The 213,595-nt window shown below is 38.0% G+C and overlaps 1 protein-coding gene and 1 pseudogene across 6 annotated transcripts; both read left to right on the plus strand.

Annotated features, from left to right (window-relative positions):
- The first annotated feature begins 72,296 nt into the window (after window positions 1-72,296).
- On the plus strand, window positions 72,297-211,367 carry NEDD4 (NEDD4 E3 ubiquitin protein ligase). Of its 6 annotated transcripts, XM_019832379.3 has the most exons (30): window positions 72,471-72,525; window positions 88,156-88,229; window positions 90,031-90,125; window positions 98,988-99,066; window positions 99,169-99,207; window positions 123,535-123,588; window positions 167,713-167,763; window positions 169,261-169,322; window positions 171,707-171,809; window positions 177,588-177,754; window positions 179,657-179,774; window positions 179,866-180,033; window positions 183,720-183,785; window positions 187,702-187,821; window positions 189,279-189,479; window positions 192,107-192,187; window positions 192,409-192,463; window positions 192,557-192,615; window positions 193,660-193,725; window positions 197,542-197,771; window positions 198,720-198,841; window positions 198,936-199,006; window positions 200,469-200,564; window positions 200,898-200,971; window positions 201,279-201,339; window positions 204,348-204,407; window positions 204,490-204,597; window positions 205,215-205,311; window positions 208,660-208,732; window positions 209,242-211,367. In XM_019832379.3, the coding sequence occupies exons 3-30, from the start codon at window positions 90,079-90,081 to the stop codon at window positions 209,342-209,344; spliced, it is 2,631 nt and encodes an 876-aa protein (XP_019687938.1). In that variant the 5' UTR covers window positions 72,471-72,525; window positions 88,156-88,229; window positions 90,031-90,078; the 3' UTR covers window positions 209,345-211,367. The 6 variants fall into 6 exon arrangements, with proteins under 6 accessions (XP_004001689.1, XP_019687938.1, XP_044915215.1 ...); XM_004001640.6 differs by lacking the exon at window positions 90,031-90,125 and having other exon boundaries at window positions 72,297-72,525; XM_045059278.1 differs by lacking the exons at window positions 72,471-72,525; window positions 90,031-90,125 and adding an exon at window positions 72,572-72,900.
- On the plus strand, window positions 90,132-93,937 carry LOC102901692 (annotated as a pseudogene).
- Window positions 211,368-213,595: the final 2,228 nt, after the last annotated feature.

Raw genomic sequence — 213,595 nt, forward strand, 5'->3', positions numbered from 1 at the left:
TCAGCTTTGCTTTTCCGTGTCTATTGGGTCATGGTCACAAGGTAGCTGCCATACCTCCAAGTTTTATATCTGCATACATCCCAAACAAGGTGGTAAGAGCAACTCCCAGCCTTGTACCAAAAAAAAAAAAAAAAAAAAAAAAAATCCTTACCGGAATCTCCTATTAGACACTCCCTCCTCACCCTCCAACCCCTCATTTAGTCTTGTTGGGTGAAACAAGATCAAAGGTCTACCTGAAAGCCAGTTAGCTTAGATTTTGTTTTTAATGTTTATTTATTTTTGAGAGTGAGAATGCAAGAAGGGGAGGGGCAGAGAGATGGGGAGACAGAATGAAGCAGGCTCCGAGCTGTTGGCACAGAGCCCGACATGGGGCCTGAACTCACGAACCGTGAGATCATAACTTGAGCCAAAGCCAGACTGAGCCAGCCAGGCACCGCTAAAGTGGGTTCTATAACCTGGGAAAGACACTAGGGACTCAAGATCTTGTGCCCACATTAGAGGGGCTCACAGTCTTGAACTAATTACATGTTTTTCGAGATGTACCAATTTTAGATAGATGTGTGTGTGTATCCCAATACAATATGCTATATAGAAGAAAAGGTGAGAATTCACACTCTTGAGGAGCCAAGAACAGGGCAAAAGTATGATAAAAAGGACTACATTTAGAAATAGCTGTTTACTGGTGTAAACTGGTCTCCTGCCTTCCCTCTCTGAGTTAAACAATCGGGTATTAGTATCATAAATGCAAATTGCCTAAGCACCTATTATGATAATAGAGCCAAAATTTTTATTTTGCTAAATATATGAAGTAGAGATTGATTTTGATGTTCATTGCTATAAATGATATAAATGAATTTTTTTAATAGAATGGGATCACTTATCAGTATCTGAATTTTTTTTTAATATGTATATGACCAGCCCTGAAGCTATAATCAATCTGCTTCCGAGGCTGGAAGGGTAAAAACAAAAAGGCTAGTCTTTTTAATATAAATTTTATTTCTAAGAAGTACTTAATTTTAGAGAGAAGGGAGAAAAAATAAAATGTATCATGAGAATGGTATTAGTATACATAGAATATTTCCTTGCATGAGACCTTCTATTAAGTATTTTGCACATACTCTCATTTCCTCATTGGAATAATTCTGAAAGAATATCATTTTTCAAGTGACAGAATTTTAGCTTGGGGATTAACTGGTAGTGGTAGCAGCTAATAACAGGAAAAGCCAGGATTATAACTTGGTTCCAAAGCCTAGTTCCTAACCATTATGCTGTACTTAAAATATTTGTTCAAACTACCTACTGTAGTAGTTTGATTTGGTGGCTTTTGTGACATTTTTATTCCGGCTTAAAATTTAGAATTAGGTTTGATTTTGTGGGGATTTTATTTCTCTTAAACCTCCAATGCTTACATCTCTTACACTTCTTTTCACTTTTGTTGCTTTGGGATTTCACCTGTGTTTTGTAACTTTAAGTTCCTTTTCCTCACTTCTCCCCATAGAAATACATGCCCTAATGTATTGGAAGTCAAGGGAGAAATAAGATTTAAATGCAAAATTGGATTTTACACACAACTTTTCAAGTACATTTCTTAGAGGTATACCTAATCATTGATTTTTAAACCACTTTTAAAATTTCAGCAGGAAATAAAAACTAGGCTGTTTGTTGAACAAATGACAGAGCATCTAAACTATGTCTGTCTCTGTGCCTGTTGCTGGAGAAGACACCTGCCATTTTGAAATTTTACACAGTATAATGTGAAGACTCAAACAGGATTTCGGGATGCAATGAGGTCACTGTAGCAGAGACTGCTGTTTGCCACTAGGCATCCGCAAGAGACCACATTCACCAGTTTCCTTTGTAGTTAAGTGGAGCCACTTACCAAGTACTCAACCAAAAGGATGTCATCAAAAGGTTTGTGTGCAAATTGCTTTGAAGTGTACTTGCCCTCCTTCCTCGCTGCTGGCTGGAATGCATATGTGATTAGTAGAACTCTAGAAGCTCCCTTGGTCTTTGAGGTAATGCCACACACTAGGGATGATGGAGTAACAACATGGAAGGAGCCCAAGCGTCTGATGACACTGAGGGAAGCTGTGCTGACTGCTTGCCCCTGAATGTGTTTTACATGACAGAGCAATTTCTTCCTGGTTTAAGTCACAATTATTTTGACCATGCTGTCACTCAACACAAATCCCAATTATAACCCAGTGTAGCCACAGAAGGTTTTCAGCAATAGTGGGAAATGTTCGATTAGCATGAGGATCACTAAACCATCATGGATTCCCCTGAAGAATGGCAAATTGCATCTCTTTTTCATTGGAATTGGTAAATTATGAGAGGATCTTAAGAAAGAATACCCTGATTTTTAGCACAGTATTTGAATACGGTTTCATTGCGGTCCAAAAAAAAAGATAAAATTAGGTGGATTATAGATTGCTTAAACGACTGAAGGGAATTAATGAATCAAAGTGAAAAGCATTACAACATTCTGGTCTTTGATTTCAGACCTGGTTTTAAGACTCAGCTCTGCCAATTATAACCAGGACTCTGGGCAAGTTGTTTGAATATGTGTTATGGTATCCATCAAGAGCATTTTCTAGTGGTGGGCCACATGATTTGGGCCTGTTTAGTATTTGTCCCAATATCTTGAACGAAGACAAAAAGTTTTCTATGGCAGATACTGTGGACTGGCTTGCTCAATTTCTGTTCCAGCCTCTTCCTGGTATGCAAATCCTGGGGATCCAAAAACTACATTTTTTTTTTACTTCATCATAGCTTAGGTTCTGGATATGAATTACATTCTACTAAATTCATTCCTGAAAACCCCGGCAGATGAAAATGAAGCAGAAGCTATCCTACTTGTTTTCAGTGACTTCCTTGCAAACAAGCTCACTGTGACAGTTTTCAGCAGCTATGTGTTCGAGTTCATTCTTGAGATTCTTAACTCTCAAGGGACCACATTACACTGCCAAGTCTCCGGTTCTGTGAATGTCAAGAAGCAGTCAAGAGGTGGCAGTGATGGCAGCAGCAGCAGTATCCGCACCTTCCTGGTCTGGCTTCCCCATCGCTGGAGCGACTCCAAGTATGAGCTTATTTCTTTGATGGTCAAATACCATGTTGTTCTAGGAGTCGTTTTTGGAGGCACAGCCTAACATTTATGTATAAGCACCAAAATCCCTGTATTAAATTCTGCTTAAAATACCTAGAATAAGCATTTCCTACTTAACTCTTAACATATGCCTGTAGGCTAGGAGTCCAGAACATCGAAAATCTAGACCTAGCTCTGTCATTCTTTTCCCCTTTCTGTACTTTATTAAGAATAAAGATCACTGCCCTGGTTACTTCCCAGAATCTTTTATGAAGTTCAGTAGCATATGACCATATTTTGTAAACCCTGTGTATAAGCTATTATTGTTATAAATGCCTACATAAAAGGATAGACATTTATCTAAGAGTGGGGGGAAATTCTTCTTCTTTTCAGCACTTAAGTGCTATGTTGTACTTGAAGCCACAAACTAACATCCATCAGGAATTAAAATAAGAATGTTTATTCAGACAAAGGGCTGAACTTTGTATTTAGGCAGATGGCCATAAACAAGAAATTACTTAATAAAATTAACGTAGGCCAACCTGTTGTCATCTGATCACATTTGTTTAGTATCTACATAGATAATTTAAATCATGAGATTTCTTTTATTTGAATTTCACATATTTGAAATGCACAGTTTAAATATCCTACACAAATCCATCCCTAGTTCAATATGATCTCTTAATTTTTCACAATCTAACCTCACCTTCAGAATGGTTCTGAAATGGCTGTCTCAAAAATTACTGGTGACTTTGTAATTGTGACACTATTCTTTTGTTTCTTTGACTTTGTATTCTGATTCACTCCCTTCCCCACCCCCCCAAGTCTTCATTCTTGGTTTCTTTCAGGTATCAGCTTCCACTGCCTCTTATTTAATATAGAAGTCCTTTGACATTTACTATTGGCTTTTCTCCTTTTATTCAATTATTCTCTCTCCTTGGTCATTTCAAACACTCCTACAGCTCTACCTGATGGCTTCCAAATCTAAATTCTCAGATTTGACCTCTCTCAGATATGACTCTCAGTCTCGAAATCTAAATGCCCCCAAATTGAAATGCACTCTCTCAGGGGCGCCTGGGTGGCTCAGTCGGTTAAGTGTCTGACTCAATTTCTGTTTAGGTCATGATCTCACCATTCATGGGTTCAAGCCCTGTGTCAGGCTCTACGCTGACAGCGTGGATCCTGCTTGGGTTCTCCCTCTCTCTCTCTCTCTCTCTCTCTCTCTCTCTCTGCCCCTCCCCAGCTCTCCCTCTCAAAAAATAAAAATAAAAAGGTTAAAAAAAAATTCATTCTTTCCCCAGCCTTCACCTCTTCCTATTACCTGCTAATTATCATCACTGCAGTCACCCAGCTGAAACTTCCGTGCCCTTCCCTTCATCCTCTCCTCAACATCAAATTAGTTTCCAAGTCTTGTATCTTTGAAGTACTTATCTCTTTGTTCCTTCATCTCCTGATCCTGCCTTGGTACACGATGCATTTCTCACCTGAGGATTACTGAATTCTCTAATAATTTCTATGGAGTGTCACCATAAAAATATTTAACTCAAAAGTCTTTGATATTCATTAGTCCATATTCTTCATATATATAAACAATAACCAGTTAGAAGATATAATGCAAGAGAAGACCCTTTTTATGGTAGCAACCAAAAAAGTTAAATATCCAGGCATAAACTTAATAAGAAATTATGCAAACTTTATATAAGGAGAGCTTTTTAAACACTTTTACTGAAAGACACAAGGTAGACCAGAAGAAATGAGATGAGAAACTATTCTTAGATGGGAAGCCTCAATATCATAAAGATATCAATACTTCCTAACTTAATTGTTAAATTTAACATGATCCCAACAAAAATGAAAATGGTTATTTTCTGGAGCTAGACAAGTTGAATATATATTTAAAATAAGAACATAAACAATTATAGTACCAAAAATAATCTGGAAGAAAAAAAAAACAAAGCTGTGTTTGAGGGGATAACCCTACAAGGTTTTAAATATGCCAAAACTCCTATCAGTAATGTCAAATTAAAAAATTGTGGGAAGATATCTTTGTGACCCATATCACATAAAAAGGGGTAATAACTCTAATATTAGCAAAGAGCTCTTAAAAGGAGGAAGAGAGAAACCAGAAACCCAATAGGAAGTGGACAAAAGATATGAAACAACTCACAGATAAAGAAATTCTTAAGCATGAAAAACAAATGTTCAACATGTTTCATAAAAAGAGAAATACAAATTAAAACTATATCAAGTTACCACTTCTCACCTATCAGGTTTGCAAAAAGATCTGTTTGACAGCATCCTCTGTTGGAAACATTGTGGGAGTATGGGCATTCAATATTGTTTCCTTGCACGGTTTCTGAAGAATCTACTAGAGAACAAACTTCAGACATCCAAATGACTAGAGACACATCGACATGAGGACTGGTGGTGAGCATTAAGTACCTATTTACTTGCAAAACAAAGACTACATGAAAGTTAAGGAAGAAATAATATACTATGTATTGAATATATATCTGAAAATGTTTACAAAATGCAACTTCAGAAAATGGAGAGGGCATATGCAAACAACTTTTTAACTTAATAAACGATATTGGTGGTGGTAGAATGGGTGATTTTGCTGAGACTGTTGTGTGTATAGTGCAAGACAATGCAAACAATAACTGATAGTTAATTCTGTTGTCTTCCCTGTTGTCCCTGGGAACCTGGATTCTCAAATGAAAGGGGATACCCATGTAAGACAGAAGATGTTAAGTAATAATAATAATAATAATAATAATTAAGAAGAAGAAGAAGAAGAAGAATTCTGAAAGTATAAGAATGAACTCATGGAACATCTTCCCATACAATAGTAAGGAAGCTACCAAAGACTACTGAGGCCATGTCAAAAGGACTTAGGAGCCAACTTGAAGAAGCTGCCACTGGCCAAAGATGGGATAATTGTTAAATAAGGATAATAATTTCAGTGGCTTTTATTTATTTTTAATTTTTTAAAACCCTTTTATTTTTGAGACAGAGAGAAACAAAGCATGAGCAGGGGAGGGGCAGAGAGAGAGGGAGACACAGAATCCAAAGCAGGCTCCAGGCTCTGAGCCGTCAGCAGAGAGCCTGAGGCGGGGCTCAAACCCATGGACCGTGAGATCATTACCTGAGCGGAAGTAGGACGCTTAACCGACTGAGCCACCCAGGCGCCCCTCAGTGGCTTCAAACATTTAAAATATGTTTAAATCTTTGAGTTTTAATGATCCTAAAAGATTAATTGCTCTCTTTTTGAAGATGGTAGGCAACCAATCACTATTTTTAACTTTGGGTAAAGGGAAGGAATCCAATACTTATTGTGCCTTTCCTATGTGAGCTGTACCAATGGGTAACTGAGTAATAGATGAGGGGGAGTTGCTCTATATAGAAATATTCTAGCTAAAAAAATAATGGAGTGATAAAATTGATAAATCATCATTTTGCAATCCCTAATGAATTGAAAGGGTCTAAACAATAGGCATCAATGGCTACTAATATCATGAAAAGAACAATAGAAGAACATAACCCACAATGAAGTAGTCTTGCCTCTAAAAATTAAACTGAAATCTAATCAAGTCTCTATATCCAAGTACCAATTGATGGGAGGTACGTAGATTATGAAACACTGTATGATGGGGATGCAATCAGTAAAATCCAGAGTCTAGGAAAACTAAAAATCAGTCAAGTTTCTTTAACAAATTCTACAAGGGGGAAAAAAAAGAGTAATGGAAGGAGAACTTGTAGACTTTTTAAAGAGCCATATGAAAGTTCGTATTAAATAAAATAGATGAAACTATAGTTTTTAGAGATGCACACTTAAGTGAGAAAATATAAAGAAAAGCAAGGAAATGATTACCATAAAAATCAGAATCAGTGGACAGAAAGAGAGCTTCTGGGGTGGCTGCCAAAGTTCTGTTTCCTCACGTAGGTGATGGTTACAAGGGTGTTTGCTTACAGTAATTTATTAAAGTACTAATTTATTTTTTGTGACTTTCTGTATCTGTGTTATATTTTTCAGTTTAAAAATTTTTTCAGGTACTATGTTAAAAGTTGACAGTTATAAGGAAATTCAGGATAACCCAATAACTCTACATGACTCAGAAACTTTTTCTTTAGTGAAAAATTCTAGGTAATAAGTGTGGAAAGAGTGATAAAATTAGAGAGTCACCATCTTACAACCCCTAGTGAAATAGAAGGTTCAGGCAAAGGTCATCGATGAATGAAACCAATAGGTAGTAGACAGGAAATTTTATAAGGGAAGAATCAGGCTGTTACCACCTGAATGCACTGATCAATCTTAGGATTATTATCAATAAATGTAGGGCGAGCAGACATCAGGTAATTTCCATTTGTAAGAAATTCAGGACATAGTAAAAGAAGTTAACACCACCGGGAAGCAACTGGACCAATCCAGAATTGGAAACATTCTACGGAACAACTGACATGGTTTCCTCAACAAGTCAATGGCATAAAGAGAAAAAAAAAAAACTGGGATGAGGAGGGCTGCTATGGATTAAAATAGATTTAGGAGCTATAAAAACCACATGCGATGTGTAGACCTTGGTTAGAACATGATTCAAACAAACCTGCTTATGAAGACATTTTTGAGATAATCAGAGAAATTTTAATGTGGGCTGGGTATTAATCGATCCCAAGGAATCATTAGGTGTGATAATCGAATTTTGTTTGTACGAATATGTCCATACTCTTTAAAGATGCATACTAAAATAAGTAGAAGTGAAAACACAGGATGTCCAGGATTTACTCTGAAATACTTCAGTAAAAGGAGGCTATAAGAAGAATGATAAAATCTTGACAATTTAGTCTGGATCTGAGTTTATACAGACTCATTGTTTTGTTTTGTTTTGTTTTTACTTCTGTATATGTTTGAACATTTTTAATTTAAAAGGGTTTTTACGATTCTCCATTCTATTAAATAAGAGATTTAAAATACATAACTTCAAGTGCGATCTCCCTTGGGTGGTATACACAACACTGTTCAATCAGTTCCTTCAAGTTGTGTGAGCTGAAAAGGGAGCAGGGATAGTTTCCCTAAAGGAAAATCAGGGTGCTCTTTCCTGAAGGAGGGAGTCAAAGGTAGGCAAGGGAGCAGGGATAGTTTCCCTAAAGGAAAATCAGGGTTCTCTTTCCTGAAGGAGGGAGTCAAAGGTAGGCAAGGGAGCAGGGATAGTTTCCCTAAAGGAAAATCAGGGTGCTCTTTCCTGAAGGAGGGAGTCAAAGGTAGGCAAGGGAGCAGGGATAGTTTCCCTAAAGGAAAATCAGGGTGCTCTTTCCTGAAGGAGGGAGTCAAAGGTAGGCAAGGGAGCAGGGATAGTTTCCCTAAAGGAAAATCAGGGTGCTCTTTCCTGAAGGAGGGAGTCAAAGGTAGGCAAAAAACATAATAGATGCTCACTATTGTTCCCATGAAACTTTTTGAGCTCCATCTTAAATAATGTATCCAGCCAAACAGAACCACTTGCTATTTCCTGAATAGAGCACACACTCCTATGCCTCTAAATGTTGCTCAGGCTATTCTATTTTTTTTAATAAGAGTCATTCATATTTGGGGCGCCTGGGTGGTTCACTCAGCTGAGCATCCAATTCTTGATTTCAGCTCAGGTCATGATCCCATGGTTATGGGATCAAGCCCCGTATCAGACTCCATGCTGAACATAGAGCCTGCTTGGGATTCTACCCCCACCCCCTCTGTCCCTCTCCCCAGCCCCCCCACACACACTCTCTTAAATTAAAAAAAAAAGAAAAAAGAAAAAAAAAAGAGTCCTACTTTCCTTCAAAATCTACCTAAACTGCCATCTGAGGGGAAGGTTTTGCCACCCATTCCTATAAGATAAGAAGATTCCTGTAGCCCTGGATTCAGGCCTCTATGGTAGTATTCAGCCTTGTATGGGCAAATGTGTGTGTTCATATTCCCCACTAGACTGGAGGCCCCTTAAAGGCCCCTTTCATCGTATGCCTCAAAGCACAGAGCCCAGTGACTTGTAGGGCACAATCTTTGTTTGCTGAATTGAATTGATACAGTGTTTCTCAAGAAGGCACAAAGTATCAACCTAAGAAATTGTCATCCTTCATAACAGCAAATAAATAGAACATTTATTATCTAATAACTCTTGCCTCTTTAAAGACATTGGATATCCTTTTCATTGAATAGTAAGTCTTAGATCTCAATTGTCTATAGTCATGATGCCTGCTTTGAGATCTGTAGGGGGAGAAGACTTAAGATGTGTTTGCATTTTGAAATATGTTCATTTCTTTGCCAGCCATAGCAGATGGCCACCCTTAGTGCTTGTAACAGAAATTTAACTGATTTGACAATAGCCTTATGGTCTTTCTGGTAGGATGCCAAGTATTTGCATTAAATGAATCTTTGATTAAGCTACTATTTTATCATGTGGGTCAATGAGTGGGAACATCCTCGAATCCAATTGAATCAAAATATATTTTTATTTTTAATTTGGTGACTGGAGTCTACTCTAGTCTTTATGAAATTATGTTATGTAAATATATTTTTTAAAAATTTTAATAAACCCCCCCTTCAAAAAATTTTTTTTAATGTTTATTTATTTTTGAGACAGAGAGAGACAGAGCATGAACGAGGGAGGGTCAGAGAGAGAGGGAGACACAGAATCTGAAGCAGGATCCAGGCTCTGAGCTGTCAGCACAGAGACCGACGCGGGGCTCGAACTCACAGACTGTGAGATCACGACCTGAGCCGAAGTCGGCCGCTTAACCGACTGAGCCACCCAGGCGTAGCCCCCCCTTTTAAAAAGAGTCTTGACATAGACTGGTGTTTGCATGTGCAAATCAGAAGTGTTTCTCTTTCTTGTCTGGTGAGGTGGTCCTACATTGGGAAGGTGGGCTTCCTTCACCTATAAGAAGGGAGCAGGAGACTAACATTCATTGAGCACTGTGGTAGGTACCTTCACTTAACTTATTCTAAAAAGCCAAGGTCTGTTTGGGGCTTTGAACACGATTGCAAAGTTAGGAACTATTTGCTCCTACTTCTTAAAGATCCACTACCTACCCAGAGAAAGTCCTGGTTCTCCAAAGGTCTTAACTACAAACTCCTCCTAAATTTTCCCCTCTCCAGTAGTCTACAAGTTTTTATCTTACCACTTTTTAATTGATTCTTGGACCTTTAGAACCTGATATCTCAGAGAAGTTGGACCACCTCTCTCGTTCTTCAGATGGGAAAGCAGTGTTTGGAAATTAATAAGTCAAGACTTAATACTCTGGCTGCCTGGACCCTGGATCAGTGCTTTTGCCACTACAAATATGGGGCATCCCTGCTAATGTGCAGCTGCCTGGGAAGGTGAGACTGGATGAAGCACCCACACTTAACTGCCCACTGTTGCTTACTGCCAAAAGCATCATGACCTGATATGTCCCTCTTAACCCAGGTTTCTTCCCTCCATTTCTGTGTCTTGGCCTTTCCTCCTTTGTAATCAGGCAGCATTATATGAAGGGTACATGTGAGCTGTGGGTGAGGACAAATCCAAGCAAAGAGACTTCCATAAAAAGAAATTCACGTTTGTTTCCTTATCTCTATTCCAGAGACAGAGATGCCCAACAGAATGTTCTTCCTGAATAGATTTGCCTGGTAATAAATCCAGGGGTCTTTAGGAGTAGCAGAACAACATCCTGCTCCATCAGGAAACAAGCCACCTGATCTTCTGTCCAAAAAACCGCATCTTCAATTCCATGGCTCATTTGTAAGTAGATTCTATATTTGGATGATTTTGGCCCCACTGTCCTTTTTCCTTAAGTGAATGCTCGGGAAATGGCAGCCCTCAACCTTATATACTGGTTTTCCTCTAGTTCTTGATGGAAAATAACAGATAATGTTTTAAGGATGGACTTATTCCCCGGGAGCCTAGGTGGCTCAGTTGGTTAAGCATCCAACTTCAGCTCAGGTCATGATCTCACGGCTTGGCTCATGAGTTTGAGCTCTGAGTTGGGCTCTGTGCTGACAGCTCAGAGCCTGGAGCCTGCTTAGATTCTGTCTCCCTCTCTCTCTCTCCCTCTTTCCTTCCCCACTCACATGCTGTCTCTCTCAAAAATAAACATTAAAAGGAGGGACTTATTCCTGAGCTCTTTAAGTCTTCAGACTCCTTGATACCAGAGATAAAGACACATTTCTTTTATATTTCCCCAAATTAAGACTTGTTTGGAAGACATACAGTAATTTAAAGTCCCTTATTTATTGAATTCTGCCAATAGATGAGCAACTCCCTGGACTGATATCAGAGCCAAGCAAAGTGACTGTCAGCTTAAGGATGGCATCTGTTGGAGCAAACTCCTGTTCTCCCTGGTTATTCTTGATCCGGGCACAGAACAGAAAAATTTGTTGCATCAGATACCTGCCTTGAGCTGCAGATCAAGGCAAAATGCCAGTGCTTATGTGAGCTTCTACACTTCCCATCTCCTGCCTTGAGCTCTAATTAGCAGACAGGGAAATCAGCAGGAGATAGCAGAGTATGCCTTCAAAACTGAATGGAAGTCAATGGGGAAATGATTTGCTGTACAGAAATCTGTTCTGCGTGCAAAGTTCCAGGAATATCTTAAAAGGGGGTCTATTACAGGTTAAATGCAACATCTAAATAAGCCTCAAATCATGTAGCCAATGACATTTCTAGGTGATCTTTAAAAATGTCTCCCTTCTATCATATGAGGATAGAAATCTCTTTTTAAAATTAGGAAAAGTAGGGGCGCCTGGGTGGCGCAGTCGGTTGAGCGTCCGACTTCAGCCAGGTCACGATCTCGCGGTCCGTGAGTTCGAGCCCCGCGTCGGGCTCTGGGCTGATGGCTCAGAGCCTGGAGCCATTTCCGATTCTGTGTCTCCCTCTCTCTCTGCCCCTCCCCCGTTCATGCTCTGTCTCTCTCTGTCCCAAAAATAAATAAACGTTGAAAAAAAAATTAAAAAAAAATTAAATTAGGAAAAGCAGGGATATTGATAAATTAGTTCACAGTTGCGAAAAGTTTTCTAAGACTTTTCTAAGTCTTCACTCCCTTAATAATCTACATGTAATTTTTTTTTAATTTTTAAAAATGTTTATTTTTGAGAGGGAGAGACAGAGTGCGAGCAGGGGAGGGGCAAAGAGAGAGGGAGACATAGTATCTGAAGCAGGCTCCAGGCTCTGAGCTGTCAGTACAGAGCCCAACTTGGGGCTAGAACTCACAAACCATGAGACCATGACCTGAGCCGAAATTGGACAACTTAACCACCCAGACACCTCATAATCTACATATAATTTTTAAATGTTTTATTATAGAAAGTTTGAACAAATATAGAAGTTAAGAGAACAGTGTTTTGAATGAATTTTTATGTACTCATAACCCAACTTAAGTAAATGTCAATTCACAATCAGTCTCATCTCATCTGTACCCCAGGCTATTTCCTCATGTTCTCCAGATTATTTTGAAGCAAATTCCAAATATATCACTTATTTTAAATACTTTGACAAGCTATCACAAATATTAAGTCCAGTTCTCAAAAAAGACTTTTTTGGATCACTCCTGGTTTTTAGTAATCAACAGGTGTTTAAAATTTTGATATACTTCCTGTAAAAATAAAAGTATTTACTTATAAATTCATTTTCACTAAGATTTAGTTACTTCATTCATCCATCCATTTGTGTATTCATCATATGTTCAGAAAAATTTAAGTACTTACTATGTGCTGGGCCTATTTGGAGTGGTGAGAATACAGCTGTGAACAAAGTAGACGAGGTCTGTGCCCCCAACATCAGATCCGATATTTTGATAGGAGGAGGAAAAAGTGAACAAGTTAAAAAACTTAAGATCATTTCAATGACAAGAATTGAACAAGGTAATATGCTAGCAACTAGGTCGGGGGAGGAGTGACGTTTCAACAGATACTAGAAGACTAATGGTGGTTCAGATGGAGAAAAATCAAAGCAAAGTATCTGAGGCAAGGCAGAGATTTGTGTGTCAAGGAACACAGTATAAGTTAAGCATAGCAAACAAGGGAGAAACAGGTAAGACACAAAGTTGGAGAATGTGGTGGACAGTGACCCCCAGTGATTCTTGCCTTTTAGTATTCATGCCCATGTTATCATGTCCCACATTGACTCTGGACTTTATTGTATGACTTGCTCTAGCCAACAGGGCACTAGCAAGTGTGATGGAAGGAAACTTGATATGCACTTGCACGTTGGGGTTTGTCTTCTTAGAAGGCTCTCTGGTAGCTAGCCACCATGCTGAAAAGTGATGGAGGCTCAACCACCAAATGATGGGAGGCCGCATGGAGACATACCCTGAAGGACAAGAGCGCACACTGGGTGGTCCAGCCCCAGAAAAATCCTAGATGAATACAGCCACAGAACTGCAGTCAAGCCACCGAACCATGAGAAATGATAAATCATTGGTATTAGCCATTGCATTTGGTAATGGCTTATTACACAGCAGTAGGTAACAAAAAGAGAGAGTAGTTACTGTTGGTGGGGTGCTGCTGTGACAGAAACCTACAATAGTGGTTTTGAGACTGGGCCACAGAATCTGGGCTGGAAGGGTGGCAAAGGCAGTGAGAAAATTATGATTGGAGGCTGGAAAGATTGATTTGTGGTTGTTGGTGGAACAATTAGTGGAGCATGACCACGGAAACATGGAGGAAAGGAAATGCACCTAATGAACTTGAGTATCTGGCCAAAGGATATTTCCAGGTAGAAAGCCAAACGGGCTAATTTGCTTCCTTAGCTGCCTCTAATAAAATATGGAAGGAAACATGAAGCAAAAGAAGGGGCAGTTCAGTTTTCAAGCAGAATTTAGAGAAAATATTTGCAAGCTTGTTGGGTTGGAATACAAAACTCTTTGTTCTGACCCCAAGGGTTTTCAGAGTAAGAAATAGCCTGAGGGTGCTACCAGCAAAATATGACCTGACTTAAGACAAAGGGTATGGTTGTAAGACCTGTTTTAACACCTCACAGCCCAAAATAGAGAGGGCCTGTCTCCAACTGGGGAGTGATTTTTGTCTAACAAAGTAGATTATAATTTAATGTATGGGATTGTACACACTTAGAATAAAGGAACAAAGATGATTCAAAATGAAGAGACTTCTCAGCCCCTAACTTTTCATCAGCAAGAAGCAGAATGAGAAATTACTCAGCTGTAAACATGCACCAGTCCTAATGGAAAAGGAAAAATATCTGAGGAAAGAGCCAACAGCCAAGAACAGTGGCTGGGAGCAGATGCAGGTCCTCATCAAGAAATAGTCCCTGCCTCTAAATCAGGGGAGCTCGCAACATGTATGTGGCTGGATTTTGGAACTGGTAAGGACCCGTGCTGCCATGTGCCTTCAGTTTCCTCCCCCGGGAATGAGGGCATCAATTGCTGATATCTTATTGCTCTCTCACTGTTGTGTGTGGGCTTCAGGCAGGAGGGCCAGATAACCTGGCCCTCACAAGTTTCCAAATTGGAAAAACCACACTCAAGCAACCTTAGTTACATCCACACCTAAAACAAATGATGAAATTCTGAACACTGAGCTGCTGCCATATTTGATGAGACTTTGGGAGATTTGCGGAGATTAACGTACTTTTCATGTAGGAGAAATGCAAGTAATTTATGGCCATAAGATAGACTGTGACTGATTAAAAATTAAAGATGGCTTTTCTCTTCCCCACATGGAGACATGGAGTCTATTTTCTTTCCTCTTGAGTCTGGGCTGGCTTTGTGACTTGTTTTGACAAATAAAATGCAGCGGAAGTGACACCGTGCCAGGTCTTACAAGACTGTGCAACTTTCAGTTTTGCCCTCTTGGAGCCCCGAGCCACACGGAAAGATGTTCAGTTACCCAGATGGAGAGCTGAAAGATGCCTGGCTAAAGAAAAACAGTTTCTCTGCTCATAGTACTTCTGACACCAAGTGTATAAGTTTTCCACACCAAGCAATCCTCCAATGCTCTGTGAGCATCAACTGGGTGACCCACAGTTTAATTCAACTCTGACAGTATTTACCCCGAGTTAGCACAGACCCACAGGCTAAAGGCGCAGTCCCACAAAGCTGCCCCTGCCTTCCGATGTCAAGCACAAGCAGTGGGTCACCACGTAATGCCCACCTCCTTCCAACTTGGCTGCAAATTGGAAGCTAGTACAGCCTCCTCCTCAGGTTTGATGAGTTTGTATAATGGCTCACAGAACCCACAGAAATGCTTTACGTACTCTTATTGGCTTATTATGAAGGATACAGAGGATCAGCCAAAGAAGTAATTAGGGTGAGGTTTGGAAGGGTCTTGAGCACAGGAACTTGTGTTTTACGAAGTTGGTGTGTGTACCCTCGTGGCACGTGGACATATTCACCAACCTAGATGTTCTCTGAATCCCATATTTAGTTATTGTATGAAGGCTCCATGTTTTTAGACATGAATGATGAAATCATTGGTCATTGGTAATTAACTCAGTGTTCAACACCTCTCTCCTCCCTTTATCAAAGCAAGTCAAATAGTCAACCTGGATTCAAGAGATGGGGAATTAGCAGAGAACTGAGTAATATCTCTTCTTACCTTATTGATGAGAAGAGCTGAAAAATGTTATTTAATCTACCACCATACCACAAAAATTATAGTCAAATTTTTAGTCAATTTTTACTTAGGAATTAAAAGTACTAAATAGAGCAGAACTAGAATGAATGTCTACATAATAAACTATATGGCATTTAAAACATCAGTCTTATAAAAACATTATGTAATCATTGTATTTTAGCCCTAATGTCAAAAAGACCTTACCTTTCTTTTTTTCTTTGTTTTTAGGAAACCCATTTTATTTTATTTTTTTAAGTTTATTTATTTTGAGAGAGAGACAGAAAGAGTGTGAGCGAGTGCTCAAATGGGGGAAGAACGGAGAGAGAGTGAGAGAGAGACTCCCAAACAGGCTCCATGCTATCAGCATGAAGGAGCTGGATGCAGGGCTTGAACTCATAAGCTGTGAAATCATGACCTGAGCTGAAATCAAGTCAGACACCTAACTGACTGAACCACCCAGGTGCCCCAGAAAGGCCATTTTAAAAGAAAGATACCAAATGCAAAAGGGGTGTTTCCAAACTATTTTATGAATTATCAAACTTTTTCTCAGGTCTCAAGATCATCCCATGGGGACACCATTGCTGACCAGAGCTGTTCTCTCCTGAAATCCTGTTAAACCTAGGGAAGAGAGAATAAGGAGAAGTGTAATATAAAAGCAGCAAGCAGCCCGAAACTGTCAGGTAAGACCTCTAGAACATTGGGTAGGTCCTGATTTACTAGAAAGCCTACTCTAAAAACTTCTGTAAAAACCTACGTTTCAGAGTGTTTACTTTAACTTTTCAGGACCTGTCCTTGAATGGTTAATAATTAGAATTGTACGAAGACCCAGAATTTGCAGAGAATACTTTAGTTCACAAATTCTACAAATACAAGCTATTAAACTGGAAGAGTCTGAGATTATCTGTATTTATTCCAATATATTTATGTCATGGGTCAGAAAGCAATGGTGACATACATACAGACTTAATAATGGAAGTTTACCCGTTTAAAGGGATCTATATGATTCTTTGTATCACCTTTTATCCTCTAGAGGAATTTGTTGCACAAAGTGTTTTGATCAAACATCGTATAACAGAGATTTATGTCTGAGAAGTAGCACAATGCAGTCCTCAATACAGATGAAAGCTAAAGTAACCTGTAGTATCAATGAGGCACTCTTTTGGCGGTTGGCGGGGAGGGGGGTATTATAATCATAATTGTGTTAAACGCAAAAGTTGCATGCAATTTTTCAGTTTTACCACTAGATGGAGAACTCACTTTCTCACCAATGCAAGAAAGAAAATTCCAGTGCCTACCCTGTACAAAGCTTCATGCTAAGTAGGTCCTGCTGATGATCAAAAATAAGATATCCCTGTTGTCCAGTGGGGATAAGACAAGAACTCAAGAATTTGTATTTCAAAGCAGAATGTAAATGTCAAAACACAGACAAGACATTCTATAGACACTCAAAAGAAAGAATAACTCAAAAAATTAGCAGAAGATATATGGATGAGGTAGTATTCGAGTTTTGAAGTTCAACTGGCATTTCAGTAGGCCAACATGGAAAGTGCAGCATAAATAAATACAGAGCCCGAAAAGCATGGTAATGTGTTCAAGGAACCCAAAAGTACAGTTTTCTTGGCAAAGATAAAATTTGAAATCTAGTGTATGGCTATATTGTTTTAAATGTGGAGAGAAAGAGTTTATAACTAATGCAATCTGTGATGGGATAGTGGTTTCTTTGAAGCTTCAATCAGTGAACCAGATTCTGTTAGTCCCCATTTCCTCCTTCAGGCAGGGTTGGGACACCTTCCTCCCCAAAGACGCAGCCCTCAGATCCACTAGAATGTCTGGAATGCAAATGTCCAGGTTTTCTTTGAGTACCTAGCACTGTGCTAGGTACATGTTAGCTGCTCCATAATAAGATGCATATAAGAAAGCCTGGGAGCCCAGAGAAATGGGAAGTTACCAGAATGGTTTACTAGAGTTCATTACTTGAACTGGGATGGTAGCGATGAGAATACCAGAGATATTTTTCACACTCAAATATATGGCAAATAAACATGTATGGAAGTAGTGAAAGTGACAGATAAACAATAAAACCGAATTCATTAGCACTGCTTTTTCCCTGTTTATAAAAGATATTCATGTTATTATTATTTTGACTATTTTCAAAACTTTGGCCTACTATTAAAAGAATGCATATTTCACATGAATGAGAATATTCAAAAGAATAAGCCATGTTATGGAGTTAACTCTAAAATATCCACAAATGTTTTGAGTTGAGACAGCTTTATTTGAACACACATAATATATATTGCTCCAAAGTATAATGTCCAGTTATATGACTTGGGGTCCTATCCAGTGCAAGACATGTGTTGTTGTTGTTGTTGTTGTTGTTTTAATGCTTACTTTTGAGAGAGAGAGAGCATGGGGGAAGTGCAGAGAGAGAGGGAGACAGAGGATCCAAAGCGGGCTCCATGCTGACGGCAGAGAACACCATGTGGGGCTCAAACTCACAAACCACGAGCTCAGATGAAGCTGTTGTTCGCCTCTCCTCTGTACTTCCCTCTTGTCTCCTTGAAAACAAAACAAAACTCTATGCCTTTTGTAGCTGTTACAGTGCAATTTGTCTTTGGATAATTCAGATAATGGTAATTCAGTGTATAGTGATTTCCAAATATGTAAACTTTAACCTCCACTTTGTATAAATTTTTAAGTGTCGGACTATCCATTTTACACTTGCTTTGTTTTTCATTACCTGTAGCTTCAGGCAGATTTGCAACACCAAATTAATGTGTAAAATTGGATTATTACCACAAAGCTGTTCAGTCGTAGCTATCTAATCAGATCTTCTTTTGGGAGGATTTGATGTGAATTACTGACAAGCCTCAACAAACCCAAAGATGCTAACAGTATTTTGAGAAGTTGCTGCAGATTCCTTTGGCCACTGTATTTGTTAATTTCTTGCAATTTGAAGGTACAATTTGGGGTTTAAGGAAAAATCAGTTTTGTTCTTAAAAATGCATTTAAATTGTAAACGTCTTTTTAAACCTTTGAAGTGCCTATGATTCTATGTTAACTCGTTGCAGTCTGGTGTTAATGGGTACATATAACAGGTTTTTTTTAAGTTAGTATTTTATAAGCACAGACAATCCTAATGGTAACTTTTGTAGTCTTATAAATATAAACATCTATTGTAATTTGGGAACATAAAAGCGACTTAATAAATCATGTGGCCTAATATTGGGGGAAAAAAAAGAGTTCATGACCTGAGCTGAAGTCAGACGCTAAACCAACTGAGCCACCCAGGCACCCCTAAGTTTGCACAATTTTAAATGTTTTGAGTTAGTTAATATTATTTTACAAATCACGAGATCTTCACATGCAATGTACATTTCCGGCTTCTCTTCAAATATTGTAAAATTTCATAACAAGAGGTTCCTATTCTTACATGGGAAAATCGGCTGAAGTTGGGGAGAGACCACTTCCCTGTTCAATAACACAATTGCTCTCTGGTTTCCATTGCTCCCTTCTGTAATACACAGGATCTACTTTCTCATTTATGTTTCCTGTCTGGCCCCACAGACATTTGACTCATGTGATCTCTGTATCTGTCCATTTGGATCTGCAGATTTTAGTATCTTTGTTGGACTGGTCATTACCAGTCATTACACACTGGAGTTCTAAAACTTTCCTGCGTCCACATTTTGATTTGTGCATAAATTAATTTTGTTACAACTGAGCATATGAGCCATTACCTCCTTAAGCTGAGTGAATTGTATGACTTGCTATTGACTGAGGTATAATCTCTTATAAGTGACGGGTAAGAGTCATAGTGTAGGACCAAGAAAGATCATGATTATTGGAACACCTGAGAACTTTGCCTCATGAGTATATGAGGGCAACAAAAATGTCTATTCAAATAGCGATACAATAAATCCAAGAACTATGGATGCTTTGGTAGCCAGATATTTTTAAAACTGTTGATGTGTTTTTTTTATTTTTGCATTTCTTTGACAGTGACTTTCCCCATAATTTAGCCTCCATTGCCTTAAGAAGGATTAGGATTTTTACAACAGGAATACAGAGCCATTGTTTAACTCTTGAAGCGCATTTCAAAAGCAAGAGTCTCAAAAGCTGGGCGTGCAGTCAGGTTTTAACCAGATAAACAGAAACCCCTCTAAGAATTTACAGCAGAGAAGAATTACCATAGATAATTGGAATCATATGGGGTGCCTAGGTTAAGCATCTGACTTTTGATTTCAGCTTGGGTCATGATCTTGTGGTTTGTGAGTTCGAGCTCCCTCCACATTGGGCTCTATGGTGACAGCACAGAGTCTGCGTGGGATTCTCTCTCTCTCTCTCTCTCTCTCTCTCTCTCTGTCCTTCCCCCGCTCGCTCTCTCTCTCAAAAAAAAATTAAATTTAAATTAAAATTAAATTAAAAGATCATTGGATTCACAGGAGATGGAGGAAGGGAGAAACAAAAGAGAAGTTAAGTCACCCAGCAATGAACATCAGCAAAACTAGAGACAGAGGAGAAGACTATGCCGACAGGGAGCTAGGTCCACAGTGGAGTAAGGCAGCGCCTGCCAGAGACATAGCTAGGGGAGAGAGAAATAGACTTCTCCCTGCCCACCCAGCCCCACGTACTGCTAGTGTCTCCCAGGGGCTAACGCCAGCTAGAACCAGCTGCCATGAGGGCCTATAGGCATCAGGCTCCCAGACCAGAGAGGCATAGGGGCAGGGCAGGGAAAGACTGGAGGGCAAACAGGCCCAGAATCTGCACACCAACTATAAAGGCTGGCCATCTGAAATAGAACACAGTTTTGTTCTGCTTTGTTTTGTTTTTAAATTCTAAAACATTCTCTTTAAATCTCTAGATTCAAAGCATGGAGGGCTAAGTTTAGAGTTTTTAATATAAACCATAGGGTTTAGGACATGAGGTCATGGCAATTTCCTGTCACACAAAAGGGCAATAAAAATTCTTCCTGGCTTGGGAAGGGGAGCTTGGGGAAAAGGCTGAGGAGGAAGTACAGTGAATGGGGATAGGTGGGGATAAAGAGCTTTAAGCTTGAGATTCCTAGAGCTGGGGGCTCACATGCTATGTTCTGTATGAAACACTGGAAGGATGCCACCCTAGAGAATTTTCCACATCACACAGGAATGACAATAGAGTACAAATGGTGGGGTGGGGTGTTTAGGCACAGAAACAATCTGTGATTGTGGCCTTCTGTGGGTTTTCTGGGGTTGGGTGTGTCCCGGACAAGAACCAGAGGCTATGGCCTCCATGTGGGGTGCAAGACTGCTGAGATGTTACTGGCAATGACTGGATTCCAGCGGAGGATAGAGTGCACCTTGATCAGGAAGGCCAAGGAAGTACCCCCAGGCTTCCAAGCAGGTGCTGGCAGGACCACACAGCAGGTGCAAGCAGGTGCTGGCCAGTGGTGCACACAACAGAGAATATGTCACCTTTGGCCAGCAAGGCACAGAGGCCAGTAGAGTTGCAGGTGGGCCAGATGCTCCTCCCTACAATATAACACTGACTGTTTGCCACCTGCCACCTGTGCTCAGGGCACAGCACTGGGAACAAAATGCAGGAAGATTTAGAAAAGCCTAAATGTAGAGTTTGACTTTGAATTAAAAGGAAAAATAAATTTACTTTTGCCTTTCTAAGTTCTTAGCTAGAACCCATACAAAAAAGACAAATTAATAAGAGAAAACAGATTCTTGACATGTGTACCACACATGTAATATATGGGAGACCCCCTCCCCAGCAACTAGAAGGTCTGATTAGAACTTGACTTTATATAGTATCTCAGCAAATGAACAAAACGTTTAGAAAAGTGACAAGACACAGGAAAAGGAACTTGAGTCTCTTGGGGTGGCAAACTGTAGAGGCAAATATGTGGGAAACTAATGGTAGATAAAGTCTAGGTTGTAAAGTTTGTTATACAGGTTCCTCTGGAGACATCTCCAGGCTGACAGGGTCTAAAGTCTCCAGATAATAACTTTTGTCCTTCCTTTAGAGAGAGGAGGAGGGACACCTTTGTGAACGGATATCCTGTTTTAGGCAAATAGGGGGAGGGAACAGAGCTCTTCTTATATCTGCTTCTTAATTGCCTTCAGTTCAAAATAATCCTTCTGCCAAAATGGCATATTTAGTGGTGGGATATTCTGCCACACTTCGGGTGTTTTTGCAAAAGAGATGAGCTTTTATTTTTTTTTAATGTTTATTTATTTGTTATGAGAGAGCAAGATAGAGAGTGAGCGGGGGAGGGGCAGAGAGAAAGAGAGGGAGACAGAATCACAAGTAGGCTCCCCACTGTCAGCACAGAGCCGGATGCAGGACTTGAACCCAAAAACTGTGAGATCATGACCTGAGCTGAAATCAAGAGTCAGACACTTAACTGAGCTACCAAGGCACCCCAGAGATGAGCTTTTAAACTGGAGATGACTGAATTCTTTTAAAAGGGCAAAATGAAGTGTTTCCCACCACTTGTAGAAATGAGGGACTTTTTCTATTTTCATTGACAAATAAAAACAAATTACATTTCTTTCCATCTGAGTCATTATGACCATAAACTTCAAACATATTTCACGTGCAGGGTTTCAGGCAATTGTGCCTACTCTGAGTTTAAACACACAGACTCCACACTCACACACACACACACAGAACACAGGCACACGTGCATGTACATGCACATACACATCTGCATGCACACACACATACACACACTCTCACACACACACACACACACACACACACACACTACTTTTCAGCCCTTCAAAGGCCTTCTTTGTTTTAGTTGAATGGGCCTTTCCCTGAAGCAATGAGTGCCATTTCAATGAGTGAAGAATCACTGGGCAACATGATCATTTTTGGAAAGAAAACAAATCTTCATGTATACTTTCCAAGTAGCATACAAAATTCCAAATTCATTTCTTCTCTTAGTGAATTATCCACGGTCCCCACAAAGAAATTTACTCTCTTCTGATGTGCCCAGTTCAAGAAGGCTTCCGTGTAGAGTCTGAAATCTTTCTTTGCAAGCCCTCTAGGTTTACCTCAGTGGTCTTGATCTTAAGTAAAATCCTTACATTCCTCATCAGTGGCTTTCCTTCATTCTCCCATTGACCTCCAGCTCCCAGGGAGCTTTAGCCATGATGTAGACAGATCTCCTTTGGGAGGCAAGATTCAGGTAGGCTTTAGACAGGGACCCCAAGCAGAAGAGTGCAGAATGTGCATTACACAGCCCTGGGCATCATGTTTGTCCTGGTCCAAATGCATGTCCCCCACCATTAGTAGGATTGTGTATTGTGGCCCTCATTTCACACCAACAAGGCAAGTTGCTGTCTTTCCTTAAGAACAACAGAGGGGTGCCTGGGTGGCTCAGTCGGTTAAGTGTCTGACTTCAGTTTAGGTCATGATCTCACGGTCCATGAGTTTGAGCCCTGCGTCGGGCTGTGTGCTGACACCTCAAAGCCTGAAGCCTGCTTTGGATTCTGTGTGTGTGTGTCTCTCTGTCTCTCTCTCTATGCCCCTCCCCCACTCATGCTCTGTCTCTGTCTCAAAAATAAATGGACATTAAAAAAAATTTTTTTTAAAAGAACAACAGAAAGTGTGGGCTGATTCTTTAACCCAAAGCCCTCTTCTCCCTGCTAGAAGCAGTATCCTCCTTGGCTTGTGGCTGAGAAAAGGTTATAGGCACCTCTTAGTTAAGGCTCTTCCCAGACCAGTGTGACCTCCCCTTGTTTCCTCTCTGCCTCCCCAACATGCTCAGGTCTTCTCAGCTTTCATGTCACTAGCAATGGGCTCTCTTTCAAGCCTACCTATAAAATGTTGTCTCTCTCTCCCCAACGTCCCCTAGGCCTCCACTCTTACGGCCTGCCTTGTTTTATGATTTTGCTTAGTGCTTCATCTTTATCTCACTGAAAATAGTTTCAGTTTTTTTTTTTAACTATTCAGAGTCCAAGAAAGAAACTTTCTCTCCTTTCATCCACCCATTATCCTGTGTGTACCTCCACTTAGCACACCTGGTCTGTGTGCCCTGGGTTCCAGTTGCACTTAGGAACATGGATCCTGTCCAGGTCATGGAGGACCAACAATTCAGGCTCTCTTCATCTACCAAATACATCATAGTACCGTTTCTACTCTACTGAGGCTATCTGTGGCAGTGTAGCCCTTCTGCGGGGCTGTCTTTTTAAGGTCTTGAGTGGGAAATGGGGCATAAGCTCCTTCTGTTCTGATTACTGACCCACACTCCATCAACTTGTTCTCCCACTGCAGGTCTGACTGCTCCCAGAAGATGCTGGAAACAGGTCCCTTCAGACATTTTAATTCTCTTGCTCTCCTCTCCCTCTTTCTCTGATTCCTCTCCCTAGCCCAGGAAGTTTCTTTGATTTTCCAGCCTGGGGGCTGAAGAACTGCCTCTGCGTCATAGAGTGTATTGTTCTCTACTCTCTGGTTAATTTTTATGAAGCCTCACTCTGATCCTCCAATCTGATTCAGACTTTGGAACCAAGCCCTCTTTGAATTCAAAACAAAGCCATTTCTATGTAAAGGCTTGGTTCATACAAATCCAAAATGCTGTGACTTCAGACTCTTTTGCCAGGTGTGAATTTAAAAATCCATTCAGCCCTTCAATTAAATTATTTGAATTATTTTTTTGTAGGTGGTATTTGCCCTCATCAAACAACGAATGCCATTATCCAGCTAGTGGAGAAGTGTAGAATGATTTTTGAAGACAAGTCCAAGGTTAAAATCTCCAAATATTATTTCAGTACACCTTTACAGACATTGTTATACTTTGAAACTATTGCTAATTGTATAGTTTTGTTTTGATCCTTTCTATTTCTTTTTTTTTTTTTTTTTAATTTTTTTTTTCAACGTTTATTTATTTTTGGGACAGAGCGAGACAGAGCATGAATGGGGGAGGGGCAGAGAGAGAGGGAGACACAGAATCGGAAACAGGCTCCAGTCTCCGAGCCATCAGCCCAGAGCCTGACGCGGGGCTCGAACTCACGGACCGCGAGATCGTGACCTGGCTGAAGTCGGACGCTCAACCAACTGCGCCACCCAGGCGCCCCAATCCTTTCTATTTCTTCAAGAAGGACAACATGACTTTTAAAATACTTGATGAACCACTTTTTTACTACCATGTCTTGCAAAGCCACTATAGAAAGATGGTGTTAAACAGAATCATGATTTAAAGGCTTTATCAAAATTTCTGGACTTAAGAGATTTCCTTATCACATTTGGTTATTCTGACTTATTTAAGATCTCTTTATACTCTGGTAGTAGAGAGAATCTCTACTTAAACTGGGGGATCATTTTCATAGGAAAGACACAGATTTATTGGATTAAAATTTGTTTTGGTAAATTTATGAGGAAACAGAATAAATTTAAGACTTATTTACCAGCCTGTCACTTTGGATCTCCACTTTGGTCATAATGTTTAGTTATTGCTTGAGAATAAGATTTGAAAAAGAATGACCTGTTTTTTCTTCAAAGGGGTATTTAAATAAGCCATGTAACCCTTTGTACTGAAAAACCAGATAATAAAGCTCTGACCTAAATCTCATAAATCTCCTGACCCTAGATTTTCTCCATTTAGTATTTGTGACTGGTCTTGATTTCTTCAAGGGGCATAACCTAATATTGATGAAGGGATACTGTGTTCTTAAAATACTTTTTAAAGAATCTTTTCACCCTATACAGTTAATGAGGAAATTATTTACCAAAGTCTTGCAAACATTTTTGTTTGCAGTATTCCACAGTTTATATCTGTCTCCTTAGACTATAGACTAACAACATTCTTAAATAATGAAGCATTTGAATTTCTAGGTATATATATTTAAAATTTTTACTTATTTATAGAATGCATGCACATACATGTGCATGCATGAGTGAGTGAGGGGCAGAGAGGGAGGAAGAGAGAGAGAATCCCAAGCAGGATCCACATGGTCACCCAGAGGCTGATGTGAAGCTCGATTCCACAAACTATGAGATCATGACCTGAGCCAAATCAAGAGTTGGACACTTAACCAACTGAGCCACCACAGTGCCCCAAATTTCTAGCTATATAAATAGCCACTTAGTGCAAAGATATCTAGGCAATTTGAAAAGAGTAGATACATCAACTGAAAGATAGCCTTCTACTTCCCTTCTTTGGGTTCTAATGTCTTCACAGAATTCCCTTACCAGCAAATCTCTTTATCTTTCATTAAAGAGTTAGCTCCTGTATGAGAAATATTCTTAAAAAAGGCAATCTATTACCTTCTGAAAGGAAACAGGGTTATTTTACCTATAGTGTATTTAGTTAAAGTTCCACTCTCAAAATTATCCACCGAAAAGAAATGGTCTACTTTATTACTAACTGCGTAGTATATCTCTTTCCTCAAAGTAATATTAGTCCATAGTTTTAAAAATATTGTATAATTATTAAAGGCATATAAGAAAAACAAAAATCCTCTGCCCTCTTTCATCTTGTTCTGTTCCTTGGATGTAACTCTTAATTCTTTTATTCTTCTAACATTTACTTTCATATTTCCAAATAACATGCAAACTTTGCTATTTATTCATCAATTATAGAGATTATCTAAATTATCCATTATTATGGTAGAAAAAGAATTACACTCCCTTACTCTCTCCCAATCTATCCTTCCAATACAGTGTTTTCAGAAACTCTGGTTAAATCCATTGTTAGTATTTTACATTATTGACTGCAATACTGTGATACACACATGCACACACACATATGATGTATATATATTTACATATATTTTTTTCATATGTATTTCAAGCAATATGAATGAGTAGTGCTTGTTGGTTGGTAGTCTTCACTCTAGGACAATCAAATGGCCAGCTGCCTTTTTCTTTGACACAGACATTTTTTTCCTGAGGCTGTCCATCCTTCCATCTCCTGCCAGTGTTTATAAAACTGGTTATTGTTATTCTGAAACTCAGCAGGGGGAAGAGAAAGAGGTTTTATCTTTAAGTGTGTAGAAAATCACTTTTCCTTGTTTCAAATACCATCTCATACTTGCTTTGCTATATTCCTGATGTCCTCAAGTCCAGAAGCTGTGATCCCATTTCTCCAAAGCGTCCCTTCTGTTGTAAATGTTGGGGTGGGGAGGGCCTGACTACTTGAAGTGTGAATGGCAACCTGGCATTCTGTTACTTACACATACTTTCAACAATCCGTCTGCTTTTGTTCCTCACACACACACACACACACACACACACACACACATACAAACACACACACACACACAAATACACACATACACACCTTACCCTCTGCCTTCTGAGGTACGTGGTACTTTTAATTTCTGAGCATTTCCCAGGGTTTTGTGGAGATGGAAAGGGAATCAGTTCACTTTCCATCAGTAGCGTCCTCTATAGGTACTACTTCATCTTAAAATTCTAAGCCTGCTGATTACATTAAGCATGTCACCAGGTGGGGAGAGATAGGAATTTGTCTTCAAATAAGCAATAAGTGAAGCATCAGTTGTGTTGGTTTCTTTGCATAAATGTGATTAGAAATCACACTTTGCATTTAACCAGAATTTATATTCTAATATAAGAGTTCTAATAGAGGAGTTCTGTCTAGGTATGACATGTAATTTTTTAGACAAGTAAGTCTTGATAGATAAGAAAGGAACTTTGAAGAAGCACTTGCCAAAAGCCCTAACAGGACAATGAGCTTGCACTATGGGTGAGGTCAAGGAACCTTGACTTTAACCTTTGAAACATTATAGTAACCCCAGGAACATGTGAGAGCAACGGCTGAACTCTGTGTTAGGAGAAAATTGAGGTAGTAAAAAAGAGTTTCAGGCCAGGATTAACTCTGATGATCTAATTCTATCCTTAGCTAGGAAGTTTTAGAGATGCCTGTCCTGGACACCAGGGATCCAGGTAGGAAGTATGACCAATCAATCTATACTTACTCTGTGCTCTTTTCCTTCCTAGTGAATTGCCAGTAGGCACAGTTAGTTTAGATTGATGTAGCTACCAGGTGGAACTTTTACACCAAAATACCCAAAGTCAAATGGAATCTATCATTAATATGGCCTCCAGGATTGTTACATGTTTATTCCCATTCCTACATGAAGATAAGTTTCTTCCATTCTTATATGAAGACAAGTTCAGGACATATGGATTTTTAATTTTTCAGAGCCTGAAGTTAATCATCAAACCAAAATATTCCTTGTGTGTTTTTCTCTGACCTCTCATTTATATAAATATTAAATGCAGAATAAAATAATGAGCTATAAAAGATTACTAAGACTTATCATTTCCTTTTATTTGAAGATAATCTTCAAACCCCAAATAATAAGTAAATCCTACTCTTTAAATCCTAAAAACGCTGGGGGATATCTTAGATGGTGAGTGGGCCTTTTCTGATAAAACGCTAAAGATAGTCTTAGAGTGGTAAAGGCAATCTGACACAATCATTTATTGGAAGAATAAAATTCTAATATAGTTAAAATAAAGCTCCGATTTCAAGGTGAAAAATGGATAACCACAGCAGTGAGTTTACTGAGGTGACAATATAACGTTTATCACAGCTCATAGTGGGCATGGTTTTTCCAAGAATGGGGCTTCCTAGAAGATTTACACACAACTCAAGCACGGAAGGCAAAAATGCTCAAACAAAGATCTTGAAGAGTCCTACATTGTCTTTTGTGTGACCTAAAGCAATTACACAGGATTTTTGTTTTGTTTTTTTTAATATGAAATTTATTGTCAAATTGGTTTCCATACAACACCCAGTGCTCATCCCAACAGGTGCCCTCCTCAATGCCCATCACCCACTTCCCCCCCCATCAACCCTCAGTTTATTCTCAGTATTTAAGAGTCTTTTATGGTTTGCCTCCTTCCCTCTCTGTAACTTCCCCCCCTTTCCCCTCCCCCCTGGTGTTCTGTTAAGTTTCTCAGGATCCATATATGAGTGAAAATATATGTTATCTGTCTTTCTCTGCCTGACTTATTTCACTTAGCATGATACTCTCCAGTTCCATCCACATTGCTACAAATGGCCAGATTTCATTCTTTCTCATTTCCAAGTAGTATTCCATTGTATATATAAACCACATCTTCTTTATCCATTTGTCAGTTGATGGAGATTTAGGCTCTTTCCATAATTTGGCTATTGTTGAAAGTGCTGTTATATATATTGGGGTACAAGTGCCCCTATGCATCAGCACTCCTGTATCCCTTGGGTAAATTCCTAGCAGTGCTATTGCTGGGTCATAGGGTAGATCTATTTTTAATTGTTTGAGGAACCTCCACACTGTTTTTCAAAGTGGCTGCACCAGTTTGCATTCCCACCAACAGTGCAAGAGGGTTCCCTTTTCTCCATATCCTCTCCAGCATCTATAGTCTCCTGATTTGTTCATTTTAGCCGCTCTGACTGGCGTGAGGTGGTATCTCAGTGTGGTTTTGATGTGTATTTCCCTGATGAGGAGTGACGTAGAGCATCTCTTCATGTGCCTGTTGGCCATCTGGATGTCTTCTTTAGAAAAGTGTCTATTCATGTCTTCTGCCCATTTCTTCACTGGATTATTTGTTTTTTGGGTGTGGAGTTTGGTGAGTTCTTTATAGATTTTGGATATTAGCCCTTTGTCTGACAAGTCATTTGCAAATATCTTTTCCCATTCTGTTAGTTACCTTTTAGTTTTGTTGATTGTTTCCTTTGCAGTGCAGAAGCTTTTTATCTTCATGAGGTCCCAATAGCTCATTTTTGCTTTTAATTCCCTTGCCTTTGGAGATGTAACAAGTAAGAAATTGCTGCGGCTGAAGTCAGAGAGGTTTTTTCCTACTTTCTCCTCTAGGGTTTGGTTGGTTTCACGTCTCACATTCAGGTCCTTCATGCATTTTGAGTTTATTTTTGTGAATGGTGTAAGAAAGTGGTCTAGTTTCATTCTTCTGCATGTTGCTGTCCAGTTCTCCCAGCACCATATGTTAAACAGACTGCCTTTTTTTCCACTGGATATTCTTTCCTGCTTTGTCAAAGATTAGTTGGCCATACTTTTGTGGGTCCAATTCTGGAGTCTCTATTCTATTCCATTGGTCTATGTGTCTGTTTTTGTGCCAGTACCATGCTGTCTTGATGATTACAGCTTTGAGGTAGAGGCTAAAGTCTGGGATTGTGATGCCTCCTGCTTTGGTCTTCTTCTTCAATATTACTTTGGCTATTCAGGGTCTTTTGTGGTTCCATACAAATTTTCAGATTGTTTGTTCTAGCTTCGAGAAGAATGCTGGTGCAATTTTGATTAGGATTGCATTGAATGTGTAGATAGCTTTGGGTAGTATTGACATTTTAACAATATTTATTCTTCCAATCCATGAGCATGGAATGGTTTTTCCATTTCTTTGTATCTTCTTCAATTTCCTTCATAAGCTTTCTATAGTTTTCAGCATACAGATCTCTTATATCTTTGGTTAGATTTATTCCTAGGTATTTTATGCTTCTTGGTGCAATTGTGAATGGGATCAGTTTCTTTATTTGTCTTTCTGTTGCTTCATTATTAGTGTATAAGAATGCAACTGATTTCTGTACATTAATTTTGTATCCTGCGACTTTGCAGAATTCATGTATCAGTTCTAGCAGACTTTTGGTAAAGTCTATTGGGTTTTCCATGTATAGTATCAGTCATCTGCAAAAAGTCAAAGCTTGACTTCATCTTTGCCAATTTTGATGCCTTTGATTTCCTTTTGTTGTCTGATTGCCGATGCTAGAATTTCCAACACTATGTTAAACAACAGCAGTGAGAGTGGACATCCCTGTTGTGTTCTTGATCTCAGGAGGAAAACTCTCAGTTTTTCCCCATTGAGGATGAGAGTAGCTGTGGGCTTTTCATAAATGGCTTTTATGAGGTTTAAGTATGTTTCTTCTATCCCCACTTTCTCGAAGGTTTTTATCAAGAAAGGATGCTGAATTCTGTCAAATGCTTTTTCTGCATCGATTGACAGGATCATATGGTTCTTATCTTTTCTTTTATTAATGTGATGTATCACATTGATTGATTTGCGAATGTTGAACCAGCCCTGCATCCCAGGGATGAATCCCACTTGATCATGGTGAATAATTCTTTTTATATGCTGTTGAATTCAATTTGCTAGTATCTTGTTGAGAATTTTTGCATCCATATTCATCAGGGATATTGGCCTGTAGTTCTCTTTTTTTGCTGGGTCTCTGTCTGGCTTGGGAATCAAAGTAATGGTGGCTTCATAGAATGAGTCTGGAAGTTTTCTTTCCCTTTCTATTTTTTGGAACAGCTTGAGAAGGATAGGTATTATCTCTGCTTTAAATGTCTGGTAGAGTTCCCCAGGGGAAGCCATCTGGTCCTGGACTCTTATTTGTTGGGAGATTTTTGATAACTAATTCAATTTCTTCACTGGTTATGGGTCTGTTTAGGAAGAACATTTTCTATTTCTTCCTGTTTGAGTTTTGGAAGTATGTGCAAGGCTAGGAATTTGTCCATTTCTTCCAGGTTGTCCAGTTTGTTGGCATATAATTTTTCATAGTATTCCCTGATAATTGCTTATATTTCTGAGGGATTGGTTGTAATAATCCCATTTCCATTCATGGTTTTATCTGTTTGGGTCCTCTCCCTTTTCTTTTTGAGAAGCCTGGCTAGACGTTTATCAATTTTGTTTATTTTTTCAAAAAACCAACTCTTGGTTTCATTGATCTGCTCTATTGTTTTTTTAGATTCTATATTGTTTATTTCTGCTCTGATCTTTATTATTTCTCTTCTTCTGATGGTTTTGTGGTGTCTTTGCTGTTCTGCTTCTATTTCCTTTAGGTGTGCTGTTAGATTTTGTATTTAGGATTTTTTCTTGTTTCTTGAGATAGGCCTGGGTTGCAACGTATCTTCCCCCTCAGGACTGCCTTTGCTTCATCCCAAAGCATTTGGATTGTTGTATTTTCATTTTCATTTGTTTCCATATATTTTTAAATTTCTTCTCTAATTGCCTGGTTGACCCATTCATTTTTAGTAGGATGTTCTTTAACCTCCATGCTTTTGGAGTTTTTCCAGACTTTTTCCTGTGGTTGATTTCAAGTTTCATAGCATTGTGGTCTGAAGTTATGCATGGTATGACCTCAATTCTTTTATACTTATGAAGGGCTGTTTTGTGACCCAGTATGTGATCTATCTTGGAGAATGTTCCATGTGCACTCGAGAAGAAGGTATATTCTGTTGCTTTGGGATGCAGAGTTCTAAATATATCTGTCAAGTCCATCTGATCCAATGTATCATTCAGGGCCCTTGTTTCTTTATTGATCCTGTGTCTAGATGATCTATCCATTACTGTAAGTGGAGTATTAAAGTCTCCTGCAATTACCACATTCTTATCAATAATGTTGCTTATGTTTGTGATTAATTGTTTTATATATTTGGGTGTCTCTGAATTCGGGGCATAGACATTTATAATTGTTAGCTCTTCCTGATGGATAGACCCTGTAATTATTATATAATGCCCTTCTTCATCTCTTGTTACAACCTTTAATTTAAAGTCAAGTTTGTCTGATATAAGTATGGCTACTCCAGCTTTCTTTTGACTTCCAGTAGCATGATAGATAGTTCTCCATCCCCTCACTTTCAATCTGAAGGTGTCTTCAGGTCTAAAAGGAGTCTCTTATAGACAGCAAATAGATGGGTCTTTTTTTTTTTATCCATTTTGATACCCTATGTCTTTTGGTTGGAGCATTTAGTCCATTTACCTTCAGTGTTATTATTGAAAGATGTGGGTTTAGAGTCATTGTGATATCTGTAGGTTTCATGCTTGTAGTGATGTCTCTGGTACTTTGTGGCCCCTGCAACACTTCACTCACAGAATCCCCCTTAGGATCTCTTGTAGGGCTGGTTTAGTGTTGATGAATTCCTTCAGTTTTTGTTTGTTTGGGAAGACTTTTATCTCTCAAAGAAGATCATCAAAGATCTCACCAAAAGAAGAGGGTGGAGGTGGTGCTGATGGAAAAGCACATGTAAAAAGATAAATGACAGGAGCTGGTGGGGGGGTGGGGGGTGGCGGGAATAAACATTGATTAGGCAGAGAGACTAAAAGGAAAATAAAGAGACAGGAAAATAAAGAAGGAGGCAGGGAAAACGAAACATAGTTAAAATTATCCAGAGAGAGAAACCAGATGGTTTGATTATTCCAGAGAGAGAGAAAGGAGTGTAAAGAAGTGTGGAACATGCAATAAGACAATGGATTAAATATGCCTGTTTAGACAGACCAGAGTAACCAGCCTAGGGGAGGGAAGAGATAAGGAGGAGAAATGAGGGGGGGGGGGGGGAAGGGAGTGGGAGGAGAATATGTCTATATATCCAGAACTGACCTAGAGTTAATCCAGGCAATGCTGCTTGTCAGGAGGAGCTGTCACAGGGTCTGTGCCGCTTTGGTGGATATGCAGTTACCCAGTGCAAGGGGGGGCGTGGTTTGGCGTAATCTGAACCCACCTCCACTATGGACCTGGGAGTGATCTCTGAGGCCCCGCCTTGGTGGTGGTGGTGAGGGTGCGGAATGGTGATCCCCCAGTCTCTTCTCCAAGGAGCCAGACCCGGTGGACTCAGTTTGAGTCGTCCTCACTGTGCCCCGGGCGCAGATGGGGCGGTCCTTCTCTCTCTGCAAACTCCCCTGACCCTGCGCTTGGCTAGGATTCAAAGTCCCACTCTGTGCGCTCTGGCACTGGGGAAACACCTCTCAGTGCCGAGATATGTGGTCCCGGCTGGCTTTGTCTGTGCCACCGCACTTCATGGAGGACCGCCTCCTCCTACTGTGGACTGAGCCACTCTGCTGCTCTCGCGAGCCCCCGGGGTGGTGGACGGTGGACGCAGGCAGGCTTTGTCTTTTTCCACAGCACTCCAGGGAAACGGCGGCCTTATCTTCCTGCAGACTGAGCCCTCGGCCCAGCCACTGCGCGGAGGGGGAGGCGGGCGGTGGACGCAGCCAGGTTCTGTACTATCGTGCAGCCCTCCAGGGAGGGAACCAATTTCTCCAGCTGCAGACTGAGCCCCTGACCTACCACCGCACCCAGGGCTAGCTTCCCTCCTCCCCAGTTGTGCGAACAGGGAGCTGGCCCCAGTCCGAAGAAAGCCCCGCAGTTAGAGATCGGATCCCTGTCAGTCTCAGTCCGAGGTCTTTCTCCTGTCCAGATACGGTCCTGCACTTCCCTAGACACTCTTTCTCTTCCCTTTGTCTCTCCGCAAAAGGGGGTCCCTTCCCTCCGTGCCCATGCGGTCTTTTTTATCTTCCCCAGTTCGCAGTCACCCACCTATCTTTTTTCCAGCTTTCCCATTTTCTTCCGAGTAGATTCAGTCTCTTTTCGTCCCAGGCTCTGGTGTTCAAAGTCCTTTGGCTTCTACACTTCGTTGAGAGATGCGGGACATACGGATTCCCCCTACTTCTCAGCCATGTTGGCCGCCTCCTTCCCAAAATTACACAGGATTTTTTAATCTCAGTTGCCTAATCTGTAAAATGGGAAGCCTACCTCACAGTGGTGTTGTAAAGGTTAAAAGAGTAAAACGTTTAAATGAGTGTCTGACGTAGTGTAAATGTTAGCAATTATCACTTCACACATAAGGAAACAGACAAATGCTTAAAAAAGAAAAAAAAAAGTCAAAATTAGCTAAAAGCCAAACAGCCAGGGCCTCTCCCTCTGGTTCTAAATTGTATTTCAATTCAGGAAATTCCAGGATTGCATCAGCCCAAAGAGATAACTGCCTGTCATCTCATACTTTGCCAGCACGTGATGCTTTTTGTACATTAGTCCACTATTCTAATGTGAGTCACGCATGTGAGCTGCACTTACTTCTGCAAATGGAATAAAATGTTTCATCGAGCTACAGGAACTGCCTGTTCTCCCATTTTCTCACCTCTAACCTGAAAATCATGTGGGATTTACTCTCTAAATTCAACTCTACAGTTAACTCCAAATTATCCATGCTAGTAGAGGGAAAGAAAGACAGATGGTTATGAAGGATGATTGCCTCACAAATCCCTCATAATTTATGACTTTTGTGTTTAGGATTCATATTTGAGAATTGATGTCTGCATGTTTTGGAAACAAAACTTCAAGCAAAATAACTCTTGCTGGAAAACTGACCTCAAAGAAGCCAAAAAATGTATCCCATTCTCCATTCCAGAACCCAGTTTTCCTCTTCTGAGCTAAGAGGCACCATAGCATCTAAATGAGGGGAACCACTAGCATGGTCGTTCACTCCGTGGGGTGTTTGGCTCACCCCCTTCCTGGGGAGGAGGAAGATGTTTCATCATTCCTGACAGCTGAAGCTAATTGTGAATACAGCCTCAATCTTTTTATCATTCTAGAAGATTGTATGTGATAGAAAGAACTAACAAAGAAAATAATGAATCATCTGGGAGTTTAAATAGGTTTTTTTTTTTTAATGCACAAATAGTATAGTTTATGCAATACGTAGAAATCAGCTCTTTGGCAGACTAGCCCTGTGTAAATTAGCTGATAAATGAGTCAAAAAAAAAAAAAAAAAAAAAAAAGAAGAGGAAGGAAGGAAAGAAAGAATAAGACTTTATATCAATGGTATATAAAACACACACTCACACTCACACACACCCCACACATACATGTATGCAGATTCATTGAGTTGTAGTTTTTTTAAAACAAGCTGTATGCCCAACATGGGGCTCTAACTCACAATCCCAGAGATCAAGATTTGCATGCTCTATTGACTGAGCAGCCAGGTGCCCTTGAATTGTAATTTTTAAAAAGAACTCTACTGTGTGGTAAAACTTGAATTATAATTTTCAGTAAATTCCATGCCACCTTCATATTTAAGTTCTACACGTGAGCTATAGCAAAGTTTAACTCGGCAACCTCAAGTGTTCAAACATTTTTAATGTTGAATTTAGATTAGAAATGCTTGCCTGAACATGCAGTTTCTAAAATAGAAGATGATGTATCCTCTATGAATTTGTATGCCCCACTTCATTATCTCTTGCTCCAGAACATAAATTCATGGAGAATGGTTCCATAATGAGTTAGTCAGCCAACCCAGTCTCTTTGACTTGAGCTTAGATGACTATATTTCCTCTAAATACATACTTTGCTGTTGTCAGCCAGGAATGCTGGATTTGAGTGGGAGTTTCTCTTCACATTCGGGAGCCATCCCAGAGCCAGTTTTTCATTTTTTTTCCCTCTGTATTTTCAACCTGCACTGCCTTTTTTTATTTCAAAAATGGAGATATTTTGGTCAGTTAATAGTTGACAAGGGAGCCAAGAGGACTCAATGGCGAAAGGATAGTCTCCTCAGTAAATGGTTCCAGGAAAACTGGATAACCTCATGTGGAAGAATGATGTTGTATCCCTATCTTATAGGACTCACAAAAATAATCCAAAATGGATTTAAGATTTATGTAAGACCAGAAATTGTCAAATTCCTAGAAGGAAAACTAGGGGAAAAACTCCTTGACATTGCTTTTGGCAAAGGCTTTTTGGCTATGACATCAAAAGCACAGACAACAAAAGCAAAAACAAACAAGTGAAACTATCAAACTAAAAACCTACACAGAAAAATGAACAATCAGCAAAATAAAAGGGCAACCTACAGAGTGGTAGAAAATATTTTCAAACCATCTATCTGATAAGGTGTTAATATCCAAAATATATAATGAGCTTCTACAATCAATAGGAAAAAACCCTAATAATCCAATTTCTAAAAATGGCCAAGGGACTTAAGTAGAACATTTTCTGAAAGAAAATATATAAATGGTCAAAAAGTATGTGCAAAGACGCTCAGCATCACTATACCAAGTACATCAGGGAAATGCAAATCAGAACCACAATGAAGTATAACCTGACACCTGTTAGAATGTCTATTCTCAAAAAGACAAGACACAAGTGTTTGTGAAGCTGTGGAGAAAAGGGGGACCCTTGTGCACTCTTGGTGGGAATGCAGATTGGTACAGCCACTATGGGAAACAGTATGGGGTTTCCTCAAAAAAATAAAAAATACAGCTACCATATGATGCAACAATCCCATTCCTGGGTGTATATCCAAAGGAAATGAAAACACTGTCTTAAGAGATATGTGCATCCCTATGTTCATTGCAGCACTATTTACAATAGCCAGCCATGGAAACAACCTGTGTCCATCAATGGATGAATGGATAAAGAAAATGTGAGCATGATAGGTAGATAGATAGATACATAGATAGAGATTCAACCACAAAAAAGAAGGAAATCCTGCCTTTTGTTATGACATAGAAAAACCTTGAGGGTATCAGGCTAAGTGAAATAAGTTAGAGAAAGACAAGTACTGTATGTTCTCATTTATATGCAGAATCTGAAAATCCAAACTCATAGAAATAGAGAATAGAATGGTGGCTGACAGGGGGTGGGATGGTGGTGAGGGGTGGGCAAAATGTGATGTTGGTCAAAGGGTACAAACTATCAGCTATAAGATGAATAAGTTCTGGGGAACTAATGTACATGACAGTGAATATAATTAACAACATTCTATTATATATTTGGAAGACCTTAAGTGACATCTCCATACACATACAAAATGATAATTATGTGAAGGGATGGAGGTGTTAACTAACCTTATGGCAGTAATAATTTTGTAATATATACATGTATCAAATCATCACATGGTACATCTTAAATTTACATATGTTATATGGCAACAATATCTCAAAAAGCTGGAAAACAAACAAAAACAAAATGGGGATAGTTTTATTTTAAAAGAAATAGATACCTATGGTTGAAAAAAATGCTACAGATGTGTACTCTGCTCCTCAGTGATAACTCTGTGTGTAAATGTTTGAATTTCAATGAATATATAATTTGTTAATAAGTTTAATCATAATCTACACATAAGGAAACTAATTTTTTCCCCTGCAATGTATCATGGCCATCTTGCCTTTTAGGATTTATACAAAAGCCTTAAGTGGTTGTAAGGGTTAAGTGACTCTAAAACCTGACTTTGAAATTAGAATTACCTGGAACACTTTTTAAAAATATAAATAATGGTGGCACAAAAACAGACACATAGACCAATGGAATAGAATAGAAACCCCAGAACTAGACCCACAAACGTATGGCCAACTCATCTTTGACAAAGCAGGAAAGAACATCCAATGGAAAAAAGACAGCCTCTTTAACAAACGGTGCTGGGAGAACTGGACAGCAACATGCAGAAGGTTGAAACTAGACCACTTTCTCACACCATTCACAAAAATAAACTCAAAATGGATAAAGGACCTAAATGTGAGACAGGAAACCATCAAAACCTTAGAGGAGAAAGCAGGAAAAGACCTCTCTGACCTCAGCCGTAGCAATCTCTTACTCGACACATCCCCAAAGGCAAGGCAATTAAAAGCAAAAGTGAATTACTGGGACCTTATGAAGATAAAAAGCTTCTGCACAGCAAAGGAAACAACCAACAAAACTAAAAGGCAACCAACGGAATGGGAAAAGATACTCGCAAATGACATATCGGACAAAGGGCTAGTATCCAAAATCTATAAAGAACTCACCAAACTCCACACCCGAAAAACAAATAACCCAGTGAAGAAATGGGCAGAAAACATGAATAGACACTTCTCTAAAGAAGACATCCGGATGGCCAACAGGCACATGAAAAGATGTTCAGCGTCGCTCCTTATCAGGGAAATACAAATCAACACCACACTCAGGTATCACCTCACGCCAGTCAGAGTGGCCAAAATGAACAAATCAGGAGACTATAGATGCTGGAGAGGATGTGGAGAAACGGGAACCCTCTTGCACTGTTGGTGGGAATGCAAATTGGTGCAGCCGCTCTGGAAAGCAGTGTGGAGGTTCCTCAGAAAATTAAAAATAGACCTACCCTATGACCCAGCAATAGCACTGCTAGGGATTTATCCAAGGGATACAGGAGTACTGATGCATAGGGCCACTTGTACCCCAATGTTCATAGCAGCACTCTCAACAATAGCCAAATTATGGAAAGAGCCTAAATGTCCATCAACTGATGAATGGATAAAGAAATTGTGGTTTATATACACAATGGAATATTACGTGGCAATGAGAAAAAATGAAATATGGCCTTTTGTAGCAACGTGGATGGAACTGGAGAGTGTGATGCTAAGTGAAATAAGCCATACAGAGAAAGACAGATACCATATGGTTTCACTCTTATGTGGATCCTGAGAAACTTAACAGGAACCCATGGGGGAGGGGAGGGAAAAAAAAAAAAGAGGTTAGAGTGGGAGAGAGCCAAAGCATAAGAGACTGTTAAAAACTGAGAACAAACTGAGGGTTGATGGGGGGTGGGAGGGAGGAGAGGGTGGGTGATGGGTATTGAGGAGGGCACCTTTTGGGATGAGCACTGGGTGTTGTATGGAAACCAATTTGTCAATAAATTTCATAAAAAAAATTTAAAAAAATTAAAAATATATATATAAATAATGGGCCTCGCTTTAGACCAAATAATCAGAATCTCTGAAGGTGGGTCCTCAAATCATGATTTTTTAAAACGTACTTCTAGTGATTCAAATGTGCAGCCAGGGTTGACAATCCCTGGTCAATATTATTAAAAACAGAGACAGGGAAGGGTGCCTTACTAGCTCCGTCAGTTAAGTGACTTTGGCTCAGGGCATGATCTCACAGTTTATGAGTTTGAGCCACACATCAGGCTCTGCACTGACAGCATGGAGACAGCTTAGGATTCTCTCTCTCCCTCTCTCTCTGCCCTTGCCTCTCTCTTTCTTTCTCAAAATAAATAAATAAGCTTTTAAAAAAAACAGAAATAGGGGTGCCTGGGTGGCTCAGCTGGTTAAGCATCTGACTCTTGATTTTGGCTCAGGTCATGATCTCACAGCCATGAGATTGAGCCCCAAGTATCTATGCCCAGCATGGAGCCTGCTTAAGATTCTCTCTGTTTGTGTCCCTCTGCCCCTGCCCTGCTGTCTCCCTCCATCTCTCTCAAAAATAAAACAAAACAAAGACACATAAAAACAAATGAAGAGGAGAAATGGGCCCATAAATACAAAGAACAAACTTGCCAAAGGAGAGCAGGGGTCTGGGGATGGGCAAAATGGGTGAAGGGGAGCAGGAAATACAGGTTTTCAGTTATGAAATGAATAAATCACAAGGATAAAAGGTACAGCATAGAAACACTGTCAATGGTATTATAATTCTAATAGTGTTATATGGTGACAAATGGTAGCTACATTCATGGAGAATACAGCATAATATGTAGACTTGCACAAAATAATTCATAGATTCAAATTGCTGTGTTGGATACCTGAAATTAATGTTCCATTGTGTGTCAACTATACTTCAATAAAAACAAAATAAAAACAAATCTGCATAGTATTATACACATAATATATTAACCCTCCTCTATGGATGGACACATAGGACATTTTGAATTTTTTCTACTCAATGCAGTGCTGCAATTAAGATTATTTTATATACATCTTTGCCTTTTTGTCCTTTAGGATAAATTCCTAAATGTGGACTATGCACATTTAAAACATTAATACATATTACCAGATTCCTTTCCAGAAAGAAACCAGAAAGTACTAAAGTACTATCCCACTAATTTTGCCCATCTTGGGAAATACTGGTATTTTTAATCTTTGTCGCTATGATCAATTGAAAACAGCACTTTGTTGTTGCTTTAATTTGAAATTCTTTTACTATTAGTACAGTTGAGAAACTTGTTTCTGAGTCAGTATTCTGTCTTCTAAATTTACTTTAAACAGAGTCAGTAAAGTACCCACTAAAGTGAAAGTTCTAAGTGGATTATTTACTTAGGAGGTGGAAGTTGGGGAGAACAGTTCTCCAAAGAATTATGTGATTGTAGAGTTGAAGGGGACCTTAGAGATCCTCTAATTTAATATTGAGTAGTCCTATGATTTGATTACTTTCCTATCCAAAAAGCAGTGAAAACTGAATGCTGCTAACACTAGAGAACTAGACTAAATGATAGCGAGTTAAGAGAAGTGGTCAATGGGGAGAAAATCTAAACTGGGTAGGAATGAAAATGAAAATAAAGTTGAGGGAAGATTACAGAGGAACAGGTTGGTACTACCCTGTGGTAGTACTAGGTGAGTCCTACCAAAATGGAGGTTGGTAGGTACAATGGTTAGGGTTATGGGTACCAGGGGCCAAGATGGGAGACCAGCTTCTCTAGGTAGGGATAGACTAGACCCTGTTGCTGACCCTACTGCCAGCAACAAATGTTCTGGAAGCTGTTTCCAGACAAACCAATGTTGGTGTCCTAAGAAGAAATCAAGAAAGCACATCCCCTAACGGACACTAAGGACTCATGTTCTCAGATGGGGGAGGTACACAATTTAAAACAAATGGAATCCAACCAAACTGCTAGGCTAACAGTTTTTGGTACAATTATACTTGAGGTCAGAGAAAGGAGTTCACCTCCTAGCTCCTCAGATGGTTAGAGCTGATTCCCAAGGAGGCTTGGCATATAGCCTGACTTTGTTGTTGTTGTTGTTGTTTAACATTCTTTATCATAATCAATGTGGTGAAAGTTCCAGACTTTGGTGGGTGTTTGAAGCTGCTTGTTTCAGCTTCATGTGCTAGACAGGCCTCCTTGCTCCTGAACTTTAATAATATAGACGTTCCTGAAACAATGCTGGATTGATTACGTTCTGAGTAAAACATTCTTCTTGCTCTTTGGCCACTGACAGAGAATTGAGTGCTTCTGCCAAGGGAAAGATAGTTGTGCTAGGATTTGAAGATAGAGCTATAAACTAGTTCTTCAATGAGATGAATAACGGCCCAAGGGGCTTAGGTTTTTTAGATTTATTTGCCCCACTCAATCATAGTGAAACCAGCAACATTAAGACTGGGGCAACCAACCCCACAATAGCCAGGTGACCCTGGGTGAGAGGGATGGCAATGGGGCTTCTATGCTGACCTTTGACAGGTGGACAGGCATTGCAACTCACCTCTGAGCCCTGCTGTAGGGCTCAAATGAGGCCTGATGAGGCAGGAGCCATAGATAAGAGCACATGTAGGGAACACGATGCAGTTTAGGGCATCACAAAATGCCTGCCACTTTTGATCAGTTCTGGGAGTGGACTTGAAGACCACTGATGTTGAATTGGGGTTGCTGAGGTTAATGCTCTCCAGCCAAAAAGTAGCAGGAATGCCCCTGCAGCAGAACAATAGGGTTTATTACTCCTAGCAAGGGTGAAGGAGACACCATGCCATGCTGTGTGTCTCAGTAACCACAGGTGTTTCAAAAGACTTCCTATAGGATTTGAGCTCTTGTTAGGTAATTTTAGGGACAATGGAAGTTTACTCTGGATTGGAGGCTGTCAGGAAGCAGGACCTATCCTGTGATTAGGTACCTTAATGAATCTTATCTAGAAGGAGCAAGACTAAAGTAAAGCTAAAGGTGTAATTGTTAAAGAAGCAGCAGTCATCCCTCTTAGCAAGACATGTTTGGTTGGTCCCTTCTGTCATTTGGACAACATTCATGGTTTTGTGTGTGTACAGACATGATTACAGAATGGTCTTGTTTCTGTCTTGACCCATCCTGGTCACAGAGTGGTCTTGTCTGATATTGTTATTCTGTGAAATCATTTATGTTCAACACAGGAATGCCAAGGCCTAGCTGAGCATAAGGCCAGCTCCTAAATATCAGGGGTTTCACGTCTCTTCCTCACAGTCAATCTGCAGTGAGGAGTAGAGTTCTTAAAGACCACATGGGCAATATAAGAACAGGACTGTGCCTGGAAGGAATGCCAGAGTGCTGAGCAGTGGGGAGCAATGGCAGGAAGCCACAGACAGGCTGGAGCCTGCCCTGAAGAGTTGGACAAGCTTGTTGGGAACATAGGAAGCACATTTCCATAGCGAACTTGAGCCAGTGTAAGAGATCTCACACAATCCAAGAAGGCACAAGAAAGGAAGACTCTGAGAACCAGGAGGAAATACGGAAGGAATGAATCCCTCGGCATATATACTAAGGATTAGGCCTTTTAGTATAGGTAACCAGGAACAATCCATTCAGCTGGTTCCAAGACTTGGGTCTTCTGACCATATCTATTTATATGGTGGGAAGTGTGGACTTTAAGCCCCTGAATGCTTCAAAAATGCACTTTTTATTACTTGGCCAGTCTCAAAGTGTTCACCTCTACTACCCAGCACATTAATTGTGTACTAAATATATCACTCAGACTAGAAAATAAAACCAGTTGGTAGTGTGTCGGGTAGGGGGCAGGATCATAGAAAGATACTAGAAATATACACACACACGTAGTGTGTGTGTGTATCCAGTTAAAATTTTATTTCAGATAAATAACAAATGTGCAATACTTGGGAATAGTTACATTAAAATAAAGTATTTTTTGTTTATCTGAAACACAAATTTAACTGTCCTCTAATTTATCTGGCAACCCCAACCTAGGGAGGTTTGAACCACACAACAGTTTAGCTTAGAGGAGAGTTAGCATTAGCCCAAATGGGACAGGTTGTACGGTGCACTGACATACCTGATCGAGAGCAAGGATTGCCATGGTGCCAGTCACTCTACTGACAGAATAATGTTACCTCAGGAAATGGGAATTTTTAAGTCAGTAAAATTAGTATTTTAATTAGTGTTATTCGCATCATCACTCAGATGATTCTTATGTTTTAAAACTTTCTATTGGTATGTTATTCTGATTTTTTCATTAGTTTATTATCAGTCTTCTTTTTTGAGCAATCCAGTATATGTTAGCCATGCTAAGGTGCTAAGGCATTTATAAAATTAACTCAACAAATTTCCAACTAGATTTGAATAGAAGAAGCAATATGTTGCATGCTTGGTTGAAAATAATTAATATAGTGAGAAACACAATATCCTTCCAATTTAGGATATAAATTTAATGCAGTACATAGTCATAGATTTAATGCAGTACAATTAAAATATCTATGGAAACCTCCATAGAAATAGCAAACCATTTACAAAAAACTAAATAGTAAGAATTCTAGATGCTATTATATATATATGTAGAAAACTTAATATTATATATAAGAATGTCAATGTATAGTATGTGTATTTTTAAATATAAAATAATTACATATTTTAATAAATTTTATAAACAGAAATCAAGATTAATATAGAGATAATATACTAATGCTAGAAATGAGCAGTCAACAATTTAATGACATCCACGACTGCATAGTCTCTTTTGAGCCTTTCTTGAAGGTAGGTTCTGACATTAATATTGTTTGTACCAGTGGTGGAGAATTGCGCACATGAATTGTTTATGGTCTGCTTCTTAAAAGTATTAATAAAAGGAATAAACTGAAATCCTAGAGATAATGTAAAAAGTAGGATGAGGATGTTCTGACAAGGATATGGAGCAACAGAAACTTTTATTCACTGCTGGTGGGAATGCAAAGTAGGACAGCCCCTTTGGAAGATAGTTTGGCAATTTCTTACAAAACTAAACATATTCATCATTGGATCCAGCAGTTGTGCTCCTTGGTGCCTACCCAAAGAAGGAAAACTTCTGTCCCCCCCCCAAAAAAAGTGTACATGAATGTTTGTGGCAGCTTTATTCACAATTGCCAAAACTTAGAAGAAACCAATATGTCTTTCAGCAGGTGAATGGATAAATAAATTGTGGTCCATCCACACAATGGAATATTATCTGGTATTAAAAAGAAATGAGCCATCAAGCCATGAAAACATATGGAGGAAACTTAAATGTGTATTACTAAGTGAATGAAGCCAATCCGAAAAGGCTACACCCTGTGTGATTCCAACTATAGGACATTCTGGCAAAGACAAAACTGTGGAGAGAGTAAAAATATCACTAGTTGTTAGTGGTAAAGGAGAAGGGAGGGATGAATAGGCAAAGCACAGAGGATTTTTAGGAGCGTAATCTACTCTGTATGATACTATAATGGTGGCTATAGGTCACTATACATTTGTCCAAACTCATAGAATGTACACCAAGAATGGACCCTATGCAAACTATGGGCTTTGCCTGATAATGATGCATCAATGTAGGTTTGTCAATTGTAACAAATGTTCCACTCTAGTGGTGGAGGTTGATAATGGGGAAGGCTCTGCATGTGTGGGGCAAGGGGTATATAGGAAACTGCTGTACCTTCTGTTCAATTTTGCTTTGAACCTAAAACTACTCTAAAAATTAAAGTATACTAAATAGAGAAAGAAAGAATTTAGTATAAATCCATGGGCTAAATCCAGACTCTTTAGGTCCAGGGATAATCATAGTAATCAGCAAGAATAAAATATTTTAACAGTAATAATAAGGAGAACAAGTAACATTTATTCAGAACTTACTATATGCCAGGTTCTAGTCAAAGCATCCTTCATGTAGTAACTCATTTGTAAGGATATTAGCTAACAGCTCATTACAGAGAAAAATATAGAGGAAATCAAGAAAATATTCACATTTTTAGTAAGTAAGTAATGCAGATTAAAATAAATTGTATTTGTTTACACTTAATGATTTAACAGAAGTAAATAAAATACTAACACTATATTTTGAAGGAGAAATGGCAAAATAGGCATTGATAACTGTAACATACAGAGCTCCCCAAATCCCAAATAAAATATTGATAAACTGAATTCCAACAATGAGAAGAGATGGAGACAGATTTTCAGGCAAACAGTAAATAAAACAATAGTCCATTCATTTAATATTTACTGAATGACTGTTGTGTGCAGGCACTGTTATAAGCCCTGGGGATATTACAAGGAACAGAACAGGCAAACATCTCTGCTGTCATGAAGCTAATATTCTAATGGGGGAGAAACACAATAAACAAATAAACAGATACACAGTATGTCAGATGGTGATTAGTGCTATGGAGACGATGCAGGGAAGGAGGTAAAGGAATAAAGGAGCATGATTGCAGTTTTCCATAATATCAGAAATATCTCACATAGAAGGTATTATTTGGTATCATATGACTTCACTCAAATGAGGACTTTAAGATACAAAACAGATGAACATAAGGGAAGCAAAAATAATATAAAAACAGGGAGGGGGACAAAACATAAGAGACTCAAATATGGAGAACAAACAGAGGGTTACTGGAGGGGTTGTGGGAGGGGGGATGGGCTAAATGGATAAGGAGCATTAAGGAATCTACTCCTGAAATCATTGTTGCACTATATGCTAACTAACTTGGATGTGAATTAAAAACATAAATTAAATTTAAAAAAAGGTATTATTTAGGCAAAAATCTGAGAGCTGAGGGGATATATATGCACCTAGGCAGACCTATATGTAGGCATCTATGTGTAGACATGTATATATGTAGACAAGTACTAATATACACATATATAAGAATATCAATGTATAGTATATATGCATCTGTTAGTATATGTGTATATATTATATACATGTATATGTTTATATTAGTATATGTAGTATATATGTATATATTAGTATATGTAATGTAGACAGAGATATATGTAAACATCTGTGGGAGATGTGTAGTATATATGTATATATTAGTATATGTATGTAGACATAGAGATATATGTACACATCTGTGGGAGAGAATTTCCCAGGCAGAGGCAGAGGAATCAGTTAGTGCAAAGGCCCTGAGGTGGGAGTGTGCTTTGTGTGCTCAAGGAAGGAGGCCAGTGGGGCTAATTTGGAGGAAATAGGAGCAGGGGGGAGTAGCAGCAGATGTGGGCCATCAAAAGGATTAGAGTGTTCATGGCAAGGAAGATGGGAAGTCTTCTGAAGTGTTGGACAGAGGAGGGGCATAATCTGACTTGCACTTCAAAAGGATTATTGCAGTTGCAATTTGAAAATCAACTACAGAGAAGCAAATGTGGAGGCAAAGAGAACAATGATTCAATGATTCAGTGGTTCAGTGATTCGATCCAGGCAACAAATGATGATGACTTTAATTCAGATGGCAGAGATGATTACAAATGGTCAGATTAAGGATATATTTTGAAGAGTCATTTGGGTCTGCAAATGGACTTAATGTTTTGGATGTGGATTATGAAAGACAAAGTAGTTAAGGGTGACTACATTTACCCTAGAGCAAATAGAATTTGTCCTAGAAATGCAAGGAAAGCATATTAATGACATTCACCAAATTAATGGGTTAAAGGAGAAAAGCAAAATAATGTTCTTAAAGATGCAGGAGTAAAGGAGTTTTTCTACAAATTGATTATAAGTGAGATATGCTTACTATTGTAATCAGCCACCTGAACAGTCTGTGATCTGGTTGGTAGGAAGTAACCAAAGGGTGAGAAAAAAAATCTCAAGGCAATTTTAAAAATATATTCTTAAATTCAATTATTAAATTTAAAAATGGTAAGTTAGGCAAAGTAAAAAAAAAAACAAATCCTTGTTAGGCATTCAAATAGGAAACTTGCTTACCTTTATGAAACCTAGCCATAAAAAATGTAAAGCAAGCACCATATTTTACGGCAAAATGTTAGAAATAATATTTCAAAGGAAATAAAAAAATTGGTGCTCAGCATCATTGCTCCTTCTCAAAATTATCCTGGCAGACCCAGCCAATGTAGTAAGAAGACAACAAGAAAAAATACGTATAAAGATTGGAAGGGAAAAGCAAAAGGTAATTAATTATTCATACATGATATGATTATCTAAACTGAAAATTCAATACACTGTAGTAACTAATGAGAGTCTAGCAAGGTTGATTTAAACTCAATATACAAAACCATTGCATCCCCACAGCACAGCAACAAACAATTTGAAAATGTTATTAAAGAAAAGTGATGCCATTCAAAGAGGCAATCAAGTTAGATAGCTATAAACAAATCCAACAAAAGATATGCAAGATCTTTTTTTTAAAGTTTATTTATTTATTTCTTTTGAGAGAGAGAGAGGGTGCGGGTGAGTGAGTTGGGGAGAGGCAGAGAGAGAGGGAGAGAGAGAGCATCCCAAGCTCTCAGCGCAGAGCCCGATGTTGGGCTCAAACTCACGAACTGTGAGATCATGACCTGAGCTGAAACCAACAGTTGGATGTTTAACTGACTGAGCCACCCACGTACCCCAATGTGCAAGATCTTTATTGATACAATTTAAAGTCTTTATTGAAGTTTAAAGAAGTACTAAGTAAATACAAAGGTTCACCATGTTCCTAAGTGGGAATACTTAACCCTTTTAAGATGTCAATTCATCACAAATCAACCTATACATTCACTGTAATCCCAATCAAACTGAAACCCATAGCCAGGTTTGTGAGGTAATCTGAGAAGACAACTCTAAAATTCAGATGGGAGACTAAAGGTCTAAGAATAGTAGACGTATTTTGAGGAGGATTTGCACTACACCCAGAAGTCAAGATGCACTATGAGATTACAATAATTAAATAGTAGATTAACAAAAAGTGGTAGAATCATTCTAACTCTCTTAGCAGTGGAGTGAATAAACTCTCATTTACTCATATGATGGAATAACAAACAACACATAAAATGAATAAACCTGAGTTAACACGTGTCAACTTGTATACTTAAAAAATATATATAATACTAAGTTAAAAAGCGGTTAAAACTGCTTTTAACTAAGTAAAAAATTCTTGCAAATTTGTAAACTGTGGTATATTTATGTGTAATTAAGAAATGGAGTGATTGGCATATTCTTTATGGATACGTTCACAAAGTAAAAAATATTCATGGGTAGTGGTTGCCTCTGGAAGGGGAGATGGGAAAGGAATGGCCCCATGGCAGAGCAGTGTGCTTTGGCTGTATATTTTAAAGGAAGTGCTCTCAAGTAAAAGTGGTGAAATATCAAGATATACTTGATCCGGGTGCATGGTTGTCTCTGTATTCTTTTCTGATTTTTATGAACGAGATGACATAGCATGGTAGATGAAGCCCTGGCTAGGTTTGAATCCGGCCTCCACTGTCTACTAGCCATGTGGCCTTGGGAATGCTTCACATTAACTCTCTGTGCCTCAGTTTCCTGATACATGAAATGGAATGATAATAAGACCCATGTCACAGGTTATTAGTGTGAGTGCTTAGAACTGTGGCTGCCTCAGTTGAAACATGTACACTTGTTGAGTGGTGTGCCAAGTGAATAGATCTGCTATTTTTTTAATTATACTTTTTAAATATTATTTTTTAAAAAAGAATGTGCATTTTGGGGCGCCTAGGTGGCTCTGCTGGTTAAGCGTCCAACTTCAGCTCAGGTCATCATCTGGCGGTCCATGAGTTGGAGCCCTGCGTTGGGTTCTGTGCTGACAGCTCAGAGCCTGGAGCCTGCTTCAGATTCTGTGTCTCCCTCTCTCTCTGCCCCTCCCACTTGAGCTTTGTCTCTCTCTCTCTCTCTCTCTCTCTCTCTCTCTCTCTCTCTCTCTCTCAAAAATAAATAAACATTTTTTAAAAATTAAAAGAATGTTTATTTTTCATTGCAGGGAATTCTAAAAATGTCTCAACTATAATTAACCCCTGCTCATTTTACCCACCTGTGCCCATTTTCTTTCTTTTGATCACCGATCCCTCTTCCCAGTGAGGGGCCTTGTCCACGTGGGTCAGGGAAGGCTGACACACCCCCTCCTGCCAGAAAGGGGGAACAAAAGCAAAAAGGACCAAGTAAAATCATCCCTTAAATGAAATACATAGTGTGTGGAAGATTAAGGGTTTTTTTTTTTTCGTTTGTGTTTGTGGGTAAACTGAGAATCATGTACTTGGAACAACTAGCAGCTGTTGTGCTACCAGGCAGAGAGAGCTTTTTCAGCAATGAAGCCAGGAAAAGGCAGGAGATGGATGGAGAAAGAGAGACAGAGACCTAGAACTTTCAGATCTAGTCATCTCTGACATCACATTGACATTCTTGACCTTTCTAAGTTATCAAGCAATATACAGTTGATCCTCGTTAGTCAAAGATTGTTTACTTGCAAGGTTGCCTACTTGCTAAACATTATTTGTAACACCAAACTCAATAATTTGTATGCACATATGCAGAATGGTAAAAAAATTTGAGTTACCCGATATGGGTGTTCCCTGCTGAGGTCAAACAAGGGGCACATTCTGCCTTCTTATTTCGGCTTCAACCTGTAAACAAGTGTCCTTGTTAAGATCTATTTAGTCCCATAGATTATGTTTGTTTCATTTCGTTTTGTTTTGTTTTAAATCAAGTATTAACATACGGTGTTACATGAGTTTCAGGTATACAATATGATTCAACAATTCTGTACATTTCTCAGTGCTCATCAAGACAAGTACACTCTAAACCCCCTTTATCTATTTCACGCATCCCCTTACCCACCCCCACTCCTTCAACTACCAGTTTGTTCTCCATATTTAGAGTCTACTTTTTGTTTGTCTACTTTTTTCTTTGTTCATTCTTGATTCTTAAAGTCTACATCTGAGTAAAATCATATGCTATTTGTCTTTCTCTGACTGACTTATTTCACTTAGCTTTAGACTCTCTAGGTCCATCCACGTTGTTGTAAATGGTGAGATCTCATTCTTTTTATGGCTCAGTAGTATTCCATTGTGTATATACCACATCTTTTTTATCCATTCATCTACTGATAGACACTTGGGTCACTTCCATATCTTGGCTATTGTAAGTAATGCTGCAATAAATATAGGGGTGCATATATCTTTTTGTTTGTTTTTATATTTTTATTTATTTAATTTACATCCAAGTTAGTTAGCTTATAGTGCAACAATGATTTCAGGGGTAGATTCCTTAATGCCCCTTACCCATTTAGCCCATCCTCCCTCCCACAACCCCTCCAGTAACCCTCTGTTTTGTCCCCCTCCCTGTTTTTATATTATTTTTGCTTCCCTTCCCTTGTGTTCATCTGTCCTGTGTCTTCAAATCCTCATATGAGTGAAGCCATATGATATTTGTCTTTGTCTGACTAATTTCACTTGGCATAATACCCTCTAGTTCCATCCACGTAGTTGCAAATGGCAAGATTTCATTCTTTTTGATTGCCAAGTAATAGTCCATTGTATATATATACACCACATCTTCTTCATCCATTCATCCATCGATGGACATTTGGGCTCTTTCCATACTTTGGCTATTGTCAATAGTGCTGCTATAAACATTGGAGTGCAAGTGCCACTTCGAAACAGCACACCTGTATCCCTTGGATAAATACCTAGTAATGCAATTGCTGGCTGGTAGGGTAGTTCTATTTTTAGTTTTTTGAGAAACCTCCATACTGTTTTCCAGACTGGCTGCACGAGTTTGCATTCGCACCAGCAGTGCACAAGAGATCCTCTTTCTCTGCATCCTCGCCAACATCTGTTGTTGCCTGAGTTGTTAATGTTAGCCATTCTGACAGGTGTGAGGTGGTATCTCATTGTGGTTTTGATTTGTATTTCCCTGATGATGAGTGATGTGGAGCATTTTTTCATGTGTAGGTTGGCCATCTGGATGTCTTCTTTGGAAAAGTGCTTATTCATGTCTTTTGCCCATTTCTTCACTGGTGCATATATCTTTTTGAATTAGTGTTTTTGTTTAATTCAGATAAGTACTCAGTAGTGGAATTACTGGATCATATGGTATTTCTATTTTTAACTTTTTGTGAAAGCTCCATACTGTTTTCCACATTGGCTACACCTGCTTACATTCCCACCAACAGTGCAGTAGGGTTTCTTTTTCTTCACACCCTCATTAACATTTGTTATTTCTTGTGGGTTTTTTTCTATTTTAGCCATTCTGACAGGTGTAAGGTGATATCACATTGTGATTTTTCTTAATGTTTATTTCTTTTGAGAGAGAGAGAAAGTGTGAGAGGGGGAGGGGCATAGAGAGGGAGACACAGAATCTGAAGCAGGCTCTAGGCTCTGAGCTGTCAGCATAGAGCCCGACAAGGGGCTCAAACTGAAACAAAGACACCCAAACAACTGAGCCACCCAGGTGCCCCTTATCATTGTAATTTTGATTTACATTTCCCTGATGGTGAGTGATGTTGAGCATCTTTTTATGTGTTTGTTGACCATCTATATATCATCCTTGGAAAAATATCTATTCAGGTCCTCTGCCTGGTTTTTAATTGGATTATTTGTTTGTTTGTTTGTTTGTTGGTGTTGTGTAAGTTCTTTATGATATCCCTTATCAGAGATATCATTTGCAAATATCTTCTCTCATTCAGAAAGTTGCCTTTTTGTTTGGTTGATGGTTTCCTTCACTGTACAGTTTTTTGTATTTTGGTGTAGCCCCAATAGTTTAATTTTGCTTCGGCTTCCATGCCTCAGAAGACATATCTAGAAAAATGTTTCTATAGCTGATGTCAATGAAATTACTGCCTATGTTTTCTCCTGGGAATTTAATGGTTTCAGGTCTCACAGTTAGGTCTTTAATCCTTTTGAGTTTATTTTTGTGTATGTTGTAAGAAAGTGGTGCAGTTTCATTCTTTTGCATGCCACTGTCCAGTTTTCCCAACACCATTTGTTGAAGAGACTATCTTTTTCCTACTGGATATTCTCACCTCCTTTGCCATGGATTGAGTATAAAAGTGTGGGTTTATTTCTGGACTCTCTATTCTGTTCCATCAATCTATATGCCTATTTTTGTGCCAGTGGTACCATGTTTTTCTCATTTTTGTGCTTTTTGTGGGTGATTTCACTCTTTAAAATGGCTCACAAGGGGAGTGCTGAAGTTTGGTGTTGTTTCCCTGAGCGCAAGAAGGCTGTGGCGTGCCTTATGGAGAAAATACATATTTTTGCAGTTTTCAGGCATCAGTTATAGTGCCCCTGCCTGTGAATTCTACATCAGTGATTCAACAATAAACATTAAGTAAAGTGTCTTTAAACAGAAACACACATAAAACAAGGCTATTTATTGGTTGGCCAATGAAAATGTTGTGATCAGAACTCCCTGGAACCGAAAGGTTTATTCCTGAGAGCAATGGTTCAGTAACCACTAATTCAGTGTTTGTGGCAGCCTTATAGAACATCACTACCACAAATAATGAGAACTGACTGTATTCTCTTTTTGCTTAAATTAGAGTTGGAAGAAGTAAGTAGCACATGAGCTGGTATGAGGCCAAGGGAAAGCTTTACCAAAGGAGTGGAATGCAGACAGATGAATTTTATTTCACCAAGAAAGGAGTGGGAGAAGACACTTGTAGGCTAAGAGAATAGCCTAAGCTATTCTTTTAGAGTTTATTAGAGTGAGATGGAGCAAAGCATGTTGAAGATCTGAAAGGTGAGAGATTGGATTACAAAAAGTAAGGGGAAGAGTAGTGTAGGAATTTAAGGAAAGTAAGAAAACATATACAGTGGATATTCTTGATGCATGATCCACTTGCCAAGCTTCCTTTCTCATTGATCTCCAATTTTGTCCTGGTACTAGTCCTTATCCTACACAGCCTTCATGACTTGGAGAAAGCTGACTCCATCTTTGGCTCACAAAGTAGGGACTGGTTAAGGAAAGCTAATCATGGTAACCCTGTGCCTGGCCAACAGATGGTTTAGGAATGGGAATGTGCCAATGGTGGCAAATGAAATTTGAATTATTGAAGTTTTTAATGAAGTTCTTCCTTTTATTTGAGTGATACTGATGGAAAGTCAATCTTACTTATCTATATTGAATATAGGCAAAGAAGACCATTGCCTTATTTCCTGCTGGCAGCCATTTTGTGATTTAAGAGAAGTCAGTCTGAGCACAGAACCTAAAAATTGGAGGAGGATGGGGCTGAGAGAACTGTAAGAAAATAGGGTAAGAGCCTTGATTATGTTATACCTGAAGCCTGAATATGTCTAGATTTCTGGTGATGTGAGCCAACTTCACTGTTCAAGCCTTGGAGTTGGTTTTCTGTTATTTGGAGTAGAAAGCCTCTTACCTGAAACAGTAGTTATCTAGGTATAGTCCTGAACAATATGTCTAAGATGAAGTCAACTGGACAGAGGAGACTGGGAATTCTGGTGAATAAATCATAATCATAAAGTACATTTTAGTGTTACATGATGTGTTTATTTCCCTTTTGTTATTTCCTAGCTTTAGTAAAGTCTTATGTAAGCCATGTGTTAGTATTGGAGTTTCCTTGCCCATGAGATTATGCTGAGAGTGTCTTGAACCCGTTATTCCAGGATCTGTAGAAATACAAAGCACTTGTCTAGATTTCTTTCTAGAAAATTCTAGATGTACTCAGGTTCATATTTCCACCACTGGCAATGGTTTAGTTTATGAATCATCTTATTCTCTAGTGTATGCTGAGCTGTATGGTGTCTGTTAAACGTCATACCAACTTTTTTTTTTTTTAAATTTATTGTCAAGTTAGCTAACATACAGTGTATACAGTGTGCTCTTGGTTTTGGGGGTAGATTCCCATGAGTCATCACTTACATACAACACCCAGTGCATATCTCAACAAGTGCCCTCCTCAATGCCCATCACCCATTTTCCCCCTGCCTCCCCCATCGACTCTCAGTTTGTTCTCCACATTCAAGAGTCTCTTATGGTTTGCCTCCCTCTTTTTTTGAAACTATTTTTTCCGCTTCCCTTCCCCCATGGTCGTCCATTAAGTTTCTCAAGTTCCACATATGAGTGAAAACATGATATCTGTCTTTCTCTGCCTGACTTATTTCACTTAGCATAATACCCTCCAGTTCCATACACATTGTTGCAAATGGCAGGATTTCATTCTTTCTCATTGCCATGTAGTATTCCACTGTGTATATAAACCACATCTTCTTCATCCATTCGTCTGTTGAGTGGCATTTAGGCTCTTTCCATAATTTGGCTATTGTTGAAAGCGCTACTATAAACATTGGGGTACATGTGCCCCTATGAATCAGCATTCCTGTATCCTTTGGATAAATTCTTAGTAGCACTATTGCTGGGTCATAGGGTAGTTCTATTTTTAATTTTTTGAGGAACCTCCACACTGTTTTCCAGAGTGGCGGCACCAGTTTGCATTCCCACCAACAGTGCAAGAGAGTTCCCATTTCTCCACACCCTCACCAACATCTGTTGTTTCCTGAGTGGTTAATTTTAGCCACTCTGACTGGTATGAGGTGGTATCTCAATGTGGTTTTGATTTATATTTACCTGATGATGAGTGATGTTGAGCATCTTTTCATGTGTCTGTTGGCCATCTGGATGTCATCTTTGGAAAAGTGTTTATTCATGTCTTCTGCCCATTTCTTCACCGGATTATTTGTTTTTAGGGTGTTGAGTTTGTTGAGTTGTCTTTATAGATTTTGGATACTAACTCTTTATAAGATATATCATTTGCAAATATCTTCTCCCATTCTGTCAGTTGCCTTTTAGTTTTGTTATTTGTTTCCTTTCAGTACAGGAGCTTTTTATCTTGATGAGGTCCCAATAGTTCATTTTTGGTTTTGTTTCCCTTGCCTTCAGAGACATGTCAAGCAAGAAATTGCTGCAGCTGAGGTCAAAGAGGTTGTTGCCTATATTCTCCTCCAGGGTTGTGATGGTTTCCTGTTTCACATTTAGGTCTTTCATCCATTTTGAGTTTACTTTTGTGTATGGTATAAGAAAGTGATCCAGTTTCATTCTTCTGCATGTTGCTGTCCAGTTTATCTGAAACACAACTCCTTCATTTGAAACACACACACACACACACACACACACACACACACACAACATCATTAGTAAACTTGCTTGAAGATTTTGGGGCTTATATTGTAAAATTGCAAACAATTTAGAGGAATGTTAAATACTCTTATTCTTTTTTCAAAACATGTTTCCTTATGTTTTGAGAGAGAGAGAGAGAGAGAGAGAGAGCATGCACATGCAGTGGTGAGGGGCAGAGATAGAGGGAAAGAGAGAGAGAGAAAGAGTGGGTGAGCAGTGGGGAGGGGCAGAGAGAAAAGAAGAGAATCCCAAGCAAGGTCCGCGTTCAGCACAGAGCCCTGCATAGGGCTTGATTTCACTACCGTGAGGTCGTGACCTGAAGTGCAATCAGGAGTGTGATGTGGGGCACCTAGATGGCTCAATCAGTTGGGCATCCGACTTTGTCTCAAGTCATGATCTCACAGTTTGTGAGTTCGAGCCCCTCATCGGACTCTGCTGACAGCTCAGAGCCTGGAGCTTGCTTCAGATTCTGTGTCTCCCTCTCTCTCTTTAAACCTCCCCTGCTTGCTCTCTTTCTCTCTCTCTCTTGCAATAATAAATAATAAGCATAAAAATTTTTTTTAAAGTCTGATGCTTAACTGAGTCACACAGTTACCCCTAAAGACTCTTATTCTTAAAGGGGTGTGCAAACCAGGGGATTTTTTTCCCTGCCCATTGCTCCCTAGCTCATGTCATCCTTTTCCTTTCTTTCCTCACCCTCCTGTAGTCAACGAGTATACCAGGATTTCTGATTTCTTCTGCCTCTACGTGCAGAACAATTCAATTTTTCAAACCCAAATTTTGCTCTAGGCTCATTTTGCATATCCAAATCTATCAAGGTATTCAGCAGGACAAAAGGGACTTTCTTTTTTCTTTTTTTAATTTTTTTTTAATGTTTATGTATTTTTGAGGGAGAGAGAAACAGAGCATGAGTGAGAGAGGGGGAGAGAGAGACACACACAGAAATCCGAAACAGGCTCCACGCTCTGAGCTGTCAGCACAGAGCCTGATGTGGGGCTTAAACCCACGAGCTGCGAGGTCATGACCTGAGCCGAAGTCAGACACTTAACTGACTGAGCCACCCAGGGGCCCCAACAAAAGGGACTGTCTTATAACAGAATCCACCCTCTTTTGAAGAAAACTGCCCTATGTCATTTAGCAATTTTAAACATTCCTGTTTAAATATTCAGACCTTCTTGTTTGCACTAAGAAATATTAAGGATCACTTAGGCATGTTTAGGTCAGTGTGCTCACGAGTGATAATTGGCAACAGCCCCCCAGCTCTAGCTGCTCTTGCCCATGTGGACATTATTCTTTTAATTCTGATGTTAGATCTGGATTTTATTGCGATTAAGTTAGATGGCATTCCCATACAGTACAAATACCACTTATATAAAATTCTTGCTTGTAGCCAAACATTCCAGAGCACTCACTTATCATTTATAAGAAAGATGTTTTTGGCCACTTTACCTATAAGGAATTTGCCTCTTTCTCTCTCTCTCTCTCTTCTCTCTCTCTCTCTGCCTGTCTCTCTATTTCAACATTGCTATTTACCTCAAGAATAATACCAACATTTTTCCTGGCAACTCAAATTGGGGCTCAGTAAGAAACCAACTCTTAGTGTGTTAGGGAAAAGAGGGAAAAGAATTCATTATTAGGATCCAGAGAATTAAAAAAAATAATAACTTAACAACCTATTCTTGGGAAAGAGAGAAACTAGAGTAGCTTTGGAGTTCTGGAGACCTTGAGGTGGGAACTCACTGGCAGTATTTTATAGGTCAGCCTTGGGACAACCAGGCTCTAACTGCCTTCCATCTGTGTGTGTCTCTGTTAGAGGTATTATTTTATAAACCTTTTCAACTGAAGTATAACATATAAAAAGACACAGATCCTAAGTGTAGACCTCAGTGAATCTTCACCAAGTGAATATGTAACTAGCACACAGTTCAAGATATAGGACATTCATTATTTATCAGTGCTCTAGAAATCTCCCTCATGCCCCCTCCCCCAGTCATTACCCCTCAAAGGTATCCACTCTTCTGATTTTATTACACACATTCATTGGGCCTATTTTTGAGCTGTATGTAAATGGAATCATTTACTGTCTTGTTTCTTTTGCTCAAGATTATGCCTATGAGCATAATGTATCATTCCTATTACATATGACAGTAAATAGCTTGTTCTGATTGTTATATAGTACTCCAGTGAATGCTATACTCCTAATGGATATTTGGGTTGTTTCCAATTCAGAGATACCATAAACAAAGCTACAAATGAATGTTTTTGCACATGTCTTTGAGTTCACACATGTTTTCATTTTCTAAGAGTGGAATTACTGGGTGATAAAGTAAGCATATATTCAGATTGAGTAAATATTGCCAAATAGCTTTCCAAAGAGACTATGCCAATTTACATTCCCACCAGTAGAGGATTAGAATTGCAGTTCTTCCATATCTTGCCAACACTTGGTTGTGCATTTTATAATTATTGTCTTTTCTGGTGAGTGAATAGTGTTATCTCATTCTGTGTATTTCCTTGATGACTAATGATGTAGAGCACCTTATGTTCATATGCTCATTGAATACTTTCTTAGATATCCTTCATTGTGAAATGCCTGTTTAAGTATTTTAAACACTTTGTGAAAAATTTAAGTATTTTATTGGGTTGTCTATTTTTATTTTTTGAATCCTTTGTTAGATTCTATACCTAAAATTTAAATTCCCAGTAGTGAGTTTGGTTGGCCCAGGCTGGACCACATTCTCATCTTTGTATGGAGTGTGGGGACTTGTGATTAGCAGTCTTTAAGAATTATATAAAGTGGGAGCAATGGAAGTTTTCCAAAGGAAGATCCATTGGACAGTAAAAACCAAATAATATATACTTTACAGTAGTTTTCATTTAAATACTCCTCCTTTTTAAGTGACAGTGTCCTGGAGCCATCATGAACCAGCATTTTCATTCATCATTTCAATAGAAATTTTAAGCTATTCTAAAAAGCCCTTTCATTCTTAGTAATTCTAAAATTCTTGCAATATGATCATCAAATAAGAATCAGGAGTAATTTTGGTTAAATGCTTTATCTTTTCCTCCTTACACCAAATCTTATCTAATACTTTTATATTTCTTATTAGAACCTTATATTAACATTAACATATATAACATAGCATTAACTGTATAGTTAATATTTTTCAGTCACTGTCTCAATTAACATGTTTTAACTACTTCTTTATAATATAAAAAGTAGATTAAATTTCTTATTTAAAGAAGTTAGTACATTATAGATAAGACTAAAGTCCCTTTGACCAAATCCCCAAATCCCAGTACCCTACCCTCCAAATATAGCATAACATGTTTGATATGAACAGAGCTACTTGGAGAGTGAACAGTATACATTGTTCCACAACTTGTTTTCTTTTCCCCTTCAACTCTTTTTCTTATAATTCATAGTGTTGCATACATTTATATTTATGGAAATACAGAGTATCAATACACCATAATTTATTTAAGCAGTCCCTTTAGCAATGCTGTTTAAATTTCACATTATTTCTTATGAACTTTTCACATAAGAGGGAAAATATTTCTATACATAAGAGTGACCAAAAAGCTCTATGTGGAATACAGAGAAAAAAAGATCATTACTTTTATAGTCAGTATTTAAAAACAATTTTTTAGGGGCGCCTGGGTGGCGCAGTCGGTTAAGCGTCCGACTTCAGCCAGGTCACGATCTCGCGGTCCGGGAGTTCGAGCCCCACGTCGGGCTCTGGGCTGATGGCTCAGAGCCTGGAGCCTGTTTCCGATTCTGTGTCTCCCTCTCTCTCTGCCCCTGCCCCGTTCATGCTCTGTCTCTCTCTGTCCCAAAAATAAATAAACGTTGAAAAAAAAATTAAAAAACAAAACAAAACAATTTTTTAAATGTTTATTTATTTTTGAGAGAGAGAGAGAGAGAGAGAGAGACAGAGTTTGAGTGGGGGAGGGGCAGAAAGAGAGGGAGACACAGAATCTGAAGCAGGCTCCAGGCTCTGAGCTGTCAGCACAGAGTCCCCCGTGGGGCTTGAACTCATGAACTGTGAGATCATGACCTGAGCCAAAGTTGGACACTTAACCAACTGAGCCACCTAATAGTTAGTATTTCTGTATTTATTCTGCAATAAACCCTTTTTGTCCTTCAAGACAGTGTCCGTCATTTGGAATGCCCTCCTATTCCAAAAATTCTATTATTTTATAGGTATTTCCAATTAGAGATGCCAAGTTTGTTTTTGTACTTTGTTCACTAGACAGCTATAGTGTTTTAAACTGAAAAATATCTTCTTTGAAGAAGGAACTTTATCTTTGGCCTCAACAAGAGGCAAGAGAAGGAGGAAGATTTGAAATGCAGCAAATTTATTTAGCAAATTGCTTGCAAATTATTTACCTGCACTTGAGTCTCTCCAACCAAAAGTTAAACAAGTCTGTAGGTGGATAAGACCTTTAGTTCAAGTATAAGTGGTTTCCTGCAAAACCCTGAAGCCATTTTATCACTCACCATGTCTTAATAACAAAACTGGGGGTTAATCTATATTTGGTAAGAAAATTTGAAGACAGTTTATTCAATGGTTTAGACATTTGAGGCCATGTGTGACTTACAAGTGACTTCGTTACCTCAGAAATGTGGCATGCAAAGAAAGAAGACAAAATTACACACACATACATGCACACACACACAAACACACACACCAAATTGCTGATAGGATAATGTTCACTTTTTAAATAAAATTGAGTTTCTAAATGCTTGACAACTTGTCTCCTTGGTATTATAAGGAGGTAATGTTATTTGTTTATTTATTTTTTTAATGTTTATTTTATTTTTGAGAGAGAAAGAGAGCGCCAACAGGGGAAGGGCAGAGAGAGAGTGAAACACACACAGAATCTGAAGCAGGTTCTGGGCTCTGTTGGGCTTGAACTCATGGACTGTGAGACCATGACCTGAACTGAAGTCAGATGCTTAACTGACTGAGCCTCCTAAGCATCCCAAGGTAATGTTATTTTTATTCACACATTTGAATAATTCCAGATAGTGCAGAAATTCTCATTTGTATTATGTTTACTCTACATATTGTAAATAAAATAAGTTTCTTAAATGTTTAACTCAAATTGACTTTCATAGATAAATTCTCTAATTCAGATTTAAAAAGTTAGAGTAATAGAACCAATGAATACAATGCCTTTTATTTTTCCAGGGAATAATATAAAACATTTTACAATTAGAACTGTTACCTTTCTATCTGTTTAATAATTCAGGTAAATATCATTTAAAATCCTAAATGCTACTCATTTCAAGTAAAAGTTCAAGTCATTGTAGAAAGATCATATAGTTGTAGCAGTTATTGATATTTTTTCTAAACGCCTTTTTCATTTAATCAAACATAATTTATAACTAAAAGTGAATGTTACTTTTAAGTTTATTTTATATGTGGGAGTGAAAACAAACAACAGCATTTGGTCAAAGTGCACAGCATTCATGGTATAGATATGGCTTCTCTATTGTAGAACTGGATCATGGCAATCAGAAACAACATAAAACCCATAAATATAAACATTGTGTAAGGTAAAAATTTGAGTGTTACATACGCATTTGCCCCATTGCTGGCAAACAACTTTCATTCCTGTTAATTGGCTACTATGTATCCAAAGGTAAGATACACACAGTTCCTGTATTCAAGGAACTCCCACACCAATTCAGGGAGCTCTAGAAGACAATTTGTAAGACAATGTGTTTGGTACTGCAAAAGAGGTATGAATAATTTTTTAAAAGAACGAAAGCTGATTAAAGCTTGAAAATTAAGGTAAGAATAAAGGGTTGTGAAAACAGAGTAACTAAAACTGTATGGGGGAATTGTGAGGGACTTCAGAAGTGATGACATTTGAGCTGGAGCTTAAAAAATGAGTAACTGCCTTGCCAAGAAAGGTGAGGCAGAAGGGCACTGCAGGCAAAAAGCCAGCATGAGCAAATTTAGAGAGTAGTGATTCAGAAAGCTTCCATGGCAGCATGTAAAGAGACCTGTATCTCCTGCAGCTCTCAGGCAGATCCTGCTAAAAACAAGACCCAAGCTTTAATGGTAAAGTCAGCAAAACTACACAGGAGACTGAATACATGACCCCCACATGTTGGTCACACCAAAGTCAGAGTTCTGATGGGGAAAATACCAAACGCTGAAACCTCAGATGAGGACATTTGGTTGGAAGAGCCTGAGAATCTTGAAACCCCATGGTAGTGAGTTGAATAATGGCCACCCAAACATATTAAGTCCTAATCCTTGGAACTTGTAAATGTTATCATATCTGGAAAAAGGGTCTTTGCAGATGTGATTAAGACTCTTGAGAGAAGGAGATTACTCTGGATTATCCAGGTGGGCCCTAAATGTCCTCACAAGCGTTCTTACAAGATAGAGGCCGAGGGAAATAACAGACACACAGAGGATAAGGCAATAGGAAGACAGAGCAGAGAGAGGTGTTACCACCAGCCAAGGAATGCCGACAGCTGCCAGCAGCTGGAAGAGATAAGGAATAGATTCTCTGGAGCCTCCAGAGGAAGTTCAGCCCAGCCAACACCTGGATTTTGGCCTCTGGCCTCCAGATTTGTAAGAAAATAAGTCCATGTCAGTTAAGCCACCCTGTTTGTTGTGGCAGCCCCAAGACATGAGTCCACCCAGATCCCCAGCACTCTCTGGACTGGCAGAAGGAGTTCTTTCATCCTTGCTGGCGTTGAGCAGTGTCCCTTACCTAGAAACCCTGCAAAATGTTACATGAGGCAGCGTCTCTCAAGATGAAGCTTGTCTTCTTCAAGATCCTGTCCCATCAATTCTTCCACATAAATAATGGATGCATTTTGGGGTCAGGTAGCAGCACAGGGTAAACAATGAAATATAGTCCCTATTCTGGGAGGAAATACGATACACACCTAAGAACTGGCATGCCCAACAGAAACCAAGAGAGCATAAGCAAGAGTAGAGCTTGAAGAGTTAACTGCAAAGGGCAGACCACAAAGCCTGGATAAGAAGAATTGATTAACATGGGGGCATTCTCCCCTGACTCAGGGTTTAAAGTCCTGACAAGGATACCTGGACCCAGTCTTTTTTTTTTTAATAGATTTGTTTTAATGTTTATTTACTTTTGAGAGAGAGAGCATGTGAGCAGGGGCAGGGGGCAGAGAGGGAGACAGAGGGTCTGAAGCAGGTCTGCGCAATCAGGATCTGACACAGGGCTCCAACTCACAAACCATGAGATCATGACCTGAGCCAAAGTCAGATGCTTAACTGACTGAGCCACCCAGAAACCCCATGAAACTACATTTATAAGAATGTTAGAGTTCTGGAAAAGCAGAGGGATGTGGACATTATTACAATGGGTGGTAAGATGGCTGACCTATGGCGTTATGTTTCTAATAGCTAGATATCAAGATCTGTAACCCAGAATGGAAGTAGGCTAGACTCTTCTTACAAGATCAGAAGTCCTAGTTCCTGAGGTGGGGTAGGGGAATGCTTCTCCTAGGAGACACAGTAAGGGTTCCACTATAACTGAAATTATGATTATTACTTAGTCATTTTGAGCTTCTCATGCTAGTGGACCCATAATCAAATAAAAGAGTTACTATATTAATAGGAGGCAGAGGGATTAACTCTGATTATTGTGAGGAACTAGTTTTGGGCTATAAACAAAGACAAGAAAAAGTATGTGTGGAACTCAGGGGGTTCACTTGGGCATGTCTTGGTATAGTTGCATGTCCAATGATAGCTGTAAATGGGCTATTATAGCAACCACATCCCAATGAGGTTAATACAAGTGACGGTTCATATCCCTTGGGGATAAAAATCTGAGTCACCACCAGGCAACAACCCAGACTTATTGAAGTGCTGGCCAAGGGTGGGGGAAATCCAGACTAGGTGGTTTAGGAGAGAGATGATAAATATTAATTAATGCCCTGAGACCAGTTCCTACAGTGAGAGGAGCAGCTTATCCCACTAACCCTTGTGTCAGATTCCTGTTGCACTCTGCCTCATATCCTCTTGCCTAACTTTCATTTCAGTCCTTGCTGCAGCAACCAGCTGTGTAGAGATGTAATCAGACAGCAATCCACTTCCATTGTTTAGCGTATCACGTACTTTCTGCACCTGGGTTTCACTGTCACTGGCATCGCTTGAGATGTCTGAAAGTACTCACCCATTCTGCATACAAGCAAATCTGGAAATAAGAGGCTTAACGGTCCATGAGGCAACCCCTGCCTGCTAGGGGATGGCAACTAGTGCAACATACTCCTTTGCTGGGAGGATAATTCTGGGGTGCATTCTCCAAGGCTCTTCTGGGGTCCTTAGTGAGAGGGAGCCCCAAATCAACTCAGCAGTATTGATTCAACTCAGAAACTCAAAGCCATCGCATTGGTTTTACCCTTTTCCTTGTTTTATCTTCTCAGGCCCTCATTCATGTTCCCTATGATCAGTAGTATGTTGGTAATGTTTAATAACTGGCTCTCCAGGGGAAAATAATTACCCTCGTGTGTAGTGTTTGCTAGTTTCTGGGGTGTAAGCACTCATCCTGTGGTTAATTTTAAGCCACCAATATGATATCATGAATCTACAGCGGTATACAGATGTGCACAATTGGTTCTGGGGAGCTAGCAGAAGCTGAGTCCAGGACACCACCGCTTGACAGCATGTTAAAAAATAAATGACCTGCACACAAACCTTTGCCTTAGAAGACAGAGGGCGGCTCAAGAAAGACAAAGAGTTACCTACTTGTCTGGGCCAAGAATCAGAATGGTGGGTACACTGTGCTGACATTAGACATAGATACAAATAAGATGGAAAAACAAAAACAAAAACAAAAGAAAGCCCTCTGAGGTTGGGGGGAGAATTTCTACTGTTTAACACATTGATGGGGTATGGGGTGGGGAGCTGTGAGGGATAAGAATTTGGGGATACTCAGAAGTTTCTAGCCTTTGGCCTGGATAGATAGTAATGCCATTTCCAGAGACAGAGAATATAGGACAATGATGAGTTCAGTTTGGGATCTATTAAGTTTGAGGTTTCTTCATGACATTCAGGCAGACTTAGCTAGTGAGAAATACATGTGTGAAACTTACAAAAGAGCTAAGGGTGTGCCACAGGCACAGTATTATTGTGAAATTCTATTGTTGATAACTACGTATTATCCCTGGAATATCCTGGCTCCCTTCCTCTCCCCACACCCAGGCAGCAGTGAGTGCCTTCTGTATTTATTACCCTCAGGGAGGGCTGTTACTACAGAAATGAAAAGAGAGATGAGTCAATGCTCAGTTTCTAAGTTTCAAAATAGAGCTGTGAATCTCGCAGTAGAGAAAGTTGAGAAAAAGTTTTTTGAGCCTCAAAAGCCTACATTTTGACTACCAAGAGCTAAAGTTGATGTCATTAGGACTGATTTAGGTAGAAGGAAAGATGATGTGAAGCAGCCAGTTTTCCTACCCTGAAGAGAGAGTTAGAGGTGACAAGAATGTATAGATGTGTGTCTCTGAGAAAGAACTCCCTGCCTACATCCTTGCTGCTGAGCTATCAGGGGAAGGCAATTGTCGAATACCTAATAACGGAGGAGCTCTAACAGAAAACGTGGTGTGCCTCACTACTGTCAGGAGGCCTGTGAGTTGGGAAACTCCAGATAGGCCTCCTGCAGACATAGCCTAGAGGCAGTAGCTGCAGTAGAAATGACAGTATAGTGTGATTTGACAGTGGAGTGGAGTCCAGATGCCAAGATTTCTGTCTCCACAGCAGTAGGGGTGCAGCATGTGGAAGTTTCCACAATGCTAAAAGGTGGGAAACAGAGGACCACTGAACAAGAAGAGCCCTTAGAGATGGGACAACAATCAGAGAATGGCAGGTAAACTGACAACTGCTATGTATTTCCAATACAGAAGGAGAACAGGAGAAAACCAGACCCCCTCCTCCAATGCCATGACCATACAGAAGCTCCTGGTACTCAGACTCTACTCATAAGACAACGGGGAGAAAAGAAATATCATCATTTGATTAAGTAGAAATCTGAAAAGACTACATTATTATACCTCAAATTTACCATAACTTACCAAAATCTACCACTCTAAAAAATTTAAAGAAAAAAAGATCATCTCAAGAGGTACAGAAGACATTGTTAAATAAAATCCAATGTCCATTTATGACCAATAATCTTACTATTGAACTAGAAATAGAAGTGGACTTCTTCACCAAAGAAAGAATAGCAAACAAAACAAAACAAAAAAAGAAAACAAAAACCCCCAAAACCTTACAGCAAGTAGCATTCCCTTGAAAACCAGAAATATGTCAATTATACCCGTTATCACCATGTCTATCCAAGTATTAGACAGGACACTAAGAAAAAGAAATACAAGAGGATTAGAATGGAAGAAACAATTCAAAGATGTTAATGAATGTCTACAAGAAAGAGAAGTATTTTAAATGAAATGAACTTCAGGAAGTTTGTTGAATCCCAAAATAAGTATAGAAAATTCAGTTGGATTTCTGTACATCAGCAATAAACTGTTAGGATATGTAGTATTTTTAAAAGATACCATCTGTACAATAAAAAGACAAAATATAAACTATGTTGGAATAAATATAGTAAAATATGTGCAAGACCATAGTGGTGAAAATTGTAAAACTTTTTGAGACTTTAAGATCTACTTATTTATTTATTCATTTCTTTATTTTTAAATAAACTTCATTTTTTTAGAACAGTTTAGGTTTATAACAAAATTTGTGAAGATGGTATAGAGAGTGCCTATATACCCTACATTTACTTCCACCTGTTATCAACATCTTACGTATGGTACATTTGTTACAATTAATAAATATTAATCCATTGTTATTAACTAAACTTTGCACTTTGTTCTCCTTACTAGTGCCCTTTTTTTTTTTCTGTTCCAGGATCTCACTCAGGATATCACATTATATCACATTTTGTTATCCCGTCTCTTGAGACTCCTTGTGGCTGTGACTTTCGTTGTTTTCGATGGACCTTGACAATTTTGAGGAATACTGATCAGGTGTTTGCAGACCGTCTCTATAGTCAGACTATCTTATGTTTTTCTCCTGATTAGACTGGGGTTATAGATCTTTGGTCTCACAGAGGAAAAGTGCCATGTTCATCACATCATATCAAGGGTACATAGTATCAACATGACTTATCACTATTGAAGTTGACCTTGATCACCTGACTGAGGCTGTGTTTGTCAGGTTTCTCCACCCCACCCCCACCCCATTTTCCCTATTGTCCTATTTGGGAGAAAGTCGCTAAGTTTAAGCATAGCGCACAATGTAGCAGTAGGGAGTTATGTTCCCTCTCCTTGAGTATCTACATAAATTATTTGGAATTCTACATAAAACTTGTGTCTTCTCCCCTACTTATTTGATCATTTATTTATATTAGTATAGACTTGTGTATATTTATTTTATGTTTTGGGTATAATTCAATACTACTTTATTTTGTTGCTCAAATTGTTCCAGCTTTGGCCATTGGGAGATCTTTGACATACCCCCATCATTGTGGGCTTCATTTTTTTTTTCAGTATTTCTTTACTTTCTAGCACTAAAATATGCTTCAGGCTCATCTTGTACCTTTCTTGCCCCAGTACTAGAATCAGCTATTTCTCCAAGGGGCGCTAACTAGTTCCTTTTATTAAAGACCTTTCTTTATTTTTAACCAGCGTAATTTCATTTTTAAAAATCTGAAACAATCTCAAACTTACAGAAAAGTTGAAAGTATAAAGAAAATTTTTTCTTGATCCTTTGAAGAAGATTTTATTGACTTGCTGCCCATGAACTTTCTAATACATTAGTGTGTACATCTTATAAACAAGGTCGTTTTCATCTACATAAACACAATACAGTCATCAGAATCCGGCAGTTAACATGCGTTACAATCACCTCATCCTCAGAAACATTCATGTTTCAGCAAATGCCTCAATAATGTCTTTTATAGCAATAGGGTTCAGTATTATGGGGTGCCATGTCTCTGTGATGGCTGCTTTTATGTATCAACTTGGAGGGTGTTTTTGGAAGAGATTTACATTTAAATTGGTGAACTTTGGGTAAAGCAGATTGCCCTTAATAGTGGGATGGGCCTCATTCAGTCAGTTAAAGGCCTGAATAGAATAAAAAGACTGTTCTCCCCTAAGCAAGCAGGGATTCTCCAGAAGACAACCTTTGAACTTTATCTGCATTATCAGCTCTCCTGCTGCTGGGCCACACTGCACATTTTGGACGTGCCAACCTCCATAACTGCGTGAGCAATTCCCTCTGGTAAATTTCTTTCATATATGTATATCCCATCAATATGCACGCAATACACCCATTGGTTCTTTCTCTGGAGAACCCTAACACAGTCTCATTAATCTCTGTCTGCAATAGTTCCTCAGATTTCTTTGACTTCTATGTCCTTGCACTTTTGAAAATTACAGACTGGTTGTTTTACAGTAAATGTCCCTTAATTTGGGTATGTCTAATGCCTTTATCATGATTATATTCTAGTTAGTCAGGAATAGCACTGAGGTATGCTCTGTTCTCTGCAATGCATTTTAGCAGATTCAAGATTTTGATCTGCCCCATTACTGATCTTCAGTTTGAATACTTATTGTGGTGCTGTTGTTCAGCCCTTCCCCCTATGTAATTAATAAGTATTTTGTGAAAAGATAAATCAAACTCTGTAAAAATCCCACTTGTCAAATTCTGACTTTACTCATTTAGTATAATTTACATCAGTATGGATTTACGGTATCAGATTTATTGTTGGATTATAATCTGATGCTATCATAATTTATTTTGGTGCTCAAGTTAGTCTGTTTTTTGGCAGTGGGAGCCTCTTTTTGCTGGCTTCTGTGTCCTTTTGACATGTCTCCATCATTACTTCATTATTTTCTGGCATAATAAGATGTTTCATAAACAAGACTCTATAGCAGCATCATGTGTAATAGCAAAACAAAATGAAACAACAGCAAACAAATGTCAAAAAAAGGGAAGCATTGCCTTTAATTGCTGAAGAGGAAAGTTCAAACTCCCTTTTTTTTTTTAAGTTTAAAAAAAGAGAGAGAGAGAGAGAGTTGGGGGAGGGATGAGAGAGGGGGAGAGAGAATTCCAAGCAGACTCTGCACTGTCAGCATGGAGCCCCATGCCCCAGGTGGGGCTTGAACTCATGAACCGTGAGATCATGACCTGAGCTGAAATGAAGCGTAGGATGCTTAACCAACTGAGCCCCCAGGCACCCCTAAAGTTGAAACTTCTTAAAATGGCATGAAAGAGAAAATTAAAACTTTCTGGGTTTCAATGAGAGAAAACTTTTAGAATTTACTTCATTAAAAAAAAAAGTATAAACATAAAAGATAATTCTGTCCTTGAATATAACAAACCCTTGGGAAAAGCTTAGTAATCTGATGTTTCATTTATCTCAACTGACACAAAAATTTTTAAGTAATCTCTAGCCCAATGAGGGGCTTGAACTCATGGCCCCAAGATCAAGAATCGCAAGCTCTACCACCTGAGACAGCCAGGTGCTCCTCAACTGATACAAATTTTGAACTATCATTGAGTGTCAGAGACACCATTGTCATTTATCTAATCAATGCACTGCAGGGGTGCCTGGGTGGCTCAGTCAGTTGAGCATCCGACTTCAGCTCAGGTCATGATACTATGGTTTGTGAGTTCTAACCCCGCATCAGGCTGTCTGCTGTCAGCACAGAGCCTGCTTCGGATCCTCTTTTCCCCCTCTCTTTGCCCTTTGCTGCTCATTTTCTCTCTCTCTCAAAAAATAAATAAATACACTTAAAAATTTTTAAATTATAAAAAATAAACAATGTGCTGCAAACATTTGAAACAGCTAAATCATGTAATAAGAGGTGTTTACAAATTGAAAACAAAACACAAAAAAACACGTTACCCCAATGTCGAACAACAGAAGAATGATTAATTGTGGTAGACTCATTCAATGGCATATCACACAGCAGTGAAAACAAGTTAAATACTACAACCATTTGGCATGAATTTATCTCACAAATAGAATGGTAAGAAAAATGCAAGTCTTCTTATGATTCCATTTATATAAAGATCAAAGAGACGAAAATGAACAATATGTTACTTAGGAGTACATACCCATCTGGTAAAACAATTTAAAAAACACAAGAAAACAGGGCATCTGGGTGGCTCAGTTGGCTAAGCTTCCGACTCTTGATTTCTGCTCCGGTCATGATCTCACCATTTGTGGCTTCGAGCCCTGCATTGGGCTCTGTGCGAACAGTGTGGAACCTGCTTGGAATTTTCTCCCCCACACCCACCCCCCTGTATCTCCCCTGTTCACAGGCTCTCTCTCTCTCTCTTTCTCAAAATAAATAAATACACTTTATAAAATAAAATAAAAAAAAAATTAAAAAAACTTTAGGAAAAAAATAAGAAAATTAAAAAAACCCCAAGAAAACAGTAAACAGAATTCAGAATAGTAGTTATCTCTTGGTAGGGGGAGGAAAGGGGATGGAATAGGAAGGCACAGATGATGCAAAAAAATTGTTGGTAATATTCTTTTCCTCACAGTGGGTGATGAGTGCATTAGTGTTCATTTTTATTCTTCGTACCTTATACATTTTTATAACTTTTTGTATGTACTCAAAATGTAATTTAGAAATTTTTCTACAATTTGAGACACATTGAACATGTTTCCTATGTTGTCTAATATGGCAGTCACCAACCACAAGTAAACATTTTAAATTTAATTGTAAAATTATTCCTTATTTGTCTTAGCCACATTTTAAGTGCTCGACAACCAAGTGAACTGGTGGCTACCATGTTGGTAGTGCAGATACAGATTTCCTTCATAACACAAAGTTTCATTAGACAATACTGGACACAGTGCCTATCTCCAAGAAGAACACCCTTCTAGCACTTCGGTTTTTCTCTCAGGATTGGAGAATGACAAATCCCCAGACTTGGAGAATCCAAGAGCAGAGATGACCTATATCCTAAGTATAGTCTTACATCAAAAGCTTTAAAGAAGTGTCCCTCATCCCCACTGCATGCCAGAGTGTAATGTCAGCAATACTACAGAAGTGATCCAAAGCTTGAATACCCAAAGCAGGCTGGAGACAGGTATCAAGTCTCAGAAGCCACAAAATGATGCAGACAGCCAGCAGCAAACGAGAGAGGTCAGATGCCCTGAAGGGGTTTTCTTCTTTGAGCCTAAAATTCCCTGGCCTGAAGACCAGAAATGGATTGGGAGTGCTGACTTCTCCGTGAATGCCAGAGGGCAAAAATGGTAGCAGAGTGCTAGTTTCCCTGCCTCACCCCCCCCCCCCCATCACTGGTCTCCCTTTCCTCCCTAGTGATAGAACCCAAGGTTCCCCAGAACAGTCTGTATTTGCCAGCCTACCCTGTATTTAGATACAGCTATGTGACTCAGTTCTGTTCTATGAGTTTAAGTAAAAGACTCCATAAGCCTTTCTTAAAAAGACAAGCATGAGACCTGAACTCCCATCTTTATCCCTTCATCTGTCTTGTTGCCTGGAACAGGATGTAAGGGTTGGAGCCTGAGGCACTCTCTGGACTAGAGCATAAGGGCGACACCTATAAATGGCAAAGCAGCCAGCTTTACAGTGCCTGAATTTCTGATGCCTGTGTGGAGCAATGTAGCCTTATTTACCCTGGCCTACCTACCTCTGGACTTAAATGGGAGAACAATATAACATCTACCCTTAAATTCTGTTAGTTTGGGTTACTATTACTAACAGCCAAGTTTCGCTCTAATGGATACAGATGTCTATGATTAGAGACCAGTGGGAAGAAAAATGTTTCCATTAATGCCAGCAGGGAGTGATGAGGGCTCTGCTATGCCCTCCATCCCTGAGATGATGTAGCACCACAGCTGCCGGCTAGAATGTAGAATTAATCTTAACAAAAAGAGGGTTGAGGAAGACCAGTGAACTGATCAGGACTAAGTTTTCTACCACTGGGCAGACAGGAAGCTTAACTATAGGAACTAAGTTCAGTTACAGAAAATTATATAGCACCATTTCTTGCGCTACTGAGCTCTGAGTCTGAGATCTCTACGAGGATTGTACCTCACCATGCCAATGTTAATGTATGAGGTTCAGGGAGGGAGTTTAGAATGGAAGGAGAAAAACAGTGAACCTTAAAGATCTCAAAAATCCAGCGTTAGAGAGAGGAGAGGCAGCCAGCAGATATTAAGAGTAAGAATTAAAGAACTTTCAAACAAGGCTTTTGTATGCTTTAGAGAATAACCAACATTAAAGTATCTTTCATAAGGTTTCCCTTGTTAGATCTGTTATTCAACACCAAAGTCTTCCTGTGATGAGGGAACTATAAAATCCGTCAGACATGACTATAATAAGCATGATTATTCCATAGCACAGGAGGTCCTAGTTCATTGTATTTTTCTCCCTTTTTTCGCTACCTTCCATTGCTGCTACAGGTCAAGGCTTAGTTAAGCAGGTCTAGAGGGTTAAGCCTGGAGGCTGGACGTCATTGGTAGGCTTAAAAGACAGACCATACGACAGGAAATCGCTTATGAATTGGCACAGTGTTTAAAAAATCACAAGGAGAGAATTTCAGATCCTGAGTCCAGGAATGATGAGATCCCTTCAGGCCTCCCCATATGCTGCCACGCTCACGCTGGGCTTTCCCCCACGAGGTCCCAAGGTCCAGCTTCTATTGGAATTGGCAGCCTTTACTAAGAACGCGCTCTGATTTTTGGCTTGTGGTGAAGCTAGGATTAAGCGCTCCTGATCCCAGGCGTCTAGAAAGAGGCAGAGCTATGGAGCGGATCTGAGTGAGACTTGTTGCTGGGGAAAACCGCAGCTTTGTTTCCCAGGGGAAGGGCTGACGTCCCCCGGCCTTCACGGCTTGCTCCACGCGACGCCTGGCGCTGCACCGCTCTCACAGGCGGGCGCGTTGGCCAACCTCCCGGGGCGGGAGCGGCCGGCGCGCCCCCGCCACGCGTGCCCCAGCCACGCGCACTCCCCACGCCCTGAGCCCCGCCACGCGCGTGCCTCCTACCCGAGCCCCTGACGCACGCTGTCCTCACGGCGCGTGCCCCCACCCCCACGCCCCAACAGGCCCGCCGCCGCCGAAGCGCTGCGGGCTCTTTCCCGCCGCGCTTCCTAGTGCCACTAGCGCCCACTGGCCGGGGGAGGCGCTGCCGCCGCCGGGGGAGCACCGCCTCCTCTTCCTCCACCTCCTCCCGCCTCCTCCCAGTTCTCCTCCTCCACCTCCTTCTCACTACAGTTCCCACTCCAGGGCGGGGGCAAGCGCGTCCAGTTTGCTGGAGCCGTTCGGAAATGGCAACTTGCGCGGTGGAGGTGTTCGGGCTCCCGGAGGATGAGGTGCGGGGGCCGAGGGGCTGCGGGGCGGGCTTCCCTTCGCGCTGCTCACCAGCCGGACCGGAGGCGGCGGCGGCGGCCAGAGGGTCGTCTGTCAGCCCCCGCCTCCCCATGCGCGAGCCCCGGGAGCGCGCTGGGCGCCGTGGGGACCTGGGGCGGCCCGGCGCGCGCACGGGGGCGGTGGGGAGTGCTTGCTCTAGCTAGCAGCGTTTTCTTCGCCAGCCTGGAGACTCCACACCCCTCTCCGCCCGGAGCCGCCGCCTTCCTTGTCAGTTTCCTTCAGGAAGCGTAGAGGAGGGGTGCTAGGCAGCGAGCCGCATGAGTGCGCGGGGGACGCGCATCGCCCCGCCGGCCCCTTCCTGCCACCCCCCGCCGAGGGTGCGTGAGCTCCGGGGGGCGGGGGTGGGGTGGGGTGGGGCGGATTTCCCTGGAGTTCAGCATCCCGGCTGTTGTTTAGCCTTCGCTGGCAGAGGCCCGCTGGACTTAACTTCATGGACTTTGACATGAAGACTTCCAAGGGAATTGTCATTAGCTATTTTGGCTTTTATTTTATTATTATTATTTATTATTATTATTTTAATCTGAAATCGTTTTTAATCTTCTAACTGGAGACGGCAGTGGGAAAGTAGGCAGATAGATTGTTCTCTTCATGTTTAGCAACAAGTGCCAAGTGTGGAAAGTTCATGCTATATTTCACCAGTCTTCAGTAATATATAAAAAATAAAGCTGTAATGTATACTTTAAAGAACTTCCCACAGCTATCCAGTTTGAAAATTAAGTTCCATGATTTGAGAAGGTAAAGCTGTCCCTTGCGAAATAACTTAATGCTGGTTATACCTTAACACTTACTAAAAATAAGGGCATTTGAAAAGAGTTGTTCCGTTTTAAATGAGATGTGGCTTCCCTGAATTCTTGATTCAAAATGGGAATGGGTGGGAAATGAAAGGCTATATAGTCTAACAGTGACTAGTTCAGTTTGGGGGGAAAATCAGATTTAAGCATTTTTGTTGACTGGCTAAGCTGTCACATGTACCTGTTATCAAGATTGGACCCAGTTATCTAAGTACATCACCTTAATTTTTATCTTTTGAGAGTGTTGGAATAGTGCCTTCTCTTAGTCACTTGGTATCTTCAAAAGTCTTTTACAAAATGTCTTTTACATTTATCTTGACAGCTCTTTGTACATAAACAGTGGGCAACTTGTTTATGCTGGCAGGTTATCTCAGAGTGTTTTGAGAATGATCATGTGATAGATTAGAATTTAATTTCTCAGTTATTGCCACCAGAAGAGAATCAAAGCAGTGGTGGAAAAATGGTGGCAGCTTGGTAGACCCTCAGAAACAGTAGTCAATGTGTTATGGCTAAAGATGATATTCCGGGTGAGGTCCTTTACCGTTCTGCAGAAGAGATCAGAGGAAAATAATGGAGTGTTGAACCTGTGATAGCTTTCTTCTTATCAGTCATGTCTTCCTGCTTTGCTACAATAAGCTGTTTAATGCAGATAACGTGAAGCTGATATCCAACCCATTCAGGCTGACCTTGGACTTTCTTTCCTTGTTAATATTCAGAGGTAGGTCCTGATTCCAGATTTCTCATCTCTTTCCCTTCCAGGGAATATTGCCAAAGGTATTGTTCACTGTTTTCTCTTTGGTGCAGATTCTGTGTTTTCAGTTACCTGCTTTTCACATCACCCTTCTACCCAGCTGAAATAAGATGAATTATGGCTGTTAGTGGGTGGTCAGTAAGCAATTGGGACTGAAGGCCAGAAACTCCACCCATTGAAATGAGGTTTTCCTGAACTTGCTTCCTGAAGGATTTGTACTTCTGGGAAGTTTCATGGCCTGAGGCCCACTCTGTTTGCCTGATGGGAGTCCATTTGTGAGTCCCAGGACTCAGAGTTCCTTGCAGCTCCCTCTGTCCACTTTGTCCACATTGAGGAAGAGAGTGAGATGGGCAGATAAGAGACATGATGGAGTGCTGTCTTCTGCTTCTCCAGTGTAATTTAGATTATTCATCCAACAGACATTTATTAACTGTCTGTTCTGTATCACGCAGTATGCTGGCCACCAGGGACACAGAGAGAAAAAAAACGGCCCCTGCCTGTTTGTGAGGAGCTCACAGTCTGGTGGGAAAGATAAAAATCACTTGTTTTCTGTTTTCTGGTAGAGGTTGCCATCTCATCACTATTATTTGTCATTTGTTTTCTGGTTCATCACGAAGTAAAAAGAGGGCTTAGAAGAGCTTCCCCCTCACTGTTTGGTTGTTGTTGGTTTTTTTTGTTTTGTTTTGTTTTTGTTTTTTAGAGGAAAAACTTTGCAGATGTGTTATTTTCTAGAACTCACAGACAGTCTGGTAATAGGCAGCCCTCTGCTGTTGATTAAAAGTAAGGTAGCTTTTCTGTTACCGCAAAAAGTGATGATTATTTTAAATTTGAAACTGAAACAAGAAGAAAAACGAACAGGCGTGGGATACAAGATGCTTGGAGAATTAGAATTTAACTGATATTTTTAACTGCTGAGTCACACCATAAGAGCCTATTAATGTTGAAGTAGGCCAAAGTTTAGATCATAATTCCTCTCTATCACTTTTCAGTGAATTTTAGCTATTATTCCACATGTAAATGTCTTTTAGTGAGAGGTGGCCCTGGCTTCACGTGCAGATTTTGTCATAAAGCATGACAAACTAAGGAAGTAGTGTAATATAAGTTATACCAGATTTGCTCTGACAGTCTCTTGGGATTAACAGTAGAGGCCAATTCCCACTTTGGTGAGGAGGAGTGTGGTAGCTATGGACACTGGAATTCAACAACCCTTCTACCCTCTTTTCATGGACTTCCCTGTTATGCAGAGATTAGAAAGCTGGACTCTATGTTTCCCATACTCTCTTGCACTTAGCATTTCTAGAAATGGGTTTTGAAATAGGTTTCCCAGTTTGGTGTACTTACTTGAGGTGTGGAAAGTAGAAATGAAGTGGAGTATAAGTTCGTGTTTCTTTGGCTCTTTCTGCTGCCAAGCATAGTCATGTAGACATTGACTTTTTCTGCCAAAGCATTTTCAGTATCTGGTATCTTGGGGCTTTGGTAGGAAGTTGCAGAACCAGTGGTCGTGGCAACTTCCTGATGACTAGATACAGTATGTTTGTAAAGCCAGCAGATCTGGTGGTGGCTCCTGATTACCTACCTTCCTGACTGGGGCAGAAGTTGGCAGTTTCTTGGGTGGGCCAGTTCTCAGATGTTTCAGGATCCTGTGGGGGCCTCGCCTACAGCCTGCCCCTCCAGCTCTTCAACGATTTTGTAGGCGCCTAATTCCCTGTATTAACTTCTTTCTTTTCAAAACACCTGGAGTGATTTCTGTTTCCTGCAACTGAAAGCTGACTGGAGCAAGGTGAAGAAGGAAGGAAAGGGAAAGAGTTGAGAGTGTCCAGGGCCAGTTTGGAAGTACAGGATGCACCTGTAGAGAAATGGATGCCCTGGGTGGGTGACAGCTACGGCAGCACATCAGCAGCAGGGTAGTTAAGAAGTGCATATTACTGACACTTCGAGACCCATCGATGCCAAGTGGAACCAGACCCCGTCTGCCCTGGCATCATACTGAACCGGGGAGCACAGTGCCCAAGCTTTTATTCACCGCACACAAAAGGAGAAGCACATTTGAAGCTGCACCTGTGTCAGGCCACAAACTTTCATGTATTGTTTTTGCCATTGCTCCTTTTTGGCAGCTCCTTAATTCCAGCCTCATTCTATTTTTCATGGTACCGGAGAAGTGGATACATACAATTCATTTTCTAGCAGTTTGCTTTTGAGTTATTCTAAACCAAGAGAAAAGTTGGAAGCACAGTGCAAATAACTTCAGATCCTCCTCACGTGGTTCTCCTGCTATTGACAAGTCACTACCATTGCCCCATCATCCTTTTTTGCCCTTTTTATTAGTCTTTTTCTAAACCATTGGAGGTCAAGCTGCAGACACAATGCCCTCTCACCTCTAAATGCGCTAGTGTGTATTTTCCTAAAACAAGAACACTTCTACATAACAGCCATCCAACCTCTAAGCCAGAAAATAAGCATGGATATGACACTACCATCCAATCTTCAGATCCCGTCAATCCTTGACAGGTGTTTTAATATTTCCCTTTTTCCTTTCTGGTCCAGGAGCCCATGTGGGAGCATATGCTGCATGTACTTGTCTTTGCAGTCTATTCTAATCTCTATCAGTTCCTTGGTCTTTTTTTGACAGATTACAAGCTGTACAACCTGTAGGATGTTCCTTAGCTGGGGTTTGGTTACTGGTTCTTCAGGACCATGTCAAAGTCATGCTTTTTTGGGCAGGAATCACAGAGATGATGCTGTGTTCTTATCAGTGCATCACATCAGGGGGTAAATGGGATACATGATATTGACTTGTCCCATCACTGTCAATGGTAACCTTGCTCACTTGATCATTTGGGTGTCGTCTGTCAGGTTTCTGTTTTGTCATGTCACCATTTTCCCCTTCCTAATGATTTGTATTTTTTTGTGGGGACATCTTCAGAGATTATGCCAGTAGCCTGTCCTTCCTCACCAGATCTCCATCCACCACTTTCACCATTCATTGATGACTTCCACCTGAATCAAACACCACTATTTTTTTTTTACTTCTATCTTTATTAATAGGCATTCTATGTAAGAAGAGCTTTCCCTTTCTCCTCCATTTATTTATTCATTTATTTACATCAGCATGGATGTGTAGAATTCCACCTTATTCAGTGGGTTGTAATTAATTACTATCATTAAATATTTTGTTGCTCAAATTGTCGGAGTTTGGTCATAGGAAGACTTTTTAAGGGGGTTCCTAGGTCATTGTGACAAGTCTCCATCATTCTTTGAACACTTCATTACATTCTAGCTGAAGATGTTCCAGACTCCTCTTGTATTTTGCCTAGCCCACCATTGTCTAGAACCAACCATTTCTTCTAGGAACATTGGTTTCATTTAGTAGAAAATGGTTTTCATTTTTTATGTTTTTTAATGTTTATTTTATTTATTTTTTGAGAGAGAGCAAGAGAGAGGGAGAGCAAGCGAGCAGGGGAGGGGCAGAAAGAAGGGGAGAGAGAGGATTCCAAGCAGGCTCCACACTGTCAGTGCAGAGCCTAATGTGGGGTTCAAACTCACAAACCGTGAGATCACGACATGAGCCGAAATCAAGAGTTGGATGCTTAACCCACTGAGCCACTCAGGTGCCCTAGTAGAAAATGCTTTTTAGAAGCCAGGCACTAAGATCTAGGTGCTCAGTGTGCTCACACCTGCTGGATGTCATTGCTTTTCAGCAATCTCAGCAAACAGTTAAGTGTGTGTGTGTGTGTGTGTGTGTGTGTGTGTGTACCATGTGTTTATATATGTACATACATAAATGTATACCTATTTCTATATCAATCTGTATTTAAAAATTATTAATTCAGGGGCACCTGGGTGGCTCAGTAGGTGAAGCGCCAGAGTCTTGATTTTGGCTCAGGTCATGACCTCACCATTCCTGAGATCAACCCCCACATCAGGCTCTGTGCTGACAATGTGGTGCCTGCTTAGAATTCTTTCTCTCTCTCATGCTCTCTGCCCCTCCCTGCTCACGCACATGCTTTCTCTTTCTCAAAATAAATAAACATTAAAAAGTAAATAAATAAAAAGCATTAATGCATAGCACTTTCTCAATTTAAAATATCATGCCTCAGGGTTCTTTCCAGTCATAAGTACCTTCTCTACCAATGAAAATTCTTACTTTTCTTAGTCTCACTATATTTACATATTTTCCCAATTCATTTACTTATGTTTTTTGTGTACCTAATTTCCCAATCATGCAAGCATCTTCTCTGTCTGCCACTTGTGCACCCCCACTTTCAGCTTTTATAGTACTGCTGTTGCAACTTTGTGCAACCTCCTCTGTGTCCCAAGCCATTGGGTACCCACTGATGCATCTCTGTATGGCACCTCCCTTTTCCTCTAGTCCCCCATGCTGCTGAGCATGTTGACCATGCACTTCCATGAAACTCCCTCCTCCCCTGACCCCTGCCTAAGGTGGGCCTGACGGTGACTCCTCTGCACCAAAAAGAGAAGGTTAGAAGGGATTAAATGTATGTGTGTATATATATATATATTTTACAGGTAACTATTAGCAATTCATATATCATATAGGAATAGAATCTTGGAGCTGGAAGGCACCTGTAAATAAGTCATTTACGGTGCATAGGGGTATAGAAAATTGAATTTCTATTGACTAGGCTGGAATTCTGGCTCTGTCATTCTCTGTGATCTGGCATAGGTATTTGACATCTGTCAGAGCAGGATATTTACATCAGCTGATGGGGTGACCATCCCCTAGCTGTGTCTGGCATTCATATTTTACAGTACCTAGAGAATGTGAGATTGCTGATTTGAGTTGCTAAACCCACTGTTCTACTGAATTCTGTGGCCATCAGTGTTACTGGCCTCTCCCTTCTCTGTGTGGCTCCCTTGCTAATCCTATCAAAGTTTTAAGAGGATAAACAAATGCAGAAGGTAGGAGAAGTCGGTAGATAAATGCAGGGAGAAAGACACAGCAAAATGAAAAAAGGTTTTGATAAGACTTTCCTGAAGTCTTGAGGAATAAATATGTCTGTGGTGCAACATCATAACTGCATGACCTGACCCAAATGTTTGGCTTCCCCCATCTGAGATATGCTGTGGCAACGAATGCAAACAATCATGCCAGTGCATAAAGATGTTTTAATGAAAATATTCTCCCTCAAAGTAAAAGAGTCAACCTAAATATAATCAGAGCTGCCTTTAATCGAGTGTCTGCTGTATTTCAAGTACCAGGTCACATGTTCTCATACATCAGTTATTTAAAAAAAAATTTTAAGGGGCGCCTGGGTGGCGCAGTCGGTTAAGCGTCCGACTTCAGCCAGGTCACGATCTCACGGTCCATGGGTTCGAGCCCCGCGTCGGGCTCTGGGCTGATGGCTCAGAGCCTGGAGCCTGTTTCCGATTCTGTGTCTCCCTCTCTCTCTGCCCCTGCCCCGTTCATGCTCTGTCTCTCTCTATCCCAAAAATAAATAAAAAACGTTGAAAAAAAAATTTTAAGTATATTTATTTTGAGATAGAGACAGAGAAAGTGAGTAGGGGAGGGGCAGAGCGCGGGAGAGAGAATCCCAAGCAGGCTCTGCACTGTCAGCATGGAGCCTGATGAGTGTCTTGAACTCACAAACTGTGAAATCATGACCTGAGCTGAAACCAAGAGTCGGACGCTTAGCTAACTGAGCCACCCAGGCACCCCTCACACTTCAGTTATAACCATTGAATCAGTTTTGCAAATGTAGATAGTGTTATCCCCATTTTACAGATGAGGAGTCTGAGATTGTGATTTGCTCAAGGACTCAGTCCTATTAGGTAGCAGATCTGGACTTGAATCTCAGATTTCATTAATACTAAAGACTTGGTCTTTCCAGTGTCCTGCTGCAAATAGTTGCCTAAATAAAAGAATTTAACAGAAAGAGTCTCTTTCTTAGGAAGGTTATAAATGTAACATGCAAAATTAACTTGTAACTGTTTTTATGTTCTTCCATATCTTCTGTCTTTTTGTTGTTGTTGTTAATAGGTTTTAGGTAGACCTTGAATTCTGTATTTGCTTAAAATATATTTGTCCAGCAGTGACTATGTGTAAGGCATTTGGATCAGGCCATGAGGTGATAATGATGAAAGGCAGACTTCACTGAATTCACAGCCTACAGGAAGAGAAGGACAGTAATTATGTAATCACACAAACATTTTATAAATGTTATGAAGGAGAAAGAATGTGAGATAAAAACATATAACAGGAAAGATGAATTAATCTTGCATGGTATGAAGGAGGGGAGAAAGTCTAAGGAAAGACTGAGGAAGTCATCTTTAAACTGAACCTAAGGATGAATAGGAGTTAGCCAGGTGAAGAGTGAGGCAAAAAGCCTTGCAGGTAAACAGAACCGCATGTGCAGAAGATGAGATGGAGAGGAACATAAAGAAGACTAGAATGGTGGAGGAGAAAGGACAGTGTCAGGACATAAATCTGGAGAGGAGAGAAGAGCAGAGCCCAGGCAGGCAGCGCCTGAAAGTCACATTAAGGATTTTGAATTGGATCCCCAGTGGAATGGAAACTCACTAAACATGTGTGCGTACATGCACACATGCGCACACACACACGCACACACACCATCATCATCATTGACATTTTAATGTTAATATTTGTTCCTCACATACTTAACTTTTTCCCTACTTATTATTTCTTCATTTCTTGTCACATCTCCTGGCTTTCCATGTAGGATCACTTTTTTCTGCCTGAGGTGTATCCTGTAGAAGTTTTTTTAGTGAGTGTTTGCTGATAATACATTTCCTTGGTTTTGTTTTTGTCTGAAAACATCTTTATTTTGATTTTTTTTTCTTTTTGGGGGGAGCGGGGAGAGGAGTAAAATTTACAAACAGTGAAATGCATGATTTTAAAGTACACTTAGATGTACAGTGCTTTTTTTTTTTAAGTTTATTTATTTTAAGAGAGAGAAAGCATGAGCAGAGGAGGGACAGAGAGGAGAGAGAGAATCCTATGAAGGCCCCACACTGTCAGCACGGAACCCGACGTGGGGCTCAATCCCATGAACTGTGAGATCATGACTTGAGCCAAGATCAAGAGTCAGACGCTTAGCCAACTGAGCCACCCAGATGCCCCAAAGTACAGTGCTTTTCAACATGTCTAACCCACAACTCAGTTAAGATCTAGAATATTTCTATTACTCCAGAATGTCCCTTTGGGCTCTCTTCCAGTCAACTCCCCACTTCACTCTCCAGAGACAACCTTTTATCACCATGGGTTAGTTTTGCCTGTCCTGGAATTTCATATAAATGGAATCATACAGTGTGTACACTTTTGTGTGTGGCTCCTTTTGTCTAATGTAATGCTTTTCAGTTGCCCATGTGGTTGTTTGTATAAGCAACTCATTCTTTTTATTGCTGAGTAGTATTCCATTGTATGAATAAACCAGATGTTTATCCATTTTCCCTCTGACAGATACTTCCATTGTTTCCAGCTTTTGGCTCTTATGAATAAACCTACTGTGAACATTCATCTACACATCTTATGAAAGTATCTTTTCCACAAGTATAGGTTATTAGCTTGATGTGTATCTTTCCAGAGGCATTTTGTGTATAAACGTATATGGTGCCATCACATATAAGAGTAGTGTTAAAATGTGAAGTGATGATGAGCTGTTATTTTTTTGGAAACTATACAGTACTGATTGAATAAGTTAAGTGGTAGTTTTTGAGAAGGGAAATAGTCCCGCAACTGCATTAACTACAGCACTTCCCTTTTTTACCTTCTTGCTCTTTACCTGTGCATATCAACTTTTGTTAAAACACAGGCTACTGGCTCCACCACTGCCTGATTGAGTAGGTATGGGGCCTGAACTTTTGTGTTTCTAATAAATTGCCATGTGGTGCTCATATTACTGGTGCAGGGAATACACTTTGAGAACCACAGCTCTCTCTTAAATCTAAGGATTTTGAGTATTCTAGTTTATTATGATTATTAATGCCAGACGCTTCTTAGGATCTTTGACCATGCATAGCAAATATATAGGAGTCATGTACTCCACCCTTACTGGGATAATCCTCACTTTATGTATTTTCCAGTAAGAGTGATCTAGCATTTACAATTTTGTAACAGGTTTCAAGTAAATTTACACACCAGAGGAAGAAAACTTCTGGCAGTCATAGGTTCAGATTTTTAGTTTTGAAAATATGGTCACCATAAATTATATAACATGTTGCCAAAAAAAAAAAAAAAGAAAAGAAAAAAGAAAGTACATCCCTCCTTCCAACTCTAGTCATTTTTTGTTAAATAAATATGCAATATTATTACATTATGTGAATATAGTATTATTCATGTTGGAACCATTGTGCCATGTTTATAATTATGGCACATTTTTTGTTTGCTTTAGTTTTTTTTTTAAGTTCATTTATTTATTTTGAGAGAGAGAGAGAACAAGTGAGCACAAGTGGGGGAGGGGCAGAGAGAAAGAGAGACAGAATCCCAAGCAGGCTCCTTGCCATCAGAGCAGAGCCCAATGCAAGGCTTGAACTCACGAACTGTGAGATCATGACCTGAGCCAAGATCAAGAGTCAGAGGCTGAACCCACTGAACCACCCAGGTGCCCCTTGCTTTAGTTTTCTGTATACTTGTCACAAATTTGCAAACTGTCTGACAGAGTTTTGAAACTACTCAATGTAAATGTCATATATATATGACATTGAGTGTATGTATGTGTATATAGAGCTATCCATTCCTTTTTCTTCATTCTTGTCAGAGACAACCTCTTGCCACATCGCATTCTATCTGAACTGCTTGCACTCTACACCTGATGTGTAGCCATCACCTGCAGGCTTCCGTTTGCCCTTATTGTGAGAATCCCCTTTATCTTTTTTTCTGTGTTGGAGCTCCTGTTTCTGTAATCTCTTGTCTTCCTCCTCCCTAATTTATTCTATCATTTGCTAATATACATCCTCTGTACAGTAGGCAGGTACTTTTGACTGGAGTATAGCATGATAGGGTTATCTGAACTTGTCATTTCACTGTGAGGTTCTCACATATAAGTACTTACAACATTTGGTTCCTCCCCTCCCTGGCATCATTCAGTTTCCTCAAAGAGAAGTCTTCCAGTCATCTGTTTTGTGGGTATAGATCTGGCAGCCAGTGTTCTGGGCTCACTGTACAAACTTTTCCTTTCTTGATAAAATGCCTTAATCCTTCTTTCAGCTACTTCAGAAAGCTTTGTGGTTAATCAAGAATTTGTTAGCCTCTGCTATGTGCCAAGTATTCTACTGAGTTTCACAGAGGATACAAAGATAATGAAAAGATAAGTTTCCTGAGCTTCAAAATACCACAATTTTATTTTTTTTTTCTTTTTTTTTTTAAGACCTTAGCTTTTGAGCCTAAAAATACCACAATTTTAATAGTGCAGAAAGACACATCGTTTATCTCCGCAGATACAAGACCATATGTGATAAGTGCTGTAAAAGTGGGCTTTAACATCGAGAGGGGAAAATTCATTTCAACTATGAAATCTTTTTGAAAAGATGGCATTTTGACTTTGAGGAAAAGGCAGGCCTTTCTTAAAGAAAAAACTTCAATGTAAATTTATCAAAAAGTTATAACTTAAAAAAGTTATAAATTATGACTTAAAAATTTATAATTTATAAAAGTTATAAAATTTACAAAAAGTTTAAGTTAAAGAAAAACCTTCATCATCTCATTATTTTAATAGTTATTATCGCTGTTAAATATTTCCTTCTAATCTTCATCCATCTGCATATCTTTTTTCAGTTATCACAGAATAAATATCACTCTGCATCCTGATTTTTCCAATTAACATTATAATTATTTTCTGTCATTAAATGATTCTCTCTCTCTCTCTCTCTCTCTATATATATATATATGTATTTTTTTTTAATGTCCATCCACTTTTGAGAGACAGAGATAGAGTATGTGCGCACAGGAGCAAGGAGGGGCAGAAGAGGGAGAGAGAGAATCCCAAGGAGGTTCCTTGCTGTCAGCACAGAGTGCCCACACGGGTGGGGCTTGACCTGATCCAAGATCAAGAGTCGGATGCTTAACCCACTGAGGCACCCAGGTGCCCCTGTCATTAAAAAATAATAATACATTTTATTTTTTTTTTTTAATTTTTTTTTTCAACGTTTATTTATTTTTGGGACAGAGAGAGACAGAGCATGAACGGGGGAGGGGCAGAGAGAGAGGGAGACACAGAATCAGAAACAGGCTCCAGGCTCTGAGCCATCAGCCCAGAGCCTGACGTGGGGCTCGAACTCACGGACCGCGAGATCGTGACCTGGCTGAAGTCGGACGCTTAACCGACTGCGCCACCCAGGCGCCCCTTTTTCTTTTTTTTTTTTTTTTAATTTTTTTTTTCAACGTTTATTTATTTTTGGGACAGAGAGAGACAGAGCATGAACGGGGGAGGGGCAGAGAGAGAGGGAGACACAGAATCAGAAACAGGTTCCAGGCTCTGAGCCATCAGCCCAGAGCCTGACGAAAAAATAATAATACATTTTAAATGACTGCTCAGGTGATACAGGACAGCTCTACATTTCCTATTCCTGGAAATGGGGGCATTGACAAAAGATTAAGGAGCAGTTGGTAGCTATTTTCATGAATTGTGGAGAAAATCTCAGGTCTGGAAAGCTGCTTTTAATTACTGTAGCCTCCTGCATAGATAACACATTACCATTTTATTGGGTACTGTCATTGAGAAAAGCCGCATACCTTTGCCTGCCATTTGTGACTTTTACATTTCACTTTCAAAAATCAGGAAAGCTCTCTTAGGAGTGGAGGGGAAACTCAAACTTTAGCAAACAGCTGTGGTCTGTTTCCGTTTTGAATAAGGAAGAGTTGTTTAATTTTTGTTTCTTTTTTCCTCATTTGAGCACTGTCCAAGTTTCTATTAACAGTACTTTGAATATCATGTTTCCAAAATTATTGAAGAGTTTAGTTTCTAGTTGCATTTATGCTCTTCATTTTCAAAGATGATGTGAGGTATGATCTGCTTATGGATGTGATTGCAAAGCCCCATTTTGACAATTTTCTAACATTAATTTGTAAAATGCACAGATGTGAATGGAAATGTGAAAATAAAGGGCATTTCTTATTTAATTTTATGACAAAAATCTCAAGTCAGTATAGCTTCACGAATCCATTAACACCAGCAGCATCGAAAATAACTAGTTCTGATTTTTGTGGAAGGAAATGCAAGAAGGTTTAAAAGTCAAATGTATTTGTCACTGTGAATAATTTATCATCCCCTGGAATTTTTAAAATGAATGCTTGTTACGTTTTTCTCCAGGAGACTTCTGGGGGGTTTTTTCAGTAGAGGCTTCACCAATATGGATTAACTATTTCAGATTGTTTCCTCGATTAAATTTATATCTAAATTATAAACACTTGTCTGTGTTTACAAAAGTTGGGATTTTCAAATAACATTATTTGCTGATGGCACTTTTCATTACACTTGACCACTTGAAAATGTTTGTATTTATTTATTAAGTCATCTCAGAAAAGTGTTCTGATTTTCAGAATTCAGTGTGGGAGATCAGTACCTAATAAAGTGCAGCCATTTCCCAGTCAAGTGGTATAGTAAAAATGTGGCTATTGGGGCCAGTAGAATCCTTTAATGGGCCTATTTAGTCAGTGGGACTTTCCAGGAAGAGTGACTGCAGATCTTTTCAGTTTTTTGGGAATCAGTCCCTGCAGAAAACTGAAATTTCAGTTCACATATTTTTCTCTCTGGTTTTTAATTCCATCTTTCTTCTGATACCTGAGGATTTCCCTTCTTTCTTGCACCATCAGCTCTGTATTTAGTTCTATTTAGGGATAGAGGAAACATATTTTATCTAGCATCTTTTGTAAAGATTTTTGTATTATCTGAATTTATCATCTGTTTTAGAGCTAATAGAATATTCCCATTATCATATTTGTTCAGTGAACTTCCAGGAATGAGGGTGGTTGTAAGCATTTAGAAATAGAAGAAGATTGAAATAAACATTCTGTGATATGTGTATTACCTCCTTTCCAGACCTCTGCTCAGAAGGGAATATGACTGACTACTTGATGATGGAATGATTGTATAATAGAATCCATGAGGTTGCTCTCTGCTGGGCAACACTTATTTCATATTTCTTGATCTTAGAAATACTCCTGTGAATGCTGTTGTGCTTATGTCCTTGAGTACGTGAGTGAAAGTTTATCTAGGGACTAGACCTAAAAGTAGAATTTCTGAGTTATTAATTTAGAACATTAGTAGGTTTTCCAAATTTCTCTTCAAAATGAATCTTCAATGTATACTTCCTAACAACAGTGTATTAGATTTCTCCCTGATTACTGGTGAGATTGAATATCTTTTCATGTATTAACTGTACATTCTCTATGATTTCTTGTCTTAGACTGTTTATATTTCACCCCCAGGTTTTTCGGAGTTCTTTATGGATTCTAGATAATCGTAATTTGTCAGTGGCACACATTTTAGATACTAACACCTTGTCTGTCCCCTTGACTTCTCATTTTGTTCATGGCATCTCTTGCAAAAGGTATATAATTTTAATATCAAATCTAACCACTTTTCCCATTAGAGTTTGTATTTTTTAAAATCTTTCCTACCCCACTGTCATAGAAATATTCTAAAATTTCTTATGAAAATTTTAAAGTATTCTTTTTTTGCTTTTAGACTTTAACGTAGTTGCAGTTTGTTTCTGTATATAAGATAAGATAGTGGTTGAATGTTATTGTTTACTTCTTTACTCATTTTTACTCTTACCTATTAATTTTACAATTGTTAAAACCTATGAAAAAATTTGGGGGTGAGGGAGTTAGAATTGTATTGAATTTATAGGTTACTTTGGAGAAAACAGACAATAATTGGAATAATTCCATCCATGAACACAGTAAATTTCTTCATTTACTTAAGTCTTTTTTGTGTTCTTCAATAAGTTTTTATAATTTTATCCATAAAAGTGTTTTACATTTCTTATTAATTTTATTTCTCTGTGTCTAATAGTTTTGCTTACTTGGGAATTTTTTAAAAATAAGCATTCTGTTTTGTAATATTTTCTTACTCACCTTTTAATTTCAAACAACCTAAAATCTACAGGACAGTTAAAATAGTGCAGTGAACACCTGTATAACCCTCAGCTAGATCCACAAATTGGTAACATTTTACTTATTCCTTTATTTACACACACACACACACATTCACATTCAACATTTTATTTGCTTAGCCATTTAAATGTAAATTGTACTCTATCACATTTTATCCCTAAGTATTTCAATATGTATCTCAAAAGACATTCTTATATTAAACCTCATAACAGTATATAATACCTAGGATATTTAGTACTTGATATATTACAGTATCAATATACTATAGTTTTATTTACTGTACAATCTATTGAGTGAGATTTTTGAAACAATGAGCCTAGGGAAAAAAAGAGAGACACGACCAAGAAACAGACGCTTAACTATAAATAACCATCTGGGGAGGTGGGGGTAGGGATGGGGTAAATAGGATGGGATTGAGGAGCGCACTGGTGGTGATGAGCACCGGGTGTTTTTTTTTTGTTTTTTGTTTTTTTTTTATTTAAGTGTTGAATCACTGAATTGTACACCTGAAAGTAATATTACACTGAATGTTAACTAACTAGAATTTAAATAAAAACTTTAAAAAAATTACCTTTTGAATAGTTATTACAAATGATTATAAGCTCTTGATTTTTATTGTGTACATAGCAACAATGATAAATATTGCTACTAGGAATTTGTATGTAAATTTTCTTGGAAGCAAAGGTAAGGTCTTAATGTAATAGTTTAACACTAGTTTATTTGTGTTTTCTTTGTATATATCAAGTTATCCACAAATAACAATATAGTTTTTTATTTTCTCTCATATCTTTTTAATCAGATTAATTCTTAAAAAAGATTCCTCCAAGTAATTTTAATATCCTGAATACTTTATTTGAGATATATATATATTTAAAGGTATGTGTCTTAGATAGGTTATAAAGTACATGAAAATAGTATATAAATTTTTGTATTTTAGGAAAATTCCCGAATTGTGAGGGTCAAAGTGATAGCTGGAATAGGCCTTGCCAAAAAGGATATCTTGGGAGCTAGGTAAGTATATCAAGTCGGTTTGTAATTTTAAAACTGCACTGGTTATTTAATTTTTTCTAAACTTTGGTTTCCTGCATAATTAAATAATATTATTAATAGGTAAATTATTGTGTAAGGCAGAATGATTATATTTCCAATTGGTGTTTTACTAAATTCGTTGCTATCTGAACTATCACATAGCAAGGTTGGGGATTCTGGAAGGGAAAGACACAGAGAGTAGATTCCCAAACTGTGCCGATGGACATCTGCTGACCCTGAATCACACATGTGATAGCAGATTCAAAGCATCTCAACTAAAGTAAAAAAATCTGGGGCCCCTGGGTGGCTCAATTGGTTAAGCGTTCAACTTCACCTTAGGTCATGATTTCACAGCTCGTGAATTCGAGCCCCGCTTCAGGCTCTGTGCTGACAGCCCAGAGCCTGGAGCCTGCTTTGGATTCTGCCTCCCTCTTTGTCTGCTCCTCCCCAACTTATGCTCTCTCTCTCTCTCTCTCTCTCTCTCTCAAAAATAATAAATAAAACATTCTTTAAACAATTTTTTAAAAATAAAGAAAAAGATCTGAATAGAGATAAGAGTTGTTGCCCAAGAAACATGGTTTGTAGTTCTTGTCCAAATAAGATAATTAATTATATGATAAAAGAAAACAAATAATGATCAGAGAAAAATTGCAGAATCCAGAGTCTCCACAACTTAATATTTATAATGTTTAGGATATAATTGAAAATTATATGATCTATAAAGAACCAGGAAAATGGAACACGTCTCAATAGCATGCTTATACTTGATATTATACCAGTAAAGATTGAAAATTTCAGGAATGAGATAGAAACCATAAAAAATAATTCTAGAACTGAAAAATACAATATTTGAAATTAAAAGTCTTGGTGGAATTGACAGCAGAATGCCGATGAAGAGGAAGACTTAATTGCCTTAAAATTAGATCAGTAGAGATTATTTTCCAATTAGAAAATGACAGAGACAAAGATTGAAAAAAACTTTTTAAATGAACAGTGACTCAGGGATTTGTTACAGAATATCAGACAGTCTAACATACATGTAGTTAGAGTCCTAGAAATAGAAGAGGCAAAATTTTTTTTTAAGTTTATTTATTTATTTTGACAGAGAGAGTGAGAGAATGTGAGTGGGGGTGAGGTAGACACAGGGAGAGAGAGAATCCCGAGCAGGCTCTGTACTATCTGTGTAGAGTCCAACACATGGGGCTCAAACTCATGAATCATGATTTCATGACCTGAGCCAAAATCAAGAGTTGGACACTTAACCGACTGAGCCAAAATCAAGAGTTGGACAGTTAACCGACTGAGCCACCTGAGGCAAAACATTTTTTAAGAAATGATGGCTGAGCTTGGGATTCTCTTCCTCTCACCCTCTGCCCTTCTCCCCTGCTCACACTCTCTCTAAAATTAAAAAAAAAAAAAAAAAGAATGGCCAATTTTTAAAAATCTGATGAAAGATACAAATAGATAGTATCCAGAAATCCCAAGCAGGATAACACTAAGAGGAACAAGTGAGGCACATCATAGCCAAACTGTTGAAAGACGAGTATAAGGAAAAATCCTGACAGAAGAAAGAGAAGAAAATGACGTATTACGTGCATGGGAACTACCAATTTGGTTAAGGGCTGACTTCTCCCAAGAAACTATGGAGGCCAGAAGAAAATGCAACAATAGAATAACAGTTGTCAATCCAGAATTCTGTATTCGGTGAAAATGTCCTTTAGGATGATGACAAAATAACAGCACTTTCAGATAAAAGAAAACTATAAGGTTTTATCATTGGCAGACCTGCAGTATAAGAAGAGCCAAAGGAAGTTCTTCCAGCTAAAAAAGAATGATAATAGATGGAAACACAGATCCTCAGAAAGGAATAAGGAAATGGTAAATATCTGGGAATATGAAAAATACCTTATGTTGTTTTTATCATAACTTAAAAAAAATAAAACGTATGCCTGCTTAAATCACAAATTACAACATTTCTTACAGGATTTATGTTATATGTAGATGGAATATATATAACAACTATAGCTTAAAGGACAGGAATGGGTGTGGGTTATTGTGATGAAAGAAAAACAACTGAATTTAGTTGCCTCCTGGGCATTTTACATTATGACAACCCTGCTCACACCCAGGGTCTGGACATTTAGATAAGGACCTGAGCTCAGGATTTCTATCACAAGTTCCCCCTGTGTGTTCTCCAGGGCACCTTTTTAAAATAACCACTTAGAGTTAAGACCACAAAAAGTTAGTGACGTCCACCCCAATCACCGTATAAGTAATAGGTGGTTGCTACCTTGTTCTTTATCACTTACTCACTCATGACTTGGTAATGGAAGACTGCCCTTCTGGCTCATTGCTTTCCCTTCCACCACCCCTCCCCCCCATTTCCTCCTGTTTCTGGGATCTCTAAGTAACAAATCTTGTGACTTACTTCCTTTGTGTGGGTATATTAAAACTGCCTTCAATCAAAATGACCCTGAGGTTTTCACTTCCCCAAAGCAGGAGCTCACATGCTGAGGAGCTACCTGTCAACTCCATGCGGGTGGTTTATTCCTCCTCACTCAGCACATCATAATTTGCACATTCTTAATATAATACACCAGTTCCTGCTCCTCAACACAGTTATGGACCTGTTTAGTAGAGTGGTACAATATTAAATGTAAGTGGAATAAAAAATTAAGGGTGTGTTTTATAAGACTTAGATAAGCCACTGAATATAATGTAAAGGATTATAGATAGAAAAACCAAAAGATATTTTTAAATGAAATTCCTGAGAAAATAAATAATTAAAAGGCCAAGAAATGAGTAAATGATCAAGAAAAGAAAAAAAAGAGGGAAAGAAAAGAATAAAAACGAATAATAAATTGGTAGACCTAAATTCAATCTTATCAATAATAACATTAAACATTAATGGACTAAGGCAAATATGAGGCAGAGTCAGAGGTTGTTAGAATAGATTGAAAAACAAGACCCGATTACATGTTGTTTATAAAAGATGCATCTAAAAAATAAAGGCACAGCTAAGGTGAAATAAAATGCATCCAAAGAAATATGCCATACAAACAGTAAGTGTAAAAAGACTGATGTAGATTTATTAATATCTGATAAAATAGATTTCAACACCAGAAAGTATTTGTAGACGTGTCATAACAATAAAAGAGTCTGTAACCAGGAGGTTACAAGAGGCTGTAACCATCATAAATCATAAATAAATTATAAAACAATCATAAATATGTGCCTGATAACAGAACTTGAAAATAATATGCATAATGTTATGCATGATAATATGCAACATAATATTTTGCAGCCAAGCTGGACAGAATTAAAAGGACAAATAAAAAATTCCATAATCATAGTTGGAGACATTAACACCTCTCTCACCAGTTGATGAAACAACTAGATTAGAAAATCAACAAAAACATAAATTTGAACAATATTGTGAACAACTTCAACATAAGGAACACTATTTCCAACAATTGCATGTATACATTCTTTTCAGGTGGACATAGTACATAAACTAGCATAGCCCATAAATATATTATCTATTTCTGCATGACTCTGATTACCATAAACTTAGCAGCTTAAAAGAATGCACACATATTATCTCATAGTTTCTGTGGGTCAGAATCCTTTCATGCTTTAGCTGTGTTGTCTACATTAGGTTCTCATAGAGCTGCAATCAAGGTATTGGCCAGGGGTATGACCTCATCTGAGACTTACTTGGGGAAGGGTCCACTTTCAAACTCATGTGATTATTAATAGCATATAGTTCCTTGTAGGCTGCCAGACTGACGGTTTCAGTTTTGCTGGCTGTCAGACAGAGGAGACCCTAAGTTCCTTGCCTTATGACCTTCTTCATATGGCAGCTCACAAGCTAACATCTTGCTTTTTCAAAGCTAGCAAAGGCGGGGGTCTCCAAGCATACATAGTCTTTTGTAATGCAATCATATACATTTTGTCAGTTTTTCCATAATGTATTTTAGGATTGGTTAGGATGCATAGGTTCTTCCCACATTTAAGAGGAGGATACCAAAAAGGGCATGAAAAGTAGGAGGTGGAGATAATAGGAGCTACCCTACAGCCTGTCAGTCATAATATTTTGGGCCATAAAACAATAAACAACTGCAAAATTCACATTCTTTTGAAGTGTGCATGGTACATTCACCAACATAGACCATGTTAGGACAAGTCTCAGGAATTCTGAAAACATTGAAATTATATATAGGAAGTTCTCTGATAACAATGAAATAAAGTTGTTAATGAGTAACATGATGTTTTGAAAAACCCAAATATTTGGAAATAAAGCAATACTCTTCTAAATAATATGAGTCAGAGAAGGGATCACAAGAGAAGTTAGGAAAAAATTTGAACAGAATGAAAATGAAAATACACAATATTAAAATTTGTGAGATGCAGCTAAAGTAATATTTAGAGGAAAATGTATAGTTTGGAAATGCCTAACTTAGAAAAGAAGCAAAATCTAAATGAATGATTTGAGTTCTGATCTTAAGAAATTAGAAAAAGAAGAGCAAATTAATTCCAAAGTAAGCAGAAGGAAGAAAATAATAAAGGTAACGACAGAAATTAATGAAGTAGAACATGCGTAATGATAGAAAAAATCATTGAGGTTGGGGCATCTGGGTGGCTCAGTCAGTAAAGCAGCCGACTTTGGCTCAGGTCGTAATCTCATAGTTCATGAGTTCAAGCCCCACATCGGGCTCTAGGCTGGCAGCTCAGAGCCTGGAGCCTACTTCTGATTCTGTGTCTCCCTCTCTCTCTGCTCCTCCCCCACCTGCACTCTGTCTCTATCTCTCAAAACTGAATGAACATTAAAAAAAAATTTTTTTTAAGTCATTGAGGTCAAAAGCTTATTTTTTGAAGGGACCAATAAAAATTTTAAACTTATAGCTATATTGATCAAGAACAAAAGAGAAGGCACAAATTCACAAATTACCATAATGGGAATGAAAGCAGAGGGATTGCTGTAGAGCCTATGGAATTGAAAAAGACAAAAAGGGAATACTGTGTACAACTTCATGCTAATAAAGAATTGGACACAACTTAGATGAAATAGACAAAATTCTTGAAAGACACAAATTACCAAAATCAATCACAGAAGAAATAGAAAGCCTGAGTAGCCCTATATTGAATGATATATAACAATATATGACCAGGTAGGCATTTTCCTAGAAATGTAAGGTTTGTTCAACATTAAAAAAAAAAAAAAAATCTATCAATGTAGGATATAGTGGAAGTGCCTTCACTTTCAGTCTTTTTGGCCTTGGCCACAGAAGCAAGATGACAAAAGGGATGTCGTCATTTGGAAAGCATCACAGTAAAATGCACATAGTTTGCCGCCATTGTGTTTCTAAGGCCTACCGCCTTCAGAAGTTGACCTGTGGCAGATGTGGCTGTCCTGCCAAGTGGAAGAGAAAGTATAACTGGAGCGCCAAGGCTAAAAGATGAAATACCACTGGGACTGGTTGGATGAGACACCTAAAAATTGTATCCCAGTAGATGAAAGCATGGATTTCATGAAGGAACAACACCTAAACCCAAGAAGCAGCTGTTGCAGCATCCAGTTCATCTTAAGGATTTCAACGATTAGTTACACAATAATAAATGATCTGATTTTTAAAAAAAAATCTATCAAGGGTGCCTGCATGGCTCAGTCAGTTAAGCATCCAACTTCAGCTCAGGCCATGATCTCACAGTTGTGAGTTTGAGTCCCGCATCAGACTCTCTGCTGTCAGGACAGAGTCTGCTCTGGATTCTCTCTCTCTCTCTCTCTCTCTCTCTCTCTCTCTCTCTCTCTGCCTTTCTCTCAAATAAGTAAACATTAAGAAAAAAAATCTATCAATATAATTCATCATATTTATATGGTACAGAAATAAAAACACATTTTCACTTCAGTAGGTATGGAAAGTACATTTGACAAATCCAATACCTGTTCACGGTAAAAAAAAAAAAAAAAAAATCACAGCAAGCTAAGAATAAAATGTAGGATTCATTTAACATCCAAAAATTAATCAAGGGGTGTCTGGGTGGCTCAGTCGGTTAATTGTCCAACTTTGGCTCAGGTCATGATCTCATGGTTCATGAGTTTGAGCTCCATGTTGGGCTCTGTGCTGACAGAGCCTGGAGCCTGCTTCAAATTCTATGTCTCCCTCTTTCTCTGCCCCTCCCCTCCTCACACTCTGTCTGTCTGTCTCTCTCTCTCAAAAATAAATTAACATTAAAAAAATCAAGGTAGTTCATTATATTAACAGACAAAAAGAAAAATACATGATCATTTCAATGAAAGGAAAAAATCATTAGCACCTCTTCGTGGTAGAAACTCTTAATAATCTAGGGACAGATGGGAGTGTTCTAAACCTGCTTAAGGTTATTGTGGAAAAAAACAAAACAAAAAAACAAACAATAGCTAACTTCATACTCAGTGGTGACAGTCTGAATGCTTTCTACTTAAATTCAGGAATAAGGCAAGGTTTTGTCCTTTTACAGTCAGTTCAACACTGTACTGGATGTCCTAGCTGTGTAATATGGCAAAGAGAAGAAATAAAAGTAATGTAGACTAAAAAGGAAGAAAATTGTCTGTTTGCAGACAACATGATCATGTACATAGAAAGCCATAAAGAATCTAAAAAAAAAAAAAAGCTGCCAGACCTAATAAGGTACAAGGCCACAAGATACAAACTCATTGAACCAAAATTGATTATATATTTATACCCTATCAATGAACAATTGGAAAATAAATTTTAAAAATATCAATTTACAATAGCATAAAAAATAAAAACTTAGAAATAATTTTAACAAAAGATCTGTACAAACTTTACACCGAAAAGTATAAAACATTGGGATGCCTGGGTGGCTCAGTCAGTTAAGCGTATGACTCAGCTCAGATCATGATCTCACAGTTCACAAGTTCAAGCCCCCGTCAGGCTCTGTGCTGACAGCTCAGAGCCTGGAGTGTGTTTGGATACTGTCTCCCTCTCTCTCTCTGCCCCTCCCCCGCTTGCTCCTGTGCTCTCTCTGTCTCTTTCAAAAATAAATAAACCTTAAAAAAATTTTTTTTTAAAAACCAGTAAAACATTGTTGAGAGAAATCAAAGATCTAAATCAATGGATAAATGTGCTGTGTTCATGGATTGGAAGATTCGCTAGTGTTAGAGTTTTAGCTCTCTTCAAATAGAGTAGATTTGGCATAATCCCAGTCAAAATCCCAGCACGATCTTTTCTTTTTCTTTCTTTTTTTAAACATAGCCAGATTTTTTCTTTAAGTTTATTTATTTATTTTGAGAGAGATGGAGAAAGGGAGAGATGGAGTTGGGGAGGGGTAGAGAGAGGGGGAGAGAGAGAATCCCACGCAGGCTCTGCACTAACAGTGTGGAGCCTGATGTGAGGCTTGAACTCATGACCCCGTGAGATCATGACCTGAGCTGAAATCAAGAGTCAGATGCTTAACCAACTAAGCCACCCAGGTTCCCCCACAGAAAGATCTTTTAAAGAAATTGGTAAATTGATTTTATTATTTTTCTGGAAAGTCAAAGGACATAGAGTAAACCAAAACAATTTCATAAAAGAGCAAAATTGGAGAAGTTATGCTACCTAATTTCAAGCCTGACTAGCTACAGTAATCAGAACAGAGTGGCATTGGCATAAGAATAAATTGTTCAACGGAATAGAAGAAAGAATATAGAAATGCACACACACATATGCGCGTTCACACACACACACACACACACACACACACACACGGCTGATTGCTTTTCGACAAAAAGTATTAAGGTAATTCAAAAGGAGGTTAGGGGGCGCCTGGGTGGAGCAGTCGGTTAAGCGTCCGACTTCAGCCAGGTCACAATCTCGCGGTCTGTGAGTTCGAGCCCCGCGTCAGGCTCTGGGCTAATGGCTCGGAGCCTGAAGCCTGTTTCCGATTCTGTGTCTCCCTCTCTCTCTGCCCCTCCCCCGTTCATGCTCTGTCTCTCTCTGTCCCAAAAATAAATAAAAAACGTTGAAAAAAAATTAAAAAAAAAAACGAAAACAAAAAACAAAAGGAGGTTAGTTTTTTCAGTACATGGTACTGGAACAGTGGGTTATCTGTATGGCACAAAATGAACCTTGTTCTTTATCACACATCATATAGAAAATAAGAGCTAAAATTATAAAACTTCTGCGAGGACACACACGAGAAACTCTGTGCTCTACTGGGGTACACAAAGATTTCTTGAACGGGACTCAAAAAGTATGAAACACGAAGGAAAGTGTTGAAATGGACTTGATCAGAATTAAAATCTCTTGTTGTTTGAAAGACACAATTAAGAAAAGGAAAAGGCAAACCACAGATGGGGAGGAAATATTTTCAAAACCTGTATCTGATAGAACCCTTTAATTCACAATATATATAAAGATCTTTTACAATTTAAAAATAATATGATAGAACAGCCAATTGAAAATTGGGCAGAGCTCTTAGACTTTTTAGTTATGAGTAGGAGTAATAAGAAATTGTTCTTATGATGTTAGGAATAATAGTTCTGGTGTATTGGCATAACTTATTTGAGTGACTTTAATCTTGATACTAATATCAGCGTAAATATATTTTTGCTACCAGATGGCAGCTCTTTTCATGTGTTCAAGTTCCCTCTGCATTGTGGTAATCTACTACTCAGTGTTAGTCTTTATTTTTCCATGTTGGAAATATATATATCACATAAGTATCTGTAAATCATGACAGAAACTGCAAATCATTTCCTAAGACTTTTGTTTTCGGTTATTACGCAGTAATAAGAAGTTGCTAATTTATTTTGTTCATGATGATTTTATCTTACTCCATTACCCTCAGAGAATACTATTTTTTAAAAAGATATCTGTAAATCTTCTATCTAGCTGTGTATAAGATTATTTTCTGTTTAAGTCCCACCCTTCCACCCATACCCCATTCTCTCCAAAAAACTCCTAATTGGTTTATTCCCTTCATGTCGCTATGTGACTGTGAATAAATAACGTGGAAAAAGGCAAAAAAAAGGGGGGGTGGGGTGGGGGGGAGGGAAGATCAACTCTGAAACAGCCAGGTGGCACGGTCTAGCTGGGTAGTGAGATTGAGGATATATACTTATATTTACATTTACGTTTAACATTTATATTTGAGAATACACAGTTAGTTGTTAAAACCATGGATGAGATTGTGAAGGGAAAAGGTAGAGAGAATAAAGGACCAAGGGCAATACTTAAGGGAATTTCAGTATTTAACTGGCAGGTAGTAGGAGCGGAGCCTAAGAAAGCAACCGAGAGAGAACAATTAGGATAGTATAAGGACAACCAGAAGGGAGTTGTGTCATGAAAGCAAATGAGATTAGTTTCAAAGAGAAACTAATCAGTAGTATTAAATAAAGAGAGGACCAGCAAAATCATTGCCTGGAGAGTGTTGATTGTTTTAGCAAAATTGGTGATTTTAGCATTTTCAGAGGGATGGGTTAGAAAGAAAGAGGTGGCAACCAGATTCTAAGACTTTGAAGAGCAGTGGGGGTTGAGGAAATGAAGAAAGGGAGGTGGTGGGCTAGAGTAGCTAAGAACATGGCCTCTGAAGCCAGGTGCTTGAGTGTCAGTTCTCACTCTTGCACTTAGTAGCTGTATGATCTGCTATGATTTGAACTCTCTGTACAAAATAAAAACAATAATCATACCTACCTCACAGGCAGTTATAAGGATTCTAAGAGTTAATATATGTAAACTGCTTAGAATGGTACCTGGCATAGAGTAATTGCTATATAAATATTAGTCATTATTATTATTACAGATTATTTTCCTAGAAAGTTTGAGGTGGGAGGAAAGACAATCTAGATCACTTTGCTGGAGGAATGAGGAAGAGTTAAGGGGGGGGAGGTGATTTAAAAACATAATTATGTGACTAGAAAAACATAGGTGAAAAGAAAAGCTGAAGATACAAAAGGGAAAAATGAAAATAGATGATAGAAGTTTCCAGAGCAGGTGGTTAGAACATGTACAAAGAGGAATTGGCCTCAAATAGGGGCACAACACCTGAATCACTGAGGTTAGGGGTAAGGATGAGTTCTGATAAATACCGGGGTCTTGGGAGTGGTCTGATGGCTTTGATTTTTGTCAAAGTAAGAGGTAAGGTTGTATGAGGAAATCGGAGGGGGAGTTGGTGGTGGAGAATCATGAGTACTTGGAATCCCCAAAGCAAATGGGAGGAATTTGACCAGGGACAGGTAAAGTGTACAGTCTTTTGTTTTGCAAACTTACGTATCACAAGATTTTTCTTTTCCATGTCACTTTGTAGAAGGGGTTACATGACACGTAATTATTTTGAACTGAAAGCACTTTGTCTTATTTTGTAAAAACAGTTTACACCCTTGAGATAACTTGGAACAACCTGAGGTCTTGCAAAGCTAGTCTTAAGAATCAAATTAACCATCTTAACCCCAAAGAAGAAAGAACGTAATAAAAATTGAACAAAATTTGAAAAATCGAAATAGGTTGGAAATCACTAAATTGGATTAAAAGGTTTCTTTCCAATTCTTTGTCTATTTCACTAACACAGTACTTTAGCTTTTCAACAAGATGCAGAAATTACTATAATTACCTACTCCTGCCAAGGAACCCTCCCTTTAACAGTAGGAAATAATTGTAGAAATTGCTAACAAGGAAAAATCTGTGATTTTTATAGGTTGAGCAATCTGAGTTTGGGAATAAGCAACAATTATATATATGTTTTTTATTTTAACAGTGATCCATATGTGAGAGTGACATTATATGACCCAATGAATGGAATTTTTACAAGTGTGCAAACGAAAACCATTAAAAAGGTTAGACGTAGCAATATTCAAAAACATTTTAATATACTTTGCTTTATTTTTATATGACAAAAATATTTAAAAAATAGTTATACTCTGTTTATTGTCTTTTAGACTTTGAATCCAAAATGGAATGAAGAAATACTATTCAGAGTAAGTATGAATTTTATTTCAGTAAAACAGCAAAAAATTGTTTTCAATAGATTAGAATGATATTATTATTTATCATATTCTGAAATGTATCTTATAATAATTTGTCTAGATTTTTAAAAATTTAAAAAGTGTTAAAGCTCGGTATCCCCATGATGACATGGTCCTAGAACCATTTATCTTATAAAAAAACATGTATGTAAGGTAACAAAGAGGTAAAAGATGATTATAAACCTGGAATTATCTTATTCTACTTTTTTAAAAGTTTGTTTGTTTATTTTGAGAGCATGAGAGAGAGCACGCATGAGTGGGAGAGGGGCAGAGAGAGAGGAAGAAAATCCCAAGCAGGCTCCGTGCTGTCAGCATGGAGCCCAACATGGGGTTCAATCTTACAGACCATGAATGAGATCATGACCTGAGCTGAAATCAAGAGTTGGACATTTAACTGATAGAGCAACCCAGGTGTCCCTATCTTATTCCACTTTAATTCTGGGTTAAAGTCTATATGGTAGTCTTATTCAAATGTAAAAGATTTTGGTGTTTTCCCCTAAAGATCATTCAACATTTGTGTCTCCACAGTCACTTATTAAATAGACTGATCTGGACTAGAGATGGTGAGGGCCTATCAATAAATAGATGCATTTCTTTTCATATACCCTTCATTCACATTCCTGTCGTCCCCCTCACCCTTCCTCCCTATACCACAAGAGCAAACTCCAAATCAGCAGTTATTTCAGACTCCTCAGGAGGGTCCTCAAATTGACAATGCTTCTTTGTACCTATTTGTCAGATTGCTGATTCCAGAATCAATACCCTCCGAGTAATGGTAGAGATGCATATCAGTAATCTCCCCTTCTCTGCTGGATCATTCCCATTTGTACATTCCATCCTTAAAATGTCCTGTCTTGCCTCATATTCCCCTTTAGTTGTGGACTTAAATTTCTTTGTTCACTTAAATAACCAATGTTCTTTTAAGAGTTGCATTTTAAGAGCTGTCCCCATCATGTCTACTTCTCTAATGCATTCTTTAACCTACTCTAACCTAACTCACACCTGCATCGTTGGAATAAAACTGCTCTTACTAAGGTCACCACTGACCCCCATGTTGCCACATTCATCTAGTCTCATCCTACTTAATGCTATCAACAATGGTCGACTGTAGCTGACCATTCCTCAAACACTAGCCTGTCTGCAGGCTGTTATGGTGCCACACCAGACTTTGGTCAGGAAAACAGAAGTCACTCTTCTGTATTCCACATTTGAAGATTTTTTATTTGTTTAGCCTTGTTTTAATAAAGTGAATTGGAAGGAAAGAAATTGCTGAAGCAAATGTCTGAGAAGCTGTTACTGAAAATCCAGCCAACAGCACCAACTAGAGTGCTTCTGGTTTTTCTTGTTTAGAGAAGGAGATCTCCCTTACCCTATTTAGTATGGCATGAAAATAGCATTTTAAATCAGTTTGGAAATTTTAGATTCTTGAGGAAATTGTATTGAGTCAGCTGGATAGTCATATGGGGAAAAATGAAGCTAAATTTCTGGCTTACCTTTACCAGAATAAATTCCAGATTTGGTAGCCTCTGGTTTTGATTGCTTGTCTGGCACAAATATTGCTTAGGAGAGAATTTTAACATTCTCAAGTGGTTGAGTGTTTTATTTATTTACACTTTTACTATTATTTTACTTATTTTTTTTGTGTGTTTTTCTTAGAAATGTATGTGTTTTCAATGTATTGAAGATTTTTGGACCTCTTACTCTTTTTTCCTTCTAATATGATTGGCCTGTACTTGTCATAATGTTTGGCCCTAATAGGGGCGAATGTTTATTTGTCTTGTTTCCAATTTTAATGAGAGTTTATCTAGATTTTCTCCATTAAAAATAGCTTTTTATTATTTATCACATTAGAGATATATTCATCTCATTATTTTTTTCAAGAATTAAAAAAAAATTGACACATCTAATTTTAGCCATGATGCGGTAATAGGGCATTGATGCTATAAACAACTGTAAAGCTATTAAGGATCTTAGCAGAATCCAGAGTGTCACAACATAATATTAAAAATGCACCTGGGGAGAGGCCAAGATGGGGAACAGCATGGAAGTTTTTTTGCGTCTGTCATCCCTGAAATGCAGCCAGATCAACACTAAACCATCTTGCACACCTAGGAAACTGATTTGAGGATTAACACAACAATATTCACAACCTGAACCACAGATCTTGGCAGGTATGTGGCACAGAGAGGTAAACTGGGGTAGAGGGGAGCTGCAGAGGTCAGGGAGCTATTTTTGTTTGCAAAGAGAGGACAGAGACAGGAAGAGAGTACAGGAAAGCATCCCCCCACCAAAGCAGTGGGAAAGAAAAGAAAGAATATGCAAGGGACTGAATAAAAAAGGGAGAAAGGAGAAGGAGAGGGTTTAAATTTCATTGAAACTCTATAAACGGAGCACAGAGTCTGAAACTCCACATAGCTCAATACCTAGTGGTGCTCTGGTGGGAAGGGCAAATCCCCAGGAGCAGAGAGTGAGGTCCGAGGGGTCCTTGGGTCACAAGGGGAGAGGTGGTTCCCCTGCTGGGAGGACATTTGGTAAAGTCTGTGTGGCCACCCCACAGGCAAAGGTCCCAGTGGACCCTGGAGAACAGCCACATTCACTGGTGTTGGAACAAGGATGTTAAGAGTGAAGCCTGGCCCTAGATGTGTGTTGTGATTTACCATAATCCCTGAAACACTGCTGCTACACGATCACGTGAACTTTTTCTGGGGCAGGCTAGCACCCAGCCACAGTCTCTGGGCATCGGCAGCAGCACAGTCTCGCGAACATTCCTGGGAGTAGGGGGGCACCCGGCCATTGCTCAGGGAGACCCTACCCCAGAGGGTCAGAACGGGTCAAGGCTGCAGTCCCTCAGAAGTGAGGGGTTGGGAAACACAGTCACATCTGGGATAAAACTCCAGAGGGAGGTGCCACCTGGCAGCCTGACTGTTTGGTCATGGACATTGTAAAAGCGGGGAGTGGACAGAAGCCAGAGACAGAGGAGGTGTGCTCAATTGCCAGTTGGGAGAGCACAGAGCTCTGACACTAGAGACTGGGTAGCTTAGTGACAGCATTTTCCCATCCCCTGCATGCACATACACCCCTACATGCAACACAACAATCCACGCCTGTGAGCTAAGCAGCGCCATCTAGTGGAGAATGGAACCGCTACACTAAGCCCTGCCCAACTGGGCCAACCTCATGCTTCAGGAACACCACAAGTCTCTCTGCTTGCTTAGTTTATGGACTATAAATTGCCTCATAGTTTGTCTTCTAGGAGAAATCGATGTAATTTCAATTGTATTTCAGTCTGTTCGCTGGTCCATCTATTCAATTTTTTTTTCTTTTTATTTTCTTATTCTTGAATACATAAAGAGTAAAAAATTTATTTTTATTTTCCATTTTTATTAAAAATATTTTTAAATTTTTTCCTGTATTTTTAACTTTTTTGTAAATTTTTCAAATTCTATTTTACTTCCATCATTTCATTTTATTCTATTTCATTGTATTCATTTTTTCAAATTTTCAAACGTTTTCCTTTTTTTCTTTTTTCCTATTTTCCTTTTTTTTTCTTTTCTTATCTTTTCCTTTCTTCTCTAATCTCTCAAGCTCCTTTCAATAACCAGACCAAAACACACCTAGAATCTAGCATCCTTTATTTGATTTTTTTGTGTTGTTTTTAATTTTGTAATTTTAATTTTTTTGCCTTATTAATTCCCTTTCTTCCTTCAAAATGACAAAATGAAGGAATTCACCCCAAAATAAAGAACAGTAATAAATGACAGCCAGGGGTTCATTGAACACAGATGCAAGCAAGATATCTGAACCAGAATTTAGAATCATGATAATAAGAATACTAGCTGGAGTTGAAAATAGATTAGAATCCCTTTCTGCAAAGATAAAAGAAGTAAAAGCTAGTCAGGATGAAATAAAAAATGATATAACTGAGCTGCAATCTCGAATGAATGCCCCGGTGGCAAGGATGGATGAAACAGAGCAGCCAATCAGTGATATAGAGGACAAACTTATGGAGAACAATGAAGCAGAAAAGAAAGAGGGAAACTAAAGCAAAAGAGCATGATTTAAGAATTAGAGGACTCAGTGACTCATTAAAAAGGAACAGCATAAGAATCATAGGGGTCCCAGAAGAGGAAGAGAGGAAGGGGTAGAAGGGTTATGTGAGCAAATCATAGCGGAAAACTATCCTAACCTGGGGAAAGGCACAGACATCAAAATCTAGGAAGCATAGAGGACTCCTACTAGATTGAACAAAAGCTGACCGTCAACAAGGCATATCATAGTTAAATTCACAAAATACTCACACAAGGAAAGAATCATGAAAGCAGCAAGGGAAAAGAGTCCTTAACCTACAAGGGAAGACAGATCAGGTTCACAGCAGACTTACCCACAGAAACTTGGCAGGCCAGAAGGGAGTGGCAGGATATAGTCAATGTGCTGAATTGGAAAAACATGCAGCCAAGAATTCTTTATCTAGCAAGGCTGTCATTCAAAATAGAAGGAGAGATAAAAAGTTTCCCAGACAAACAAAAATTAAAGGAGTTTGTGACCACTAAACCAGCCTTGCAAGAAATTTTAAGGGGGACTCTCTGAGGGGAGAAAAGTCAAAAACAAACAAGCAAACAAACAACAACAAAAACAAAACCAAAAGGACCAAAAGCAACAAAGACTAGAAAGGACCAGAGGGCACCACCAGAAATTCCAACTCTACAGGCAACATAATGGCAATGAATTCCTATTTTTCAGTACTCATTCTAAACGTCAATGGACTCAATGCTCCAATCAAAAGACATAGGGTAACAGAATGGATAAGAAAACAAGATCCATCTATATGCTGTTTAAAAGAGACCCACTTTAGACCTAAAGATACCTTCAGATTGAAATTAAGGAGATGGAGAGCCATCTGTTATGTTAATGGTCACGAAAAGAAAGCCGGAGTAGCCACACTTATCTCAGACAATCTAGACTTTAAAATAAAGACTGTAATAAGAGAAGAAGAGGGCATTATATCATAATTAAGGGGTCTATCCACCAAGAAGATCTAACAATTGTAAACATTTATGCTCCAAATGTAGAAGCACCCAAATATATAAATCAATTAATCACAAACACATACTCATTGATAATAATACCATACTAGTAGGGGACTTCAACACCCCACTTACAGCAATGGAGAGATTATCTAAACAGAAAATCAACAAGGAAACAATGGCTTTGAATGACACAGTGGATCAGATGGACGTAACAGATATATTCAGAACATTTCATCTTAAAGCAGCGGAATATATATTCTTCTCCAGTGCATATGGAACGTTCTCCAGAATAGATCACATACTGGGACACAAATCAGTCCTCAACAAGTACAAAAAGATCAAGATCATACTGTGCATATTTTCAGATCATGATACTATGAAACTTGAAATCAACCACAGGAAAAAATGTGCAAAGATAATAAATACTTGGAGACTAAATACCATTGTACTGAAGAATGAATGGGCTAACCAAGAAGTTAAAGAGGAAATTAAAAAGTCCATGGAAGCCAATGAAAATGATAACACCACAGCCCCAAACTTCTGGGATGCATCAAAGGTGGTCATAAGAGGAAAGTATATAGCAATCCAAGCCTTCCTGAAGAAGGAAGAAAGATCTCAGATACACAGCCTAATCTTACACCTTAAAGAGCTAGAAAAACAACAGTCAATAAAACCCAAAAACAGAAGAAGACAGGAAATAATAAACATTAGAGCAGAAATCAATGTTGTTTAAACCAAAAAATAGTAGAACAGATCAATGAAACCAGCAGCTGGTTTTTTGAAAGAATTAACAAAATTGATAAACCTCTAGCCAGTTTGGTCAAAAAGAAAAAGGAAAAGACCCAAATAAATAAAATCAAGAATGAAAGAGGAGAAATCACAGCCAACACTGCAGAAATATAAACAGTAATAAGAGAATATTATGAGCAATTATATGCCAATAAAATGGGCAATTTGGAAGCAATAGACAAATTCCTAGAAACATATAAACTATAAAAACTGAAATGGAAGAAATAGAAAATTTGAGCAGATCCATAACCAGTAAAGAAATCGAATTAGTAATCAAAAATCTGCCAAGAAACAAGAGGCCAGGGCCCGATGGCTTTCCAGGGGAATTCTACCAAACATTTAAATAAGAGTTAACACCTATTCTCTTGAAGCTGTAACAAAAAAATAGAAATGGAAAGAAAACTTCCACACTCTTTCTATGAAGCCAGCTTTATCTTGATTCCAAAACCAGACAAAGACCCCACTAAAAGGAGAACTACAGACCAATTTCCCTGATGAACATGGATGCAAAATTCCTCAACAAGATAACTAGCAAACATGATCAACAATACATTAAAAACATTATTCACCATGACCAATTGGATTTATACGTGACATACAGGGCTGGTTCAATATCTGCAAAACAATCACTGTGGTATGTCACATCAATGTGATACATCACATGATCCTCTCAATAGATGAACAGAAAGCGTTTGGCAAAATACAGCATCCTTTCTTGATAAAAACCCTCAAGAAAGTAGGGATAGAAGGATCATACCTCGAGATCATAAAAGCCATATATGAAAGACCCACCACTAATATAATCCTCAATGGGGAAAAACTGAGAGCTTACCCCTAAAGTCAGGAACAAGACTGACACATGAAAACATGCTCAACATCACTCATCATCATGGAAATACAAATCAAAACCACAATGAGATACCACCTCACACCTCTCAGAATGGCTAACATGGACAACTCAGGCAACAACAGATGTTGGCAAGGACATGGAGAAAGAGGATCTCTTTTTCACTGCTGATGGGAATGCAAACTGATGCAGCCACTCTGGAAAACAGTATGGAGGTTCCTCAAAAAGTTAAAAATAGAACTGCCCTACAATACAGCAATTGCACTACTAGGTATTTATCCAAGGGATACAGGTGTGCTGTTTTGAAGGGGCACATGCACCCCAATGTTTATAGCAGCACTATTGACAATAGCCAAAGTATGGAAAGAGCCCAAATATCCATCGATGGATGAATGGATAAAGAAGATGTAACACACACACACACACACACACACACACACAATGGAGTGTTACTCAGCAATAAAAAAGAATGAAATCTTGCCATTTGCAATTACATGGATGGAACTAGAGAGTATTATGCTAAGTGAAATTAGTCAGACAAATATATGTCTCACTCATAAGAGGAATTTAAGATACAAAACAGATGAACAGGGGAAGGGAAGCAAAAATAATATAAAAACAGGGAGGGGGACAAAACATAAGAGACTCTTAAATATAGAGAAAAGGGTTGCTGGAGGGGTTGTGGGAGGAGGGGATGGGCTAAATGGATAAGGAGCATTAAAGAATCCACTCTGGAAATCATTCTTGCGCTACATGCTAACTAACTTGGATGTAAATTAAAAAGTAAATATAGTATTAAAAAATATGAAGGTACCATTAAAAAAATGAGCCTATTTTGCACTACCAAATGGATATTTAAGTTTGAACACAAACAACATAATTCAAATCAATAAACATTGAATAAATGCTGAAAAAAAGCATCTAAAATTATTTTACGTACAACGAACCTCAACAATATGACCAGTTCTCAAAAGGAGAGACAATCAACAAGTGCCAATACCAAGAGGATGCAGATATTGGAATTACCAGTAAAACAGCTGTATTATATTAAAGCAGCTATTATAATCGTTATAATTATGCTCCATTATATGAAGGTAAACACTCTTGAAATGAATGGGAAAATAGATATTCTCACGTATTAAAAACTAAAAATGAATGAAATAGAAATATTAGAACTTAAGAATATAAAATCTGAAATTTAAAAAATCGTTGAATGAGTTCAGTAGCAGAATGAAGATAACAGTGAAAAGAATTAGTGAACTTGAAGATAAGCAGTAGAAATGATCTAATCTGAAGAACAGAAAATAAAGATTAAAAAATTTAATAGAGTCTTAGGGACCTATAAACAATATTAAAAGAGCCTAATATTTGGGTCATTGAAGTCTTCGAAGAAGAAGAAAAAGGCATTGGTAGAAAAAAATATTTGAAGAAGTAACTACCAAAATTTCCAAATTTAGTGAAAGAAATGCATTGATAGTCTAAAGAAGTTCAGCAAAACCCAAAGAGAGTTTTTGCAAAGAAAACCACGCTCTGACACATCATAATCAAGTTGCTGGAACCAAAGATAATGAAGAAAATTTGAAAACAGGGAAAATGGTACATTATGTATAGAGGTATAATGACTTAAAAAGCTAAATATTTTTCTTCAAAAACTATGATGAAACGGCATAATTAAGGTAGCAAGGAAGAAACAACAGTCAACTCAGAATTCTATATCTAACAAAAATATCCCTCAGGAATGATAGTGTAATAAAGGTATTCTAAGCTGAGGAAAAATAAGAGAATTTACTGCCAATAGACATACTCTAAAGAAAATGCTAAAGGAAATTACTTAGGTTGAAGGTAAATTATATCAGATGTAAATTTTACTTCAGAAATGAAGAAGCAATAGAATAAGTATAGGTTATCATACCATCTTTCCCTCTTGAGTTCTTTAAAATATTTATGACTATTGAAAGGAAAAATTAAAACACTAGTGGGATTTATAATTTAGGTAGATATAATACATATTACAACCAAAATATAAATGAGTGAAGATAAAGTAACCTTTTTGTTATAGGGTTTCCACATATTATGTCAAGAGGCTTAATACTAACTTTAAGTGGGCCATGAAAAGTTAAGTATGTATATTGTAATCCCTAGTGCAACCACTGGAAAGTAATAGATATAGCCCAAAAAACAATAACAAATAAAAAACAGTAAATTCATCAAGATGCCACAGAACCTACAGACATTAAATGGATAGTAAGGGATACTATGAATTCTGTGCCCATAAATTCAGCAACTTAGATTCATGGACCAATTCCTTTAAAGATACATAGTACCAAAAGTTTAAGAAGAAATCAATTATCTGAAAAATTCTGCAACTCTTAAAGAAATTGCTTTTGAAGTTAAAAACCTTCCAAGAAAGAAAACTTAAGGCCCAAGTGTTTTCACTGCTGAATTCTATCACATATTTAAGGAATGAATAATTCTAATTCTACACAATGTCTTATCAAAAATAGAGGAGAGAATATGTCCCAATTCATTTATGAGGTCAGAATTACCCTGATCCCAAAACCAAATGAATATTTTATAAGAAAATAAAACTGCTAACCATTAACCTTCATGACTATAGCCATTTTGTGGTAAGCTTACTAAATTGGGCCCCTTCCATTTTGAAAGGGCTAGTAATTTGTTGTCCAATTACTTCTGTGTGTGGGTTTGCCTTTCCAGTCTGCAGAACCTCAGCCAGCACAAGTGTCTGGGGCTTACAGAATGCATGTTTTATGGGGATAGAAATCTACATAACATTTCATCCTTCCAGGGGACTCAATTTCTAGAGAGAGATGTAGGAATGAACTCATGACCATGGGATCCATTGGTTACATCACCTGCGACGTCGTCCATAAGCAAGCAACCTTATAGCACACTAGAATGTCCTACTGATGGCACAGGCAATAGTCTGCAAAGATGGGGTGCCAGTTTATTCACTAAAGCAGAGACTTCAACATGAGGCTCTGTCTGCAATAGAAAGTATACATGGGTCCAGGAACAAAGGGGTAGAAGCAGGAGTGGCCCCACTTCTCATCATTTCCAAAGACCCACTAAAGGATTATGTGCTCTATAGAGTTCTAGAGAACTCTGGACTTTACTAAGTTAGAGGTCCAAGTTCCCAAAAGAAAGCACACTCAATCCAAGGGACATAGTGAGTCCCATCAAACCACAGTTTACTGTTGTAGCCAGGGCACTCTGGACTTCTTGTGCTCAGAAACCAGCGGGTGACTGGGGCTATTAACTTGGTTGAGTTTGCATCTACAGTCATTCTCCAAAGTTTGTCTGGATTCTGCAGGGACCAGACTGGAGAATTAAATGAACCTATTATAGGAACCACCCATGTATCATTTAGGTCCTTAGTAGTGATACTAATCTTTGATATTCACAGCAGGTTGCAAGATTTTTGTTTTATAAAAACAGCTTTTATTAAGATATAATTCGCATAACATACAATTCACCCCCTCAAAGTATACCATTCAGTGGTTTTTAGTATATTCAAAAAGTTGTGCAGCCATCAACAAAATCAATTTTTAGAACATTTTCATTAGCCCAAAAAGAAATCCCATGCCCACTAGCTGTCACTCCCATTTTTTTCCAACACCTGCCCTTCTTCCCAGGCAACCACCAACCTACTTTCTGTCTCTTAGATTTGCCTCGTTGAGCCATTTCATGTAAATGGTTTCATACAATACGTGGTTTCCAAGTTTTAACCATGTTATAGTGTGCATCAGTACTTCATTTTTGAAATTGCCAAATAATATTCCACTGTATGGATAACCACACTTTATTTATCCATGCATCAGTTGATGGACATCTAGGTTGTTTCTACTTTTTAACTGTTAAGAATAACGTGTGGACATATATTTTCATTTGAAAGTATATACCCAGGAGTAGGATTGCTGGATCACATGAGGAATTGCCAAACTGTTTTCCACGTGGCTGTACCTCTTTACATGCCCACCAACAGTGTATGAGTTTTGAGTATGAATTTTGATTTCTCCGCATCCTTGATAACACTTGTTATTATCTCTTTTTTTTTTTTTAGAGAAAAAGAGTGCATGTCTGTATGTTCATGGGGGAAGGACACAGGGAGAGAGAGAGAGAGGAGAAAGAGAGAGAGAGAGAGAGAGAGAGAGAGAATCTCAAGCAGGCTCTATGCCCAGCATAGAGCCTGATGCAGGGCTCTATCTCATGACTGTGAAATCTTGAACCGAAATCAAAAGTCAGACTCTTACCCGACTGATCCACTCAGGTGCCCAACAACACTTGTTATTATCTTTTTATGTTAGCCCCCCTAGTGGGTGTAAAATGGTATCTCATGGTTTTCATTTGCATTTCTGTGATGACCAATGATGTTTGAGCATCTTTTCATGAGCTTTTTGGCCATTATATATCTTCTTTGGAGAAATGTTTGTTTATATTCTTTGCCCATTTTATAATTGGATTATTTGTCTTTTTGTTATTGAGTTGTCAGGTTCTTTGTATTTTCAGATACAAGTCCCTTGTCAAATACACGATTTGCAAAATTTTTCTCCTGTGGGTTGTGTGTTTTGATTTTATTGATGGTATTATTTAAAGCACAAAAGCTTTTTATTTTGAGGATGTTCAGTTTATTTTTTCTTTTGCTGTTTGTGTTTTTGTTGTCGTATCTATTCAATGTTGTTTTAGATTTATTACTTTGACCAGAGGGAGGACAGTTTCAGAGGCTTCCACTTGGCCTTCTCACTTTGATAGCTCTTATCCCACAAGCCCATGGATTCACTGTGGTGGTAGTGGTGGTGAGGGGATCCAAGTTCCAGTATGTCAGTCCCAATTTTACATTTGAAAACAAGGAAAATGACTATTGGGTGGATCATAGAACCAGTGGACTCAGTTTAAGCTGAATTTTAGTCAGGGCCTTTCCCCAGCACACCACTGAAGAAGTCTTTAGGTATTGAGCCACTGCCTTATGCCAGTGACTTTATGTGTCCCACATTCTTCTCAGGATGGGGAGCTCCTTGCCATTAGGTAAGTGTGAGCTGGTCCTAAAACCCTACCACCCATACCATCTGTGTTGGTTTAGGTCCTCTAAGAAACAGACACTCAGATGAAAGTAGATACGCAAGAGGTTTTGGGGGGAAGCACATGTGAAGCTTAAAGAGGGAGGACACACATATGGGAAGAGCCTTCTGATCATGATGCAGCCCTAACACTTGTGCAAGGAGGGGGAAAAGGATTGGTAAGAAGAGCCCCACATTTCAGCACAGTTCTGAGAAAGTCTCATCCAAGCTGCCAGAGAGTTTCCCAGGAAAGATTGTTAGAGAAATCCTGTGTTAGGCATGAATGGCCAGGCTCTAAATCCCTGCTGTGCCCAGTCTTTGGGAGTAGGCAGGGAGAAAACAATGGGTAGATTCAAAGGTGCATGGTCACTTGGGAGCTGTCAATCAGCAATGCAGGTTCTCTTGAAAGAGATCCAAGTAGCTCATCTCTAGCCATTAGAGTTATGATGTTTAAGGATTCATATTGTCATCCTCAGAGCAGCCACTAAAAAATTAAAATGGAAACTTATAGGTAAAACTCCAATAAAGGAAAAAAATGAAATACCAAGAAATACTTGATTAATAATTTTTTAAAAAGAGAAAAGGGAAGAAAAGAGGAATGAAGGAAAAATAGAAATAGAAAGACGATGGTCGTAAAGCCAACCATATCAATAAGTGCCAAAAAAAAAAAAAAAGCAAGGTTCAACCATAGACTCTTAATAGGAATCACTTTTTGAGTATAAAGACACATTAAAAGTAAAAGTACAGAAAAAGACACACCATTCAAACACCAAGCCAAAAAAAAAAAAAATCCTCATATGGCTGTATTAATATTAGGTAAGTAGACTTCAGGATGAAAAGTATTCCTAGAGATAAACAGGGACATTGGACATTTCATAATCATAAAAGGGCTTATTCATCAAGAAAAGATGTCTGATAAAGGAGCTTCAAAATTATAAAGCAAAAATTGAAAGACATAGGGAAATAAATTCAGAATAGTTGAAGATTTCATCACTCTTCTCTCAATAGTGATAAACTAGACAAAAGTGTTAGTAAATACATAAACAATTTGAACAACCTATCAGTCAACCAATTTAGCATGTATGGAAGACTACATCTAATACCCGAAGAATATATATTCTTTTTATATGCCTATGGAACATTCACGAAGGTAGACTATATATTGGGCCATAAAACAAGTCTGAATACATTTAACAGACTTAAGATTCAACATGTCTCTGAAAATAGAATTCAGTGATACAAATATACCTGAGGAATCCGCAAATAATTTGGAAATTAAGCAAGATAATTTTAAATAAGCCATGGATCAACAAGGAAATCATAAGGAAAATTACAAAACATTTTAACTTGATTATTAAATCAAAACATTATCAAAATATGAGATGAGCACATTCAGTGCTTAGAGACAAATTTACACCTTTAAGTGCTTATATACAAAAGAAGAAAGACTTAAAACCAGTGATCTAAGTTTCTATCTTAGAAAACAAAATATAGGGAAGGAAATAAGAATGGGAATCAATGAACTAGAAAATGGATAAAAAGTCAAGAAAATAAATGAAACCAAACATGCTTCTTTGAAAAGATTAATAAAATTGATATACTACAGCTAGCTTAAATAAGAGAAGTTCAAATGACAATTATCAAGAATGAAAGGAGTATCCTACAGATAGTAATAGTAATAATAATAATAATAATAATAATGTAATATGAACAACTTTATGGCAATAATTTTAACTTAGCGCAAATGGAAAACTTCTTTAAAAGCCAAAAATCCAAAAATCAGAGCCAGCATTAGAAAGAATGCTTGAAAGTAGGTACTACTTTTGAATTAGAGATGTTAACACAAAAATAAAAAAGAAGACTCTTTGTAAATGATAAAGCAGGCTTAGGACCTTCCTGTCTTTTACTCATTGTTTCTTTTACTAGAATTTCACTATTACCAAATGTCCCAGCCAGCATTACTTTACTCTGGGACCATAGGCTGCACATTTATTTCCAACAGAACTTTGCAAATACATTGTAAGAACAACCAGAAAAATCTGTATAGATGAATGCTGATTCATCACAGCTAGAATAGAACTGACAACACATGGTGATTTAGTATTTTCTGTCGAAAGGACATTATTATGTGTGGTCCATTGTTTTTCTCTTTGTCATTTATATCATTATACATAGCACAAAATATTTTCAATTGAATGTATTCACATAAAATATTTATTGAGATAATATAAATACAGTCAAAACTTGGTTATTTGGCATTTAACCAATGGAAATGTTGGTCAGACGTTGAAGGGAACCTTTACATCTTTGAGAAAATATGAGGTTCAAAGAAAGTTTTTGTGGAGAATTGTTATTAGTAGATCAACAAACAGGAAAGACTCCAAATTGAAATTAGTGCTTAATAGCAAATTATAGTGAAACCTGCACTTACAGTTGCTCAGATGAGACTAGGGAGGCAGGTTACAGGAGGGAAAAACATCAGGCAAGTAAGGTAACAATGTACACATTGTATGAGCATAGTGGATGAGCGTCTGAAAAGACAGCTCACTCCATTCATCATATTCCCATGGTGCTTCGTTTGTATCCTTAGTAGTCATACTCATCATATTATACAGTTGACCCTTGAACAGCATGAGTTTGAACTGTGGGTCCACTTATGTGTGGATTTTTTTTTAAATGTGGCACAGTACTATAAATGTATTTCCCTTCCTTGCAATTTTCTTAATAACATTTTCTTTCCTACAGCTTGCTTTATTATAAGAATACAGTGTATAATACATACAAGGTACACAAAAAACAATAAGCACATTTATTATCTTGATTTATGTTTGTGTCACCCATAAGCCTTCTGGTCAACAATAAGCTCTTAGTAATTGAGTTTTGAGGGAGTCAAAAGTTATATGCAGATTTTCAAATGCACCCCTAACTCCCATGTTGTTCAAGGGCCAACTGTATTTACGTAATATGTATATGTTCATGCATGGGTTCTGTAGGAAAATATAGATCTCAAAATGTGGGAACACAGGTTCTTTCTGTTGTGCATACTCCGCCACCCCTGGGTGAACTCTGTGTTTGTTTGAGTCTGAGGAGCCCTTTTATGAGCATGTTACTTGTTTGTCAAAGTTGCCTTTCAAAGTAGTAAAATTTTCCTTTTATCTATCTGCCTAGTAGAGACTCTGGTTCTGGAAATTCTGACAAATGAAGCAATTACAAATATTTTCTGTATCATTATTTATATTTATATATAATATGTATTATATATATTTTAAAGTTTATATAATTTGAGAGACAGTGTGTGAGCGAATGCGCTAGGGCCAGGGAGAGAGGGAGAATCTGAAGCAGGCTCCACATTGTCAGTGCAAAGCCTGATGCGGGACTCAAACCCATGAACCCTGAGCTGAAGTCAGATGCTTAACCAACTGAGCCACCCAGGCGCCCCTGTATTATATATATAGATTGAGAGAAATAACAATCAGCTGTAATTTAATCACCATAAAACCACCACTATGCGATCTTCCTGTATTGTTTCCTATGTATTTTTATGCATATATTTATACTCCTCACCTCTACATACACACAAAAAATTGGTGTGATAGTTTTCTATATTTGTTTCCAGGCACTTTGCTGATGCTTGCTAATGAGATGACCACAGTCCCTACCCTCAACAAAGCTCACTGTCTACTGTGGACTCCTATGAACATCCTTCTCAAAATAATTGCCAGTGTACTGAGCATTATGAAAGGGAAAACACCAGAAGCTAGGGAGTGAATACCAGGGAGATATTAGGGAATTTAGGGAATAATGTCAGGGAGATATTAGGGAAGTCTCCTTCTCTCTGCAGAAGTGTACCATTTAGGATGCTTTGGGGGGTCAAGTAACATACTTGAAGTAACAACTAATGTTGGCTTAAACAATATGCACGTTTATTATCTCTAACAATAAGGATCATACATAGAGGAATGGGGGTGACTGCAGCTTCTGGACAGTCATGTGTGACCCAGCCTCTCTGAGATTCTCTTAGCTTTCTGTCCAAGCTACAAGATGCTTGCAGCAGCTCCAAACATCATAGCCTCACATGATCATGTCTGTAGATAGAAAATGGAGAGAGTTTTCCAACATGTGTCTCTTAAAAAAGTGAAGTACCCTTTTCAAAAAAGCTCCCTCCGGAACTTTGATTCTCATCTCATGGGCTACAATTGTCTCATATATGTATTTCTAACCCAGTCTTTGGTAAGGAGAATGGAATTGCCACGAGGCTTAGAAGAATAGGATGCAGGCCCTGGGGATGGGGAGTGACCATCTATCCCTGACACACATTGTCATCCACTATTTGAATAAAATCAGAATCCTGTTAGCTAGGAAGAAATAGAGGACACCCTAAAGTACTAAGTAAATTATGGTACAGCCACACAATAAAACCCTCATCAGATATTTAAAAAGAAACATGTATATGTATTAATAAGGCATTGTTTCAAAATATGCTAAATGAAGGAGCTAAGGCACAGAACACTGTGTGCACGATACACCTATCTGTGTTAAAACAGAAACAAAAAATTGCTTTCTCATATGCTGGTATTTGCATAAAATACTTCTGGAAAGACCTAAGAAAGTGCTGTGTTTTCTCTGAGAGTAGGACAAGGATAAGAGAGTGATTTATTGTTCACTATGTATCTTTTTTAGTGTTTAGATGCCCTCCCATAGCTATGTATCTATAGTTTATTTTTATAGTTGTTGATGAAAATTGCTATATAGAGAAAGTAGAGAGACATAAAACACATAAATAAAAATGCCAAGATACTTTCTATTTATATAATGCTGTATGCTTATAAAAAATATCTAATTCATTTAACAGTGTTCTTTTAAAACATTTTTTTAGTTTATTTATTTGTTTTGAGAGAGAGAGAGAGAGCCAGAGTCAGTGGGGGAGGGGCAGAGAGGGAATCCCAAGCAGGCTCCACACTGCCACCACAGAGCCTGATGTGGGGCTCAAACTCACAAACCTTGAGATCATGATCTGAGCTGAAATCAAGAGACGGATGCTTAACCGACTGAGCCAGCCAGGCACCCCTACAGAGTTTTATTTTAAGATGTACTAATATCATATGTCCACACAAAAACTTGCACATGAATGTTCATAGCATCATTAATCATTATAGTCAAGAAGTCGAAACAGCTCAAATGTCCATCAACAGATGAATGGATACACAAAATGGGGTATATGCATGCAATGGGATATTTTGCAGCTGTAAAAAGAAATGAGGTACTGATAACATGCTATGAAACAGGTGAACCTCAAAAAAGCAGCAAGAAACCAATTAAAAAAAGATCACATATTATATGATTCCATTTATATAAACTGTCTAGAATAGGCAAATTTATAGAGACAGAAAATTGGAGGTTGCCTGAGACTGGGGTAGTGGAGGGAAAGTTAGGGGTGACTGCTAAAGGGCATGAGGTTTACTTTTTGAGGTGATGAAAATGTTCTAAAATTGTGACAGTAGTTGTACACTATGAAAATACTAAAAACCATTAAATTGTACATTTTCAATGGGTCAATTGTATGGTATGTGAAATATATCTTAATAAAGCTACGTTTTAAAAATGTATGTGCATTGTTTTTTTTCCTGCATCTACTTGTAGAATTTCCAGGAACATTACTTCAGATTCTTTATGAACCCTGTAGAGTAAATTGACACTTATCAATACCTTTGTTGTTCTTTGAAAAAATTTGGCTACTCTTCTGCCAAATTTTTCTCTCTGCTGTTTTATGTATTTATAGACCTACGTGCTTATTTTTGATTTTCAAAAAACCTATCATCAGCATTTTAATTTTTGTCTCTCCTGCTTTTACCCTTCCCAAAATATGACCCTATAAACTATTTTTTGTGACCATAGCTTTACTCCTTTTTTTAATAAATTAAAAACACGATCTCATCAAAGAAGTCACACGTAGCTTTAAAATGAGATCGTATAAAGGGGCTATAATGGAAAGTGGTAGACTCTAGAGCCCCAACTTCCTTCACCCTATCCCTGCTTCCCAGGAGGAACCACTTTTTAACTGTTGTTTGTTATTCTGGCCATTATTCCCATATTGCTGAATTGCCTGCACATCCATGTCCCAATCTGACTTCAAGCTATGACAGATGAGTAAACAGCCAACTTAGGTTTGGCTGATAGTTTGGCCCCTCATGGGATTCTAGGTTGAAAATGATTTTTCCTTAGAAACTTGAGGGCATGGCTTCGTGATAACATCGTTGAGCAGCGTGTTGCTGTTGAAAAGTCTGATTCTAGTTCCTTTGGTGGTGGTTCTTTTTCTGTGAAACATTTGACAATTATCTTTATCCAGTGTTTTAAAACTTCACAGTGATATGCCTTGTATGTACAGCTTTAAAAATCCATTATTGTGCCGGGCCTTTGGTAAGCATTTCAATTGAAAGACTCCTGTTTCCCTTCAGCTCTGAAAATGTTTATGTAAATAATTTCTTTAATAGTTTTCTTCCCTCTGTATTATTATTTTGGGTATTCCAACTGGTTGGTTGTAGAGTCACCTGGACTAATTCTTTCTCAACCAGAATTCCTCATGTGAACCAAAGAACACAGGAAATGGTTTGAGTGTTTTCTCATACCTTTCAAGGATGGTCTTATCCAGTACCTTGCTAGTTATATAGGAGAGAAATTAATAGATAACATACAGTGAATGTCTTAGGAAGTAGGTCTGCAAACTTTTTTTTAAGAGACATATAGTAAATAAATATTTTAGGTTTATGGGCCTACAGGCAAAAATTGAGAGTATTATGAAGCTACTTATATATCCATTTAAAATATAACCATTTTAAATATTTTAAAAATTCTTATCTCATAGGCTATTTAAAAAACAAAAAGAAGCAGGTGGCTGGCTGGACTTGACCCACACATAGTTTTCTCAGTTTCTACTTTAGGGCATTAGAATGTAATTATTTCATTGAAAGAGGATTCAAATAATCCACTTTTTTATTTTCTCTCCTACTTTCCTTAGCTTTTTGTTCTACATTTTGAGAGATTTTTTCAAATGTACCTTAGGTTGCTTATATTTGAATTCAACAGTCATTTTTAGAGCATATTGTTTATTTATTTTGGCGGGGGGGGGGGGTAGAGCAGGAGAGGGACAGGGATAAGGGAGGGGAGAGAGAATCCTAAGCAGGCTCTGCACTGTCATTGGGGCTGGATCCCACAACTTGAGAGATCATGACCTGAGCCAAAATCAAGAATTGGACACCCAACCGACTGAACCACCCAGGTGCCCCTCAACAGTTATTTTTACTTCCAACACCTCTTTGTTCTCTAGTTGTTCCCTTTTTCTAGTATCCTATTTTTGCTTTATGGATGCAAAACTTTCCCAAACATTTCTACTTACATTTTTTTAAGTGTTTTCTTTTTGTTTCCTAAATCGTTTCTTTTTCCTTCAGGGACAGTTTTTCTGTGTACACATCTGTGATCTCTGATAACCTAATCATACTTAACAGTGATAGAATAGAAAAAATCACCTACTGCTTCTGTACATAAAAGGCATAAACACTCAACAATTACGTTACATTTGTAGTTCCCATGTAAGTTTTGTATATTAAAACTGGTGGTTGCATTTTTGCAAAACCTATAACTGAAATCAGGCATGAAGAGAAACTGTGTGATAAGTGTGTGTGTCTGTGTGTATACCATCCGGAGGGTAAAGTACTATTCAAACATGGTCTCACTGGGGCAATTGCCCTCTTGCTTCAACCTTCTGCACTGTTTTGAGTTTTCAGCTTCTTCTGCTCTGTTTACTGCTATATCTATATCTATCAGCAGGGGGACGGTTGTAGAAGTGGCTGGAGAGGCTCATTGGGCTCAGATCATGAGGGATCATTCCATGCTCAGTCATTTGGATTTCATTCTTTAGGCTATTGGGAACACCTTTTGAGTAGGGCAGTAAAAATAGCTTAAACAGTCTTTTAGGTAGGTCATTCCAGTTATATAGGAAAGAGAAATTAAAAAGATAAGATAGTGAGATTAGAGAATTCTGTTAGGTAGCAATTAATTAAATGCCAAACCAGGACAGCAGAGGTCTGATTGGATCAGACCTGATACCTATTTTTTTAGCAATATTCCTCAAACATCTACATTATCCACCTTTACTTTGATAGACACTGAGACTTTTGATTTTTCTTCCTCAAAATGTTTGTCATGGCCTTTCTCCCTTCCTACTCTCACTGGGACTGTCTCAGGCAAAGCTCTCATATACACTTCATGCTTGAGTCATAGGAGCAACAGTTCCCACAGGGTTTCTCTTCAGCCCAATTTATTTTGTGTATCACTGACAAAATAATATTTATGTATGACCTACATCATGTCATTTTTCTTTTAAAAGCTTCATTTTCTTTCCTACCAATTAAGTCCTAACTCCTTTTTTTGTATTTCGGTGCCCTCAGCCTGGCTCTAGCCTAAATAATCAAAATTTTTTGCCACTTTCTTTTAAGTTTATTTATTTTTTTAAGAGAGAGAGAGAGAGAACATGAACAGGGGAGGGGCAGAGAGAGAGGGAGAGAGAGAGAATCTCAAGCAGGCTCCGCACTGTCAACGCAGAGCCCAACATAGGGCTCAACCACATGAACCATGAGATCATGATCTGAGCTGAAACCAAGAGTTGTACGCTTAACAGGTGCCTGTCATGGCAGGCACCACTGCCATTTTATAATACAAAAATGTTCTTATCAGTTTGATTTCCTTAGAGCATGCTCATTCTGCCTCCATGTCTTTCTTAATGTGATCTCCTTGCTGTGAATGTTCTCTATATTTTCTTATACAAATTCTTCCCAACATTGAAATTTCAGCTCAAGTTTCATCTTCTCCCCAAATTCCTCTACATCTTCTTAGAAAAGATTATTGTCTTACACTACTTTCCTATTCCCATGGTGTCTCACCCTTGATTGGGGTTCCCATCCCCGTAGTTGCTCCATGGTCACAGTGTGATTACAAGAGAGTCAGCTGTCCTAACCAAGACAGGAAGAGAAATGCAAAGGGCAAAAGGGACATCTCTCCTAGCTGAGTCAGCCCTATTTAAAGAACTCTCCCAGAAGCCCCATCAAATGACTGCCAGTAGGTTGGCGTCTTTGTCCCTGGGTGTTTATAGAGAAAACAATACATAAAGTACAATGGAGCATTTGATATTTTGATCTAGGTGATGATGACACAGTATCTGTAGATCAAAAGTCATCAGGCTGTGGCCAACAGACACAGGAAAAGATGCTCAACATCACTAATCATCAGGAAAACACCAATCAAAACCACAATGTGATATCATCTCACACCTATCAGAATGACTAAAATCAACAACACAAGAAACAAGTGTTGATGAGGATGTGGAGAAAAAGGAACCCTCGTACACTGTTGATGGCAGTGCACACTGGTGCAGCCTCTGGAGAAAACAGTATGGAGTTTCCTCAAAGTAAAAATAGAATTACCATATGACCCAGTAATTTCACTACTGGGTATTTACCCAAAGAATATGAAAAACATTAGTTCTAAAAGATATATGAACGCTTGTGATTACTGCAGCATATATACAGTAGCCAAAATATGGAAGCAACCCAAGTGTCCATCAGTAGAGGAATGGATAAAGATGTGGTGTGTGTGTGTGTGTGTGTGTGTGTGTGTGTGTGTGTGTGTGTGTGTGTGTGTAATGGAATATTACTCAGCCATAAAAAAGAATGAAACCTTTGCAACAACATGGAGGGAGCCAGACAGTATAATGCAAAGTGAAATAAATGGGTCAGAGAAAGACAAATACCATATGATTTCACTCATAGGTGGAATTTAAGAAACAAAACAAATGAACCAAGAAAAAAAGAAAACAGAAAAACAGACTTTTAAGACTGTTAAAGATAGAGAACAAACTGAGGGTTGATAGAGGGAGGTGGGTGGTTGATGGGCTAGATGGGTGATTGGTCCTAGGAAGGCACTTGTGATGAGCACTGGGTATTGTATGTAAGTGATTAATCACTGAATTCTACTCCTGAAACTAATATTGCACTGCATGTTAACTAACTAAAATTTAAATTAAAATTTTAAAAAATTAAAAAATAAGATATTAGTTGAAAAAATAAAAACAGACTCTGAAATATAGAGAACTTATGGTTACCAGAGGGAGGGTGGGTGAGAGGATGGGTGAAAGAGGTGAAAGGGATTTAAAGTACCCTTATAGTGATGAGCAGTGAGTAATGTATAGAATTGTCAAATCACTATATTTTACATATGAAACTAATATAACACTGTATGTTAACTATACTGAAATTAAAATTAAAAAATTTTTTTCAATGGGCCAAATATCAAGAAAAGTACTAAGAAAAATAGAAACATAATTGAAAAAAAAATTGGTAAGAATGAAGAGAATCCAAGTAAATTAACTGAATAAATATGTATCAAACTTTGCTGTCTAATATCAAAAAATGCAACTTTTGTTAACTTGCCATTGGAGTACTTTACATATCTTGCTCTAAATGAGGCCACTATGAAAATTTCAAAAATAAAGACCACATTTACTTTTAATAATTCCTTCTTTTCACTAGTATGTATTTTGTATATTTTAATGGTATTTAAAAATTATTTATGTATTTATTTTGAGAGAGACAGAGACAGAGAATAGGGGAGGGGCAGAGAGAGAATCCCAGGCAGGCTCCATGCTCAGCTTAGAGCCTGACTCAGGGCTTGACCCCATGACCTGAGCCAAAATCAAGCTCAGCATGTCCTGAGCCAAAATCAAGAGTTGGACACTCAACTGACACAGCTACCCAGGCACCCCTTAATGGCACTTTTTATATATGTTTATTGCAGTTGTATCTTCATTGTAAACACTAAATGATATGGATTGAACCTGTAGTCCTACCTAATGCTTTCTCCTATGAAATATATATATTTTTAATGTTAATACAATTACTTGTTTTTACTTTTTGGATCATTTACCTCAAATTTTCTTTTTTTTTTTTTTTAACTTAGAGAGGCTGTATAACTTAGTAATTAAGAGCATATAGTTTGAAATTAGTCTTCCTAGATTAAAATAAGAATTCTACCTCTTGGGGCGCCTGGGTGGCTCAGTCGTTTAAGCGTCCGACTTCAGCTCAGGTCACAATCTCACGGTCCGGGAGTTCGAGCCCTGCGTCGGGCTCTGTGCTGATGGCTCAGAGCCTGGAGCCTGCTTCCAATTCTGTGTCTCCCTCTCTCTCTGCCCCTCCCCCGTTCATGCTGTCTCTCTCTGTCTCAAAAATAAATAAACGTTAAAAAAAAATTAAAAAAAAAAAAGAATTCTACCTCTTGATAATTCTTAGAAAAAGAAGTCATCAGACTGTGTATTTAAGGTTAGTAAATTTTAGACTTTACTGAATGTATCCTGTACTTCAGTTTTAAAAAATTAATGCCTCTCTCCCCCAAGAGTTATACAATGTGCTGCTGCAGGCAAAATTAAGATTATGTTCTCAGAAGGACATAAGGGAGACTGGACATTGGCTTAGGTATCTAAATATATTTTTCACACTTATTGGACCTTTTGCTGAAGACTGTCAATATTTTTAACATGTAAACCAAAGTTTTAAAATATCACAGTGTTTAATGTAATGTATTTATTCTCATAGGGAAAAAAATCAACTTAAATGTGAGAATTTTTTGTATGTCATCTTAATCTCTGGTATAAAAATTATTAAAGATTTTCTTCATATTTGATATTTAGTAGATATTAACTCGATGTCGAAATATCTCAGCAAACATGAAAGCATCAGCTTTGAAAAATAAAATACTGCACATTTATTTTTATTTATACTGTAAGTGAAAACTAAGTGTTTACTTTTTGACTGCTTGTGTCTATGTAGTAGAAGCAACAAATGGTTCTATAAAGTCATTACTAAAAAGGACTCAGAAAACTAGTTTCCATAAAGTCGTATCCACTTTGGGTAGTTCTACCTTGATAGTGAGAAGTCAGTAAATAAAATTTATAATAAGTTAAAACATAACCCATGTATAAATATATATATATGTATATATATTTAAGATTATTTATTCATTTTGAGAGAAAGAGAGAGAGTGTGCACACAGGGGAGGGGCAGAGAGAGAGGGAGAGAGAGAGAATCCCAAACAGGCTCTGCGCTGGCAGTGAGTTCAAGAGCAATGAGATCATGCCCTGAGCCTAAACCAAGAGTCGGTCACTCAACCAACTGAGCCACCCAGGCACCCCTATAACCTATTTTTTTAAGTACTTGCAAATATCTCAATTTTTTTGACATTTTATTTTCCTTTCTTTCATTCTATTTTAGAAAAAACGTAAAAATAAGCACCCAAATCCACTTCATTGTTACGGTAAAGCTGTTAGAAAATGGGTGACGTAGGATTGGTTTGCTTTTGTATTAAGTGTCTCGTATAATTTAAAATACACCTAAATAGAATTAGGAAATGGCAACATTTTCAAGAATTTATCTCAGAGTCCGTAAGTTGATTGATGTTCACTTGTTTTTAAAGAAAGGTTGTGTTTTTCTTAACTTAGGTCCATCCTCAGCAGCACCGGCTTCTATTTGAAGTATTTGATGAAAATCGATTGGTAAGTTATGTTGCACTAGTGTGATGCGAAGCCAGGGTATATCTCAGTAGAGCAGAGGAAATACGCTGGGAATCTGTGATGTGAGAGATGACTTGGGGTGGTTATGGAGGCTCTGGGCAAAAAGGAGAGGTGGATACATTTTTTTTTTCCTTCTTGGTGCTACTTTCTACCCTTCCATTCTCCTCCCAGGCACCTCTCTTGATTGCCAGTTCTCACCAGATTACAGTCTTACTCAAGACCTGTTGTGGCAGGTGATGGGATAGCAGGAAAGCTGGCCACATTGTCTTGCCTTCCCTCACCCTCATCCAGCGTGGCCTGATGGGTATGCACAGGCTCTGGGAAACTTCTCCCTGAGCAGCTGCACCTGTGCTTCCTCCTTGCAGTGGATTTCTTCTGTTACTTGTATGTACTTACATGTCTCATGCCTTCTCCTCTTCCCACTCTTCTGCAAAGGAAGACAGTCCTCTTTACACTGATAAAGCCTCTAAAGGACTGCGAGCTCTTACAGAGGCAAAGAAAAAAAGGGCAAAGTTAAACCTGATTTTATGTTTGTGAAATGATAGTTCTGATTCCTCATCTCCTAAAGACTATCTTGAAGTCCTATCCTTTTCCTAATTTTGTCTCTTAGGAATACTATTTTACATCTTCTCCTTAGCATCTTTTCAAAATTTTTTTAAATTAAAAATTTTTTTTAATGTACATTTTTTTTACGTTTTTTATTTTTTTTTATTTTTTTTATTTTTGGGACAGAGAGAGACAGAGCATGAATGGGGGAGGGGCAGAGAGAGAGGGAGACACAGAATCGGAAACAGGCTCCAGGCTCTGAGCCATCAGCCCAGAGCCTGACACGGGGCTCGAACTCCCGGACCGCGAGATCGTGACCTGGCTGAAGTCGGACGCTTAACCAACTGCGCCACCCAGGCGCCCCTAATGTACATTTATTTTTAAGAGAGAGAGAGCATGCAAGGGTGGGGCAGAGAGAGGGAGATAGAGGATCTGAAGCAGGCTCCACCCTGACAGCAGAGAACCCAGTGTGGGGCTTGAACTTACAAACTATGAGATCATGTCTTGAGCCAAAGTTGGACAGATGCTTAACTCACTGAGCCACCCAGGCATCCTCAAATCTTCTTCTTAGCATCTTACATATATATTTTAAACCTGTAAAATTTGAACATAAAATTTGAACATAAAAAAAGAACAGTGTTATGTAAGGCATATCAATTATTAAACAGAGGCACCAAAAAAATGTTCACTTCTTAGCTAAGAAACTGGATTTTTAAAATTTGTTTTTAGTGTTGGACTACATGACATGTTTTTTTCCCTCAAGAAATGATAACTATACCACTAATGGAAGATACTGAAATTAAAATATATTAATTAGCCTCATAATAAGCAAAAGGGTGTTTTTATTGCCAAAGGAGACTGATCACTAACTGCAATCTAACTCTTTAAGGCTGAGTGATATGACAGATGTTGAAGATTTGCTTATCAGATATTGTCATATGCAGAAATGTTTGTTTTCTGCTTGCATTTTTGCATTTTCTATAGAATAGAGATTTTTTATTCCTTCTGTCTCTACAGATTTGTTTTCCTTCTAGATGGGGCCAGGTAGAATTTACTATTTGTGTTTTTTAAATCATAAAATAAACATATAGAAAAGTGTATGTAATATAAATCTTTTTTTAAAATAATATGACAAATACCTATGCACTTACGACTCAACTTAAGAACTAGAACATTACCAAACTCTACAACCCTCACTTCCCCTCCCCAATCACATCTCCTTTTCTTCCCTCGCACATAGTAGACACTGTTCTGAATATTGTGCTTATCATTTCTTTGCCTTCAAAAATTGTTCATCCTATACATATGTACCCCCTGAGTATAGTTTCCTTTTGCATATTTTTGAATTTATTAAAATAGTATCACTGTGAATACTTCCCTCTGTGGTATGTTAACTAAGGTATGCCATTTAGGGTATCAACTCTGTTGGATACTCTGCTCTCAATTAGAAATACAGCTTTTCTCAAGAAGCTCGCTTTACTAGGAAAAGGGAGCAAGAAATCATTAGAACAGGGTGGTGTGTGTCATTCTAAGCCTCTGATTTGTTGTTAGTCCTAGCAGGTAATTGAAGTATTACCTATTACCTGAGATGTCATAGAAACTATAGCCATTGGTAGAGTAAGAGGATTGATTGTATGGCAGTAAATGTCCTGTGCCTCTGTAAATGTCATTTGTGTTTATTCTTGTATAGCATTCACAACAAAATTAAGAACATATCCTTTTCCTAACAAATACTCTTTGGAAATGTACAACAAAGAGCAACGGATAAAATCTTAGGCAGATAATTTCTAGTCCTGTGGAAAATGTTTGTCATATAAGTGACATTTGTTTTGAAAATGAGTACTCTTGGGTGCCTAGGTGGCTCAGTCAGTTGAGTGTCTGACTTTGGCTCAGGTCACGATCTCATGGCTTGTGAGTTTGATTGAACCTTGTGTCAGGCTCTGTGCTGACAGCTTGGAGCCTGGAGCCTGCTTGATTTTAGGAATTGGGTCATGTGGTTGTGATTGGGTCATGTGGATTCTGGCAAGTCTGGAATCTGTAGGACAGGGCTAACAGGTTGAATATTCAGGTAAGAGTTGATGTCACAGTCTTGATTCTGAAACCTGTAGGGCAGGCAAGCAAGCTGGAAACTTAGGCAGAGTGTCTATGTTGTAATCTTGAAGTCCAATTGCTTCTTCAGGAAACCTGGCTTTGCTTTTAAAAAAAAAAAAAAAAGACCAGCTTTCAATGTTTATTTATTTTTGAGACAGAGAGAGACACAGCATGAATGGGTGAGGGTCAGAGAGAGAGGAAGGCACAGAATCTGAAGCAGGCTCCAGGCTCTGAGCTGTCAACACAGAGCCTGATGCGGGGCTTGAACTCACGGACTGTGAGATCATGACCTGAGCCGAAGTCGGACACTTAACCAACTGAGCCACCCAGGTGCCCCTGGCTTTGCTTTTTAAGGCCGTTAGCTGATAGCATGAGGCCCATCACATTATGGAAGGCAATCTGCTTTAGTCAAAACTTACTGAATTAAATGTTTTTTTTTAATTTTTTAACATTCATTTATTTTGAGAGAGACAGAGACAGAGACAGAGAGAGAGTGCAAGCAGGGGAGAGACAAAAAGAGAGGGAGGCACAGAACCTGAAGCAGACTCCGGGCTCCGAGGTGTCAGCACAGAGCCGGAAGCTGGGCTCCAACTCACAAACTGCAAGATCATGACCTGAGCCGAAGTTGGTTGCCTAACTGACTGAGCCACCCAGGCACCCCATGAATAAATGTTAATCACATCTGAAACATATCTTCATAGCAACATCTAGCCTACTGTTTGACCAAACAGTTGGGCAAAAGAGCCCAGCCACGTTGACACATACAATTGTTCATCACAGTGGACTCTGGCTTTCAAATTTCTAATCAATGATTAGTGTCATCCAGAGTCTATCCCTGACATTTAATCACATTATTTTCTGTGTAGATAATCAATAACCAAACATCTCAGAATGTGGGGTCCTGAGCTTCAATCTAATCCTCAGATATTATGCATTTCATTCCAGAGTATGAAATTCTACAGGACTTCCATAGGTTCCTCCCCGATGAGGGTGTGACCGCTCTCCACCTCTTCTTTTGGAGTTGATGCTCCTCTTTTGGAATCTGTTTGGCTAAGGGGCTACATTCTACCCCAGGCTCTCCACTGAACTGCTGTAATGGTGGTACAGATCCTGTGCAATCCCAGCCCAGAACCAGCAATGCAAATTCTTTAGCCTGTCTGCAGTTAAACTCAGACTGGCAGGCTGGAAAGTGCATATCATTCTCTTGCCTTACTTTTCCTTGTCTTAAGCCCCCTCTTTGAAAATTTTCAATCATCATTCCTTCCGATCCAGCTGTGGTGCTTTTCAATATTTCTTTAATATTCAATTTAATTTTCTTCAATATTCAGTATTTCCAGTAATAGCTGAATCAACTTTTATTTATTTTTTAACGTATACTTATTTTTGAGGGAGTGGGGAGGGAGGGGCAGAGAGAAGGAGACAGAGGATCCAAAGTAGGCTCCGCACTGTGAGCGCAGAGCCTGTTGCAGGGCTAGAACTCACGACAGTGAGATCATGACCTGAGCTTAAATCAAGAATCGGACGCTTAACCGACTGAGGCATCCAGACACCCCTGGATCAACTTTAAAAAAAAATTCCTGAAAGAAAGCATTAGGCACTCAGAGTAAGTGTGACCATCCATCCATTTAATCTCCTCCCTGGTGTTACTTAGTGTTTACTTGGCGCTGAGCATGAGCCCAGAAATGTCCCAAGAAATGTGTGGCTACGGTCCTCGTGGTCTGGAAGCTTGATACCTAGTTAGGGGACATGAAACTGATGCTTCTGGAGAAGCTTACCAAAGAGAAAACATTTATCTAGCCAAATACCTGAGGTTCATTATTTTATATCAACAACCGGAGGAGTTTAACTAGAAGCTTTAGGCCACAGGTATGAGCAGTTAGATCCTATTAATTAGCCTATTAGAAGTGTTTGTTCTTTAAGCTATGAGACCCCTAACTTAATTCAAGAAGAAAAGCTGAAGTCATTTGAAGGCAAAGTGAAAAGATTAGGACTGTTCCTTCTATAAGGAAAGAGGATTATAGGGAATATTTCCTCAAGTCTGTAAAATCGTAAAGGAGGTAGATTATATAAAACCAAAATAATATAATAATTGTATTGCTAAGTTTGCGATTATTGTACACATTCCAAAGCATAGTGCTGTATCATTCTAGTCAGAAATATAATTTCACAAATTCCGTATTTCTATTTTATCATATCTTAATTGATTAAAAATACTGTTTAGAAGACTGTGATTGAGAACAGATCTATCTTAAGGCTTTTTCTTTTTTAAACAAAGTGCAAGTATATGTTTTACATATTTGCTTTTACTTAGGAAAAAATCTTACTTAGAAAAATACAACTTGGGTGTAGTACCATGTGGTGTAAACAACTGAACTATTTTACTTTTTACTCTCCTATGAATGAGCCAGTATATATTTATTACTGGAGTTCCAGCTATAAAATTCAGGTAAGGGGTTTAAATATACCCTAGAGTATTATTTAAAAATAACTTTGTTTCTTTCAAATAGAATACCAAACTTGGTCTATGACATTTGGGGGAGAAATTAAAATATTAAACTTTTATTACCTAGTAAACTGAAAATAAAGTAAAGGTTAAATAAATACAAAGCAGAAAAAATATATATACAAAATCACAAGCTCTTGGAGAACAAACAGTCTACTGTTCTGTACTGTGGGAGCTCTATCAGCAGTAGTAACTAATTCCACCTCGAGGGCAATGCTAGTACTCAAAAATGTAAACAAGTATGGACTTTGTTTATACAAAGAAATATGCAGCTTGGTTTGTATTTCTCTCTAGATATCAAACAGCTACATGGGTTGTTTCAACACACCAGTAGAGGCCAGCAAAGAGCTCTTAGAGTTTTCAGAACAGAATTGGCATTGAGATATGTTTATTTGATGTGTTAAATCCTTTTTAGACTTCTTTACTTACCACAACACTCTCTTAAGTGAATGAATTGCAGAGACAGTGGAATAAAATATCTTGTGTGCTCAAACTATATTGGGGTATAGTTTTTCTGTCTAATCTGCATATATTTTTAATGGAATGTTTGCTTAGGCTATTTCTTGGCAGAGTTGTAATAGTCAAAATATAAATGGCATCATTTAAAGACTGTACTACTTGGCTGGAAAGGGCCTTAAAATTACAGGAGAAAATGCTTGGTGACAGCTTCTCTTAAACCTTTCTTTCTCAGACCTATGCTCAATTTTTCAATAGTATTACTAAGCTAATTTTGTATTGCTCTCCTTAAGCTTTCACTTTTTATAAGTAGGGTTTTGGAAGCTAAAATACTTATCTATTTGATTTAATGCTAGAGTTTTAATTCAGAACCCCAAAGTTTTAGTATTTCCAAATTTATACAACTGTTTGAATTTACTCATTAAAAAAAAACTAACAGAATATATGCCTTTCTACATCAACTGACTTGATGAGATTCCCTACTCTGGCTACTATTTGGAAATTCAATCCTTGATTTGATACTCAATTACATGGGGTTTCATTCCTACCAACTTCCTGTAATTCTATCCTTATGGGTAAAAATATTAGTGGTCAAACTCTGCTGGAGAAAGTATAGGCACTGTGATTCACATAGTTAAATGTTCATTTAGTAGAGCTGGAGTGAAAAAGTACTGTTTCAACTTGAAATGCTAGAAGATTGTTGTTCTTGTGTTACTCATTCATGCAAATTGGAGAAGGTATAATTGAAACAAGGTTGGCAGTGTTTGAGGCAGTGTGCTGCAGCTGAGCTCAGCTTAAAGGTCGCTGGAAATCAAGTGCTTTGTAAGTGAAGGCATTTTGACTACACGCGATTCAAAAATATTTGGAAACGTCAGTCTCAGGAATGGGTCGTCTTTTTCTTTCTATGATATCTGGTATCTAAGGTTTTACTTAGGATAAAGACTACTACTTAAGAGCTCTTTTAGGCACCACAAATGATTTTTTCCTTCGATGCAGTGCAGCTGCTTCTAGCCTGTCTCCCGACAGAGATCTTTGTTATGACTTTCAGCCCTTAACATGTTTGGAAATGAGAACAAATGGCACAAAGCTTACGATTGCACTTTGCAGCCAGAAGAAGCAATACTTATCCTTTGTCAGAGACCTCCGGAGATGATCTGGATAACAATGTTCACATGTGCTTCAAAAGACCAACACGGATTTCAACGTCTAACGTTGTTCAAATGAAGCTGACTCCTAGACAGACTGCACTAGCTCCGTTAATACAGGAAAACGTTAAGTCTCAGGAAAGATCTTCTGTTCCTTCACCTGAAAACGTTAATAAAAAGAGCAGCTGTCTGCAGATTTCACTACAGCCAACAAGGTACAGTGGATGTCTTCAGTCTAGCAATGTCTTAGCTGATGGTGATGATGCTTCATTTATGTGTGTCTTGAAGGACGGTATTTACAACAATGCTGTGGCTGATAATGAACTGAATGCTGTGAATGATGGTAACCATGTAGGCAGTTCTGCCCTTCGCAGCAGTAGCCTTAGTAACTGTTCCACCAGCGAGAATGGGTCTTACAGCAGCAATGGTAGTGATTATGGATCATGCACAAGTATCACAAGTGGTGGTTCCTACACAAACAGTATCATCAGCGACAGCAGTGGTTATACTTTTCCACCAACTGATGATACTTTTCTTGGTGGAAATTTATCTTCCGACAGCACCTCCAACAGAAGTGTGCCATACAGGAATACTACTCCCTGTGAAATTTTTTCAAGAAGTCCAAGTACCGTTCCCTTTGTCCAGGATGACTTGGAGCACGGACTAGAAATTATGAAATTGCCAGTGAGCAGGAACTCGAAAATTCCACTAAAACGTTGTTCATCCTTAGTCATTTTTCCTAGGAGTCCTTCAAATACCCCACCAACTTCTCCAACAAGTACAGATATTCTTCCGAGCAAAGGATCCTATCAAACCTCACACCAGTTTATAATTTCTCCTAGTGAATTTGCCCACAGTGAAGATGGTCCTGGTGCTAAGGGATTTCTTTCAACAGCTGTCAATGGACTTCGGTTATCTAAAACAATCTGTGCTCCCGGAGAAGTAAGAGACATACGACCACTTCACAGGAAGGGCTCGTTACAAAAGAAAATTGTTATTGCAAATAACAGTCCGAATCAGACTATCTGTGAAAAGTCATCTGAAGGATATTCTTGTGTTTCAGTGCATTTCACCCAACAAAAAGCACCTACGTTAGATTGTGAAACAGCAAATGGTGATTGTAAACCAGAGATGTCAGAAATTAAGCTTAATTCTGATTCAGAGTGCAGTAAGCTTATGCATAGGACATCTGCACGTTTACCATCCTCCCAAAATGTAGATTACCAAATAAATATCAATGGACAGTTGGAAAGACCAAATTTACAGATCAACAAAAATCATGCTGTTTTACAAAGAAGTATTTCATTGGGAGGAACTTATCCAAATATTTCCTGTTTATCCAGCCTTAAGCACAATTGTTCTACGGGGGGACCATCGCAATTACTCATAAAGTTTGCATCTGGAAATGAAGATAAAGTTGATAATTTATCAAGAGACAGTAACAGAGATTTCACAAATAAACTATCTAATTCTTTAAAGCATTCTTGTAAGGTAAGTTTCCTTTGGTCTTGGTAAATGTTAATTTATTCTGGAAAAGCTTTATGGACTATTTGGTTAAAATTTATTATAACTTAGCAGTTTTATGTACTTCCCTGGTCCTTAGCTAGCAAGTGTTTTACAGTCCTAATCTTTGTATTTGTAAATCTGAAGAACCCCCAATAGTTTATAGCTCTATTTGTTATTTTACCAGTGTTGAAAACGTGCATTTAAAAAAAAAAAAAAAAACTTTCCAAAGTGATTTAGGCCATGACACATTTCTGTTGCATAAAAACAAGCTTTAAATAATAATTTATTTTGTTAACATTTTTACCTTGGTGTATTTTTTTCCTCCAGTAACATGGCATTTTAATATCTAATTCCATATTTTATTCCCACTTTCAAAAATGTTCATTTAGTATTCTTCCCTCCTTAATCATTGTGAAACTAAGTAAAATATAGAATGCTTATCTAAAATATTAAACAATAAAAAGCCTACATAAAAATGTGAAAATATTGTTGCAAATGAACACAGAGAAAATGTTTCTCTAAAATATATGTATTTATTAGAACATTGATAAAAACTCTTATGCTGCACGTTTAAAGCAGAGGAAAGATAAATGGCATTTGCATTTGTATATAGCCTTAACCACAGGAATTTTGTTTCCACCCGGATTTTCCTTTAGCTACCAGTTAAGACTGCCTTCTAAAATTTAACTCAGTCTTTCAACAATATTGAATTTTAAATTTTATATTTTTTGAATTTGGTTTCAATTGCTAGGCATTTCCCATACTTTTCTAGTTACTTTATTAATTTGTTATTTTGATAATTTTGTTTATTATATTAGCAATTTAACTCTAATGAATCTTAACCAAAACAGTTCTTTGTATAATTGAGTCTTTCCAAAGTATTTGAACTTAAATAGATTTTCCAAAGTATTTGAACTTAAGTAGATTTTTAAAATTTTCTGTATTTGTAAAGTCTTGCCAGATTCCAGGAAATTAAAATTTTTTTCTGGCTAAACCAATTCTAGATGACACTACATAATAGTTTAGGGGGGAAAAAACCCTTATCTGTTTATCTGTGTTTATATAACACTCAATATCTACATTAAAAAAATTTTTTAAACATCTGGACAAAGAGGTTTAGGTAAATAAAATATCAAGTAGTTGATAGTTTTCTCTCTTTTGAAATCTCATAAATAAAATGCCCAGAGGTTAATATAAACAACTACTTTATTGAAGATGAATAAAGATTAGATTTCCAGTTCTGATCTATGTTTTAGGATTATTTCATTTATGAAACTTTAAAAAAAACAACTTTTAGATTATAATCCATCAAACTGTTTTGCCCTCAAAAGAAAGCAATGAAGTGACTCTATAAAGAAACATATTAATAACTTGCTAATTGAATTACATGTACCTTGTAAACTTATTATACATTTAATGAAATAATTAATCTGAAAGGGATAATTAACCTCAAAATATCTGTGAATAAATATATTTATAGAAATAGCCTTAAAATAGTTTATTTTTGCGGTAATGTTATAGTTTGTTATTAATGATGCTTTTGAAAAAGAGGTATTTTTAATGTTTTTAATAAAGTGTGACTAAATGCCTTTTGCATAGCTAAAAATATACACTTCTATTAGTTTTATTTAATTTAGGTAAGCTAACTTAAATATTTTTTTTGTGACAGCCAAATGTCTAGCTTTGTGCAGATTCTATTTTTTGTTGGGATTATTGGATTATAAATAGTTCGTAAGTGTGCAGTTTGATGGAGAGCTTTAAAGTGTCCCTCCATTTAATATTTATGAAACAACTCTTTATAAAAGTATTGGTAAGCAACCTAGTGACCATCAAATTCAACATATACTAGATCTAAATTGATCTAATTGATTGGTAAGGGTTGTTTTACGAGGAAAATGCTAGTGTTGTTTTTTCTAAACTTAGCAGTGGCAACAATAATGGGTTTTAGAAATAATCCTGTGTTTATCAATAATTATATATTAATCTAATTATAGTGGTATATTGTAACTCATTTATAAATAAACAGCTCCCAAAATATTTCCCATGACTCCAGTTAGTCTGGGTTAGTATTCTGATATGCTGAGTCTGGATTCACATTTAACAAGTTGATATTAGAGTAGCATTTAGTAATGTCAGCTATCTGTACTGAGCAGCCATGAAATTAAATCACTGCTTTGGTCAGGGACCCTGGTTTCTAAAGCACTGACAGTCTACGGATTCTTTTCTTATGTGTTTAGCTACCAGTCTCTAGCAGCATAGTATCCAGTTTCTAGTTCTCTACAATAACAGCTCATTAATGGCTAATTTTTAAAATCTACTGAGAACTTTTTCCTGTATCTGCAACAGGGCTCTGTTCTGTGTTTACAATAGAATGAAAATGGGACTTTGTAGTCTGCATGATAATGTTTATTTTATTCATTTGCTATCAAAGAACATAACAATAACCAGCATGTGTTTATTATATATACTTTCTGAAATAATGACTTTTGATCTGAAAGTAGATATTTGATATTTTCACATGGTGTGTAATATTTTGTCAGCTCAGTCAAGAAGTAGTTTTTATCTAGTTACCAAAATTACTCTTCATATTTCTAAGCTCTATATAATGGTTTACTCATTATTATTTTATTTTTTCCTACCTATTGTTTTCTAAATCTCCCATGTTAGGTTGTAAGGATGCTCAGAGATTTTGTTACCCTATTATTTAAAATACCTTAGCGTTTTGCCCAAGTTTGTACATGTCCTCATTCTTCACATACATGCATGTTTTTTATCCCATACTTTGGCTTTATGTTTTATTCTCTTTGTTATAAAATTTTTTCTTCATTTTCTGTTGCTTCATCCCAGGGAGGTAAATTGTTCAAGCCTAGTGTAATAGAACTTTAAAAAACTATGTCTTAATTATTTCAAAAGCCTTTAACACTAATCTCAAGATTAGACATTTCAACAATTTATTTAGTTGTTCTTACTATAATAAGTGTTTTAAATATATATTTGTTTTAGAGTTCCATTTTTTTCTCTGCCCTTATTAACTCCAGCAGAATATTTAGAAACATTTGGTTAAATTTATTTTGAACAACACTGAAACTTTCCTATAAAATCCAATATGGTTTATAAACATTGACTCTAAAGCCATGATGCAACATTGTGAGTGACCAGTCTTAGAAATTTAGTAAGAAACGTATGCTTGTGAATGTATAGCTCTTAGAACTGAGAAACTGTAATGTTAACTTCAGAGTTGTTTAGGGAGCTGAATTGTTTGCTTCTGAAACACTTTCTACTTCTCCATAGATATGATTTCTTTAATCCATTCATCTAGCACACAGCTGAATGCCTACTCTTTGCCAGGCACTCACCCAAGCCCTGGGAATAAAAGATAATAAAATATAGTCTCTACTTGAGGGAACTCCCATGCTAGTAATAGAGACACACTGGTAAACAAACAAGCAGAAATTCAGTCTAATATGTGATGTGCTAAAATAGAGGTGTGTATGAGAAAGTAAAAAAGGTGCAAGAATTCTTGTCTGGAGGAGATGACCTGGTTGGTAGAGAAGACTTCACGGAGGTGGTGACATTTGAGCTGAGTCTTGGTAGGTGAGTTGGAGTTCACCAGGCAGAGAAAGCAAGGATATTCTAGAGCAAGGATCACCAGTCTCAGCACTGTTGACATTTTGGGCTGTATACTTTTTGTTGTGGGGGCACTGCCTTGTGCCTTAGGTGTTCAGCAGCATCTCTGGCCTCCACCCACTAGATGCCAGTAGCACCCCTCTCCTCTAGTTGTAATAATCAAAAAATGTCTCCGGATATTGCCAAGTGTCCACTAGGGGCAAAACTGACCTCCGTTGAGAATCATCGCTCTAAGCAGAAGCAGCTGCACTTACAAGGCTAGAGGCATGAAAGGGTCACACCGTAAATAGTTCAGTGTGAGTCAAGCACAGGGAGTCCAGGGATGTAGGAGGAGATGATACACTAGAAGTGGGTTGGACTTTCATTGGGTGTAGTACCTCACGCTGAAGAGAAAACAGGGTGTCTCTTGCTAACCAACAATAGTTAGGCAAAGGAAATCTATCTGAGAGTGTATGATGTGCTCATTTTTATGTGTTTAGATGATAAATTCTTACGACACCGTGGATTATAAATGAACCAAAGTATCTTAATTTGGATGACTAGGTGAATGGTGATGTCATGAACTAAGACAGAGAATCCAGGAGAAAGACAGGTTGGGAGGGCCAAGAAGAAATCATGCATTATTAGGTTCATGTATTAAGAGGGTGGTATTAAGTGTGTTAAGTGCATATGTTAAGTGCTGCTGTCAAGTAGGGCTGTTGGAGATACAGAATCAGGATTCAGGAGAGAAGAGAGAGCTGGAAATGTAGCTTGGGAGTTACCAGTTAGTTAAGGCCTTAGGTAAGGATGAACTAAAAAGCACAAAAGTGAGATGGGAGTGGGTGGCAAATCAGAATTCTGGGGACCATCAGCTTTGGGAAGACAGTGGAAGAAGGAATAATCAGGAGACTAAGAAAAGAGCCACTGGAGGGACAGAAAGGCCAGGAGAGCAGGGAAGCCCAGAAATCAAGGGAAAATTCAAGGAGGGCAGTATATAGCACCACAGAGCCTATGCATCCACTGATGTGGCAGTTAGGAGCTCCTTGGTGACTTTAGTAAGAGTGGGTTCAGGAGGATAGTGTGAAAGCCTGGTTGAAGAAAGAATGCAACAGGTAAGGAAGCAGAAAGACTTGTTCAATGTCATAAAAGAGGCATGATTAGTGTAGGCACAATATGTATTTAATGGCTGGTATAAAGAAGACATGGTATTGGGTGGATGTAAATGCACAAGACAAATTCTCTGTCCATGAGGATATTACAGCCTGTTCTCTGGGGGGTGGGGGGGGGGAGGGCTTATATCTCTGTTCTTTTACCTTTGAACCACAGAATAAGTGAACATGAGCAGTGAAACCAGAAATGGAGATTCAGTAATCTGAGATGAAAGAACACATTAGAAGAGAAAACTTAATGCTGCCTATGAATAGTCACAGCTCATTTTGAACAGCGTTATTCTTAACTTTCTCATCACTCTCTGTACCACCAAAAAGGAGACAAAACAAACCCAGAGATTCCACACAGAAAGCAAGTCAGGGTTGAAGGTCTGTTGCTACACACTACTTGGAAAATAGGCATTTCTGTCTTTCTGTCACAGGCTTCCTCCAGGATACGTAGCCCACCATGTCCTAGGAGTTGTGAGGACTCACTCTTCTAGGTTCCCTCTCCCTTTGCATTTGGTCACAGTGAACTGGCGAACTGGGAGAAGTCAGGACCAGGACCAGGACCAGGCAGAAGGGGCTAGGCAGAGTCCCTGCATGTGGCCAGCCTGTGTGTTGAGGTCAGCAGGGTGGTTAGCAGGAGTGAATGAATGCTAAGAATGGGAACCAATGATCTTGTCGGCATATCCAAGAAATACCTGAAGTATTGCTCAAGTGTGTGGTTCAGAATTCTTTGTTTGTCATGTGTGAGACCAGAAGACTATAATCAGATGAAGACAGACACTTAGCAGTAGAAGAAAGCATTTCAAAACAAGAGGTGAGAAAATGTGTCCCAGCTCAGTGAGATATTTTAGGGAAGACTTTCAACATGGGAACAATTGTTGAAAAGCAATTTTACCTACACTGAGATTTAATAAAACTTCTTAGATATAACTAGAGCAGATCTGAGCATGTGAAAGGGTAAGCAGATAACTGGCTTATGCACGTTGTAGTTCAGTTCATGGTCTAGTAACAACAAAGAACTTCTTGACCAAGTAAATCCATGATCTTTCTAGTTAGGCTCTAGGATATCTATGGAGGTGACAGGCAGGGGGAACATCAGCCTTTCTCTTGATGCAGGTGTATTACAAAACCATAACACTGTGAAACATTTTGTGATTTTCCATAATAGAAAAATATTACCAGGCAAAAACCAATTTACATCAAGTGTATTTGTGGTACAATGGACAATGTCTTTTAAATTCAGTTTTTTGTTAAGTACAGAAACATTCTCAACATATTTTTTAAGCTTTTGTCCCCCTTACAAAAGCTGAGTGTGTAACATTTTATGTTATAGCTAAAATAATATTATTCAAGACTACTTTCCTTTTTTCCCTTTCTTTCTCACACTTTTGTTGGCAAGCTGCCTTCTAATGCTTTGAAGATTGCAATTGGAAAATGCCTTAAGTTGTCAGTTGGACCAGTACTTCTCAAATTTTCATGTGCATGTACATCTCCTGAAGATCTTATTAAAATGCAGATTCTGGTTCTGTAGGTCTGGGATGCCTGATAGTACTATATTTCTAACACACTTCTAAGGCCTATCAATACTGCTAATTTCTCAAACATAATCTGAGAAGACCATTCTCTTATGAGAACAGTAATACAATTAAAAAAATTTTTTTAACATTTATTTATTATTAAGAGACAGAGAGAGACAGCATGAGCAGGGGAGGGGCCAAGAGATGGGGAGACACAGAATCCGAAGCAGGCTCCAGGCTCTGAGCTGTCAGCACAGAGCCCGACGCGGGGCTCAAACTCACAAACCGCGAGATCGTGACCTGAGCCGAAGTCGGATGCTTAACTGACGGAGCCATCCAGGCACGCCAACAGTAATACAGTTTATAGTTGACGTATCCAATGAGTCCTTCTCCCACTTTTACATAAAGCAGAGCTAGAAGTATACTGTGGCCAGGGCCAAAATAATTTGCAAAGAATTTTAAATCTACTTAGGCTTTAGACTCATTATTGACTGAGACCATGTAATATAGAAGAGATTGTTTGGACCAAGAAACATTGAAGAGCAAGGTTGCCTACCTGTCTTATAAAAGACCTTTGATATGACTCTGACAGAATTCTAACTATTAAATTTTTCCAGGATTACATTTTGGTTTCATTTAAGACTTTAAAACTATTAGTCTATAATGTTTGGAATTCTACTTAAGGGAGTCTCTTAAATTTATAATGGCTGCAATTCTGGTTATGTTGTTCTTAAAATTGTCGCATACATTAATTTTTTCCCTCTTAGCATGAGATTTGAAAAAAACTCAATTTAAATGTTATATGTTTCTTAAATGTTTTGGCTTTTTCAAGCAGTATATTCTCTCTTTCTCTTTGTAAACATTTTTAATGTTTTCAATATACTTTTCTGTACAGTGTCAGGGTACTACTAAGAATTTTTTTTAAATGTTTATTTATTTATTTTGAGAGAGAGACAGAGAGAAAGGGAGAGAGCACTTGCTAACAGGGGAGGGGCAGAGAGACAGAGAGAGAGAGAGAGAGAGAGAGAGAGAGAGAGAGAGAAAGAGAGAGAATCCCAAGCAGGCATCGCGCTGTCAATGCAGAGCTAGGTACTGGGCTTGATCTCACAAACTGTGAGATTATGACCTGAGCCGAAATCAAGAGGCAGACGCTTAACCGACTGAGCCACCCAGGTGCCCCACTAAGAATTTTTTAAATATTACACTGGCCTAATGTAATGAATTGAAACACTATATATAATCAGTGCTTACTTATGAACTGTTCTTTTGATAACTCTATAAGGAGAAAATGTAGAAATCATTTATATATAACTTTGTAATGCTTAAAAGTATATATTACTTCTTAATTATGAAGCAGTACATGAAAATCTTAGAAACTGCCCTTCCTTTGGAACAGCTTAAGAAATCTTATCGGTAGCTGGGTTTTTGTAGACTTTGTAGCTGTTCTTGGCTTAGCCTGCTTTTAGGGAGCCAAATAAGATATTAAACATTTCGGGTAAGAAATGGGGAAAAGGAAGCATAGCAAGAAAATAGTTAAAGAAAGGGAGATAGAAATAGGTGGGCAAGCAAGCAGATAGACAAATGTAAATTTTCTAGAATTGATCAGAGAAGAATTCTAGAGAAAGGATTAAACAAATGGGTAATCTTTTCTTGGTTCTACTTTACTCAATTGTAATTCCCTAAGTCAGAGACTTTTTGGCTTATCCATTACTATATCCCCAGTACCTAGAACAATGCATTACTCAAAACAGACGCTCAATAAATATTTATTAAATTAATGACCAAAACTAAGAGACCCTTTGGGTGAGTAGAGATGACTGTAGAATCCTGATAGATGAGGGTGACCAGACAGCCTTGTCCAAATAGATAACCAAACTAGGATATTTAAGAGATGACTGTAATGATGAGTGGGAACTACTTGATGCTTCATCCTTTGCATGAAAGAGTGGCACTCTTAAATGAATACCTTGTCCCTGGGGTGGATGCCAATGGAATATTATGATCGTGACTCAAGGATTAGTTTCCACAGTAGAGTCTGATTCATAGCCTACATATTCCATGAACTGGTATCGTAGAACTATGTGTCTGGATGGAGGCTCAGATCAAGTTTTCTGAAAAGAAGATTGAATGGGCCAAAACTTGTCAGGGTATTTTAACAAAGGCTATTTGACCAACTTTAAATTTATCATTGTTTAGTAAAATGATTTCATCCCAAACGATGTGAGATCTGGATTCTCAGAGTTGTTCCTGGGGTTTCAAGTAACTGTTTTAGCTAAGAATGACCTTTACCTTTTGTACCGAGGCTGAAAGACTGAACCCTCTTAAACAGTCACAGAGCTTACTGGAAACTAAAGTCATCTTCAAAGCAAATGAGTTTAACAAGTATTTATCGGAAATAGAATATGTGCCTGCCCTAAGTGGCAAATATTATTCCTGGCTTTGAAGAATTTACAATTTAGATGAGAAGACAGCATAATCTATTAAAAAAAAAAACAAGTAGAGTGCAACAGTATAATATATAATAACGTCCATAGACCTACGTTAGGCAGGTGAGCACCTAAATCCTGATATACGTGATTGCCTATATAATTTTTATCAAGATAACACATGTGCCTGTGTTAAAAATCAGGTTAATTTCTTTGAAGGTTTCCTTTCTGCCTTTTTCTCTGTGTTTTCTTTTCCTAGAATTCCTATGAGCCAAAGTTTGCATCTCTTGCATTGCTCTTATTTACTGTTCTCTCCTGTTTTCTGTTTCTTCGACTCCTTTTTTACTTTCTGGAAGACTTCCCCCAAGTTTCCCTCTCTTCTTAACTTTAAAATTTTGGTTATTTTAATTTCTAAAGTTCTGTCTTTGTTTCTGATTATTCCCTATTCTTATTCTTGTTTTATAAATACAATCTCATATTTCTTTGAGAATATTTTACTTCAAGTTCTTTTTCTAAGTTTTGTTGCGAGTGCTACAGTGTCTCTTGTTCCTTTGGGTCACTTTGCTGTTATTGTTTTTCATTTCTCTTTGTTATTGAACATTTTCCTTCAGGTGTCTGGTGAACCTTGGCTGTTTGTTCATATTTCAGAGTGAGTCACGACCAAGTGATCAGGAGGCTCTGTAATTGTGTGGGGCCTTTAAACTGGGAGGCTTCATCATTGGGAGACTTCTGACTGTCAGTATCTAGAGGTCTTTTCTCAGAGGCTAGTGTGTTTCCCCACAGAGAAAACTTCACATGATTGCCCAGTTATGTTCTATAGTGATAAACTATGGTTTTGATAAACTATGAATGAAGGTGATTGTTTTAGTTTCTGAAACTGAGTTAGTTCAGGGTAAAACCATGCCTTAAAAGTGATATTTACTTACTAAATCCTTAAGGTACTGTAATTAATTTAGTTAAATTACAGTAAGTGAGGTACCTGATTTTCATACCTTTGTCTGAATATACATTGTGTATATTATAGAAGTGAAGATTCTTCCAGAAAGACTAAATTAAACCTTCTTTGCAATGGAATATGTGGTTTCCTTAACATATTTCCTAACCTTTTGCATTCTTGGCAATCTATTTAAATGTAATACACATGATTATCACCCTGAGGAAGACAATAGATCTATTAAAAATGTGTTTGGATAGAGGACAAAAGGAAGAGGTGATGGTCATGACCTCCTAATGGAATGTAATATTGGATGCTCACTGTCACTTGAACTTGAAATGTTAACTATGATTTTTTTTAACTTGGAGAAAATCCTGTTATATCGTTTTTAAAACTCTTAACCCTATATCTGTGAAAGCTTAAATCAGTTAACATCATATTGTATATCACATTTCAAAAAACTCTCTGAGACAATGAGTATCTCCGTATTAGAAATAAGGGAACAAGTTCAGGAAAGTTAAAATGATTTACTCAAGATCGTAAATTTAGTAAATGTCATATTTAGACCCAAACTCAGCTCTGTTATATATTCTAAAGCACTTTTCTACTACCTCACTAGCCAAGGACTTTCATCCCACCATGCAGCGGGGGAATGTACAGGATAAAGCTGCTTGGGGCAGGTTATTCTAGTAAAAATAGCATCATAAAGAAAAAAAAAGAAGAGTTGTCTAAAGGAAAGTTTCCACTTGAGCTGACTGCAGTCTGATGAGTAACTTTTACACTCTGACAGAGTCCGGGTCAAGTCCTTTCTTATTGCCATTGTTGAGTGAAAGCTAAGTTTGGGGATTATTATTTAAACACGTTATTAGACAACCAGTGTATCTTTCAAATATTTCTTTTTCTATTCTTCTGACTTGTGACCTGACACTGTTAATGACTTTGCTCTTTCTGATTAATTTTATTGATCAAATAACACATACTGTGTGTTTCTATCTCCTTTAACACTGTTTATGAGTTTCCTTATATTCTTTTTCTTCAATAACCATTATAAACTACCTAAAAGATTGTAAACTACCTATTTTTTTCAATTATTTTTAAGCTTTTTATTAAGGAAAATTTCAAACACATACAAAAATATAAAGAATAATACAATGAGCCCCTTGGGCACCCCCAGTAAGCTCCTACTTTCGTTAGCAACATGTTGTCAATCATGTCATCCATATTCTCCCCTCCTTTTTTTTCCTGGATTTTTAAAAAGTAAATCCCATGAAACATATAATTTTACCATAAACACTTCAGAGTGCAACTGTAATGGATTAAGGACCTTTTAAATATATAAAGCTACTGTGCAATTTCACACTTAACAAAATTAACACTAGTTCTAAAACTGTTTTGACTGGATCTCTACCGAAGGCATCGAGGTCATTTTAGTAATGACATAGCTCAAGATGGGTACATCTCCTTTAACTTGTGTCTGTCTAATTCTTCATCTATTTTATGATGTTCATTTCGCTTTGGGGCTGAGCATGTCAATTATTTGTCGAGGGATTTTCTGTTTCTTTAATCAGATAATTTTTGATAATATATTTGTTACCAATAAAACTGAGGTTTTCCCTTTGGAACCTAGAACTAAAAGGTTAGTGTTAGGAGCTGGAGTTTATCACCTAAACTACACCTTACCTCCATCTTAATCACCAAAAATCTGCATTTAGGGTTTAAACATCTAGGATACCCACCTTCCTCATCCCTGAGTAGAGTGAAAATGTACACTATAATGAATTAGTTATATTAATTCCTCTTATTCTTCTTATGCTTTTCTGAGTCTTAATTTCATGTTTATGAAATATGAAATTTATGAAACTTGGCAGAGTTGTCTTGAGGATGGAAAATTTCATATCTGTTTGGCAGATAGTTGGTTCTCAGTAAAAGGGAGCTATTATTATCTACCTTACAATATTGTGAGAGTACATGACGGTGCACTGTAAACTATAAAGTACCACAGTGTGTAACATATTTTGTTGTTTTATATATGTACAAACTGAATCATATATAAATTTAAGAATCCAAGTTAACAGTTAAGTAATAGGAAATACATGAAAAGAACACAATAGAAAGCACAGTTGACTCTTAAACAACATAGGAGTTAGGGGCACTGATCCTCCCCAGCCACCATGCAGTTGAAAATCTGCATATAACTTTTGATTCCCCCAAAACTTAACTACTTACAGTATACAGTAAATAGTCAATTCTCAATAAATAGTATATTAACACATATCTTATATGTTATATATGTTGTATACTGTGTTCTTACAGTAAAGTAGGCTATAGAAAAGAAAATGTTATTGAGAAAATCATAAGGAAGTGAAAATACAGCACTGTACTGTATTTATCCAAAAAATTTCACACTTAAGTGGACCTGTACAGCTCAAACCCATGCTATTTAAGGGTCAACCATGGAAAATACAGACTAGAAATCTGGGGAAGGACTTCTTCATAAGTCTAAATCAAAGATCAAGGTATATTTTCAAAGGAATACAGTATTTTTCAAAGCCCTATCACAAATTAAAGCACAATTCTTTTTCCTTATACTCAATTTTGATTATGCATATTCTTGGAGAAAAAAACATATCAATATTAGATGTACAAAAGAAATAAATAAGACCTATACAGCAAATTAGCAGAAGGAGATAATTAGCAGTTAGGAAGTCCTATATGTTGGCCACAAGCCACTCCTTATGCAACAAATGGTAGTTCTAAAGAAGGCGGCCCTATTACTTTTTATCCCTCATTGAAAATAGTGACTCAGACACTATTTTATTGACTTTATGTCATTGTTAGAGTCAGTTTCTAGCCATAAGATGATAGGTTCTTTCTCTTCAGTTTGTAAACTAAAGAATTCCAAATCTCTCAATACATGTTGTTTTCATTTAATAGACTTTATCTTTTAGAGAAGTTTTAGGTTCATAGCAAGAATAGGCAGAAGGCGCAGAGATGTCCTATATACTCCCTACCCTGAAACATGCAGCCTCCCCATTATCAATATCCTCCATCAGAGTGATACATTTTTACAATTAATGAACCCATATTGACATATCATTGTCATCCGGAGTCTGTAGTTAAATTTAGCTTTCACTCGTGGTGATATACATTCTATGGGTTTGGACAAATTTATAATGGAATGTATCTATCCACCATTATAGTATCATACAGAGTAGCTTTATTGCACTAAAAAACTTTGCCTCTTCATCTCTCCATCCCCTAACCCCTAGCAACCAGTGATCTTTCTACCATCTTTATAGTTTTGCCTTTTCCAAAATTTCATATAATTGAAATCATATAGTATCTTGTCTTTTCAAATTGGCTTCTTCCACTTAGTAATACTCATTTAAGTTCCCTCCATTTCTTTTCATGGCTTGATTTTTTTTTTCTTTTTCTTTTAGTACTGAATACTGTTCCATTGTCTGAATGTACCTTAGTTTATTTATCCATTCACCTACTGAAGGACATCTTGGTTGCTTCCACATTTTAGCAATTGTGAACAAAGCTGCTATAAATATCTGTGTGCATGTTTTTATTCAGACTTAAGTTCTCAACTCTTTTGGGTAGATACCAAGTAGTATGATTGCTGAATCATATGGTAAGAGTAAGTTTAGTTTTTTTAAGAAACTGCCCAACTATGTTCCAAAGTAACTGTACTGTGCTATTTTGCCATCCTACTGTCAGTGAATAAGAGTTCCTGTTGCTCCACATCCTTACCAGCATTCAGTGTCATCAGTGTTCTACATTTTGGCCTTTCTAATATGTGTGTAATGGTATCTCATTATTTTTTTAATTTGCATTTCCCTGACAACATATGATGTGACACATCTTTTCATATGTTTATATGCCATCTGTCTATCTTCTTCGGTGAGGTGTCAACGTCTTTAGCCCATTTTTTAGTTGAGTTATTTGTTTTCTTACTGTTGAGTTATAAGTGTTCTTTGTATATTTTGGATAATAGTCCTTCAGCAGATATGTCTTTTACAAACATTTTCTCCCAGTCTGTGACTTGTCTTTTCATTCTCCTGACAGTGTCTTTTGCAGAGCAGAAGATTTTAATTTTAATGAAATCAGCTTATCAATTATTTCTTTCATAGATAATGTCTTTGTTATTATATTTTAATCATTGCCAAACCCAAGATCATCTAGGTTTTCTCCAGTATTATCTTGTAAGAGTTTTATAGTTCTACATTTTCTATTTAGGTTTGTGACCCATTTTTAGTTAATTTTAATGGAGAATGTAATGTCTGTGTCTAGATTCATTTTTTTAGCATGTGAATATCTAGCTATACCAACATCATTTGTTGAAGAGACTGTCTTTTCTCCATTGTATTGTCTTTGCTTTTTTGTTTAAGATCATTTGACTGTTTATGTGAGTCTATTTCTGGGCTTTCTATCTTGTTCCATTGAGCTATTTGCCTAGCCTATTTTTTTTAGGTTTATTTCTTTGAGACAGAGAAAGCGGGGGGGGGGGGTGGGGAGGGGCGCTTCAGTGGGGGAGGGGTAGAGAGAGAATACCAAGAAGGTTCCATGCCCAACATGGGGCTTGAACTCATGGACCATGAGATCACGACCTGAGCTGAAATCAACAGTTGGACGCTTAACTAACCACCCAGGCGCCCCAGAGCTAGTTACCTATTCTTTTACCATTACCACACTGTCTGGATTATTGTAGTTTAATAGTGAGGTGGTGTCATTCCTTCAATTTTGTTCTTGTTCTTCACTGTTTTGTTGACTGTTCTGGGTCTTTTGCCTCTACATAAACTTTAGAATCAGTTTTTGAAAATTCACAAAACAACTTGCTGGGATTTTGGTTGGGTTTGCCTTGAATCCATAGATCAAGTTGGAAAGAACCAATGTTTTGACAGTGTTGAGTCTTGCTGTCTGTGAACATGGAATATCTTTTCATCTATTTAGTTATTCTTCATGCATCAGTCTTATAGTTTTTCATATAGATCTTATACTTGTATTTTGTTAGGTTTATATTGAAGTATTTCTGTTTGGGGGATGCTAATATAAATGATACTGTGGTTTTAATTTCAAATTCTACCTGTTAATTGCTAGTATATGGGAAAAGAATTGACTTTTCTTGTATCTTGTGACCTTGCTATAATTGCTCATTAGTTCAAGGAATTTTTTTGTTCAGTCTTATGGATTTTCTACAAAGACAGTCATATCATCAAAGACAGTTTTGTTTCTCCTTTCTCAATCTGTATATTTTTTATTTCCTTTTCTTATTGTATCAACTAGGCCTTTCACTACAATGGTGAAAGAGTAGTAAGAGGGGGCATCCTTGATCTTAGTGGGAAAGCTTCTAGTTTTTCACCAGTTAGTATGATGTTAGATGTAGGTTATTTGTAGATATTCCTTGTCAAACTGAGGAAGTTCCCCTCTATTCTTAGTTCAGTGAACACTTTTATTATGGATTGCTGTTGGGTTTTGTAAAAATTTTTTTCTGCACCTATTAATATGATCTTGTAATTTTTTTCTTTTTTAGCCTGTGGATATGATGGATCACAATAATTGAGTTTCAAATGTTGAAATAATTTTGCATACCTGATATAAATCCTACTTGGCTATGATGTATGACTCTTTTTATACACTGTTGGAGTCAGTTTGCTAATATTTTGTGGAAGCTATTTACATCAGTGTTCATGAGAGATAACACTCTGTTGGTTTCCTTTCTCGTAATATCTTTGCCTAATTTTGGTTTTATGGTACTTCTAGCTTCATAGAATGAGTTATGAAGTACTCCCTCTGCTTTTGTTTTCTAAAAGAGATTATAGAGAATTGGTATAATTTCTTCCTTCAGTATTTGGTAGAATTCACCAGTGAACCCATCTGGGCCTGGTGCTTTGTTTTGGAGCATTATTGATTATTGATTCAATTTCTTTTATAGGTATAGGCCTATTCAAAGGGTCTATTGATAGTTGTTTAAGATATCACAGTTTTCACTAATAGCAATATTTTCCTTTAAATGAGTTTATGATATTTGAAAACATTAAATACCTTGCTTTCTAAAAATTGTTATAATGTGGTTTTTATTTTATTCTTGATCTTTAGGAATCAAATGATCTTCTATTATCTCTATTTTTTAATGTTTTTAACAAAATATTACATTTACAAAAGGAAAAAACATATCCTGGTATCCCCACTTATCTTTATATTAAAATTGTTGGATGACAGTTTAGGGTGAAAGCAAAGTAACTCAGCTATTATGATTTCATGTTTACAGTAAAACCTTGGATTGCAAGTAACTTGTTCTGCAAGTATTCTGCAAGATGAGCAAACATTTCTAATAAATTTTAGCTTGATAGGCGAGTGATGTCTTGCAATACAAGTACTACCTGGTGCTGAACATCACATGATCACAACTGAGCCAATGGTTCTTGAAATTTGCTTTGGAACCCCCGAGTCTGGCTTGCAAAAGTGGAGGGGCTGGCATGAGTTCTGACAGCCAGCAGGACTTAACATCTGGAATGTAATAAGTCAACAGCTGTGCTCGGAGAGCAGGAGGGCGAGAGGGCACCAGGAGGGAAAGTTGTTGAGTCCCGGAAGACAGAGCTCAGCTCGGTGGGGAACAAAGGTGCTGGCAAGCACCATCTCCCTCTCCCACCCCCCAGCTGAAATCCCAAAGGGAACCAGTTCCTGTCACCGAACTTGCTTGCACCGTGCAAACACCCAACACTGTGCTTCTGTGGATCCATCCCTCCCACGGGTCTGCCTCCCTCCAAGTGCTGCAGGGCCCCTCCCACAGGGGACCACCGACAGCAAAGCGAGCTAAGCCTTCCCCTTCCACCCCTGTGCACCTTACGGATCCACCCCGCCTAATATGCCAGATCCCATAGAAGAAGCACCACAAGCCTGGCAGTGTGCAAGTAGCCCAGACAGGGGCCATACCACTCCACAGTGAGTCCTGCCCCTGGGAGATGGGAAGATAAGGTACACACCAGTCTGATTGTGGCCCCAGTGGTGGGCTGGGGGCAGACATTGGGTCTGACTGCAGCCCTGCCCACAAACACAAGTTACTCCAGACAGCATAGGGGAAGTGCCCTGCAGTTGGGCGCCACCACAGGGACTACCCAAAGTGACAAAACAGAAGAACTCTCCTCCAGGAAGTAGCGACAGCTAACAAATTGATCAAAAACGATTTAAGCAATATAACAGAACAAAAATTTAGAATAATAGTCATAAAATTAATCGCTGGACTTGAAAAAAGTATAGAGGACAGCAGAGAATCTATTGCTACAGAGATCAAGGCACTAAAAAACAGTCATGGTGAACTTAAAAATGCTACGAATGAGGGGCGCCTGGGTGGCGCAGTCAGTTAAGCGTCCAACTTCAGCCAGGTCACGATCTCGCGGTCCGTGAGTTCGAGCCCCGCGTCAGGCTCTGGGCTGATGGCTCAGAGCCTGGAGCCTGTTTCCGATTCTGTGTCTCCCTCTCTCTCTGCCCCTCCCCCGTTCATGCTCTGTCTCTCTCTGTCCCAAAAATAAATAAAAACGTTGAAAAAAAAATGCTACGAATGAGGTGTAAAATAAAATGGAAGCGACCACAGCTCGGACTGAAGAGGAAGAGGAGAGAATAGGTCAATTAGAAGATAAAATTATGGAAAAAGAGGAAGCTGAGAAAAAGAGAGATAAAAAAATCCATGAGTATGAGGGGAGAATTAGAGAACTAAGTGATGCAATCAAACGGAACAATATCCGTACTATAGGAATTCTAGAAGAGGAAGAGAGAGAGAAAGGGGCTGGAGGTGTACTTGAACAAATCATAGCTGAGAACTTCCTTGATCTGGGGAAGGAAAAAGGCATTGAAATCTAAGAGGCACAGAGAACTCCCTTCAGATGTAACTTGAATCGATCTTCTGCACAACATATCATAGTGAAACTGGCAAAATACAAGGATAAAGAGAGAATTCTGAAAGCAGCTAGGAATAAACAGTCTCTAACTTATAAAGGGAGACCCATAAGACTAGTGGCAGATCTATCTACTGAAACTTGGCAGGCCAGAAAGGAATGGCAGGAAATCTTCAATGTGATGAACAGGAAAAATCTGCAGCTGAGAATCCTTTATCCAGCAAGTCTGTCATTCAGAATAGAAGGAGAGATAAAAGTCATCCCAAACAAACAAAAACTGAAGGAATTCATCAACACTAAACCAGCCCTACAAGAGATCCTAAGGGGGATTCTGTGAGTGAAATGTTGCAGGGACCACAAAGTACCAGAGACATCACTACAAGCATGAAACCTACAGACATCACAATGACTCTAAACCCACATCTTTCAATAATAACACTGAAGGTAAATGGACTAAATGCTCCAACCAAAAGACATAGGATATCAGAATGGATAAAAAAACAAGACCCATCTATTTGCTGTCTACAAGAGACTCATTTTAGACCTGAAGACACCTTCAGATTGAAAGTGAGGGAATGGAGAACTATCTACCATGCTACTGGGAGTCAAAAGAAAGCTGGAGTAGCCATACTTATATCAGACAAACTTGACTTTAAATTAAAGGTTGTAACAAGAGATGAAGAAGGGCATTATATAATAATTACAGGGTCTATCCATCAGGAAGAGCTAACAATTATAAATGTCTATGTGCCAAATACAGGAGCCCCCAAATATATAAAACAATTACTCATAAACATAAGCAACCTTATTGATAAGAATGTGGTAATTGCAGGAGACTTTAATACTCCACTTACAGCAATGGATAGATCATCTAGACACAGGATCAATAAAGAAACAAGGGCCCTGAATGATACATTGGATCAGATGGACTTGACAGATTTATTTAGAATTCTGCATCCCAAAGCAACAGAATATACATTCTTCTCCAGTGCACATGGAACATTCTCCAAGATAGATCACATACTGGGTCACAAAACAGCCTTTCATAAGTATAAAAGAATTGAAATCATACCATGCACACTTTCAGACCACAATGCTATGGAACTTGAAATCAACCACAGGAAAAAGTCTAGAAAACCTCCAAAAGCATGGAGGTTAAAGAACACCCTACTAAAGAATGAATGGGTCAACCAGGCGATTAGAGAAGAAATTTAAAAATATATGGAAACAAATGAAAATGAAAATACAACAATCCAAAATTTTCTTTGATATACAAGTGCTTTGGATTACAAGCATGTTTCTGGAACAAATTATGCTTGCAAACCAAGGTTTTACTATATATAGTTACTGTCTTTGTAATATACATAAAAACTCAATTTTCTATCATTCATATAAACAATTTGTGCATCTGGTGGGTTTTTAAAAATATCTTTCTTATAGTTATCCTTCCATTTACTGAAAGAAAGTGTGTATTTGACTCAGGATTTTTTTAACCTCTAAAATTAATTTGGATATTTTCCTGGATTCTCATTTATAAATTTTATCAGACAGGTGGTAAAACTGCTGAAATATACTGATAGACACCTATCAAATCTGTGTACTCAATACACACAACCTAAGTTTTCTCAAGATTCACCAGACTTGGGGCACCTAGGTGGCTCAGTCTGTTAAGCATCCAACTTCGGCTCAGGTCATGATCTCACGGTTTGTGAGTTTGAGCCCCACATTGGGCCTGCTGATGTCTGTGTGTAGCCCTCTTGGGATCTTCTGTACCCCTCTTTCTCTGCCCCTCCCCTGCTCATGTGCACACATGTACGTGCTCCTTCTCTCTCTCTCAAAAATAAACATAAAAAAAAATATTCACCAGACTACAGGTACCCAAATTTCATTGATTTAACCCTTCTTTTCTGCCCAGAAAAGATCCCAGGCAGCTGTAAAGTACTCTTCAGTATTTCTGGGATTCCCAACAGATGACTACCATGCACTCTTGAACAAACCGAGTCCAGTTGAGCATTGATTGCTATTGCTACCTTTCTAGTTACACTCACTGTCACTTTGGGGTACTACTGTGACCCACTGGGCTACAGTTTCTCCTTCTTTTCTTAAGGAGACTTATTTTCCAGTAGCATACTTACAAAGTTTAACTCAACCTTTCCTTAGGTATGATAAACCAACCTAATTTAAAAAAATACATAGTTATGAATCCAAATACAGTACGGTGGGGTAGTTTGTTAGCTCTGGAGACATGTCTGAATTACAGGACAAGAACTAAAAGTAAAAGCTTAAAACTAAGAACTACTGTTTTACTAAAAAAAAATTTTCAAGAACTCCACAATCCAGTACAGTGGTGACTAACCACATGTGGCTATGGAGTTTTAAATTAATTTAAATTAAATAAAATTTTAAAATTCAGAACCTCATCTGTACTAGACACGTTTCAAGTGGTGAGTGGCCACAAGTGACCATGGCTATTGCATTGGTCAGCTCAGGTATATTATATTTCCATTGTGGCAGAAAGTTCTACTGGGCAAGGTTTCTCTAGAATGTTACATTATGAGCCTCAAGCCATTGATACCCCTATAATTTTGACAGTGTTCCAGTATATTGAGGAAAGTGCCTAAAGCAACAGTGCTTAGTATCTGTGATGGCTGAAGGAGTGGAGCCACATCTCAGTGACCTTATTTTTTTCCACCGGTACCTGCTATTTAAGCAAGAAAATTTTGGTTTTAAAGGAATCCATTAAGTTCTTATTTTCTTAAGCAACAGTAACCCACATCCTTCCCCCTACCTCGTTTTCATTGATACATTATATTCTTCAATAAAAATTATATGAATTTTAAACCCCAGAGGAAACTTTAAAAACTGTTTATAGATCAGCTCAATTTACCCTTGATCAAATAATCAGGTAATCAAATCCTAAGAATAATCACTTTCTACTTCTGAAAGTTTTTCTAAAACCTTCAAAGAGATTATTTCAAAAGGTAAAAGTTGTTAGAGAGGACATTTATTTCTACTACTATGAAAGTGTCTTCAACCAAGGTTTACAAACAATGAAGAAGAACAAAGAGGAGGAGGGGGAGAGGGAAGGAAAAGGAGGAGGAGAAGAAGAAAAACGCTTTGGGAATCTTTTGATAATAAGTTATTTTCTTTGTTGTTTAGAGATATTCTTTAGCCAGTGCCTTCAGGTCTTCTCTTAATGTATTCATTTTATTGACAATAAATCTTTGAAAGTATTTGCCAGTCTCTGTGCCTTGTTTCTGCTTAATACTATTTGTTGACTAGGGAAAATACTATCGAAACTCCAGCAAGCAAATTTTGTTTTTAAAATATTTTTTTGTTGTGAAATACAAAAAAATAGAAGATACCATCCCAACTTTTGATGGGCCAGCCTAAGCAAGGAAGGCAAAGAGCATATGTAAAATGGTTTTAAATTAATTAAGGATCAGAGAGTTGAAATGATTGAAATGCCTTGAGTCAAGAGAGTTTGCAGGAGGGTCACCTCATTCAAGTAGCCAGAAATCTTTGGTAAATCTTGAATTGTCATTGGTGTTCTCCAGACCCACTAACGCTAGCTGCTGTTTAATACACTGAAGAAACATATTTAGTATGAAGTTCAGTGGTTTTTAGATTTCAGATTCAGTTACCTTTAAAGATGACTAAACTAAAATCTGGATCAATTGACCAAACAATGAGCTAAATAATGACTTCCTACTATGAGCAAGGCATTGGTAGGCCCTGCACAATATGACAAAACTTGGGAATTGTTTTTAATCTTCCTTTTAAACATTTTTAAAACATTCTTAGATTATATTTAAACTATTAAATAGGGTAGTTTTATCTGAATCGAAATCTACATGAGGTGTGGATTTCACCTCATGGATGTGTTTTTTTACTTTGGGCGCAGTATCGATAGGAAGTCAGTATTGTAATCTCATGGCACTTGAATAATAGATTCATGCAAAATATGCTGTCTGTCAAACTTTACCAACGGTGTGCACATTGCAAGTGGTGGATTCCTTATGCCAAGGATAGGAGTGGTTCGTGGTCACTAGAAGGCAGAAAAGGTCAGGAATGGATGGGGAAGACTAGAGACAATGCAGGGAAGAGGTCATACTACTCCTTCATAAGAAAGATGCCTCTTACAACTCAAAGAAAACTGGCTGAAAAGCTTTTTTCTGAGTCTGGAAAGCCATTAAATGATCCAGGAAGATAACCATCATCAAAGCACTGAGAAACATGGGCAAGGAATCAATAAACTAATCTGGAGCCCAAACATTACCAGGTTATCACACTGGTGGCAGAAAACTAAATTCAAGTCCAGGTTGAAGAAGGCAGTCAGATTGCAGGGAGTTGAGCAGATCATTTAAACCCTTTTGATTTTTGTTCCAACAATGTCCAACATACCCTCTTGAAATGGGCAAGCAGGACTTAGTCCATTGCCTAAAAAGGGAAATCTGATACCATCTTCTTTTGGTGTTGTAGCATTTCCTGTAACATTGCTGCTTTGGTTTCCTAATGCTAGAACTATTACTCTTTTCTTCCTGCTAAGTTCTCTCAACGTCATAGAGTACTTCCTGTGTCTAAATAGCTAGTTTTTATAAAAGAGGGATTAATTGATACAAAGATGATTTATTCCAGTAAGTCAGGCCATTTCAAATTTTTTTAAAAATGATTTAATACTTTTTTTGGAGTAGAAGAGAACTATTATACAGATGTTAAAAGATACAAGGTGAAGAAGAATTACAGATGAGGAAATTAACAATTTAGTCTCACCAAGAAAAGTTCCATTAAAATGGCATTGAGGGGCGCCTGGGTGGCTCAGTTGGTTGAGCGTCCGACTTCGGCTCAGGTCATGATCTCGCAGTTTGTGAGTTGGGGCCCCACATCAGGCTCTGTGCGGACAGCTCAGAGCCTGGAGCCTGCTTCGGATTCTGTGTCTCCCTCTCTCTCTGCCCCTCCCCCACACGTGCTCTTTCTCTCTCTGCCTCTCAAAAATAAAGAAAACTAACAAAATTAAAAAAAATAAAAATAAATAAAATGGCATTGAGCTGTGCCTTGTAAGTAGAAGTTACACAGGCAGAGAGAGAAAAAGTTTCCAGGAAGCATAAGTGAGTTTGAGAGGGCAAAATCTAGGGTTTGTTCAGCAAAAGCATAGTACTCTACTGGATAGGCTTATATTAATAGATGAAGCTGCAAGGTCAATTAGAAAAGCAAATGTAGAAGGCCTAGCATCGCATACGAAGGAATTTATAGTTTTTCCTCTGGGCCAATATTTCTGAAATGTGTTCCTCACCAGTTTGTAAGATACCTCATCCTGTTGAGAAATAAGTTTGTAAAATGCCACATGCTGTACTCTTAGAATGTCACAGTGTACACTAGGAAAGTTAAGTTCCCAAGGTCCTACAGGAGATAAACTTCTGAATTTTGTTTAAATGTTTCCCAATTGTGAGACCAACTTGAACTCTTTTGGTATCCAACAGATCTATGATTTCTTCAGAACACACTGGGGAAATGATGTTTATTCAAAAGTTTTGAAAAGAGGATTGTTATAATTAAAAAATATGTTTTTATTTTTTGCAATTTAAGCTAAAAAGAAATGCAAGTACCTGACTCCTTTTTCTTCTTTTAAAACTTAAAAAAAATGTTTTTAATGCTTATTTATTTTTGAGAGAGAGGGACAGAATGTGAGTGGGGAGAAGCAGAGAGAGAGAGAGGGAGACACAGAATCCAAAGCAGTTTCTGGGGCCCAACTCTGGGCTTGAACCCACGAACCATGAGATCGTGACCTGAGCTGAAGTCAGGCACTTAACTGACTGAGCCACTTAGGCACCCCTCCCTTTGTTTCTTTTAGAGGGATTCTGTTGTTATCTTGAAGTGTCTTAATTTACATTGTGTTATCTTGAAACTAGCAAACCATTTGCAAATAGGAGAATAAATAGATACATTTAGATGCCCTGCTCATGCTTCTTTAGCTATTATCATTGTTTACTCTTCCAAAGCAGTGTGGAGGTTCCTCAGAAAATTAAAAATAGACCTACCCTATGACCCAGCAATAGCACTGCTAGGAATTTATCCAAGGGATACAGGAGTACTGATGCATAGGGCCACTTGTACCCCAATGTTCATAGCAGCACTCTCAACAATAGCCAAATTATGGAAAGAGCTTAAATGTCCATCAACTGATGAATGGATAAAGAAATTGTGGTTTATATACACAATGGAATATTACGTGGCAATGAGAAAAAAATGAAATATGGCCTTTTGTAGCAACGTGGATGGAACTGGAGAGTGTGATGCTGTGAAATAAGCCATACAGAGAAAGACAGATACCATATGGTTTCACTCTTATGTGGATCCTGAGAAACTTAACAGGAACCCATGGGGGAGGGGAAGGAAAAAAAAAAAAAAAACAGGTTAGAGTGGGAGAGAGCCAAAGCATAAGAGACTGTTAAAAACTGAGAACAAACTGAGGGTTGATGGGGGGTGGGAGGGAGGAGAGGGTGGGTGATGGGTATTGAGGAGGGCACCTTTTGGGATGAGCACTGGGTGTTGTATGGAAACCAATTTGTCAATAAATTTCATAAAAAAAAAAAAAAGAAATTGAATTGAATAGAGATGTGGGACTACTGGATCAGCAGCAAGAGTTATCACTTGAGGGCTTGTAAGAACTGCAAATTCTCAGTCCCTACCCCAGAAGTTTGACAACCACTTGAATGGACTAACTCAACTTGAATCTTTGAAACTCTAGATTAAGGGTGGAAGCAGAAGCCTCTGGACGATTTCCCCAGGTGCCACAGCTTCCCTTTATCCATTTTAAAGTGATGATTTTAGTTCATCTTCTCACACTTGTTTTTAAATTAAATATCTGAGATTTTACACAGCTCTTTGGTTTCTTTGGATTAAAGTCACTAGATCTTTCTCAACAGTGGAAGCTATCTACTGATTTCTCATTTAGACTACAGATAGAATTCCCCAGAGATAGCTTTGATCTCTTCAAAAGTTTATTTTTTTTCTTTCCCTAATAGCTTGGCAGACATTCCTAGAAAGAAAAAAAAAAAAAAACCACTAGTAACATATTATATTGGAGCTCAGAAGAGTGAATCTCTGTGTCTGTTTATTTTCAATCAAGAAATGAATATTTTTCTCTCTGGAAAGAAGAGCCTTGTCCCTTTTATCAGTTACCTAGTGGTAGGTATTTCTTGGTTAAATTATAACTTTATACATTTAGTCCTCTTGTAATTTTCCTTTGGTTGGAAATATAAATTTGAAACAATGGAGAAATTTGATGAGCCCTTCACCTTTGTGAAGTCGTCGGGGGAGGGAGTTGTAATAAATGCAAAACTTTCTTCTCATCTTCTATAGTCCTTTGGTTTAGGGGCATACAATATAAATTGCTTATAAAAGTATGTTGGCTACATTGAGGCTTAATTTTGAAAATTATTATAAAATCCTATTCATGTTTAATAAAACAGTCTGATTCCTGTTCCTCCTTGTCTGCTTTAGAGCCCTTGTTTTCTGTAGCATATTTTCAAAAAATGGTTTTCATTTGAAAACTCTCACAGTAAATAATAAGCTAAATTTTAAAGCATGTAAAAGTAGAGGACCGTGTCGAGGTAAATCGTCAGTTTTCACAATCTGTGATGATTATCAAGTTGAGACCTCCAAAGAAACTGGAATTCAGAGGCAGATAGTTCAAACCGAAACTGATTTAGACAGTGGCTTCTCCTGACCCCCTACTGCCGTCTATTAGGTAAAAATCCCTTTAAAAATGGGAGAGTTGCTAAAGGCTGTAGAACACATGTACTCAAATTTTCAAGCAGTATGAAGCTATTGTCAAAGAACAAGTACAGTTTGTGTCTCATAGTTAAATCTACCAGACAGGCTTGGCTGGCTGGCCGAGTAGATCACAAGCGTGGGACGCTGAATGTTTGCTTTAAGCAAAGACATCCAGTTTCCATAGCACTATGGTTTTATAGCATAGATCAGATTATACTGTTTGTTTAGCTAACACCATTTCCCCCTCAACATACTGAAAAGATTGAATCAATAAATCTTGAACTTCCAGAAAAACGTTTAAAATAAGCAGGTCATAGTACAGAGTGAGTCCGTATGAAAGTAGGAAAAGTAGAAGCTATGTAAATGCAGTTTTAGTTAATAAGATTTGCATATGTTAGAAAATAGTTAAGCCAGAGTCATTTTTATGATTTTTAAAAAATCTATAACATCTAGGATGTCTGAGTCCACGTAGTATGGATTTTTAGAGAAAGGATGTTCATTAAAAACGAGAGTTTTTATAAAATTTTGGAAGCAGAAGATATATGGTCCCTTATTTTTTATATGCTATAAATGAGCCCATTCATAAAAATTTTACTTTTTTTTTCTCAGATGTTCACATGTGCTAATACGCTGTCTGTCAAGATGTCAACTTTTCATGTGTTCAAGTCAAGAAAATGTTTATCATCTTAACATAAATAATAGAAAGTTTAAATTCTACTTCAGAGAAAGAGGTTTTAGGTAATTTCACTTTTATTGTCTCAGCTTCACCTCTTTTTACTTTCATCCTTTATGATCCCTGGAATATCTCTTGATCATTTCACTTAATTTAAATAATATGGTTAACAACACTTTGAACATTTTTGGAGTTATGAATTTTTGTTTCTCTTTTGCACCCCAATTCATTTTTTTAGAGTTGCAGTGATCTATACAGAGGAATGACATTTGCATAGCGACAGTTTGACTCTAGCTGTGTGAAGAAAGTAGTTATGGGCACCAAATAAGATATTGACTCAAATGCACACTTTTGATCTTGAATCTTTGATCTTGTCTTAGAAAATGTATATGTGGTTTTGGCTTACTCAGGACACAGTTCCCTTCTGTAACATCCAATCAGTCACTGAGGTCTGTGTCCACTTCAGATTAGTTCAGAATAATCTACTGTAGTCTTTATTAATTACACAAAATGAAAATTATACTTACAGGGTTCCATACTAACCCTCTGTTTGTTCTCCATATTTAAGAGTCTCATATGTTTTGTCCCCCTACCTGTTTTTATATTATTTTTGCTTCCCTTCCCTTATGTTTATCTGTTTTGTATCTTAAATTCCTCATATGAGTGAAGTCATATGATATTTGTCTTTCTCTGACTAATTTAACTTAGTCTAATACCCTCTAGTTCCATCCACGTAGTTGCAAATGGCAAGCTTTTATTCTTTTTGATTGCCCAGTAATACTCCATTGCATATATATACCACATCTTCTTTATCCATTCCTCCGTTGATGGACACTTGGGCTCTTTCCATACTTTGGCTATTGTCAATAGCACTGCTATAAACATTGAGGTGCATGTACCCCTTTGAAACAGCACACCTGTATCCCTTGGATAAATACCTAGTAGTGCAATTGCTGGGTTGTAGGGTAGTTCTATTTTTAATTTTTTGAGAAACCTCCATACTGTTTTCCAGAGTGGCTGCACCACTTTGCATTCCCACCAGCAATGCAAAAGAGATCCTTTCTCCACATTCTCACCAACATCTGTTTGCCTGAGTTGTTAATGTTAACTATTCTGACAGGTGTGAGGTGGTATCTCATTGTGTTTTTGATTTGTATTTCCCTGATGATGAGTGATATTGAGCATTTTTTCATGTGTTGGTTGGTCATCTGGATGTCTTCTTTGGAGGAAGTGTCTATTCATGTCTTTTTCCCATTTATTCACTGGATTATTTGCATTTTGGGTGTTGAGTTTGATAAGTTCTTTATAGATTTTGGATACTAACCCTTTATCTGATATGTCATTTGCAAATATCTTCTAACATTCTGTCGTTGACTTTTAGTTTTGCTGATTGTTTCCTTTGCTGTGCAGAAGCTTTTTATTTTGATGAGGTCCCAATAGTTCTTTTTTGCTATTGTTTCCCTTGCCTCCAGATACGTGTTGAGCAAGAAGTGCTGTAGCTGAGGTCAAAGAGTTTTTGCCTGCTTTCTCTAGGATTTTGATGGTTTCCTGTTTTAAGTTTAGGTCTTTCATCCATTTTGAGTTTATTTTTGTGTATGGTGTAAGAAAGTGTCCAGGTTCATTTTTCTGCATTTTGCTGTCCAGTTTTCCCAGCACCATTTGCTGAGGAGACTGTCTTTATTCCATTGGATATTCCTTCCTGCTTTGTCAAAGATTAGTTGGCCATATGTTTGTGGGTCCATTTCTGGGTTCTCTATTCTGTCCCATTGATCTAAGTGTCTGTTTTTGTGTCAGTACTATAGTGTCTTGATGACTACAGCTTTGTAATACAGCTTGAAGTCCGGAATTGTGAAGCCTCCAGCATTGGTTTTCTTTTCCAAGATTGCTTTGGCCATTTGGGGTCTTTTCTGGTTCTGTACAAATTTTAGGATTGTTTATTCTAGCTCCATGAAGAATGCTGGTGACATTTTGATAGGCATTGCTAAAATTACTTTAAAAAATCATCTTGATAAAAAAAAGTGCTGATAGCTAAGCCTGAAAACTAAAACTATGCTATATTTAACTTATGAAGTCCTTCATATATAAAATTATTTTTATTCATGTTTAAAATTCATTTTCTTTTTTTTCAAACCTGATGTCTTTTTTTTCAATATATGAAATTTATTGTCAAATTGGTTTCCATACAACACCCAGTGCTCATCCCAAAAGGTGCCCTCCTCAATACCCATCACCCACCCTCCCTCAACCCTCAGTTTGTTCTCGGTTTTTAAGAGTCTGTTATGCTAAAATTCATTTTCACTGATTAAACAACATGATTGAAATTAAAAGTTGGATATTATAGCAAAAACCTTTGGCTATGTTTGGCTTTGATTGTGAGGAGATGATTCTTTCTTTATTATTTTGCTTTATACAGTAGAATTGCCCTGGGAAATGGTTTGTAACTCCAATTTAATGGAAACTTTTTAAAGGCAAGTATTCTTCAAAGCTATGACACTTTAACTTCTTTTTAAATTTCTGATTTTTTTGGTAACATTGGGTTCTCTTAAAGCAGAAATTCAACCACTCTACAGCCTTATTAAAGTTAATAGCGGTTTGTCCTCCTAAACTTAGAGCCATCTAGAGTTATTATTGAAATTTTGCAAAAACAGCAATTTGATTTTTCTCTTTTCATATTCTAAAAATTGTTTTCAGAAACTGAAATTCATATCTTTAAAATATTAGAAAAGGTAGTATTTACTGACAGAACTGTGCCCACTACAGATGGTCCTGTTTAAAATCACCTGCTGTTCTAAATTCTTACTCAGATTTCAGGCATTTTTAAATTATTTATATTTTACCAAATGCAAATTTGCTCTATGGAGTAAGCTGCATGCAGTTCAAGTATAGGAAATAACTCTCACAAAGAAATGCTTGATATTCAGAATTTGGAACAATTGGTTGGCTAGAGAAACATTAATGAACATCACAGACTGACTCGCCTTCATAGGAATGAATGTAAAACTATTACTTTTTCTTTGTAAATGGAAAAAGAACCTCTAATTGTCCTATATTTATAGCAACCATATGTCCCTGACTTTCCAGGATAATTCCCACTTTCATATTCTCCATCTCCTCAGACCATGAATATTGATTTTTAGTTTGGAAAATTTGTTCACTCTTCTAATATTAGAAATACAGTTCTTTGGGACCATTTCATGTTAAGTAGAAGTTAAGAAACTCATTTCAGATCACTTGTTTTAAATAAGGAAGATGTGTTGCAAGAAATTTTTGAAGTGTGTTTTTACATACCAGAATTACTTGAGACAGAGAAATTTTCATTATGTGGGATTTTTGTTCTGTGCTTTTGTTCACAAAGTACAGTCAATGGACAAGAAGCATGGAGCAGTTCATGGAATGAGATGTTTTCTTTCTGTTCCACCGTAACCAGGCACTGCCTCTGCAATGGAAATTGACTCTATAGGGAAGATTTCTAAGTTAAGAGATTTTGAGAAATGAAGAGCACCATAAGTACATGAAAACATGTTCAACATCCTTGGCCATCAGGGAAATGCAAACAGAACTACAGTTAAATACTACTTAACACCGGCTAGGAGGGCTATATCAAAAAGATAGGTAAATTATAAGTGTTATTAAGGATATGGAGAAATTGGAGCCCTCATACAGTGGTGGTGGTATTATAAAATGGTTCAGTTACTTTGGAAAGTATGGCAGTTCCTCAAAAGGTTGAACAGAGTTACCGTATGACCCAGCAATTTTACTCCTAAGTGTACACCCAAGAACAGTGAAAACATATGTCAGGACAAAAACTTGTACTTGAATGTTCATAGCAGCTTTATTAATAATAGCCAAAAAATGGGAACAATTCAGATGTCAATCAACTGATAAATAATACAATATATCCATACAATATAATATTAAGAAATTAAAAAGGAATAAAGTATGGATACTTGCTATAATGTGAATGAATCTTGAAAACATTGTTGTAAGTGAAAAAAGCCAGTCATAAAGGACCACATATTATATGACTCCCTTTATATGAAATGGGTAGGCAAATCCATGGAGACAGAAAGTAGATTGATGGTTGCCAAGGCTAAGAAAAGAGAGAGGAAATAGGAAGTGACTGCTCATAGGTATGGATTTTCTTTTTGGAGTGATAAAAATGTTCTAAAACTGATTATATACTTTAAGTGGGTGAATTGTATCTCAATGAGGGTGTTGTTTGAAAATGGAGGATCTTTTACTCACTGTTGGAAACATTCTGTTTTACACCCTCTTTAGTAGTGGTTCTCAACCAGGGAGAATTTTGCCACCCAGGGGACATTTGGCAATATCAGGAGACATTTTTGATTGTCACAACCAGTGGAGGGGTGCTACTGACATCTAGTGGGTAGAATCCAAGAATGTTGCTAAATATCCTTCAATGCTCAGGACAAGCCCCCACAACAAAAAATTATCTGGCTCATATTGTCAATAGTGCCCACGTTGAGAAATCCTGTTCATAACTGTGTTGACTCTAGTGGTAATTGACCACAGCCATGTTTATGAAGCACTGCAAGATCATGAATTATCAAACAGGTAGATGTTTACTCTATTCAGTTTAATAAGGGCAAGGCTATTCAATAAGACAGAACCAAAACAAAACAAAACAAAACAAAAACAAAAACAAAAAACCCAAAAAATGCTTTATTTCCTTATCTGGTGAAGCCTAAACTAAGTTAATTAGATAATTCAGTTAATCAAAATGGTTTATTCATCAGTCATCCTGGTTAGGATTTTACTACATTTTGTTGTATTTTACTTTCTTACTATTTATAGCTTCTTAAACATCAGATTTACAGAGTATAACATCTACTTGCAATAAAAATAGGAACAAACCCTAGTTGGCCTTGAAGGTATAACTAAAAGGTAATTTGTTCATTTCAAAAGTTAGCAACTCAGGTTCTAAAATAGAGATATGAGGGGCACCTCGGTGGCTCGGTCGATTAAGTGTCCAACTTCAGCTCAGATCATGATCTCACGGTTTGTGAGTTCAAGCCCCGTGTTGGTCTCTGTGCTGACAGCTCAGAGCCTGAAGCTTGCTTTGGATTCTGTGTTCCTCTCTCTCTGCCCCTCCCCTGCACATGCTGTGTTTCTCTCTGTCTCTCAAAAGTAAATAAAACATTAAAAAAAATTTTTAATAGGAATATGAGCCCTAAACTAAGCTAATTTGCTAGACTTCCATCTCCAGCCATGCTTTTTTAATTCTACATACCTGTCTGAAATGTCTACAGACTGTTTTACTGGACAAGGAGCAGGGGCTTCATTAACGAATCCAGCATTTCAAATACAACAGCTAACATTCATTGGATGGTATTGCATGCTGGCTATTATGCAAAGCACTGAAGGTATATTATCTTATTTAATTCTAACAAAACCCTATAAGGTAGGTATGTTATTCCTTTTCTTCAGGAAGCATCCTTTTATTTTATTTTATTTTATTTATTTTATTTTATTTTATTTTAAAAGGTTTTTTGATGTTAATTTATTTTTGAAAGGCGGGGAGGGGCAGAGAGCAAGAGGGAGACACAGAAGCTGAAGCAGGCTCCAGGCTCCCAGCTGTACACACAGAGCCCAATGTGGGGCACAAACTCACAAATGAGATCATGACCTGAACTGAAGTCAGATGCTTAACTGACTGAGCCACCCAGGCACCTCATGGAAGCATCCTTTTAAAAAAATGTTTATTTATTTTTGAGAGAGAGAGAGAGAGATCAAGCAGGGGAGGGACAGAGAGAGATGGAGGCAGAGGATCCAAAGCAGGCTCCACGCTGACAGCTCCCAATGTGGGGCTCAAACTTGTGAACCACAAGATCATGACCTGAGCTGAAGTCAGGCGCCTAACCAACAGGCGCCTCTGGAAGCATTGTTTTTATAGCCATCCATCTTTCCTGCACCAGTATGTACTGGTTTTTCTGTAGATCTTACACTACTGTTATTCAAAAGTTCCCTTCCTCGTGACTTGGGGGATCCTCTTTTCTTGTTTCTCATCTTGAATCTCCTGCATCTTCACTTCCCATGATATACTCCCTTATTTTGGTGGAGTATATCCTCTATTACCTTACTGAGAACACCGAGTGTCTGAAAACATCTTTATTCTGCCTTCATTTTTAAAGATCTTTTGGCTGGGGATAGAATTCTATGTAGGAAATATTTTTCTCCCACAGTTTTGAAGGCATTAATCTCTTGTCTTTCAGTTTTGTGTATGATCTGTTTTGTGTATCTCTAGACTTTTAGAATTACTTTATCTCTGGTGCTCTGAAATGTCACATTGATGTACCTTGCTGTGCATCTTTTCTTCATGCATTTTGCCTAATACTTAGTGGAGACTTTCACTCCAAAATTCATTTCCTTGAATTCAAGGGAAGTTTCTTAAAATGCTTCTTTGATAATTTCTTCCCTTCTCTTTTTTCTCTCTAGAATGTTTATTAATTAGATGTGGACTTAAGTTCATCCTGTAATTTCCTTATTTTGGGAATCCTGTAGTCTTTTAATTCTACTTTATGAGAAATTTCTTTAACTCCATTTTCCAATTCTATATGAAATTTTTTATTTCAGTTATATTTTTAATTTCCAACAGCTCTTTTTTTGTTCTTTCAGTGCTTCTTTTATAACCTTCTATTGTTTGTCAGATATTTCATCTCTTATGTCTGAAATATTAATTATAGTTTTTCTGAAGTATTTCTCTTGCAGTATGACTTGATACTGATTCATCTGACTCCTTTATTTCTGTTTTTTGGGGGGAGGGAGGAGGTCTCTGTTTTTCAAGTTACAGATTTTACTCCAATATTTAGTGGTCCTTAACTGTCCATAATGTATAAGATTCCAGTGTTTATTGATTACTTACAGGATGCACTGAGAAAAGTGCCAATATCACTTTTATGGTATTCTTGCTCCCCAAATGCATAATCTAAATTCAACCGTGAAGAAACATTACACAAACCCAAACTGATAAACATTCTGTAACTAGCCATTCCTCTTCATAAGAGTCAAGATTATGAAAGACAAAGAGACTGAGGTACTTTACTGATTAAAAGACATTAAGGAGACATGACAACTAAATGCAGTATGTGATCCAGAATTAGATCGTGGACCAAAAGTAGTGGGACAGTTGGTGAAGTTTGAGTAAGATCTGTAGATTAGCTAATAGTCTTCCCGGTTTTCTTATAATTCAATAGCAAAACAAACAAAAACAAATCTGATTTTAAAAATGAACAGAAGATCTGAATAGACATTTTTCAAAAAAAGACATACAAATGGCTGACAGACACATGAAAAGATGCCCAACATCACTAATAATGAGGGAAATGCAAATCAAAACCACAATCAGATATCACCACACACCTGTCGGAATGGTTATTATCACAAAGACAGGAAATAACAAGTGTTGATTAAGATGTGTAGGAAAAGAAACCCTTGTGCATTGTTGATGATGTAAATTGGGACAGCCAATATGGAAAACAGTGTGGAGGTTCCTCAAAAATTAAGAATAAAATTGCCATATGATCTAGGAATTTCACTGCTGGGTATTTTTCCAAAGAAAATGAAAGCACTGACTCAAAAAGATATCTGCACCTCCATTTCATTATAGCAGTATTTACAACAGCCAAGCCACAGAAACAACATAAGGGTCCATCGGTGGATGAATGGATAAAGAAGATGTGAGATGTATATATATATACATGTATATATATGTATATATACATACATGTGTGTGTATATATATATATGTATATATATACACATACACAATGGAATATTATTCAGCATAAAAAAGAATGAAATTTTGCCATTTGCAACAACATAGATGGACCTTGAGGGTGTTAAGCTAAGTGAAATAAGTCATACAGAGAAAGACAAATACCATATACTCGCACGTATTTGTGGAATCTTAAAATAAATAAATTAATTAATTAATTAATTTACAGAGAACAAGTTGGTAGTTTCCAGTTTCCATAGGAAGGGAGTTGGGGTGGGTGAAGTAGGTAAAGGAAGTCAAAAGGTATAAACTTTCATTTATAAAACAAATTAGTCATGGGAGTATAATGTATAGCATGGTAACTATAAATAATACTGTATTGCATATTATAAATCTTCTAAGAGAGCAAATCTTACAGGTTCCCATCACAAGAAAAAAAAACTATGTATGGTGATAAATGTTAGATTTATTGTAGTGATTGTTTTTCAATAGGTACATACATTGATTCATTATATTGTATACCTGAAACTAATATAATGTTGTATGTTTATTGTACCTTAATAAAAAAAAAAGGTGTATGGATGGATGCATGTAGGTAAATATCTGAAAGAAGTTTACTGAACAGTTAACCCTGGTTCACTCTGGAACTGGGATTGGAGGGTCAGGGTTTTTCACATGTTACTTTAAATACTTCAATAAATATTACAGATGACAGATATTGTTAAGCATATAGGTTTTTATTTACAATTAAAAAACCTAAGAATAGAAGATTAAATACATAAAAGTGTTACTATTTCCTCTAAAAAAATAGTATTCCTGGTTCTAATCATTGTGCTATAGTTATCTAAGATTAACATCTTAATGTTTGGGGAAGCTGGCTACTTTTCCTCCAATTGTCCTATCCTCTCTGTCTCTCTCTGTCTCTCTCTCTCTGTCTCTCTCTCTGTCTCTCTGTCTGTCTGTCTGTCTCTCTCTCTCTCTCTCTCTCCCCCTCCCTCCCTCCTTCCCTCTCCTCTTTTTCTGGCACTCCAGTTGCACATACATGAGACTGCTTCAAGTTTTTCCATAAGTCCTCCTTATTTTTCATCTTATATAAATTCTACTGGCATATCTTAAAATTCATGGAGCTTTTCTCCAGTCATCTTCAATCACATGTTAAGTCCATCCGTAATCTTTAATTCGGATATTATATTTTTCAGTTCTATATATGTTTTAAAATATACATTTGATTCAGTTTTATAGTTCCCATTTCACTACTGAGATTTTCCCCTCCAGTTATTCATTATGATCTTATTTTCCTTTTCAGTCCTTGAACATCTTTATAATAGCTGCTTTAATTTCTCTGTCTGCTGATTCCAAGATCTGGTTGGTCTTGGGGTCAGCTTTTATTGACTTTTTCTCTTGATACTGGATCACATTTTTCTGTTTCTTTGCATGTTTAGTAACTTGTGTACTGGTCAATGTATGTGGTACATAATTGAGATAGTAAATTTTATTATCTTTCCCTGAGAGTGTTGATTTTTGTTCTAGCAAGTTGTTAACTTAGCTGAGCCTTCCAGCCACTGCCTTTCATACGTGCAGTTCAGGGATCAGCTAAGAATTTGGGTAGAGTTCATGTATAGATTTAGAGGGACTTCTGTGGCATCTTTCTTTCAGAGATTGTCCCTCTCACTTTCTAGCTATGCTGTTAGCCTCAAACTAGGTTTTCAGCTTCCTCAAATGAGGAAGATGTCAGATGTCTGTTTGAGTTCTAACCATACCACCATATGAACCGTGAAGTACACCGAGGGGAAAAGCGATGTAAATATGAATCCTACCCAGTACAGTTCCTTCTTTCAAAGATTGACTCCACTTCAATTTCTGCTTGCTTGTAGTAACTCTATAGTGCTTTCAAATAGCTGTTTTCATAATTTTTCAGAGTATATAATTATCTGTAAAATGATCAGTCTAGTATACTCCATTCTATAATATACCATAAGCTGTATCATATTACCTTTTATTTTACATTATATGGCATAGGATTAAACAACAAAAAAAAGACTTCTACATTTTTTCATGAATGATGGCAATAGCTCATCAGAATTTCTAAAAATGTTGAGCATATTACTAATCTTATTTTTTATTCTTTTTCTTGTAGACAAGAGATGATTTCCTAGGTCAAGTGGATGTTCCTCTTTATCCATTACCGGTTGGTATAGATGATTTTAATTTTTATATTTATTCTTTTTTTCTAATAAATACTTACAGATACATGATATTACAATATAATAAATGTAAATACTTGATTTGTAAGATGTATACTTCTGTAATTTCTTGACCATATTATTTTCTGAAAACTCATCTCAATTTTCCCTTTTAAGGATTTTTTTAATGTTTATTTATTTTGAGAGGTGAGGAAGGGGCAGAGGGGGGGGGAGAACCCCATGACAGGCAGAGAGAGGTGATGATGATCTGAGCCAAAGTCACGAGTCGTACATTTAACAGACTGAGCCACCAAGGACCCCTAAGTTTTCATTTTAATTTTATTTTCAAGACTCCCTTACATGAACCCCAATAAGAAATAGACAGCTGCTGAGGTTGGTTGACATCAGGAAAGCATGTCTCAGGGAAATAAGTTTGGAAACATTCGGCTGAATGGAGAGAGCTTAGTCTCGCAGAAAGAAACTAAGATCATTTACGACAGTCTGGGCATGAAACTGAATGTGGACCAAGCATATAACAACAGAGGAAAACAGATTCAGAACACATTTCATAATAAAAAATTATTAATCCAGTTTTCTGACATTGGAGGTTGAGAAAAAAAATAAACAGAAAGTAAAGATCGTACAGGTTGAATTTGGGACATCAAGGTGGTGTCTCAAGTAGAATAGGTAGGAGGAAAAGCCATTTTGTTTTGAAAAATGATAGATTTATTTTGGGCCATAATGAATTTCAACGGAAAACAGGGGAAGTGGAAGGCCTAAAGTGGGCAGCTGACAGAAATACAAAAGTCAATTGTGTAGAGAAAGAGGCTGGAAGGAGTGAGAGTTCGCACATTCAGGTGACAGTAGAATCTCTGAGAACGATGGGCTGTCCAAGTAAGAGAGGTGAGAGCATTGAAAGCCAAACATTGACCCTTAGTCAGGGTGGGCCTATCAGAGAAGACAGACAGGGAGAAACAGGTGGGGGAAAAAGGAAAATACTGTCGTGAGAATTTAAGAGTTACAAGACTGAATGGGTAGTTAATGCAAAATGTAACAAAGAAATGAACAAAAGCAAAGGGCTGTTGAGCTTGATAAAGACAAGTAAGGCTTCTTTACTATATCAGTCTTTTGAGATATTTATTGGTTCTCTACAGTCTTTAGAGATCACAAGCTTTTAATAATATATTTAATCCAGTCTTGCTCTCCAGGCTGTTTTCTTTTTTGTTCTCCTAGGATGGCCTCTACGTTGTAACCACTTCTTCCCTCTATGTGCACCTGCTCAGCTTATTTGGTATTAAGGCGTGATCCCACTGCAATTCCTAAGGTTCAGGAAAGTGAAAGCACTAGCTAGCTGCCAGATATAACCATTGAATGAGCTAAACCTATATTTTTCTCGCTTCTAACTTCAGCCAAGGCTTAGGTCATAGTTCATGAATATTTCCTTAAAAGTACATGTTTTTGGTGTTATAGATGTATCTTGAAAACTTACTGTTTTATTCTAGACAGAAAATCCAAGAATGGAGAGACCATATACGTTTAAGGATTTTGTTCTTCACCCAAGAAGGTCAGTAAATATAAAATAATAACATAATGTTTTTTAAAATATTATTATACCTTGTAGTAGCCTCTTTGCAGATTCAAAGCTTAAACCTTTGTAAATAAGCTACTTCTAAATATTATTTTTAAAAGCTTTACTTTTTTATTGCTGATTAAAAAGTAATATATGCACAGTACAAAAAATTCTGAAAATACAGAGAAGTGATCATATCCCTTTAGGAAAGACTTGTCCCCCTAATATTTATCAGACTAGAAAGTGGAAATTTGTCATTACTGTTTTATTATTTATTTTATATCTTAAAATATATATAATTTTGTCATACTATCATTTTCAAAAGCACAAGCATTAATTAAGCCAAAAGCAATATCTAACTTGATATGCACAAAAACAATTTCAGAAAAACCTAACCACGTTTTGCATACTTTAATAAAAACAGGTATTTAAGAAAACTCAGATATTTAGAGAAAATAATTTGAGCAAAGACTAGAATTTAAAACCTGAATAGCATGTTCATAATTCCATTTTTGTAAACTGAGTTACTTGAGTTTTGTTAAAATTTTTGTTTAAGCTGTAAATGAAACTCCTTTACAAAAAAAAAAAAAAAAACCTCCTTTTAATATTCTGTGCCACCTAGTTAAGTAAAATCTAGTGAGGATGTATTGATTTACTGTCAAAAAGGTCAAAGTCAAAATAAAGAAGTACATCTGCAGAACAACAGTATTTGTCTTGTTTTTTAAACTAGAAAATACATTAGAAAAATATACTCTGGGAACTGAGTAAAATTTTTCATTAAAAAATTTACTCTTTGTAATATAAATTATTAAAGCAAAATAAAAGGGACAGTACTCTCTGTTAATATTTATATTCTATAAGAGAAGTCACATATTTCACTTCTGTAGAAGTCTTGGAATATAAATCTCTTTTCTTTTTAAACTGATTGTGGCATCTGCATACCAATAATAAATAAATGTTTCTTCTCTTAATTGCCCTAGTAGCCTGCTTTTTACTTTTTCAAATGCTTTCTAGTGTCTTTCTCTTTAAAAAAAAAAAAAATATATATATATATATATAATAGTTTATATCTTCTGTCTGTATGGACTATCACTGCAAGTGCAGAAAGAACTTGAAATCAAATAGGAAATGTACTACATTCTTACACTTTTTGAGCCCCATTAAGTCCAAACCCACAGGCTTAATGTCTAGTTTGAAAGACATGAAAATGTCACTATAGAGAAACTCTTGTATAAAACATTATTTGAGCAAGTTTTCTGTATCCATCCATTATAGTAGCAAGTCAATGTTCACATCCCCCTAAAAAATGGAGACACAAGCCACATTAGTGGCCTTGGAAATAAACATCAGGGATTCTGTTGACCACTCAGGAAAGCTAGTTTCCAAACTCATGAGAACTGTACAAAAGATTAAGGGAGGAGGCATTAAGTGGGGTGGGGAAGGGAGTACCTTTCAATAAAAGATAGAATAAAAGATAAGACTTTCTTGTTAAGAAAGACAAAGAGTAATTGGTTACATAACTGATGTCTATGAAAATCACCAAAATATCTTTGCAGAAAACTAGGACAAGGAAGAACTTTTTAAGTGTATAGGATGTTGAAATTGGTGGGGACAAATAGACAGATTTAAAACTTTTAAAATATTAATACAATGGACAGCAATCTTTAGCTTGGACAACTCATTATGCAAAGACGTTGTTCATATACATTATAAAATAAAATAGATAAATTAATGTGTGACAGACTCAAACAGCTGTCAAAGAAAGAGTAGGTTTCAGACAGTTATCAGGCCTTGCTCTCCACTTTTCTATCATCCTGTACAGTATGACTAGATAAGTATCCCCAAAGTATATCTCTGAGGCTGCCTTTCCCTGTCCGCCAAAGTCTCTGGGTTCACAGAGTATACAAAATCTAAAGTTCTCTTGTTTCACGTGGACCTCATCATCTGGATCATCCCTTCCTCCTCTGTGTATCCTGTAAGCCAGCCAAACCCAACAACTGCCCTTTCCTTCGGTGTACCCCAGGTTTCCCATCGTTTCCTCATTTTTTAGTCTTTTCTCCACTCTTATGCCTTTCCATTCACTGCCACGGATCAAAATCCTCCTCAATCTGTTAGCACCAATTCAGATGCAACTCCTTCACGTTCTCCCTGATCTTTTACTCAAACTTCCTTAGCATCTTATTTATTTCATAACAATTATTTATTTATGTCTATTACTTTTTCTCCACCACCCACTCCTTTTCCTAGCTGTCTTTTGTAGTAGAGTTTGTCTTTGGGTCTCCTCTAGTAGCTAGTAGGTATTCGTTAAACTTTAGTTAAATGAGTGCTTTTCTTCTTAAGTGTTAAAGTTTTGTGAATAATTATTTTCTTTTCTACAGTCACAAATCAAGAGTTAAAGGTTATCTGAGATTAAAAATGACTTATTTACCTAAAACCAGTGGCTCAGAAGAAGATAATACAGAACAGACTGAAGAATTAGAGGTGAGATTTTATAAATACTTGGTTCAATGAAAAGAAAATATCTCATTTCTTATTTTACTATACCTTGAAGAAAAAATTACTTTATTCAATAAAGTTAATGTGTGCAATAAAAATTATATACCTGGGTATTTGTTTATTTTACCTAATCATTCATTAAACATTTCTTTCCTCTGAGGACATTTCTGTAGAATTAATGGCCATTACTGAGGGCATTCTTAAAGGTTAGTGAATAGGGAATATGATGTTTATAAATGAAAGTATTTATTGTAATTAAGTTATCAACTCTTTGTGTTTTTTCAGGGTTTTCTAAAACCATGTCATATTCTCCTCCATTAAAGTAAGAATGTAATTTACTATTTGTAAGCTAAATATATAGAAATTTTAAGGAGACTACTGAGTAGGAACTCTTTTATGAAATATAATTCTTGTTACTTTTCCTCTCATAGTTGCGGTGAGGATGGGAGGACTCATAGGAAAGGAGGGGAATGGAGGGGGGAAAAATTCAAGTGATCTAATAAAAGGCCATATTTATTCGAGGCAAATAGAATTTAATAATTTTCGTGGATGACAGGATATGAAGAAGTCCAAGTCAACTATTTGGGCGGGGCTACATGCATCAAGGGTGAATGAGGAAGAGGCAGAGAGCATGTATTTGGAATAGAATTGGATAGGGAGTTAGTGACTGGAATCCTAGTCCCGAGCTCTGGTACTAGTGAGCCGAGTGACTGTGTGTCATTCAATATCTCTGAACCACAGTGTCTTCATTTGTACAATGACTGTTGTACCAGATGACCTCTAGGGTTTCTTCCAGCAGAAAAACTCATGATTTGAAAAGGGAACAAAAGAACCCTGTCTTGAATTTCCCACTGAAGCAACAACATTTACTGAAAGCACATAGTATATTGGCACCAATATGCTTTGGAGAGTTTGTTTGTTTGTTTGTTTGTTTGTTTGTTTGTTTGTTTGTTTTAGAGAGCAAAAATACAAGCAGGGGAAGGGGAGAGAGAGAGGGAGAGAGAGGGAGAATCTTAAGTAGGCTGCACACTCAACATGGAGCCTGATGTGGGGCTCAATCTTAAAATTATGAGATCATGACCCTGAGATCATGACCCAAGCTGAAATCAAGAGTCAGATGCTTAACCGACTGAGCCACCCAAGCACCCTTAATTTGGAGAGTTTTCTTGCATGTGCCTTCCTCAACAGTCATGCCTCTTTGGCTGAGGGTCTGGTTAGGTCTCCAGAAGAACCGTGAAGGTAAAGGACCTCCCAAGCACTGGACTCTACCTCAGATACCCACATACCTTGGGTCAGAAAGCTTGAGAACAAGCCATGCTTTTGCAAGAGAGCTTTCTGGGAATTTTTTATATGCACTAATAAGATTTTACTTTGTGGGGGAAAGCTGTAATAATAGAAGGAAAAAAATTGCCCTTAGTCCGGCAATCAAAAAACTTGGTATCCTCTCTTAAGCCTATATTTGTTTATTTGATTACCTTTTCTTTTTTAGTTTTTCTCTAGCTTATTATATAAAAATCGCTTTTTTAAAATTCTAGGTATTTATTGGGTCGAAGTTTCTCTACCTGACGTTTTGGTGCGCAGGGTATCTGCATAATGAATACTGTTTGAAATGAAGGATGCCTGCTATAAAGAAAGAAAATTCTTAATTTAGTAACTTAAAAAAACTTAACAACATTTCATTATTTAGTAACCTGCTCCAAGTTTTGCCCACACACACGTATCATAGGTACCTTATTCACAGTTTAGTGTCTGTGAGTAGAGTTCCTTCACTTCATTTTGTGGCCTCAGGTCTCAATGTTTGAGTTCCCTCAGAATGCACCTTATAATTTCAGTATATGTAAGCATGTAGGAGTTTATTTATGAAAGGCCTTAGGAATTCAAACACATGAGTCTATGCTTATTTATCTTCTGTGTAGCTAATGACCAGAGAAGTCTTGTCTTTGACATCTAGCTTGTGAATATATAAATTCTACCATTTAAAGAAAAACAATGGCATTTTCAAAAGAGTGGCTCACTCAGGCAATTTGTATTTCTTAGTATGTCAAAGTCTGGCTGTAATAGATTATTGTTTAACATTCGATTTTTGTACCCTTTGCAACTTTAGACTTAGTTGTATGTATTTTACAAGAATAACATATAACGTGTGTTGTAACTCTAAATGCTTTCTTTCTGACCTTCTTTGACTCCATTAAATTGTTGGCAATCACATACTAGCTTATCAGTAATTAAATAACATTGATACTTAGAAAATATTTCATGAAGAGTATTAGCTGATATATGTTTAATAGGGAGGCATTCTATACAAAAAAAAATGAAAACTCAGTCTTTCTAAACAGTATTCAAATGTACAACTGCACTTTCTCAAACTTGAAACAAGTTTTTAAAAACTGGGCCTTCAATTAAATTAGCTTTTCCTGGGGCGCCTGGGTGGCTCAGTTGGTTAAGCGGCCGACTTTGGCTCAGGTCATGATCTCGTGGTCTGTGAGTTCGAGCCCCGTGTCGGGCTCTGTGCTTACAGCTCAGAGCCTGGAGCCTGTTTCAGATTCTGTGTCTCCCTGTCTCTGACCCTCCCCCGTTCATGCTCTGTCTCTCTCTGTCTCAAAAATAAATAAAACGTTAAAAAAAAATTTAAATTAGCTTTTCCCCTTCTCGTTTACTTAGATAGCATAAATTCACTAAGTAGACCTTTAAAAGAGACATCTTTAAGAAGATTTTAAAGAAATAATCTTGGGGTGCCTGGGTGGCTTGGTTGGTTAAGCAACTGACTCTTGGTTTCCACTTAGGTCATGATCATGTAGGATCAAGCCCTGTATTGGGCTCCTGCGCTGACAGCATGGAGTATGCTTAGGATTCTCTCTTTCCCTTTCTCTGCCCCTCCCCTGCTCATTCTCTTTCTCCCTCTCTCTCTCTCTCAAAATAAGTAAACATTAAAAAAAAATAACCCTCTGGTACCATTTTTTGAGCTCTAAACATGTTTACAATCCTTTACAGCAGAAGTGAGGACCCTTTTATTAATAAATTTCATTGATCTACAGAAAAATAATCAATGACCATATTTTTAAAAACAAACTTTTTTCAAGAGAGCAAAATATAAAAATTCAACTCACATACTTTTAAAATCAAGACCAGAGAACTAAAATTTGATTTAATATATACAAGACTAATTTTTAGGAATGTAAATCTTATATTATGATCATTTAAAGGAATGGAAAGGAGAGAGAAAAGGAAGGTAAACATAGATGGAAAGAAAAAGAGGATAAAGAGAAAGAAGAGAATGGAGCAATAAAAATAAAGAAACAAAATTAAAGAAGAGGAAGAAAGGAAAACAATAGAAGAGGTAAAAAGGAAAAAATAAGAGAAGAGTAAGAAAGAAAAGGAGTGTATTTTACTTCCCATCCAGATCTCTTTTTTTCCAGACAAATTCTTTGTCTTCCTCTCTCCGTACCCACCACCCCACCCTTGTTCACTTTCTGTCCTGCTTCAGTCTAGAACCCTCCCACCAGACCAGCCAGAGACATCCGCCTTGCTGGAGAAACCCCTGTCCTTTTCTCCCTGATGCCAGAAAAGATTCCTTTCCTTCCCAGCTCTTCTCCCTGATCCTTTCTTGTCAGATTTTGCCTTCTGACATAAAAGAATTCTCTTCCACCTTCTAAGCTATCCGCTGGCCAGCAAATAGCAGTCCTTCAGGGCTAGATCCCCACCCAGTGCTTCGAAAGAAAGACAGTATAAGTTAAGGAAATTATTTTTTTGCCTGTTACTCTGGTAACAAATATGTTTCTCAGTTTCCCATTTTTCTTTCCATTTTGATTTGGTAGTTTTTGTCATGTACAAATTGGGGGGTTTTGTAATCAAATCTGTCAACCTTCTTTTTCATACTTAAAAGCTTCCCCACTCTTAGATTATATTTTTTAAATCCCCCAGCTTTGTTGTAATACATGTTGTTTTTGCTTTCTAACATTTCAACATTGCTCAGTCTATAACATCCTGGTAGAAGGTAGAAACCCAGATAATTTTTTTCTTCTTTCACAAGTTTGAAATGTCTTTATCATATCCTAAATTCCTATAAATTTGAGGGGCGCCTGGGTGGCTCAGTCGGTTGGGCGGCCGACTTCGGCTCAGGTCAAGATCTCGCAGTCCGTGAGTTCGAGCCCCGCGTCGGGCTCTGTGCTGACTGCTCAGAGCCTGGAGCCTGTTTCAGATTCTGTGTCTCCCTCTCTCTGACCCTCCCCCGTTCATGCTCTGTCTCTCTCTGTCTCAGAAATAAATAAATGTTAAAAAAAATTAAAAAAAAATAAATTTGAGTCTCTTTCTGGGCTTTCGAATCCATTCTATTGAGCTGTCTGTCCATGTGTGTACCAATTATTGTGGTTTGTAATATATTTTAATCAGTAGGGTTAATATTCACTCCTTTTTTTAAAAGCTGTATAGAGTTTGTAAGGTTTTGTTTTGTTTTTTTAGTTTATTTATTTATTTTGAGAGAGAGCACATATATGCATGTGAGTGGGGTAAGGACAGAGAGAGAGAGAGAGAATCCTAAGCAGGCTCTATGCTGACGTGGGGCTCACTCTCACAAACCATGAGATCACCAAGAGTCAGAAGCTTAACCAACTGAGCCACCCAGGCTCCCCCTTCTTTTTTCTTTAGAACTGTGGTGGTTATTCTTGCTTGTTTGTGTTTCTGTTTGAACTTGAGAATTGCCTTGTCCCATTATTTTTAAAAATCTGTAATGTAGTTTTAGCGGAATCTTGGCAACTTTATATATTAACTTGGGGAGAATTGATACCTTAGTGAGACTGAGTCTTCCTAACCAAGATCATATTATGTCTTTTCATTCATTCAGTTCTTTCTTTATGTCTCTTTAGGAGAATTTTTAAGTTTTCTTTATTCATTTATTTCTGCCTTCCTAGCGTTATTGGTATTTAGTGGGACCTTTCACTACTGCCTTTTCTGTTAGGAGTTTTCTTATGTAAAAACATGCCATTAACTCTTACTACCTTTCAAGTAATTCCTTACCCTAACCACCCTAGCTTAGGCTTCATGTATATTTGCCCCTCACTATATCAGAGGAAATTTCCAGTGTCTTCTTGTCTTTTAAACGAAACAAAGAAAACAAACAGAACTTTAATTTCTTTGGCTATTTTATGACCTGACCAAAATGCCTTTCCATGGTCCATAGGAGAAAGAGAAAAATCAGACCAGAGAATCATAATGGCTTTTCAGTTGCTAGAAAGTTGACTGTAGCAATTATTTCTGCATCGCTTGCCTTTCCCTGCTATGCCTATACATATTTGAGCTTCGTTTAATGATCTTTTTTCAGGTCTCCAGTAGTTGCTGATTTCCATTATAAACAAGGTGCTTTCTCTGGAGGAAAGACAAAATTTGTGTCCTTCATTCATTTGCTTATAATTTAGAGAATAGCCTAAGATTACACTAGTTTAAATTATGTTTCTCAGTGCTTTCCATCATTATCTGTTTATTTAGAAGTTCTGTTCTTCTCTCCTCTTAGGTATGTTTTAAAACTTTTTTGGAAAATGTTAAAAGTTTCAAGCGGAACTTAAATGTTATTATTTTGCTGGGAAAAAAAGTCTTCATTATCATAAAATATTCATATTATGGTCTTAAAGGTAGACACTGTGCAAATTTTGTCCTTGCATAATTTCTGGAACTGGATATGCTAAATCTCTTTTTTAAATTTCCTCCAGCATAATTTATAAGGTGAAAAAGATCAAGAACAAACTTAATTGTTACCACTCTGGTTTTCAGCCTGGCTGGGTTGTTTTGGACCAACCGGATGCTGCTTGCCATTTGCAGCAACAACAAGAACCTTCTCCTCTACCTCCAGGATGGGAAGAGAGGCAGGATATTCTTGGAAGGACCTACTATGTAAACCATGAATCTAGAAGAACACAGTGGAAAAGACCAACCCCTCAGTATGTGCTGGTGACTTTCACATTTGTAATCTGAATACATTTTGACCACAGATTTTTATTTTGCAGTCATATCTCAAATGGATTAATAATGGTGTAGGAATCCATAAACTATAAAAATATGAGGATTTTTGTGGTTCAGGACTTTTAAAATGCCATCCTGTTTTTTTATTAAATGATTTTTGTAATATTCAAAATTATTTGAGTCACAAATGCCACTCTTCTAATTGCTTCTTTATTTTAAATTACTTTGTAGGCACAAAGGATACATTTTTCTCTTTAGACTGGTTTAGAAAAATCTTGGAAATTTTTGTAGCTTGTTACTAAACTATAATAAACTGTTAATTTCTACAGTACACTATTTTTAAATATAAATTACTTATAAAATATAGAGGACTGAATAACAAGGGTCTTTTGTTAAACACTCATTTGCCAGTCTGGTCAGTGTATACATAATTTCCAGTGCACACAGATCAAGGATAGAATGACCTTTGAGGTATTCTAATTGATGTCTCCTCAGTGATATTTTTCTTTTATTACCATCAGACCATATGTTATACATATACATTTACAAATGGCCCATTACTCACATTTAGTATCAAATACCCTTCCACATCTCCTCCCTTACAGTCTTATGAGGCTTTCTTTAGTCTTCTACTTTTTGACAGAGACTTAAAATTTTTATTTGTCCATTAACCTTCTAATTTTCGGCTTTGGTATTTTGGGTCTGATACAGTCCAAGCACTTTCATAGGTAGTTTCTGTTCTCAGATACTTCTAAAGCAAATCAGTGGTCATAGTTCTTCATGGTACAGAAGCATCTATCTCTGTAGAGATCTGTACAGATTGCAAATATGAAGGCACTATAGAACTCTACAAAATTGTCCTACTGCATACCTCAGCAGGCCTGACTTGAGCAGGATACATTTCTTTCACTACCATTGATGTCATTTTCAGTTAGCCTAAATCACATATTTAGGGGAAAAAAATCTGAAGCACTCCCTTAAGGTCATCTGTCAAAATTGAATTTTCTTCAGCAATAGTACAATAAGAACTGATCTTTTGACTATCCTGGGATTATATGGCACTAAATAAATTAATAATAATTTTGTTATTAAATATTTGTATAAAATTCTTGATCTGATGGTCTGGTTGTACTAAATTCAAATAGCTAGAATAATAAAAGTAATTAATGGGGTAATGGTGTTCAGTCTGATTTATATAACTTTCCTACACTCAGACATGCCTTTTCTATGATAATTTTTCAGACCATGCCTATTTCTGTAAATGATCAAAATCAGATACTATTTAATCTGTAATCTATTAAGTTTTTAATTATAGTGTTTCTTACATGATCTTACATGATCTTACATGATCTTACATGATCATCTTACATGATCTTTTATTTTGCCCTCTGCATTCTTGTATGGGTAACTCAACTCTTGGCTTAATACTGATTCTGGAAAATATTACCAACTGATTCATGAAGATGTATAAGTAACTCTTAAAGCTTCTTTTTTATAATCTCTCTAGAGCTATTTTAGATTTTACTCATATAAATAACATGGCAAAATAATAATGTAATGAAATTATTTATGAAGCTCTCAGATATATTTATTCAACAAATATTTTTGAAAGCCCTTCCATGTCAAACAGTATTGTATAGACATGGTGATAAAGTAAAATATCAAAGTCAGACATGTTACACATTTGCACAAAGCCTTAATTCCATAAGGTACTCTGAAAATACCAATGTGCCCATGACCTAGTCTGTGCATGTTGAAATAGCCTTTGACCCAAATAGTGAATTCTGATATAAGGTATTTTTTTAAATGGTCACAGTATCTGTGACTATCATCTTAACTGTCTTCAGACATGGATAATGGCTTGTATATCTCTAATACAGGGACAGCCTAACGGATGCTGAGAATGGTAATATTCAACTGCAGGCACAACGTGCATTTACCACAAGGCGGCAAATATCTGAGGAGACAGAAAGTGTTGATAATCGAGAGTCTTCCGAGGTAGAAATGATTTTCTTGTTCTTACCAATAGACACATGTTAAAGCAATAGATCAAAGTATGTGTGGATTAAGATGATTCTGTTTATTTTAGAACTGGGAAATTATAAGAGAAGATGAAGCCACCATGGATAGTAATCGGGCCTTCCCATCACCTCCGGCATCAAATAACTTGGATGTTCAAACTCATCTTGCAGAAGAATTGAATGCCAGACTCACTATGTGTAGAAATTCAGCCACCGGACAGCCAGTATCCAGCTCAGTAAGATGCTCTTAGATTTTGTTGTAGCTTCAGGATTTTATAAAATATGTGTTATTCAGTTCAGTATCGAACATTTATGTGAAATTTTGTGTTTTATCCCTGGTTTTATTGAGACGTAATTGACAGACGACATTTTATTGGTTTAAGGTATGCAACATACTGATTTGATATACGTATATATTATAGCTAAATTATAACCACACTAAATCTAGGTAGCATCCATCACCTCACATAGCTACAAAATGTTTTTCTTGTGATAAGAAAAAAATGTTGTCTTAAATGGCATGTAATAACGTGTTAGGGACTTTCGGACTTTATAGTATGGTCATGTTTCAAATATCTCCACTAATAGTATGGAGCAGAGTCATGGATAATCCAAATAGTCATTGGAGTCTAAATGTCCATTACATAAAATAGTCCCTTCCAGCCAGAGACTCCCAGGAACACACTTGTAATTAACAGTTTGGGTTTATTACTCATTTCAGCAAGGAGAACACACACCATGAGTGTCCCCGTAAGAGAACATTAGAAAAGACTTGAAGGATTTGGGTTCATGTTAGGTGATTTTGAGGAGGGCTTAAGGAAGCAAGACTTTGCTCTGCGTTGAATGCTGTCAGGAAGCAAGAGTGATTCTGTGATTGGGTATCTCACATCTTATGTATAGTGAGGCTAAAGCTATAATTAGTAAAAAGCAGCGGTCTCTCATATTTGTCAGAGAGAGAGAGATATTTGGTATTTTGTGGCTTGGACAGTGTTCACATTTTGTCTGTGTCCAGGCATGATTACAAAGTGGTCTTGATTTTGTCTTGACCCTACTGATGAGTGACAGGCCAAGTCCTGCATGTCAGGGACTACTTTTCTTCTTCTCAATTATACCACATCTATCACTGGCACACATGTTTGACTAAGAGCCAAGGTACTTTGACTAAACAGGGGGATAGATGGCATTCTCCCTCCAGCAACCACTATCAAAATTGCTGAAATGGAGTTCAGACGCACGTATTCCAACAGGTACCGCCATGATGAGATCTATGTGTCCAGTTCTCTCAGGTGCATCATCAAAGGAGACCTTTCAGTGGAAGAAAGAGATTATTCTCTGAGGATCTATGGTCATTTCCAGTTGGCAGTCCCCCACTCTTCATTCAATCAGTAAATATTTATTGAGGGCTAGTATATGCAAGGCACTGTATGCTGGTTAAAGTATTGGCACACAGCTAGGCCTGTTGGTTTAAGTATTGCCTGTGGCTGCTTTCACATTACACTGACAGAACTGAGGAGTTGTAATAGAGACTGTATGGTCCACAAAAAAAGATTAACTATCTGGACCATACCAGAAAAAGTTTGCTGACTTCTATGTTTGCACCTTCTTCAAGAAGCTTCAGGGTAGATAGTTTTGTATAAATACCTATGTGAATATCCAAGAGCAGATCTACCTTTCTGCTCCCTTTCCCTCCTCTCTTCCACCTGACTATTCTCTCTTCCGCTCATTTCATTTTATTATTTCATCAGGGGAGTGGGAACAGTCAAGACATAAAGGATATTGATTTGCTGGTGATAGATCACAGAAGCTCCTATTCCCTTTCCTCCTGTTATTTTGTTTGTTTACAAAAGTAACACATGGCATTCATGCAATGAAATACTATGCAGCCATGAAAAGAATGAAGTGGCTTTGAATGTACATGTTGTATGGAACAATCCCTAAGATGTATTGGTCAGTGAAAAACAGGAAGGTACAGAGCAGTGTGTTTGATACTCTACCATTTCTGTAAATTTTCTACTTGACAAAATAAATAGGTGTATCATATTTCTTGAAGATTAAACAGGAAACTGCTAACATTGCTCATCTCTGAAGAGAGGAACAGAAGGAGCAGGACACATGTTTTGTGTACCTTTTTAATTTCATGCCATGTGCATATTAATTTAAAAAATAATTTATTATTTTAAATAATTTACTACCTGGGTGGCTCAGTAAAATGTCCAGCTTTGGCTCAGGTCATGATCTCCTGATTCGTGGGTTCAAGCCCCGCATCAGACTCTATGCTGACAGTTCAGAGCCTGGAGCCTGCCTCAGATTCTGTGTCTCCCTCTCTCTCTGCCCCTCCCCCCCAAAAATAAATAAACATTTAAAAAATTAAAAAATAATCATAATTTATTATTTTAAAGTATTCTGTGGCCACAGTTAAAAATTCAAACAGTATTGAAGTATATAAAATTAAAATTCAACCTTCCATCTCACCTCTAGCATATGCTCCCTCAATCACTATTAATGGTTTGGCATATAGTGTGCTAAACATTTTCTATACATTTATAAACATATGTGCACACACATATATTTGTATATCATTTTTTTAACCTGAGATTATCTTTTTCACTTGTTATATTATAGACATTGGACCATTTCAGTACATGTAGATGTACTCCTTTTAAAACTAACAAAGATGTGGGGCACCTGGGTGGCTCAATCAGTTAAGCAGCTGACTCTTGAATTTCAGCTCAGGTCATGATCTCATGATTTGTGAGTTCAAGCCCTGCATCAAGATCTGCACTCACAGTATGGAGCCTGCTTGGGATTCTGTCTCCTCCTCTCTCTCTGCTCCTCCCCTGCTCTCTCGCTCTCAAAAAAAATTTATATATGTTTAAAAATTTAAAACTAATAGAATTATCAAACATCATTCCATTGTGCAAGTAACGTTTAATATACTTCACCAGTCTCCTATTGATAGACTTTAGGTTATTTACAATTCTGTGTTATTGTGAACACTACTACAGTGGATATTTTGACTTAATTTATATGTCTATTATAATTTTTTTTATTATTTAATAATATCAAACAATTCAGATAGTGACAACAGCCTGCATATAAGAGCACAGGGAAAGAAAGAGTAAGGGATTTTTGGGAAGCAGGTAACCTAGAATGTCCAGAAGGTGGGTGTTGAGGTGGGAAGTGCTGACACTCTCAGGAACAGCTAGGTCAGGAAGCTGTGTTCTGTGCTATGGATTTCACCCCAATGACCGTGAGAAGTCACTGAAGGGCTCTGAGCTAGAGAAGGATGTGACCCAATCTGCCCTGTAGAAGGCTCTCTGGCTACAGCACGCAGTATGGAGGGCACATTTAGGGAAATAAGACTGGAAGCAGGGAAGTCTGTTAGGATGTTGCTGCAGTAATAGTCAAGGCGACAAATGATGAAAACTTGAAATTAAAAAAAAAATACTTAAGCTAAAAGTGCAAGGAGAATATATTTGGGAGCTAGTAAAGAAACAGAATGAATTAAGATCTGGTGACTGACCTGGCTGTAAGGGACCAGAAGGGAGTCAGCTGACTGACTGACATCTGCCATGAGCTGGACTCAAGTGCTGCTCCCGAAACAAGGAATACCCACCAAGGAACAGGTTTCAGTGGGTGTGGACAGGGGAAAACCGAATCCAGTCTGGGGCACAGTGAGGGGTATCTGTTAGACATTCAAGAGAATGTGTCCAGGAGGCAGTTTAGGACCGAGGGCAGAAGAGGGAGCCGGAAGGTGGAAGGTATTGGCACATGGGTGGTATCGAGCACTGAGTGCTTTCACACAGAGTCTCTACGGTCACTCTTCCTTCTGCCCCCTCATGCCCACCCCCATACTTTACCTGCCATTCAGAGACAAATCACAAACCTAAAGCTATTGTCACTCCTTCTTCTTTTTTATAAGAATCATTCCAGCAGAAGAGGCAGCTTACAAGCCTATACTTTTGAGGAGCAGCCTACACTTCCTGTGGTGAGTTTTATCCTCTCCCCTCATTGTCAATAAAAATAAGAAACTCAAGAACTTTTTGTTTTTTTGGACATTGAATATGAACATTTGACTGCCTAGTAATGAACCAATCCAGCACAGAATCTAGGTTCTTGGAGATAAGGTTCAGGGGAGGGGAACTGGGGGAGGTAGACCTTTTAGAGACAAAACGGGAGAACTCTGTCTCCCACAGTAAGAAAGCAAAGTGTCTGCACTGGTGACCGTGGGTGATATCCGGGCTGTGGCGCTGTGATGGCTGGAGGTGGTCTGCAGTCAGCATCCAATTCGAGACTGTGGTGTCCAGCTGCCGCTACTCTGTGCACTGGCCCCTGCCACCCAGCAGCGGTGTCTTCTCCATACATGAAGCATCACATTGGGGCTTAGTCACGTGGACAGGTCTGCACTGGTATCGGCAAGCTCCGTGGCCAGGTTGGGTGGAGTTCATCAGCCCTTTGCTCTCCTTTCCCTTCACACTCGTGTCCACATCCACTCGTGTCCTGCCTCCTTCTCAGTAGGGTTCCCAGCCGTGGCCTTGACCCGGGCTCAGACCTTAACATCCTCATGCCTTGAACGTTGACTTCCCTTTGGCCTCCCCACCCCATCCCTTTCCTGACTCAACTCTCAATACTTTTGAGTTTATCTCCCCTTTACACAGCCCCTGCTTGTGTTTGAAACCAAATGAAAATGCCCAGGCTCCCAGCCCCCTTAGCCTACCCACCTCCTCATCCACCAACAGGAACCTCCTGCTGCCTTCACCCCATCCCTGCTTTTTCTTCAAAACAGGCGGCCCCCTTTCCTGATCCTCTTCCTCCTCTGTGTCTTATGCATTCCATTTCCCCACTTAGAATGTCTCCTCACCTTTCTTCACCATTTATAATTTTGAATGGCAGTCTACACATTAATTTTGAAAAGTGAGGATTGTTTTTGCTTTTATGGAAATTCCAGCATAGGGTTGCAGAGGCTCAAATTTCCTTGAGCCAAGAGTGGTTCATCCATCTAAAAAGGTGGCCCTGCACAAATAGAGAGACACAATCCTGTGCTGAGGAAGGGTGGTGGGGGGGGGGGGGCGCACACCTGTGCAATTGGCTCAGTCAGTGGCCACTCTCTCTACAAGAGAGTGGATGCCACAGGAAGACTGACCTCACCAGCCTCACTCTCACTATTGCCATTTGCCTGGCTTCCTCCATTAGACTGGAGCCTGCTTAAGCGGAGATCCATGGTATTTCTCTCTCTGTGCTTTGTAATGTCCTCATACAAGGGAAATGTTGCATTTCTAATTGACTGACAGGCATTCATCCTAGAAACAATTTTAGTGCATCAAATGAGCGACAGAATCTAGAGGTGATTTATATTCTTCTGTACTTACATGTAGTTCTGTTTTTATTTGTACTAGAAAAGCAATTTCCATACCTTTTTCTTCTCAATATATCGATTAGGTGTTTTAACAGTTTTCTTGAGGTATAATCTGCATACCATAAAATCCCCTCACTTTTTTTTTAATATGTGAAATTTATTGTCAAATTGGTTTCCATACAACACCCAGTGCTCATCCCAAAAGGTGCCCTCCTCAATACCCATCACCCACCCTCCCCTCCCTCCCACCCCCCATCATCCCTCAGTTTGTTCTCAGTTTTTAACACTCTTATGCTTTGGCTCTCTCCCACTCTAACCTCTTTTTTTTTTTTTTCCTTCCCCTCCCCCATGGGTTTCTGTTAAGTTTCTCAGGATCCACATAAGAGTGAAACCATATGGTATCTGTCTTTCTCTGTATGGCTTATTTCAGTTAGCATCACACTCTCCAGTTCCATCCACGGTGCTACAAAAGGCCGTATTTCATTCTTTCTCATTGCCACGTAGTATTCCATTGTGTATATAAACCACAATTTCTTTATCCATTCCTCAGTTGATGGACATTTAGGCTCTTTCCATAATTTGGCTATTGTTGAGAGTGCTGCTATAAACATTGGGGTACAAGTGCCCCTATGCATCAGTACTCCTGTATCCCTCGGATAAATTCCTAGCAGTGCTATTGCTGGGTCATAGGATAGGTCTATTTTTAATTTTCTGAGGAACCTCCACACTGCTTTCCAGAGCGGCTGCACCAATTTGCATTCCCACCAACAGTGCAAGAGGGTTCCCGTTTCTCCACATCCTCTCCAGCATCTATAGTCTCCTGATTTGTTCATTTTGGCCACTCTGACTGGCGTGAGGTGATACCTGAGTGTGGTTTTGATTTGTATTTCCCTGATAAGGAGCGACGCTGAACATCTTTTCATGTGCCTGTTGGCCATCCGGATGTCTTCTTTAGAGAAGTGTCTATTCATGTTTTCTGCCCATTTCTTCACTGGGTTATTTGTTTTTCGGGTGTGGAGTTTGGTGAGCTCTTTATAGATTTTGGATACTAGCCCTTTGTCCGATATGTCATTTGCAAATGTCTTTTCCCATTCCGTTGGTTGCCTTTTAGTTTTGTTGGTTGTTTCCTTTGCTGTGCAGAAGCTTTTTATCTTCATAAGGTCCCAGTAATTCACTTTTGCTTTTAATTCCCTTGCCTTTGAAATGCCCTCACTTTTAAGTGTGCAAATGAAGGAATTTTAGTAAAGTTCTACAGTTGTATGAACATCACCACTATCAAGTTTAAGAACCCTTCATCACCCCAAAAAGTTCCCTCAGTCCTAGCACCCGCTCCCAGCCCAGGTAACCACTCATCTGCTTTCTGTAGCTACACTTTTGCCTTTTCTAGAAATTTCGTATAAGTGGAATCATACAGTATTGTAGTTTGATGTCTGGCGTCTTCACTTAATATGATATTCCTGAGATTTAAACATGCTGTGGTTGAATATCTCAGTAGTTCATGATATTCTATTGTGTACATGTATCTAATACATTTCATTTACCTACCCACCACTATTGGAACTTTGTAAAACTGGGCAACTTTAAATTCCATTATTTTGTAGACTTAACAGCTCATCATAACTGTGAGCAACATATATCTAGCTCCCGTGTGTCTGGGGAGAGTGTATCTGGTGAACAGACCAATGATGGTAGTTTTTATGTATAAGACACATTGGGAAACCAGGCCAAACCTTGACGAATCCAAAAAGGAAGACCAAATTTGGACTATTTTAAGTAAATCTGGAAATAATCAGATCTCATTGTTCATTAGTAATAAACTCGGAAGTAGCCACTCCCCAGCCCTTACAGAAAGAAGGCCAGGGTAATTTTGACTCAGCACACATGGGTGATAAATTCTGTAGTTAGACTACCTAGTTCAGATCTCAGCTCCATATTAACAATGTATCTGTTAGGAAATTACCCCAATTTTCTAAGCTTCAATTTCCTTGTAAATAAAAATGGGCTACTAATAGCAATTATCTCATTGAGATTTGTGTGGAGGTTAAATGACAGGATCTGTGTTAAAGCATTTAGTGTGTGGTTATCACTACTGTCATGGTTTATTAATGTTGGCATCACTCTCATCATCGTGGTCTGTTCTTTTTTTTTTTAAGTAAAATGTTGTATACTTCATTTCATACACCTTAAAATATAATTTAAAACTCACTTCATTTTATTTTTTTTTTTAATTTTTTTTTCAACGTTTATTTATTTTTGGGACAGAGAGAGACAGAGCATGAACAGGGGAGGGGCAGAGAGAGAGGGAGACACAGAATCGGAAACAGGCTCCAGGCTCCGAGCCATCAGCCCAGAGCCTGACGCGGGGCTCGAACTCACGGACCGCGAGATCGTGACCTGGCTGAAGTCGGATGCTTAACCGACTGCGCCACCCAGGCACCCCAAAACTCACTTCATTTTAAAGAGAGATAGCAGTGAGAAAAGGATGTGGTCCTTTTAAAAGAATTGCTTTTTAATTAATATTCAGTTTTCCTATTCTTCTTCACTTTAGCTTTTGCCTACTTCATCTGGATTACCACCAGGTTGGGAAGAAAAACAAGATGAAAGAGGAAGATCATATTACGTAGATCACAATTCCAGAACTACTACCTGGACAAAGCCCACTGCACAGGTACCCTGCAATCTGTTAACTTGCCTTCTTACATAATTTAAGCCATCACATTCCTATGGAAGCTGTTTCATCACTTTGTAGTATATACTGGATGCTGCTAGCATCTTCTAATTGTTTGCCGGCATTGGCTACCATTTCCTACAGAGCTCCAGTATACGTGGTTACCACTCGTTACCATGTAAAACAAGTCCAACTGGGAATAAAAGGACAGATTGATGATCAAAATTATTTTGGTTGATTGGGTCATTTTGTTATTTGAATGCTTAAAGATCATTATTTTGCTAAAAGATAATCTTAGTGATGATTAGGACCCGTTCAAGAAATTTGTGACGATGACACTTTGTCCTGGCAACAGTGAATGCCTTTGGTGATATTTCCTTGTAAGTGTTTAGAAAAAAGTTTATTTTATCTTTTTTTAGAGTTTATTTTATCTTATCACCATGTCTCTTACTGAGAAATTTTGTAACACTGAAAAGTACAGAGAATAATCGGGCAAACACCCATCTTCTTAACACCCAGAATTTACCAGCATTAACAAATTACCATATTTGTTTCTAGACATTTTAATTCTTAAAATAAAATCTTACAGATAAAAAACTCAATTCATTTTAGCCAAACACTTGGTCCCACTACCCAGAGGGAACACCATATTAAGTCTGTTGGGTATTCTTCCAGTCTTTATTTATTTATTTATTTATTTTGGCTTAAACAAACAGAAATTTCTTTCTCGTAGTTCTGGAGACTGGGAGGCTGGGAGGCTGAGCTGAGAGTGCAGCATGATGGGTCCTGGTGAGGGCCCATCTCTGGGCTGCAGACTTCCATCTTCTTGCCTTGTCCTCACACAGTTCTTCCAGTCTCTTCCACACACTTACATAGAGAACTAATCAGTGCAAAGTAGTGCTTATGTTTGTGTGTTTCAAATTTTGCCAAAATGTCCTATTACATAACTCTAAATCTTTTTTTTGTGCAACATTATTTTAAAATCCTATCCCTGCTGTTTTACATATCGATCCAGTGTGTTTAACAACTGCCTGATATTTCATTATATGAATATGTTACTTTTCCGTTATCCATTTCTACAGTGGGTATTTGCCATTCATTTTGTGTGCCCAGCATTCAAAGCCACTTCTACATATGGGGAATCCCCCACTTTGTGCATTTTTTGGGCAAGCGGAGACAACCTCCTCTAACTGGCACCGTGGCTTCCCTTGCAGTTGGGTCACATCCCTCTGACCTAGCTTCCTCAGTACAGACTTGGACTGTGACCACCATCTTACCGCTCAAGAATTAGCTGAGAAATTATAAAAGTTATTTTAAAAACAAAGTTTGACAAAACATTTTAGGAGAAAAGTGAGTCTGTAGTGTTTAGATCTATGTTTGCAGGTTGTTCCCTTTTAACCGCAGCTATTTGTGTGTTCTCTGGAAAACATGACAACATGACTTAATTAATGTGCTAGGCCGCCGTGGAGACAGGTCAGCTGCAGCCCGGCCAGGGTGCCACACGCCCTCAACCACAGGTCCTCCCGAGTGATTCAGCACAGCAGGTGACCCAGCCAGCTGAAATGGAGCAAGGATTCCTTCCTAAAGGCTGGGAAGTCCGGCATGCACCAAATGGGAGGCCTTTCTTTATCGACCACAACACGAAAACCACTACCTGGGTAACTTTAATACTCTCCAGTTTGAATTTCGAACAACAGTCTTAACTCTTATGTACAGTTCTCCATAACCTTTAGGGTACATTAATATAACCTACATTTCCTGCTGTTCATTTTAAGATATGCTGAATTCTTATATTTCTACTCAAGATTATTTAAGATATGCTGAATTCTTATATTTCTACTCAAGATTATTTCTACTCAGATATATTTCTACTCAAGATATTATTTCTACTCAAGATATATATGCCCATTTTTAATATTTTTAGGGATTGTCGTGGAAACACACTTACTTCCTGTTTTGTTTTTAATTCACTAGACACTAAACCTTAGGAAGATATTTAGTAGTAATCCTTTACCTTTATATGTTGCTTTGTAGTTCCAAAGTACTTTTGAACCCATATCTCATTTAATTCCCAGAAAACCTTGTGGAGGCTAGGTAGAATAGTAGTTTTATTTGAAGATAAGCCTTAAAGTTTTATTGCAGTTGGTTCACCACTAATAGGAAACTTACGGAAAATCAGGAACAGTTGACTAGATTTTGGTTAATTTACTTAAAAGACCCAAGTACCTTAATGAAACTAAAATATTTTAATAAATTATGTAATAAAATCATATTAAAACAATAATGTATATAAATTAACCCAAACAAATTGAATTTTGTTCTTTTTTCAGCAATTTGAATTGACTTTAATAACCTTTTTGAGCTTACCTTCCTAGCTTTAAAAAAATATTAATAAATTAACACTGACAGGTGCCAAAAAGCATGCTCAGGGCCTCAGAAATAACACGTGGTCTAGTTTAATGCGTCTTTAATTCAGCAGTTATTATTTAGAGAAGAGCCCTATGTAGTGACACAATCCCTAAAGAGTAGGGCAAAGTACTCTGGATGGTTTCTGTGATGGAGGTGAAGCTTTAACACTGATCCTACTCTGAGGTCTGAGAACTGAATATTGTAGCCTGGGAATGATAGGTTTTCTTTCTTTCTTTCTCTTTCTTTCTTTCTTTCTTTCTTTCTTTCTTTCTTTCTTTCTACTTTTTAATTTTTTTTAATATAATTTATTGTCAAATTGGTTTCCATACAACACCCAGTACTCATCCCAAAAGATGCCTTCCTCAATGCCCATCACCCACTTTCCCCTCTCCCCCACCCCCCATCAACCCTCAGATTGTTCTCAGTATTTAAGGGTCTCTTATGGTTTGCCTCTTTCCCTCTCTGTAACTTTTTTTTACCCCTTCTCCTCCCCCCTGGTCTTCTGTTGAGTTTCTCAGGATCCACATATGAGTGAAAACATGTAGTATCTGTCTTTCTCTGCCTGTCTTATTTCACTTAGCGTGATACTCTCCTGTTCCATCCACATTGCTACAAAAGGCCATATTTCATTCTTTCTTATTGCTAAGTAGTATTCCATTGTATATACAAACCACATCTTCTTTATCCATTCATCAGTTGATGGACATTTAGGCTCTTTCCATAATTTGGCTATTGTTGAAAGTGCTACTATAAACATTGGGGTACAAGTGCCCCTATGCATCAGCGCTCCTGTATCCCTTGGGTAAATTCCTAGCAGTACTATTGCTGGGTCATAGGGTAGATCTATTTTTAATTTTTTTGAGGAACCTCCACACTGATTTCCAGATTGGCTGCACCAGTTTGCATTCCCACCAACAGTGCAAGAGGATTGCCATTTCTCCACATCCTCGCCAACATCTGTTTTTCCTGAGCTGTTAATTTTAGCCACTCTGACTGGCGTGAGGTGATATCTCAGTGTGGTTTTGATGTGTATTTCCCTGATAAGGAGCAACGTTGAGCATCTTTTCACGTGCCTGTTGGCCATCTGGATGTCTTCTTTAGAAAAGTGTCTATTCATGTCTTCTGCCCATTTCTTCACTGGATTATTTGGTTTTTGGGTGTGGAGTTTGGTGAGTTCTTTATAGAATTTAGATACTAGCCCTTTGTCTGATACGTCATTTGCAAATATCTTTTCCTATTCCGTTGGTTGCCTTTTGTTTTGTTGATTGTTTCCTTTGCAGTGCAGAAGCTTTTTATCTTGATGAGGTCCCAAAAGCTCATTTTTGCTTTTAATTCCCTTGCCTTTGGAGATGTGTCAAGTAAAAAATTGTTGTGGCTGAGGTCAGAGAGGTTTTTTCCTGCTTTCTCCTCTAGGGTTTTTGTGGTTTCCTGTCTCACATTCAGGTCCTTCATCCATTTTGAGTTTATTTTTGTGAATGGTATAAGAAAGTGGTCTAGTTTCAATCTTCTGCATGTTGCTGTCCAGTTCTCCCAGCACCATTTGTTAAAGAGACTGTCCTTTTTCCATTGGATATTCTTTCCTGCTTTGTCAAAGATTAGTTGGCCTTACGTTTGTGGGTCCAATTCTGGAGTCTCTATTCTATTGCATTGGTCTATGTGTCTGTTTTTGTGCCAATACCATGCTGTCTTGATTACAGCTTTGTAACGATAGGCTAAACTATCATTTCAGAGATGCAGCAAATGAAATAAAAGTAGACTTTTAAAAGAGAATATCTTAAATATCAATTGGCATTAGAAAACATATTAACAGATTGACTTCCTTGATTTTAAAATTTGTGTGTGTGTGTTGTTTTCTTTATTTACTCTACAAAAAAAGGAAGATCCAAGACTGAAAATTCCAGCTCATCTGAGAGGAAAGACATCACTTGATTCTTCCAATGATCTGGGGCCTTTACCTGTAAGTTTGTAGAACTGCTAGCCGTCTAACTTGGCTGTCTCCAGCGTTTCGTAGTTTGGAATACAGTAGTTCTTTCACAACTATAAGTAATGTTATTTTAAAGTGTTGATGCCTTCTATGAAGAATGGAATATGGAAATTAACTGTGTAACCAATGCTGTTTTTTTGCCCATACATCTAAAACCCTTTTCTAAAATAATTGAAATACATTCTTCATTATAGCCAGGATGGGAAGAAAGAACTCATACAGATGGAAGAATCTTCTATATAAATCACAGTATGTGCAATATGATTTTTTATTACATTATTTTTTGTAGTATTTAATGTTGCACAAGATAATAAACAACATGTTTTTTCTCACCTTCTTCAGATATAAAAAGAACACAATGGGAAGATCCCCGGTTGCAGAATGTAGCAATAACTGGACCAGTAAGTCTCTTTGTATGGGTATGCTCTGATGGGATTGTCCTCTCACCTGTCTTTTCAAGGGTGAATGGTCAAGGACATGATCCTATAGACTTTGAGAGGAGAGCACGTCTGCAATTCTGTCCTCTCCCACCACCCCCCACTCCAGGTCTCAATGGTTTGAAAAGAGGTATAAACTCATTGTCCTTACCCTTGCAATACACTTAGGAGACTAGTGAGCCAGGTAGTCAGATGCCAAGGCAGTGGGCCCCTGTCCTCAGGCTGGTACTTGCCACTGCCTGAAAGAGAATGTTGGCAATCCTCAGCAGATCAGAGAGGAGCCAAGAATGTGCCAGGGGAGAAAGTAGACAGCACCCTATCAACTCCAAAGGCATGTCTTGAACTTTTTGGTAGGAATTACTGTAAATACTGGCATGTAAAATACTTACAGTCAAGTATAAATATTATTGTGTATGATGTTTATACTGCTCTTCAGTCAGTTTAATGATAAGAGAGTCATTTTCTTCTTTTATATAGCTACTTATTCCATTTTTAGTTTTGAGATCTTCATTATTTTCTAGTTCACAAAAACAAGTGAAATTGAATATCCTGTTCTTTCAGACTGCTCTTTAGTCTCCATGTTTAGTCTTTTTAAATAATGGGTAAAAAAGGCAACTCCTCAGAGTTCAAGGAAAAAGTACATTTTTCAAATTGTTCCCTTAATGGAGAAATCACTTTGAAGGTCTCTTTAGAAATGGAAATTTTCATTTCTAATATTTCTCTACTTGGAAGAAATTTCCTGTTTCTGGCTTTTTGCATTTCAAGAATATTGCATGATGAAAATTACAGCCGTGGGAATTGCTGAATACAATTTAATCTTAAACAGAGAAATTAAAATTTTTAAAGTTTTGTATTTGTTTTTCTGCAAATTAAACTTTTTCTTTCCAAATATTCTCTTTTAATGCCTTTAACTTATGTTCATAAAATATCCAGAGGGGAACTTTTAAAATTGTTCCAGAATAAAAACAACCTAAACCTTTTTTATTTTTCCAAAATTTTCAACTCAAGGCAGTGCCCTACTCCAGGGATTACAAAAGAAAGTATGAGTTCTTCCGAAGAAAGTTGAAGAAGCAGGTTAGTTATATTTATATTGAGTTCTTGGGAATGATTGTTCTGTACACTGAAAGTGTGGGACATGTACTTTTAAAAGTAAAATTAGAGAATTTATTCTCTATTTTAACAACTTTGAATAGTTTCTTATGTGGAAAGCTTGCTTTTTCTTGACTACTCAATGTTACATATCATTAGAGACAACAATTATATTGTGTTTCCTTATTTTTCAAGATATCTTGTAATATAGAACAATAGTATTAAAGTTTGCTCTTAAAGAGCTCTAACTTGGTTTCCTAGTGGAGTTTGTGGAGCTTGGGATTCAATCTGAGCAAGAGCAGTTCAGGAGATGATCCCCCAGCCTGGTCTCTGATTGTGTAGGAGGGCTCTCTAGATTCCTTTTCTGCTTGGACTGTTGTTTTCCAGTGACAGTTATTCATTCCCTACAACTTCAAATACAACCTACCTCTTCAAAATTTGAAAATACAACTGTGATTGAAACAGTGCTCTTGTTGCTGGTCTCCTTCTGCTTATCAGATGTGTTTAGTATACTTTTTTTTCCATCACTACAAATTTAACATTTGGAACTAAACTCATCATCTGCCCATCTATTTCATTTCTGTTGGTGATGACCTTTTTGTAATGCCTTTCTAATTTGCTCATACTTTTCCCCTTTCCCTGCAGTTTAGGAATACTGCCACTAGGTGGCTATATTGGGTTACACTTTCTTGCGTTCTAAGCCGGAAGCCTGCTTTTCCAAAGATTCAAGATGGTGGGTCTGCTACCACAGATTTTTTCATCCAAAACTTAACAAAGAATGAAATATAATAGTTGTTTCGTGAAAATATTTTGTGTCTTAATTAAAGCCTAAAACATCAGCAACTTTTTAAACTCATCTTCAATACTGACTGTGTAAAAATTCCTCTGGAAATTTGTCTTCTACTTCTTAAAATTCTTTGGGATATTAAGACTGTTAATCTATTGGTCTGGTAAATATTTTCACTCTTAATGAAAATGTGCTGATAGAATAGAAGCTCTAGCTTCTCCACTTGCCACTCTGAACTCTTTCAAATATATTACAGTATCTAACTGTTGATGTCTTCCAGGCAGCAGGAGATATGGAACAAAGCCTTCATAAACAGGTCACAGAACACAGAAACCACAATGAAAGCAGTAATACTTATTAGGCTCTCACTGCATATCAGACATTCTTCTTAGCAATTTACATGTATTCATGTAAAATCTATACTAACTGTATAAGGAAGGGACTGTTACTATCACATTTTGTAGGTGACTAAACTGAGGCACAGAGAGATTTGGTAATGTGATCAAGTCCCATGGTAATTAGTGCCAAAGCCAGACAAGTGGTCTAGCTCCACAGTCCGGGTGCTTGATCAAAATTACATATATTGGTGATTGAGAGAGAAAGTTACCCAGAATGCAACAAAGGCATATAAAGAGATAAAAACATGAAAGAAAGGTTAAGAAACATGGAGTTATTCCAGAAGGAGAGACTCAAGAGCATGAGGAAGAGTCTAAGAACCTGCATCCTTAGTTTATCAAAAAGTCCCTAGTAGGATTTAAAAAATAAAATTCGTATCAGACACGTTACAGCAAAAGAGCAGAACACAAAACAAAAATGTTTAAAAACTATCGCTACAAAGCCCTGAGTTGTCTTTAACCTTTTCCTCTTACCATCTCGTTAGTTAGGAACAAGGGTGGCTAATCATTATTGAGCTCACCACGTGCCAGATACCAACTAAGACATGAAATGCATTATCCCATTAAGTTCTGAAACAGCTCCATGGGATGACTATTATTATTGTCCCAACTTACAGATGAGGAAATTAATCCTAGAAAAGATATGTGAAATGGAGCTGGGATTTGAACACCAGGCCCTGACCCCAGAATCCACACCCTGGTCCACTACTCAGCCCAAACAGGGAAGTTGCTCCTCCTGCCATCTGTCTCTTCCATTGCCATCCCTCTCTCACACGGTCTGTTTCAGGGTCCTTAACTGATTGGTGTGCCTCTTGTCTCTCCTTTTATTTTATCCCCCCAAAAAATTTTTTTAAGTTTATTTTGAGAGAGAGCACACAAGCTGGAGTGGGGGAGAGGTAGAGGGCTGTGGAGACAAGGAATCCCAAGAAGGTTCCACTCTGTCAGTGTAGAGCCCACTGTGGGCCTTGAACTCACAAACTGTGAGATCATGACCTGAGCTGAAATCAAGAGTCCAATGCTTAGCCCACTGAGCCACCCAGGCACCCGTTGTCTCTCCTTTTAAAACCACCCTCTACTCGGCCTCGTCAGCCTCTGAGAACAATCTGATCTTGCAACCCCCTGCTCAGCAGTTTTCCCAGTCAGCACCCCTGCTTCCTACACTCTGACCCCAGGTAACTTTTCACCTTCTCTTCTCACTGCAACCCCTTCCCTCCTTTCTGCTCCCTCTCACTGTTAAATACATGAGACTCCCCTGTGTGCTCTTCCCTTGGCCTGCTGCTCCTCAGGCCTTCCCTCCCTCTCCCTCTCCCTCTAGTCAGGACTTGCTCTTAAAGCCTCCTGGATCACCTCCCTTGCAATTAATATAGCTCAGTCTTTTAGGTCCCACCAAACATGGCTTATATCTTTATTATTAGCAATTTTCTTACTCTTGCAAGTCTCAGGATTAGTAACATTTACATTTGTTTCTCACACACAATTATATACTCCTTGGATTATAAACTCCTTGAGGAAGGAACCATATCTTATACCACATTTGTATTCTTTTTACCTCCCATCCCCATTACCATAGCTACATAGCATGCGGTCTGGCCCAGAGCATGCGGCTGCCCAAGAGCAGGCCCTCAGTAAATGCTAGGCTGCACAGATGCCTAGTGTCTAGTCTAAAAGTGTTTTTCTCCAATATTGCCTTTATTTTTAAATGCGTAAGCAGCAGAGGAAACTGCCTATATTATGCTCATATTGCTTATAAAAACTGCCTATGTTACTATGTTTCTGTAGGGCTTTCCATTTTCCCTAAACATCTTAAGAGTGAAATTGATTTTTTTTTCCATTAGAATAAACTCTCTTGCCTTTTTTTGAAGTGACAAAATTTTCTCTTATGGGTTTCCACTTGAGCATTGTTCACAAAGCACTCAAGAGTGAAATATTCATATATCTTTTTATAAAATTTACAGTATGATCTGCCTAAAAGCATAGTTATCTACATTTGTCACATAAGAAAAGGACATACAAAAAAATCAATGAGACAGCAGAGCCTTGAGAGCTAAGACTTTCTTAACTTCTGTCTTCAGTTTCTTCATCCATAAAATGGAGATTATATTAATAGCTTCTTCATTGTGTTGTTATGAGGAGTAAATGAGTTAACCCATTAAAATGCTGGGAACCATGCCTGGGACAGTCTGTAAATGTTAGTGCCTATTAATGAGTGTGGTAGGAGAGGCTCCAAGGAAGAAAGGTGGAAGTTGGGAAAAACCCTGAACCAACGGGCAGGCAGCAAATAGCAGGCATTGGCTAGACTGTAGGTCGCAGGATGGTATTGGAACTTAATATAGAAACGACTGCTCATGAAATGCCTTCATTGTGAGCATTATTGCCACTATCAGTAACTGCCTCTTCCAGTATAAAAATCAAAAGTCTATATTATTATGTAATTAGAGAAAAACGTGTGAATTCTTTTATACCATAAAGGAAATATGAGGCAATATTCCTAGTCATGTGTTCCCTAATAAAGGGTCTTGGGCACAGGGTAGAACACAATGATTTTATTTCCATGAGAAATAAATTTGCCATCATGTTGAATTGATTTAAAGCATAAGTCTCTCTTCTCTGGGTTTTCAGAATGACATTCCAAACAAATTTGAAATGAAACTTCGCCGTGCAACTGTCCTTGAGGACTCTTACCGGAGAATTATGGGTGTCAAGAGAGCAGATTTTCTCAAGGCTAGACTGTGGATTGAATTCGATGGTGAAAAGGGATTAGATTATGGAGGAGTGGCCAGAGAATGGTTCTTCTTGATCTCAAAGGAAATGTTTAACCCTTATTATGGGTTGTTTGAATATTCTGCTACGTAAGTATCTTCACAATAACTGTATTCACAATGACAGAAAAAAAAATCACCTGGGTGGCTCAGTCAGTTGAGCATTCAACTCTTGATTTCAGCTCAGGTCATAATCCTGGGGTCATGGGATAGAAGAGCCCCGCATCAGGCTCTGCACTGTATGTGGAGCCTGCTTGGGATTCTCCCTCTCTCTCTGCTCCCCTCCCCTGCTCGCTTCTCTCTCTCCTCCTCTCCCCTGCTCACACCCTCCTTAAAATGTAATTAAAAAGAAAAAAAATGAAAGTAACAAAGAGTTCTATGGTGCAAGGAAATGTGTGTTACAATGTGCCAGAAAGGGGAGACTATAACTAATGTTGTTTCAGAAATAACTCTGTAAAAAACTGTGGTAAAATATGCATAACATGAGATTCACCATTTTAACCATTTTAAGTGTGCAGTTTAGCAGCATTAAGCACATTCACAAGTTTGTGCAATTGTCACCACCATCCATCTCCTGAACTTTCTCATCATCCCAGACTGAAACTGTACCCATTAAACACTAATTCCCTTGTTCCCTGGAAGTCACCATTCTGCCTCTGTCTCTGTGAATTTGACTACTCTAGGTACTTCATTTAAGTGGAATCATACAGTATTTTTCCTTTTGTAACTGACTTATTTCGTCAGCATAATGTCTTTAAGTTTCATCCACTGCATAGCATATTTTCTTTCTTTTCGAGGCCCATTACATGAGAGGAATACCACATTCTGTGTATCCATTCTTCTATTGATGAACATTTGGGTTGTTTCCACCCTTTGACAGAAATGACTATTTTTAAAACCATTAAATCCAGTGGTCTAATGTGGTTCTAATAGAGGTAAACAACTCCAAAAAGAGAGAGCTAATTTATAATTATTTGTCATATTAAAATTTTTATATGAAGTGTGGAGAGGAGCATTTAAATGTGGCTGTCTTTACAGGGATAATTATACCCTGCAGATAAATCCAAACTCTGGATTGTGTAATGAGGATCACCTCTCTTACTTCAAGTTTATTGGCCGGGTAGCGGGAATGGCAGTTTATCATGGCAAACTGTTGGATGGTTAGTATTAAGCATAAAACTTTTTTTTTAAGTACAATGATCTTATTTCTTTCATTTGGTAATCATTTTGCAATATATTTGATTTTTTTGAAAGGTTTTTTCATCCGCCCATTTTACAAGATGATGCTACACAAACCAATAACACTTCATGATATGGAATCAGTGGTATGTCTTTTTCACTTATAATGTGGACAAAGTATGATTTAACAAGCAACCGGTTATTTTAAAGTTAGAATTTAATGATGAAATTAAGATTATCGTGTTCTAAATTATAAACACATATTTTCCCCAACATTCTGTTATGAAAATTTTCTAACACATAATAAAAGTTTAAAAATTTTACAGTGGACAGGGGCACCTGGGTGGCTCAACTGGTTGAGCATCTGACTTCGGCTCAGGTCATGATTTCATGTTTCCTGAGTTCGAGCCCCACATCAGGCTCACTGCTGTCAGCTCAGAGCCTGCTTGATATCCTCTGTCCCCTCTCTCTCCCCTTCCCCCACTTAAGCGCTCTCGCTCTCTCTCTCTCTCAAAATAAATATTTAAAAAAATTTTTATAGTGGACATATGTGCTCCACCGCCAAGATTCCATACTTGGCTTATTTTATTACACATCTGTCCATCAGTTCACCCATGTGTCCATCAATCCATCTTTTTTTGTTTTTTGATGCATTTCAAATAATGTTACAATATCAGTAACTTCTCCCTAATTACTTCAATGTGCTATATACAACAAGTTTATGTATTTCTTGCATCAACATTTGAATTGTGATCTTTTATGATACATGGCGTATGTTTTCAAAATGGCAGTCCTTGTGGTTAGGCCACTATAAAGAAATGGAAACCTAAGGATTAAAGCCCTGACTATAGCCTTGCTACCTGTACTGAATAGCCTCATATACTGTGTGTACACACGGATTCCAAGATCTCTTCTTGGGTACCAAGTACATTTTTGATTCCTTTCTTAGGATACCTTATCAAGGTGGATGGTGTAATTCCTTATGACTCATAAGATTTTGGTTATTTGAGTTGTCTAATTGAGGTTCTGTATTTAATTTGAAGTTTTTCTTTAACTTGGGCCGGGTATACATAACAACTTGCTCATAGCTTCTTAAACAGACTCTCAATTGGCCATATGAGAAAGGTGCTAAGTGCTCCTGGGTATCCATGGAAGTTAGTATTCATCAGAAAACCATTTTATTTGACGCTTCAACTCGATAATAAAATCTGTACCTCTGCTGCTGCTACATAGAAATAGATTTTCAAACTTTCAAACTGGGCATCACTCAGAGGCGCCTGGATGGCTCAGTCGGTTAAGCGTCTGACTCTCGATTTTGGCTCAGGTCATGATCTCATGGTTTGTGAGTTTGAGCCCTGCATTGGGCTCTATGCTGACAGTGCAGAGGTTGCTTGGGATTCTCTCTCCCTCCCTCTCTCTGCCCCTCTCCGCTCATGCTCTCTCTCTCTCTAGTTACTGCATTCATTTATAACACGTATGTATAGGAAAAGATGTCCTACTGACTTTTCATCTTTTGTCCAAGTATTCAGATCCTCGGCATACTTTGTTTCCAGGTTCATGGGTTTTCTTGTTATGTACAAATTTTAAATATGCAATTTCCTCATCTAGGATAGTGAATATTACAATTCACTAAGATGGATTCTTGAAAATGATCCAACAGAACTGGACCTCAGGTTTGTCATAGATGAAGAACTTTTTGGACAGGTTTGTAAATTTTGATTAATTAAAATGGTACATAAATTTTGAAACAAATGTTATAACTCAAGTTTAGAAGTTAAATAATTCATATTCTCAACACATTTCTGTGCTCTGTTTTTAAATTTATTTTCCAGTAACAAAAGCTGTCTCAGCAAGAATTTCTGCTTTCTTTGACATTTGACTCATTCCATGTTTATTTTAGTAAAACTAATATTTTAAGTTTTCTTAGCTTGTGAATGGATTTAATTTAAAACACTGTGTTTCTGGTATAACTATGATATGTATATTTTATTTTTTTTTCACTAAAATAACATATCAAGATATCATGCTTAATTTCAGACACATCAACATGAGTTGAAAATTGGTGGATCAGAAATCGTTGTCACCAACAAGAACAAAAAGGAATATATTTAGTAAGTATTTTGTTAGTAAGTATTTTATTATATTTAGTAAATACTTTACTGGAAATAACTTTGTAGTTCTTTGTGGGAAGACCTTTTGTATCTTCTTTCTCTTTCTTCCTTCATCACCAGAGTCTCAGTGTTCTTTTTTCTCTTTCTATTACATTGCCATATTATCCACTCATAATCACTTTTTTGCCTTGGGCTTACCTAGCCTTTAGTTAGTTAGTTAGTTAGTTAGTTTCCAGATGGAATAAATATACCTTAAATTTTTTCCTTGGTTCATGTGAAAAAAATGAAATGTTTTGTTTCTTTTTAGTCTTGTAATACAGTGGCGATTTGTAAACCGAATCCAGAAGCAAATGGCTGCTTTTAAAGAGGTATTCATTTACTTTCGTTTGTTCTTCTGTAATTCTAAAGTAAAATTCAGGAGTTTCAAGTATTGGGGCCCACCATGTCTGGGAAGAATTAATTAATAGATGACTGACTTTTAAAAACAATTTTCATTGTATTTTTATATTAAAAATATTAAAATGAACAGATGTTCACTGTTAAAACTCAGTCATTCAAGAAGTCCATACAGTTAACATTGACAGTCCCCCTTCATGTCAGTCTCCACTTCTCATATTTCCCAGTAATGACTGCTGCATCTTAAGCAATCTTAGGTGAATAAGAGTCAAGAGTGGGGAGTAGGGAGGGGCACCTGGGTGACTCAGTCAGTTAAGCGTCTGACTTCAGCTCAGGTCGGGATCTCATGGTTTTTGAGTTCGAGCCCCACATCAGGCTCTGCAGTGACAGCATGGAGCCTGCTTTGGATCTTCCCTCTCTCTCTCTCTCTTGGCTCCTCCCCTGCTCGCACTCTCTCTCTCTCAAACATTAAAAAAAAAAAAAAAAAAAAAGACTGCTGTAGGGATAGTGGAATATGCCACCTGTTTTCCTACACGGGATCACACTATACATGTTGGTTTGTGACTTGCTTTCTTCTCTTATCAAATATTTATTGGAGATCCTTACATGTCAAGATGCATAACTACCCTTCCTTGTGCTTGGGGCTGCATTTTATTCATAATGTAAATTCGTAAGTTATTTAAACTTCCCCCATTGGTGGACATTTAGGCTATTGTCAGTGCACTCATTTCTTAAACTAACTTAAAATCTTCTGTTACATATTCATCAAGTACTTTTTTAATTTATTCACTATCGAGCACTCACTATGTGTGTGGTGCTGCACAAGGCAGAAAGACATAGGTCCTGCTTTAGGGGGCAGCGCATCTGGAGTGAAGTGGACAGAGGCAAGCCTGGAGTGCTTGGTAAGCACAGGGGAGAGCTGGAAAAGGGAAAGAGGAGGTGCAGGAAGGGATACGGAATGCCTAGAGGACCTGGCCAGCCGCACAGAAGAAGGCAATGCAGTTCTAAACACAACGAATGGCACATGTAGTCTGGCAATAAGACAGACTGTGCACATGTTAGAGAAAATGCCAGCAATTCAAACACTGTTGAGGTGATGCAGGAGGTAGAACTAAGCTGGAGAGCTGAGCAATAGCAGGTTATGAAGGGTCTCTTTGCTAAACTGAAAACAGATGGAATTTGGGGTTTTTGTGGAAGGCGAATGAGGGGAAGGAAGGTGGCATTAAAGGCTGTTCTCCAGTAAAACAGCAGGATTCAATTTACATTTTAGACCATTCTGGAAGTGGTGGGTAGTGAGTTAGAGATGGGTAAGACTAGCAGCAGGGCCAGATGGGAAGGTCCTACGGGGATCCAGGTGAGACAAAGGAAGGCAGGAGCTAAGGTGCTGTGGTAAGATAGCCGTGTGTGTATTTGAATGGCATTCCAAAGGGACAACTGCAGCTTAGTGTGCTTTAAAGGATGGAGGTCTGGGGGGCAGCATGGATTTGGGAATCATCTGTTTATGTGCACTGGAGCTGTGGACTAGGTAAGGCGGGAAATTGGAAAGAATGGTAAGAACAGCGAAAGTAGATGGCCACCGTGGAGATGTGGGAACACCAACATTGAAGGAATGAGCAGTAGAAAAGGAGACTTCGGAGCACCTGGGTAGCTCAGTCAGTTAAGCATCAGACTCTTGATTTCAGCTCAGGTCATGATCAAGCCCCAGCTCTGTCAACACAAAGCCTTCTTGGGATTCTCTCTCTCCCTTCTCTATACCCCTCTCCTGTTTACACGCTCTCTCACCCTCTCTCTCTCTCTCAGAATAAATAAACTTAAAAACACACACACAGCAATATCTGGGTCATAACCCTGGACCTGGAAACTAATTCAGTTGGACCAGACATTGCTTTAAGAAAAAGAAAAAGGAAAGGAAACTTGGAAGGAAATTAGCAAATGCAGACAGAGGCACAAGAGAAAAACCACCAACAGCAGGCAAAGTTTCAAGAACAGAGGTGTGTTCGACAATATCATAGTGTGGATAAGTCAAATAAGATACAGAACTAGAAAGTGTTTATCAGAGTTAGCCCCAGAGCTGTCTTTGACTCTTTACAGCAGAGCTTCAGGGAAGCAGTGGCGGGCAGGTCAGGTAGCAGTGGGTGGAGGCAGGGACAAGGGTGAGCGGGTGGGTTCAGTAATGTTTAATAACTTGGCAGTAAGGAGAAGAAAGACGGGTTTGCTTTTTTGTTGTGTTTTTAAGGTAGATAGGCTTAAATAAATGTAAATGCATGAGGAGTGAAATAATAAAGGGAAGGAGGTTTAGTGAAATGAGCCCCTTGGGGAAGCAAATAAAGCACAGAGAGAAAGCAGTACCCATCTCCACTGCAGTGAGAAGGGGGCCAGAATGGATTTCGGTCTGGTTCATACGTGGGAATGCAGAAGGCTGAGGGAATTCCATAAGCACCTCTATGTTCTCTTTCAAATAAAAATTATCTGCTGTAAAGAAGGGATGGAAGAGAAGGAAGCAGCTTGGGAAATGTGGGGACGTTTCACAACAGCCGTTTTGAGGAATCAGTGAGAGAGAACAGACTGTGGACACATACATTTTCTTTTTTTTTTTAATTTTTTTTTCAACGTTTATATATTTTTGGGACAGAGAGAGACAGAGCATGAACGGGGGAGGGGCAGAGAGAGAGGGAGACACAGAATCGGGAACAGGCTCCAGGCTCTGAGCCATCAGCCCAGAGCCTGACGCGGGGCTCGAACTCCTGGACCGCGAGATCGTGACCTGGCTGAAGTCGGACGCTTAACCGACTACGCCACCCAGGCGCCCCGTACATTTTCTTGCCAGTATTGAAATCTTGGTTAACTTAAGAAGCCATGGGTGGGTAGTGGTAGGGATCTCTGTGGATGTGGGATTTCTCCAGTAACAGCCCAGAAGCTGAAGTTTAAGAATGAGGATCGACTCTGCTAACCAGTTTTTTAAATACATTTTTTCTACTAGGGATTTTTTGAACTAATACCACAGGATCTCATCAAAATTTTCGATGAAAACGAACTAGAGGTAAGAAATATTCTTACTTTAAAAGAGGATTTTTATACTCATTATTTTTCTTGTCTACAGTTTGACTTTTCTTATTATGTAGCTTCTTATGTGTGGATTGGGAGATGTCGATGTGAATGACTGGAGAGAACACACAAAGTATAAAAATGGCTACAGTGTGAACCATCAAGTGATACAGTGGTTTTGGAAGGTAATTGAAAGCTTCTGTTTCCATAAATTACTTTTCAATAGATTCAATCATGTGTAACCATACTAGTGGATTACACATAGATAACATCGATGATGTTGTTTGGTATACATCTACCTTCTGGGTGTAGTTCCAACCTCCATACGTATTTATAGATAAGTAAGTGTTCAGAATGTAGTAAATGGCAGTAACAGCTGCAATGAGTGCTTAGTTCCTTATTAACTTAGAAACTGTTAGAGAGCACTTGTAATAACCTACAGTGTATTCTCTGGGACTCCTGCATGGCTCCTTTAAATGTGATTTTCCATCTAATAGACAAATGTGTATGCAACTCAATAATATCAGTAAATGTAATTTTTAAAAAGCCATGACTCACATCCAAGAAGATATTTTTGTCACTTCATTAGAAGACTGTGATCTCATTCTAAAGAGGTACCATGTAGCTTTGGAAGTGAAGTTTTAGAAACTTTATAGTCACCCATAAACATAAATGTAACTAACAGAAAGGTGTACATTTAATAACTGATCATGAATACCAAAAATTCTGACAGCATTCTTCGGGATAGTTGTGTTACTTTTGTTCCAGTGATATTCCTAAATGCTGTTTTTATCTTACTCAGGCTGTTCTAATGATGGACTCAGAGAAAAGAATCCGATTACTCCAGTTTGTCACTGGCACATCTCGTGTGCCTATGAACGGGTTTGCGGAACTATATGGTAAGGATTTTCCATAGATCACTTAAAAATGGAGTGATGCCATTTGCCTTTTCATTGCTGATTAGTTGTCAGGCTTCTATCATTTATACAAACATTTAGCTTAGTAAAAAGAATTAAGATCCTTAGATGATTTAATCAGACACACTGAAGTACGCCAGAAGATACGCACACCTTCTAATCAGATACCAAAGGAAAAAGCATACAATGACTCGAGTTACTTTCTACTTTTGAGTTTTATTTTATATTTTTAAAGTTTATTTATTTATTTGGAGGCGGGGAGAGACAGAAAGAGAGAGAGGGAGAAAGAGAATCCCAAGCAGGCTCGAACTCACGAACCATCAAATCATGACCTGAGTCAAAACCAAAAGTTGGACACTTAACCGACTGAGCTACCCAGGTGCCCCTCCAACCTTGAATTTTAAATTTGATTCCCACTGTATGTTCCATCACATAAAAAGCATTGTCTGTAGGGTGATAATTTAGGGCAACATGTAATGTCCCACAGAATGTTAGTAAGTGTACAAAAAAAACAAAGAGGGAAATACATTTGAGGGAAATACTAGACTAAACAAAGTTGAGTAGATTTCTTTGGGACTCGTTCAGAATATTTACTATGAAACAAAGGGGTTTCCAAAATGTATTTGATCGTGGAATCCATGTGTATGTGCATTAGCATGTGTGATGTGCGTGGTTGTATGTTGTGCCTGCCTCTGTGTGTGTGTGTGTGTGTGTGTGTGTGTGTGGTGCATGTATATGTGGTAGTGATTAGAGGGTAGAGAATCTCATGAAACTACTATTCCTCAGCTTTGTAGGAAATGGCAGGACTGGTGACAAGACTGCACATATCTTTCATATTCAAAATAGTTACTATAAAGTGAAATTCTGCAGATCCATCAAACTGTTTTCCAGTTGATATATCTCATAGCACTAGAGGTGTGTTTTGTAAAAATAACTACTGGGGCACCTGGGTGGCCGAGTCGGTTGAGCATCCAACTTTCAATTTCAGCTCAGGTCATGATCTCACTGTTCATGGGTTCAAGCCCCATGTCAGGGTCTGTGCTGACAATGCAGAGCCTGCTTGGGATTCTTTCTCTCCACTCTCTCTGCCCCTCCCCCCACCACTCTCCTCTCTCTCTCTCAAAAATAAATAAACATTTAAAAACCCAACTGTTTCTGATGTAGATCACCTTTTCTCAAATCAATGAATATCTGTTTATTGGAATGACATTTACTTGCTCTTAAAGATTTTAAGAAGAATATCTTTCAGAGAAGGTATAGCTCAGATAGAGTCCCACTCAGAGCAACAATGAAGTTTAGCATTGTTCTGGGAATGACAAGTCAGAACTGCTGCGTCAGTAGTTACTGAGCTGAATTTTTCATGCAAAGAGAAAGCTGTCACTGTCTGATGGGATCACTAACCCCCAGCCCTGTCGGTCTCCTCCTCAGCAAACCTGGTCTCCTTAAGCTTCACGTATATTTGTTTGCAGAACCTGTTAAGCACGTGCCACTTCCCCACCTAGAGCTACCGCGCACCCTGAGAAGAATGGGGCTCTGCCCTAACCAGTACGCCCCTTCCTTGCCTAGTTAGATATCTTTGCATTTGTCTTTGCAGTGATTTCCCGTGACTTCGCTTCCTTTCTCTTCTCTTACACTTTAGCCAATTACAGTAGGGAAAGATCAAGGCAGGACAAACACCTGCTTCCATGTCTAGCTCCACATCCCTCTTTTAGGCAGTCCAGGCCTACAGCCATCCACTGATTTCATGAATTGTTTGGAATTTGGGGAAAATATCCCACACATGGAGCCAGAGATGGTTGATTAGAATATAACACAAATTCTTATGCACTTTCAGAAAGAAGTAGCAGTTGCTTCAAAATGTTAATATTATAATGCACTATCATCTAGCCAATTAAAAGTGTGTAAGGTGTATATCAGTTGACTTAGAGGAAATTTTTTTTTTCAACGTTTATTTATTTTTGGGACAGAGAGAGACAGAGCATGAACGGGGGAGGGGCAGAGAGAGAGGGAGACACAGAATCAGAAACAGGCTCCAGGCTCTGAGCCATCAGCCCAGAGCCTGACGCGGGGCTCGAACCCACGGACCGCGAGATCGTGACCTGGCTGAAGTCGGACGCTTAACCGACTGCGCCACCCAGGCGCCCCTAGAGGAAATTTTTGCAATGGATTGTTAAGGTGAGAGAATCAAGAGGCAGGGAAATATATATGATTCTGTGTTATGGAAAACAATGACTAAAGTACTGACATTTTAACTGTGAACATAATTGTGATGTATGGTGTGTATAAAGCAATACTTTTTGAGAAAACTAATATTGAAAATAGCCAATATTTTTAGTACTGCTTCTGGCAATTACACTCACACACATAATTGGGTAGATTATAAGATATGGGGAAAAGTAGGGAAGGTTTTACATGAGTTATTAACACTGATTACCTGGGTGGTGGGAGGATGCTGAGAATTGGGGAAAGGAAGAGCTAAGTGAAAACTTCAAAGAAAAAAAAATTTCTGAAAGGGTCCATGATAAAACAAAAATGTAGCATGGATAACATGATCACATGCAAACAAAATTCCACATGTATGCACATGCACAAAACGATTCATGATCTAATGTTTACTCAGATTTAATAGTGGAATTTGAGGTGATTTTTATACCCTTCATTATATTTTTCTCTATTGCTTCAATTTTCTTGCAGTGAGATTATATAATCAAAAAAAAATAAAGCTTTTTTTAGTGGGACTGAAAAAAGAAAGAAAATAACTCATTTTCTCTTTGTACCTATGAAGGAGGTGGTATATGGAAACACAGAGCTAGAAAACAGCAAAAATATCACCAGATATACTACCTAGAGGCAGAGAGACATCGTGGCCATAGACGAGCTGATGGAGGGGAATCTTTATCTCGTATCTGGACGATGAAGCCATCAAGTATAGGAGAGCCTTCATTTCTTACGAGTTTAAAGAAACCCGATTAGTTCTCTGCATGTTTAAGTTCTGCATTGGAAAACTGAGTTGTGAAATTCTAGGGATTCCTATAAAGAATAAATGAAACTAGGGGTGCCTGAGTGGCTCAGTTGGTTAAGCGTCCAACTTCAGCTCAAGTCATGATCTCACGGTTCTTGAGTTCGAGCCCCGCATCAGGCTGTGTGCTGACAGCTCAGAGCCTGGAGCCTGCTTCGGATTCTGTGTTACCCCTCTCTCTGCCCCTCCCCCATTCTCTCTCTCTCTCTCTCTCTCTCTCTCTCAAAAATAAATAAATAAATAAATAAATAAATAAATAAATAAATAAATAAGAGAATGAGTGAAACCAGAGCAACCCTTCTTCCTTACAGGCTCAAATGGACCACAGTCATTTACAGTTGAACAGTGGGGTACCCCTGAAAAGCTGCCAAGAGCCCATACATGGTAAGTGGTTTCTTAAACACTTAGAGAATGAGTTTTCTGAGAGTAAAGCTCCCGTGACAGATAGTCTAGGTACAGAAGGTCTAGTCGCTCTGTGCTGCAGCAGCAGCAGCAGCAGCAATGGAGGAAGCAGAAACACCAACCCAGGAACAGGTGTATCTTTGCCAGGTAGGCCTGGGCTTGAAGTCCAGGTAGGTGAACATTGGAGAGGCTGGTCTCAGCTGTTGACCATATATTGCCTCCCTTGCATGAAGGATGGGCCATCCCAAGAGAAGCTGGAACATTCCCTTTTGGAGATGAAAGTAGCAGATGAACCCAGACATTTGGAAGTCAAGGTGGTTTTGACAGGACACGACCAAGAATTCATGGGATGAGTCCACAGCTACAGTCCAGTCCTGTATCTTCCTTCTCCCCAGTGATAAAACGTCTTCCAGCATTGTTGAGCATGTCATGAGTAGCACCATTACTATTGGTCTGTCAGTGTGGTAACCAGTCCCTCTCTGTTCTTTCAGCTTTAATCGCTTGGACTTGCCACCCTATGAATCATTTGAAGAATTATGGGATAAACTTCAGATGGCAATTGAGAACACTCAGGGTTTTGATGGTGTTGATTAGATTCCAAATAACAATCTGGAGTGTTTCACTGCCTCTTTTGTATAAGCAAAATCTTGACTTATGGTTTTCCAGGGAACTACTAAACCTTGGCCATTGTTTCTTCCCAGAGAGTGGGGAAAAATCACATAAAAGCATACGAAAAAATAGTATGACAGCCTTACCATTATTTCATTCACTCTTAAATAATGTGTTGCATTTACACAGCTGTTTCTCTCTGTCTTTAGAGTTCACACTCTAGGATATAAGTCCTGTGTGCCTGAAATAGTGAGTTCTGTCCTTAACATTTACCTCTTTTACAGTATTGGCCAGGCAGTTGTTTCTTAAACTACTGAAATGATAACTGTGAAATATTTGTGATAAGTGTCATGTGTGAAAAGTGTGATGCTTTTTGAGAAGGAAAACTGAAATTTGGAAGAGAACACTTTACAATGGAGTAAACTGCAATATACTTAGTGCTGCCTGCAGCTCTTTATTATTTTGTAGACCTTCCTGCCGCACCTTAGCACCCAGATTTTTGGAAAACCCTTGGGAAGTGTGTTACCTATACTTTTAGTCAACTGACTCACTTGCAAAAAACAAAAAAATGTTTGCTTCTTTATTTTAAAAGTATTTGGCTTTTGTTAACATGTAGCTTTACTAAACAAGGTGGTTTGTAAGATATGTGAAGCAAGTTCAAATTTGCAGAGCGTGAAGAGTATTAACTCCGTCGCCTTGCCTGTATATCCTCATGGTTCATCAGCATGGTTATCACTCCTTCGCGTTTAAGGGAAAAGAATTCCTTCTTCGAACATTAAACGAAAGCTCCACAGAGCAGTATTTCTAAGTATGCCTTGAAGAACTAAGTTAAGTGTATAGTACTTTTCTAGTCATTCTTTACACTTGCACAATTACGTAGTAAATCTATGTTTACAGGGTTTATTATGTTTACAGACTAAGCTAATTTCTATAGTTGCATTTTTATATTTTTAGTATTTCACTTTAGTCAAAAAAACAAATAATTTGTTAAAAATAACCAAAGAATAGTCATGATGCACAATTTGTATTAAATTTATTACCATATTTCTTATGCTTTTTAAAAATACTGTTTACTATGAAAATGATAACGTTTTACTCTAAATGCAAAACTCTTTAGGAAAAATGCTACAAGTAGGATCCTACTTTAACCAAATTGAAGTACGTAGACATCACGTGCATGCATTCAACAAATGTGTTACTGCATGCCTGCTGTGTGCTTGGCACTGTGCCAGGCCCTGGGGGTCAGGGCGGAGAACCTCAAAGATATCTAGCTCAGTCCTCACCTCAAGGAACTTATAGATGTGTAAATGAATTTTTAAACAATCAAAAGAGGGGTGAGAAGCAAAAGGCAAAAGGGAAAGTGTCCCAGGGCACCTGCAAAGATAAAGTGTGCCAAGACTGTATTTATATGTTTCATACGTATATTAGATTATACAGAAAACGCTCTTGCAGAAAGTTCAACCTATTTCTCAATATGGTGTCTTGGTCATTTAGGAATAATTGTAAATATATGTTATGAATCTTCTTAAATACATATATATACTCCAAGAGTTGTAAAAGAGTGCTGCTGGCTATTGGTTTCAATTGGACAACACAATAGGTACAAGTGTGACAGTAGCCAACCCACTTGCCAAATGCCTCTAGATCAGTGCACCCTGCGTTTTGTCTTCACCTGAGTTAACCAGCGTTCAGGCAAGACTACCAGATATAGTGCGAGTTTTATCACTTAACAACTGTTTAAACTGAAGCAACTTACTTAACATCTCTGGGCTCCTGTTCTTTCATCCATCAAAAGAGAACAATCACACCCACCCTCATTGCCATGGAAGACTGTTGTGAGTTCCAGAGAGCTGTTTTGTAAAGTCTGATACAATCAGAAGATGCTTTGTGCTTTGTGCTGACCATCAGATTTTGTCAAATCAGGTGTGCACGCTAGCTACACTCCCAAAGAAGAACCTCTTCATTTAAAAATAAAATGTCTGCTAATAAACAAAGAAGTAGGAACATCTCTGATAGTGTGTGTATATATGTTTATCTGTACATGGATCTTACCATCAGAATTCATTTTCTCCACATCAGCAAAATAATATTAATATGGGCCAATGCATTTTGAAATGTCCTCCTTACAGAGACCTTAATGTGAAAACTATTTTTGTTAAAACAGGATTTTACCACATGGTTGTTTAAATATCATTTCTGTGAAATATCATAGCAGATAGGAGCTTGAGAAAATACAAAGCGTGCTTTTCATCTGACTGATAATTCACTTGGATGATCCTGTAACTCCCATAAAGTGTTAATGACTCCCAAGGTGTCAATGAGACCAGACACTCCACCAGCTCCCAGCCACAGACCGTCTTCCCTTTCGTCTCCAGGTGTGGATTGATGGTCTGGAAGGAACTTGTATCAAGTGACACAGCCTCTTATCCCAGAAAGAAAAGTGTCTCAAATGCAATCTACAGCTGGAGAGTAAATAGGGTCATTTTCATAAAGCAAGGATGTTCTATTTTTCTAGAAATTATAAGCACATAATGTTAGCCTATATTTTCTCTGTAATCAAACTTTAACATAGACATAAAATTGTAATACAAATGTGTTTCATCCTAACTCAAATTTAAAATGGTATTTGTTTTCATTTTTTTATTTATAATGCTGAAATTATTCCACATAATTATCAAGTTAAACACAATTCGTTTTGATTATAAGCCATTTAGCATTGTTTTAAAAATTCTTCTCATATGGTAAATATATATCAAGATTAATGTATCAAATTTATTGCATAAAGTATAAAATCATTTTTAAAAATCTCGATGCCACAAATAAAGTTCTATTCTAATAAAAACAAAAACTGTGATTCATTCTTAAATAGAAATGTCTCCAAGCCAGTATTCTGGGTCATATCTTCTGGTCTAGTCCTTTGCAGTACATATGGAATTCTCAAGAGCATCTTGAATTTGTATCTGATGGATTGGCATGATTATTAATTCATAACCGCAGATAATTTCCGCTTTACAAACAGGTCATTTTCCAAAAGTCTGGTTGTTAGTGAATGATCCAGAAGATAATATAATAACAAACTTACAAATGGACTGGATTCAGACAGGGTATTGCCCATTCAAGAAGCCAGCTTGTAACCGAACCATTATTTATAACCTTGTTTCCATGAAAGCAGGAGTTCAAGTATTAATTCAGAACCAAGTATCTTTTTCTCCTTCCTCTAGGCACCTGGAAGTTTCCCAGTTAGAAGGGAATCCCAAACTAATTCAAGCCAGCCCTGGGAACATACTGTTCCAGCCCCCTATTTGTGTGAAAATTCAGACTGTAGCTTTTAATCCTTGGGAGTCAGGCCACTGCCCTCTCCACTTCTGCCCCTTCAGGGCTAACCAGCTCGTCCTCAGTGAGCCCACACCACGCCTCCCTGTACAGGAAACCTTTGTTTTGCAGTCCATCAGGGGCAGACACATTCCTCTTATGAAGGACATTAAACTGAGTGTTGGAATCTCAGGGCCTCACTATGAATAAAGGGCTCCAGGAGATTTGTGTGTATTTTTCTTGAAAGGTAAAGATTAACACTAACTTAGCTGCCTGTTTGGTTCTTCCAGTCCGCCTTTGCAGCCATCCTATGTAGGCTCTCCATCCTACACCAGTGTTTCATCTCAAGTACACACGTCTGATCGGGTTACTCTGCCAAACAACCTCTGAAGGCTCCCCAAAACTGGAAGAATGAAGCACACCCCGTTGGCACAAAATGCAGGCTGATCTCCGCTTCGTGTAAGAGAGTTCCACCTTCCCTCACAACCCACTCAGGCCTGTGTTGCCCCCAAACCAGGCCTCTCTCCAGCCCCTAATTACTGCAGCCTCCTCGCTGCTTGCTCTCCTGGCGTGCTTTCACCCCTCGTGTCCACTTGAGAATCACCCCCTTTAGACCAGTGGAAAGGTGCTGTGGCCTCAGCATTTGATATATGCTAGCATGAATGGCTCTGTATTGCAATGCTTTGTTTTTACATAATTCTCTCCTACAAACTTTTGGGCAGCTTGAGGACAGAGATGATCTGGTATACATCTTTTTAATATGTGCATTTCCCCAAACAAATATTTGATGAATATTACAATCTGAAAAATGCTACAGCCCCCATGTATGGAGCCCCTCCAGTATCCATCCCTGGCACTGTGTGATAAAGTGCAGGAAGCTCTGTATTGAGGGGGACACTGGGAACTATACAAATACACATCCAG

This window comes from Felis catus, chromosome B3, assembly GCF_018350175.1.
Source record: "Felis catus isolate Fca126 chromosome B3, F.catus_Fca126_mat1.0, whole genome shotgun sequence".
Lineage (NCBI taxonomy): Eukaryota > Metazoa > Chordata > Mammalia > Carnivora > Felidae > Felis > Felis catus.

Excerpts from the sequence above, each read along its gene's own strand:
- NEDD4 (XM_011282881.4), top strand. The coding sequence starts at position 130,279 with ATGGCACAAAGCTTACGATTGCACTTTGCAGCCAGAAGAAGCAATACT. Across the intron at positions 167,764-169,260 it reads TTCCTCTTTATCCATTACCG|ACAGAAAATCCAAGAATGGA; the intron begins GTTGGTATAGAT and ends GTTTTATTCTAG. Across the intron at positions 204,598-205,214 it reads TGATACAGTGGTTTTGGAAG|GCTGTTCTAATGATGGACTC; the intron begins GTAATTGAAAGC and ends TATCTTACTCAG.